Below are 276,634 nucleotides of genomic sequence, written 5' to 3'. Positions count from 1 at the left end.
GCTGTCCTGGCCGAAGCCACCGCCCGGCTGTCCTCACGCTTCGGCTTCTCCAGCTGCACAGTGCAGGTGGAGCGGTACCAGCCCGAGATGGCCCAGTGCCTGCGCTGCCGAGAGCCGCCCCAGGCCTGAGGCCTGAGGGGTCAGTGCAAGGCTGGGGTGCCTGGCCCTTCCTCTCCCCCTTCCCCTGCCTGCGACTCACCGGGCCCCAAAGTGAGGCGAGACCAAAGTGGGGGAGAGAGCGGGCACGGGGCTGAGTAGATGTGGCCATTTTGGGGTGACTCCAGGTTTCAGTGCAAGTTGGGGGTGGTTCCCCCACCCCGAATCTCTCTCTGTGCCCTGCAGCCTGGGCCCCCATATCCTTCGTGCACTTCATTCGTCTGTGATGCAGCTGGCTGGCCGGGGCAAGGCCTGTCTGTGTATTGTCATGTGCCTGCCGCGTGGGAGTCGGGGTCCTCCCCTGCGGCCCCCGCTCTGTCTATGCAGGGACCCCAATGCTCGCACTTTGTCCGTGTCCTGTGGCTGTGGTGGGTGCCCGTGTGCCTGTCTGTGCCTGTGTGTCTGTGCCTGTATCTGTCCGTCTGCACATTCCATGTGTCCGTTCAGGGCTCTGTCATTCCTCCCGCCCTTGGTGCTGGGCCCTCGGCTATCCTGGAGGAGGGGGCGATGCTGCACAGCCCCTAATAAACGTGTGTCTGTCTGACTTCTGCGACTGCAGGCCTGCGTCTGTCCTGTGGCAGCCCCTGCCGGCCCCCCATCCCGACCCCACTAACCCTCTGAGAAGTACCCCCCTTAGCACACACACCCTGCCCATCTGCCCATAGGACTCCAACCCTCCAGGCCCACTACTGCCTGTCGGCCCATTCTGTTGGGAGCCCAGAGGGAGTTTGCTACAGGCTCCCAGGTCAGACCAGCCTCGCACAGTGGCTGCTGCTTTTTGGGGGAGAGTAGGGGACCCTACAGAGTCGAGGGCCCAGACCAGGACTGTCCCCTGGCTTGTAGGCTCGGCTCTGACAGTTATTTTCCCCTTTGCTCTAAGAATCAGACATTTGGGGGGCTGGAGCGATAGCGCAGTGGGTAGGGCATTTGCCTTGTACACAGTTGACCTGGGTTAGATCCTCGGCATCCTATATGGTCCCCGAGCACCCCCAGGAGTGATTTCTGAATGCAAAGCCAGGAGTAACTCCTGAGCACAGCCAGGTGTTGTCCAAAAACAAAGAAATCAGACATTCAGGTAGCTTTTCCTCTTGCAAACCACCTCATGAAGAGATTCATTTTGTGTTACTTCTTTGAGGGTGGGGTTCACATCTGACAGTTGCTCAGGGGTTATTTCTGACTCTGTCCTCAGATGTACTAGGTGTACTAGGGGCTCATAGGCAGACCCAGGGATTGAACTGGGCCCCAGGGGGTGCCAGGCAAGCACCTTAACTTAACCCTATGTTCTCTCAGCCTTGATTTTTTTCTTTTTTGGTTTTTGGGCCACACCCGGTGATGCTCAGGGATTACTCCTGGCTATGCGCTCAGAAGTCGCTCTTGGCTTGAGGGACCATATGGGACACTGGGGGATCGAACCGCAGTCCATCCAAGGCTAGCGCAGGCAAGGCAGGCACCTTACCTCTAGCACCATCGCCCGGCCCCGATTTTTTTCTTTAAAAAAAAAAAAAAAAGATTCAGGCGACCGGAGGGATAGCACGGTGGCAGGGTGTTTGCCTTGCACGTGGCTGACCCAGGATGGACCTGGGTTTGATCACTGGCATCCCATATGGTCCCCAGAGCCTGCCAGGAGCAACTTCTGAGCACAGAGCCAGGAGTAACCCTTGAGCACCGCTGGATGTGGCCCAAAAATCAATAATAATAATAATAATAATAATAATAATAATAATAATAATAATAATAATAATAATAATAATAAAAGATTCAGGGCCTGAAAATAGCATAGTAGGGAGGGTATTACCTTGCAGGAGGCCAACCGCCAGGTGTAATTTCTGAATGCAGAACCAGGAGAAACCCCCTGAACACTGCTGGGTATGGCCCGAAAACAAACAAAAAGAATCCAACACAGGGCCAGAAAGATGCCCAAGAGGACTGGAGCAGATACTTGGCACATGGGAAGCCTGGGATAAATCCTCAGCCCCACGTGTCCCCTGAAGTGCACATCCCAGGGTCACCATGGAGTCGAGTGACATCCCTGAGCATGTATACTGGGCGTGTGCCCCCCCCCCATCCTCAAATCCAGCACAGGCCTGAAAATGTGACTTTGTTTGCAAAACACCTTGGATGTGGGAGACCCCTAGTAAAATCCCCATCACGTGACCCTAAGTACCTCTGGGGTGACTTTGGTTCCCCCCAAACACTGGGTTCTGGTCATGGTTTCCCAAACATCATTACTGGATCAAAAACTCCAATGTGAGTGGATGCCTTATCTTGCAACCTTCTGACCTGGGTTTAATTCCTGGTACCCCCAAATGGTTCCCTGAGCCCCAGCAGGGATGATCTCAGAATACAGAGCTGATTGTGGTTTGGAAACAATGAAGAGGCAGTGGGCCTTGTGCTTGGGCAGTCTAGGTGGTCACAGTAAGGGTGCAGATAGGCCTGGCCATCTCTCTGCGGGATCTTCCCCACCTCACGAGGAAAGGAACTTTGTTATGGAAACAGCACACCTGGTTTGAACAACCCAGCACTGTGGCATCCATCGGGTTTCTGGGGTTTCTGGGGTTTCTGGGGTCAGGCTGTCCCCCTGTGCATGCACACCCTGCCCTGAGCCAGCGGCCACTGGACTGCTTCCACACAACTCACCCCACTTCTGGGGTGCCACTGCTGTCCCTCACTAGCCCATGTCACTCCTCTCTTTATGGGGAGACTCAGAGAAAGCAGACCTCCCCTGCTGGGGAGGGGCCTCTCCATCACCCCAGCTGTTCTCCACGCCACGCTGGTTCCTGAGACGGACTGGGACTGACGAGACTTTCTCATTTTCCGTCTCATTGATTCCAGGCCCCTAGAGGCAGGAGATGGGGGAAGGGGGTGGAGGCAAAAGTGGGAAGAGATTTCACCCCTTAACAGCTTCAGGCTGCGTGGTGGCTGAGTCTCTTGGCTGGGGAGGAAACAGAGGGTCCCCTCCTGCCCCCCAGAGCCCTGGTGAGGAGGAGGAGGAAGAGGAGGAGGAGCATGGATTCACGGAGGAAAAGGACGTCCCCAAGGTCAGAGACTGTGAATGACAGGTGTGCTGGGACCACTCAGGCCCGAGCTTCTCTGCCATCGGGTGCCGGAGCTTGAAACCTGGGGTCCTCTCAGTCATATTGTCCTCTTAGCTCAGTCATCTGGCCCTTGTGATGTGCCAGTAGGACAGGGGGAAGTCTGGGGTTGAATCCAGACATAGCAGAAAGCTTTGAGGGGGAGGGGGAGACCCAGGCGGTTTAGCATCCCTGACAGAACAGGAGCTGAGTTGCCATGCTATGATGGAAACAGTCTCACCTGCTGGGTCCAGGTCCAGGTGGGGAAACTGAGTTTCTCTGCTGCTAAATCACTGTGGGGATTGCAGCCCATCACCTAGGCTCCTCCCTCCTCCGGCCTCTGTCTGGTGCTCAGGAAGGAGGGGCTCAGGAGAACTCCCCCCCAACTCTCTGCATTCCCCAGGGAGACCTTATCAGCAGGAGCAGCCTGCAAGGCCTTATCTCTCCTCCTTGCTCGGCTGGGGAGAAACGGAGCCCATTCCTCAGCCTACCGGGTCCCCGGTGATTAACCCAACCCAGAGGGGGTCGAAGGGGATTTGGGGGAGCGGGGAAGGCCAGACTGGCTTGGAGAGGAGCCAGAGCCACCGGGCCAGAGGGGAAGGCTGGTGCTGCTGACCCAGGAGATGGGTCAGGAACATTCACGTTTGTGCAGCTGGGCCCACTCTGTCTGCTTGCAGCGCCCCGGAGGGCTTCCTATCCGAGGGGGTCTGGGGTCAGCAGGGAGCACAGAGAGTTAAAGCGGGGTCCGCCCCCCTGCAGGGTTTGTCTTGGTGGGTTTGTCTTGCAGGGAGCCTGAGCAGCACCTTTGCAGGCTGCAACCACTGGATGATGCGACGGGGAGCAGCGCTCCCTGCTGGCCTGCGCCTTGGTGGATGCCGAGGGAATTTCTTCACCCCTGCAGGGATGGGAAACCCCAGTGGGTGCCCCACTTCCTGGCAGCCTCTCACCTCACTGAGAACAGTATTAGGGAGTCTCCTTAAAGTAGGTCGGCCATGTGCAAGGTAAATGCCTTACCACTGTGCTAGCACTCCAGCTCCGGGTAAGCTATTTTTCTTGCACGCTGCCAACCGGGGCTCAATATCCAACATCCATATGGTCCCTGAGCCTGCCAGGAGAGATTTCTGAATGCAGAGCCAGTGTAATCCCTGAGCATAGCCTGGTAGCTGGATATGGCCCTCAAAGTATGTATATATAATTGGGAGCTCCAGGGCTCTTCCTGACGCTACTAACACTCTGGTCTGGGGCCCAGGTGGTCTCAGGGATGGAACACGTGGCCCTGGGCATTCCAACCACTGGCTCTGCCTTTTGAGCAACCTTCCAACTTTTATCCTTTTTATTTTTTGCTTTTTGGGCCACACCCGTTGACGCTTAGGGGTTACTCCTGGCTATGCTCTCAGAAATCGCTCCTGGCTTGGGGGGATCTCAGGGGATCAAACCGCCTGGTCTATCCTAAGTTAGCACGTGCAAGGCAACCACCCTACCGCTTGCACCACTGCTCCTGCCTCCAACTTCTATCCTTAATGACAGAAGAAACCCAGAGATTCCAGGGTTAAGGTTCATGCCTTACCTGTGGCTAACTTGGGTTCAAACCCTGACAACACAAATGGTCCCACAGACCTCAGTAGGAGGATCCCAGAGCACAAAGCTCTTGTAAATTCTTGAGCATAGCTGGATATAACTCCCCCAACTTGTGTGTGTGGTGGGGTTCAGGGGCTACTCCTGGCTCAGAAATCGCTCCTGGCAGCTTCCCACCTTGCTAAGAATGGTATTAGGGAGTCTCCTTCAAGTAGTCTTCGTCCACCTCCAGTTATGGGGTTCCCCGCTTGAGCTCCCAGGATCATTTTATTTCAATTTTGCCTCTCCCTTCATCTCAGGTGTGGTCCTCAGGATTGGGGGAGTCAATCTGGGGGCCAGAGGAAGAGACAGCCCCCCCCACACAGCTGAAACCCATCTTCCCTAATTCTGCACTCCCTGCTTGCTCCTTGCTCACTCTCCTCCAAGTCCTGAGGTGCCCACAGGCATTTGGACTTCTGAGGCTCCTGAGCACTGGAGCACTGGCTGTCTCACTTTTGGAGATGTCCCACCTTTCTTGCACCCACTCCCAACAGTTCTCAAGGGGGCACCTGCTGACCTGGAGAGTGTCTAACTCCCTACACTGGCTTTTTTTTTTTTTTTTTTTTTGGTTTTTGGGCCACACCTGGCAGTGCTCAGGGGTAACTCCTGGCTGTCTGCTCAGAAATAGCTCCTGGCAGGCACAGGGGACCATATGGGACACCAGGATTCGACCCAACCACCTTTGGTCCTGGATCGGCTGCTTGCAAGGCAAACACCGCTGTGCTATCTCTCCGGGCCCCCTACACTGGCTTTTAAGGTTGGTTTTAAGTCTGTAAAATTTCTGACTCTACCCTGGCTTAAGGCTCTGCTGTATAAGAGGCAGCAGCTTTCATTCTTTCAGGGGTTACAGCAGACAGGGACTCCCACCCTTCAGTTCTCTCAGATCTCCTTCTGCTTTCCTTTAATTAAAAAAATTGGGGAAGGGGCCGGAGAGATAGCACAGTGGCGTTTGCCTTGCAAGCAGCCGATCCAGGACCTAAGGTGGTTGGGTCGAATCCCGGTGTCCCATATGGTCCCCTGTGCCTGCCAGGAGCCATTTCTGAGCAGACAGCCAGGAGTAACCCATGAGCACCACCGGATGTGGCCCAAAAACAAAACAAACAAACAAACAAACAAAAATTGGGGGAGCTATTTCCAGCTATGCTCAAAGACTTACTCCTAGCTTTGTGCTCTGGGATCCTCCTGTTGGGGTCTGGGGAATCATATGTGGTGCCAGGATTTGAATCCAAGTTGGCCGCATGCAAGGCATGAACCTTAACCCTGGAATCTCTGGGTTTCTTCTGCCATCAAGGATAGAAGTTGGTAGGTTGCTCAAGAGGCAGAGCCAGTGCCTGGCATGACCAAGGCCACGTATTCCATTCCTGGTACCGCCTAGACCCCAAACCAGGGCGCTAGTAGAGTCAGGGAGAACTCCATGACTGGAGTTCCCAGTTATGGTATATATAGTTAGGGGATCATGCCCAGTATCCAGCTATGCTCAGGGATTATACCTGCCTCCGCACCCAGAAATCTCTCCCGTCAGGTTCAGGGTCCATATGGATGCTGGAGCCCATGAGGGTCAGCAGTGCTAGAAAAACACCTTATCTGCTGGACTATTGCTCTGGCTCCGTGGACCCTATTTGAAAAAAAGTAACCAGAAACCCTGCCCAGAACAGAAAGGGAAATGGGTAAAAGTGAGTCCCCTAGGTGACCCTCCCCCAATTTCCTGGGCTGAGGCCTGCAGGAGAGTGCTGAGCCCAGAAGCCTGGCCCTAGGGCATGCCAGTTCTGAATGTCCCATTCAGCTTCCTTGTTCCCTTGGCTCAACCATGAGCTCTAAAAGTGAAAAGGATTGTAGCCAAAAGCCAGGGAGAAACAAAAGAACCAGCTCCAGGAAATCACAGGGCAGAGCTGACTGCACCAGCAGGTTTCAGACCTCCTTGGCTTCCTTCAGCTCTCATAGATCATTAGTTGGACCCACCAGCCTCTGGGTCCCCTGCCCTGACACCTGGTTCAGCTTCAGGAAACTTGGGAAGCACATTGAGAGCTGAGACTGGCGTGTTCCTGGGGAAGGGGTGGCCTTGCTCCTGTGCACACATCCTTAGCGCTCATATTTCCCTGTGACTACTGGAAAAGTAGTCCTAAAGCCTCATTCTAGGGCATTCAAACATCTCTGAAATAATTATTTTTTTTTAATTTTGGGTCACATTCAGTGATGCTCTGGGGCTACTCCTGGCTATGTGCTCAGAAATCGCTCCTGGCTTGGGGGATCATATAGGACGCTGGGGGATCAAACCGTGGTCCATCCTAGGTCAGCTGTGTGCAAAGCAAACGCCCTACCGCTGCATCACCTCTCTGGCTCTCAGAAGCTTCTGAGGCAGAAGTGATGGGTGACGGGTCCCAGGCCCTCCCTGTCCTGGACTTCACCTTCCGCCTTCCAGTGTCAGCCCACAGGGCTTAGCTCCCCAGGGGCCCAGTGGAAAGGACCTTTGATCAATGATTGTGACATACCCACAGTTCCCCCCAGACTCCAGGTCCTGATTCTGAGCTTCTCTGGCCTGGACTCAGGGGCAGAAGATGCCAGCCCCAATTCAGAACCCTGACCGTGGTGACCTTTGGCTTCCTTCTCTCAGTCTGTGCAGGGCCTGTTTCTACCTGTGTTGACGTTTGGGTTCCTTGTAGGCTTCCTTCCTCTCCCACCCTTTCTCAGACAGATTCCAGGATGCTTAATAAAGTTATTGAGGGGCCAGAAAGATAGTACAGTGAGTGGGTAGGGCACTTGAGAGGCTAGAGCATTAGTAAAGGGGAGCAGGAGCTTGGCTTGACTGCAGCTGATTCTGGTTTGAGTCCCCACCACGTATGGTCCCAGAGAACTGCCAGTCATGGGCCAACAACACCCCCACACTCCTCCCTAAAATCAAATAATTAGAGCACTCGCCAGAGTCACTATCTATCATTTGGGCCCCTAAACTTTTTCTGAAAACAGAAGATAGGCCAAGTTTCCAGCACCTCCAGAAGGGAGAGAGACATTTTCCAGTGACTGTTGTTGGGTACAAACATCCTGTTTCACAATGAACATGAGACAAGCCAGGCAGAAGTCTTGATTTAAAAGGTGGTGCTGGCTTCTGGCTCATAGCTTAATTTTAAAAAGTTTCCTAATTATACATGGGTTCTGTTTTATTTTTCTTAATGTTCTTTGGCTGAAAGTTCAAAGTTAAGATATCAGCAATGGGACTACTGAGAATTGTTTATGGGTGATTGTCCTTCCTCTTTCTTTGCATCTTTGTTCTCATAATTAAAAATAAAAAATTAATACAAAGTTTCCAATAAGATACGTAATTTCATTTTTTATGATTTTTTTTTTTTTGGTTTTTGGGTCACACCTGGCAGCACTCAGGGGTTCCTCCTGGCTCTACGCTCAGAAATCACTCCTGACACACTCGGGGGACCATATGGAATGCTGGGATTTGAACCACCGACCTTCTGCATGAAAGGCAAAAGCCTTATCTCTATGCTATCTCTCTGGCCCCAAGATAATGTAATTTCATTTTTATATTTTGTGTTATTTATGTATTTTTTTTTTGTTTTGTTTTGTTTTTGGACCATACCCGTTGATGCTCAGGGATTACTCCTGGCTCTGCGCTCAGAAATCTCTCCTGGGGCCGAAGAGATAGCATGGAGATAGTTTGCCTTGCATGCAGGACGGTGGTTCGAATCCTGGCATCCCATATGGTCCCCCATGCCTAACAGGGTTGATTTTTGAGTGTAGAGCCAGGAGTAACCCCTGAGTGCCACTGGGTGTGACCCAAACCCCCCCCCCAAAAAAAAAAAAAAAAAGAAAAAAAGAAAAAAAAAATCTCTCCCGGCAGGCTCAGGGGGCCATATGGGATGCCGGGGATTGAACCCAGGTCCATCCTGGGTCGGCTGCATGCAAGGCAAATGCTCTACCACTGTGCTGTTGGTGTACCTAGCTAAAACCCTGAAGTTGGGTGCAAAGACCCTAAGACCCACCCATATCTGGGAGGGGTCTTGGGAACCGGATAATAGGTGTAACTACCTGCAAGACCTCCCATTTCTGGGAGGGGTCTGGAAAAGGATAGATAAACCTCTGAGCCAGGGGATTCGGGCCTTTTGCCGTTTCTCTCTTGGCCCGGCTTGGCTTCCTGGCTTTTGGATCTTTGGGCCGCATGGAGCCCAAAGGGAAGATGGCTAACAGGAGATAAGATGCAGGGCTAGCAAAATATAGCTGAATGCTTAAAAGGTTGACATAGGCCACACACCTGTGGTGGCTAGGGCATAAATAAAGATGATTCTTCCTGAAGCCTGCGTGTGAGTGATTTCACCTGGGCCTGGAACTCGCCGGCTGCATGGAGGTTGCAGAGGCATGTGGGCTGGATGGCATCATCCACCATCCAGCCCCATCGTTAATTATTTAATGCAACACTGTGCTATCAGGCCCCTGTGTGTGTTCTGATGAGGAGTAGAGTAGGGAGTGGGACCATCACCTCCCACCACTTAGCAACTGAGTTGCCTGGGTTTAGCAGCAAAGGCAGTTTCCACTCAAGCAATGGAGCTCCCGGGGCCGTGGGGATGCACATGTGACCGATTCCCAGGAAAACCACCCGACAGAGGGATGCAGTCTGAAAAGGCAGCGTGTTCCGTAACTGTTACTCTACCTTCACCAGCCAAGGATGGGGCAACTGGCAGGAAAGTGGTGATGGTTGGCAGGGCTGGATCTTAGCTCCCCAGAGCAAGGTCCTGCACTCGATCCAACCCACACATCCACTTGGGTCCTGATCCTGCCTTTCCAAAGGCCTGAAACACACTCAGCTCGAAGGAAGGTTGGCCACCCCTGAAGCACACACACACATCTAAGGGGTTCTCTCTTTCCAGCCCAGCCCCCTCAAAGCCACATACTGGATCTGCTTTGCTGGAACCTTAGATTTTCTAGATCTGTGCAGATACTTCTGGGGAGGGAGTACTTCCAGCCCTCAGGGACTCCCTTCAGTCAAGTTTTATGGACTTAGGGCTGGAGCCATGGCTCAGCAGTAAGATAGATCTGCCTTTCCCACGCTACCCTAGGATGGACCACAGTTCGACTCCCCCCCCCCCCCCCCCACCGCCCACGCCCGATATGGTTCCCCCAAGCCAGGAGCGATTTCTTAGCACATAGCCGGGAGTAACCCCTGAGCGTCACTGGGAATGGCCCAAAAACAAAACAAAAAAAAGATTTATGGGCTCAAGATTATGTGATGTGTGGATGGGAACTGTATCACTTGAGGTAAGCCAGAAACTCATCCCAAGTGACATAGGATGGTTCTGAGACTCTAAGATAAAGTTCTCTTCCTCCTTTCCTGTCCCAGGGGCTGATAAACTTTTTTTCTTGTGAGGGAAGGGGAGGAATTTGGGCTATGCTCAGTGGTGCTCAAAGATTATGCCTGGCTCTGCACTCAGGAACTACTACTGGCAGTATGCGGGGGATCATACAGGATGCCGGAGTTAGAATCCGGGTCAGCCACATGCAAGACAAACAAACGTCTTCCCTCTATGCTACTGCTCCAGTCCTTCTACTCTTTGTGGTTCCTGAGACACAAGGCAGTTTGGCATGAGCTGCTGTACTGAGGATGGGTGCAAAAGCAATAGGACAGTGGGAAGGGTTATTTGCCTTGCATCCTTGGACGCCTAGTCAGGGAAAGTTTTGTTTTTGTTTTTTTGGGGGGCATCATATCCATCAGTGTGGGAATCGAACCCAAGGATCTTACAGTAAAGGACGTACTCCAGCCCCAGCCAGCTCCCTGGCACTGCAGAGCTTTGTACCCAGACAGAGCTAAGATAGGGGCTGTGGGACCAAGAAGTCTCTTGAGCACAGAGATGAGCAGCTTACAGGCCCCACGTGCGGACACTAGCAGCCCTGTCCTGTCTTCTGTCTCTGCTTCTGGGAAAAGGGGGATGCTCCCGAGGTTAATGGGGCCTGGAGCTACCCCCCTGCAGCAGGCTGAGAGCACAGCAGTGGCCTCTGGGAGGAGGGTGGTTAGCCCGGCTGATGGCACTAGACAGAGCGGGTGTGGCTCAGCACTGGGCAAGACTTGGGCCTGGGGCATGAGGATGCAGAAGGTGGGTGCAAAATCCCTGAGAGCCTTGAGGTACTAAATCATGGAGCCTGGATCTGTGGGTCCGAGGAGAGGATGCTCCCAGCCAGGTGCTTGCTCAAGTGGAAAAGTCCAGCCAGATGGCATCCTGGGCCAATGCATCCTGAATGAGACACTCCAGGTGACAGGCCACGGAGGAAACTCAGCTTTATTGAGTCAGTAGAAAAGTAACTGTACATACAGGGTGGAGGCCGCCACGTGGGACGGAGGTGAGGGAAGAGGGAGAGGGGCCGCCCTGCACCCAGATTCAAGAGGGCGTCAGTCCCGCCGGCCTAGAAGCGGCCCAGCACGGTGGCCAGCAGGGCCATGCGGATGTACATGCCGTTCTCAGCCTGGCGGAAGTAGGCTGCACGCGGGTCCGAGTCCACTTCCGCACTAGAGAAAGAGGAGAGAGTGGGGGAGTGCGTCAGCCCAGGGGTGGAGGAGGGAGGAAGCTCTGGCTTTGGCTGTCGGCCCTGTGCCTGCACCCCCGTCACCTGATCTCGTTGACTCGGGGCATGGGGTGCATGACCACCATCTTCTTCTTGGCTCGGGTCATGATGTGGGGCGTGAGGATGAACTGGCCAAAGCACTGTGGGAGAGATGGGCCATTGACGTGTCGAGCAGAGGGAGCAGACCAGCCCCAGCCATCTGTCCTCCCTCTTTCTCCTGTGTGGTGCTCCCTGCCCAGGTACCCCATGGACCCGGCACTCACCGCCTCGTACTCCTGGGTGGATCCGAATCGTTCCTTCTGGATGCGGGTCATGTAGAGCACATCTGTATCAGGCAGAGCCTCCTCGATGCTCTCAAACTCCTCCTGCAGAGGGCAGGGTGAGGTGGGGTGAAGGGGGTGGCGTAAGACACAGGGCAGCCAGGAGGGTCCCCACCTGGCTCCAGGGCTCCCGACTCACCTGCTTGGTGCCCCGGGAAGCCACAAAGGCCTGCACGTTGGGCGGCATGTGCAGGCCAGGCGGCGCCACGTAGCGCAGGCTGACTCGGTACTGAGTGAGCAGGCAGGCCAGCGAGTGCACCGTGCGGCCGTGCTTCAGGTCCCCCACCATGGTGATCTGGGGGCCAGGGCCATAGCAGGATGCTCAGGTTGGGCCCTCCCCCAGTCTGGACCCGAGTGGGGCATCTCCCCAGCTCTTCCCACTCCTAACCGGCCTCACCGTCATGCCATTGACTGTGCCCAGCTCCTCCCGGATGGTGAAAATGTCCAACAGGGCCTGGGTTGGGTGTTCACCCACCCCGTCCCCTGCGTTGATCACCGGCCTCCGGCAGTGCTTGGCAGCCAGCTGTGGAGATGGGCCGGATGGGGCTGCTGGAGGACTTTGGTCGATCCTGGTCAGCCCTGCTTGTATGGTCCTTCCGCACCCCCTTGCCCACTGGGTCTGCCCTGGGATGCCTGCGTGCATGTATAGCAAGCAGGCCTGGCCTCACCTCCACGGCTCCAGGCTGTGGATGGCGGAGCACCACCACATCGGCGTAGCAGCTCATGGTCTGCACCGAGTCGGCCAGGGACTCGCCCTTCTGCACCGAGGATGTGGCCTCTGAGAAGCTGAGCACGGCGCCTCCCAGGCGGGCCATGGCGGCGGCGAAGGAGCTGCTGGTCCTTGTGCTCACCTCGTAGAACATGGAGGCCATCACCTTCCCCTGGGGACAGACACGGACCACTGAGAGGCGTTGACACTGGGGTGGTAGGCCTGGCCTGGGCACACAGGATATGAAGGGGACCCTCCTGCTTCCCGTGAGCCTCTATGTTGGTGTCCCTTCCCCCATCCCCACATAGTGCTAGATGGACCGAGGCCCCTTTAATCTGTGAAGGAAACACCCTCCACCATGGCCTATGGGAGCAGGAACTAGATTGGGGCTACGAGTTGACAAGCCTGATGAGGTGAGGACAGACCACCCGCCAGAAGGGAGACACTGAGTTACTGGCTATGCAGGGTGTGTGTGTGTGTGTGTATCTGTGATGGGAAGCAGGGGGAAAAGCCCCTGACCTTGAGGATGTCCAGGCTCCGCTCCTTCTGTACCATCATCCGCAGCGTATGCGCCACGTTGAACAAGTGAGACATCTAAGGTGAGACATCACCCCAGCCCGTCAGTGGCACTCCCAGCCCTGACTTCCGGCACCTCAGATCTTCTGGTGCAGGAGGAGGGGGCCCCGTGCTAGTTCCCCCGCCCCCACCCCAGCACCTGGTCCTTGGAGAACTGCTGGACGGACAGGATATGTTGGCCCACTAGTGAGTGCAGCAGGGGTGAGGTCTGGGGGTGCAGCAGGCCCTGGGTCCCCAGGTTCTGGGGTGATGCCTGTCTAGGCACTGGAGGTGGAGGGTAGCAGGGTCCGTCGGGGGTGCCCGTCAGCTCTGCAATGGGGGACGGGGCAGGGAGAGTGGGTCAGAGCTTCTCCTTTCTGGGCCCCCCCCCCCCAAGGTGGACAGTGTGTCTGGGGGAGCTCTCACCCGGCTCGGCCACCTTCCGGGAGGACTTTTCCTTTGGTTCCTCGGCTGCAAATGGGTCACATGAGGCAGTTTGTGGCTGGGGGTACCACGTGGCCCCCATGGCCCTGAGACTCCACACCCCAGTGCACATGTCACTCACAGCACACCCCGACAGTTAGAGGACAAGAAGGCCATGCAGTGCTGGGGATAGGCACATAAATTCCCAGGGCCTTGTTGCCCCTGCCTGACAGGGACCCAAAGCAGGTGAGATATCCAGGCTCAAGCCTTGGCAGAGGTGTGCAGCTGCCCACAATGAGAAAGGGCCTGTGTGGAGCAGCCTTGGGACAGTCCCCCTGGGAGAGAGGACCCCATCACCGAGACCAAGAAAGATTGGGGGCCAGCCAGAAGGTACAGGGTGGGTGAGCAAGGAGGGATGTGCCCGGCTTGGCTCTTACAGGGTAGACCGGGATCGGAGGCTCGGTGGATCCGGGGTGGCAGGTGGAAGCGGCTGTCAGGGAGCCCTGGGCCGCTCCGGCGGGGCCTCTCAGGAGTCTGGGGAGACAGAGTGGGGTTCAGACTGACCCAGCCACGAACCTTCCATCTGAGTCCCTACAGAAGTGGGGGTGCTCTTTGCTGTTTCCTCCCTTTACCAGGCAGCCCTGCAGGCTGCAATCACTCTGGACTTGGCAAGGAACTGAAGGGTCAAGACAAGTGCCCACCCATGGCCGCCCTGCCACAGGCCTGCTGGCTCTGTCCCCAGTGGCACAGTACCGTGGAAATCTCAGTGGCTGCCGGCGTGGGGGTCGGGGGCTGGGGCACGACTCCCTGGGGCCACTTGCGCACATCCTGTCCATAGCCTGGGGGTACCAGGACCTGCAGAGGGAAGGGGGGCAGGGGAGTGAGTTGCTGGCTGAGCAGAGCTGCAGGGACACAATGGGGTAGCTGGTGGGGAGAGTTGCACCTGCCCGTCGATGTAGGCCACTTCTCCCCGCAGGACCACGCGACGCACGGTGCCCTTCAGCTTCTGCCCTTCAAAGGGCGTCCAGCGGGCCTTGGAGAAGGGCATGTGGCTGGGGACGGTCCACTCGTGCTCCAGGTCCACCTGCACAGAGCGAACCGCAGAATCAGGCCAAGGTCAGGCTGGGCTGTGGGGACACTCGGCCACCCTCTCTCTGGGCCCCTCGCCCCCACCTCCACGTAGGTGTCCTCCTGCGCGGGCAGGTGGAAGATGCGGCGGGGGTTGTGGTGCAGACGCTGCAGCAGGTCGTCCAGGCCCAGCCGGCCCTCGCTCACAGCAGTCAGCAGCAGCGGTAACATCGTCTCCAGGCCTGGGAAGCCGGGGGGTGCCTGCGGCCCGCATTTCTCCTCGGCGGTATGCGGGGCTGTTGTGTAAGACCACAGCGCTCTCAGACTTAGACTACCCACCCCCACTGCTGTTATCCCGGTCCCTCTCCCCCGAGTTCTCCACCGCCTGGCTCACCATGGTCTGAGGCGAAGCAGTCGATGACAGCCATGTTCTCCCACAGCGCCTCTACGTCCTGCCGGGAGCCCAGCTTGGGCCGCACCTCCCCCCTGCCAGGCCCCAGGCGCTCCAGGTCCTCGTGGCTCAAGAACAGGTGGTGGGGTGCCACCTCGCATGTCACCGGCAGCCCCTGGGCCTTGGCGGCTTTGATGAGGAGGATCTGGGGTGTCGGAAGGAGAGATGCTGTCTGGCTTGGCCTGCCCTGACCAAAGCCCCTCACCCCCGTTGGCGGCCTTTGCTGCCTCCCTCCACAGTCTGGGAGGTCCCCTCACCTCCTCCTTCCTCGCCACATGGCAGATGTGTACGGGCCGCTGGGTGAGCTGGGCCACCATGAGCACGGCTGCAAGGCTCTGGCGCTCAGCATGTGCCACAATGGGCAGGTGGGCTGGCCATGTCTCGAAGTGCTGGCATGGATAGGATGGGACGGAATCGCCGCTCAGTGTGTGGCCTGAGTCCTAGAGCTTCCAAAGCCCCACAGCCCCCACAGCAGGAGCGTACAAGGTACATCCGCCTGCCCCCTACCTCCATCCACTGGGCCACACTGTCCAGCTGCAGCTCCGAGAAGGTCTCATTGAGGTAGAGCTTCAGCCCTGCAGCAGACGCGGCCACAGGGCCCAGGGTACCTGCATTGTCCGACGAGGCCCCGAGGAATAAGGCGAAGTCACAGCGGGCGCCGGCCTCAGCCAGCTGGAGGGAGCACAGAGGAGAAGGCCTGTGGGTTCCCATGCCCATCAAATACCACTGACACCAACATCGGGGGAGGGAAGGGTTTGTCCCCCACCTTCTGGGCCAGGGCCAAGGACGGGGCATCAGTGATGGGCGGCCGGGTGTTGGGCATGGCACACAGCATGGTAACGCCCCCTGCCAGCGCTGCGGCTGTGCCAGACGCAAAGTCCTCCTTGTGCGTCCCGCCCGGCTCCCTCAGGTGCACGTGCACATCGATCAGTCCTGGAAGCATGGGTGATGAGGTCAGAGTTCAAAGGTCAGGGATTGGGGGGTGTTGAGGAAGGGCCAGAGAGCCAGCCCCGGGGGAGGCAGTGACTGTGCATATGGTCAATCCCTGTTCAAGTCCAGAACCGCATGGGCTCCCAAGCAGAGTTGGGAGTGGTTCCTGACACTGTTGGCTGTGGGGTCCACCAGCCCCAAAAGCTGAGAGGGAGAGGCAGAGGAGAAAGCATCCCGGTGAGCAGCAGAGATGGAAACCTTTACCTTTAGAGGCTGCATTAGAGAGAAGCAGGTTCCAGGGGACTGGGTAGGCCCTATGATACTCCTTGCAGGGTAGAAAGTGCTCACCTCTGTCACCCCATTCAAAGCACCCATGAGGGAGCACTCCCAGGGACACTCACCAGGGAGCATTCGCAGGGAAGTGCACTCACCAGGAAACAAATGCTTAGAGGGAGCAGCCACTGGGGGAGCACTCCCAGGGAAGAACAATCACTGGGGAGCACTCACCAGGGAGCCGCACAAGTTTCCGGGAGGTCATGCAGTCCACGTGCACCTTCATGGGGGGTGCTGGTCCGATCTGGCCCAGAGCCTACAGGAGGGCACCTGTGTCAGCCTGGACTCAGGGGCACCCCAGGTTGTGGGTTCGCAAGTGTTTCCTAAGGTGGGCCTCCCTCCCCTCCCAATTTCCACCCCTGAACCCGGCTGCCCTGCAGCTGGCTCTTCACCTCCACAAAGAGTTTGGTGCACTTGATATCGATGATGAGGGGCACGGAGAAGTCGGCGGCCAGGCGCCGGGTGCGGTAGCCCTTGGTGACGAAGGAGGAGAGGCGGCGGCCACCCGCGTTCCGCATCGACAGGTTGATCACCAGCTCGAAGTGGTTCTCGGCCAGCTGCTCCAGGATGCTGCGCTGCGGTGGGGACTCGCCGTCCACCGCCTCCTCCAAGTGCCAGTCCACGGCGGTGACCTGCAACACGGAGATGAGGTTGAGGTCAGATGGGCCAGTCCAGGAGACTGGAGAGTCGGGGAGAAGCAAGGGATCCAGGGCAACTTTCAGCTACCAGCCATGTCCCTCATGACAGTGAACTGAGACCATGAGAGGCATGTGCCACACATAAGGTGCAGAGAAAAGTAAAGTTCCAAAGGGGAATATCCCAGGAGGCCACAGCAGTGCCCAGAGCAGAGGCTGCCCCCTTCCCAGTGGCAGATACCTTCACGCCGTGTTCTGTGTAGAAGTCAGCAGTGCCCAAACTGGCATAGAGGCTGTAGCCCAGACTCTCCAGCAGGCGCACAGTTGGCAGTAGCTCACTCTTGTTCTGCGGCAGCAGAGGAGAACCTCGTCTATATTCCATGCCATCGAGGCCGCACCCAGACTGCCCACCTGCCCCCTACCCCAGGCCTCCTAGGACCCCTGACCTTATAGCTGCCAATGGTCAGCAAGATGTTCTTTTTGGGGATCTTAAAGCCAGTGCTCAGCATGGCCTTGAGGTAGGCCTCGCAGCGGCTCTCCCCAAAACCGGCCACTTCCCCCGTGCTGGTCATCTCCACGCCCAGCACCACGTCGGCACCAGCCAAGCGGGAGAAGGAAAACTGGGGGACCTAGGGAGAGGGGCAGGAAAGAGAGAGGCTAAGGCAAGGGGAACTCCATATTTGGGGGTGGGAAGATGGTGCCCCCAAGTCTGTGTTCCCTTATTGGGATGCCAGCCTTCTGGGCAGCTGCATCCAGCTCCTCCCTGGACCCAGGCTCTGTCCTGACCACCCTCTAGGTTCCCCTCAAGCTGTCTCGTCCCCTCGGGAAATAGTGCCGCCTGTCTGCAAACCCCATCAACCTTGCCCTGAGCGTCCATAAGGCCCAGCCCACATCTGATACCCAGTGTGTGCAGATGAACGAGCATTGGTATGCCAGGGAGGAACCCTCCCAGCACCCCTTCCCTGGGTTTTCCTGCCTTCCTCCTCCTCACCTTCACCCCCACGACTCCAGAGCCAGTCATGAGTCCTACGGGCTCCACCTCTTCCCCCATAATGACTTGTGTGGCCAGAGCCACAAGGTCCACACCGAGGGTCTTGGAGACGAAGGGGAAGGAGCGGGAGACACGCACGTTGCACTCGATGACCTTCAGTTGGTCGTCCTAGAGCACAGGGCATTGGTGAGGCCTCCCTCTGCGGACACCATGCTGGTGTCCTCAGCGACTCCCCTCAGCCAGCTCCATATGAGCAAGTCCAGGGTGCAGACTAATTGGCACAGAGTTGGCACAGTGGCCCACACATCCTGGCGCTGCCCACTACCCTCCCCTCCCAGTCCAGCTGCCCACCAACCTTGGCAATAAGCTGCAGGTTGAAGGGGCCTGTGACCTGCAGCTCCTGGCCCACCGCGTGCACAATGGCTTTGATGCGCTCCAGAGTTTTGGGGGTGATGTCCTGGGGCGGGGTCACCAGCGTGGCATCGCCTGAATGCACGCCGGCGTTCTCCACGTGCTCGGAGATGGCGATGGCTGCCACCATGCCATCACAGGCCACAGCATCCACGTCAATCTCCTGGTGGCAGGACAAGGGCTCAGACTAATGTACTGGATGGAGGCAAGGGACGCCCTTGTCCCTTCCTCCCTCCCCGTCTGGCCTGCCCAGCCCTGGAGCTGGGGCCCACTCCCATCTGCAGCCCCTCGCAACCTTGGCCTCCTGGATAAACTTGGAGATGACCACTGGGTACTCCTTGGAAACGGCGGCTGCGCTGCTCAGGAAGCGTTCCAGGTCCCCATCAGTGTAGGCTACGTTCATAGCAGCCCCGCTTAGCACGTAGGAGGGTCGCACCACGCAGGGGTACCCCACCGTCTGGCAAAACTGGCGAGCAGACTATGGGATGAAAAGCCGAACAGTTGGTCTCCAAGTCTCAGTCCCAGCAGCCCCATACTGCCCAAAGTTCCTTCCACCCAGGAACACAACACCACCACCAACAACAACAACCCTGTCCCAGCCCACCTCTAGGTCACTAAGCTCCCGCCACTGAGGCTGGCTGATCCCGATGGTGTCCAGGAGGCGGGAAAACTTGAAGCGGTTCTCGGCCGAGTCGATGGCCTCGGGCGAGGTGCCCAGCACGCGGCACTGCTGCCGGTGCAGGGCCATGGCCATGTTGTTGGGCAGCTGCCCGCCCATGGACAGGATCACACCCTCAGGGCTCTCCAGCTCGTAGATGTCCATCACCACCTGCGGCGGCACAAGGGGACAGATGCCTGGGTCCAGGGCCTGCCCACAGCTCTGGGTTCCCCCAGGCGAGGCCCGCCCAGACTTGGGGGACACCTTCCCGCCCGCACCTCGAAGGAAATCTCGTCAAAGTAGAGCCGGTCACACATGTCGTAGTCGGTGCTGACGGTCTCAGGGTTGTAGTTCACCATGATGGTCTTGTAACCCATCTGCAATGAGGTGGGCAGGGGCCCCAACTTCAGAGCCCCTCCTCAGCCCACAGGGTGAGCTGGCATGGGGCACAGAAGGGCTTAAGGAAACGCTCCCTTCTGTACCAAAAGCCCCGGAACAAACACTGGGAGCAGAGCTATCTCGGAGCAGGAATTCAGAGCAACTGTCTTACAAGTACGTGGTCAGGGGCTCAAACCCCCAGTGCCTTGCACACATCCAGCATAATCTGGGTAGCTCTGCTGTCTGTGGCCCTCCAAACCTTCTAGAAGCCGAACCATCCCTTAAAAGGTCCCAGGGAGCACCGCTAAAAGGGTGCACAAACTCCAGAAGCAGAAGTGTCGTCCTGGCAGGCCTGTGAGCACTGCAGGGAGTTCCAGAGAGCAACATGCTGAGCATATGAACACACCCTTGCTTGAGTACCATAGTCAGAAGCACAGCCCAACTCAACTCAGCCCAGCCAGGCATCGTCGATAATAGCCAAGCAAGGAAAGGGGATGGGAGGGCAGGAATCAGAAGCAGAAACGTCTATTAAGGCAGCAGCGCTTGGGGCCGAGCGTGGTGGACAGGGGTGCAGCCAGAGCAGACCCCAGACGTACCTTCCGGAGCTGCTGGATGCAGCCCACGGCGCACCAGTCGAACTCCACGCTGGAGCCGATGCGGTAGACGCCGGAGCCCAGCACCAGGACGTGAGGTGAGCGGAAGGTGAGGTCATGGGCAGTGCCGCCATATGTCAAATACAAGTAGTTGGTCTGGGCTGGCCACTCAGCGGCCACCGTGTCGATCTGCTTCACGGCCGGGCAAATGCCCAGCTCCTGGCGTAGCTTGCGAACAGCCAGCTCTGTGCTAAAGCAAGAGGACTCAGTGAGTAGACCCTAGGGTCAGAGCAGAAAAGCAGTCTCGGGAAGAAGCCCTTCAGGGCCCTCCCAACCTCTCTGTGTCCCTCCACCCGAGGGCCCACCTCTGAACGGCAAGAGCAATCTGCTTGTCGGAGAAGCCCAAGCGTTTAGCCTGGTGCAGCAGGTCGGGGGGCAGCGGCTGGCCCCGGTGCTGGTCGAGCAGCTGCGCGTGTGCGATGATACGCTTCATGCGGTGCAGGAACCAGCGGTCGATGCGCGTGAGCTGGTACAGGCGCTCGGCCGAGTAGCCGGCCCACAGGGCAGCCGCCACCACAAAGATCCTCTTGTCTGTGGGCGTCTCCAACTCCTAAAGGGGAGGCCAGGAAGGTGCCGGGGTTGTCCGGCAAAATATCCCCCTACCCATCCCCATCACAGGCTAGAGGGAGTGTCTGGGAAGGTGGGCTACTGAGAACACTGGTGGGAAATGCAGGGGCACCGAGTGGGGGTCCCTCGCAGGGTCCCTTACCATGTCGCTGACAGGCTTGACAGTGTGATCGAAGCCCACACAGTTCTCATCCACCATGCGCAGAGCCTTCTGGAAGGCTTCCTCAAAGGAGCGCCCAATGCCCATGACCTCACCTGGGGAGGAGTGAGGACAGGTTTGGAGCAGGGAGGTGTGACCCCTGTGAGGTTGGTGTCTCCCAGTGAACCTCTTAATCACATCTGGGGTGTGTTAGTGAGCTGGGGCGTGAGTTTAGAAACATGGTGGCTAGCTCGGCTTGTGCCAGAAGGACACCAATATCTATCTGCTCATCCTTCAGAGTTTTGGTTTTTTTTTTTTTTTGGGGGGGGGTTGGCCCACACCCGGCTGTGCTCAGGGGTTACTCCTGGCTATCTGCTCAAAAATAGCTCCTGGCAGGCACAAGGGACCATATGGGACGCCGGGATTCGAACCAACCACCTTAGGTCATGCATCAGCTGCTTGCAGGGCAAACACCGCTGTGCTATCTCTCCGGCCCCAGAGTTTTTTATTAAAAAACAATGTGGAGGACCTGAGAGATAGTGCAGCAATAGGGCGTTTGCCTTGCACACAGCTGACCTGGGACAGACCCTGGTTCGATTCCTGGCATCCCATATGTTCCCCCAGGCCTGCCAGGAGCAATTTCTGAATACAGAGCCATGAGTAAGCCCTGAGTACTGCTGGGTATGGCCCAAAAGAACAAAAACTAACAATAACAACAACAACAACAACAAAAACCAATGTGGAGAAATAGTACAGCAGTAGGATGTGCACCTTGCATTAGGCCAACCTGGGTTCAATTTCCTTCACCCCTATATAGTCCCCCAAGCCCTAACCAGGAGTGATTGCTGAATGCAGAGCCAGGAGTAACCCTTGAGCATTGCTGTATCTTACTTGGAAAATAAAAAGTTTGAGAGGCCAGAGCAATAGCGTAATGGGTAGGGCATTTGCCTTGCACCTGGCCAACACAGGTTCGATCCTTGGCATCCCATATGGTTCCCTAAGCCTAACAGGAATAATTTCTGAGCACAAACAGGTTTGACCCCACCCCCCAAAAAATGGTCCCTGAGCACCAGGCAGGTGTGGCCCCCCCCAAACCAAAATATAAAAAAAAAGTCTCGGGCCCGGAGAGATAGCACAGCGGTGTTTGCCTTGCAAGCAGCCGATCCAGGACCAAAGGTGGTTGGTTCGAATCCCGGTGTCCCATATGGTCCCCCATGCCTGCCAGGAGCTATTTCTGAGCAGACAGCCAGGAGTAACCCCTGAGCATCGCCGGGTGTGGCCCAAAAACCAAAAAAAAAAAAAAAAAAAAAAAAAAGTCTCCAAGTTTTCCAAATAGGTCACATTCTAAGAATTCTTGGAGACATCAAACATTTAAACGTCTCATCTAGGAATCAATCTTTGTCCTCTTTTCAATCCATTTCTTTTTTAGCCATAACTTAATTATGGCTCCATTCCCATGTTTATTAGAATTTTCATGCAGGAGAAACTCCTCTCCAGAAGGAACAACTTGGCAGTCTCTTCAGATTTCTGAAACTTCAAAAAGATCTGTGGGCAGAAATGACAGAACAGCGGCAAGGGCGCTTGCCTTGCTTGTGGCCAACCTGGACTGGATCCCAGGCAACGCATATGGTCCCCCGATCCCCGCCAGGAGTGATTCCTGTGCATAGAGCCAGAAGACAGACCTGAGCACTGCTGGGTGTGGAAAAAAAAAATCTGAGCTGAGGGCCAGAGCGATAGCATAGCAGTAAGGCATTTGCCTTACAAGCAGCTGACCCAGGAGAGATCCGGGTTCCATTCCCAGCACCCCATATGGTCCTCTAAACCTACCAAGAGCAATTTCTGAGTACAGAGCCAAGAGTGACCTCTGAGCAATGCCCAACGCCCCCAAAAGAAATTTTGAGCTTAGACAGACTGACCCAAAGGGTGCTCTCTTCCTTGCCACTGTGCTCCCAGCAAGTCACTCTTCCTGTTGAAATGGGTGGCCTTCTAGAACAAGTGAACAAGCGTGTGCTTGTGTGGGGTGGAATGTTCTGGACAGTCTCTGCTTTAGCCCTAACGGGTGATTACTCTTGCCCAGCTTCCCTGTCTGATAAAGGGTTTCGCTCCCACTCCCGGCATAAACACGAGGCCCAAAGCATGTCCTGTGGTCATGGCCCAGCAGTGCCCAGAAGGGGCCGTGCAGAGTGCTGGATGGGTTCAGGGAGAGGCGGGAGCCATGTGCCCTAAAGGCCATGTCTGACTGAGCACAGGGAACAAAAGGTCAAGAGCCTGGCCTTACAGCTGTGAGATGAGGTGGTGAGACCTGTAGAGCTGGTCTCGAAGAGGAGACATAGCTTGGGGCTTGGCCTTGTTTCCTGTTCCAGGCTCTGCCTGTGGCAGGCTGTACCAGTGGGCACCCTGGAGTGTCCCCGTGTGGAAGGGGAGCCCGAGAGCTCATGCCCACCCATGACTTTGACATGGCAGCAGAGAGGAAGCACCTCTCTGCCCTGATGGGGCTTTCCGGGTTCCCCCCTCAATCTCAGTTTGGCACATCTGCTCCCTTAGAAACTCTTGTCTTAGGGCCAGAGCGGTGGCGCAAGTGGTAAGACGTCTGCCTTGCCCATGCTAGCCTAGGACAGACTGTGGTTTGATCCCCCAGCGCCCCATATGGTCCCCGAAGACAGGAACAATTTCTGAGCACATAGCCAGGAGTAACCCGAGCGTCACTGGGTGTGGGCCCACAAAAATCAAAAAAGAAAAAAGAAAAAAACTGTCTCTCACCGACACTCTTCATGCAGCTCCCAATCTTGGTGCTGACACGCAGGAACTTGCTGAGGTCCCAGCGAGGCACCTTCACCACGCAGTAATCCAGGCTGGGTTCAAAGGCCGCCGTGCCCCCTGTCACCGAGTTCCTGGGTGCCACCAGGCAAGGTCAAGGCAGGAGACATCCAGGTGAGTGTTCAGCCAGTGCTTTGCAGCGACACACCCCCTGCTAAGATCTTGCTCACATCCCATCCTCTGGAGCGTCTCCTCAGCTTCCCGTCCCCTTTTCCTCGCCTCCCCATCCCTTTCCCATGCAATCCCCTTTTTAGCAACACACGTACCTGAGCTCAGGCAGCGGGATGCCCAGGGCCAGCTTAGCGGCCACGTAGGCCAGTGGGTAGCCCGTGGCTTTACTGGCCAGGGCCGAGCTGCGGGAGAGCCTGGCGTTCACCTCGATGATATAATACTGCAGCAGAAGGACAGAGGTGTCGGGTCACCGCTCTCAGAGAGGGAGGAGGGCCCGGGAGTTGACAGGGACGTGGAGGCTTGGGCCTAAGCCTTCAGGTCCTGCGTGTCCACCCGGAGAGGACCCTGAACATCCAGCTGAGTGGGGTCTCCAAGGAGGTGAGATCAAGACAGAGACAGAAGATGGAGAGACTGGGCTATGCTCAACACAACTATGACAGGAACACGAGGCCAACGGGCCCAACAGCTAGACTCTCTATCCACTGCAGCCCACACACACCTGCTCAGACTCGGGGTTCAAGGCATACTGCACATTGCATTCGCCGACGATCCCCAGGTGCTGGGTGACCTTGATGGCTGTCTGTCGCAGCAGCTGGTACTCCCTGTCGTTCAGCGTCTGGCTCGGGGCCACCACGATGGACTCGCCGGTATGGATGCCCAGAGGGTCCAAATTCTCCATGTTGCACACCTGAGGGGTTGGAGGTGGCAGGGAATCAAGGTTCCAGGTGGGAGAGACTAGCAAGTGGTGCCCCAGTCTCCTCTCGCTTCTGGGGCTTAGAGGGACGCTAAATTTTTGGAGGTCCTCCCAGTCTCGGGCCCCAAGAGTTGACCTGCCTGCCACCACTGCTCTACTCACTGTGACGCAGTTGCCGTGGGCATCTCTGACCACCTCGTATTCAATCTCCTTCCACCCTTTCAGGGACTTGTCGACCAGCACCTGGCTGGTGTGTGCAAATGCGGGTGCCACAAGTGTAGAGAGCTCCTCCTTGTTGGAGGCAAAGCCTGAGCCCAGGCCCCCCAGGGCAAAGGCGGCACGCACCAGGACAGGGTAGCCCAGGCGGTCGGCGGCAGCCTGTGCCTGTAGCGCAGGAGAGGGGTAGTGGTCAGGCTCAGAGGATGGGTGGGTGGACGGTGCGGGGTACAGGGGAACAACAGAGAGAAGAGACCCTCCCCAGGGGCAGCACCTGCTCCAGAGAGTTCGCCGCCTCGCTGGGGGCCACGTGCTCCCCAATCTCTGCCATCCTGGCTGCAAAGGCCCGCCGGTCCTCGGTCAGCTCGATGGTCTCCACAGGTGTGCCCAGGACGCGGACCCCGTACCGAGACAGCACCCCGGCCTTGGTCAGCTCCACACCGCAGTTGAGGGCGGTCTGGCCCCCAAAGGTCAGCAGAATCCCGTCTGGACGCTCGTTGCGGATCACCTGTGCAGGGAGACGTCCCCCCAGGTCCCCTAGGTGAAGTGAATGTGCTGTGGGGGGGAGGCCTGCAGGACCCCAGCACCACAGACTCGGGCCCTCACCTGTGTGACGTAGTGCGGGGTGATGGGCAGGAAGTAGACCTTGTCGGCCAGCCCCTGTGAGGTCTGCACGGTGGCAATGTTGGGGTTGATGAGCAGCGTCTGGATGTTCTCCTCCTTCAGGGCTTTGATGGCCTGGCAGGGGATGAGGGGCCGGGACAGGCCTCAGCTTCAGTCAGCCCCATTCCCAGTACCACCCCCATAAGGAACAGGGGCAGCTGACTGTACCTGAGAGCCTGAATAGTCAAATTCGCCTGCCTGGCCGATGGACAGACCTCCCGAACCCAGGATCAGGACCTTGCGGGGTGGAGGAAGCCCGGAACCCGGAGTGGGACTCCCAGGGGGGCAGAGGCGCTCGGTTAGCCGCTCCCGGACTGTGGAGGCAAGAGAGTCAGGAGCCAGAACCTTAGCACAGTGGGGAGGGCGTCTGCCTTACACAAGACCGATCTGGGTTCAATCTCCAGCATCCCATATGGCCAGTCCCCTGAGCCTGCTAGGAGTAACCCCTGAGCACTGCCTGATGTGGCCCAAAAAATTCAAACAAAAAACAAAGAGTCAGGGGCAGGAGCAATAGCATAGCGGTAGGGCGTTTGCCTTGCGAGTGGCTAACTCAGGACAAACAGTGGTTCGATTTTCGGCATCCCATATGGTCCCATATGAGCCTGCCAAGAGCGATTTCTGAGCACGGAGCCAGGAGTAACCAGAGTATTGCTGGGTGTGGCCCAACACCCCCCAAAACAAACAAAAACAAGGCAAGTGTCCTGACATCTGAGGTCCACCCCGTGCCACCCTGATCTCCACTGTGCTGCTTCGGGGCTTTACCTGTCTGCCCACTAGGGTTCCCGGCCTTGGCTTCGTTCACTGTTTCCAGAAAGACATCAAACAGCAACTCCATGTCAGAGGGACCCGCCTGGTGCTCGGGGTGGAACTGGACACTGTGGAAGGAAGGTGGGTAGGGGGTGTGTGAGGGGTTGGGGGCCCCCCCACCGGCTCCCCTCTCCCAACTGCCTCTAGCACTCACCTGAAGAAGGGCCTGCTCTCATGAACGATGCCCTCGTTGGAGCGATCGTTGGCGTTGGTGAAGAGGGGAAGCCAGCCTGCAGGTAGGGAGTCCGTCTCCACAGCAAAGCCGTGGTTCTGGGAGGTCAGGAAGCAGCGGCCTGAGCCCACCAGCAAACACGGCTGGTTGTGGCCTCGGTTTCCGTAGCTGCAGATGGATGGGCCACGTCATCGGTCAGTCAGGTCCCCCCATGGGGACTATGTGGCCCGCCATAAGACACACTCCCCCCGCTCCAGTCTTACCCCATCTTGTACGTCTTGGCCCCAATAGCCAAGGCCAAGAGCTGGTGTCCCAGACAGATCCCGAAGATGGGCCGGGGATTCGGTTCTGCAAGGACCCGGCTCAGGGCAGACACCACACTGGGGTAGGACGCAGGGTCGCCGGGGCCATTGCTCAGGAAAAGTCCCTCGTACTCTGGAAGGGATAGGAAAGGTGATGCTATGATCCAGGGGTTCAACTGAAGCCATTCAGCGGCACAGTTGCACCAGTGCCCTCCTGTCGCCTGGTGCAGAGGAGATGAGCCCCACTGAGGCCCAGTGCTCGGACACTCACCCCGGCTGTCTAAGGCATGGTCCCAGGGGACCACAGTGACCTCGGCTCCCCGCCTGCACAGGCACCGGATCTGATTGTACTTGAGGCCACAGTCCAAGGCGAGGATCCGAGGGGCGCCCCCTGCATTGAACACCCGTGGAGCCTGAGGGGTCGAGGCAGGAAGGGGAAGGATTGGCACCTGTCATCTCCCAGGGTGATGCCAGCGTCAGGGGTTCTACCTTGGAGGCCTGTCCCTTCTCCCTTAAGTACGCAGCCCAGCAGACTGCATGGGCCCCAGCTTAATGGTCTTCTCTTCACCCCTTTGGGTCCAACACTGGCTCCCAGATCGGTGGCTGAAACCCGCTGCGCTGATCGTCACCCTCTCTGTACCTTAATGGAAACTTCTGGGACCAGAGGGCGCGCGTTGGGGTCCACGAATGGCAGGCTGGAAGGTTCCGTCCCGTCCTGCACCAGCTTTCCCAGCAGCGAGCCCTGTTCCCGCAGCTTCTTCGTCAGCTCCCGGGTGTCCACTCCTGTGAAGACGCTTCCCCAGTAAGACCCCCATCTGCACCTCCGGTCCGGAGCACCCCACAGCTTGCGGCTATTCTGTGGGCTCCCAGCTCAGATCCACAGCTGAGTAAAATCAACATTAAGAATCCCGCCGGGAGGGGCCGGGCAGTGGCGCTGGAGGTAAGGTGTCTGCCTTGCCTGCGCTAGCCTAGGACGGACCTCGGTTCGATCCCCCGGCGTCCCATATGGTCCCCCAAGAAGCCAGGAGCAACTTCTGAGTGCATAGCCAGGAGTAACCCCTGAGCGTCACAGGGTGTGACCCAAAAACCAAAAAAAAAAAAAAAAAAAAAGAATCCCGCCGGGCGGTGGCGCTGGAGGTAAGGTGCCTGCCTTACCTGCGCTAGCCTAGGAGACGATCCCCCGGCGTCCCATATGGTCCCCCAAGCCAGGAGCGACTTCTGAGCGCATAGCCAGGAGTAACCCCTGAGCGTCACCGGGTGTGGCCCAAAAACCAAAAAAAAAGAATCCCAAGCCCGGGGGCCCGGAAAGATAGCACTGTGGCGTTTGCCTTGCAAGCAGCCAATCCAGGACCAAAGGTGGTTGGTTCGAATCCCGGTGTCCCCGTGCCTGCCAGGAGCTATTTCTGAGCAGACAGCCAGGAGTCACCCCTGAGCACTGCTGGGTGTGGCCCAAAAAAAAAAAAAAAAAAAAGAATCCCAAGCCCGGGCCCGGAGAGATAGCACAGCGGTGTTTGCCTTGCAAGCAGCCAATCCAGGACCTAAGGTGGTTGGTTCAAATCCCGGTGTCCCATATGGTCCCCCGTGCCTGCCAGGAGCAGACAGCAGGAGTAACCCCTGAGCATCACCGGGTGTGGCCCAAAAACCAAAAAAAAAAAAAAAGAATCCCAAGCCCGGGCCCGGAGAGCCTTGCAAGCAGCCAATTTAGGACCAAAGGTGGTTGGTTCGAATCGCGGTGTCCCATATGGTCCCCCGTGCCTGCCAGGAGCTATTTCTGAGCAGACAGCCAGGAGTAACCCCTGAGCATTGCTGGGTGTGGCCCAAAAACCAAAAACCAAAAAAAAAAAAAGTATCCCAAGCCCGGGGCCAGCGAGGTGGCGCTAGAGGTAAGGTGTGTCTGCCTTGCCAGCCCTAGCCTAGGATGGACCTCGGTTCGATCCCCCGCATTCCATATGGTCGGTCCCCCAAGCCAGGAGCGACTTCTGAGCTCATAGCCAGGAGTAACCCCTGAGCATCACGGAATGTGGCCCAACCCCCCCCCCAAAAAAAAAAAAAAACAAAAAAGAAAAAAAAAAGAATCCCAAGCCCAAGTGTTACAGCTCTTTTAGAATTTGTCTAGCAGGCTTTCTGGTCTCTACTGGAAGCACCCCCTAAAAAAATTAAAAAAAGAATTCCAAGCCCGGGGCTGGAGTGACAGCGCAGCTTCTCCTTCCCAAAAGAACAAGTATGGCCTCCAAGGGCTGATTAGGAATTAAATAGGGCCCTAGTGGTAACAAATTGGTAGCACATTTGCCTTACATGTGACTGACCCAGGACGGGCCTGGGTTCGATCCCTGGCGTCCCAATATGGTCCCCCAAGTTAGGAGTGATGATTTCTGAGCACATAGCCAGGAGTAACCCTTGAGCATCACTGGGTGTGGCCAAAAACAAACAAAAAAAAAAACAAGAAAAAAAGCAAGAAAAGGAAATAACATCTCTCAGATTTGTCTCAGAAAAACAACAACAACAACAACAACAAAACCTGAGGCAGGGGCTAGTGAGAAAACTCCTTTAGGCCCAAAGCTGATCTAGGACACTTTCCCATTTTCCACAGAAACCCCTGCTCCGTCCTCCCCTGTGCCAGCTTTCAGCCAAGCTAACAGGTCTAGCCCACAGTCGAGCCACTGTCCCTACTGCCTAGGCCCACCCACACCAGCACATACCTTGTAGGCCGGGGATGCCATGTTGCTGTAGCCATTGGTGCAAGCTGCAGGCGGTGCTCCAGTGGCTGGGCGTGGGACAGCACTCCCCCACAACCAGCCCGGCCACGTGGATCCCGGAAGATTCGAACCACTGTGGACAGGAGAAGTCAGGGACAGGGAGCATGGGCTTCCCTGTGCTCTGGCTGCAGGCAACAAACTGCCATGCATTCATTCCTCAGGGCGCCCAGCACCCCACACTTGTTCCTTTACCAACCTTGCTCCACCCTCTCCAAGAACTGAACACATGTGGCCAGGAAGCCTGGTTAATGACCGAATTCTCCTTTACCCCAGACAGAAACTACAAATTCTTTCTGCTGTGAAGTCCTTAGAAACCCACAATAGTCACTCTTCTTGCTAGTGTTATTGGGGGGAAGGGGGTTCTCCCTCACAGAACTGTGAATTCCTGGGACTGGAGAGCTAGTGGGTGAAGACACTAGTCTGGCACAAAGGCAACCTGGGTTTGAACCATGGCCTCCCATATGGTTCCCTCCAGCCTAGCACTGCCAGGAGTGATTCCTGAGAGCAGAGACAGGAATAAGCCCCGAGTACCACCTGGTGTGGCACCAAAACAAACAAAAAAAAAAATTGTGGACTCAAAAGCAAGTGTCTCTGGGACAGTTTAAGTACCCATAGGTGAGCCTTTCTCATTTTGCACACAAGCGCTGTTCATTCTCCATGTTCAGGCTGGGTAGGAACCCAGAGTTAACAAAGAAAGACCACTTTCGGGGCCGGAGAGATAGCATGGAGGTAAGGCATTTGCCTTTCATGCAGAAGGTCATCGGTTCGAATCCCGGCATTCCACATGGTTCCCCCTGCATGCCAGGAGCAATTTCTGAGCATGAAGCCAGGAGTAACCCCTGAGCACTGCCAGGTGTGACCTAAAAACCACAAAAAAAAAAAAAAAGAAAGAAAAAATAGAAAGAAAGACCACTTTCATCTTTTGTGACTTTAATTTGCTACTTAAGGAATCTCAAAATTGACAACAGGTCTTAAAGAAATAAGATTACAAAGAGTGAAATAAAGATACAGTGACGGTGGGCTGGATTGTATAGTTGGTTGGGGTGCTTGCCTAATACACAACTGGCTTGGGTCCAATCCCTGATAAGACATATGCCCTCCCCCCTAAACCTGCAAGGAATGACACTTGAGCATAAAGCCAGGAGTACAAGCAGTGTGGTTCCAAACCCAAAAACAGTGATGTGGAAGGAAAGATAGCACAGCAGGTTAAGTTGCTTGCCTTGCAGCAGACCTACGTTCTATTAGCACTTCAGACTGCCAGGAGTGATCCATTCCTAGATCACTGGGTGTGACACAAAACAAGATACCAGAAGCTACAAGGAGAATGTTTTAAAGTGTGTGAGTGTGTGTGTGTGTTTTCACTGTTGTGTTACTGTTGGCAGGCTCAGGGGACCATATGGGATGACTGGGATGGAACCTGAGTCTGCTGCGTGCAAGGCAAATGCTATACCCACTGTGCTACAGCCTCAACTCCAAAGATAATATAATTTTTTGTTGTTTTTGGGCTACATCTGGCTATGCTCAGAAGTTACTCCTGGGAGACTTGGGTGACCATAAGGGATGCCGAGGATCGAACCTGGGTCAGTCGCGTGCAAGGCACATGCCCTACTCACTGCCCTATATCACTCTGGTCCCTTGTTTGTTTTTTTCTGGCCATTTGTTTTTAAATTCTATTCTGCATTTCTTTCTTGGACTACATCCAGTGGTGCTCAGGGCTGAGTCCTGGAGGGGCTCAGGGATTTCATATGAGGTGACGAGGGTTGAACATGACAGGCAGGTCACTTACAGCTATACCATTTCTCTGGCTAACCCATTGGGGGGGGGGGAGACAGTGCTAGGTCCAAATGCAAAGCAAATGCTTTACCATGGACGCCATTCCAGGACCAGACGGAACCTTCTTTAAGGTTCTAAAGGTGGTAGCCGTATACTTACTAATCACATGCTCCCCCATCTACCCCTTATCTTAGGGCGGGAATGGCTTAAGAGCTCATCCCCCAGCCCCTCTGGGTCTGCCAAGCCTCTATTCAGCAGGTTTATCAACTCAATCCCTCAGTGCTCCCTGGAAAGCTGAAGGTGACCACAGCAAGTTAAGGTGGCTGCATAAGAAACTATTCTATGCCTATGAATCCAGAGGTTTCTGACACTGAAGAAAAGGCTGGCCAAGGAAATCAGAAAGATTTCTACGAGAAAGCAACTTCTGGGCTTATCTGGCTAGAGTGTCCTTCCTCCCAAAAGAACAAGTATGGCCTCCAAGGGCTGATTCGGAATTACAAATAGGGCCTGAGTGGTAGCAAAAATGGTAAGGTGTTTGCCTTGCACACGGCTGAACCAGGACTGACAGTGGTTCGAATCATGGCATCCCATATGGTCCCCGTGCCTGGCCCAAAACCAAACAAACAAAAAGAGGAATTACTGACAAAGTGAAAAACCAAATTACAACCGAATTAAGGGGCCTGGAACCGGGACCAAAGGAGTCTTGAGGAAACTAGGGACTTAGGGTACATTCCAGAATGACTTGTTTTCACATGTTTAATATGTGCTTTTCTCCAAGTGAAACTTAGTTTCCAACTTTAGGAAGGAAAGATAAAAAGAAAAAAACCACATGTTGGGAGGGAACCGAGCTCTGAAACTGGAGCAGAGAACTTGAGTGGGAGAAAAGTGGAAGGAAGCAGCTTGGGGTCTGAAGAAGGGCCCCCTGCATTCCATCCCTGTTTCCGTCTTGGGCTGAGCTCTCATGACTCCGGAGTGGACAGGGGACACAGCTCCACCCAATTTCTAACCACAGACAGCCCAGCTGGGCCAGGGGCAAATGGGGGGGGCACTGGAGATGGACACCCCTCTGAATGCATTTCCCTGACTTCTATTTGTTTTTACCTAAAAAAAAATGTGATGTTCCCTAAGTCCTGCCTGTGCGCATCTTTGTTCCCTCCTCTCTCTCCAATGTAGGGGGGACTCCCACTGTCACACAGCCTGAGGGTGCAGCAAGGGGGAACCCAGGGCGTGGCTGGGGCTACCTTGCTGAGGCCGAACTGGTCCAGTTCCTCTGCGGGGATGCCATAGTTGCCGATCAGCGGGTAGGTGAGCACTAGGATCTGGGCTTTGTAGGATGGGTCAGTGAGGGCCTCGGGGTAGCCGACCATCCCGGTCTGAAACACTGAGAGAGAGAGAGAGATAGAGAAAGAGGAGACAGAGAGGAAAGAGACAGAGAGAGGAGAGACAGAAAGAGAGAAGGGAGAGAGAGAGAAAGAAGGAAGAAGGCTTGGGAGCTGCTGCCCCAGGGGGCTAAGCAGGATGGTTGGGGCTGGGGACTGGGGTGCCAGGGAGGAGGATCGGGGTGCAAGGCGGGAAAAACAAAACCCACAATGCAGCCCACGGCTTGCTTGGCTCCGGGGCGGGCCGGGCTGGCTTACCCACTTCCCCGGCCGTGGACACGGCGGCCCCGAAGGGCTGGCCCCGCAGGACCGACCCGTCCTCCAGCACCAGGGCCGCCATGGGGAGCCCGGCCGCAGGTGCTGCAGATGCTGATGCAGATGCTGCTTGCTGCTGCTGTTGCTGCGGCGCCGCCGCCGGGTCCACCGGGTCCACGTGGCTCAGCGAGCCGGAGGATGCACGCGCAGGACCCGCGGGGCGCTGGGTGGCGGCGACTGCGCCTGCGCGGGCAGCCGCGGCGTGAGGGGCGTGGCCGGTCACGTCAGGGGGCGTGGTCGACGGACCAGGTTGCTTGGACCACGCCCACTTCTCCACCCCACCCACCCCGCCCCTGCGCGCGCATCTGCTTGCTGGGCCCTGGGAGAAAGCACCCTGGGAAGGAAGGCCTCCCGCCACCTCCACCTCCACCTCCTCCTCTCCTTGTCCCCGAGCTAGAGGGGCTCCAACGTGGGGCTTTTCCCTGAGGACGTCTGAATGAACTAATTAATCAATCAATCGAGAAAGAAAGGAAGAAAAAGAAATAAAAAAAAGAAAGGCACACGTGTTTATTACTACATACAACCAACAGCACCGGTTGGTCTTTGGTGCCAGTTCAGTTCAAGGACTGGCCTGCACACAGCTCCAGGCATGCCCAACTTTTCCCATCTTCCTTTCCAAGGGCAGCTTCAGCAAAAAGAAGGAAGAAAGAGACATTAAAAAGACACAGGGGCCGGAGAGATAGCACAGCGGTAAGGCGTTTCCCTTGCATGCAGAAGGCAGGTGGTTCGAATCCAGGCATCCCTCACATATGGTCCCCTGAGCCTGCTGGGGACGATTCCTTAATGTAGAGTCAGGAGTAGTCCCTGAGTGCTGTCAGGTGTGACTGACCCAAAAACCAAAAACCACAAGACACATAAATATTTATTATTATTATATACAACCAATACCACCAATTGGTCTCTGGTGAATAGTTCAGTTCAAGTACCGGCCTGGACCTGGCTACAGGGATGCCCAACTTTTTCCATCTTCCTTCCAAGGGCAGCTTCAGCCAAGCTGTGCCAAGGATGCCAAGCCCAGGAAAAGCCCCGACCTCCTGGAGGGGCTAAGATAAATCAGCTGCACTTTAGGTTCAAAGCAAGATCTATGGAGGGCGGGTCTGTCTTCACTCAGGAAGCCTTGGCTTTGCGGCGCTGGGTCCCCCAAAGCAACAAGGAGATGGCGAATGTGGCGGAGCCCAGGATTCCGAAGAACATGAGCAGTGGGAAGAAATCCTGTGGACGACAGGCAGAATCCCATGGAGCGTCATGCAGAAACCCCAGAAACTCGGCTCCCTAACCCTGCTTCACTCTAGGGATCTGCATCCCCTCGGGTCCTGGGCCTGCCTTCTTTCTGTGGTTCCTGCTCTGTGCCCTTCTGTGCCTTGTTTACTACCCTTCCCAGGCCACCTGCCTCACCTGGCGCATACACTTGTAACCATGGAAACCTTCCGCACAAACACACTGCATGAAACCTGGGCCATTGGGTGCACACGAGCCATTCTCCGGACACATTTCTAGGAGACAGGAAACAGCATCACAGGGTCTAATTAGGCGTGTTTCAAATAATCGGCCTGGATCAGTCTCAATTCTCGAAAGTAGAAGATTGCAGATAACCATGACCACATCAACAGTATTATTCACCCTCCGCATTTTAAGACTGCCTTTTCCTAAGGCTTTGGAGCCACAGAACACCGCCCCCCCCCCAAAAAAAAAAAAAGGCATTTAAGGAAATGGACTGGGGCCAGAATGACAGCACAGCGGTAGGGCATTTGCCTTGGACGTGGCTGACCCTGGGACAGACCCAGGTCCGATCCCTGGCATCCCCTATGCTCCCCTGAACATACCAGGAGTGATTTCTGAGCAGAGCCAGAAGTAACCCCGAGTGCCACTGGGTGGGCCCATAAGCCAAAAAGAAAAAAAAAAAAAGAAAAAGAAAAGGAAAAAGAAAAATAATAAGAAAAGGAACTATTCTTTTTTTTTTTTTTTTTTTGGTTTTTGGTTTTTGGGCCACACCCGTTTGGCGCTCAGGGGTTACTCCTGGCTATGTGCTCAGAAATTGCCCCTGGCTTGGGGGGACCATATGGGACGCCGGGGGATCGAACCACGGTCCTTCCTTGGCTAGCGCTTGCAAGGCAGACACCTTACCTCCAGCGCCACCTACCCGGCCCCAGCTATTCTTAATAACAGGAAAGGAAAGGCTGTTTCCGGGAGCATGGCAGAAAGCATATGTACCTGGGTCTCTTGTGTCATCGCAAAGATTCCTTTGTCCTAGGCAGGTTCTGCTGTCTTTATCATCAGTGATATTATCCCAGGCTTTCACCCCTCCAGGACACTGGACATCTCGAGGCAGTACTCTGCACACACAGTAGGCATGGACAGACAGCCGTGGTGGCTCTCACAGCACTGTCCCTCTTGGAGTCTCACCCCAGCCCTCAGCCATACTCACAGCAACTGGAGTCGGAGAAAGCCGTGGAATGTGTCGGTCAAGTTATCCTTAAGGGGGTTGGCTTGCAGGTCTCTGCAAGGTAGGTAGTTAGCGCTGCGTCCCAGGAAAATGCCCTATTTCCACAGACACACCTACCTGGCCTGGTCTCACTCCAAGTTTAGACCTAAAGAGTACTCATCACCTTTAGGCGCCCATCCCAGAGGCAGCCCACCACCCCTCAGCGTACTCGCTTTCGGGAGGAAGGGAACCCCTCACTTACATGACGACAGCACTAAAAGCCTGGTGGAAGTTTGGGCCAGGATCCTTCAGGGAACAGTTCTGGAGATCTAGCCTGAGAAAGGAAGGTTCCCGTTAGGAGTGCTTCCCCTCTTCTTTCACAGTCAGCTACCACGGTCCCCTTTCTAGCCCACAGTAACTGAACATAGCAGTGCTAGCGCCCTAGTTTATTTCCCACTAGCTATTAAGCTAAATTAAAAAATTTCAGGGGTCAGAGAAATAGTACGGCAGAGGCAGGCTGCTTGCACACAGCTGACCAGGGTTCGATCCTTGGCACCACATTGGGTTTCCTGACATAGCACTGCCAGCAGTGATTCCTGAGTTGAGTCAGGAGTCAGCCCTGAGCACTTATGGCTGTTGCACAAAAACAAAGCAAAACAAAAAACTTTTCATTCATTTCTATTAGCCATATTTCAAGTGTTGAACAATCACTAACATGTGATTAGAGCTTACTAAGTTGGATAAGGATATGAAACATTTCTACTTACCTACCCAACTCTGAATTATTGGGGAGGTGGAACCCTCTTTTTTTTTTTTTTTGTTTTTTTTTTGGGGGGGGGCCACACCCGTTTGACGCTCAGGGGTTACACCTGGGTATGTGCTCAGAAATCGCCCCTGGCTTGGGGGGACCATATGGGACGCCGGGGGATCGAACTGCGGTCCTTCCTTGTCTAGCGCTTGCAAGGCAGACACCTTACCTCCAGCGCCACCTACCCGGCCCCAGGAACCCTGTTTCTTATCTAGATTAGTAATCTCACATTATGAGATGACTGTCATTCAGGATCAATGCAGAAAAAGAATCAAGCCCCATAAAGGAAAGATTCCCCCCCAAATATATTTTCTACCTGACCAGATATAAACTATTAAACGTACTATTTTTTTCTTCCATCACCATTTCCATTAATTTTTTTGGCGTTACTATTGTTTAATCAGAGAGCAGGTGTTTCTTTGGCTATACCTGGCAGTGCCTTGGGGTGATTCCAGGCCCTGTACTCAGGTATGACCTGGCAGTACTCAGGGAACCATGTGTGGTGTGGGGATCTAATTGGAACCGACTATGTGTAAGGCAAACTACCTTACCTCCTGTTCCTCTCTTGGGCTTTCAGTTTCTTTCTTTTTTAGTTTTTGGGCCTCACCCAGTGATGGCTCAGGGGTAACTCCTGATTTGTGCCCTCAGGAATTATTCCTGGTGGTGCTTAGGGGACCATATGGGATTTTGTGGGTTGAACCTGGGTCAGCTACATTCGAGGCAAGCAAAACATAAAACGACAACATGGGGCCCAGATAGCATGGAAGTAGGGCGTTAGCCTTGCATGCAGGATGGTGGTTTGAATCCAGGCATCCTGCCAGGAAGTGATTTCTGAGCATAGAGCTAGGAGTAACTCCTGAGCACTGTGACCCAAAAACAAACGAAAAAGAGAACAACCAACCACAAATCCCTCAGGTCTTTCCTTTCAATCGGCTTAAAAACCCACCACCTGGGGCTGGGCGGTGGCCCTAGAGGTAAGGTGCCTGCCTTTTCTGCCCTAGCCTTGGACGGACCGTGGTTCGATCCCCGGGCATCCCATATGGTCCCCCAAGCCAGGAGGGACTTCTGAGCGCATAGCCAGGAGTAACCCCTGAGAGTCACCGGGTGTGGCCCAAAAACCAAACCCCCCCCCAAAAAAAAACCACCACCTAAAATACAAATATATATATAAACATCCATTTATAATAGAAAAGAAAACAAGGGAAGAATTAGGCATTCCAAAGACAGGCTTTTTCCAAGAAGCCCAGGAAATATTTTCTCCTACAGACCATTTTGCCCAGAGGAGCTAAAATCAACCAGGGCCTGAGGGCTTCAGGAGAAACTGTTAAAGAATGGAGATTTCCCAGTTCTTTTGTGAGTAGGCTAGAACCTTTTTATCAGAGAAACAGATCTCACTTCAGGAGAAAAAGACCTGGAGCACTTGGCTCTGTTATAAGTTACCCTCTAAACTTTAGAGGTCCAATCTAAAGATCAAGGGGCCAGAGCTAGAAGACAGAGGGGAAGGTGATTGCCTTGTATCTAGTGACCCAGGGCTCAATCCTTGCATCCCACACAATCCCCTGAGCACTGCTAGAAGTGATTTCAGAGCTAGGAGTAGCTTTTTTATTATTTTTATTTTTTGGTTTTTGGGCCACACCCATTTGACGCTCAGGGGTTACTCCTGGCTATGCGCTCAGAAATCGCTCCTGGCTTGGGGGGACCATATGGGACGCTGGGGGATTGAACTGCGGTCCGTCCTAGGCTAGCACTGGCAAGGCAGACACCTTACCTCTAGCACCACCTTCCCAGCCTGCTTTTTTATTTTTTGAAGTAAAAATAGGTTTTACTGGCCAGTGAGGTGGCGCTAGAGGTAAGGTGTCTGCCTTGCAAGCGCTAGCCAAGGAAGGAGCTCGGTTCCATCCTCCAGTGTCCCATATGGTCCTCCCAAGCCAGGGGCAATTTCTGAGCGCTTAGCCAGGAGTAACTTACCCCTGAGCATCAAAAGGGTGTGGCCCAAAAAAAACAAACAAAAAAAATAGGTTTTACTTGAAAATTTGGAAGAAGGGGAGGGTGAGGAGGAGAGTTAGAGCCAAGAAGGAGGGAGGGAATGAGGGAGACAGAGAGAGAGACAGAGACAGAGAAAGACAGACAGAGAGAGAAAGAGAGCTGCACTCAAAAGAGCTTGGGCTTCTCTAAAGACAGAGCCCCAGGACAGGACACAACCCAGCATGAAAACAGGAAAGTCCACACCTCCAGGAGGGAGATGTGGGCAGCACAAGCATGAGGGCAACATGTACATGTGGGTACTATGTACATTGGGTAAGCAGCATGAACACATGAGCACAGAGAGCATATGTACGTGGCAATGAAAGTATGAAAGCAGGGGCCAGAGCGACAACACAGTGACAGGGCATTTGCCTTGCATGTGGCCAACCCAGGAAGGACCCAGGTTGATTGCTGGCATCCCATATGGTCCCCCAAACCTGCCAGGAGCAGTTTCTGAGTCAGGAGTAACCCCTGAGCGCCACTGGGTATGGCCCCCCAAAAAAAACAAAATAAATAAATAAATAAACTGCTTTAAGTATAAAGCAGGAAAGTAAACATCTCAGACTAGAAGTGCAGTCGACCCACCCATGCTTGAGCATCATGTCCAATGTACTGGTGTGCCCTTCTCCCTCCCAGAAATGAAGATTAAGATCCAGTCCCCAGTCCCAGCAAGAGCTCAAGACTATAAACCTTGCATAGCCATTATAATAAATAGCCATTCTTATAATCTGTCTGAAGTTTGTTTGCTTCACTAACTAGCCTCAGATGAACCAAGAGGAGTGGAGGAAATTTTCCCTGCACCCCTATGTAAATTTGTGGTTAAGATTTGACAGAATTATGGGTCTAAAGTGATATAGCACAGTGGGTACTGCATTTGTTTGCCTTGCATGTAACCCTGAGCCATCTTGCCAGGTGTGACCCCAAAACCAAAACCAAAAAAAGACTTGAAGAAATTTTAAAAAGAAAAAAAGAAAAGATTAGGGTGGAGTGATAGCACAGGGTGTAGGCCGCAGGGGTCTCAAACTCAATTTACCTGGGGGCCGCAGGAGGCAAAGTCGGGGTGATCCTTGAGTGCAAAGTCAGTAGTAAGCCTTGAACATTGGGGGGTGTGACCCAAAAAACTAAAACAAAACAAAAAAAGATTCCTCTAGGGCAGGGCCACAAAATGTTGTACAGAGGGCTGCAATCGGCCTGAGACCCCTGGTGTAGGGCATTTGCTTTGCACACTGCCGACCTGGGTTTGATCTCTAGCATCCTATGTGATCCCTGGAGCCAGGACCAGAGCACACTCAGGTATGGTTCAAAAACAAACAAACAAAGATCTTAGTAGGGAAGTCACATAGATGTCAGAATAGAAGGACTTGTACTAACTGGGTGCTGGGACATAACCTCAGGCACACTCTGAACAAAGAAACAGAAGGAAGGCCTTTGAAGGAAGCAAGTTTGGATGAAGTCAGACCTCCTCAGACAGTGGAAGCAGATAAAATATATTATAAACAAGGTTGGAATGATGGGCTGGGCTCACAGTAAGTACAAGGTTTGAGCTTTATCCAGAGGGCAATAGTGACAAATCTAATTGTAAAGCCAGAAGTTGCTTTTCAAGGCTGGAGACAGTATGGGGCTTAAGGCCTTGCTTTGTACTCAACTGACTAGTTTTGATCCCTGGCACCACATAAGGTCAAGTTCTTTCCTCTTCCCAAGGACAAAGCCAGAAGTAGCTTCCAAGTACTAAAAGTGCTCAAAGTACCTGCCTTGCAAGGGAGAATGAGTTTGAGCCCCTGGCATGGTTCCTGCAATTCTGCTAACCTGGGATCCCCAGCACACAGCCCCCAAAAGTGTGTGATATTCTCATGTGCACATGTAGGAGCATTAAACAAGAGTTCAAGAACCACCACCACAAGTGTGTACCCTTCCTACAACAAAGGGAAGAGGGAAAAATGTAACTAAATGATTTTATTTTGGGCCTCCCAAATACTGTCAAAGAAGACTGCACTTGGCAATACTTAAGACAACTGGGCTGGAGGGGTCAATGCTCAGACCAGCAGTGCCAAGGGCCACTATGGCCACTGGAGGTAGTACAGGGGACGGGGTGGTGATGGGAGGCATTCGGTGCAGGGGCATACAGGTATCCAAGGCATACCCTCTGACCCCTGAGTTATTTCCTCAGCCCTCATTCCTGAAATTTCTAAGAGTCAAAAGCAAATACAAACAAAAAAGAATTCTGACATGCAACCAGGGAGGGTTAGGGGTTGTTTTCCAAAAATGGCTATTATGGATTTGAAAATGAGAAGCAGGTTTTGATGCCTCCAAAAATTGACCAGAGTATTTATCCCTTGCTCTTGTGTGTTCTTCTCCCTTGAACATGTCTCTCTCTCACTCTTCCTGTTTTCTCCATTCTGAAGAGGCCTGTGTTTCTTTTTTTTTTTTTTTGGTTTTTGGGCCACACCCGTTTGACGCTCAGGGGTTACTCCTGGCTATGTGCTCAGAAATCGCCCCTGGCTTGGGGGGACCATATGGGACGCCGGGGGATCGAACCGCGGTCCGTTCCTTGGCTAGCGCTTGTAAGGCAGACACCTTACCTCTAGCGCCACCTTCCCAGCCCCGAGGCCTGTGTTTCTTATTTTTTGTTTTAGGTCACTCCTGGCTGTGCTCTGGATTTTTCTGGTTCTGCACTCAGGAAAACTCATGATGGGCTTAGTAGGGTACAGGCCAGAGATGGAACTCAGGTTAGCGGCAAGCAAGGGAAGCACCTATTGTCTCTAATCTCTACTATCTCTTCTTCCACCCAGCATATTTGTTCTTTTCCTTTGGGGGGAGGGTTGGGTCACACCTGGCAGCGTTCAGGGGTTACTCCTGGCTCTGTGTTAAGAAATCACTCCCAGCAGACTCAGGGGACCATATGGGATGCCGGGGATCGAACCTGGGCCCATCCCAGGTTGGCTGCACAAGGAATACACCCTACTGCTGTGCTACCTCTCCGGCTCCAACCAGCATATTCTTTCTTCTTCCCCATTCCCCGCATCTTTCTAAGTTTGCCTTGCATGCAGAAGGACCGTGGTTCGAATCCAGGCATCCCATATGGTTTCCCGAGTCTGCCAGGAGCAATTTCTGAGCGTAGAGCCAAGAGTAACCCCTGAGCGCTGTCGGGTGTGACCCAAAAACCAAAAAAATTTTTTTTTCATTCAATAAAATGTACTTTGCTTCACTAAGGAAAAAAAAAATCCCAGGAGCCAGACAATCAGCAAGTCTTTAAAAATGAGTGGAAAGAGGGTAGGGTGCTTCCTTTGTACAGGGCAGATCCCCAGCAACCAATAAAATCCGGTTTCCAGAACCCCTCTATGAGTGATCTCTGAGCACAGAGCCAGGAATGAATCCTGAGAACCGCCAGGTGCGGCAACCACCCCAAAGGACAGTTATGGGAGTTTTCAGGGCTCCTTCTCTCCCTCACCCCACGATGGTGTCATTCTCATTTAGGCAGCAGCGAGCATGCAGCGTGAACACAGGCAGCCGCTTACAATAACGGGCCACTTCAGTGAAGTTTTGCACGCTCCCGGGACACTCCTGGCATATCTGCGGAAGACAGAAATCTATTAGATAGATGAAAGAACCAGGATCAAACTGTGTGCCCTGCCAGACTCCTCTTGAGAGTTCTAACACAGGAAAGGGAGGCGTGCATGCCACCCTTCGTCCTCCCTAGAAGTTCTGCCTGTTTCTTGGCCTTTTCGCTCTGATACATTTTCTTCCCTTGAGGAAGCCCAACTAGGGAGGCTGAGACTTCCCATCTCAGCCTGCGCTTTGCAGGATCCCTGTTTGGATTCCTGTTAGGAGGAGGTTCCCTGTTAGGATTCCTCCCTGTTAGGGAGAGGATCCCTGTTTGGAGGATTTCTGTTTGGATCCCCTTTCAGATCCCTTTTCGGAACCCTGTTCGGAGGAGGATCCATGTTTGGATGCCTGTTAGGAGGAGGAGGATCCCTGTTTGGATTCCTCCCAGTTCGGGATCCCCTCTCGGATCCCTGTTAGAATTCCTCCCTGTTTGGGATCCCCTTTAGGACCCCTGTTCAGATCCTGTTAGGGGAGGATCCCTGTTTGGAGGATTTCTGTTTGGATCCCTGTTAGAAGGATCCCTGTTTGGATCTGTTCGGAGGAGGATCCCTGTTTGGATCCCCTTTCGGACCCCTTTTTGGAACCCTGTCCGGAGGAGGATCCCTGCCTGGATTCTTGTTAGGAGGATTTCTGTTTGGATCCCTGTTTGAACCCAGTTAGGAGGAAGATCCCTATTGGGATCCCTGCGAGGAGGAGGATCCCCGTTCGGATCCCCGTCGAGAGTGCTCGGCCGACGGGGGAAAGGGCGACGGTGCACCAGGCCTGACCCCAACCTGACCTGACCCCGGTGCGGCCAGCCCCCGTCTGTCCAAAGGACGACGTCAGCTACCCCGAGGCCGAGGAGCGCGGGGGGCAAAGGGCAAAGGTCGTGGGCGGAGCGGGGCGCGGGCCGAGAGCGTGCAAATGCGGCCGAGCAGCCACCACTCCGCTTCAGCCCGGCCTCGAACGCGCCGCGGTACCTCGGGGAGCGCCAGGGCCCGCCCCGCGCACAAGGCGACGAGGAGCAGGACGGCAGCGGGCCGGGGACGCGCCATTTTCCGTCCCTCCGCGCGTGACTTCTCGCTCGCCCCGCGGACTCTCGCGAGACTTGGGTGGGGCCACGCCCCTCGCGACCACGTGACCACCCCGGTGGGCGTGGCCTCGTGTGCCGGGCGGGAGGGCGGGTAGACGCCGGGGCGCGGGCGAGGTGGGCTGGCTGCTGTAGCGCGCGGCGGCGTTCTCCGTGAGCCAACCGGCCGACCTCTTCTCCTTTCCCCGCGTCCGTCGGGGCCCCGCTCGCCGCTTCTAGTTGCCCCAGGGGGACGCCTCGCAGCGGCCGACCCGGACCCGCTACATCCGCCCTCAGTAAAGATGGCGGAGTGGGCGTGGCCAGACACCAGGCGGCTTGCCCTCAGTAAAGATGGCGCACAGGAGGCGTGGCCAAGTGTCAGATGGTCCCGGCGACAGTGGGCCCAGACGTCGGACGATCGCCAGACCCACGTGGAGGCCCGGCAGGTGGGCCGGGCCGGGGGGCGGGCCGGGAGGATGCGGGGCCGGTGCTGAGAGGCTCCCGAGGCCGGGGAGGAGAAGGGGAAGGGCTGGCCGGGGAGGAGCGAGGGAGGCGGGCCGGCCCCCCCGTTAGCCGGGGACCCGGGAAGATCCAAAGCAGCGCCGGCGGGCGAGGTGGAGGTGGAGGGCAAGGTGGTCCTCGCCGCTTCCCGGGTTGCGTGGTGTTGGGGGCCGGGCCGGAGGAGAGATAAAAAGAGGGCAGGGGCGAGGGAGGAACACACGGCGAAGGGAGGGCCAGAGAGCCCGGCCGGCGTGGAGACGGCGAGCCCCGGGGACGCCGCGGACATCCTGTCCCCGTCACCTCGCTAGCTGAGCGCGTGTGCAAGCAAGCGGAGCCCTGGAGGACGACTTGGAGGTAGGCAAGGGCCAGACGCCTGTCCCCCCTCTCTGCCTCCCCAGAAAAGAAGAGCGATGCTGATCCCCAGAACCACGGGACCTACCTAGCCCTGGCTGAGACCAGAGGTAAGGCGAGACGTTGATTGTCCCAGGGTGGGCTGCAGGGGCCGTGAGCCCAGCCCCGGTGCTCAGCCAGGTTCCCTACCAGCCTACCCAGTCAGTCCTTCCTGCCCCTAGGGGTGTCGTTCTGGGGAGTCCTTCTCTGCACTACCAGCACCACCTCTTGCTGGGGAGGGCGCCCAGAGCTCCACCGCCTGCACTACTTCTTGCTGTGCTCCTCCCGGACTCCTAGGCGCCAAGAGACTGATGTGGGTGCATGTTTGACTTTGCTTTTGGGGTACCTTGTGTTCCCGATCTGCCTCACCTTCAACCTGTTGCTCCCTGCGACCCTGAAGGTGCGACCAGGTGCTGCGAGTATCCAACCTGGCGTGAGGCATACTTAAAGCCTGCTTAGGTTCTCTCTCTAGGTTAAAGGACGCGTTTTGAGAGATTTTTTTGGATGGGTGCGTGTGATTGGCCCTTTGTCTTTTCAAAGGTGATGAGAACCATCCCCAGCAGTTAGTGAGCTAAATGGGGAATGGGGTGATCTAAGAAAGGAGTGGGAGGTCGACCTTTACCTCTGTAGTTTAGATCTTTTTCACAAGCCCTCTCTCCATCCCTACCATTTGTCCTCTGTGTGCTGTCTGTAAATGGTTTTAAGAAACCACTTCGCTTTTAGTGTTGCTCTTGGATTTAGGGTTCTTACTTTTTTTTTTTTTTTTTTTTTTTGGTCTTTGGGTCACACCCGGCCGCACTCAGGAGTTACTCCTGGCTCTACGCAAAAATCGCTCCTGGCAGGCTAGGTGGACCATGTGGGATGCTGGGATTAGAACCGCAGTCTTTCTGCCCCACCTCCGTGTTATCTCTCCGCCCCCCGGGTTCTTACTTTTTTGTTTGTTTGTTTTGGGGCCACACCTAGCAGCACTCAGGGATTACTCCTGGCTCTGAAATTACTTGGGAAATTGCCCCTGGCCGGCTGTGTGTGTGGGGAGGACCATCTGGGATACCAGGGATCGAACCTGGGGGCCCTCCCCCTTGTGCTGTCATTGCTGCCCAGCATGTGGGTTTTTAGAAAGTTTTTAGACTCCTGTCTGATGAAGGCTTTGTTACTGGACCAGGGTTTTTTTCTGTCTTCTCTGCTCTCACTTGCCTCTCAAGATGCTTCTCCTCCACCACCACCACCCCCATTAGAATTCGCCTCTTTAGCCAAACCATAGGGGTGGGGAAGTCTCTTTCCGGGTCCTCCTTGTGTTCTTCCGAAGACCCTTCTTTCTCCCACCAGCTTCCTCGCATCACTCAATCTGGTTGCGCAATACACGTGGCTGCTCTTTTTCCTCTGTCATCCGGGTCAGCTTCGGAACCGTGAGAATCTGCCCCAATCATGAGAATCTGCCAGATGAGGGAAAGCTCCGCTAGCTGGTGCGGTCAGCAGAGGCCCAGGGCATCTTCCGGTTATATCAGAACCTTCTGTTGGGAACACTGTTCTGGGCACTCACGTTTGGGACTCTGGGAATCATGTGATCCAAGTACTGCCAAGCCCGATTCTTCTCTTCGCTGGCCCCGTGAGGGTCAGAGTTCAGGTCTGGTTTGCGGGCGGCCCTGTCTTGCCAACCAGACCGTATCTGCCCAAGAACACCGTGTGGGAGAGCCAGAAGTCAGCCAGAGTGATCTTTCTCCCAGTGGGCAAGAACCAAGATCGCCGGTACTAATCTTTCTGGATATTAGTTGAAACCTAAACTTCGTTTGGTGAATGGCTGACTGCAGTTAATGTTCTGCTCCTGCCCTGGTTCTCCTGGAGTAGAGGACAGTGTGTGTCTGGTTAAATCACTAGTGGCATACTTTTCTTTTGCTGTGTGGCCACAAGTGAGAGATTGAACTTCTTTCTCTGGGTCACAGTTTCCTTAAGTACTACAGTGTATTCAGATACAAAACCTGTCATACAGGCTGTTGGGAAAAGATAACATTGATTACCAGGTGTTTCTCTTTTGTCAGGGTTTATTCCTGACTTGGGGACCATGTGGGGTGTCAGGAATCGAGCCTGGGTCAGCCACTTGCTAAGGCAAAAACCTTGCCTGCTGTACTGATGCCCCGGCCCCTGATTCTTTATTATTTGCCACTGCTCATGTTTACAGAGCGTGTGATATGCACCTATATGATAGCATAACAGATGTTAAAGAAAAAACTGTAAAAACATTAAGTGTTGGGGGCCAGAGCGATAGTATAGCAGGTAGGATATTTGCCTTATACTCCACTGACCCGGGTTCGATCCCTGGCGTCCCATATGGTCCCCCAAGCCTGCCAGGAGTGATTTCTGTACACAGAGCCAGGTGTGGCTCAAAAACAAACAAAAAAGCCAAGTGTTTTCATCTTACTTGAGCCAACTTGGCTCCCCTTGGGGTTTTTGTTTGCTTGTTTGTCCCATTCTCCCTATCCACCCAGACCAATAAGCATAGTAGAGGGAACAAACTCTAAAGGAAAGCCCTGCTGGCTTGATGGATCTGGCAGATCGGGCAGTCACTGGCTTTGGTCCAGCCAAGCCTGTCAGTGAGGTGGTTTTGGAAAAGCAGTCAAAGTCCTGGTGTCTGCATGGGTAACCAAGGGGGCTATGGTAGAAATCAGTTCTTCTGATTTCTTTAAGTTTTGAGCTTTGGGCTGGAGAGAGAGCACAGTGGGTAGGCTGTTTGCCTTGAATTTGGCTGATCCGGGACCAATACAACTTCCACCCGGGCATCCCATATCTCCCCCTCCCCCCAGCCTGCCAGGAGCAATTTCTGACTGCAGAGCCAGGAGTAACCCCTGAGTGCTGCTGGTTGTGGTCCCAAAACAAAAAATGAAGTTTTGAGCTTAGTACTGTAGCAGTGAAGTCTGGACCATGAATGGAGTGAGTGCCATCTGGGCACTGGAGCCAGACCTGGCACTGGTCCCTGGCGCTGATCATAGTGCCATCTCCAGTGTTTCAGCTGCTTCTTCCTGGGCCTTTCTGCTTATTGTTGTTGGAACCACCTTGGGCTGCACACTCCCGTCTGGGGTGCTTGCTGGGGTTGCACTGCAGTTGAGGTGCCCGTGGGTGTGCTGTGTGTGTGTGTGTGTGTGTGTGTGTGTGTGTGTGTGTGTGTGTGTGTGTGTGTGTTTGGTTGTGCTGGCTCTCTTTCGTGTGTGGTGCTGACCGGAGTCACCCTTTCTTGCAGAACTTGCGCACTCTTGGTTGGGGTGTCCCAGATGTTGGGGAATCTTTGCTGGGGCCCCAGGGAAACCAACAGCAGAGCGGGCAAGACCCCACTTAGTGTTTGTGGAGCTGGGTTTCAGGCTTAACTAAGCCTCATCACACTGTGCGGTTTGCCAGGTTCAAATGGGGGATTTCAGCTTAGGGCTCGGAGTGCAGCTCAGCAGCAGGGTGCTTGCCTTGTATGTGGGAGGCCCAGGGCTCACCTCTGGTCCCACAGAGAAGAGAGGTTTCCCACTTTGCATGGAGTTTCTCAGGCAGGGCTCTCTTCTTTACTTGGGGCACACATGTTCTGTGCTGCTCCCCTTGTTCATTCTGAGGATGGTGCTTCCTCTGAGGGTTCCCATCTATTGTTAGGAGTCAGAAGAACAGGCCCCCAACCCCCATTTCCTGGCTCTTTCTTCCTCCCCAATTCCTCCAGCTCAACGGTGCCAAGTGCGACTTAGAGTGAGGCCTAATCCAGGCAGGAATGCTACAGTGTGTGAGCACCAAGAGGCTGAGCTGAGGTCTGGGGGCGTGGGGTGATGGGGCCAGAACAAAGTCACTGAGCTATATTCCACTCTAGCCCCAATTCCTGCTCTCTTGTCTGCAGCTCAGTCACGCTCCCGCCAGATCCAGGCTCAAGACACCTCGAAAGCTGGGAAAGGGGTCCCTGCCACTCTAGGTAGGTGTGTGTCCCTGCAGGCTGGCCAGGCCCTGTCTGGCTGCTCTCCCGTAACCCTTCCATCCGGCAGAGCCCGGCTCCAACTCATTCCCTCCTGTGTGCCCCTCACCCCCAAGTCCCACCATCTCTTGGCACCACTGTTGCCCACAGGTGGAGGGGCTAAGAAGGAGTGGCAACAGGGTTTCCCTGGTGGTTTTGGGGAGACAGTTGGACTGGAACAACAGCACAGTGGGTAGGGTGCTTGCCTTGCATGCACCTGGGTTTGATTCCCAGCATCCCACATGGTTCCCTGAGCCTGCCTCAGATTCCTGAGTGCAGAATCAGGAGTAACCCCTGATTATTGCCAGGTGTGACCCAGAAACACAAGCAACAACAAAAAAGGGCTCCAGGGATCAGGAGGTAGCCCAGTAGTAAAGCCCAGCACTCCACACTGTGGAGAAAGACAGAAGAGAGAGGCCTGGGTGGTGGTGCCCAGAATGGAGTTAGCAGTGACCGTGGAGGTGATCTCCCCAGTGATAAGCCTGATGTGGGGATGCTGCTGGGCTGAGTTGGGGAGGGGGTCAGGGGACGGCCAGGCCCTCCTCACATCGGCTGCTGCTGCCCCGCAGGGCTGTGGCGCCAGGCTGGGTCCTTCTGGCTTCGTCCACTGTAGCAACTGGGCCTGAGCCTGCGGGCCAGCAGGGAGCTCCAGGCGCTGAGTTTTCTTTCGTGTGTGGGTGGAGACCTGAGAATGTTCTCATGTTTCATAGCTTCTACACCCCAGAGGGTCCTGGCCAGGTGCTTGTCTTCTGACAGTCTCCTCCACTGCTCCCCCTTACCTGCCCCCCCCCCCACGTTGGCTGGGACTGCACAGGCCAGGGAGGCGGGTGGCGAAGACAGACCGATTGGACTCACTCATCCATCCCTTTGCAGCACTCCTAGTTGGTCACTTCGAGGCAGTGGCTCGGACCCCATTCGTTGCCGTCACCTTCCCGCTGAAGCCAAGAGACAGCAAGAGTGACCGTGGACCACTGGGCGCCAAGAGATGTGTGTGGACAGTTGCAGCAGCACCTCCAGTCCCCTGCCCACAGGCCCCTCCAGCCCAGACAGGTCCACCTTCTCCACCGTAGACTATGTGGTCTTCGTCCTGCTGCTGGTCTTCTCACTTGCCATCGGCCTCTATCATGCGTGTCGGGGCTGGGGCCGGCACACTGTTGGCCAGCTGCTGTTGGCCGACCGAAAAATGGGATGTCTGCCAGTGGCACTGTCCCTGCTGGCCACCTTCCAGTCGGCAGTGGCCATCTTGGGGGTGCCATCGGAGATCTACCGCTTTGGGACCCAGTACTGGTTCCTAGGCTGCTCCTACATCCTCGGGCTTCTGATCCCGGCCCATATCTTCATCCCCATCTTCTACCGTCTGCATCTCACCAGTGCCTACGAGGTGAGGGGGGATGGAGGGGTACAGGCGGGGTGGGGCTACCACCAGGGCCGGGTGTGAGGAGGAGGAGGGAAAGGAGGGCAGTGGCTGATGGGGTGACTGTTGTACGCACCCCAGTGGAGATGTGAGCTAGGTATTGTATCCAGGTCCTTTTCAGGGCCTCCTTTTTTGTTTTTTTGTTTTGTTTTGGGGGGCCACACCGGTGGCACTCAGGGGTTACTCCTGGCTTTATGCTCAGAAATCACCCCTGTCAGGCTCAGGGGACCATATGGGATGGCGGGAATTGAACCTGGATCCTTCCTGGGTCAGCCACTTGCAAGGCAAACGTCCTACTGCTGTGCAATCTCTTCAGCCCCTATGCCTCCATTTTGGGCCTTTTCTTCAGGACTCACGCTGTGGTGCTGTGATCGGGCATGGAGCCCTAGTCCTAGCCCTCAGAGGCACGACCCTCTCGCACCTTCTTGCTCGAGAACGGCTGGGAGGCTGCTATACCTTCCCCACTTCTTTGTTTCTTCTTAGTACCTAGAGCTGCGGTTCAATAAAGCCGTACGGGTCTGCGGCACTGTGACCTTTATCTTCCAGATGGTAAGTGGGATGAGGAAAGAGCCAGTGGGGACCTGAGCGCCAGCCACAGCCATATAGGGGTTCCTGAGTTTCTGCAAGGCCAGTGTCACCGAGGACTAAGCCTGTCCCCTCCCCTCCTGCTTTCTGCCCACATTTGCTTGCTCCCTCGCTCAAAGCCAGCCCAAGCTTAGGAGGAGGAGAGGGGGGTGCTATGGGGCCAGGCCAGCTGACCTCTCACTGCCTACCCTTGCCTCCCTCCCCACAGGTGATCTACATGGGCGTGGTGCTCTATGCCCCATCCTTGGCCCTCAATGCAGGTGAGAGGTCACTGCACCCAGCTCCCTGCCAGACAGGAAAGCTCCACACCCTAGGCTGGTCTCTCCAGACAATGGACCTTTGCTTGCTCGTGTGAAAAATGATCAAACATTACCCACAACCTTGTCTGAAGTAGTTAACTACCTCTTGGTGGAGCCTGTCCATCGTGGTGAATGATTGACTTCCACCTGCAATCAGAATCCGTCCAGTCTGGGGGCTCTTGTGTGTTTGGGGGGGGGTCCCATCCCCTAGCCCCCATCCTGACCCCAGGGCTTCTCTATCTGGCTTTTCCCCGGATGGAGCCCACAGAGGCAGGGCTGTACTTTTTCTCTGTCCACAGTCACTGGCTTCGACCTCTGGATGTCAGTGTTGACCCTGGGCATCGTCTGTACCATCTACACTGCGCTGGTAAGGACTGAGAAGACATGAAGGGAGGTGGGGAAGTGGGGAAGAGGAAGGAAAGGAGGGCGGGAGGTAAGGAGAGGAGACTGGGAGGAAGTTTCCCACCGAGGCAGTGCTGGGCTGATGGCTGATTTGCAGAGGCGGCAGCTGGAGGCTTGGATGCAGGGCTGGTGTTATCAGGGCCCTAGCAGGAGAGTCCCCTGGACAGTGGTGGTGGGTGAGGGATTAGAACCCTGGTGGGGCCAAGCCTCGTAAAAGAATTTACAATGATCTAGAGGCAGAATCAAGGGAGTTCATTGAAAGAGTGTGCTGGTCAGAGTGACGCAGTGTTGAGAGACAAAGAGAGCTAGAGAGAGCAAGGCTGACAAAGAAAGAAAACAGGATGTTACAACATACAACAAGAACTCAACGAAATTGTCACTGAAAGAAATGCTGACAATTGGGGCTGGAGTGATAGCACAGCTGTCGGAGCTATAGCATAGCGGTAGGGCATTTGCCTTGCATGCAGTTGACCCAGGACAGACCTGGGTTTGATCCCCAGCATCCCATATGGTCCCCTAGCCTGCCAGGAGTGATTTCTGAGCACAGAGCCAGGAGTAACACCTGAGCACCACTGGATGTGGCCCAATAAAAACAAAAAAGAAAAAATCTCTTTTGGGGGGCTGAGGCAGGCTATGCCACACCCAGGTGATTTCCTCGGGTACAGTGTTTCAGAATGGTCTCCTGGCAGTGCTTGGATGACAGTGTATTGCCAGGAATAAAACAGGATTTGCCCCAGACGAGGAAGTGTCTTACCTCTCTCTCTGTGTTTCTCCAGCCCCCTAATCCCCCATCATCTGGCATCCTTAGGAGATACCTGAGAGCATATTTCTGGGCTGCTTCAGGAGGAAAGCTGCTTTCTATACATTAGTCCTAACTAACATAAAGGGGTGAACAGGAGACACATCCAATTTGGGGGAAAGAAAATTGTATATACAATATTCTAAGCCATGGGGCAGGTGGGGTGCTTGTCTTGCACACAATCAACCAGGTTTGATGATCCCCAGCATCCCAGATGTATCCCTGGGCACCTCCAAGAGTGACTCCTCAGTGCAGAGCTAGAAGTAACCTCTAGGTCTGACCCAACCTGCCCCTCAAAAACAAAAAAAGAAAGAATAAGTCAATCACAAAAAAAAAAAAGATAAGAAGTACAGGGGCCGGAGCTATAGCACAGTGGGTAGGGTGTTTGCCTTGTGTGCACCCGATCCGGGTTTAATCTCCGGCATCCCATATGGTCCCCCAAAGCTGCCAAGAATAATTTCTAAGCACAGAGCCAGGAGTAACCCCTAAGCACAGCTGGGTGTGGTTCCAAAACAATAATAACAAAAAAACAAATATGTATAGAAATTTAAATCAGGGCCCGGAGAGATAGCACAGCAGTGGCGTTTGCCTTGCAAGCAGCCGGTCCAGGACCAAAGGTTGGTTCGAATCCCGGTGTCCCATATGGTCCCCCGTGCCTGCCAGGAGCTATTTTTGAGCAGACAGCCAGGAGTAACCCCTGAGCAACGCCAGGTGTGGCCCAAAAACCAAAACAAAACAAAAAATTTAAATCAACTATGGAACATTCTTTTTGTTTGTATTTGGGCCACACTGGTGATACTCAGTGGTTACTCCTGGCTATGCGCTCAGAAATCGCTCCTGGCTTGGGGGACCATATGAGACACTAGGGGGAATCAAACTGCGTTCTGTCCTAGGCTAGCTCGAGCAAAGCAGATAACCTTACCACTTGTGCCACTACTCCGGCCCCAACTATGGAACATTCTAAGCCAGTCATATAAGACGTACACAAAATGATTGTAGTCTGTCCTGGGAAGGCTACCTGTGGCTGATTCTAGGAATTTGGGTGGCAAAGACATTGTTAGAAGCAGGGTGGCCTTAGGCCAGTTCTGTGGGGTGGAATGGATGGGCCAGAGAGATAGCACAGTGGATAGGGCATTTGCCCTGCACATGGCCAACCCGGGTTCGGTCCCTGGCACTCCTATGGTCCCCTGAGACCACAAAACAATGGAGTAATGGTGGGGCCTCCAGAGCCCCTGACATGGCTGGCTATCCTATGAAGAGGGTCCCTTGACATGGGAACTTAATAAGCTTTGCTGCCTCTTGGGGCCTGCTGAATGTCTGTGGTCCTGGAGTAAGTGCTCTCTCCCCATAGGGTGGGCTGAAGGCTGTCATCTGGACAGACGTGTTCCAGACCCTTGTCATGTTCTTGGGCCAACTGGCTGTGATCATCGTGGGCTCAGCCAAGGTGGGCGGCCTGGGTTGTGTGTGGAAGTTGGCCTCTGAGTGTGACCGCATCTCTGGAATAGAGTAAGTCAGCCCCTGTCCCCAACTCCCACTGCTCCCTAGAGCTGGTTGTGGGTGGCAGACTCAGGGTGGCAGCGGGGAGCAGAGTGCAGTGAATGAGGCAGGCAGGGCCCAGGCAGGGGAACATTCTTTCTGTGAGGTACCCCATGCCGGACTCCCCCTGGGCTCCCGACCCCTCTGACTCGATCGGAGGAAGGTAAGGGGGCCCCCGAGTTTCTGACCATTCTCTGTGCGCAGGCTCGACCCAGATCCTTTTGTGCGACACACCTTCTGGACGCTGGCGTTCGGGGGCGTCTTCATGATGCTGTCCCTGTACGGCGTGAACCAGGCACAGGTGCAGCGTTACCTCAGCTCCCGCACAGAGAAGGCAGCCATTCTGTGAGTGCTGGGCAGGTCAGGGGACCCCCCCCCCCATTATGCAACTGTAGGGAGAGGCTGGAGGCGGGGTGGTGAGTGACTCCTGTCCTCCTCCTGTCCCCGCAGGTCCTGCTATGCCGTGTTCCCCTGCCAGCAGGTGGCCCTGTGCATGGGCTCTCTCATAGGACTGGTCATGTTCGCCTACTACATGCAGTTCCCTATGAGCCCCCAGCAGCAGCAGGCAGCCCCCGACCAGGTAAGACCCCCTCAAGGGGGTCCAACCGTGTTCCTCTCAAGAACAGTGCTCAGCAGGCCTCCCTGGGCCTTCCTGAGTCCATGCCTCTGTCCCCCGAAACCCTCCGGTTTCCACCATGGTGCCGTCTTCCTTTACTTCCGCTGGGGCGATCCTCATGCCCTGGCCCTTACCTGATGTCCCTACATGCTCGCCAAGAGCAATGGGGCACAATGCCACCCCTCCACTCTGCTCTGCCCGCAGTTTGTCCTGTATTTTGTGATGGATCTTCTGAAGGGGCTGCCGGGCCTGCCTGGGCTCTTTGTCGCCTGCCTCTTTAGCGGGTCCCTCAGGTAAACCCCACCCCCATCGTCCTGCCATCCCATCACCCTGTCACCTCCCCTTGGCTCTGCAGGCCCCACTCAGAGCCTCCCCTCGCCCCTTCCTCCTTCAGCACCATATCGTCTGCATTTAACTCCCTGGCGACCGTCACGATGGAGGACCTCATCCGGCCATGGTTCCCTGAGGTGTCCGAAGTCCGGGCCACCATGTTGTCCCGAGTCCTTGGTGGGTTCACGCTGCCTGTTCCCCGTCTGTTCCCTCCCCTCTCCACCACACAGGGTCCACCCCGCTCTTGCCCAGGATCTCTCCCACAGGTGGGCTCCTGCCGGGCATCTGGGGAGCTTTGTCCCACTCTCCCCTCCCATTTTCTGCCTCCATGACTCCCAACCCTGTTTCTTCCCAGCGTTCAGCTATGGACTGATCTGCCTAGGAATGGCCTACATCTCCTCCCATCTGGGCCCTGTATTGCAGGTAAAGCTGTAGGGAGGAGGGTATCAGTGTTGGGAGGTTCATGCAGGGAGTGGGGTTCTCCACCATGCATGGGGGCCGAGGATCCTCTTTGCACCCAGCCTTGAGGTATGGCCACCTGCCCAGGGTGGCACTCAGAGGCGGTGTTACTGACCATGGAGTGCTGGGGATTTGGTCAGGGTGCCAGGTTTCAAGCTGGGGCCACATGCTGCCACTCCCATGCTTTCTCCCCACCAGACAGCGAGTGTTAGGGAGAAGGGCCACCTGGGCAGAACAGAAAAGGGGTGAAGGAGTGACCCACAGGCAAATGCCTCGTATGAATCTTTAATTGTGGCCCTACTTCAGTCTGTTGGGCAGTGGCTAGTTTCTGAGGAGTGGGCTGACCGGGCTAACCACCTCTCTCCTTAACCTGCAGGCAGCCATCAGCATCTTTGGCATGGTTGGGGGCCCGTTGTTGGGCCTCTTCTGCCTGGGCATGTTCTTCCCTTGTGCCAACCCAACCGTGAGTGAGGCATTAAGGAACCGTCACAGGCAGAGGGTTGCGGGGCAGGCGGGTGGGAGAGTGGGCAGCCCTATGATGTGGATTCCCGTGCATTCACACAGGGCGCCATTGTGGGGCTGCTGTCGGGACTCCTCATGGCCTTCTGGATCGGAGTAGGAAGCATCGTGACCAATATGGGCTCCAGTAGGCCCCCTCTACCCTCAAACGTGACCAGCTCCTCACTGTCCTACAACCTGACTACCTTCAGCACAACCGCCTTGATGCATACCACCAGCCGGCCCAGGTGAGCATCTGGCCTGGGCCTGGGGATTGGGGGTCGAGTGGAGTCCCGGCTTCCGCTCCCCTGTGCCCCTTTCTTCTCTACAGGCCTGTGGGGCTACAGCGCCTCTACTCGCTCTCATACATGTGGTACAGTGCCCACAACTCCACCACCGTCATCCTGGTGGGCCTGGCCGTCAGCCTGCTCACAGGTGAGCACCGGACAGGCTAGGCTGGGGGGTGTCCGTCCTAGTCGGACTTCTTGTAGCCAGGGAAGGCAAGTGTGTGTGTGTGTGTGTGTGTGTGTGTGTGTGTGTGTGTGTGTGTGTGTGTGTGTGTGTGTGTGTGTGTGTGTGTGTGTGTGTGTGTGTAGCCAGGGAAGGCAAGTGTGTGTGTGTGTGTGTGTGTGTGTGTGTGTGTGTGTGTGTGTGTGTGTGTGTGTGTGTGTGTGTGTGTGTGTGTCGGACTCCTTGTAGCCAGGGAAGGCACGTGTGTGTGTGTGTGTGTGTGTGTGTGTGTGTGTGTGTGTGTGTGTGTCGGACTCCTTGTAGCCAGGGAAGGCGTGTGTGTGTGTGTGTGTGTGTGTGTGTGTGTGTGTGTGTGTGTGTGTGTGTGTGTTTTCGTTCCCCAAACCAGCAGGGCTGGCTTTTCGAAGCTAGCTTCTAGTGGGGGGTGGGGTGGGGGTAGAACTCGAGCCCCAGGAAGTGACCAGACACTGGGTTGCACTCACTTGGGGGTAGACTCAGAGTGTCTCTGCCTTCAGGGGGAATGAGAGGCCGTACCCTGGACCCCCGCACCATCTACCCCGTGTGGCCCCGGCTCCTGGCCCTCCTGCCTGTGTCCTGGCAGAAGAAGCTGCATTGCAAAAGCTGCACCCAGGAGGTACCGAGAGAGTCCCCAGGGCTACCTCACTGTTGCCCCTGCCCTTATTGAGCTCCAATACCCCTCTGTCCCTTTACTGCCTGAACCCCTGGATGTCTGGGCCCCAGAGCCTGCCCTTCCTCTCCATCACCCCATGTTCCCTGTCATCCCAGGATCTCTCCCTGGACAACTCCATATTCCCAGAGAAGATGAGTAATGGGACGTTGAGGGACATGGACGAGAAGGAGGCCCCTGTGCCAGAGGGCCCACTGGCCCCACAGGGGAATAGTCCCACCTTCATTCTCCAGGAGACGTCACTGTGATGGACTCCCGAGGGGCAGACGCATCCCCCAGTTCTGTGGGTCCTGTGGGTCCTGCATAGACACTGTGCTGGAGGCTGGGCCAGAGAGAAGGGTGGTGGCTGGCGAGGGGCGCACTTGGTCTGGGCCGATCCCCCGTGGCCAAACTCCGGCCACCATTGTGCCCCTTCTTTCCGTGCGGATCCAAGTATTGATCCTGAGGGGTCTCGGGGCCCCTGCCTAGTGACCGTGACACCCAGGCCCCCTCCTTGTTTGTCTACCTCCATTCCCAAGAGGGAGGCTTGGGCTCCCCAAGAGGCCTTGGGGACAGGCGGGCCCGACCCCTACCTGCCTGCTGCTCCCTTTCTGCTGTGCTGGACATGGGGCCACCATTCTGGCCTGACCAGAGGAACCGGGGTGTGCAGGCTGCTGGACCACCGTCATCGTGCCTCTGTCTGTTCGGAGTTTCTTCCCAACACACCCTTGTTCCCCTGAAATAAAAACTGCTGAGAATCGTGGGCTGTCTGCCAGGTTCTGTTCTGCCCCCTGGCACATACTTGCGTGCCCGCACGCACACATGCCATCCCCCTATGCTGTGGCTCTACCAAAATTTGCTTCCCTGGGTGCGTGATGCCGCCTCCTCGGGACATTGAATCCACATTGAATCCAGGTGACCCACAAAGAGCCCTGCCCTGTCCTGTTGTGTCCTCCACAGCCCATTCCCCACTGACCCACAGGTGGGTGCCAAGGCCAGTGAGTGACTAGATGCAGCGGCTGGCCTTGCCCTTGGCCATCTTTCTTATTCTGGCCCCTCGGGGTGCTCCTGCAGGCTTGAGATCACCACTGCCTTGGAACTGGGCTAAGGAAGGGCTGCTCGAGGGCCCCACTTTTGTACTCACCTTCCCCTTCTGGTGCTCACTGTCCTTGCACTTCAGATCTGGGCCTCTTGCTCTTCCTACTAAGCAAGGGGGGGGTTTGACTTCTCAGAGTTCAGCCTGCCCCCCACTTTATGCCCTATGGGTGCTGCTACTACCTGGACATCCCAGGAGCAGAGGTGGGGTGCTTCTCCCTATGTAGCCCCAAAGGGACCCTTTTTCCTGGTTACTTCCCAGCCCTCCAGGAGTTTGGGCATTTTCCCATCAAGCAATCTCGGGCTGCCAGCATTGCTGGGCATGTTACCAGGTCCAAAAGAGGCTGTTGGCTGAGTTGGTGGCCAGCCCTGGCCTGCTGCCTGCCTGGCACACTCCCTGGGTGCTTAGCAATGCTTAGCAGTGCCTGTGCCTGATGGTTGCCTGGCAGGAGACCCACATGCCCACAAGCACCCCCCTGTTATGCCCAAACACCAGTGCCCCATCCCAGCAGCCCTTTGGGGCCTTGGCTGGGTCATCCAGGGGTCCCCAATTTTTTTACTGAGCAGATGAGGTTTCCTGTGGGCACCATCTCACGCACGAAGGAGTACCACCCAAGCTCAGTCCATTCAGGCCCCTGGGAATATCTCATACAATATCTCATATCATATAATCGTGAAGTTGATGAAAGATGGATGTGTTCCCTTAGAAATAAGGTGCTCTCTCCCCTTATCTTGCTTGGGGAGGGGCACACCTGGCTGTGCTCAGGGTTTACTCCTGACTGTCCAGGGATTACTCCTGGAGGGGCCGTGGACCTTATGGAGTGAAGGGATCAAACCTGGGTCAGCTGTGAGCAAAAAGAGCCCTTCCAGCAAGTCACCCCACTAAATGCCAATACCGCCTGGAGAGGCAGATCAGCCCACTTCTGGGAGGGATCTATGGAAGGTTACAAAGGGGTTGTCTGGGGAGGTGGAAAGCTGCAAGATTTAGCTAGAAGGACTGTAGGGTTAGGAGCATGGAGGAATAGAAAACAGGTTAAGATGCTGGGCGGCTGAAATAGGCCGCTTAAAAGGTTTAAGCTTAGAAGCCACACATAGTGGCTGGGGCCTTAATAAAGGTGATATCTCCCGAACCTGATTGCCTGTGGATCATTTCCTTGTCGCTACCCTGAACCCTGAGACCCACCAGCTGGAAGGGGTTGCAGGCACCCGAGCCGGCAGAGAAAGGCCTCACCATCCATCCACAACCATGCAGAACTCTAATTAATATGTATTTCTACACTGCTGTAGCATCACTCTGACCCATGTTTCCAGATCTTTATTTTTTTTTAATATAAATTAAGTGGTAATGAAAAAAATTTTTTTTTGTTTTTTGGGTCCCACCAGTGGCACTTCAGGGGTTACTCCTGGCTGTGGGCTTAGAAATCGCTCCTGGCTTGGGGGACCATATGGGATGCCGGGGATCAAACCAAGGTTTGTCCTGGGTCATCCACGTACAAAGCAAACACCTTACGGCTGTGCCATCGCTCTGGCCCCATAATGAAATCATTTTTTTAATGAAATCATTTTTAAAAAGAAAAAGAAAGGGGGCCGGAGAGATAGCATGGAGGTAAGGCGTTTGCCTTTCATGCAGGAGGTCATCAGTTCGAATCCTGGCGCCCCATATGGTCCTCTGTGCCTGCCAGGAGCAATTTCTGAGCGTGGAGCCAGAAATAACCCCTGAGCACTGCCGGGTGTGACCCAAAAACCACAAAAAAAAAAAAGAAAAAGAAAGGGGAAAAAAGTACGGCAACAAGAAAATTTATGAAAATTATTGTTAGACGTTTACTAAGCTTTTGTTGCTAGCTGATCTTTCTGTTGTTTCTGAACATTAGGGGGCTTCAAATCCATGTTGAATTCTAAATTAGTGTGTTCCTACTGGGATGACCTGTTTAAAAAAATTGGAGTTGGGGCTGGAGAGATAGCATGGAGGTAAGGCATTTGCCTTGCATGCAGAAGGAAGGTAGTTTGAATCCTGGCATCTTATATGCCCCCCCCCCCCCGAGCCTGCCAGGAGTGATTTCTGTGTGTAGAGCCAAGAGGAACCCCTAAGTGCTGCCGGGTGTGACCCATAAACCAAAGAAAAAAAAATTGGAGCGATATCACAATGGGTAGGGCATTTGCCTTGCATGTGTCTGACTCGGGTTTGATCTCCAGCATCCCATATATCCTCTGAGCCTGCCAGGAGTGATTTCTGAGTGTAAAGCCAGGAATAGGGGCCGGGCGGTGGCGCTGGAGGTAAGGTGCCTGCCTTACCTGCGCTAGCCTAGGAGACGGACCGCGGTTCGATCCCCCGGCGTCCCATATGGTCCCCCAAGCCAGGAGCGACTTCTGAGCGCATAGCCAGGAGTAACCCCTGAGTGTGACTGGGTGTGGCCCAAAAACCAAAAAAAAAAAAAAAAAAAAAAAAAGCCAGGAATAATGCCTGAAACCCCACCCCCCAAAATTTTGGAGTTGTCTTGTGGTTATGTATGTGGCTGTGAAGTCCAGGAATTCCAAGTTTGGTGGCTGATACCCAGGTTTTTGTAGGGCGTGGTTTCCACTGCCAGGCTTTCAGGAAGTATGAGAAGGAGAGGGGGAGGGTGCCTCCACCTGCTCAAAAAAAGTCCTGGTGATTTCAGCCCAAATACTGACATACCGGGGCCAGAGAGATAGCACAGCAGCGTTTGCCTTGCAAGCAGCCGATCCAGGACCAAAGGTGGTTGGTTCGAATCCTGGCGTCCCATATGGTCCCCCGTGCCTGCCAGGAGCTATTTCTGAGCAGACAACCAGGAGTAACCCCTGAGCACTGCCGGGTGTAGCCCAAAAACAAAAACAAAAAAAAAAAAAACAAATACTGGAGTTTTGGTTGTTTGGCATCTCTACATAGATGAGTGATTAAGTGGTGAGGCAGGGCCATTGGCGAAGAGGCGATTGTGGGTGGTGGGTACAGCAGGCGTGGCCTTCAGCAGGCTGTGGACTTGACCCACCCTCTCCTCCTGAGATTGCCCTTTTCAGCTGCGTGACTGGTGTACCCATGATTTTTCATGACTTGTTTTATATCTCTTTAGAGAAAAGTGAGTCTACAGAGCTGGCTGGATGCAGACATGGAGACTGTGTACAAGTTGTAGGCTTGGTTTCCTGTTCTTGTTTCTCTTCTGTGGGAAGGGGTGTTGGAACCTCTGTCAAGCAAAACACCTCAGAACAGTGGCTTTCCCTGCCCAAAGTGGGGCCCACGTTATGAAGGGGTGGCATTGTGCCTCCTTCCAATGGATTATAGTTTTCATGGTCTTTTTTTATGGAGGGCTAGAGGGGATATTCCTGACAGTGTCTGGGCTATGACATGCTGGGAAGGGTTCAGGCATCCTGATGCAGAGCTGTCTCTCAGCAGCATGCATGTTTGTTTGCTTTTTGGTTTGAGGCCCTGACAGTACTCAGAGCTTATTCCCTGAACTTCTGTGCTTAGGAATCACCCCTCGTGGGGTTCAGGATATACCATATGCGGTGCCAGAGAACAAACTTGAGTTGGTCACATGCAAAGCTGTTAGGTCACACCTTATTTTACCTAAAACAAAGATCATCCCTAGTTCCTTTATATGTTTGTTTACAACTTGGATTTACCCCCAAACAGAGATTGTCTTCCTTGGAAACCTGGGTGGGACAGGCTCAGGATAGCTACCCCACCTGGGGATGGTCCCTGCACTTAATAAAAACAGTTCTGGCAGGCAGCTTGGTAGAAGATGGCCAGACTATACGTGTTTCACCCTCAGCCTGGTTTGAATTATTTCTTGCACGACTGATTCAGACTCATTCATCTGAGGTTAAAGATGCATAGCGTGGGGGTAATTTTACACAAGGCAAGTGTCTTAACCTCGGTGCTACCTTTCTAGCTCCCTAAGACATTTATCTGGGGACTCCACAAAATGTGCTGCAATTTCCCTTTTCAAGAGGACTGTTGATGCAGGACTCGGCCTGTCAGAATTCTGCTCCTGATCCATCTTGCCACCCAGAGGCAGCTCAGCATTGGTCTCCCTGACTCCTCACAGAGTCTATCCCCAGCAGCTTTATGGCGCCTCCAAGCTACTTCCTCAGCTGAGAGCCGCTGACTGGGACAGCCTGTGTCCTCTCCTGTCTCCTTTTCGACTGGACGAGTCTCCCCTCAGGACCCTATTCCCTGACAACCCTCATCACCCAGAACCCAGACTTCAGGCAGGCTCACCAGCCCAGAATCTCCTGCACTGACAGAATTTCCAACACATTGTAGCTGAGACAATGGCGGCTCCTAGTGGGCTTTAAACTCTGCCAGCCTGCTGGGAATTTTCTTTCAGTGCTTCGAGGTCTTGAATTTGACATAACAATTGAGCTCCAGGGGTCTGGAAGTTATTGGCCCATGTGGATTCCAGGGCAATGGAGGAGAATGACCTCCTGGTTTATTTACTCAAATGAGGGCTGATGAGAAAGTCTGGCCAAGAACCAAAGACTGGACCCAAGGCCGCCTCCCTTGTTTTTGCTGGAGGGCTCCAACTTGAAAATGGAAACAAGAAAATCCTGACTGACCCGGGTGAAAGTTTCACTTTTCCCCTCCTGGCAGGATCTTCAAATCTCTTTTTTAATTCTCTTTAGTTTGGTTTCTGAGCCATGTCAGCCATGTTCAGGGCTTACTGCTGGCTCTACACTTGGTGGTACTCAAGGTACCAAGCCTAGCAGCCTCAGGCAGCCATATGCGGTGTCAGGGAATCGAACCCATGTCAGTTGTATGCAAGGCAAGTGTCCTCCCTATGAGCTGGTTTCTCACTCTGGCCCTTTGGCCTATTTTTGTCTTGTTCGGGGTCATACTTGGCTGTCATACATAGTCATATGCTGGGTTATAACTTCAGGAATCAAATATAGCAGAGCCACCATGATGGGAAGCAATTTTGGGGGTCAGACGCGAGACCTTAGGCATCTAACATCTATCATCTATGTGCTTCTTTGTTTTTTTTTTTTTGTTTTGTTTTGTTTTGTTTTTTTTGTTTTTGGGTCACACCCGTCGGTGCTCAGGGGTTACTCCTGACTGTCTGCTCAGAAATAGCTCCTGGCAGGCACGGGGGACCATATGGGACACCGGGATTTGAATCAACCACCTTTCGTGCTGGATCGGCTGCTTGCAAGGCAAACGCCACTGTGCCATCTCTCCGGGCCCCTATGTGCTTCTTTGTTTGGCATGAGAGAACGGTGTTTCCTGCTGTCAGGCTGAAATGAGGGACAGCCTGCTCCAGATATTGGTTCATCCCTTGGCCTGAACAAAGCTTCAGTTTCTTCCTCTTCTGAGTGTGACATTCATTCATTCACAGGGTAGATTTAGGAGCACATGACATATTGGGAAGCTTCCTCCATTCAGTCTTGTGACTGTGTCCTGTGACAGTGGCACTGTTGCCCCTTTGCAGGGCACCCTTCCTCACCCATCTGACTTGTTTGTTTTGTTTTGGGGCCACACCCAATGTGGCTCAGGGATTACTCCTAGCAGGACCCTGACTCTGCATGCAGGGATCACTCCTGGCAGGCTCAGGGGATCATATGGGGTGCTGCGGATCCAACCTGAGTTGGCCAAGTGAAAGGTACCCTACCCACTGTGCGATCTCTCTGGTCCCTGATTTGACTCCACAAGAGAGAGGTACATCCTTTTGACATTTTATTTCCCATATGGGTAGATTGCTGATATCTTGGTGAATAAGAGTGGGAGTTGGAGCTAGAATCCAGACACCTCCCCCTCCAGGTTATGTGGAGACAATGGCCCTATAGGCAGAGAAATTCACCCAGATGACAGTTGTCCAGAGAACTATGAAGTGCTAAATGCATTGGTCTACAACCTCTCTAGGTCAGTTGCTTTCAATGTTCTTGACTGAATCTCACAGTAAGAAAGTGTTGTGAGATCCAGAGAGATAGTACAGAGGTTAAAGGGCACTTGCTTTGTAAGCATTTGATTTCTGGCACCTCATATGATTACCCCTCAGGAATCACTCCTGAGCAGAGAACCAGGAATAGCTCCTGAGCACCATCAGGTCTGGCCCAAAAAGGAAGGAAGGAAGGAAGGAAGGAAGGAAGGAAGGAAGGAAGGAAGGAAGGAAGGAAGGAAGGAAGGAAGGAAGGAAGGAAGGGAGGGAGGGAGGGAGGGAGGGAGGGAGGGAGGAAGGGAGGAAAAGAGGGAGGAAGGAAGGAAGGGAGAAAGGGAGGGAGGGGGAAGAGAGGGAGGGAAGGAGAGAAGAAGGAAAGGAGGAAGAGGGAGGAAGAAAAGAAAAAAGGGAGGGAGGAAGAGAGGGAAGAAGGGAGAGAGGAAAGAAGGAAGGGAGGGAGAGAGGAAGGAAGGAAGGAAGGAAGGAAGGAAGGAAGGAAGGAAGGAAGGAAGGAAGGAAGGAAGGAAGGAAGGAAGGAAGGACACAGAAGCTTACATTGAGTAGGCACTTGTCTTGCAAGTGGCTGATTCAAGTTCAGTTTCTGGTTAATTAGGGTTTTATTGTTTGTTTGTTTGGGGGCCACACTCATCATCGCTCAGGGGTTACTCCTGGGTTTGTGCTCAGAAATCACTCCTGGCAGGTTCAGGGAACCATATGATGCTGGGGATCGAATCTGGGTTCATCCCAGGTCTGCAGCACGCAAGCAAATGCTCTACCATTGTGCTATCACTCCAATTATTTGTTATCTGCATTCTTTCCTTATAAAATGTTCTTTTTGGTTTTGTTTGGTTTTGCATTTTGGACCACACCCAGCAAAACCAAAAAGGACATTTTATGAGGAAAGAATGCAGATAACAGATAACATTTTCAGGGCCAGAGAGATAACATTTTTAAGCATTTCCTCTTCCCTCCCCCAAATAATTCCATCCTTAAAGCAATGTGGGGGAGAAAACGGTTGGCATTACTGTGGCGGTGGAGTGGGCTAAGTGCAGAGACCTCCAGAGTCCATATGAGCAAAGGGAGAGGAATCCACTGGGAAGGTCACTGAAGAAGGACCCGATGCTGGGTCCTAGGGCACCTGAGGTTTCCCACCCACCCACTTCCCCTGCCAAGGTGCAGCTCAACCTTGAAGAAGCTACAGTTGAGGTCTGGGAGACAGTACAGCAGGGAGGGCACTCGCCTGCAAGTTAGCAGCTAAACCTGCTTCGGTCCCCAGCATCCCATATGGTCCCCAAGCTCTGCCAGGAGTGATCCCTGAGCACTGAGTCAGCTATAGTTCCTTGGCATTAGCGGGCTTGGCCCCAAAATTAAGTGAAAAAAAGGAAAAAGGAGGGAGGCATGTTCTTCCAGGGAATATGTAAGGCGTTCGACCCGGGAACAGTACGTGAGCAAATCCAGGTGGGACTTCCACATGAGCTTGCAATTGGGCACGTCCAGGCAGGAAACTTGCTTGTGATGACAAAGCCTAGGAGACTCCTGCTGAGAAGCTGCCTCTGGGCTGAGGCTGAGTCTTCTTCCTTCCATCTCTCCCACTCTGCTGGGTGTGGGAAAGGGACCCTTCACTGCCCCCAGGCAGCCAGGCTGGAGGATGGGACGACAGAGCCTGGGGAGAGGGTAAGTGGGAAAGAGATGCAGCCCCTGGGGAAAGGGACCTGGTGCAGGTGGCCAAGTGGAGTGAGGTGAGCAGGGAGCCTCTTTTAGGGCTTCCTGAAGTGGGGTCAATCTCACAAACGTGGGGTGTGGCCAGCAGAGCCATGTGTGAGTATGTCTGATGGGCACATGGGTCAGCCCAGCAGAGTGGTCTGCACTAATCAGGCCCAATGGACTCAGACAAGCTGTGACATATGAAGCTGATTCTGTATCAAGCAACTGAGCCTTTTCCTGTGGAATCAACACGACTTGTTCTGCTTTTGAGAATTGAGATTTTTCACGTTTTTTTTTTTTTTTTTTTTTTTGGTTTTGGGCCATACCCGGTGATGCTCAGAGGTTACTCCTGGCTTTGTGCTCAGAAATCGCTCCTGACTTGGGGGACCATATGTGACGCTGGGGATCGAACCCAGGTCCATCCTGCGCAGCAGCGTCCAAGGCAAATGCCCTACCACTGTAATATCACTGCAGCCCCGAGAACTGACATTCTTCAATCAGTCCTTTTGAAAAAGTGGGTTTTGGGTAGAAATGAAGTGGTATGACCTTGGTGGCCAAGGAAGCTTTTAGTTCCTGAGGCATGTTTGTCTCAGTACTTGTTTGTTTCTTTGTTTATGGACTTTGGTCCACACCCAGTGGTGCTCAGGGGTTACTCCTGGCTCTGCCCTCAGAAGTCACTCCTGGCTGGCTCGGGGGACCATATGGAATGCTGAGGATCAAACTGGGCCCATCCCAGGTTGGCCACATGTAAAGCAAATACCTTACTGCTGTGCTATTGCTCCAATCCCTCTGTACTTTTTTGTTTTGTTTTTGGGTCACACCTGGCAGCACTCAGGAGTTATTCCTGGCTCTATGCTCAGAAATCACTCCTGGCAGACTCGGGGGACCATATGGGATGCCGGGATTCGAGCCACTGTCCTTCTCCATGCAAGGCAAATGCCCTATCTCCATGCTATCTCTCCGGCTCCCTCTGTACTTCTTTATACCTAATTGTTTATGTGACTTGTGGTGGTTTGTGGCTTGGCTAAGGTTTTCCTTTTTTTTTTTTTTTTGTCATACCTGGCAGCGCTCAGGGGTTACTCCTGGCTCTATGCTCAGAAATCATTCCTGGCAGGCTCAGGGGACCATATGGGATGCCGGGATTCGAACCACCGACCTTCTGCATGCAAGGCAAACGCCCACCTCCATGCTATCTCTCTGGCCCCGCTTAGGTGTTTTTGTTTGTTTGTATAAAGTTTTTTTTTGTTTGTTTTGTTTGCCACATCCTGCGGCATTCAGCTGTTACTCCTGGCAGGCTCAGAGGACCATATGGGATGCTGGGGATTAAAGCTGGGTCAACTGCATGCGAGGCAAATGCTTTACTGTTGTTTTATCACTCTAGCCTCTAATGATTCAACTTTTATAGAGTAAATTTTTTTTTTTTTTTTTTTTGGTTTTTGGGCCACACCCGGTAACACTCAGGGGTTACTCCTGGCTATGCGCTCAGAAGTCGCTCCTGGCTTGGGGGACCATATGGGATGCCGGGGGATCGAACCGCTGTCCGTCCTAGGCTAGCGCAGGCAAGGCAGGCACCTTACCTCTAGCACCACCGCCCGGCCCTATAGAGTAAATATTTATTGATGATTACTAGCGTGTCAAGCACTATTCTAAGATTTGAGAAATTAGTTAAGAACCAGAGATGGGGCCGGAGAGATAGCATGGAGGTAAGGCGTTTGCTTTTCATGCAGAAGGTCATTGGTTCAAATCCCGGCATCCCATATGCCCCCCCCCCCCCGCCCTCGCCCATGCCTGCCAGAAGCGATTTCTGAGTGTGGAGCCAGGAGTAACCCCTGACCACTGCCGGTGTGACCCAAAAAACAAAAACAAAAAAAAAACAAAACAATAAAAAAGAACCAGAGACACTGGGGCCATGCAGAAGGACTGCGGTTTAAATTCCAGCATCCCATATGGTCCCCCGAGCCGGCCAGAAGCGATTTCTGAGCATAGAGCCAGAAGGAACCCCTGAGCGCTGCCCGGTGTGACCCAAAAACAAACAAACAAAAAAAGAACCAGAGACACTATTGCCAGAGGGACAGTACAGTGGTAGGGCATTTGCCTTACATGTGGCCAACCTGAGTTTGATTCCTAGCATTCTAATATAGTCTAGTCGGTCCCCCAAGTACTGCCAGGACTAATTCTTGGGTTGACTGTGTGCAAGGAAAACACCCTACTCACCGTACTATATCTCCAGTACTCAAGGTTAAGATTTTGTTTTGTTTTGGTTTGGTTTTTGGGGGTCACACCCGGCGGTGCTCAGGGGTTACTCCTGGCTCTGTGTTGAGAAATCACCCCTGACAGGCTCGGGGGACCATAAATGATGTTAGGAATCAAACTGGGGTCTACCTGGTGTTGGTCACGTGCAAGGCAAAAATGACTTACCACTGTGCTACCACTCTGGCCTGGTTAAGTTTTATTTTAAGCATCCTCTAGTGGCTGTCACTGATTTACAAAATAAAAATTGAGTGGTTTAAAATGAATTAAAAATTAAAAAGAACTGAGCAGGGTGAGAAGAGCAGGACTGGGCTGTGGAAGTCAGGGTGCAGGGAAGAGTGAACCCCCAGGAGTCAAAGCTGTCCTCAGGGGACCCAGGAAAGTGAGGGTGGCAGTTGCCTGGTCTCATCAGGGAGGTTCAGACCTCCACACAGGGGCCCCTAGGGAGAAGGCTTCCCAAAATGCCTCTAGGTGAAAAACAATGATGGAGCTCAGCTGACTGCATTTTGGAAAATCAGCTAGGAAGGAAATTGAGGGTAGTGTGAGCCCCACTTCTCAGGATGGGTTACAGGTGCAAGAAGGGAAAAAGAGAAACTGAGGCTGAAGGTCTGGAAGCATCTTCGGAATCTAAGGACAGCTCATGCCTTGTGCCTGGATATTGGACAATAACCGCCCTTCTCCACAAATACAACTATAACCCTTGTACGCTCATTCTTAGCACCCCCAGAGATGAGAAGTCCAAACCAGGCTCCTGGAGCAAAGTACAGGATGTGTCTTGGACACCAAGATTGAAATCATGTCAACAGGACAGTGTTAAAGGAATGCCCAGGGTCAAATTGGGGGCAAGCCTGGAAAGCTTCATCATGGGCCACGTAACTAAAGATAGAATCAGGAGTTCAGGGCTGGACCATTGGTACAGTGGCATAGCGTTTGCCTTGCTCGCACTAACCTACGACAGACCACCCCCCGGCATCCCATATGGTCCTCCAAGCCATGAGCGATGTCTGAGCACAGAACCAGAAATAACCCCTGAATGTCACTGGGGGTGGTCCAAAAACAAACAAACAAAAAAAGAAGGAGGAGGAGGAGGAGGAAGAAGAAGAAGAAGAAGAAGAAGAAGAAGAAGAAGAAGAAGAAGAAGAAGAAGAAGAAGAAGAAGAAGAAGAAGAAGGAAGGAGGAGGAGAAGGAGCAGAAGGAGAAGGAGGAGAAGAAGGAGAAGAAGGAGAAGAAGAAGAAGAAGAAGAAGAAGAAGAAGAAGAAGAAGGAGGAGGAGGAGGAGGAGGAGGAGGAGGAGGGGAGGAGGAGGAGGAGGAGGGGAGGAGGAGGAGGAGGGGAGGAGGAGGAGGAGGAGGAGGAGGAGGAGGAGGAGGAGGAGGAGGAATCAGGAGTTCATTCATTCTTGTCCAAGTAAGTAAGAAAGGAGAGGCAGGAGAGATAGTACTGTGGGGAGGACAGTCATCTTGCAGGCAGCCACACCATATAAAGCCCCTAAGACCCTGCCAGAAATTCTACTTGAGGGCAGAGCCAGAAATAAGCCCTGAGCACTGATGGGTGTGGCCCCCAAACAAAACAAAGCAAAACAAAGTAGAGAATGAGTCTAAACTTTTAGGTGTTTATTTATATGGTTCTAAGTTCTTCCCTCTGCTGCATGTGGCTGACACAGGATGAATCTGGGTTTGATTCCCGGCAGCCCATATGGTCCCCTGAGCCAGGAGTGATTTCTGAGCTCAAAACCAGGAGTAACCCCCTAGCATCATCGAGTATGTTCCCCCCCAAAAAAAAACCCCAAAACCAAATTCCTCCTAATGTACAAAATACATATTAATTCCACATGGAGGAGGAAGTAACTTTGTGGGTTCAATGAATAAAGCGAGCCATGTGGTGCTGGGACTGATCACAGGACACCACAGCAAGGACACAGCGTGACCCATCAGAGATAACACCCAATCTCCACCTTCCCAGGGCCACACCCAAGCCTGCTGTGTTTAGGTGATGCTCGTCCCAGCCTCACATCCGGTCTGGGCCCCCCTGTACTTGTGTTGGCGGGACTGACTCTATTGTGGTGCTCAAAACATTGAGACTGTCATGCTTGCTGCCTCACTGCGGTGCTCACCACATGTTTGCCAGCTGAGACGCATGCCAGCTGTTAGTGCACCCACATCTTTCAGTGGTGGTGCTGGCGTATCCCGGCTGTGGTGTCGCCCAAATCCCAGACAGCCAAAGCAGCCAAGGATCTTACTCAGACAAGCTGAAGGCCCAGGAATTCATCCTTTGACCTTTTGCTTACTGCTGGTGCTAGAAGGGCCAAGGGGCGACTCCCAATGACTCTCAGCCAACTGGATCTGGTTCAATGCAACAGGGCGAGGCAGTGCGGTCAGGGACCCTGACAAGTTTGCACTCTGACCCCTGAGCTATCTCTCTGGCTCCTTTCTTTGGGGGCCACACTCGGTGGTGGTCAGGATTTAAACTCTCTCTCTCTCTTCTCTCTCTGTCTCTCTGTCTCTCTATTTCTCTGTCTCTCTGTCTCTCTCTGTCTCTGTCTCTCTCTCTCTCTCTCTCTCTCTCTCTCTCTCTCTCTCTCTCTCTCTCTCTCTCTCTCTCTCTCTCTCTCTCTCTCACCTGATGCTACATGGCTGTAAACCACCGACACATTGAGTGAAAATGTTCAGGAGGCCAGGGTGGTGCTAGGGATAGAACCCAGGCTGATAGTGTTCACTATGCTAGCTCTTGGAGCCCACTGTAGAATTCTTTGGAAGAATTATTATTGGAAGAACTCCACAGAGATAAAGCCAGGAGGAAATATAAATGAAAAAGAAATGCAGGGAAAAAAAAATAAAAAAAAAAAAAAAAAAAGAAATGCAGGGAAGTTGCCGGAGGGACTGTTCCTCAAAGAAAAGATACCATTTCTTACTACATCTGAATAAGAAGTGAGCAGGGCTTTCCATACCACCAAGATAATCTGCATCGGGGCTCTAAGATGCTCTCAGCAGATTGAGTGGAATTGCTTGTTCCTCTTTTAGAGAACAGGATATAAACTAGCAATAGATAGCAGGAAAATGAAAGTATTATTAGGCAGATAGAAGAGAAACATGATGTGTTCCTCCTACATCATTAGAATAGATTAGCCAACCTTGATTAAAAGTTGGCTGCAGGGGCCAGAGAGATAGCGTGGAGGTAGGGTGTTTGCCTTGCATGCAGAGGGACAGTGGTTTGAATCCTGGCATCCCATATGGTCCCCCGAGCCTGCCAGGAACAATTTCTGAGTAATCTCTGAGCGCTGCCGGGGACCCAAAACCTTGCCCCCCCCCAAAAAAAAAAGTTGGCTGCAAAGACTTGGTATAGAAATACGGGGAGTAGGTCAATAGAAAGGCTGAATGATACAGTGAAAGAGATGCCACACACATCATTTATCTCAATCCAGGTGAACACATACCAGGAACACATAAATAAATCCATCTAACCTTTCTTTTTGCTTGTTTTTGGGCCACACCAGGCGGTGTTCAGGGGTTACTCCTGGCTCTATTCTCAGAAGTCGCTCCTGGCCGGCTTGGGAAATAATATGGGATGCTGGGAATTGAACTGGGATCCGTCCTGTGTTGGCCGCATGAATGGCAAATGCCCTACCTCTAGACTATCTCTCCGGCCCCTATCCAACTATTTTAAGTGTATTTTGTATATAAAAGAAAGCCGGGGCCAGAGCGATAGCCAGCTGTCGGGCTGCACACAGCAGACCTGGAATGGACCCAAGTTTATCCCTGGCATCCCATATGGTCCCCCCAGCCTGCCAGGAGTGATTTCTTTCTTTCTTTTTTTTTTCTTTTGTTTTTGTTTTTGTTTTTGGGTCACACCCGGCAGCACTCTTGGCAGGCTCAGGGGACCATATGGGATGCCGGGATATGAACCACCATCTTTCTGCATACAAGGCAAACTCACTACCTCCATGCTATCTCTTTGGCCCCGCCAGGAGTGATTTCTGAGTGCAGAGCCAAGTGTAACCCCTGAGCACCACCAGGTGTGGCCCCCAAACAAAACAAAACAAAACAAAACAAAAAGAAAGCAACATGCAATCATTTGAGGTAAAGACATGAGATGGGGCTCACAGGGGCTTGCAGGTAGCTAACTTCAAGGGCTCAGCCATTCTTTGTGTGCAGGAGGCCCAGGGTCCAGCCCCATCACTATGCAAACCCGCAAACAGCACCAGCAACCACCCCCATGCTTTGAGCTTCGAGAAGCCCCTGAGGACTGCTAGGTGTGATCTCCAAATCAACATCAACAAGAGATAAGAGATGTTAGCTCCTGAAAATAGTTCTGTTGTTTCACGCATTCTCCAGACCACCTTAGAGTCACAGGTTCAAGCAGTGCTCTTGTCACCTGTACCAGGTTATCAGGCCAGTCCTGGACACAGAGATGACTGGGAAACACCAGGGTGGGAAGCACCAGGGTGGATGGGAAGGCCTGGGCTTAGTCTCGGCTGCCTTACATGCCCCAGGACACAGACAACATTGTCAGAAGCCAACAAATTATCGTTTGTATTGCTTATTCTTTTTTTTAGGGGAGCACACCCAATGGCACTCTGGGGTTACTCTTAGCTCTCTGCTCAGAAGTTGCTCCTGGCAGGCTCGGGGGACCATATGGGATGCCAGGAATTGAACCTGGGTCGGCCCCGAGCTCCAGCCCCCCCATATTGCTTATTCTTTAATTTTTTTTAACATTAAATTAAATGAAAAAAGTGTTTTGTTTTTTGTTTTTGTTCTTTGGGCCATATCTAGTGGCACTCAGGGGTTACTCCGTGCCCTGCATGCAGGCTTGGGGGGGACTATATGGGATGTTGGGAATTGAACTCATGTCAGGTGTGTGAAAAGCAAACTCCTACTTTCTGTGCTATCTCTCCAGTCTCTATATTGTTTATTCTTTTTTTGTTTGTTTGTTTGTTTCTTTCGGACCACACCCATTTGATGCTCAGGGGTTACTCCTGGCCAAGCGCTCAGAAATTGCCCCTGGCTTGGGGGGGACCATATGGGACGCCAGGGGATCGAACTACCGGTCCTTCCTTGGCTAGTGCTTGCAAGGCAGACACCTTACCTCTAGCGCCACCTCGCCGGCCCTGTATTGTTTATTCTTTTGGAATCAAAACTAGTGGTGCTCAAGTACTACTCCCAGCTCTGTGCTCAGGGGGAACTTGCAGTACTAGAGAGCTGAATCAGACTGTGAGCATGCAAAGTATGTTTTCTCTGTTCCTGGAGCTATCTCTCTGGCCCCCAAGATTTTTTTCTTTTTTTTTTTGGTTTTTGGGCCACACCCAGTGACGCTCAGGGGTTACTCCTGGCTATGCGCTCAGAAGTCGCTCCTGGCTTGGGGGACCATATGGGACGCCGGGGGATCGAACCGCGGTCCGTCCTAGGCTAGCGAGGCAAGGCAGGCACCTTACCTCTAGCGCCACCGCCCGGCCCCCCAAGATATTTTTCAACCTGATACATATATCTTATATGAACTCAATTATTTCTCAATCAAACTTCAAACCTACTAATGTGATAGGATCATTGGACATTGCTCTCTTTTTTTTATTTGACCACATGCAGTAATGCTCAGGGGTTACTCCTGGTTTTCTTCACTTAGGAATCACTTGTGGTAGGCTCAGAGGATCCTATGGAATGCCAAGGATCAAACTTAGGTCAGCCATATGCTTCTTCTTCTTCTTCTTTTTTTTTTTTTTTTTTTTGGTTTTTGGGTCACAACCGGCAGTGCTCAGGGTTTTTTCCTGGCTCCGTGCTCAGAAATCGCTCCTGGCAGGCATGGGGATCATATGGGACACCGGGATTTGAACCAATGACCTTCTGCATGAAAGGTAAACGCCTTACCTCCATGCTATCTTTCTGGCCCCAGGTCAGCCATATGCAAGGCAAGTGTCCTATGTGCTATACCATCACTCTGGCCCCATATTAAAAAAAAAATAGACGGGCTGGAGAGATAGCATAGAGGTAGGGCATTTGCCTTGCATGCAGAAGGATGATGGGTCAAATCCCGCCATCCCATATGGTCCCCAGAGTCTGCCAGAAGTGATTTCTGAGCTCAGATCTAGGAGTAACCCCTAAGAGCTGCCGGGTGTGACCCCCCAAAATAGAATCCATACTTAGGGGTGCGTGGAAGCTATGCTATGCAGGTCACACCCCAGTGACTTACACATATTAGGCTCAATCACTTGAACAATCTCTCCTGCTCAAGTATGTAAGATGCTCTGAGTTTAGCCCCAGACATTCTTCTACCCAGAAAAGACATAGTTAAAAAAAAAACTATAGATGATCAGCCAAAAACATAGTATAAAATTTAAGCAAGTCACTTACTTTGCACACAGCCAACCCAGGTTTCATCACTGGCACCACACATCATTCCGAGTCCCCAGCAGTGGTCTCTGAGCACAGCTGGTGTGACCCAAAATAAGCAAAATCAATAATTGGGGCCAGAGCAATTACTAGACATGTGCCAGCATCATGGGGGTGTGACCCCTGAGCTTGCCTGAGAGAACCCCAGATGAAAAGGAAGCAAAAGAGAAAATAAAAACCTTTCAAATATTCGGGGAGCTGGAGAAATAGCACAGTGGTAGGGTGTTTGCCTTGCATGCAGCAGATTCAGGACAGACGGTGGTTCGAATCTTGGCATCCCATATGGTCCCCAGAGCCTGCCAGGAGAGATTTTTGAGCACAGAGCCAGGAGTAAACTCTGAGTGCCACCACCGGTTGTGAACCCCCACCCCAAATACACAGATATTTCCATTTGGAGCTTAATAGGCTGAAGCCTCTTCTTTGCATATAAGAGCCTGGCCTACCTCAATCCCTGAGCATTGTTGGAAGCGACCCCCAAGCACTGAGCTGAAAGTAACCTTGAGCACTTCTGAGTGTAACTCCAACACAAAACTATTTTGTTTTCTAAATATTAAACATTTGCACTATCTGTGTTGGATGTAATAGGGCGGGAGACTTGGTTAAATGCGTCTTTTCCTGCAAGGACTGGCCGCCTTAGGTCAGATAAATTAGTGCCAAAGTGCCCCACCCTTGGCATGATAAAATGTCATCTCCATGCAAACTTCATCGGCACAGTATATGGGTGAGATTCAGCACTTAATTTGGTTTCGCTCACCTCTTTTTCTAGTTTTAGCCCCTGACCTCTGTTACCGAATCTATTTGTATTGTGTTTATTTTTTAGGGGGGGGGGAGGTTTTGGGCCACACCAGGCAGCTGCACTCAGAGTTTACTATGCTCAGAAATAGCCTCTGTCAGGCTTGGGGGACTATATGGAATATCAGGAATCAAACCCGGTCTGTCCCGGGTTGTCCGTGTGCAAGTCAAACACCCTACCACTGTGCTATTGCTCCATCCGCTTGTATTGTGTTTATAGAGTTTGATTTATTGCAGGATAAAATCACACTCAATAACCATCCACAATAACCATCCAACAGTGCTTATGGGTTACTCCCAAATCTGCACTCAAGGAATTACTCCTGGTGTTTTTTGGTATATGGGATGCCAGGGATCGAACCTAGGTGGGCTTCATGAAAGGCAAACACTCTCCCCACTGTACCATGGCTCTAAACAGTCAGTAATTTTTACCCCACCCTGTTTTGGCCACCATCAAATATCTTCTCTTCCAGAAAGAATCAGAATGGAGGACTGGAGAGATAGCATGAAGGTAAGGTGTTTGCCTTTTATGCAGAAGGTCGGTGGTTCGAATCCCAGCATCCCTATGGTCCCTTGAGCCTGCCAGGTGCGATTTCTGAGCCTGGAGCCAGGAGTAACCCCTGAGTGCTGCCAGGTGTGACCCAACACCCCCTCCCCTGAAAAAGAAAAGAATCAAATGAATTTTTTTCTTGATTTGGAGCAATAACACAGTGGTAGGGCATTTGCCTTGCAATCAGCCAATCTGATATGGACTCGGGTTCGATTCCTGGCATCCCATATGGGCCCCCAAGCCTGCCAGGAGTGATTTCTGTTTTTGGTTTTGGGCCACACCCGGCGGTGCTCAGGGGTTACTCCTGGCTGTCTGCTCAGAAATAGCTCCTGGCAGGCATGGGGGACCATATGGGACACCGGGATTCGAACCAACCACCTTTGGTCCTGGATCGGCTGCTTGCAAGGCAAAGGCCGCTGTGCTATCTCTCCGGGCCCCAGGAGTGATTTCTGAATACAGAGCCAGGAGTAACCCTTTAGCGTTGCCAGATATGGCCCGTCAACAAATAAAAAATATTTTTATTTTTTTTTTTGCCACACTTGGTAGTGCTCAGGGGTTTCTAGCAGTTCAGTGCTTGGGGCTCACTTCACTTCCAGTAGTTCTTGGGGATCATTTGATACCAGGACGCCAGTGTACCAAGTCTAGTCTTTGATCTCTTTGAGTTATTTCCCTGGCCCAGAGAATCAGTTAAATTACCAATAAAAGTCCCTATTAATAGGGGCCGGAGAGATAGCACAGTGGTAGGGCATTTGCCTTGCATGCAGAAGGACGGTGGTTTGAATCCCGGCATCCCAGATGGTACCCGAGCCTGCCAGGGGCGATTTCTGAGCATAGAGCCAGGATAACCTCTGACCGAAGCTGCTGGGTGTGGCCCAAGACCTCCCCCCACCAAATAAACACAACACAAATAGATTCAGTAACAGAGGTCAGGGGCTAAAACTAGAAAAAGAGATGAGCGAAGCCAAATGAAGTGCAGAATCTCACCCATATACTGTGCCAATGAAGTTTGCATGGAGATGACATTTTAACATGCCAAGGGTGGGGCACTTTGGCACTAAATTATCTGATCTAAGGCAGCCAGTCCCTGCCGGAAAAGACGATGCTGGGTGTGAACCAAAAACAAACAAACAAAAAATAAATAAAATTCTATTAAGGGGACCAAAGCTGTGGCACAGGGGTAGGGCCTTTGCCTTACATGTGCTAACCCAGGATGGACCTCGGTTCGATCCCCAGGTGTCCCATATAGTCCCCCAAGCCAGGAGCGATTTCTGAGCGCAAAGCCATGAGTAACCCCTGAGTATGACTGGGTGTGGCCCTCCAAAAAAAATTCTATTAAGGGGGCTTGAGAAATAGAGAAGGTGTTTTGTTTAGTCACTGGCACGGCTCAAAAACGTTACACTCAGGCTTAAGATGACAGTAGCAGGGGGCCAGGCGGTGGCGCTGGAGGTAAGGTGCCTGCCTTACCTGCGCTAGCCTAGGAGACGGACCGCGGTTCGATCCCCCGGCGTCCCATATAGTCCCCCAAGCCAGGAGCGACTTCTGAGCGCATAGCCAGGAGTAACCCCTGAGCGTCACCGGGTGTGGCCCAAAAACCAAAAAAAAAAAAAAAAAAAAGATGACAGTAGCAGAGACAGGGCAGGGACCAGGTGGGAGTGGATCTCCAGGGAACAGCTTGGGATTTTCGGGGAGGGTGTCACGTTTGTACTTAAGTTGCTCAGGAGTGACCCCCACACCAGGGATTTGAACCAGGGTAGCTGAGATGCAAGGAAAGATCTTCAACCTTCATCTATCTCCCCAAGCCCCAGTTTCTGCACAATTTTATCTGCAGGCCCTGGAGCCATGCTCTGTCTGAATGTTCCACTAGGGGGCCTCGGTGCTCAAAGCCTGGGCTGGTCCTTCAGTTTCCAGGGGATGCAGGACATAATGACCCAGAGGGTTGATAATCCTCGATACACACATCCGCACACTTTCCTTGTAGAAATGCAGCGATAACCTCACCAGCCCTCCGTACCCAGCTCAGCAGCCTGAGGAATATTCTGTGTTATGTCTGCAATAGCATTTAGTGCAGTTGTCAAAAACCCTTTATAACTTATCCTCCCACTCCCAAGCTTTGCCCCAGTCAGTACTCAGGGCTTACTGCTGTCACTGTACTCAGGAATCATTCCTGGAGAGACTCAGGGACAATGCTGGGGACCAAACCCAGGTTAGATGCATGCAAGGCAAGTGCCCTTCCTGCCGTACTGCTGTATTCTGACTCCAATTCCAGTACGAGCTCTTTGAATTAAGCTTTTCTCCTTAAAGACATTGGACACGGGCCCGGAGAGAGCACAGCGGCGTTGGCCTTGCAAGCAGCCGATCCAGGACCTCAGGTGGTTGGTTCGAATCCCGGTGTCCCATATGGTCCCCCATGCCTGCCAGGAGCTATTTCTGAGCAAACAGCCAGGAGTAACCCCTGAGCACCGCTGGGTGTGCCCCCCCCCAAAAAAAAACCAACATTGGACACCATCAATGTTATTTGCTTTTGCCCTTTTTTTTTTTTTTTTTTTTTTTTTGGTTTTTAGTTAACATCTGGTGATGCTCAGGGGTTACAACTTCTGGCTCTACACTCAGAAATCACCCCTGGTAGGCTCAGGGGACCATATGGGATGCTGGTAATCGAACCACTGTCAGTCCTGGCCCGACTGCATGCAAAGCAAATGCCCTACCACTGTGCTATCTCTCTGGCCCCATGCTTTTTTGTTTTGTTTTGTTTTGGGCCACACTTGGCTGTGCTCAGGGGTTACTCCTGGCTGTCTGCTTAGAAATAGCTCCTGGCAGGCATGGGGGACCATATGGGACACCAGGATTCGAACCAACCACCTTAGGTCCTGGATTGGCTGCTTGCAAGGCAAACACTGCTGTGCTATCTCTCCGGACCCTGGCCCCATGCTTTTGCCATTTTTTTTTAAGTTTGTTTTTGGGACACACCTGTTGGGGCTCAGATCATGTTTTACTCCTGACTCTGTGTTCTGGGGTCACTCCTGGCAGTGTTGTGTGGATGTACTGGGGTGGGGGGAAGCAAAGATTGTGTGTCAAGCAAGTGCCTGCTCTACTGTACAATTCTCCATTCCAATAGTTTTTTCCCTTTTTATTGCCCATTAATGATTCTTTTTTTTGTTTGTTTTTGTTTTGTTTGTTTTTGTTTTGTTTGTTTTTGTTTTTGGGCCACACCCGTTTGACGCTCAGGGGTTACTCCTGGCTATGTGCTCAGAAATCGCCCCTGGCTTGGGGGGACCATATGGGACACCGGGGGATCAAACCTCGGTCCGTTCCTTGGCTAGCGCTTGTAAGGCAGACATCTTACCTCTAGCACCACCTTCCCGGCCCCCCATTAATGATTCTTAACATGGATGTATAATTTGTTTAGTTGGCACAATAATTTTTTTGGTTTTTGGGCCACATCTGGTAGCACTTAGGGGTTATTCCTGACTCTGTGTACAGAAATTGCTCCTGGCAGGCTTGGGGGACTATATGGGATGCCAGAGATGAAACCTGGGACTGTCTTGGGTCGGCAGCTGAACAAACAGCCTACCACTATGCTGTCGCTCCAGCCTTAAGTTAGCATAATTATTAACAGTTACTATAAGTATAAGTGTGCTGGTACTTTTTTTTTTTTTGTGCTGGTACTTTTAATTTAAAAATGATGTGCTTTCATGGGACCAGAGCCCATTAGCTCAGTAGGAAAGCGCATGCCTTGTATGCATGAGGACAGAAGTTAATCTCTGGTACTGCAAAATATACACACATATATATCATACATACATATACATTACATGTATTTCTTTTATTTTCTTTTTTTGGTTTTTGGGCCATGCCTGGCGGTGCTCAGGGGTTACTCCTGGATGTCTGCTCAGAAATAGCTCCTGGCAGGCACAGGGGACCATATGGGACACCGGGATTCAAACCAACCACCTTTGGTCCTGGATCGGCTGCTTGCAAGCAAATGCCGCTGTGCTATATCTCCAGGCCCACATTACATATATTTCTACCCCATACCCTTCCCCCCTCCCCTTTTTATGTGTTTGGTAGGTTTTGGTTTTGTGCCACCCAGGGTAGCACCCAAGGGCTATTCCTGACTCTGCTCAGCGCTGGTCCCTAGTGATGCTTAGGGACCATCTATGATGCCAAGTATTTGCGTCTGGGTCAATGACAGGAACTCGCTCTCCAGTTCTGTTTGTTGTTGCTGATGATGTATGATGCTATTGCAAGGATTAGGGATCATGCACAGGTATGCTTGCGTCTCACATGCACACACACATGTTCACACACATGCACGGACGTGTCTGGCTGTGGTGGTCACACATTTAGCCCTGGCATTTACCAGGGATGATAGGTCAGGTGTCGCTGCTCACAGGGGGCTAAAGTTCATTCTCCTCTCATTGTGGGGCTAGCACAGTGCTTGCCAGGACTAACACTCCTTAGTTGGGGTACTCACCAGGGGTCACTTGGATGCTCACACCCTCCCAGGGCAAAATGCTAATATTACCTGTTGATCAGACCAGCCCATTTCTGGGAGAGGTCTATGGAAGGTAACAAAAGGGTTGCCTCAGGGGCAAGAATGGGGATTCAGAGGAAGATTCAGAGGAATTCAGCAAGAAGCCTGAGCAGAAGTAGGCAGCATGAAGATATGGCATATTCAGGATTAAATTCAGGGCAGCTTAAGGGGCTGCTTAAAAGGTTTACGTTTAGAAGCCACACATAGTGTCTGGGGCCTTAATAAAGGTGATATCTCCTGAACCCGATTGCCTTTGGATTATTTCCTCCTCGACACCCTGAACCCTGACGCCCACTGGCTGGAAGGGATTGCAGGTGCCTGGACCGGCCGAGAAAGGCCTCACCATCCATCCACCACATCCAGGACTCTATAATTAATATGTAATTCTACAAGTATGGCACCCTCACAACTCTTTTGTTGTGGTGTTCGCTTCGGCTCACACACTTTTTGCAGTTTCAGGGCTGACACAAACTTCCGCTGCAGTTAGAGCAGAAATTGCTTGTGGTGTGTAGTGAGGAAGCCCCCACACTTGATGTGTTTGGTTGACCTTGAAGTCTCCATCTTGCCAATCAGCCTCATAAGCCATTGAGCTCTTCCTCTGGACCCTTGGATTTTCTGTTTTCCCAGTGAACATAACGTTTAGTTCACTTGGGTAAATATTTAGGAGTGAAATTCTTGGGTTCCATGGTACGTGTATGTTTAAGTCTCTTGAGAATCTTCCAGATTTTTCCAGAACGACAGCACTATTTTTCACTCTTATCAACAGGATCTAAAACTGGTTCCTGTGCAGTCTTGGCAGCACTGAGGTTTGCCATTTTTGCTTTGTTTTATTGAAAGTTTTATTGTTTAAACTCGAATGTATGGTAGCATCAAGCAAGCTGTGAGGTTTGGCAGTAGATAATGAATAGATAAAATTCAAGGGTTTTACAGAATTGTGCCAATCTCACTCCAGAACATTTCCATCACATTCAATACAGATAGAATTATCCCCCAAATTCGGGGCTGGAGAGATAGCATGGAGGTAGGGCATTCACCTTGCATGCAGAAGGATGGTGGTTCGAATCCTGGCATTTCATATGGTCCACCGAGCCTGTCTGGAGCGATTTCTGAGCGTAGAGCCAGGAGGAACCCCTAAGCGCTGCCAGGTGTGACCCATCCCCCCGCTACAGAAATAGAATTATTCCCCAAATCTTATGTGAGGCTTAACCCCAATATGAAAGTATTTGGGGGTAGGGTTTAGCCCCCCAGTGGTGTGCAGGGGCTAATCCTGACTGTGCTTAGATCATCATGTAGTTCTGTATTTGCTACCAGCCTGGTCTCCTGATGGAAAGGTAAGCTCCAGGGGACAGAACTAGCTCTCTGGCCTTGTTACCAATTTTTTTCTTTTTGTCATATCAATAGTGCCAAGGCTTGTTCCTGGCTCTGCACTTAGAGATCACTTCTGGCAGGACTCAGGGGGCCATATTGGTGCCAATGATTGAATCAGGGTTGGTTGGGTACAAACCAAGCTCCTTAACCGTTGTTTTATCTCTTCAGCACCTAGCACCTATTTCTAACCAGTTTTAAAAGCTCTTTAATCTTGTGTTATTTTTTGGTATTTGTCTTTGTTTATTTTTTTGGTTGTTTTTGGGACACACTCAGCTGCACTGAGGGATCACTCCTGGCTCTGGGCTCAGAAATCACTACTGGCAGGCTTAGGAGGACCATATGGGAAGCTAAGGATTGAACTTGGGTCCATCCTGGGTCGCTGAGTGCAAGGCAAATGCCCTACTGCTATACTATTGCTCCGGCCCTGTCTTTGGTTTTGGATTACCCCAAGCAGTGCCCAGGGACTGCTATTATTGGGTGTGACCTGGAAACCAAAATAAATAAATTAATACATAAATAAGAAGAGAAATATTTTCGTGGTATTTCTGTTTGTTTGTTATGCTTTATTTTGGGGGGGGCCAAGCCCAGCAGTGCTCAGGGGTTATTCCTGGCTCTGCACTTAGAAATCGGCCCTGGCAGGCTCGGGGGAGGAGGGAGAACCATATGGGATGTCGGGATTTGAACCACCGTCCTTCTGCATGGAAGACAAACGACCTACCGCTGTGCTATCTCTCCGGCTCCGCTCCTTTTATTTTTAATCTTTATTTAAGCACCATAATTACAAACATGTTTGTAGTTTCTTTTGTTTGCATTTTTGTGGGCGGTTGGTTGGTTTTGGAATTTGAACCACACCTGAAGGTAATCAGGGCTTCCACCTGGTGGCGTGGGGGACCATAAGGGACAGAACCAGGATTCAAAACAAAGAGAGGAAAGAAAAAGAATGTTCCTCTTGAAGGGTGGTGAGCCACATAGGCATGTGGAAGAGCCACATAGGCATGTGGAAGAAGTGAACGAGGTACTTTGGTGGCACTTGGGTGTAATAACTCTGTGCCCGAGAATCATACACTTAAAACACTATTGTAACCATGTTATCTAAGACTTAGTTTTAAAACATGTTAAGGAAAAAAAAAAACGAATGTTTTTCTTTGTTTTTATTTTTTGGATCACATCCGGCTGTACTTATAGGTTCCTCCTGGCTCTGAGCTCAGAAATTGCTCCTGGCAAGCTCAGGGAACCAAACCCAGGGTTTGGGGATCAAACCCAGGTTCATCCTGGGTCAGCCACATGCAAGGCAAATGCACTACCGCTGTGCTATCAGTTTGGCCCCTCATACTTAATTTAATGCTGCTCTGTGGCATCATTCTCCTTGCTTGGTTCAACTTCGGCAACTGAGCAATGGTAATAAGCCAAAGGTCTTTGGTAAGTGATTAGAATGAGCTTTAAAGTCATATTCAACATTCAAATAAAAACCTTTGAACTGGGGCTGAAGTGATAGCACAGTGGTAGGGTGTTTGCCTTGCAAGCTGCTGATCCAGGACAGGCCCAGGTTCAATCCCCGACATCCCATATGGTCCCCAGAGCACCATCAGGAATGATTTCTGAGCACAGAGCCAAGAGTAACCCCTGAGCGCCGCCCAGTGCTGCCCAGTGTAGCCCCATACAAAGAAAAAACCTTTGAACTGGGGGCTAGAGCGATAGAGCAGAGGGTAACACATTTGCCTTGCATGCAGTTGACCTGGGTTTGATCCCTGGCATCCCATATGATCTCCCAACCTGCCAGGAATAATTTCTAAGTGTAGAGCCAGGAATAATCCCCAAGTGCCTCCCAGTGTAAGCCAAAGAACAACAACAACAACAACAACAACAAAAATCTTTTGAATTCTAGGAACTAGAGAGATAGGAGAGAGGGTAGGGCATGTGTCTTGCACACAGACAACCTGGGTTCCATCCCTGGCATTGCCCCCCAAGCATAGAGCCAGGAATAAACCCCATGTAAAGTATCTTTGAACTCTCATGCTCTTTTTAGCACTGGCCACTTGAGAAATGGCAGCAACAGTGATGACCAACAATTGGCCATTTGAATGGGTCCCTTTAAGACAAAAACATCACCCGAGAATAAAGCTAGAGACCACAAATAAGGACCCTTTCTCTGTCTGCCTATAGACATCATCGACCATTAACACTGTTCTCGAGGTAAGAGTCTCATGGCATCTTAATTGATTTTAGGGTCACACCTGGCGGTACTCAGGCCTTACTCCAGGCTCTGTTGCTCTGTGCTCAGGGATCACTCTTGGTGGGCTCAGGAAACCATATGGGGTGCCAGAGATCAGCTATATGCAAGACAAGTGTCCTCACCACTGTACACTCACTCTCTCCAGTCCCTCCATAATGTTTTATAGAACTTATGTTGCACAAGTCCTAAAAGGCAGTTGGATTTTGTTTTGTTTTGTTTTGCATATTTTTTGTTTTTTGTTTGATTTTGGTTTTGGGGTCACACTCGGTGGCACTCAGGGTTACTCCTGACTCTGCACTCAGAAATCACTCCTGGCAAGCTTGGGGTAATATCTGGGATGTCAGGCATCAAATCCAGGTTCATCCTGGATCAGTTGTGTGCAAGACAAATGCCATACCGCTGTGCTATCTCTCCGGTCCCACACCTAGTAAAGGCTCAAGTGTTACTCCTGGCTCTATACTCAGGAATCATTCCTGGAGTTGCTTGGGAAACCATATAGGATGTCGGGGATTAAACCCAAATTGGCAAGGAAAGTGCCCTGTGCTCTATACAATCATGCCAGTGCCAAGGCAGCTGATTCTTTTACAGCAGGTGGTGCAGAATATTTTATTATTATTATTATTATTATTATTATTATTATTATTTGGTTTTTGGGCCACACCTGGTGATGCTCAGGGTTTACTCCTGGCTATGTGCTCAGAAATCGCTCCTGGCTTGGGGGACCATATGGGATGCCAGGGATTGTTTTTTTTTGTTTTGTTTTGGTTTTTGGTTTTTGGGCCACACCCAGCGATGCTCAAGGGTTACTCCTGGCTGTCTGCTCAGAAATAGCTCCTGGCAGGCGTGGGGGACCATATGGGACACCGGAATTCGAACCAACCACCTTTGGTCCTGGATCAGCTGCTTGCAAGGCAAACGCCTGCTGTGCTATCTCTCCGGGCCCGGATGCCAGGGATTGAACCGAGGTCCATTCTAAATTAGCACATGCAAGGTAAACAAATGCCCTACCGCTGCGCCACCACTCTGGCCCCATGGTGCAAAATATTCTATAAATGTAACTGGTCTCGTTCTATTGCTTCTTTGGTTCCTTTCAATTTGGTTTTTAGGCCACATTTCCGAGTGCTCGAGGCTGCTCCTGGTTTGGTGCTCGAAGGGTCTTTGCCAGTGGGGCTCAGAGTACCAGGTGGAGCCTGGAATAGAACTCTGCAAATTCCACTTGCAGAGTGTGAGTTGAGGCTGTGTCTCTGGAGCAAACCTTTCACCTAGGACTGCATCAAGTTAGGAGAATATAAAGGACCTGGAAGAAGTGGTCAGTCCTGTTCATCACCTTTTATCAAGAAAAGTCATCTTCTTCCATGGTTTTGCAATTTCAAAAGAGCTAGAAGTTGTTTCCAAATAGAGGATCCCTTGGCTTCGAAGGAAATTTCAGTGGTGACAATCCGGGAAGACAAGCCAGAGGGGCGATTTCAACATAAACGTTCAGTCAAACTTCTGAATGATCCTGGCTATGACCCTGTACAAAGGTCATCCTTGCAATGCTTTAAGAAAATAAAAGATCCCTCAGAAAGGCTGGAGCGATAGCACGGTGGCAGAGCATTTGCCTTGCATATGGTCAATTCAGTACTGACGGTGGTTCAAATCCCGGTATCCTATATGGTTCCCCAAACCTACCAGGAGCGATTTCTGAGCACAGAGCCAGGAATAACCCCTGAGAGCTGCCGGGTGTGACCCAAAAGATCCTGCAGAGTCCAAAGGTTGATTCATGGGCCAAAGGTGTCTGCTTTGCGATATTTGTTAATCCCTGGGGCCACTAACATGAGCAGAACAGGGGTCCCCACAGTTCTCTGGAACTCCAGACTGCACCCCAGTCATGTGTGAGCGCTGTGGCCAGACACGGTGACGCCCCCCTCATGGCAACAGGACTCCGAGGTAAGGGCAGGGGAGAAGGTAGCTAAGTAAATGAGGGCCTGAGAGACAGGATGGTAGGGAAGGTGTTTGTCTTGCATGTGGCCAATTCTGGTTTGACCCTTGCCCCCATACAGTCTCATAAGTCTGCCAGGACTAAGCCCTGAGCTTAGTCCTGAGCTCAGCTGAGTTTAGCTCCAAAATTAACTAAAGAAAAGAGCAAAACATTTATAATGAAAAAAAAAAATCCCTTGGATGCCCACCAATCTGGGTCTTCTCTTTTTACTTTTATTTTTTAGCTTTTGGGCCACTTTCAGCAATACTCAGGGCTTACTCCTGCTCTGCACTCAGAAATCACTCCTGGGCCCGGAGAGATAGCACAGCGGTGTTTGCCTTGCAAGCAGCCGATCCAGGACCAAAGGTGGTTGGTTCGAATCCCGGTGTCCCATATGGTCCCCCGTGCCTGCCAGGAGCTATTTCTGAGCAGACAGCCAGGAGTAACCCCTGAGCATTGCCGGGTGTGGCCCAAAAACCAAAAACCAAAAAAAAAAAAAAAAAAAAAGAAATCACTCCTGCAGCCCTCCTTACAACATTTTGTGGCCCACGACCGGCCTTCAAATATCGCAGTATTCGTGATTATTCGCTTACCGAATAATCGCAATAAAAATCGCATTAGTAAGAAAAAAATCACATTAAACATTCGCATACCCCGAGCAGTTCCGTTCAGGGTATGCAAATGTTTAATGCGATATTTTGTGATTTTTTTTCTTACTAATGCGATTTTTTTTTTTTTTACTAATGCGATTTTTTATTGCGAACATTTGGTAAGGCCCTTATGTGGCCCTGCCTCACCCTGACTTTGCCTCCTGTGGCCCCCAGGTAAATTGAGTTTGAGACCCCTGGCTTAGGGGAACCATGTAGGATGCCGAGGATAAAACCTAAGTGGTGGAGCTGGAGAGATAGCATGAAAGTAAGGCATTTGTCTTGCATGCAGAAGAACGGTGGTTCAAATCTCGGCATCCCATATGGTCCCCCGAGCCTGCCAGGAGTGATTTCTGAGCATACAGCCAGGAGTAATCAACCCCTGAGCACTGCCAGGTGTGACCCAAATACCAACCAACCAAACAAAAAAACCTAAGTTGCCCGCTGCATGCAAGTCAAGCTCCCTCCCTGCCATGTTATCACTCTGGCACCTGTATTTTTTGATGGCAGTGGGGTTACACCCAGCAGTGTTCACACTGTATTTGCGGTTCTGTGCTAAGGTTTCATGTATTCCACATTTCAATATCGCGCTCTCCACCAGTGTCCTTTCCCTCCATTTTTCCCAATAACACCCCCCCCCCCAAGTCCTTTTGCCTCCCTTCCTCATCTATCTCTCTGTTATGGTAAGTTCAGTTCTTTAGACCCAGCTCTAAGATCATACTGCCTTTTCTTGGTTGTTGGACCACATTCAGTGGTGCTCAGGGGTTACTCCTGGCTCTGAACTCAGAGGTCATCCCTGGCAGTACTTGGGGGATTATATGGGATGCCAGGGATCGAACCCTGGTAGGTTGCGTGCAAGGCAAATGCCCTACCCGCTGTGTTATTGCTCCACCCCCCCAAGATGCTGCTGCTTTGACTGTTTGTTGTTCCCTTACTACACTTCCTTAGAACCCACATACTAGAGAGGTCTTTCTTTTGTTTGCTTGGGGATCTGCACTCAGAAATCCCTACTGGCAGTGCTCAGGAGACCCTATGAGAATGAATTATTGCAAAAACCTGGGATCAAACTTGCAAAATTATTGCCTTACCGGCCCCACGAGGTCATTCTGTATCTGCCTCTCTTCATGGCTGATTTCACTGAACATGATATTATCTAATTCTGGCCACAAGGTGGCAAATTGCATGATTTTCTTTTAGTAGACCAGTATTCTTTTGCAAATATATACTGGTTTTCCTTTCCTTTCCTTCCTTCCTTCCTTCCTTCCTTCCTTCCTTCCTTCCTTCCTTCCTTCCTTCCTTCCTTCCTTCCTTCCTTCCTTCCTTCCTTCCTTCCTTCCTTCCTTCCTTCCTTCCTTCCTTCCTCCCTCCCTCCCTCCCTCCCTCCCTCCCTCCCTTCCTCCCTCCCTCCCTCCCTCTCTCTCTTTCTTTGCTCAAGGGTTACTCCTGGCTATCTGCTCAGAAATAGCTGGGACGCTGGGATTCAAACCAATCACCTTAGGTCCTGGATCGTCTGCTTGCAAGGCAAACACGGCTATGCTATCTCTTCAGCCCCATCTTTCTTTCTTTCCTTTTCTTTCTTTTTCCTTTCCTTTTCCCTCCCCTCCCCTCTCTCCCCTCTCCTTTCCTCCCCTCCTTATTCCCAGGTGGCATCATTCCTGACAGTGCTCTAAGCCTGGTCGGCTGTGTGCAAGTCAAGCACCCTACACACTGCATTAGATCTGGTCCCCCTTTTAGACATTCTGAAGGTCAAGTCCAAAGGATTTTTTCCTTTATTTATTTATTTATTTATTTTTTGTTTTTGTTTTGGGGCCACACCCAGTGGTGCTCAGAGGTTTCTTCTGGCTCTGAGCTCAAAAAATCACTCCTCAGGGGCTGGAAAGATAGCATGGGGGTAAGGTGTTTGTTTTTACATGCAGGAGGTCGGTGGTTTGAATCCTGGAGCCTGCCAGGAGTGATTTCTGAGCGTAGAGCCAGGAGTAACCCCTGAGTGCTGCTGAGTGTGACCTAAAAAAAAAAAAAATCACTCCTGAAAGGCTTGGGAGACCATATGGATGTTAGGGATTAAACCTTGGTAGGCCACTTGCAAGGCAAATGCCCTACCCGCAATGCTATTGCTCTGACCCAAAGGACCTTTGCTTTTATGCTTTATATTTCTTCATATTTCCCAAACTAGAAATTGAGATATTTTGAGATTAGAATTTTAAAGATATTTATTTTAAAGTAAGAATTAGCTCATATGTGAGTAGATTCAACATTCATATGAACAACTATTTTTTCACACTGGAAAATATTTACTGAGAAGAATACCATGGTTTTACAGTTTGGCAACTATGTCTGCTGGAACAGCTGGCTGGATTCTGTCAGCCTCAACATCTTATCATTGCTGTTGTGAGAGTTGCATGGTATGGTTTCTGGAAAATTCTACCCTGCTAACGAGAGAACAAGAGAGAAAGAAGGCAACTTGCATTCTGTACTATAAAGAGTTATTTTTTATCTTTATTTAAACACCGTGATTACAAACATGATTATAGTTGTATGATTACAGTCATGTAAAGAGCACCCCCCTTCACCAGTGCAACATTCCCACCACCAATTTCCCAGGTCTCCCTCCTCCCCATCCCCCTACACCTGTACTCGAGACAGGCTTTCTACTTCCCTCATTCATTCACAATTTATGATAGTTTTCAGTGTAGTCATCTCTGCAACTGCACTCATCACTCTATGTGATGAGCTGCATGTCCTGAGCTGCACCTACCAGCCCTCATCTCTCTTGTCTCTGAGATACTGTTAAAAATGTCCTTCATTTTTCTTAAAGCCCATAGATGAGTGAAACCATTCTGCGTCTTTCTCTCTCCCTCTGACTTACTTCACTCAGCATAATAGATTCCATGTACATCCATGTATTGGAAAATTTCATGACTTCATCTCTCCTGATGGCTGCATAGTATTCCATTGTGTATATGTACCACAGTTTCTTCAGCCACTCATCTGTTGAAGGGCATCTTGGTTGTTTCCAGAGTCTGGCTATTGTAAATAGCGCTGCAATGAATATAGGAGTAAGGAAGGGATTTTTGTATTGTATTTTTGTGTTTCTTGGGTATATTCCTAGGAGTGGTATAGCTGGATCGTATGGAAGCTCAATTTCCAGTTTGTGAAGGAATCTCCATATCGCTTTCCATAAAGGTTGTACTAGACGGCATTCCCACCAGCAGTGAAAAAGAGTTCCTTTCTCTCCACATCCCCGCCAGCACTGCTTAAGAGTTTTGATCACTCAGAGTCTTCCAGAGTTCTTTGGGATTCTGCTACCACCTTGCTTGACAAGCAGGGCAGCAGTCTGGTTTTGTAAAGTCTACCATCTACCTCAGCTACCAGACTCTGTCCAGAAGCAAAACGACAATCAGAGGAATATAAACAAGTAAGCATGTTTTATTAATACTTTATTTACAAAAATAACTTGTAGCTGGAGTGTGGTGAATATGGCCCAGAAACTATTGTTTGCCAGTACCTGGTCTGGAATAACAAGCTTGGAACCAGAGAGATAGTAACCAGGGAGGGCATTTGTCTTGCATGGTGCTGAAATTTATTAAAATTATTTAATTTTAAATAAACTTAATTTAAAACAATTATTAATTATATTTTGGAGGGTTTGGGCCATATCCAGTGATGCTTTAGTAGTTATTCCTGACTCCACTCAGGGATCATTCCTAGAAGTGCTTGGGGGAACTCTGTGGGATGCTGGGGATTGAACCCTGGTCTGTCTCAGGTTGGCAGTGTGCAAGGCAAACGCCCTGCCACTATACTATTGCTTTATCCCTTTTTTTTTTCTCCCTGAGGGGAGTTTTTGGGGCCACACCCAGCAATGTTATGGGCTGTTGGCTCTGTGCTCTGGCTCATTCCTGGTGGTGGTGGTGGTTGGTGCCAGAGATCAGAACTGGGGTCTGCTGCAGGCAAAACAATCACCTTACCCTATATGATCTCTTCAGCCCCAGATCTCTTTTGTATGATTTCATCCCCCCACCCACCCCTCAGATAGAACTTGCAGTCTCCACCTTTACCATGAACGCGCTTGGGTCAGCTCTGCCCCCTGACAGCTTTAGCCCTGTATTTCTTTTTTTCTCTTTTTTTTTTTTTGGGCCACACCCGGCGGTGCTCAGGGGTTACTCCTGGCTGTCTGCTCAGAAATCGCTCCTGGCAGGCACGGGGGACCATATGGGACACCGGGATTCGAACCAACCACCTTTGGTTCTGGATGGGCTGCTTGCAAGGCAAACGCCACTGTGCTATCTCTCCGGGCCCAGCCCTGTATTTCTGCAGCTTACCCCTAAGTCAACACATGTCTAACTGGGGGGGTGGGGGGGGGTGGAGTGTCCTTACCATCAGGATGGGGATGGTCATGGCACCATGACTCAGAGTACCAACCATCCTCTGAGCCCTGAGCCGGGCCTCATCCCTGTCCCCACCTACTCTGTGCTGTACCCCACTAGAGGAGGTGACCTTTGACCCCAGGCACTGAGGAAACCAGTTCTGTGAGAGAGTCCTGGCGACCTTAAGACCTACAATCATTGGGGCAGGAGAGGTAGTACAGTGGTTGGGCATTTGCCTTGCAAGCAACCGACCCAGAATGGACCTGGGTTCCATTCCCGGCATCCCATATAGTCCCCCGAGCCTGCCGGGAATGATTTCTGAGCGCAGAGCCAGCAGTAACCCCTGAACACCGCTGATGTGACCCAAAAACAAAATAAAAACAAACCTTCAATCATGATTGGGTTCTTTGGGGGCTTCTGTTTTGTTTTCATGGCTTTGGAGGCCACACTGGGGATGATTAGGATTTGTTCCTGACTCTGATCAGGAATCAGTCCTGACATTGCTGCAGATTGAACTGGGATGAACTACGTGCAAGGCCAGAGATTGCACCCCTAAAACTGTCTCTTGGGCTCCTTCCTGCCCCTTTCAACTCCCCACATCCCCCAAACTTCCTTCTTCCTCAGCCTCCTGTCCTCTCTTGGTGTGAGCCTGGTTATCTGATGTTACTAGTCATAGGCTGGGGTGGGGCAGGCCCTAAGTCAAAGTCTCCCTTATGAGAAGGAGCTCCCTGTCCCCCACCCCCACTTCCATGCCAGTTCACCCTCTCCAGGTCCAGGTGAAATGAGGAGTGGAAAGCCATTGGCTTCTTCTCTTCTTTCCCTCACCAAGTTCCCATCTTTGGCATTATTATTATTATTATTATTATTATTATTATTATTATTATTATGGATTTTGGGTCACACCCAGCAGCCCTCAGGAGTTATTCCTGGCTCTGCACTCAGAAGTTGCTCCTGGTAGGCTTGGGGGACCATATGGGATGCTGGGATTCAGGATTTGAACTGGGGTCTGACCTGTGTGTAAGGTAAATGCCTTACCGCTGTGCCATCGTTTCGGCCCCATCTTTGGCTTTAAAAACAGGCCTGTGGAGCTGGACTTTTATGGTCTGGTAGGAGCTGGCCCTTGTGCATCCCTCCCCCCCAACTGCTCTCTGCTTCAGCCGAGCTGCGTGCGGCTACCCAGAAGCAGCTCAGCACTGGTCCCCCTTAACCCTCACTGGAGCCTTGGTAGATTTATGAGTTTGGCCTTGGCCGGGGCCCTGGCGTTGTGGCTGCTAGCGACCAGCCAGCTGCCTCCACCCTGCCTTGCTGGGCCACTGAGTCAGCCCTTTCCCTGTGGCCCTGTAGAGGGGCAGCCACTCATCATCACACCAGAACCCAGAGTTCCTCTCTCTCATGGCGGTAATGGCAGCTGCCACCTCCAGTGACCTCTGTGCTTCTTACTGGCCCACCTCTCAGCTCCCGTGCAGAGGCACCAACATTTGCAGAGAAGGTGGTTTCTTCCTGCCTGGCTCTGAGATACCTGGTTGGTTACCACATGTGATCTGGAAAGTTGGTGGTATTTATTTTTGTTCTGATATATTTTATTTTATTTTGATTTATGGGTCACCCGGCAGTGCTCTGGGGTTACTCCTGGCTCTGCACTCAGAAATAGTTCCTGGCATGCTCAGGACACCATATGGGATGTCCGTTCTGGGTTGGCCAAGTGCAAGACAAATGCCCTACCACTGTGCTATCTCTCCAGCCCCTGTTTATTCTGATTTTTTTGTCTGTTGTTTGTTTCTGGTTGAAGGAACAAACCCAATTGTGCTCAGAGCTTATTCCTAATGGATCCAGGAATATGGACATAGGAGACCAAAATGGATGCTGGGACCAAACCCAGGTCGGCCTCATGCAAGGCAGGCATCTGTGCTATTGCTTCAGTCCCTGGAAAGTTGTTTTTAATAGGCACAGACTCTATGGTGGGACCTCACAGAATGTCTTCAAGGCTAGAGATAAATTCTATTAGAGCTGGCTCTGATTTCTGGCATACACAGAGGATCTTGGGGGAGAACCTGGGAGGCTATGATGGTGGGGAGAGCCGGTTAGTCTTATTTGGAGACGTATCTTCCAGAAGATCTTCAGTCCCAGAAAGGCCTTAGACAAAAGTCCTACAAGGAGCCCCCACCCAACCCCAGTGTCCCTGGAGCTCCCTAAAGGTTAGGTTTCAGTGCAACAGGAGGAGTGAGGCACAGCCTCTGCTTTTTTGTTTGCTTTGGTTTTGGGCCACACTCGGTGACACTCAGGGGTTACTCCTGGCTATGTGCTCAGAAATTGCTCCTGGCAGGCCGGAGAGATAGCACAGGGACATTTGCTTTGCAAGCAGCTGACCCAGGGCCTAAGGTGGTTGGTTCAAATCCCGGTGTCCCATATGGTCCCCGTGCCTGCCAAGGGCTATTTCTGAGCAGATAGCCAGGAGTAACCCCTGAGCACCACCGGGTGTGGTCCAAAAACAAACAAATAAACCAACAAAAATCCCAGCAAGAAATTGCTCCTGCATGTGGGACGCCGGGGGATCAAACTATGGTTAGTCCTAGGCTAGCGTGAGCAAGGCAGACGCCTTACCGCTTGTGCCACTACTTCAGCCCCAAAGCACAGCCTTTAAAGAGGAATCAACAGTCTCTCTCCTCTAAGAGACCTTCAAGACAGTGGGGCTCACAGTCACTTCTTCAGAGGCACAGCCTGCAGGTTGTTTTCATTCCCTTACAGGAGAAGAGTTGTTGAGATAAATTCTCTCAACTTTGCATCTGGGGGGCTAGAGGGATAGCGCAGTTTATATGCAGCTGACTTGGGTTCAATCCCCGACATCCCATATGGTCCCCCAAGTTCAACAGGAACAATTCCTGAGTGTAAAACCAGGAGTAACCCCTAAGAATAGCTGAGTGTGGACCCCCCAAAAAATATGACACTATCAATTCTGTTGTGAGAACCGAAGTGTGCAGGAAGCTTTCTGGATAAAGTTGTGATGATGAGGCAGAGCAGGACAGGAATGGAGGTGGTGGAGAGGTCCCCAGAGAGAGGAAACTGTGAAAGTGAAGGTTAGCTGGGGAGATAATGATGCAGAGACAGCTCCCTAATTCCCCTTGTTTTGCTGACCTTGATGAGGTCCCAGTAAGCACATTACCTTCTTTGGCACCCCCCGAGGTGACCCCCATGGCTCCCATGTTTGCCTTTACAGTGGTCATAAACCCAAGTGGTCCCAGAAATGGTTCCATCAATATCCATGACTCGCCCATCCGGGGATGCCAGGAGCTGCTATGGTGTCACCCAGAGGATGGGTGAGACTTGTAGGCCAGAATGGTCTAGAAGGACCAGCTCCCGCCTTCAGACCCCGGTCCTTCCTGCCCTCTGAAGAGCAGCTGCCCAGATGATCCCTGGACACGGTGCTCCTGGGCCTGAGCCATATGTGGGCAGATAGTGCGGTGACAGGCAAGGCCCAGACCTCGAAGTTTAAGTCCAGGAGCCAATCTGTGTGCTGCTTATTGGTCTCCATGAGCTGGTGAGGGGGTGCTGGCATGGGTCAGAGCCTCTGTTCTTGGGCCCCAGATGCTGGCTATGATGGTGTCGAGGCTGCCCATGTAGAGACGAGAACGCATGGGCCACTTCTGCAAGAAGAGAGAGGGGTACGTGGCCACACGAGGGATCAGTAAATCTGGGGTGAGGGAGATCCCCCCCCCACCTCACTCCTCTCCTCCCAGCCCAGCCAAGGTACCTAAGGCCCAGATTTCAATGTGATCCACTTCCTGTAAACTGGGAACTGTCAGGGTCAACATGAGAAGCAGAGTCCCTGAAAATGCCAGGCTGACTCTCTGCCCTCTTCTTGGCAGCCCCCCCACATGAGCACCCATACACTATCCACTCTCATATCTCCTTCTTCAACTGTTTCTCGTCCTCTCCTCCCTGCACAGGACACCCTGGGCCCGGGATGATGCATGTGAGGCAGAGGTGCCCCCAGGCTTGGCACCTCATTACTCTCAGTGAGGCAGGTACAGTCACCCCAAAGAACAAACCATCTCAGTGTTGCATTGTTTCAGAGCTGGTAGTTGAGCCTTAAAGGCCCTTTCCCCCTATAGGGGAACTCAGCTCCGTCTTGGGCCAGGTCAGCTGAGGCACTGAGTCAAACTGCATTCAGCCACTCGATTTCCTGAGCCTTGGTTTCCTTAGGGACTGCGACTCATTTGATGCTTAGGGGGTTCAGGGAGAGTCAGGCAGTGAGGTGCAGGCAGGGCCCCAGGGGGAAGTTCAGACCCGAGAACAGGGTAGGTGTCACCCTCCTCTGGCCTGGCCTGAGCTTCCATCTTACATCCCAGGCTGTCAACACAGAAGGAAGGAAGTCCTCCAGTGTCCTAGCTGTCCAGACTCCTCGTGAGAGATAGTGCTCCGAGGACCCCACAACACCTCCTAAACCCCTACCAAACTCTCCTACACCCCACAACACCTCCTAGGACCCCACAACACTCTCCTACACCTCACACCTTCCTATACCCCACAACACCCTCCCTGAATCCCCATAACACCTTCCCTGAACCCCCACAACACTCTCCTACACCCTACAACACCCTCCTAGGACCTCACAACACCCTCCTAGACCCCCACGACAACCTTCTACACCCCACAATACCCTCCTGGGATCCCACAACATCCTCCTAGGATCCCCACAACACCCTTATATACCCTACAACACCCTTCTAGGACCCCACAACACCCTCCTATACCCTACAACACCTTCCTAGACCCCACAACACTCTCCCTGGACCTCCACAGCACCCTCTTTTATCCCACAACACTTCCTACACCCCACAACACCCTCCTAGGACCCCACAACACCCTCCTACACCCCAGAACACCTCCTAGGACCCCACAACACCCTTCTAGACCCCACAACACCCTCCTAGGGCCCCACCTTTTCCCTGGCCCACCTTAAGAGGGTGCAGGTAGCGAAGGCCTGGCAGGCAGGGTGTCCAGGTAGGGCCGGGCAGCTCGCAGCCCAGTGCGCGGGTGAGGTGGGCGATGTAGCTGGCAGCCAGCAGCAGCACATCGAGCCGGGACAGCTTGGTGTGGGGTGGTACAGTGGGCAGGGCGGCCTGCAGGGCCAGGAAGGCGCGGCGCAGCATCCAAACCCTGCTTCGCTCCTGAGCTGCGCTCTCAGGACTGGCCTCCTGCATGGGAGTTTGTGTCAGCCTGTTCCTCAACATCTCCACCAACAGGCTGCTAACATCTTCGCACAAGGCCTGAGGAGATGGAGCTTTACCCCTGCCTCAGTTTAGAGTGAGGGTCATGGAGAGGGGCCTACGGATCCCTTTCTCTCCCAAGCATCCCCCTCAGCCCTGGCCTCTCTCTGCACTCACTGGAATCCACTGCTGAGGTGGATCCCCTGTTCCCACAGAGAAACACCAGCACAGCCAGTCTGTACCCCTGACTCTGAGGTAATGACATGAACTGGCCTGGCCTCCCGCTCTGCTCTGGGACTGGGAGCTGCCTGGGAGATTCCCTTGTGCCTCAGTTTCCTGAGAGGGGTAAACTGGGCCTTAGTCCAACCTGGCCTCTGGCTCTGCTGGACTCTGCCTTCTTCCAAACACCCAACACACCCTGTTGGGGTGGGTCAGGATGGAACAGCTCACGCTGAGGGAGAGTTAAAGTCCCAGCACCCCCATCCTCTCAGTCCTGCCCTCTGCAGACCCAAAATTTCCTTACCCTGATGTCACTCCGGCTTCTCAGCCTGGCACCCCGTGGGTTGGGGGCAACCCTGCTCCACCTCTGGGGGTTCCAGCTGGCATCTTCCCACATGTCCTGCCTGGTCTGACTTGGGCGGCCCTTCTTCTTGTCCAAGCCTGCTAGTAGTTGAGGCTTGGTCGGAGCCAGGCTACACCCCACTTTTGGCATGGGGGGTACCCCTCTGGCCTAAGCCAGAGATACCCTTGTCCTGGCGAGGGTGAGATCTTGATCCCAGGCTGCCTCGGCTCTGTCTAGGGGAGCAGAAGCCACCAAGGTCTCGCCTCCCTCCTTCCTCTGGGGAAACCGCCCACCCGGCCCAGCTCCCACAAAATGCCTTCTGCTGCCTCCCCACTGGCTGGGGTGCCAGAGGCTGGGAGTGGCCAACTCGGGAGGAGGTCGGGGCCTGGCCCAGCAGCAGAAGGATGGGTAGGGTGGGAGCTTCCTCCCTGGGTTCTGGGGACCCTGGCAGTGAACTTGCCCTACCTAGGAAGCTGGAGTTCCAGTGCAGGGAATGAGCCATGTCACTGCCAGGAGGCTGCTTGTCTGTTAGGACCCTTTTATTTTTCTTTCTTTTTTCTTTTTCTTTTTTGGTTTTGGGGCCACACCTGGTGAAGCTCAGGGGTTACTTCTGGTTATGTACTTAGAAATCACTCCTGGCTTGGGGGAACCATATGGGACACTAAGGAATCGAACCTTGATCTGTCCTAGGTTAGTGCATGCAAGGCAAACACCCTACTGCCTGCACCACTGCTGGACCCTAACCCAGTCCCCCCAATGATCCCAAAGGGAAGGCTATACATGCATGCATGAAAGCTTTTGAGAACACACAGAAAAGAGACCGAGAAGACACCCACAATGTTGGTCTTTTTTCCAGCTTCAGAGAACTGGGTATATTCCCCGACCATGGTACTGGCTCTCAGAACATGAGCCTTGAGAGTCTGGAAGCTCTCTGCCTCAGAAGCAGACCCAATGAAGCTGTCTGAGAAAGCAGCAGTGGATAACAAATGCAGGAGGGTTACCAAACTCTTTTTTTATTGTTGCATGAATAAATTTTATTGAGCTACTAATTCCCAGCAGTGCTCAGGGCTTATTCCTGGCTCTGCTCAGGGATCACTCTTGGTGGGACTCAGGGGACCATGTGGGGTGCTGGGGATTGAACCTTGGTTGGCCATATGCAAAGCAAGGACCCTCCCTGCTGTGCTCTCACCCCAATATGCATGAATTTTAGACGCATGGACACATTTTTGTTGTTGTTATTTTTAGGGCCACACCTGGTGGTGCTCAAGGATCACTTCTGACTCTGTGCTCAGGGTCACTCCTGGAGGTGCTGAGGGGACCACATAGAATGCTGGGGTTCGAACCCAGGTCAGCTGCATGCAAAGCAAATGTTCTACTCATTATGCTATTGTTCTGGCCAGATACATTTCATATTTTATAACTTGTGTTATAAGTTATAACACTGTGTCCACCACACCCAAGGCCCCTCAGGCTGATGTACAGGTGGTCTCCAAGTCCTTTTCTCTGCTACCACCCAATGCCTCATGAGCACCATTGTTCTTAGGGAGCCATCTAATATATCCTAGTATTTTTGTTTTTGGGCCACACTAGCAATGCTCAGGGGTTATCCCTGGCTCTGCATTCAGACACCATTCCTGGAGGTATTTGGGGGAACCATATGACGCAGAAGATCAAACCTAGGATGGCTGCCTGTGAGACAAACACCTTACCTGCTGTACTACCACTCTGGCCCCATCAATGTATACCTAAGACTGTTGAGGGGTTGGAGAGATAGCATGGAGGTACAGCGTTTGCCTCTTATGCAGACAGTCAGTGATTTGAATCCCGGCATCCCATATGGTCCCCTGAGTGAGCCTGCCAGGAATGATTTCTGAGTGTAGAGCCAGGAGTAACCCCTGAGCGCTGCCGGGTGTGACCCAAAAACAAAGACACAAACAAAAAGACTGTTGAAACCTCTGTCTAAAAGCAGAATGCTGAGCTTCTGGACAAAGTTCTGCCAATGTGATGTCCAGAACGGCTGCAAGCTGCTCAGGCAATAGTCCTGCAAGAGGCCCGAGCTCCCCCTGCCCCCAGCCTCACTGCCACCTGACATTAAGCATATTTCAAGTTTTATGGTTGACTATAAAGAGCAAGCTCATCCTGGTTTCCCTTTGCCCTTATCTGATTTCTGATGAGTCTTTGAGCAATTTTTGTAGGTGGTGCCACGTGGGAAGTCAGTGGTGGTTTTTCTCCATAATAGGGAGCTGGCTTTGCTCTCTCCATATAGGGAACCTATCTGTCTTCTCAGTGTCTTCCACAAGCACCATCTTCTCCTGCCTCAATCACTGCTCCAACTTTTTCACCTATTAAATAACCTAATTTAGGCAAAATTCTGTTTCTGAGCTCTCTGTTGTGTTGTTTACTTGTTGTCTGTGTTTGAGACAATGTTATGCTGATTTTATTATGACAGTGGAGCTGGTTTAACTATATAGCAGAGGGGACCAAGATATAGCACAGACATGTGCAGATATGTGCAAAACATGTGTCTTGCATGTGGCTGATTCTCATTCTCTCCTTGGCATAGCATGATTGCCTGTGCCTTGGCATAGCATGATCGCCTGTGCCTAGAGCCGGAGGTAGTCCCAAGCATTGTCATGAGTCTCTGAACACCCCCAGGAATAAATCCAAATACAGAGCTGGGAGAAGAGCCCAAATACCATCCGATGTGACTCCTCAAACTCCCAAATAAATAAATAAATAAAAACTTCAGGTCATTTCTGACATTGGAAGAGGACTATGTAGAACTGGAAGACTGGCCAGGAGTTGGACAATCTAATAACTATACTTGGCACACAAAATGGGCATAGCCTGGGGTATCTAAGGTTCCTGTCACCCCAGAAACAAGATGATTGTTATGAGGTCTCTCAGGACACACCCACCTTTGACAGACTGTGTCCATCCAGCCTCTTCCATGAACCCTGGTCATAGTCATTGGCACTCAAGGTCATAAAAATTATGGTGGGGGGCTGGAGAGATAGCATAGCAGTAGGGCAGTTGCCTTGCACGCAGCCGATCCAGGATGGACGATGGTTCGAATCCCAGCATCCCATATGGTCCCTCAAGCCTGTCAGGAGCGATTTCTGAGTGAAGAGCCAGGAGTGGCCCCTCAGTGCTGTTGGGCGTGAACACCCCCCCTCAAAAAAAAAACAAACTACGGTGGCAGTTCTCAGGGGTCAGAATATCAATGGACTGAGCTGCTCTCTGGAGTCAGGGGTCATCGGAAGTGCCTAAGAGGTACTGACCAGGAGTTCAGGAAATTGGCTCTTTGGGGAAAGGGGAAGGTTCAGATCACACCAAGTGTGCTCAAGGTTTATTCCTGGTGGGGCTTAAGGGACCGTATGGGGATGCTGGGGATTGAATCTGGGTCTGCTGCATGCAAGGCTAGTGTCTTCACCCCTCCACTATCTTATCTCTCCACCCTGGAAATGACTTTAATCTTCAAGTGAACAAAGAAAAATCACGGGGTCGGAGAGATAGCATGGAGGTAAAGCATTTGCCTTGCATGCAGGAGGACAGTGGTTTGAACCCCAGCATCCCATATGGTCCCCCGAGCCTGTCAGGAGCGATTTCTGAACGTGGAGCCAGGAGTAACCCCTGAGCTGCAGGGTGTGACCCAAGAAAACAAAAAACAATAAAGAAAAAAAAAAAAAGAAAAATCATCCCCAATTTTACTGAGGCCACTATAGTGGGTGGGTCAAGCTTGCCTACTAAGAAAATAAAGGTGAAGGGGAGGAGAAGGAAGGGCCCAGGCACATGTGGGAAAACGCTTAACTGAAAGCACTAAGAGGAACTCAGAGGGCAGGCTTGGGAGTGAGCATGGGCAATAGGTGTTTGAGGGGATATCAAGTGCCCCTAAGTCCCTTTGTCCCAGGGTCCCTTTGGTGATCTCTGAGAAAAGGTTCCAGAGTCTTGAGAAGGAGATTCGTGATGTCAGCACTGAGCCTTTATGACATAGGCCGGATTCCAGGGCAATCGGCTCCCAGGAAATGGGGCTTCTAGCTCCCAAGGGGGGTGGCCAAGCCACCCCTTAGAAAGAGAACGGGTCTCCAGGGTCCTCACATGCTGCCTCCTGCTTCGTGACAAGCCGTCTCAGTCAAGACCTGGCTAGCTAAGGCTGAGCCCTGAGCAGAGCAGCACCGGGGACCAGCAGGGTTGGCAGAAGCACAGAGGCTGGAGCCCAGGATGCTAACTGAAGTCAGAGTCTGGGTTCAGGAGAACAGAAGCCTGGAACAGAAGCCTGCCCCACAGGCAAGGTTGGGATGGAGGCTCAGAGAAAGCTTTTGTGAGGCAAGGCCCAAAAGGACCCAGGCAGAATCCAGCCCAGGGTGACCTGTTCCTTTCTTTCCAGGTCCCCTTATCCTGGTTATCACCTAATCCTGGTTTCAGACTCCCACCTCCTTGTCCAATTCCATTTTCCTCCTCTTCCTCTTCCTCCTCCTCTTCTTCATTTTCCTCTTCCTCCTCCCACCCACCCCCACCGTCCTGGGATCACACCAGCTCTTCTGGTCTCTGAGGCAATACAGATTTCGAATTCTGGGGATCCTGCTGGGACCTGGCCACACGAGGCAGCCACCCGTGGGCCTTCTGGCTGACTGTCTCTCCCTTCTCAAGGGCCTGCATGCTTGATCTCCGCCTGGCCGGCCTGGACCTGTGTGGCTGTGTCTTCGCTCCCCAGGGCAGCTCTGGTTCTCTGCCCGTGTCCTGTCATCCATGGCTGACTTGACAGGCTAAGCGTAGATGCCAGATCCTGCCGGAAACCCAGGAGGCCTGGTGGGAAAGTCTCCCCTGATTCGCACCCGCATTTGGCTGGAGCCACCCCTGTGCCCAGAGGCCTGGATTTTGGGGCCCCCTGGCCTCAGATCCTAAAGCTGCCTGGTCTCTCATCTCTGGTGGTACTTTACCAGACCCTTCTGGATTCAAGGAAATGTTGTCTCCAAACAAGGAGCAGGAGCCGCCACAGAACACAGCGCCCCCTGAATGCCCTCCGCAGAGTCCTTCACAATTTGTGCAGCCCCCAGATCAGCCTCTGTTTCCCCAGCCATCTTACTCATCCTCCCGCCCACCATACACCCCTTCTCTTGGCTCCAATTCTTGGGAGTTGTGTTCCTCAGAAACAAACTCTGACCTTGTCCTTCCTCCCTCCTCCTGGCCCTCTTTCTCAGGTTCCCCCATTTTCTTTCATCAAAAGTACCCTTCTTCCTCCTTCCAGCAATCCTGCGCCTCCCCACCACTGACACGCTTCTCTGCTCCATCCCAGACACCTACTGATCCTGCACGCTTGCTGTCTCCTGCCGCCCCACTCAGCTCCATCCACACCTCCCGGAGTGCCAGGGAGACCCCTAAGCAGCAGGCATGGCCCTGGCATCAGTGCAGGAGCCCCAGGTCCCCTGGGGAGGTGGAGGGGTGCGTAGCAAGCGGGAAGGATCCTGCAGAGTTCAGGGACACCGGAGCACTGGTCCAGGTCCTGGTGGTCAACCTGGGACCTCGACGCATCGCTCAAGACCTGCGGCTGCTACTTCTGCAGCACCTGTTGTTAGGCAAAACCGACCAGGCCCCGCCGGTCGTGGAGTATCCAGTGTGCCTGGTGTGTTTCCGGCTCCGCAGCCCCTCGTGTCCCAGTTCCAAGTACAAGACTGTCCCCCACCTGCTTGCTTTCCCCCAACTACTGCCCTGCGCCCAGGGCCGGGAATCCGGACCGCTCCGCCTCGGCATCGGCTTTGGCCTCCGCCTGCCTCAAGGCCAGGCCAAGGCTTTGCATCTGCTGCCAAAAAGAAGACAGGAGAAAGCAAGACGTCAGCAGGAGGTCGCACAGGGCCCTGGATACCAAACGCAGGAGTGCCCGTTGCCTTCCAGATCTCCAACCCCATCGGACTGGGCCTGGGCAAGTTCGGCCTCAGGCATGTCTTCGAAGATGGGGAACCTCAGAGCTGCAGGCTCTCTGCCCCCAAACTTCACCCAACGATCAGGGTCTCCACCCCAGGCCCCAAAGCTGCACAAGGCCTCCAGGAAGCCCAGGTCTCGCTCTGTCCCAAAGAGTCCTCTCTCTCCAGAACCCTTTCTCCCAAAGTCTCCTTCCTAGTTCCAGAGACACGGAGGCTTCCTGGAGCACCTCCTCCAAACCCCTCCGTGCCTGCCAGGCCCCAGATCTCGGGGAGTCCCAGAGACACTAGCTGGAGGTCAAGTGTGTGCTCCGGCCCTCAATCCTGGGAGCCCGTTGTGGAGCCTGCTGTCACCCGGCTGAAGAGGACCAAGGACATTCAACAGTCCTTTAAACCTTCAGCCTATGCAATAAAGCCTCATCCTGCAAAATCTACCATTTTTGTGTTCTACTTGGGGTGGAGAGGAGGGAGGGAGGGGTCTGTCTCCAACAAGGAGAGATAAGAGTAACACAGAAAGGGTGTCAGAGTGCTGCTGGAAAGGGTGTGCATTGCAGGCAGACACGCAGACAGTGATATGAGGAGGACTCCTTCACTTTGGAGACCAGAAATCCCAAGGCCTTCTCAGGGAGGGCTGGAGGGACGTGAGGGGGGAGGCTGGCAGAGGTGAGGCCTGTACTGCTGAGGAGCTGCCACCTCCTGAGGAATGTCTGATGGAGGCAGCCCCCCTCTCCCCACTCAAACCCTGGGGCGCAGAAGCAGAGTCCCAGGAAGGGTCAGCTCCCACCTCTGCCATCATGATGGGCAGGTCAATTTGTTACAGCAGATGGTGGTTTGCTTATACTGGTGAATAGGTGGTGAACTACTGACACCACCAAGGAGTAAGAGATGCCACAGAGGTTGCTACCTTAGCCGCCTGTCAAATCCATCATGCCAAATCACAAAATGAGTGTGCCAGCGATGTCTTTATTATATAAATGCTTATTTCCCTCCATGCACTACAACTGAAGCCCTAATTATATCTATATTTTTTGTTTGTTTTTGGGTCACACCCAGCGGCGCTCAGGGGTTCCTCCTGGCTCTGCACTTAGAAATCTTACTCCTGGCAGGCTTGGGGGACCGACCCTACGGGATGTGCCAAGATTCAAACACCCATCGTTCTAATGCATGCCAGGCAAATGCCCACCCTACCTCCATGCTATCTCTCTAGCCCTCAGCAGCTCCTTGTGCATTTTATTTCAAGGTGGGGGATCCCCCCAAATGAACCACCCTCCTGTCCTCTCCATGTTTGTCACCCCCCTTTTTTTTCTTTCTTTCCCTCCACTCCACACTCTTTGGAGTCTTCTTAAATCATGTGCCAAGATGATCTATCATTTCTTTATTATCCTTGATTGGTTCTATTATTTATTTATTTGTTTATTTATTTATTTATTTATTTGTTTATTTATTTATTTGTTATGTTTTTGGGTCACAGATTACTCCTGGCTCTACGCTCAGAAATCACTCTTGGCGGGGCCGGGCGGTGGCGCTGGAGGTAAGGTGCCTGCCTTACCTGCGCTAGCCTTGGAAGGACCGCGGTTCGATCCCCCGGCATCCCATATGGTCCCCCAAGCCAGGAGCGACTTCTGAGCGCATAGCCAGGAGTAACCCCTGAGCGTCACCGGGTGTGGCCCAAAAACAAAAACAAAACAAAACAAAAAAAAAAAAAAAAAAAAAAAAGAAATCACTCTTGGAAAGCTCAGGGGGTACCATATGGGATGCCGGGATTCGAACCATCGTCCTGAAGGAGGCGCAACACGCCTGCGTCACCGCCTGCCCTGCACAAAGATGGCGGCGCCGGCGTCCTGAGGGCGGGCGCGCGCCTGTGACGTCACAGGCCTCCCCGCGCGCGACGGACTAGAGCTAGTGCTGACGCGCGTGGGCAGCTCTGCGCTTGCGCGAGCGGCGTCCGGGCTCCAGTGCGCATGCGCAGGGCGCGACGGGGTTAGACATCCCGAAGCGATCGAGCGAGCGGACTTGGCAGCTCTTGCCCGGCCGGACGCGGCATGTCTCAGGGCGGACAGTGAAGGCGCGATGGGCCGGCGGCGGGTGCCGGAGCTGTACCGGGCCCCGTTCCCGTTGTACGCGTTGCGGGTCGACCCCAGCTCGGGGCTGCTCATCGCTGCGGGCGGAGGCGGCGCCGCCAAGACCGGCATCAAGAATGGCGTGGTGAGATCTCTGCGCGGGCCCGGGGCCTTTTGGGGGGACCCCGGGGCGGGCTCCACCACCCCAGCTTCGGACCCTGCCCCTCCGAGGGGGGGGACAGTTCCCTGGGCAGGTTTGAGCCCCGATAACGTCCTCATCCCGAGCCCAGCGTGCCTAGCCGCGCCCCCCTTCAAGCCAACTGGACTGGGGGCTCCCCCTTTCTCTTGGGGTTCACTCCCTTTAGGGATTTGCCTTCTGGGCTCGGCTTTTGTGATTTGTGCAAAGGCTTATGACCCCAGGCCTGCTGGATTTGTGATCTTCCTTTCCCCTGGAGCACCCACTCCCACCCTAATCAAGGAAAAAGGGGGTTGGCCAATTCTTGTGCAGTAAGCAAAGGGTTAACTTCGCTTGCACCCCCAGACTCACAGTGGGGTTGCAAGATCACCCTGAAGGTGAGGTTCTGGATATCCCCCCCCCCAACCTTGCTAGACACTATTCTCTTACCCTCCCCCCCCCCAGCACTTTCTGCAGCTGGAGCAGATTAACGGAAGCCTGAGCGCCTCCTTGCTCCACTCTCATGACACGGACACACGAGCCACCATGAACTTGGCACTCGCCGGCAACATCCTGGCCGCGGGGCAGGATGCCCGCTGTCAGCTCCTGCGCTTCCAGACCCGGCAGCAGCAGAAGGGGAAAGGCAAGGGAGAAAAATCAGGTGAGAATATCCCAGGTTTGGGGAAACAGCGGCAGGCCGCATTCCCAGGAGGGTAATAAAGCAGGTAAAGGGTGCTTGTCTTGGATGGCCAGACCCTGGTTCAAACTCCAGCACTACATAGGGTCTCTTGAGCACTGCCAGGAGTGAGCCCTGGATATCACCAGGTTAACCAAAAGATGTTCACCAGAAGATAAAACCCAAACTGGACAGGTTTTGGAGGTTGAAGGAGCAGTTGAGAAGTGAAGTGGGATGATTGCCAAATGTGGAGAGGACAGCACAGGGTGCCCAAAGCCTGGCATCTGGCAGGCTGCTCGTATTGCAGGGACCAAGGAGCGGGGAGCCCGGCAGAGGAAGGCGGCGGCAGCCCCAGCAGAGGAATCGGGATCCGGCTCGGAAACTCACCAGGAGGGACTTGAACTCAGTGTCCAGAACCTGCAGGCAGTGCAGACAGACTTTGGCCCTGATCCTCTGCAGAAAGTGGTGTGCTTCAACCACGACAATACCCTGCTTGCCACCGGAGGGACTGATGGCTGTGTCCGTGTGTGGAAGGTGTGGTCGGTCTGGGGAGGCTCAGCGGGACCAGGGGCCAGGGGACCCCCCTCCCCCTCCCAGAGGAACTGGGACATTCTGCACTTGGGATCTGAGAAATGGGCCTGGAGCGAGCACCATGGTCGGACATCCCTGAGCTCTCTGGTCAGGCCACTGGGCTGACCCTGCTGGTGCTCTGACCCCAGGTGCCCAGCCTAGAGAAAGTTCTGGAGTTCAAAGCCCACGAAGGAGAGATTGAGGACCTGGCCCTGGGGCCTGATGGCAAGGTGAGGGCAGGTGGAACAGGTGGGGTCGTGGATGCCTCAGCAGTTTGTCTGGTAAGTCGGTCTCCTGACCCTCCCTCCTCGATTTCTGGCTAGTTGGTAACCGTGGGCTGGGACCTAAAGGCCTCTGTGTGGCAGAAGCACCAGCTGGTGACCCACCTGCTATGGCAGGAGAACGGACCCACCTGCCCAAGCACACCTTACCGATACCAGGCCTGCAGGTGGGACCCCAATGGGGTGGCTGATGGATGTGGTTGGAGGGGGGGTGATTGGGCAAGAGGTGGAGCTGGGGAGGAGGAGGGAAGGACGACCCCTTGATGGATGGCGTGGCCCCAGGAGCTGAGCGGCCTCTCGCCCACCTTAGGTTCGGACCAGTTCCCGACCAGCCTAAGGGGTTGAGACTCTTCACAGTTCAGATTCCCCACAAGCGCCTGCGCCAGCCTCCGCCCTGCTACCTCACCGCCTGGGATGGCACCTCCTTCTTGCCCCTTCGGACCAGACCCTGTGGCCATGAAGTCATCTCCTGCCTCAGTGTCAGGTGTGAGACAGCGATGGCCTGGTTGGGACGGGGGTTTGGGAGACTCCTTGGGAGCCGTCTTTGGCGATTGTAGATGCGGGGGATCCCTGGAGAGGTTGCTGGGACGCTGAATACTTTCCTGTTGGTTGCAGTGAATCAGGTACCTTCCTCGGCCTGGGAATGGTCACAGGCTCGGTCGCCATCCACATAGCATTCTCTCTCCAGGTAATAGTGCCGGGGAAGCCCTTGGCCTGCCTCTGCCCAGTGTGCCGGCCAGTCTAGCCCAGCGGTCAAGGGAGCCTCCTGGGCACAGGGGTGTGATTTCCAGAGGGAACAGCCTCTGGCTGGGCCTCCCCTCAGTGACTGTCCCCTCCCCAGCGCCTCTACTATGTAAAGGAGTGTCATGGCATCGTGGTGACCGACGTGGCCTTCCTGCCTGAAAAGGGCCGTGGACCCGAGCTCCTGGGAGCCCACGAAACAGCCCTGTTCTCTGTGGCAGTGGATAGTCGCTGCCAGCTGCACCTGCTGCCCTCACGGCGTGAGTCCTCGGGGTGGGCTGGGGACATTCCCTGCCATGGGCATATTCCTCTGTGGAGGGATATTGGGGGGGGGGGCCTTGGCCCACACTACTTCCCTCACTTCCAGGGAGTGTCCCCGTGTGGCTGCTGCTGCTGCTTTGTGCTGGCCTCATTGTGATGACCATCCTGCTGCTCCAGGCTGCCCTGCCTGGCTTTCTGTAATTGCCCAGGTCCCAACGGTTGGACCAGGGCAATGCTGCCTTCTAGAGCAGGAGTAGACTGCAGGGCTCACTCCGCCTGGCTCCCAGCCATGGGTGCCCACATACTGCCTGCTCTGCCCCGTTGAAGTTTGCTCGAGTCCAGGGGAACCCTGCATTCACCTGTGGACCTACCCAAGACAGTGGTCTCTGGGTCTGTGAGGACCAGCCACAACCAGCCACAGCTAGCTGACTGCCTCTCCCCCTGCCTGTCAGGGGCTCCAGAGTTGAACTTATCATTCACCCAGAAAGATGTGAAGACGCCCAAGACCCTGGAGCCTCTGCTGCTTTCTCTTTTGCCACAGCCTGGGGCTAGTGCTAGGCCCACCACCGTCCTCCTGGGACTGGCTCTCAGGGAAGGGAAAGGCAGAGAAAGACCCAGGGAGTGACCCATGGATCAAATGAGGAAGTGCCAAGTCGGCCAGTTTAACTGTGCCGATGCTTCTTAGTTGGTTACCCCGTCCTCAAGGACACAAAGATGGACCTGAGCCACGGGGGGAGGAAAAGTTGTTATTTAATAAACCCAGAAAGACCGAACCCAGACCTCGGCTCATGCTGCAGTCAGAGTTCGCTGTGGCCTCTCTCCAGGGTGGGCCGTGCCCTGAGGCCGAGCAGCTCTGCCGGGTGCTGTAGGATGGCGCTGGCGTACTGATGGAAGAGGCGGGCCAGGTAGCAGTGCCGCCACGGGAGCAGCCCCTCCAGGAAGCCGATGTGGCCGCCCTGGGCCGTGATGAGCAGAGCCACGTAGGATGAGCACTGTGCCGCCTGCAGAGGAAGGGCTGAGGGAAGGGTTGGCTCATCAGTATCCACTAAGAGGGGAGTCCCAGTTTCCACTGGCTTGGGGGCTGATGGGCTCCCGACCTAGGGGGCGCACCGAGGTTTGGGGAGAAGGGGTCATCCATCGCATTGAGGCAGAGCACAGGCGTCTGAATGGCATGGACCTTGGACCCTGGGCTCGCGGCATGGTAGTAGGCCACGCAGTGTTCGTACCCAAAGACCACGGCTGTGTAGCGCTCGTCAAACTGGCGGATCGTGCGGGCCTGGGGGAGTGAGGGCAGGGCTGGCTGGGAGGAGGAAGTCAATGGGGGACCAGTTTATGGGGGCAGAAGGGGGCTGTTGAAGACTGTACCTGTAGCACATAGTCTATATCCACCACTGTTTCTGCCACCTTCCTATTTCTGCAAAAGAAGCACATGGGGGGCTGAAGTGGTGCAGAAGGAAGCACACCTTGCATGCATGAGTTGGGGTCACTCCTTGACACCACAAAGGTACCAAAACTTAAAGGGTTGTTGAGTCTACCGCATTCGACGAGGCCCCACCTGCCTGTCTCCAAGCACTGGTCAAGTCCGGCACGTCTGCCCACAGCCCTCTCTGCCCTCCCTGCCCACTTGATCACTCGCTCCCCACCTGTCCACAATGTGGCGCAGCCCAGCTGTGATGTGGCGGTTAAAGAGCAGCCAGTTGAGTGGGGTCTCCAGGGACTCAGTGGTTGCGGCCGAATCCCAACAGGCAGACAGAATCAGTGCCGCTACCAGCTCTGTGTTCTGCCCCTGTTGTGCCAAGAGGTTCAGCACCAGCACCCTATAGGGGGGCCGGGAAAGGAGGTGGTGAGTTGGGGTGCGGAGGATGAGGGAGGGGAGACTGGGTGGGTCTTAGTGCAAGTCCAGGCTAACTCTACCCTCCAAAGGAGACGCCTACAGCCATGAGTGGAGCTTGGGAGTAGCGGTTCTTGATGTGGCCCACAACTGCCTCCAGGTCCTCAGTATTGCTGGCACAAAAGGTCCTGTGGGTCTGACACAAACCTGGTCACTGGGCAGGGAAGGCAAGAGGGGGCAGGGTAAAGACAGGAAGGCAGAGCCTGGGGTCCAGGATCTCACGGGGGTCAGGTGGAGGAGGAAGGGGCTCACCAGCAATTCTTCCCCGCTGCAGCCTCTGTTATTAAAGACCACGGCCCTATAGCACAGAGGGGCAACTGAGACTCACTGACCCACGAGGAACCCTCCCCTCTACCCAGATCCCTGTGCAGGAGCCCTTCAGACCTGCCCTCTCTGTTGGGGCCTGGGCTCAACCACCCTCACCTGTAGCCATCTCTCAAGGCTTGCTGGACGAGATGCAAGATGTAGGAATCGTGACTGTTACCGGTAATGCCGGGCAGCAGTAGAACGATGGGCTGGGTCGCGGGGTCGGGGTACTGGCTACTATCCTGCAGGTCTGCCCAGTCGAGTAGGAGCTGGCCCCCATCAGGCGTGTGCAGGACTTCGCTGCGGTTAGGAAGAAAAAGACATGTGTAGCAACTGTTAGGAACACACACACACACACACACACAGAGGAAGACAAGATGGCACACACACACACAGAAACAGGAAGACAAGATGGAGCAAGAAGAAAAAAAAACAGATGGCACCTCAAGGCTGTGCAATCTTTTAGCCTTCACACTGCAGCAGGCAGGGCAAGGATAACTTCCACTTGAGTGGGCAGACTCCCCTATACTTGTAGCATCCTCATCACCCCGCTCTGCCCCTTCTTACCTCCTATAAGGGACTAGAGGCCGTGACTGCAACAAGGACCGAAAGATGGTTTGTAGTCGTCCTTCCACACACCATAGCGTAGGGTAGAAGGTCTCCACCGTGATGGGGCAGTGTTGTTGCAGGAAGGTCTTAAACTGGGACCCGCTCACCAGTTGAGGACTCTGTAATCACATCGCAATCTGCCTCACTCCCTTATGTTGCCAGTGAGCCCCGAACCCTCCAGGCCAGCCTGGTGTGCACTGCTGTGTTGAGGTGAGAAATCCAGGAGGGGAGCCTCCTCTGTTCATACAGTTCCCCTAGAATCGCAGAGAAGTCCCTCTGGAGTGTGCCCTATGCAGTGGGCACCATGCATGTGTGGCCTTCCCTAGTGTGCTGTTGCTGGGTAGGGCACAGCCAATCTGTGCCCAGGTCTTATCAGAAACATTGCAGGAAGGGTTGGGTTGGACAGAGGCTGAAAAGACAGCAGGGTCGTCCTGAGACCTTGGACTTGCAATGCACCCCACTGGCTTCTGATTTTAGCACCTCTTTTTGTATTCACACTGCCGAAAGGCATCTTTCTAACAGCGCCTCCTTTTCTCACAGCGCTCCTGATTCCTTCTCTTTACATCAGCCAGGGGAAAGGTTGAGGGGTGACATTTGGGGTCAGTGGCTTTAAAGCTCGACTTTAACCTGATGTTTTGTTTTGATGCCACATCCAATCCCACTCAGGGGTTACTCCTGGCTCTGCACTCAGAAATCGCTCTTGGCAGGCTCGGGGACCATATGGGATGCCGGGGATCAAACCCAGGTCCATCCTGGGTCTAATGCCCTACTGCTGTGCTATCTCTCCGGCCCAGCTTTAACCTGATTTTATTTGTTTGGGTTTTTTTTTGTTTGTTTGTTTGTTTTTGTTTGACGCTCAGGGGTTACTCCTGGCTACGAGCTCAGAAATCACCCTTGGCTTGGGGGGACCATATGGGACACCAGGGGGGGGGGGGCTGAACCACAGTCCATCCTAGGCTAGCGCTTGCAAGGCAGACACCTTACCACTAGCGCCACCTCTCCAGCCCCTTTAACCTGATTTTAAACTCCTCTGCCCGGTTCTTTTGGAGAGACAGCAAATGAGCGTAATCTCACAGGTTTAAATGCTGAAGATCGTGCTTGATTGACACTGACCTAAGAATCCTCAGAAATCAAAACCAAGTTCCTCCTTCTACACCCTTGGCACTCAAAACAGACTGAGCAAATAGAGACCGAAGTAGGGTGACTGCTGTGCACGGATTCATCCCGTGGCCCTTCTGGCCCGGAATAATAACACGTGTGATACTGTGTGCAGGCATCGTGCCAAACCCAGCTCTGGGCACTAGCAACAGAGGTGGAGACTCGAGTTCCATGATTTGCCTGAAGTCACTACAAGAAAGAACCAAGTGGAGCGATAATTCACTTCAATTAGTACTACCTACTCACAAATAGGTAAAGCCGTGTTACACACTTTACCTGGCTGTGATGATCCTTTGGTACTCACAGCAGCTCTTCAAGAGAGTCTGTGATTCTCCCAGGGATGAGGTTTGAATGTTGAGTAACTGGACAAAGGCCACAAAACTTGCTTGTTAGTAATGGACCCTGGGTTCAAACCCTTTTCTCTCTGACACTAGGAATTGTGCTCTTGGTTATTGTACTGTATTACCTCTTCGTTGCCCACATTTTTTTTTTTTGCAGTTTATTTATTAATTGATTGGTTTGGAGGTCATGGTAATGCTCAGGAGTTACTCCTGGATCTGTGTTCAGAAATTGGTCCTAGCAGCCTCAAGGGATCATATAGGGATCAAATTAGGTCCATCCTGGGTCAACTGCATGCAAGGCAAATGCTTTACTGCTGTGCTGTCTCTCCAGTCCCAGTTGCCAATATTTTAAGCCAACAGTGCAGTTCACTAGTATAAAACAAGGGGGCAATAAATTGGGCTACAAGGCTGGGTTTATATAAATAGTTTCAATCTAATAAACATTTCCTTGGGGCTGGAGTGATAGCACAGAGCATAGGCCATTTGCCTTGCACATGGCTGACCCAGGTTGGATCCCTAGCATCCCATCCTGCCAGGAGCGATTTCTGAGCACAGAGCCAGGGGTAACCCCCGAGCGCCGCTGGGTGTGGCCCAAAAACAAAAAAATAAAGCAAAACAAAAAGAACAGTTCTGAGGCTGAAGTGATAATAATATAGCCAGTAGGGTACTTGCTTTGTATGCAGCCAATCTGGTTCAATCCCTGGCACCCTATATGCTCCCTGTAGTTTGCCAGGAGTGATCCCTGAGTGCAGAGCCACGTGCAAGGCAAATACCCTACAGCTGTGCTATCGCTCTGGCCCCATATATTGAGTTTTTATCTATTGAGTTCTACATCTTTGGCTCTGTCGATTTTATTTTATTTTATTTTTTTTTTTTGTGGAGGGGGAACACCCAGTAGTGTTTAGGGTTTACTTCTGGTTCTACAGTCAGAAATTACTCCTGACAGTGCTCAGGGAACCTTACGTGTGTTGGGAATCCACTCAGGTTCGAGTCCCAGTACCTGCATATATATGGCAGGTGCAAAGCAAGTGCCCTATCCACTTGCATTATCATCCTAGCCTGCCTGTAGACTTTAAAATCTACAGATTTCTTCCTAGAATAAGCTACATACTAGAGATTTCAGTGACAAGATTTTAGCCTTTCTAGATATGTAAATCGTGTTTTATCTAAATTTCAGTGAAAATTTCCCTGCTCACAAAATGGACCTCTCCAGACGTTCCCACCGCCTTTATAGGGAGAGCCTGGAGCATCAAACGGGACCTATGAGCATGGCCAAGGGGGATCATCTGGAGGCAGATAACCTCAGCCAGGGCCCGAGGGGGTGTTGGGTGGACTGCAGCTCCTTCCTCCAGAGAGAAACTGAGTCAAATTGGCCGCTTTGGATTTGCTTTTGTCTCACCCTTCTCCGAATGTACACGTCCACGGTCTGGTGTGTGTGTGTGTGTGTGTGTGTGTGTGTGTGTGTGTGTGTGTGTGTGTGTGTGTGAAATTTCACCTGGGGGCGAGTGACCCCAGGATCCCACAAATGAAGCCCCAGGATACAGGTGGACCTGGGGATCCCCGACCTGTGCCAGCCTGAGCTCTGGACAAGCACCCACCTGGGGCACACACGTCCAGTAGTAGCCCAAATAGAGGACAAAGCCAAGGGCCAGAACCAGAAGGAGCTCTAGCCAGATCCCCATCCTTGCTGGGGGCTCGACATTTCGGGTGGCTGGGTTCCCCCGGTTCCCAAGGTCCACCGCCTGGTCCAGTGCGCAGCATCCGACAAGTGAGCGCCCGGTCACGCCCCTTACACGCCATTGGTCGGTGCGCACAGATCCCGCCCCCGCTGCCCCGCGATTCGCCCGTGGCCGCTAGGGGCGGGACCTGCACAGACCTCCAATGACGCGTAAGGGGTGGGGCGGGACTTGAGCAGACTTCCAATGGCGTGTAAGGGGCGGGGCTTCCAGCTCTCTCATGTGTTTGCAAATAGCCTCGCACCTTCTCCCCTCCTGCCTCCACTTCCTCTCCTCATCCTGAGGGGGGCAGGCTCCCAGGGCCGCCATCTTGTTTCAGCCCCTTGGCTTTCCCAACTCAGAACACAGCCAACCTGGAGGCCACATGCGGCTCTATCTACCTCAGGGAGCCTTGCCATGCACTCAAGGGCCTTCTCTCCCAGTGACACCCTTCAGCCCAGCTATTAGTCACCTAGGCATAGCCTCAACTCCCTCAACCCTAAAAGAAAACCCATTCTGAATAATTCAAAGCAGCCATTCCTTGAGGCCAGAAGAGAGTCCACTAGGTTGGATGCTTGCCTTACCTGTGGCTGACATGGATTCTGTCCCCAAAACTATGCATGGGTCTGTCCCCAACTCTATAGGTCTTTGAGTCCCTTGGGCCTGTTCAAGAGAGATCCCTGAAGACAGAGCCAGGAGAAAGCCCTGAGTACCTGTCAGGAATGGCTCAAAAATCAAAACAAAGCTATTATTGATCAGTCATTGCCTCTCTTGCCCGTCCTTGTGCTAAACTGTTGACTTTGTCCTCTTCTCTTCCTCTCTGCCTTCTGGCCCACATTGGTGCGTGAGCCCTTGTGCAACATGGCACCTCTTATCTCCAAGGGTACCATCATTTATTGGTCTTTGGTTTGGGGACCACAGTTTGTGCTCAATGTTTACTCCTGACTCTGTATTCAAGGGTCATCCTGACTGTGCTCCGGGGACCTTAGACTTGGGGGGAGGGGCTGTTTTTAAAAGAGGGTTGGCTATTAGCAAGATGAGCATCTTAACCCCTCTAGCCCAAAGGAATTGTCATTTAACCTTATTTCAATGGGAGGACCCTCTCTCCTGCTGTGGCTGAGTCTCTTTTATAAAGACCTGGCTGTCTTCAAATCTGGTTGTCTAATTGTTGTGGGGTTGGAAGGCACAGAGGTTGCAGTTGAGAATTCATAGTCCAGTATTTTGAAGACTGTATGATGAATGACTTTGCAAGATTGCAGGAACAAAGCACTATAAACCATCTTAACAAAAATGTATTGCCAAAAATAATGTATTGCCTCCAAGTTCTGTAGATCAAGGTGTCAGCTGGGTGATTGAGAACTCAGAGGAAGAAGCATCTTCCGAGTGGTGGCACAGGCAGTAGGGCATTTGCCTTGCACGTGGTTAACCTAGGACGGACCATAGTTGGATCCCCCGGCGTCCCATATAGTCCTCCAAGTCAGGAGTGATTTCTGAGTACAGATCCAGGAGTAACCCCTGAGTGTCACCGGGGTGTGGCTCCAAAACCAAAACCAAACCAAACAAAACAAAGAAGCATCTGTTCCTCTTCTTTGACTTCAGGTAGTTGGCGGGCCTTCTTTGGTGTACCTCAGTATGTAAAGCATCACTTCAATCTCTTTATCTTCACATGTTGTTCTCCCTTCACCTCTACCTATATGCTTTTTGCCCTGTGTGTGCCTCCAAATTCTCCCTTTTTGTATGGGCACCAATTGTGTTAAATGAGGGTGTTGTCCACTCCAGGATAAAGTCATCATAACTAATTAGATCTGCAACAACCCAATTCCCAAATCAAGTCATGCTTTGAGGTATTGGGACTTTAGCCTCTAAATTTGGTAGTGACAATCCCATCCATAACAGGTAATGCTGGGAGCTGCAGAAATAGAGCAAATGGGAAGTGAGGCCAGAACCCCAAGAAACTTAGATGCTGAGAGAAAAAAAGAGACAGTGACCAGGAGGGCAGCATGCTGAACTGTCTCCATGAAAACCAGGGAGGCCATGTGCACCAGTTTACGAGTGACCCTAATGAAGACAGGTTTGTTGTGATGGACACTGATGGGAAGAAGGCTCTGGGGTTCCGAAGCCAAACATGCAATGACCAGAGTCCTTGGGTTAGTGAACAAGACATTGTTCTGAGCCCCATACATGCTCACGTGTGTGTGTGTGTGTGTGTGTGTGTGTGTGTGTATACTGTCCACTGTGTAGCCTTGCAGTGCCACCACCCCCTTCAGAGGAGTCTTCTCCCATGGGCCACTCCTTAGTGACAGTTCATAGTCATCATCACACAAGTGACATCCCACCTCTTGGAGGGGACAGGGAAACCACACCTGACTGCTCAGGGGTCACTCCTGGTGGTGCTTGGGAGACCATACAAGGTGCCCAAGATCAAACCCAGGTTGACCAGGTGTAAGGCAAGTATCTTACTCATTGTACTCTCTTTTTCTGTTTTGTTTTGTTTGTCTTTTGGGTCACACACGGCAGCGCTCAGGGGTTACTCTTGGCTCCATGCTCAGAAATCTCTCTTGGCAGACTCAGGGATCCATATGAGATGCCAGGATATGAACCACCGACCTTCTGCATGCAAGGCAAATGCACTACCTCCATACTATCTCTCCGGCCCCTCACTATACACTCTTACTAGTTCCTAAGGACCCCTTGTACTAAGAGGCAGCAACCATAGCAAATTTGAATGTTCAAACACCCCAGGGGGAGCTCACCCACATTCCCAGCACATAGTAGCCAGCCACCCCACAGGCCACTGGGTCGCCCCAAGTAGAAGCCACACAAAACCTATGAAGTCTCAGCTGCTTCTATGAACAGATATGTCTTGGACACACTCCTGGGGCCTGCAGACAGTGATGTCGGGGGGGGGGGGCAGGGATTAGAGGGCATCCCCCTTTAAATACACACACACACACACACACACACACACACACACACACACACACACACACACACACACACACACACACACACAGCCGTGCACATGCGCACCCGCACACCCGCATTCACCCCATCATCCCTGCAAGCTCGGGAAGGATCTGCCCAAGGGAGGCTGCTGCAAAGGGCCGGCCGGGGAGGCGGCGGCTCTGCCGGAGGCGCTGGCGCTCCGGACTCTGCCCGGCCGGGCGGGCAGGCGGGCCAGGGCGGCGGCTGCAGCCAGCCGGGAGGGCGACGTGGAGCGGCCACGTGGAGCCGCCGGAGGAGGGAGGGCCCCGAGCACAGCCTAGCCACCACCCAGCGAGCCCGCCAGCGTCCCAGGTGAGTCGGGGAGCCCCCGCCCCGGTCCCCCCCAATCCGGGAGGCTTGCAAACGCGACCGCGATGCATCCTGCACGCTCGGATGCAACTGGGGCGCCTGCAGAACCCCGGGAAGGAGCTGTCAGGCGGGTGGCTTGGAAGCCCGGCTTGGTCCCCGGTGTGGATGCTCCGCCAACCTTCAGGGGTAGGGACCGGCCCAGGGCTGGAGGACAGGCCCGGGCTGGGTGTCACTTGCTGGGAGTGGCTGGCAGGAACCAGCAAGGATGTGCTGGGGGGATCAGGGGGTCTCCTGGGCTTTGTACAGGCTGCCACCTGACCTCTAAGTGTGCATGAGGATGGGGGCAGGCTCCAGGGGAGAAAGGGATGGAACCCATTCAGTTGAAATAACTTGCAAGTTGTTCCAGGCAGCCAGAAACCCAACCGAGGCTTCCTTCTCAGGGTTTGCTAAAGCTGTAATAGTCAAACCCAGGCTGAGTGCCTGGACCAGGATGCGATGCTGGATTGTTCTCTGGATGAGTATCTTTGCACCAAGGGAAGAGGGGAAGTTGGGAGAGCAGCAAAGGTTCCTGCCACCCCTAGTGTGAATGAAGCCCGGGAGCAGCAGCATCCTGAGCTGGAGCTTGGCCTAGTTTCCACACTGTCCTCCCTGCCCTGCCGTCCAGTAGGAAGTGGAGATTCCACTTCTCACATGTCCACAGCCAAGGGCGTGTGTGACGTACGTGTGTGTGTGTGTGTGTGTGTGTGTGTGTGTGTGCGCGTGCGTGCAGGAGCTGAGGACCGTTACATGCTTCACAGCTACTAAGGCACAGTTGTGGCCGCTGCCTTGGGCTTGTCAGGGCAGACACGTTCTAGCACATTAGAGGAAGAGACTCAGCGTCCTTTCATGGGACAGGGAGTTCAGTCATCTCCTTAGCTCTGAGGCCCATGGAAACTGGCTCGTACTTCCAAAGGTGCAAATGCCAACAAAGCACGTTCTTCTGGGTGCCGGGGCCCTGCTGCCTTTAAGTAATGGGCGTGGGGGCTTGGACTAAACTGTCGCTGTTGGAAGTAGTATTTAAGGGAGCTTTATTTAGACGTCTCCAGCTAGCCACAGGATTGGTGAAGCGTCTACACTACAAGCTGAGAGCTACAGCTGTCAGGAAGACCAGGCTGTTCCATACCCATGGTGGATGGTGGGAAGATTCGGCCCAAAGCACTGAAAAGTACAGGAGAAGGCCAGAGTGATAGCACAGTGGGTAGGGCATTTGCCTTGTAGGTGGCCAACCTAGACTCAATCCCTGGCATCCCATATGGTCCCTAGAGCCTGCCATGAGCGATTCCTCAGTACAGAGCCAGGAGTAACCTTTGAGGACCGCTGGGTGTGCCTCCCCCCCAAAAAAAAAGTTCAGGAGAATAACACAGTGGTAGGGTGTTTACCTTGCATGAGGCCAACTGTGGGACTGACGTGGGTTCAATCCCCGGCATCCCATATGGTCCCCTGAGCCTGCCAGTAGCTATTTCTGAGTGTAGAGCAAGGAGTAACCCCTGAGCATCACTGGGTGTGGCCCAAAAACAAAAAGGAAAGAGAGAAAAGGAAGGAAGGATGGAAAGAGAGAAAAGGAAGGAAAGGAGGGAGGGAGGGAGGAAGGGAGGGAGGAAGGAAGGAAGAAAGGAAGGAAGGAAGGAAGGAAGGAAGGAAGGAAGGAAGGAAGGAAGGAAGGAAGGAAGGAAGGAAGGAAGGAAGGAAAGAAAAGTCTTAAGGAAGGTCCTAAGAGAGGTAGAGTAGGGTACTTGTCTTGCATGCGGCCGATCCAGGTCTCAGAGCACTACAGGGTGTGCTCAAACCTGCTCCCCGCACCCAGTTTGTAGGGATTGTTGTTTGTTTTTTGGGCCACACCTGGCAGTGCTCAGGGATTACTCCTGGCTCTGTGCTCAGAAACTGCACCTTACAGGTTCAGGGAACTACGGGTAATGAACCGGGATCAGTCCCAGTTGACCACATGCAAGGCAAATGCCCTGCTGCTGTGCTATCACTCTGGCCCCCCCTCAATTTTTTTATTTTTGTTTTTGGGTCACACCCAATGACACTCAAGGGTTACTCCTGGCTCTGTGCTTAAAAATCGCTCCTGGCAGGCTCTGGGGACCATATGGAATACCGGGATTGGATTCGAACCACTGTCTTGGTTTGGCTGCATGCAAGGCAAACGCCCTACTGCTGTGCTATCTCTCTGGCCTACCCAATTTTTTTAATAAAAAAAAAGGGAGGGGCCGGAGAGATAGCACAGCGGTAGGGTGTTTGCCTTAGACGCCGAAGGATGGTGGTTCGAATCCTGGCATCCCATATGGTCCCCCGAGCCTGCCAGGAGCGATTTCTGAGCATAAAGCCAGGAGTAACCCCTGAGCGCTGCCGGGTGTGACCCAAAACAAAACAAAACGAAACATAACAAAAGGGTCTCAGGAGACTGCAGTCATCCCTCCTTTTTAAGCAGCACTGGTGTCAGGGAGTGCTGAAAGATGAGCCTGCATTGGAAAGTTGCTCTGATGTAGGAGACCTTATGGCAGAAGCTTGATAAATAGGGCCAAGTTTGCACAGTGGTTAGGGCTATGCTCTTGCCCCATAGCTTGCCCCATAGTTCAATCACAATACCCAGTGGTCCCCCCACATATTGCTGGGTGAAGCCCTGAAGCCCCCTCCCCTGAAGCATAACTGGATATGGTCCTGGAGATCCCTGAACATCTCTGGACTGGTCTGCTGGGCCTGAACAGCACCATGAGGGAACACACAAGATCGGTCTGCAAGGTTAAGAGGGTCATGCTGATAATTTAAGTTTATTTATTTGGGGGCCACATCTGGCAGTACTCATGGCTTGTTCTTTCTCTGTTTTCAGGGATTACTTCTGTCTGGGCTTGGGGAACTACCTGGGGTACCAGAGATTGAATTCAGGTGTGTTGCCCGAGAGGCAAGCCCTCTCCCTGCCATCCTATCAATGTGGAAGCAATTCAAGATGGTGGTGACTGGGCATAAGATGAAGCACTGATACTCAGAACAGGGTTTGGGTAACTGAACTCCTGCCCTCCTGCTACGCCAATTCTTTTTCTTTTCTTTTATCGGTTTTAGGTTTGTGGGCCACACACAGTGGTGCTCTGGGCTTACTCCTGGTTCTGTATTCTGGGGTCACGCCTGGAAGTACTCAGGGTTCAGAGCCTATGTGGTGTGAGAAATGGCACTGGGGTCTGCCGTGTGCAAGACAAGTGCACCCCCCTTTTTTTTGGTTTTTGAGTCACATCCCACAGAGCTCAGAAATCACTCCTGGCAGCTCAAGGAACCATATGGGATGTCAGGATTTGAACCACCGTCCTTCTGGGAGCAAGGCAAACACCCTGCCTCCAGGCCATCTCTCCAGCTCCCCAGAGTCCTCTTTTATGTGACAACTGCTAGAAGCTGGCAGCATGGTTGAGCCTGGAGAAGAGGTTCTGACAATTCTGAGGGGCAAGACGTCCACCAGTGCCTCTTACTGGCCCAGACCTGGCAGTATACAGAGGAGAAAGCAAGGTGAGGGAGTCCAGACAGGAAGTTCAGGATGTGGGGATATGTGAAGCCTCTACAGTAGCTCAGGCAAACTTCTGTAAGGAAGGGCCGGGAAGGTGGCCCTAGAGGTAAGGTGTCTGCCTTGCAAGCGCTAGCGTAGGACGGACCTCGGTTCGATCCCCCGGCATCCCATATGGTCCCCCCAAGCCAGGGGCGATTTCTGAGCGCATAGCCAGGAGTAACCCCTGAGCGTCACTGGGTGTGGCCCAAAAACCAAAAACAAAACAAACTTCTGGAAGGAAAAGGGTCTTGTTGTATTACCAGATACTATGCGTTTTGTCTTGTGTCTTATTTAGCTCTTTCGCCAGCCCGTGAGGGTGTCCTAGGTTACAGGTTACTCTTGAGACACCCAGTCACACAGCCAGAGAGCTGAATTTGAGCTTTGAAAACCAGATCAGGGCCTTTTACTCAGTCTGAGGTATTCTGAGAAATTCTGCATGTCTGTTTGTCTGTCTGTCTCTTTCTCACCTTTGGTTCACACTCAGCAGCACTCAAGTTTACTCTTGGCTCTGGGCTCAGGAATTAATCCTGACAGGCTCAGGGGACCATATGTGATGCAGGAGTAAGTTCTGGGCACCACCTGCTTTGGCAAAACACCACTTCTCCCCCAAAAAGATTTTTGCCTTTTTTTTTTTTTTTGGTTTTTGGGCCACACCCGGTGACGCTCAAGGGTTACTCCTGGCTATGCACTCAGAAATCGCTCCTGGTTTGGGGAACCATATGGGATGCCGGGGTATCGAACTGAGGTCTGTCCTAGGCTAACATGAGCAAAGTAGACGCCTTATACCCTGTGCCACTGCTTCACCCCACCCCCTTTTTCTTTGCCACACCTAGCTGTGCTCCTGGGGCTAGAGTGATAGCACAGTGGTAGGACATTTGCCTTGCACTCTGCCGACCCTGGTTCAGACCCAGGTTCAATCTCGGCCCTCCCATATAGTCCCCCAACCATGCCAGGAGCGATTTCTGAGCATAGAGCCAGGAGTAACTCCTGAGCGTCACCAGGTGTGGCCCCAAAACAACAACAAATTGCTCCTGGCAGGCTTGGGGACCACATGGGGTGCTAGGGATCAAACCCGGTTTGGTTCTGGGTCTGCAGCATGCAAGGCAAATGCCCTACCACTGTGCTATCACTCCAGCCTTGAAACTTTCCTGACACAAAAAAAGAATGGAAATGAATGACTCTCATATTTGAATTGCAGAACCTGTTTTCTAGAAGCTTGTATTTAAACTTGTCTTTGTCACCAAAGGACTTTGAGATCTGCTGATGCTTCGGAGAGTTCCTCTGTGGCATCCAATCCAAGGGATCAGGCTTTCCAGAATTCTTCTTCTCGTTTCCTTCTTTCCTGTGCCCAGAGCTTACTCTTGGCTCTGCGCTTAGGGACTCACTCTCTTGGCAGTGCCAAGAATGGAACTCAGTGGGCCCCATGCAAAAAAAAGCACTTTAACCCATGCATTAACTTCTGTTCCTTTAAATGTGCTTTTCCATTTATTGAATTTGTTGTTGGGATTGTTGGAATTGTTGTGTTTTCAGGATTTTGTCAAACTTTTTTTTTTTTTTTTTTTTTTTTTTTGTTTTTTGGGCTGTCTGCTCAGAAATAGCTCCTGGCAGGCACGGGGGACCATGTGGGACACCGGGATTCGAACCAACCACCTTTGGTTCTGGATTGGCTGCTTGCAAGGCAAACGCCACCACTGTGCTATCTCTCCAGGCCCCAAACTTTATTTTTATTGTCGTTAGGTACCATGACTACATGTGTTAACATGTTTGTCTATTTGGTTGGGTTGGGGCCACACCTAGCGGTGTTGGGGAGCTACTTCCTGGTGAGGAGTTAGAGGGTTACTCCAGGCAGGACACAGGGGACCTTGAGGTGCTAAGGATCAGACTGGGCCTTCTGCTTGCCAAGCACACATGGCAGCCTTTGAGCCTCTGCCCGGCACTGGTAGTGTTTATGGTTTTGGCTGCAAGGCTGTCGAACTTTCCCTATCGCCAAAGTGCCAGGTGCAAAGATCCCCTCCGCTATCCTGGCACTTCCAGTCACCTCTCCCTCATCCTCCTGCCCAATTCTGTCGCCCAAAGTCCAAGGTTTCTTATCACTAGATACTATCTATTCCCCTGCTCAGTTTTATTTTCCTTTTTGGCTTTTGTTTGTTTGTTTGTTTTGGGGGGTCACACCGGCAGTGCTCAGGGGTTACTCCTGACTCTGCACTCAGAAATTGATCCTGGCAGGCAAGAGGAACCATATGGGATGATGGTATTTGAGCCACTGTCAGTCCATTCAGGGCAAATGCCCTACCACTTGTGCCATTGTTCCAGTCCCTGGTGCTCTTTCCTTCCTTCCTTCCTTCCTTCCTTCCTTCCTTCCTTCCTTCCTTCCTTCCTTCCTTCCTTCCTTCCTTCCTTCCTTCCTTCCTTCCTTCCTTCCTTTTCTTTTTTTTTTTTTGGTTTTTGGATCATACTTGGCAGCACTCAGGGTTTTTCTTGGCTCTGTGCTCAGAAATTGCTCCTGGCAGGATCGGGGGACCCTATGGGATGCCAGGATTTGAACCACCATCCTTCTGCATGCAAGGCAAATGCCCTACCTCCATGCTATCTCTCTGGCCCCGGTGCCCTTTTTCTAAGCTTCCAGACCCCACGAAGTCAGTTGTGTGGATCAGTTCCTCCCATTGTATTGATCTGGCCCTTTGTTGCTGCCTTTATGTGCAGCTGTAAGTCCCAAGTATGAGATTTGCCCCAAGTATGAGTATGTTCCTTTCCCTCTGACTAACTTCCCTCAGCATGAGACACTCTAGTTCTATTCATCTCGAGGCAAATGGAACAGTCTTGTTCTCAGAGCTCATAGTATTTCTTTGGTGTGTATGTATCACAATTTCTTCACCCCTTCATCTGTCATTGGGCATTCTTATCTTTTTGAAGAGTTTGATGATGTCTAATGTCCTAATTATTTTATTTTATTTTATTTTTGCCACACTTTACGGTGTTCCATGCTTATTCTGGTCTTCGTGTTCAGGGATCATTTCTGGCAAGGCTCAGGATACCATCGAGGTTGCAAGGGATTGAAATCGAGTCAGCCTCGTGCAAGGCAAACACCCTACCCATTGTGCTATCCTTACTGCCCCTAAGGTCCTAATTTTTGTTTTAGTTTTCCTTTTGAACCATACCTGGTGGTATCCAGGGCTTACTTCTGTCTCTGCTGTTCAGATATCATTTTTTTGTTGTTGTTTTGGGTTTTTTTTTTGGGGGGGGCACACCTGCAGCACTCAAGGGTTACTTTTTTTTTTTTTTTGGTGGTTTTTGGGTCACACCTGGCAGTGCTCAGGGGTTACTCCTGGCTCCATGCTCAGAAATTGCTCCTGGCAGGCAGGGGGGACCATATGGGACGTCGGGATTCCAACTAATGATCTTCTGCATGAAAGGCAAACACCTTACCTCCATGCTATCTCTCCGGCCCCAAGGGTTACTCTTGGTTCTGTGCTCAGAAATTGCTCCTGGCAGGCTTGGGGGACCATATGGCATGCTGGGGATCGAACCCGGGTCCGTCCCAGGTTGGACACATGCAAGGCAAATGTCCTACTACTATTTCAGTGCTATTGCTCTGGCCCCCCACCTTTTTTTGGTCAGGTACCAGAGCTCTAGGGACCAAACAGAGCATCAGAGATTGAAACTGAGTTGGCCACTTGCAAGGCAAACACCCTACTCGCCACATGTGGCTCTTTACACTTTTAATTTGGCTCTTCTGTGTGCCGGACGGCCGCTCCAGGAGTCAGGACTCTGCTCCTAGCCTCTGTCAGTGCGTGCCCTGTGGCTCTCAAAATAAATTTCAATCGTAATTTTGGCGAGATTTGGCTCAGTTGAAAAAAATGGTTGCCAACCACTGACTAATTAAGTTCCAAGAACAGGGCCATCAAATGAGGGTCACTACTCCTTGCCCACTCATTCGGAAAAGGTGCAAGTGCTCATGGAAGGGTTTACTTCTGGGTTCTGATAAGGTTCATTGCCAGTTTTAAACTGGCAGTGTAGAGAAGACAACTGCACAGACTGCAGGGTAAGGCACTGCTGCTGTTTAAACACCCCTTGACACAGGGCTAGTGGGCCAGAAAGAGATGGAACATGGGCTAAGGAACTTACCTTGTCTATGGCCAACCCAGGTTCAAATCCCCAGCATCAAATATGTCTCCCCAAGTGTCGTTTCTGAGGATAGAGCCAAAAATAACCCCTGAACACCACTGGGTGTGGCCCCCAAACAAACCAGCATAGACAGAATTATAGCCTGTGACAGGAATAAGATGAAAATCTATAACCCAGTTGTGGACTTGAAAAAAAAGTGTGTGACAATTATGTAGTGAAATATGGTACTTTTTTGTGTGTGTGTGTCAACTCTGCCCATTGGCAAAGCTACTTTCTAATTTTATCCAATTTGAAGTTCCTTTCACTGAGTGAGCCACGTAATGTCATAGTCCCAGAAGTGGCAGTGTGGAGATTGTTCCAGTCCACTGAGGTGGAGTCTCGAAGGGGCCTCGAAGGAGAGGAGACCCCAGTTCCAACCACCTCCTTGGAGGGGGCGCAGCCCCATCTGCACTCGGGCCCTGGGTTCCATGATGTCCACAGCTGTGGCCTCCTCACTCTCTGGCCTCAGAGATTATGGGCTTCCCCCATGTGTCAGGCCAGCACAAGTATGGAGAATTGGGGCGTTCTCTGACCCTCAGCACCCCCGCCAACTCTTAACCTTCGGTTTGTTCCAGTTTCCTCCTGTTGGCAGCCCCTGGCCCAGTCAGGCTCCCATCTGTCTTAGGTCTGTGAGCCATCAGTTTCCCTGGTCCTGCTCTCCGGAGCCTCTTGGCTGGCTCAGGAACTGGGTGTCACCCTGGCGAGTGGTTTGGAACTTGGTCAGGGATGTGAAAGCCCAGTTTCAGTCAGCCAGAGGTTGAACACTATTTCCAAGCATCTCTCTGCTCCAATTTGGGGACCTTGTTTCTGCCAGGGACCCTTAGGCTATTTATGACATTCACTGGCAGTTGGCAAGAGGCATATGTCGGCCCTGTCATGGACCAGGCCTAGACTCCAGGATTTCGTGGGCCAGATGGTCCCCACGCCTGGCCTCGCCCATTCAGCATCTGCTGGTTGTCCTCAGCTTTGGTGGCTGCCGCCTTGTCAGAAAGTCACACACATGTCACGCATGTCACACCAGGACTGCTCAGAGGCAGGGACTGGCCTTCCTTTGGGCCATTTGCCAATACTCAGGGTCAGAACACCTTTTGTTTTGTTTTGTTTTGTTTTGTTCTGGGGCTCCTAGTGGTGCTCAGGAATTACACCTGGCAGTGCTCCAAGGACCATATGGGATGCCAGGGATTAAACTCAGGCCGGCTGCATGCAAGGCAAATACCCTCCTCTCTGTGCTATCGGTCTGGCCCCAGGATCAGACAACCTTAAAAGAAAAAACCAAGGTTCCCCTCCTTGGCCTAGGCCGTTCAGGCCCCTTGGGTGAGTCTGGGCTTCCCTCTCTGCAGGGATCTGGATTCCTGGACTGCTGTGGTGTGATCCCACTGTGTGCTGGTCTCATCTGAACCTGACTTCAGGCCCATCTCAGGAACTCGCCTGCCTCTAAGGCTGAGTGAGAAGCTCCAACCTGGTTGTTTGCTGTCCTGTGAACTCTCCATCTCCCTGTGCTCTGCTTTTCCCATTTGGCCTCTGAGCTGTTCCATCTGTAATGTGAGTAGAGAAGACTGTGCTGAACTGGCACTTTTGGAGCCCTGATGGGGATGACAGGACACAGGGGTATTGGAGGGGCTGCTTTAGACACCCCATCTGGAGTGAAGATTTTTCTTTTGGTTTTTGGGCCACGCCCAGCAGTGCTCAGGGGTGATTCCTGGCTCTGCAATTAGGAATCAATCCTGACAGGCTTGGGGGACCATATGGGATGTTGGGGATCGAAGCTGGGCTGGTTGTGTGCAATCAAATGCCCTTCCCACTGTGTTATCACTCTGGGCCCATTTTTTCCCTTTGGTTTTGGGAGCCTCACCTGGCAGTGCTCAGAACTTTCTCCTGGATCTGTTCCTGGTGGAACTCAAGAGGATAGGGATCAAATTTGGGTCAACTTTGTGCAAGGCAAGTGCCTTACCTACTATACTATTTCCTGGCTCCTGAGATTTACTTTGAGCAAGTTCCACAGCAAGTTGCAGATGTCCAAATGTGACAACCTCTCCCGCCACCCCCATCTCCCTGACTCTCTTCTTATTCCAGTGACAGGAAGGATGTTGCCTTTGATGATGAGACTGTTAGTGCTGCTATTCCTGCCGCTGGGCCATGGTGCTCCCAAGGAGGGAGTTGTGTGGAGGTAACAGGATCCAGAGGGTGTGGGGAAGGAAGGGAGAGACAAGAGCAGCAGCAAGGGCAGACAGCAGTGACAAAGTGGCTGCAGCTGCTCCTGCCACCTCATTGGCATCACAGACCTCCACTGATTGGGGCAGGTAGATAACTCTGTCCAAGATCCAGAACACATCTTTTTTTTTTTGGTTTTTGGGTCACACCCGGTGACGCTCAGGGGTTACTCCTGGCTATGTTCAGAAGTCACTCCTGGCTTGGGGGACCATATGGGACACCGGGGGATCGAACCGCGGTCCATCCAAGGCTAGCGCAGGCAAGGCAGGCACCTTACCTCTAGCGCCACCACCCAGCCCCCCCCCCTTTTTAAAAATTTTTTTTAATTTAAATTTTTTTTTTTTTGGCCACATCCGTTTGATGCTCAGGGGTTATTCCTGGCTAAGCACTCAGAAATTGCCCCTGGCTTGGGGAGACCATATGGGACGCCGGGGATCGAACCACGGTCCTTCCTTGGCTAGTGCTTGCAAGGCAGACACCTTACCTCTAGCGCCACCTCTCCGGCCCCCAGAACACATCTTGATGTGTGTGACCGTGTCCATCAGCCACTGAAACCCAAACATCAACATACCTGCCTTGGGTAAAAGGAGCTCCAGTGTAGGTCATGCAGGTGTATGCAGAACTGGCTGTGCAGTGGGTACAACTAGAGCCCAAGAAAGGCTCCTGCCAAAAGGTCCCACACCCCAGTGCTATTTCCTTGCTGTCTTGGGGGCTTCAGTGTACCCTAAGTCAGGAGCCAGCAGCGGGATGGAGCTAGGTGCTGTAATTCCCTAGCAGGTAGGAACTGGGAACCACAGATCAGCCCTCGGGTCTGGGGTGAAGTGGGTGCTGGATCCTGGGGTGCTCTCAGATCGACTCTCTACTCCCTCCTCCAGATCTGACCCAAAAGTGCCACCTCAGCCCCTGCCCAACCCCTTCCAGCCAGGCCAGGAGCAGCTTCGGTGAGTGGGGGGTCAGGGGGTGGGCAGGTGGGGTCAGGGCTGTCGACCCCCCTGAGATGCCTTTGCACCTTTCTAACAGGCTCCTGCAGAGCTACCTGAAGGGCCTGGAGCGGATGGAAGAGGAGCCGGAGCACATGAGCCGCGAGCAGGGTGAGGGCCAGGCAGGGCCTCCCTCCCTTCTTCTGTCCTGAGCCTGCAGCCCCTGATCCTGGCCTCCCCCTCCTTCCCACAGTGCTCCTCTACCTTGTTGCCCTCCACGACTACGACCAGAGTGGCCAGCTGGACGGTCTGGAGCTGCTGTCCCTGCTGACGGCGGCACTGGCCCCGGGACCTGCTGATGCCCCGACCCAGGACCCGGTGAGCCTGCGGTGGGGCACCCAGCTTGGCTGCTGTGGTGACTGTGATGGTGACAGTAGCCCTGGCCTTGTGCTTTCACAGGTAATCCTGGTGGTGGACCAGGTGCTGGAGACCCAGGACCTGAACAGGGATGGGCTCATGACCCCTGCGGAGCTCATCAACTTCCCAGGAGAAGCCCTGAAACATGCAGAGCCCCAGGCACCCCACGCTGGGGGCAATCAGCCTCCCTTTGCTGAGGGCCCCCCAAGACCAGGCGTGCACAAACCTGGGATACCTAGAGAACAAAATGGGGGGAGGGAGGAGGCTCTACAAGAGGCTGGAGTGCAGGCAGAGGCTGAAGGAGGAGCCCCAAATCCAGGAGGGAGAATTAGGGGTCATGCAGAGATTGAAGGAGGAGTCCCAAATTCAGGAGGGAGGATTGGGGGCCTCGCAAAGATTGAAGGAGGAGCCCTAAGTCCAGAAGGGGGTGCTGGGGACCACACAGAGGTTGAAGGAGCCCCAGGTCCAGAAGTGGGGGCTGGGGGCCACGCAGAGGTGGAAGGAGGAACCCCAAATCTGGGAGGGGAACCCAAGGCACAGGAAGAGGCTCTGGACACTACAAGGGAAGCGAAAGAGTTTCCGGGGGAGACCCTGGAGCCTAAGCACACTCCAGAGGAAGTGGAGGTGCACGCCATCCAGCTGGAGAACGATGAGATGTGAGCCCCAGTCTCAGCACTGGGGACAGGACCGGCCCTGCCCCACCCTGGCACCCAAGGGACCCACTCAGGGATTCGAGCTGCCAATCAATAAAGAACGGAGTGAACTCACATCCCTTCCCCATCTATCCTCTGGTGTCTCAGGGACTGGGAAGCACCTCTTTTTTTTTTTTTTTTTTTTTGGTTTTTGGGCCACATCTGGCAGTGCTCAGGGGTCATTTCTGGCTCCAGGCTCAGAAATTGCTCCTGGCAGGCACAAGGGGACCGACCATATGGGGCGCCAGGATTCGAACCGATGACCTCCTGCATGAAAGGCAAACGCCTTCCCTTCATGCTATCTCTCCGGCCCCAAGGGAAGCACCTCTTAGAGGAGCTGGACCTGGGGTCCCAGGGGGTGCTTGAAGCACGCAGAGCTCACGGCTACAGCCTGCTGCAGAGACCAACTCAAATGAAGTGTTGGGGACCCCTAGAACTGATGCAGCTCAGTGCAGGCTCCTCCACCCTCCACCTGCCACACTGAGGCCTGAACAGCGGCTGGACCAGCCACAGTCACCACACTGGGATCACAGGAATGATCCCTGTCAGCAGGCTCCGTCACAGACTACAGACATGGTCACTTAAGTGTCTTTTTCTTTGGGGGGGGGGCACACCTGGTAGTGCTCAGGGGTTACTCCTGGCAGGCTCAGGGGACCATATAGGATGCCGGGTTTTGAACCACTGTCCTTCTGCATGCACGGCAAACACCTTACCTCCATGCTATCTCTCCGGCCCCAAGTGTCACTTTTTTTTTCAAGTGTCACTTTTTTAAAAATAAAAACAGGATTTACTGGAGCCTGAGCTATGGCGCAGGCGATAGGGCATTTGCCTTACATGCGCTAACTTAGGACGGACCATGATTCGATTCCCCAGCATCCCATATGGTCCCCCAAGTCAGGAGCGATTTCTGAGCACAGAGCCAGGAGTAACGCCTGAGCATCACAGGATGTGTGTGTGTGTGTGTGTGTGTGTGTGTGTGTGTGTGTGAGAGAGAGAGAGAGAGAGAGAGAGAGAGAGAGAGAGAGAGAGAGAGAGAGAGAGAGAAGTACTCAAATGAGAAAAGTGAGAAACTGGGCTTCTCCAAAGGTGGGGAGCACCCCAGTATACATCGCAGTCACATCATGAAAGTAGGAAAGCAGGAAAGGCCACACTTCCAGGGGAGATGCAGGTGGCGTGTGCTCCGACACATGTGCTCAGACCAAGGGTCACATTGGAATTTGGATTCCGATTCCTCACTGAATTGGGCTGGAACATTGCAACTGGTCCTCCAAGCACTGCCAGGAGAGAGACCCCTTAGCCCAGAGTCAGGAATAAGTCCTGGGCACTGCCTGCTTTGGCCAAGCACCCTCACCCCCCAAAAAAAGGCTTTTTCCTTTCTATATCCCTTCCCTCTTCCCCTTCTCTAACTCCCTGCTGGTAAGACCCCTCCTGCAGGCTGGCCCAGGCCCTGCCACCCTCTAGCCAGAAAGATACTTTTTTTTTTGGGGGGGGGGTCACACCCGGTGGTGCTCAGGGGTTACTCCTGGCTCTGCACTCAGAAGTGGCTCCTGGCAGGCTCAGGGAACCATATGGATGCTGGGAATCAAACCGGGCTCAGTCCAGGGTTGGGTTGTGAAAAGCAAAAACCTTCTGCAGTGCTTTTACTCAAGCCCCATGAGAAAGAGGCTTTTGTTTGGGGGACCACACCCAGCTTTGCTCAGGGATTACTCCTGGCTCGAACTCAGGGTTCTCTCGGATTGGTGCTCAGGGCCTAATATATGCTGCTGAAGATCGAATCCCAGTTGGCTGGTGCCAGGCAAACACCCTCCCCACTGACCTATTGTGGAGTCGGAGATGCTTGGAGCAGAGAGGATGGCTCCAAGAGAAGGGCTTGCAGGCTGGGACAGTCCCTCTGCAGAGGGTCTGGGACTGGACAGGGCCACTGAGCCCCACAGCAGCCCTGCCTGCTGGTCTCAGCCCTGTGGGCACTCCCCAGGGTCAGTGTGTAGCCTTCCCAGAGGTGGGCCAGAGAGCTTTCCTCTCAGTCCAGGGCTTAATTTGAGGAGTCTGAGCAGAGACAGAAGTCAGTGCCCCACTTTTGCTGCTGTGAGTTAGGGGCCGGCGCCTACAAGGGAGAGGGTGGAGGCAAGTTTGAGCTTCTGGGAACATATGAAGAGGAAGTAGGATGGAGAAAGGTGGTTTATTTGCTCTGCCCCAGTGCCAGGATGGCAGGCCCACAGCCTCATCTGCCCGAGCAGATCAGTCTCAGGCCAAGTGGGGCGGAAGGGCAGAGTGCCAGACAGCCGGAGATGCCAGCCTGAGGCGCAGGGGTGAAGCGGGCTCACGCGATGCCATCGAAGCCCTGCAGGCCACACTTCTTGCCTGCCACCTGGCAGCCGAACCGCAGAGCCTCCTGCATGGTTTTCCCTGGAGAGACAAAGCACCCGGATTGGGCCAGCCCTGGGCAGCACTGGCCCTGCCTGTCCCTCCTGCGGGCACTCACCCTGTGCCAGGCTGAAGATGATAGATGCGTTGAAGGTGTCGCCGGCCCCCAGAGTGTCCACCACCCGGGGAGGCGGGAAAGCATCTGAGTGCAGCACTTTTCCATCAGGGCCCAGGGCATCAGCACCCTGCTCAGCCCAGGCACAGATCAGGGTGGCCCTGGAACAGAATGAGCTCAGCCTGTACCCCAGCCCTGGCCCAGCGGCTCCCCAGCCCAGCTCCCCATGGCTCACCCTTTCTGCACTCGGCCATACAAGCCTTTCAGGGCCTCCACGGCTGACTGGAATCCGAAGTGCCTGGCCACGTCTTTGCTGACAAACACCTGCAGGCAGGGGAAGACAAGCTGTCGTTACCCCCTTCAGCCCTGCATGGGCCCACAGAACCCAGATGTTCCTCCAGTGGGGCCCTAAATCTTCTCTGTGCCCCAAAACACCCTTGAAGCAGGCTGGAATCCAGAGCCAGTCTGCCAGCTCTGTGCTGAGATGGGAAACCCAAGATGGGTCTCGTGCGCCCTCTTTAGGTGAAGGTCTAGCAATGCCAAGTTATGCAAGTCCAGCTTTTGGTTGGGTTGGGGTCTGTTCTACTCCTGGGCCCTCTAATTCCATTTTATACTTTAAAACAAAGTCCTGGGACCTGGGCGTGGGGCGCAGGGGCGGACAGAAAAACAAAACAAAACAAAAAACAAAGTCCTGGGGCCAGAGCCATAGCACAGCGGTAGGGCGTTTGCCTTGCACACAGACGATCCAGGACAGACATGGGTTTGATCCCTGGCGTCCCATATGGACCCCTGAGCAAGGAGCAATATTTCTGAGTGCCTAGCCAGGAGTAACCCCTGAGCGTCACTGGGTGTGGCCCCAAACCCAAATAATAATAATAATAATAATAATAAATAATAAAGATAAAGATAAAAATAAAACAGAGATTTCTGAATACCAGTTATACCAGTGGCCAGATAGAGTTTGGTTAAAAAATGCTGCAGTCTTGGAGCCGGAGAGATAGCATAGTGGAAGGACATTTTCCTTGCATGCAGAAGGACAGTGGTTCGAATCCTGGCATCCCATATGGTCCCCCTGGCATCCCATATGGTCCCCCCAAGCCTGCCGTAAGTGATTTCTGAGCGTAGAGCCAGGAGTAACCCCTGAGCACTGTCAGGCATGACCCATAAAAACAAAACAGAAACAAAAAAACAAAAAAGACTGCATCTAGACTCCACCCTAATAAAAAAGGATCAGTGAAGCTATGCTCATGACCCCATGTGAGGTCTTCCTGGGAACCATCACCGTGGGTTCAGGCATTCATTTACATGTCCACCGCAGAGAAAAATGGTTTGGACCACCGCTATGGTTATTCCCAGGGGTGCTCAGGGGACCATACAGTGATAGGATCAAACCAACTGTAACATATACTATCTCTCCAACCTAGGCATTCATTTTTAGTGGGGGGAGCAGTGGTTTGGAGCCACACCTAGTCATGCTCAGGGGATATTCCTGGGTCAGAAGGGACCTCTGGTTGTGTTCATACCAGAAATAAATGCAGGGATTTAAACCAGGGTCCCAGCTGCACGCAGACAGGCACTTTACCTCCAGTACTACTTCTCCAGCTGAGGCTTTGATGTTTTTAAAATGTAATTTAAAATTCAATCCAGAGGGCTAGAGCCATAGCACAGTGGGTAGGGTGTTTGCCTTGCACATGGCTGACCCGGGTTCAATTCCCTGCATTCCATACGATCTCCTGAGCCTGCCAGGAGTGATTTCTGAGTGCAGTCAGGAGTAATATCTGATGCCACTGGGTATAGCCGTGCCCCGCCCCACAATTAAACCCAGGCTGAAAGCCAATCAGTCTAGGCTCTGATGCAGAGCTATCACTCATTTTTCGTTCACATAGCCCCACCTTGTGCCCATCCTGATGCCCGAGGCTCCCACGACTAGCCCACCCTTCCTCACCAGAGCTGGAGGACACCCTTCTGGCTGCCCTCTGACCGGCAACACCTAAGATGACCAGGGAAGGGACGCAGCCCTGTAGGCCCATTCTGTGGCTGGTGCCACAGTCCTGTCCATGCCCACCAACTGCTGATAATATTGGTGCCCCCACAGGGTAGTGAAATGCTCCTCCAAGCCACTGTAGACATTTTCTTTTTTTTTTTTTTTTTTTTTTGGTTTTTGGGCCACACCCTGTGACGCTCAGGGGTTACTCCTGGCTATGCGCTCAGAAGTTGCTCCTGGCTTCTTGGGGGACCATATGGGACGCCGGGGGATCGAACCGCGGTCCATCCTAGGCTAGCGCAGGCAAGGCAGGCACCTTACCTCCAGCGCCACTGCCCGACCCCCACTGTAGACATTTTCAGGGGAGCCCACAGCCAGCTGCTCTGCTTGGCCCCAAACACCCCAGCACCAAAGAGGACCCATGAGGACAGGACCTGAGAAGCCAGCAAGCAGGACTCAACTGCTCACCACATCTCCGTAGCCAAACAGCTGGTACAGCTCCTCCCGTGGCTTCTCCACCTCTACAGACACCCGGATCCTCTGGCCTGGGGGCTGCTGGGAATTGTGCTGCTGTATCCGCTGTAGCATCTTCACCTGCTCCGAAGCATTCCGGCCCTGGGGTGTGCCAGGTAGCTCAAGAGCAGCCCGTGTGCCACCCAGCTGGCTCCTCTTGCCCACTACAGCCCTGGGTGCCACTCAACCCCTCTGGCTCATGACTCCTTCTGCGGAGACTGTGGGAGAGGAGGGGAGGACAGGAGGGCACTTGGCTGGAACTCTACGCCATGCCTTGCCTTGGAATTTTAGTGCTGTTGTGATTTTTGGTATGTTTTGTTTCTGTTGTTTTTGGGCTATACCCGGTGGTGCTTAGGGCTTACTCCTGCTGACTGAGTGCTGACTCAGCACTCATGGGTCATTCCTGGCAGGCTTAGGAAAACTTATGGGGTGCTAGGGATCGAACTTTGGTCAAGTGTATGCAAGGCGAACACTTTACCTGCTGTTCTATGGCTCTGGCCCTTCTACAACTATTGTGGAGCCAGGAAATTATATGGACCTGCCTTTGCATTTCACAGGGAGGGTGCTAGGGAATAAAAAATAGGGCAGGAATGTGGCTCAAGTGGTAAGAGGAGGACAGAGGAGGACCCCTTAAAAAGCAGGAAGGGCAGGGCTTGCCTCAATGTGGATCCATTTGAAGCGAGTCAGGTCAACTTTGGCAAAGTCTGTGGCAGACACATCTGGTAGGTTTCTAAGTCATGTGGGGGAAAGACAGAGGACAAGGGCCATGTAAGGTCAGGCAGGATGCAGGAGACTGAAAGCAGTTTGTTAAGATACTTCTGTCTGTATTTAAGGCTCTGATGCTCTCTATGTCAGTCAGAAGTCAAGTAGGCCTCTTGCAGGACCTCACCTCCCAGGATGTGCGAAGCACTGGGACTACAATTCCTAGAATCCCTCAGCCTACTGTGTACACAGTTCCCAGCAGCCAACAGTGTCCTTCATATTCTTGGCTCTGGTTCCATTTACTCTAGACTCAGCATCACTGCCCAGAGTTTGGCAGCTCCATGTCATAAGGCTGAGGTCAAAGTTGAGGCTGAGCATGCATTTGTAGACTAACTTTAAAGAGTCAGCCCTGACCCTCCTCTCCAGGCCTACACTTGGTTTCACTGGCCCTGTGCCTTGGCCTTTCTGAGGATGCTCCCCAGAGGTGTAAGGGGCCCAAACACTCAGCTCACAGCCCTGCAATCTTTGATAATGTGTAGTGACATCCATTACAGATGGAGTGGCCAGGAAACTCTTCTTCATACCATGTGGTTGATGGAAGTTAGGGACTGTTTGTAGGCCAATGCCTGGTTGTATCAAAACAAGCACGTCGCCCAGCCCCTCCACTGTCAGACCCTGGCCAGAAAACTTGTCCCTATGAGGCGCTGCTTTAGCCTGAGCTGGCTTAGGGCCATCTGAGCACAAATAAAGGACCTGGCATTCAACTAGGTTCTTGTTGCATTAAGCCCTCACACCCAAAGGCCTCCTCCGAGTTGAGGGCGTTTGGGGTAAGGGGTCATCATCTTTTGTAAACGCCCAAACCCCCAGCTGCTTGGTGCCAAGTGCCGTCATCCAGCCGGGCAATTACAGTCGGGCACCTCGTCGGAGCATAAAGTGATTTCAAGTCACACCTTGCAGTCCTCTGTCCTCTATCCCTCCACCCGGCCCCACTGCTGTCTACTTAATCACAAAGGAATCACATCATAAATTACACTGTCCAGGCCTGCCTGCCCATCCTTGGCAGTGCCCAAGGCCAAGTCTCTGGGCAGAGTAGAGCAGACCTTTTCTCATTTCTCTTCTTCCCTAATTGCAATCAACTCAGCAATTACTGCAAGGGGACAATTTGGGGATAGAGCTCAGAGGGCGGGCCATCCAGTGATTGGTGGAGGCCAGAGAAAGCGGGCCAGCCAGTGATTGGTGGAGGCCACCACAGAGGGTAGGCTATCCAGTGATTGGCGGAGGCCGCAGAAAGCGGGCCATCCAGTGATTGGCGAAGGCCACAGAAGGTGGATCGTTCAATGATTGATGGAAACACTGATTGGTGGAGGCCACTGCACGGGGCAGGCATCCAGTGATTGGTGGAGCCGCATATGGCGGGATGTCCAATGATTGGTGGGGTGGCCAGAGGCCCTTACGTGTCATAGAGCACAATGGTGCGGGAGCCATTGGAGCTGTTGACGATGCAGCAAGAACATGGGGTCTCCCCCTTGCTCTGCCAGGCCACCTGAGACACGTCCACACCCCGCCGCCTGAAGTCAGCCACAAGGAAGCTGGGAGTGGGGGAAAACCCAAGCCAAGGGCAAGGAGACAGATTAGAACCTACAAGCACCTGGGGCTTCCGCCATGAGCAGGCCACTACCTGGGCTGGACCACCTATGGGAGCAGAAGAGTCAGTTCTGGCTGCTTAGGGCTGGCAGTGGCAGCGACTGGTACGGTGCAGACGAATGCACTAATGCACAAACCTGTGAGCGTGGAGGATAGTTCGGCTGCCACTGGCTTCGTTGATGATGACCGTGGAGATGGGCACGGAGCCCGTGGTCTGGTGGACCACGTAGCGCAGGTCCACGGAAAAGCGACGGAGGTCTTCCAGGACAAAACTACCGGGCGAAGTTACCTGGGGAGGCCCAGATGGACGAGGGCCTGGGGGGCTGGAGGGAAGGTCCCTAGGGGACCCTGGAAGGCAGGAGTGCAAGTAGTGGGGGTGCATAGGGGGTGGGACTGTGAAGTGGCACAGAGGCAGGAGAGCATCTGGAATTCGCTGAGAAACAGCTCTGGTTTTTCAGACATGTTTAGTCCTGTCTGACACCGACCCCAACTGGGACAGGGAAGGAAACGGACCTTGTGTGCAGCCAGACGGTGGTAGCACTGGGGCCTGTTTCAGGCAGAATTAATGATTAATCGCCCAAGTGGTACCTTGCCCCCAACTGTCCTCTGCATGCCAAGTCCCCTGGCAACCTCATCTACTGCACCTGCAATAGATGGCGCTGGTCTCGTGCTTTGCCTGCCTCTAGGATGCCCTCTGCCCTCTCCCCACAGTGCCATCTGCCCCCACCTCCAGAATGATGAGGGGATCTGGGTGTGCACTGCCCCTAAATCTAGGGTTCCAACCCAGAGTCCACTTGATGGGAGTGAACTGGCAGGTACCCAGATGTAGGGACCCCAATCCTATCTGCTCACTCCTGGGCCATACTCTCAGCAACACTGAAGTTGGATGGGAAAGAACTGAGGGTGCCAGGGTGGGCATTCCTACATCTTCCAGTAGCTGCCCACCCACAGCATGGGCAATGGGGTTTGCTAAGGTCCTCCTGGCATTCAGAGTGCCTGGTCCCAGGCAGGGGCCCATTCAATGGAGAACACATGGATTGCTCAGACCAACCCTCCAATCAGCATGACTGACAAGCCAGCCTGGCCCAGGTCTGCATGGAAACACAGCTGCAGAGATGGAATCTGCATTGCTCCGGCCCTTGGCCTCTCACTGGCTAGGCACTTGCCTCCTATGCCCTTATGCCAACTTCTCCAGAGAACAGTGTGGCAGCAGTGGCAGCTGAGGGGCTTAGCTCTAGTAGAACCCTTTCCACCAGAGTTCAAAGTGCTGAGCTTCCCAAAACAGCTGCCTGGCAGCCTGCCCAGTGTTCTTTATGGGCAAAGTGTGGGCTCCACCCCCCAATAATGGAAGCGCCAGAGGCCAAAGGGCCACTGCTACAGGCCATAAGAGGCCCATTGGGGCTACTTGGGAGTTGCAACCCCTACAGCCAAAAGGTTGTAGCCCCACAAAATCAGGGTGTCCTTGAGCCAGACATGCTTGTCTTGGACATCAACAAAGGGGCAAAGCAAGTGCTTTGGGCCCTGTCCTACTCAGTGGGTGTCAATGTGGGTACCCTATGGGGCCAGGGCAATAACACGGCAATAGGGCATTTGCCTTGCATACGGACAACCCAGAACAGATCTAGGTTCAATCACCAGCCTCCCATATGATCCCCCGTGCCTGCCAGGAGCGATTTCTGAGCACAGAGCAAGGAGTAACCCCTGAGCACCTCTGGGTGTGACCCAAAAACCAAAAAAAAAAAAAAAAAAAAAAAAAAGAACCACAAAAACATGGGCATCCTATGGGTGGGACCAGCCTAATGGATCTGAGCTTCCCCCACCACTTGGACAAGAAAAGGGGTAGTTGAGGGGCGCTCCCAGGACATAAGCTGTGCAGGCAGCATTTAGAGTGGGAAAACAAAGTCCTGCCAGGGGTCTGGAGGAGGGTTCCCCTGCTTCCCCCTTTCCTGTGCACCCTCAGCTGCCCACCTGGGACTGGGCTCCCTTCTCCCATCCCTGCTCCCAACTGTACTCACTCAGCTGCGTGGCCGGGGGCCAGTGAGCCCATGAAGGCACAGGGTGCTCCAAGCAGAGAGAGGACTGTGCAGGAGTTGGATGCATTCCCTCCACGCTGCCATCGCTGGGACAGACATCTGTAAAACATTCCCCCACAGGTCCCTGCAGCCACTGTCTACTGCCCGGGTGAGGGATCATAGGACACCAACATGGGGACCCTTCAGCACACTTCTAGGCAGAACCTCTCCTTTAGGTTGGCAGCTGAGTTGCAGTGGATGGGCTGGTCTGTCTCTCAGCTCAGGACAAATTCAGGCTCACAAGGGTTCATTTTTCTTTTTGGGGGAGGGGGGTTCACACCTGGCGGCACTCAGAAATCACCCCTGGCAGGCACAGGGGACCATATGGGATGCCGGGATTCAAACCACCATCCATTCTGAATCAGCTGCGTGCAAGGCAAACGCCCTACTGCTGTGCTCTCTCCAGCCCACAACAATTCATTTTTCCTTACTGAGTCAGGACAACAGAAAATCAGTCACATGGGTCCGTCACACCTTGAGAGTTCTGCTAACTTGGGGTTACTATGATATCCCCAACCCCACCTCACAAGAGTCGCCTTGAGAGCTGAATAGGGTCCAGGGTCCCGGAGGTGTCAATTTTAATCTCTGCTCCAGGCTCAAGTCCAAGAACAGTAGCAGTTATCATGAGGTTTCAGGAAGCCAACAGATCTGGGTATTGTGCATGACCAGTGCTGAGCAGCAGGGGTGAGGCTCAGAGCTGGCTGTGTCAGAGATTTGCCTTTCAGGTCTGAGGCCCTGGGTTCAATCCCTGACAACACAGAGGAAAGTGGAACTCACTGATATGATATCAACATTCTGAGGAGACTGTGGGAAGACCATCTCTCTCCCCATTTCCCCTTCTCTCCATCTGAGCTCCAATGGAATACAATTCACATGTAACTGAGGTGTCAGTGGATATATCATGCCATTATATATCATTATATATCATGCACCATGACACTGCAGCAAGTAGAGCATTTGCCTTGCAGGTGGGTAGCCCAGGTTTGATCCCCAGTATCCATATAGTCTCCCAAGCACCACCATGGATGATCCCTGAATGCAGAGTCAGCAGTTAGCCCCAAGCACCACTGGTTATAGCCCGAAAGCCAAAGCAAACAAGAATGCAAACCATAATATGAGTGGATGGGAAATGAATATGGGCCAAGGTGTGAGTGAAAGTTTCAGTGTAACTTCCATGTACCTGGTATACTCGGAAGGTCAGTGGAATTGCCTATTCCAGTGGTTAAGTTTCCATGTCACTGACAGGTTCCCTGCTGTAACTGCCATATGCCATGCGCCCTGGTGTAGATGAAGATCTGGGGTGGATTAGTTTGATACACTTAAAATTAACTGATGACCTCTGTCAGGGTCTGTAGCCCAACCTTCCCCTCACATGGTTACTTCACATGCATGTTCCAGTCATACCAGGAGGTAAGCGTAGGTGGCATTCTTGGTTCTTCCTCTTCCAAAACTACTAACCTCAGCAGTTTACAATAGAATGATAATAAATGGTAATTAATCACAATTTATTATCATTCTATTGTATTATCATTCTATTGTAAATTCTATTGTAAATATAACAAATTACCATTTGTTATAGTTAATAAATTTTAATTAATTTAACTTAATGAATTATAATTAATTACAATTAAATTTAGGAAGAAACAAAATAGAACTTTTAGACTATAATGTGTCTGCACACAGACCTTTACCATAAGGCTTCTTCTGTCTTGAGACTAGGGGATCATGAGCTCATTAGGAAAAAGATTACTCAGGGCAGAAAGATAGTACAGTGGGTTTGCCTTGCACATGTGGTCAAAAGAGAAAACAAAAATAGATTGCTGGTGCTGGAGAGAGGGTATAGCAGGTAGGGCATTTGCCTTGCTTGTGGCCAACTTGGGTTCAATCTCTGGCATCCTGTATAATCCCTTGAACACTATCAGGCATGATTCCTGAGTTCAGAGCCAGGAGTAAGCCCTGAGCACCTCTGGTTATGGCCCTCAAGCCAAACCAAACCAAATATTGCTCAAGCCCAATGCTTTAGAGAAACGATGGCATGGAGAAGAGAGGAGCAGCAGATTGTGTAGTATGACTTGGCCATGGTCACAAAGAAATTCCAAAACTAAGTCACTGATTTCCTGACTGGCACCTCTGCTATGTATTCTCGCTTTGGAGGGGAAAGTCCTGGGACCCCTTGAGGATGAGCCTCCAGAGAAAGATAGTTCCTGGACCCCAAAATCTTCCCCGAAGGAAGGCTCTGAGCATGAGGAAAACACTTCTCTGCCTGGACTTTGGAAGGTGGGATCTTCCATAGGGAACTTGCTGAATTCAAAGTGGCAGCTCCTGTGTGTCCCAACTGCCTATCATCTACAGAAAGCCTGGGATCGGTCAGGAGGCTGAGACACCTAGCAAGGGCTGGGTCTCCACTTTGGCTTGCTCACAGTGGCAGATACAAGAGCCCCAGAGCTGACTGGGAAGGGTAGGAACAAGTCAGGAAGAGGCCTGCAGGGACAAGTCCATGATGGGGAGGAGCAGGGGCAGGCGCTGAGGGGAGGGGCATGTACAAATAACAGTGGGGGACATTGACCTTCTTGGCCAGACCCTCAGGGCCCTAGAGGAGAAGCAGAAGATTCAGATTGCCTGCCTGGCACCCCAGGGTCACACACTCACACTTATTTTCTGAATAAACTGAGCACAATCTGAGCCATTCCTGCTTTCTATAATCTCAGGCATTGCAAGGAATCTCATGTACGTTGTCACCACAAAAAGAGCTGTGACTGCAGTGGCCCTGAAATAAAAATGTCTGATGGCACTAATGGGGCCTATGACCTCTGATAAGCATGCGTGTGACCACCTGGTGAACTACCCAAACCCAAGCACAGCAGCAAAACATGTCTCCACTCAGGGGTGAGTCCCAGTACATATGTGTGCAAGCACCACAGAGAGAGGAGTGTGAACCAGACTGTGGCTGATGGTACAAGTACTGGGACCTCACCTCATGCGTGGGCGCTAGGGCAGGGAAAGACTCAGAGATGTGTGTTTACGTGTGCCGGAACCTGAGCGAGACACAGCATCATATGGCCCCTGAGCACTACTGGTGTGGCCCTCATGGTCCCCAGCACCATGGAGTCTGAGCTGTATTGCCTCCTCAGGCCTTTATTTTTTGGAGGGGTCATAACTGGCAGCGTTCAGGGATCACTCCTGGCTCTAGGCTCAGAAATTGCTCCTGGCAGGCTCGGGGGACCATATGGGATGCCGGGATTTGAACCACCATCCTTCTGCATGCAAGGCAAATGCCTTACCTCCATGCTATCTCTCTGGCCCCCTCAGGCCTTTATGGCTGGGTATCTCGAGGAGAGGCCTCTGGGTTTCCCAGAGCACTGCTTGGGAGTCCCCCCAAAAAATGTATGAGTAGCCCAAGTTGTAATAGTTTAACAATGATGAGATGGCGCTAGGAAGAGTCAAAAATACAGTGCTTAAGGGTGGGGGGCAGCAGGCTTGGGCCTCCTCAGGCCCTGATTCTCCCTGAAGCATCTGTTTTTTTTGGGGGGGGGGTTTATGTCTACAGAAGTGGGCAACATCTCCAGCCTCAGATCCTTTGGTTGTCCTGTACTCTGGCAAAGGACTGTAATCTTTTTTTTTTTTTTTAGGGGGGAGCATATCCAGTGGCGCTCAGGGGCTAATCCTGGCTCTGCACTCATAAATCACTCCTGTTAGGCTCAGGGGACTATATGGTATGCCAGGGATTGAACTTGGGTCTGTTCTGAGTTGGCCATGTGCAAGGCGAACGCCCTAACGCTGTGCTATCGCTCTGGCCCCAAAGGGCTGTAATCTTACACAAAGCAGCCAGGGCAAAGGGTCATCTGGGTAGGAGCCAAGTGACAGAGACCAGGGCAGGAACAGCGGCTTGGCCTTCCAAAGTGCTCTGGGGAAATAGGGCAGAACCCCTCTCCTTCATCTCCTCTTAGCTCCCCTGATCCAAGGAGAGGTCCCAAGACCTAAATTAGCCTCGTCCTTGCCCAAGACCACCGAGAGCCCAGGGCCCTTCTCAGTACTGCACATCCCAGACTGCACCCTAAGGAAACTCTGGATTCCACCCACAGTAATGCCACCCTGGGACTGAAGTTTTTGTGGGGTGCTTCTCAAGTATAACAAGCATCTCTCCCACTTCTGCACCGGACAGCCAAGTCATGGCCCTGGCTAAAGGCACATCTGGTCAACTTCTCTGGAAAAGCTGACAGAAGCCAGCATGCCCGTTACATCCTTAATCACGGCCTCTCCACTTGTACCTAGCATGCCTGTGAGCCCTAAAGCTATAGTTGCACTGGAACGTGGTTTTCCTTGAGTTCCACACGCAGCTGCTCCTGGGAAGCTCCTCTAAGATAACAGGTGAGCCCTGTCAACTCGGATGAAAGGCTGGAAGGGGCACCCCATGCCTGCCTCCCTTGTTAAAAGCAAGGAGCCCCCCTTGTACCTCTCTAGCTGCATGCCTGGAGCAAATGACCTGCTCTCCGAAGCTGGGCTGGACTGTGGGTAAAACTGGCCAAAGATCCTGACACAGTCCTGGGGTGGCCCTGGCTTTGCCCAAGCTTTTGCTATTCAAGCCTCACTTCTTCCCCCCGCTGTCAGAGAAGGGCATGGGGCAGGGCTGGCAATGCAAGCAGAGGGGATGGGGGCTAGCCCTTGCAGCACTCCCTGAGGCCCTTGCAAGTGTGACCCCTGAGGTGGCAAGGGGCCAGGGCACCCCTACCTGCTGTCCGAGTCCTCCTCGGGGTACTTGTCCACCACGTTGATGATATCTAACACCACCAGCCCCACACACAGGATCTGTTTGTTTTCCATTGGGGCTGATCCAGAGCTTTCTGCAGCCCAGCTGTGGGGCTTCTCCCAAGCTCGGCCTTTAATCCCAGGAACTGGGGTTCCTGCTGCTCCAGCTGGCTGCTTTAGCTAGCTCCTCCTCCAGGGAGCCAGGGTCAGCTAAAAGGGTGCTGAGGGGTGCAGAAAACAGTGCCAGGAGTGGGGGGCCAGCTGGCTGTTGGGCAAGCCCCTCACTTCCAGGCCTGTTTCCCTCTTTGTCAGATGGACTCGGGTCTCTCCAAACCGCAGAAAAGCAATGTCACCCATGCATGAAGAAAAGGCAATAGAAAGACGCCCTGGGCCCGCCTTCTCCGCCACCTAAAAGCTCCTGTTCCGGATGACCCTGCTCAGGAGACCAGCTCGCTGCAGCAGCTCTGTTGACCCTGGAAGTCCCAGCGGCCTAAGACGCCATCTCCCCGCCCCTTGTAAGCCCCGCCCGTACTAGACCACGCCTCCACATAGGCTCCGCCCCCGGCGCGGGGGAGCCGCCAGGTGGGCCATTGTGGTCACGTGATGCGAGCCGCGCCGCCGAGCGCCGCAGCGGCCTCTCTCCCCAGCGCCCCCTGGCGGCCCCCGGCGGAAGAGCCACGCACCGACCGGGAGGCGCACTGGTGTCTGTCTACCCCAAGATTGTTGCTACTGTTGATTTTTGTGAGTTTTGTTTTTGTTTTGGAAAAATCGAAGTGTCTAGGTCCGGAGAGATTAGCATAGAGGCACGGCGTTTGCCTTGCCTGCAGAAGGACAGTGGTTCGAATCCTGGTATCCCATATGGTCCCCTGTGCCTGCCAGGAGTGATTTCTGAGTGCAGAGCCAGGAGTAACCCCTGAGCACTGCCAGGTGTGGTGTGATCCCCAAAAAAACAAGAAATAAATAAATAAGTAAATAAAAAAAATCCAAGTGTCTTTATTCCTGAAAATAGTTTAGTTATGGCAATAGGAGTCGGAGTGCCTGGGCAGAGCCCCCCACGCCCGTCCAGGTCATCAGAGTGGCCTAGATGGGGGAGCCAAAGGGTACGCTTCTTCTGCAGTCCAAGGGGTGCAATAGTCCAGCAGGCCCACAATGCAATCCGGACAAAGGGATCCCCCCTAGTCTCAAGCTCTGACCAGCCATGCATGGCATCTGTGCATCTGTGCAGTGCTGGGTCCGGTGCATGACAGCCACCCCGTTTGAGGCTACTGCCTGGGGTTCCCCACCCACCCACCCCAGCCTCAAAGGGTCCTCAAACCCATCTACGCCTGTTCCAGCTCCAAGTCCCCATACAGCAGGGCTCCACTAAAGATGGTGAGTGGCTCCTCCGAGTGTGCTAGCTGGCCGGTGACCAGGTCGATGCACACTGTGTCCCCGGCCTGCAGCGGCAAGATGAGGCTGAAGACGCCCAACGCACCTGGGCTGGGCTGGCTCTCGGCCACCGGCTTGTTTTCCAGGCCCTCAGGCTCGTAGCCCCCCGAGTCGATGCGGGCCACCCCGATGTTGGAGCGGGATAACACAGCCTCCACTTTCTCGTGCCGATGACCGGTTAGCACTGCACTCAGCAAATAGCGCCCTGCCACTGGTGCAGTGAACACACCTAGGAGGGGCAAGGCTGGGGGTCAGTGGCAGAGGCCAGGCAAGCACTGAGGAGCCTGTCCCCAAATTCCTGGGCATGCAGGACGTGGAATAGGACATTTCCATTTGCCCAGCAGAGGGCAGGGTATATGTGTGTGGGGGGGGGGGGGGGAGGGGGGTGTGCCCCACTAAAGGGCAGGACGGCCTAGCCCACACCCGCCCAGGCTCTGCCCAGTATAGGACCATTCAGGGAACGAGATTCAGGAGTTGCCAAGAGAAGAATGAAAGCAGGTCTGGCAGCCTGGCAGATTCCCGGGACTGCCCTGTGTTCAGGCTTACCCGTGGCAGGGTCATAGTAACCTCCATCATTGAGCAGGACTCTGTCGAAGGGCACTGTGCCCGGCTCAGACCTGGGCAGGCTCAGGGCAGCTGAGAAGGCCACCCGGGGCCCAGAGACTGCAGGTGCTCCTTCCACTCCTGCGGGGAAGTGGGGGTTATGGGTGAGTGTTGGGGTCCCATGCAGAGCCCCTCACCGCCACCCCCTTCCCATCCATCTCTGTCAGCTGCCCTCCCACTTCCCACCCCAGTCTCTGATGAGGGGAACTTACCCTGTTCTCCTTGGGGACCTGTGGGTGGAGAAGGGGAGAGTGAGCCCTGGCCATTTGACAAACGTCTGTGGCTCCCTGTACCACAGGCGCTGTGCAGACTGCAAAGGGGGCTCCAGGTGAGAGAAACTTGGGGCATTTCCCAAACCCTGCACAGCCCAGGTGGGCTCAGTTAGATCTTTCTTGTTTGAGGGCCACACCCAGCAACACTCCAGGATCATTCCTTTTTTTTTTTTTTTTTTGGTTTTTGGGCCACACCCATTTGACGCTCAGGGGTTACTCCTGGCTATGCGCTCAGAAGTTGCTCCTGGCTTGGGGGACCATATGGGACACCGAGGGATCGAACCACAGTCCGTCCAAGGCTAGCGCAGGCAAGGCAGGCACCTTACCTTTAGCGCCACCGCCCGGACCCCAGGATCATTCCTGACCTGGCTCAGGGGACCATATAGGATGCTGGAGACTGAACCTGGCTCAGAGCATGAAAGGCCTTCCTCTCTAGCCCTCAACTTGGGTCTTTAGTATATCTGCATTTCCCATTACCCTACACAGTAGCTATCCCAGCCCCTGGTTTCCCCATTTTTCCATTTTTTTTTTGGTCATATCTGATGGCACTAAAGGGTTACTTCACTCAGACATCACTCCTGGCAGACTCACAAGACCCCCATATGGGATGCCAGGGATTGAGTCTGGGCCAGCCGTATGTGAGGCAAATGCCTTACCCACTATGCTATCTCTCGAGCCCTCCCCATCTCTCTGTCAAGATCAGAACAAAGTGCCAAGCCTGGGCTGCCCAGAGAGGGGGGCGGGGTGTCAGTCACTCAGCAGTAGGCAGGACCTCAGCAACGTACCGGGCAGCCCCATAGGTCCCTGTTGTCCATCCTTGCCAGGAAATCCTGGAGGTCCAGCAGGACCTGGGGGTCCCTGCAGTCCTGGAGGCCCTGGGGGCCCAGCCTCACCTGCAGGCCCTGCAGTGACAAAGCTAAGATGAAGGGGAGGAGCCAGACAGAAGTTTCTAGAAGGTAGTAATGGATGCGGTGGATGGGAGAGGTTGCTGCCATCATGCTGGACACCAGGCTGGCAGTGTGGCCCACCCCCCTCCACCCTCAGACCTCTGGGAGTCACTGGGCAATCTGAGACAAAGCAAACACACAGGATATCTAGTTCATGCTAGGCAAGCAAGAAGGAAGCGGAAGAGGTGCTGGCGAAAGAGGGGGCTGGAAGGGGACCCCAGGCCCTCACCAGTGAGGTCCTGGAGGCTGAGCTGATGCAGCTGGTCTTCCAGCAGCAACACGGAGCCGTTGAGGGCACCCAGCCGCCGCCCCAGGCCTGCCTGCCCTCCCAGCAGCTTCTCCAGCAGGGCCGCCTGAGTCTGGCTGGTGTCGTTGGCTTCCCGCAGGCCGGCCCAGAGCCCAGCCACATGTCTGGAGAGGCCTTCGCGCAGGCCCTGCAGGCCCCCAGCCACTGTGTCCAGCCGATCGCAGATGCCCTCCAGGCGACCCAGGCGACCCTCGAGGCTGGGGCACTGGCTGGCCTGGGCCTGTCCCTCCTCCAGGCCCCGAAAACGTTCCTCGCTCTCGGTCACATGCTCTGAAGCTTCTTGCTGCAGCCGGTTGATCTCAGAGATGATTCGGTCCTTGGTGGCCCCCAAGTCGGCCAGATCGGAGCCCTGGCCCTCCACGGCCGTCTGCAGCTCGTGCAGGGAGTCGTTGAGGGAGCTGAAGGTCAGAATCACCTCTGAGAGCTCACCCTGCAAAGTCTGCAGGGCCGTGCCTGAGCTGCCCCCAAACACACTGAAGCCGTCCAGAGGTCCCCGGCTCGGTCCCCCGGTACCAGAGCTTGCTCCGGGTTCCCGGGGAGGCAGGAGTGGACAGGGGCAGCGTTCCACGCCGTCACCACGCGGGTGGCCCAGTTCATCCTGTACCCTTCCACAGGCCCCACAGCCCTCGTCCCCACGGGCCTGCAGCAGGGCCTCCAAGTGGCCCAACCGTGTGGCTGTGATGTTCAACCGCAGAGCCAACTCGGCTGCCACCTCCTCCTGGGCATCTGCCCGGCTCTGGAGATGCCCCACGGCCCTCTGCAGCCCCTCCAGCACCGCCTGCCGGGCCTCTCCAGCAGCCTCTACCTTGTGCAAGCCTGAGCTTAGCATCCGCAGCTGCCCCTCGCTGTCCAGCACCCTGTGCTCCAGAGCACGGAGGCCCTTGCTGACCTGCTCCACCGGGGCCCCGGAGCAGAGCTGCCCACATGCCTGCACGGCCCCAGTCACCTGGTCCTCCAGGGCATGCAGCCGTCCACCCAGCACCCCGCTTACGTTGGCCAGCTGGCCCTCCAGCTTCTCCAGCTGGCCCCGGGCAGCTGAGGGCAGCCAGCGAACCAGCCCTCCCGGCCGGCCAGGCCCCCTCGTCTCCTCCTGCTCCTCTAAAGGCCCCAAGGTGGAGTTGAATCGGTCCTCCAGGTGGGAGAGGCGGGAAGCCAAGCTGGTGTAGCCTGGGGGATGACCCCCCTGCCCTGCAGCGCCTCCCAGCTCTTCACCTCGCCGGCCACTTAGGACTGTCACCGAGCCGGCCACCACATCTAGCCGGCGCTCCAGCTCAGCTAGCCTGCGGCCCAGCTCCGGGGGACAGCATTCCTGCGTAGGCCGGGGGCCTAGGCCCGGGCCGGTAAGTTGCCGCTGCCTCTCCTCCACTGAGGCCAGCAGCTTCTCCAGGGCCAGCAGCCGCTCGTGATCCTCCTGCTGCTGCCGTTGGAAGCTGTCCAGCCCCGTCACGCACGCTGGACACGACTCCTGCAGCCGCACCTCCAACTCCCGCAGCAGCCCTTCGGAGGGGCTGGGAGGGCCCCGGGCCTGCTCTGGTGTCCCACGGGCCCCGTCATCACCACCCCCATCCCCAGCGCCGTGATGGTTGTTGTTGAGATGGTCCAGCTCCTGGTCATGAGTGGAGACGCGGTTGTCCAGGAGCTGCAGATGCCGCTGGATCTCGTGGAGTGTCTCATGCACGCCTGGGCGGGCAGCGGCGTCTGCAGGCTGCTGCCGGCCATTAAAGGCCGTCTCCACGGCTTTCTGAACGTCATCCGCCAGGCGCCCGTTCAGTCCCTGCAGCACGCCTCGGAGGCCCTGCAGGTCCTTGGTCAGGCCCTGCACTCGCTCCTCCAGCTGCTGCACCTTCTCCGATGTCCCAGGACCTGGCAGAGATGTAAAGGCTCAGAGTCGCGTGACCACCTCCTCCTGCCCGTCCCCACGCCAGAGAGGGTGGAGGCTACTTTGGCCACTCATGGGGATGGTGGTGGTGAGAAGTTAGGAGCTTTGGGCCAGCAGAGACAGGAGGAAAATGCATTAATGGATGTCCACACCCAGTGTGGTACCAAATCTTTCTCCTTTGTAACTGTCTTACAACCATTGGGCTGATCCCTTAAGTGCATCCCATTTTGCAGATAAAAGAGAGAGAGAAGCTATCTTCTGTAACTGGGCCTCGAGCACAAGATTAGTAAGTGGCCGAGCCAATGTCAAAACTGCGTCCTGAGCACGAGCCAAGCCCTTTCCATTGTCCACGGTGCTGCCTCGCTTTCCGGAAATGACACACTTGTCCGTGGAACGGGGATGATACTATCTGTCCTCCCTCATCAGGCTGAGCAAGCAAAGTGAGAACATGACGGAGGGGGGTGCATAGACCCCTCCACTCTAGTGGCTATTCCTGGGATAAACAAATAAGGCTCCAGGGAAAGTCAAGGGCCCTGGCTGGACAGGCAAGTCTGCCGGAAGTTCCTGTTTCCATAATTACTGCCTGGGCAGCCATCTCCCTGGTTGGCCAACGCTGCACATCCGCAGTGCCCAGCACACAGGAAGGCAGTGGGAACAGTGGCATTGTAGAACCTGCAGTCTCCGGGGGCCTGTGAGGGGTTGGGGGCTGGAGAGGGCTGCACTGCATGCTAGGAGCTGTAGTTCCAAGCAGAGCCCCTAAGGACCAGACTCTGGAGCTAGGCCCGGGGCCTCCTGCAGCTGTTCCCCCACGAGGAAGTTTTCCCGCCACACGTGGGCGTACATGAGCACATTCCCTTTAGGGTCTCAGTTTCTGCAGCACAGAACACGTACGTAGACTCAGGCACACACAGGTATGCCTACATTCATATGCACACACATACACACATATTCGCACACACACACTATATATGCTTACAGACATATTCACTCGGGGACCTTACTGGCTCCCTCTGCCCTTTCCTCTCTCTGCCTCTGAATCCGAGGTGCTCTCTGTTCACTGTCCCCATCTGTCTCCCCAGAGGCACCCACACTCACCTTCCCCACCAAGTCCACTCAGGTGGCTGCCGGCACTGGAGCCGGAGAGGTTGGGGCGGGAGGGCCGGGGGGGCGGGGTGGCCACGGCAGGGCCCAGCGCAGGGGCCGAATTCTCAGCACAGTCATCACCACGGTAGCCCTGGCAACACCTCCACTCCATGTCCGTCACTGTCTTGTAGGCCACACGGTACCGAGGCCGGAGAAAGCTGCGGTATCTGTGTGAGAGGCAGCAGGAGTTTGGGAATCTCCCTGGCCCATGGGGGACCCAGTCCCTGTCCTCAGAGATAAGCATCTGGAGGCCGGGTTTGGGGGTGAGAGTAGGACTGTGCCTCCTCTGCCTGGATCCCCCCCGATTCTGTCCAGCATGTGGCCTCGCTCAGTTGACAGCTGTCAGCAGGCTGGCCCAGAGCCAAGCCCCTTCTTCCTCCCTTTGTCCTGTACAGAAATCTCGCCTCTTATTGAGCCAGAGAAGGGACCTGAGCTGTGGGAGTGCAGCCCAGGTGAGCTGCCACCCCTCTCCCCATCCCACTGTCCCCTGGACACAGTCACTTGAAGACCAACTGAGCCTCTGCCTGCTATCACGGCTGACTCAGCAGGTGCCCCTTGTCACTCGCCTCTGGCGTGACCCAGCCCCCCAGAAACCCCCTACCCCCACCCTGCGCCGGTGCTCACGTGACGCTGCGAGTACACTGAGGTTGGCCCCAGCCGCAGGGCTGGTAGTCCGGCTTCACGAAGGCCTCCACGCCATCCTCCAGCACGCAGCTCACCGTGCGGCTCACCACGTAGGCACACCAATTCCTGCGGGAAGCAGCACATCTGGGCCCTGGGCCCTGGACCCATGTCCAGAGAGGGGTCTGGGGGCCCCACAGAGGGGATGGAGGACGGTGAGAAATAAGGGGGCCCTGGGGAGCTCAGGTTTGTCGGGGCCAGTCCCGTCCCCGCCATGCTCATAAAGTCCACTCAGGACTGGGCCAGGAGGTGAGAGTAGAAAACCGCAACCCACCCACCACAGCTGGTCTCACAGGGGTGTGTGAGGGGAGGGGCTGCCTCTTGCTTCTCTGAGTGCCCACACTGAGTCCAGGGGTTCCCCAGCTCCTGGCTCCCACCCACCCCTCAGGGCAGTGGCAGGCGGTATAGCGGAGAGCCCAGCCCTCTCTCCTGAGCAGAGAAAGAGGCATTGATGAGGGGCTCCCCCACCCGGCCCCAGGCCTCATGCATGCTGGCCCCACATGCACACAGGAGCTGATTTGGGGTGTCTAGGTGGGTGGGGGGAGGTTGGCGCTGCACCCCCAGAAAACAGGCGGGCAGGAAAGCCTGGTCCCTGCCTCTGAGTTGGGAGGGCCAACTTGGTGGTTCCCCTCTGCTGTTCCCTCAGGGCTTGATGGGGAAACCTCACAATTCTCAGAGCCCCAGAAAACGCCCTGCAGGAAGATGGGCGTGTGAGGAGCCTCTGGTGGACAGACAGACAGATGGACGGAGGGCTTCCTCTCTTGTCCCCACAGCACTCAGAGGCTGGCGGGGGTAGCCAAGTGGGGTGAGGACACCCATCTCCTGGCCCGCCCCACCTCCTCTCACCTGTGGCGGCTGGCAGGCCGGGGTGCACTCTGGGCCTGGGGTCCTCCGGGGCTGAGTGTCCGGCCCCCCGCCGTGTAGAGGCTGTAGCCCCGAGGGGGGTAGCTCGCGGCCCCCACGGCCGTGGTCAGCAGGCAGCAGAGGTAGCAGCTCCACAGGGCCCGGGGGGCCATGGCGGGGGCTCCGGAGTGGCCCTCAGAGGCACATCCCGGCAGGTCCTCTAGGACAGCAGTGGCCAGGACCTGGCCCAGCTTCTTGCCTGCAGCCCCCAGCCTCAGCCTTCTCGGGCTGACCCTCTCCCCCTCCTCTCCCCTCCTCCAGAGGCTCCTCTGCTCCTTCCTCTCTCCTCCTCTCTCCTCTCCTGAGGGACGTCTGATGCCGTCCTGGGGCCTGCCCAGGGCTCTCGGGAACCTCCTCCCCAATGACCGTTCCTGGGGTGACAGGGCTTTGGCCCTGCGGCTGTTGGAGTGGCTCTGGGGCGGGCCCTGGCCTCCCGCCTTGCTCCCCTCCCTTCCCCCCTGTCTGGCTGGCGCTCCGGCCTCCCCTTCCTTCCCCCACCTCTCCAACCATCGGGCGCCACATCTGCTTCTTGTTAACTCCGGGAAAGGGGGGGAGGAAAAGAGAAATGCGGAGTTGCCGCCGGGCCTGCGGCCAGTCTCAGACGGGCCACAGAGAGTGGGGCCAGGCCAGCGCCCAGGAGGCCCCCGCAGGCCGTGTAGACAGGGAGCAGGAGCTCTTCTCTCTGGGGACAGGGCTGGCACTCCTGGGGGACCCGACATAGGATGGAGCACGGGAAGGGAAGATGGGCTAGAGGGTCTCTCTCACACACACACACATGTATATATGGACTTACATACACACAGACTCACATGCACCCACAGACACAGAGTCACACAGAGAACCCAGACTTACATACATACATTCACACACAGTCATAAACGCATACACAAGCTTACATACATGCCCCCACAGACACAGACACACAAGATACACAGAGACGCAGAGATATACACGCATGCAACACAGGTTTACAGATTTACTCTAATGACTGGTCCAACGCCACCCAAGTCCAGAGCAAGAGTGAGACCTAAGTGGCAGGAATGAGGGAGAAAGAAGGAAGGAAGGACTCGAAAGATGGGAGCTGCCTTTTTTTGGGAGTCACATCCAGTGATGTTTGGGGACCATGTGGTATCAAGGCTCAACCAACCATTCCAAGTCTTTTGTACTCCCTGACCCCAAAACTCTCATTCCTTTATGGGGGGAGAGGGGCTGGCAGTGGTGATGTTTGGGCCACACCCAACAGTGCTCAGGGCTTCCTCCTGGTTCTGTGCTCAGGGATCGATCACTCCTGGCAGTGCTGGAGATAAAACACTGTCGCTACGCGCAAAGCAAGATAGCGCAACACTGTACTATCTCTAGGGCCTCAACACCCTTGTTCATAGAAAGGCCAAAGGAACACAAGATCATCGGTCTTGTCTTGGCCAAAAAGGGTAGGAGCGGGTGGGGGGCCTGGGGAGGCCTGGATCCCTATCTGGGTGGGGCTGGAGGAAGCCTTCTTGTCTCAAAGCTTCTGTAGTGGTCAAGGAGCCCAGCCACATCCCCCTCAGCCTGGCCGGAAAACTCCTCTTGAGATGACAGCATCTGCCTGCTGGGCGCCGTCACCATCTGGCAGCCCAGCTGGGACTCAAGAGCCTGTGGTTCCCCATGTGTATGGACTGGGGACAGAGACAGAGAGGAGATGAGAGTGCCGTGGGCAGACCCTGGGGAGTGGAGGGCAGAGAGCAAGAGGTTGGAATCAGGGGGGCTGCTGGGAGGGGCCAGAAAATTCCCCTGAGGCAGGAGAGACATTGCCAAGGGTGCTAGGCAAATGGGTGATGAGTTCTGCAGAAAGGTCAGGCCCCAGCTGCTGGGGGTTGGAGGAGCCCGGGGGAGCACCCACATAGTGGAAGGGAACACAGGACAAGGGCAGAGAGAACATTCAAGCTGGAAACATGGTGCCTGCCTCAGTTTCTCCGTCTCTAACATGCAGATAGCCATAGTTCCCCCCTCCTGTCTTCATTTGCAAAGCTTGAGTTAGGTGACAAGCATTTCAAAAGGTGGCTGGCATGGACCCCCCCCCCAGGTTTATAAATGTTGGCTCTTATTGGTGTCAAGAAAAATGGGGACAGAAAGTCCAAGGGGACACTTGGTGACAGTAGGGCTCAGGTGACTGGCTCAGAGCTTAATTCTGACTTTTGAGTAGGGCACATATATAAATAAAGCAAAGTGCCAGTGAGGACAAGAAACCAAGCATGAGGGCCCATGGGGGCAGCCTAGGGTTCCCCCTTTTTCCCCTCATAAAAGCATTATTACTTGGAGCAAATTCCATGGCTCATTGCAGAGTTGGGTGGAATCTGCTGACTATGTGTCCCCAATTCCTTCCACATCCGGCATTGTGGCGTGGTGCGGGTGAGAGTGATGATGGAGACTGAGAGTACAGAGGAGCACGGAAGAGCATAGCAATGGCTGGGGCAATGAGTGGGATCAGAGCCAGATAAGGAAGGTGCCAAAATTTGTGCCAGGATGGGGAGGTGGAGGAGAGGATCTTTGGGGGAACCAAGAATTTGATTTGGAGAAAAGGAGCTTAAGATAATGGGACCATGGGGCTGGAGAGATAGCACAGCAGTAGGGCATTTGCCTTGCATGCAGCTGATCTAGGACAGACGGTGGTTTGAATCCGGCATCCCATATAGTTCCCTGGACCTGCCAGGAGCGATTTCTGAGCACAGAACCAGGAGTAACCCCGGAGCACTGCCAAGTGTGACCCAAAAACCAAAAACCAAAAAAAAAAAAAAAAAAAAAACAAAGATGATGGGACCAGTGTGATAGTACAGCAGGAAGGGTGTTTGCCTTAAACACAGCCAACCCAGGTTTGATCCCTGGCATCACACAGGGTCCTCCAAGCTCACCAGGAATAATTCCTTAGCACAGAGCCAAGAGGTAAGCCCTCAGCACTGCCAGATGTGGCCCCTACAACCAAGACCAAAACTAAAACCAAAACCAAAGCAACCTATTAAAAAAAAATGACGGGGCCGGGCGGTGGCGCTAAAGGTAAGGTGCCTGCCTTGCCTGCGCTAACCTTGGACGGACCGCGGTTCGATCCCCCGGTGTCCCATATGGTCCCCCAAGCCAGGAGCAAACTTCTGAGCACATAGCCAGGAGTAACCCCTGAGCGTTACCGGGTGTGGCCCAAAAACCAAAAAAAAAAAAAAAAAAATGACAAGAGCACTAAAGAGGCCATGAAAAAAATTCTTCCACGAGTGGTTGGAAGAGTGGGGGCACCAGATTCTGGAAATCCTTTCAAGACAATAACTGGCAGCCATAAGAATGGATCCCAAATCTTCACAGTCCCCGTCTGAGTCCCTGTTGGATCTGCTTGAGGGCCCAGCGTGCAATCAGGGTGCCTTCGAGAAAAGCTAGTAAAAAAGGCTGCTGAGTAAAATCTGGAGCCGACAGCAAGGATCATCATGGCTGCTCCCCAGAGATCAGGGAGTTGGCACCAATCAGGAAGATCCTGCTTTATTTTATTTGGGGGGGGGGGGGAATTGGGGAGAGCTCCTACTCTAATGTTCCCATTCCATGTGGAAGATTCTGGTCTCAGAATCAGTTTTACTTCCTAAGCCAGGGTAGGGCGCACCCCACTCTTCTTTCAGGGAGCACTCCACTTCCTCTCTTGACATGAGATTTCTTTTTTCTTTTTTGGAGTGGTAGTGATGGAATGGTCCACACGAGGCAGTGATCAGGGCTTCTTTTTTTTTTTGGGGGGGGGGCCCACACCCGGCGGTACTCAGGGGTTACTCCTGGCTGTCTGCTCAGAAATAGCTCCTGGCAGGCACGGGGGACCATATGGGACACCAGGATTTGAACCAAGCACCTTTGGTCCTGGATCGGCTGCTTGCAAGGCAAACGCTGCTGTGCTATCTCTCCAGGCCCGATCAGGGCTTCTTATTCTTGGTGGCACTCGGAGGATCATATGGGGTGCCAGAGATCGAACCTGGGTTCTTGTGAGCAAGGCAAGAACCTTCCCCGCTGTACCATTGCTCTGGTCCTGCCTGCCATGAGTTATCTCTTTTTTGTTGTTGTTGTTGTTTGTTTGTTTGTTTTGGAATCACAATTGGTGGTGCTCAGGAGGTACTTTTTGTTCTGTGTTCAGACTTGGCAGGCTAGGGTGACTATATTGGATGCTGGGAATCGAACCCGGGTAGGCTGCGTGCAAGGCAAACTCCCTACCTGATGTGCTATTGCTTTGGCCCCAGAAGTTTTCTTCCTCTCCTCTTTCCCTTCTCTCCCTTTAGGGTGACCAGAAAAGTCATCCCAACCATATTGTCATTGCTCTGTCGTCACCTAGGCCTGCGCCCACCCCCTCCCAAGTTTCTAAATCTGTTGTCTATTTTAAGTGTGTCAAGTCAAAAATGTTGGCTTTGAAAAATAATTGCAGTAAGTTGTGTTTCATTTAGTCCCAGAGTTAGAAGCCAAGACTTGAATGTGAGTGAGATCGTCTGCCTGTGAGGCAGTTCTCAGCGGCGGCCTGAGGGGCCGGGCGAGCGGCCTGCAGTGGGTGAAGTTTGAAGAGACGTTGGTGGTGTGTGTAGGAACATAGGCAGTGCTACTTTAGGTGACCATTTACAGCAGACACCCACCTAGTTTCATTGCATTGAAGGGGCCTGAGCGATACACAGTGTGTAAGGGTGTTTGCCTTGCAAGCAAGCAACTGAGGTTGGATCCTGGGCATCCCTATGGTCTCCTGAGCCTGCTGGAAGTGATTTCTGAGCACAAAGCAGAGAGTCAGAAGTAATTCCTGAGTATCACTGAGTGTGATCCCAAAAAAAGTGCATTGTAGAGCCTGCCAACAACCAAGGTTAAGTCCCTGGGGTATTAGGACAAGCTCTTATTCTTTTTTTTTTTTTGGTTTTTGGGCCACACCCGGTGACGCTCAGGGGTTACTCCTGGCTATTCGCTCAGAAGTTGCTCCTGGCTTGGGGGACCATATGGGACGCCGGGGGATCGAACTGCGGTCCGTCCTAGGCTAGCGCAGGTAAGGCAGGCACCTTACCTTTAGCGCCACCGCCCGGCCCCCAAGCTCTTATTCTTTACCTATTTCAAGTTGGGGGCTTTCCTCTTGCTTATTGTCAGTCTTGGCTGTTCTCGGTAACCCCGCCTCCCCCATTCATTCATTCCCTTGTTGCTGCCTGGGCTGTGAGCTCAGTCCTGGGGTTTCCCAGCTAATCAAAAACATTATTTTTTCACTTTTTCTTTTTTTGGGCTTTTGAGTCATATCTGGAGATACTCATAGCTTACTCTTGGCTCTGCACTCAGAAATCACTCCTGACTATGCGTGGAGGACCATGCTTGGAATACCGGGGATAGAACCTGGGTTGGCTGCATGCATGGCAAGTGCCCTGCCCGCTGTGCTATGGCTCTGACCCAAGGAACATTTTCTTTTTTTTTTTTTTTTTTTTTTTTTGGTTTTTGGGTCACACCCGGCTGTGCTCAGGAGTTACTCCTGGCTGTCTGCTCAGAAATAGCTCCTGGCAGGCACGGGGGACCATATGGGACACCGGGATTCGAACCAACTACCTTTGGTCCTGGATGGGCTGCTTGCAAGGCAAACACTGCTGTGCTATCTCTCCGGGCCTAAGGAACATTTTCTATCCAATTCTCTCTGCAAGAGGTCTAAAGAGTAGGCAGAGGCTGAGGGGGAAATAATGTGAACTGAGCTTTGGATACACAAACCCAGATGGTGTGTCAAACTCACAGAGATTTGTGAACAAATGTCCAATCCTAGGCTGGATTGAATGTTGCTTTGCATGTGGTCAATTTGGTTTGACCACACAGAGTCCCCCAAGCACTGCCAGGAGTGATCCCTGAGTGTAGACCACTGATTCTCAATTATTTTTTGTCATGCCCCCCTAGAAAGAAGAAAACATTTTTTGCGCCCCTCCGCCCCTCTGCGCGACTGTAAATAGTATCTATTTTTTTTTTTTTTTTTTGGTTTTTTTTGGGTCTCACCCGGCAGTGCTCAGGGGTTACTCCTGGCTCCAGGCTCAGAAGTCGCTCCTGGCAAGCATGGGGGACCATATGGGACGCCGGGATTCGAACCGATGACCTTCTGCATGAGAGGCAAACGCCTTACCTCCATGCTATCTCTCCGGCCCCAAATAGTATCTATTTTTTTTGTTTGTTTGTTTTTGGGCCACACCCGGCGGTGCTCAGGGGTTACTCCTGGCTGTCTGCTCAGAAATAGCTCCTGGCAGGCACGAGGGACTATATGGGACACCGGGATTCGAACCAACCACCTTTGGTCCTGGATCGGCTGCTTGCAAGGCAAACGCCATTGTGCTATCTCTCTGGGCCCCAATATCTTTATTAAAAAAAAAACTTTAACCTGCAAAACAAAAATATATAAAATAATTTGAGCTGCTTTTTTAAGCAGAGTTGATGCCTGGATTAATGGCGCCAATGAGCACATTTTGCAATGCATAGCTTTTCGAAGTGAGGTATGAAGCAGGACACAGCAACTCTTAGCTCCAGAGACATACAGAGACATAAACACGGGGCTTAGCTTGTTATGACAGTGTTTGCCAAGGTCAAATGCGTCCCCCTTTACAGAGCCTCGAGCCCCCTCTGGGGGGCGAGCCCCACTATTTGAGAAGCACTGGTATAGACCCAGGAGTAATCCCTAACACACACACACACACACACACACACACACACACACACACACACAGCCCAATTTTGTTCAAATGCACATGATTTCCTTTCCCTCTATTAAAACCAAGATGACAGGGGCCTGGAAGATAGCTTCAAGGGTTAGGGTATATGCTTGGAATGCACAAAACCTCCAGTTCAATTCTGGTGTCACATGCCCTCCAGAGTCCTGATGGACGCCAGTAAGAAGCATGCCCAGCTAGCATCAGAGTACCTTGTCCACACAGCCAGGCTGCGTAGTGGCAGGATTAGCCACCAGCCATTGCTTGGGAGGCCTCAATGTAAAACAAAAACAGGCCCCAAAATGGAGTCATTTATGCTAACTCACAAGTCACCAAGTGAATAATGAATTTCAGCCTCACCTAGGAATGGAATTTGTTGTTTACCATGCCCAGCTATGCTTAGGACTTACTCCTGGCTTTGTGTTCCAGAATCACTTGGGAATGGGGGGCAGAAAGATAGCACATCAGTAAGGTGTTTGCCTCACAAGCAGCTGATCCAGGATGAATGGTGGTTCAAATCCTGGTGTCCCATGTGGTCCCCTGTGCCTGCCAGGAACAATTTTTGAGGGCAGAGCCAGGAGTAACCCCTGAGAGCCACTGTGTATGACCACCTCCCCCACAAAATATAGCAAAACCAACAAACCCAGAATCACGTGTAGGGGGACCATATACTTGTAGGAGTGCCAGGGATAAAACCTGGTGTCTGCTGTGTGCAAGTCAAGTGCCCAACTTGCTCTGGCCTCTGAAATGAAATCTTCGGTCAAGATCACCTTGTCATTACTAGCGAGGCCCTTCACCCAGTCAGACCCTGCTTGCCACCAACCCACATTCTGCTGAGTCTAATTCCTTTTCTCCTCCTTCTCCCCTAGGTCTGTCACTCTGTGTCGTTCCTCCAAGCTCCTCTGCTGTAGATGCAGCAGCCCTGGTCATGAACTGCTGGAAAAAGCCAGTGAAATCCTGAGAACAAACTCAGTTGAACTGTTTCTCACCCTTCCAAGCCTTCTCCCTGTGCTTCAGGAACTGACCTCTGGATTCATAGTCTCCTTTTCCCAGGTCTTGTTTTTTTCCCCCTTAAAACTCCTGAGCCCAATTCTGGCTTCACATCTACTTGAAGACACCATTATCTGTCAACTCGATCATCATCAGAGACTGAGCTCCATACCCGCCTGAACAGGACCTCCTAAATGCTTTGCTTGCTTGACTTCCCACACACTTTCCCACCAAGGTCTCCTGAAGTTTCCCCTGTACTAGGCTATGCCTAGTTTAGTCCCAGAGCTATTTTTTATTTCGGTTCCCATCAGGCACAAGGCCAAACACCCATTCCAGGCTGATAAAGGCTTCGCTGACTTAGGCATAGGAAGTTTTGTGAGGTGAAGGACCCTTCTGGATGGTTCTAAGAAACCCCTTCCCTCTTGCTCCAGACTAGGTGGAAGAGGACCGGCCACCCTCTGTACATCTATGGTCAACCTTATCACCTCTAGTCTATGACCTGATAGGGAAGTTTTTTTTTTGGGGGGGGGGGCCTCTGGAGGTCCAGAACACTTTGCCTCTAGATCAGCTGTTTTGGGGAGTGCAGGAATCTGACCCAGTGTCCTGACACAGAGTCTGAAATTCTTCTTTCCAGGAGTCTGGTGCCTTCAACAATCCACCTAAGTGTCTGTTGGTTAGTCTTGGCTGGGTTTCACATTTGCAGGAGACTCCAAGCCGAATGTGTGTAATCCTTTTAAGAACCAGACCTGGGAGGGGACGTCTGGGTTTCAATATTGCATCGGAGGAGGCACAGGGGAGGAATTCCAAAAAGGAACCTTCTGGGAAATTCTGAAGATGCTGGGGAAGGAGGTGGGGGCCACATCCTGAGGATCTACAGACAGGATAGAAGTCAGCAAGAACAAAGGCTGGTGGTCCTAGGCCGGACCCCTGAGGGCCCTGCACCAGTCGCCGTCTGGACACACAACCACAAACTGGTGCTCCAGACCCAGAGCTGCTCCTGGAGTTTTCTTTGGCGGCGACAGCAGCGTCCCCTGAGCCTCGGCCCCTATCGCAAAGCAACTGGCTTCCATTACCCCTGCCTGACAGATCCAGCCAGCAGCCCCGCCTCTGCCCCCAGCCTGGCCCGATGCCATTCCCTTTTAAGGCCAGGCCCAGGACCGCCTGCAGGGGTGCAAGGGGTGAATGGTGGGTGGGTGCAGGCGCTGCCTGAACACGGGGTGCCGGGGTCCCCAGGGCCTCTCTCCTTACCTGGGCCCCCTCAACCGGATGCCCACCCCCAACTCTCTTCTCATCTTTCCTCCCTGACCCGCCTGCCCTGACCCCCTTGTGGGTCCCAGTCCCAGCCCTTCCCTTCCTCCCCTTTTCCTCCCCCACATCCGGGGGGTGATTTCCCACTTGGCGCAGGTCCCACGGTTGGGGTTTTGGATTCCGGGAGAGAGAGAGGGGGGGGGGCCGCCCTCCTTCCGACGCCCACCTCCGGGGATGGGGTAACTGGAGGAGGGAGCCTTGGAGAAGGGAGGCATTGGTCAGCGCCCGGGTGCATGGTTTTGCAGAGGTAACCTTGAGTCCGGGACAGAACCCGGACTCCCCAGGCCCCTCAAGTCCCCGTCCTGCACCACCGCTGGGCCATCCCACGGGGACGGGAAGGGGGGACACTCAGGGAAGGGCAGGGCCCAAAGGAAGCACCTGGTTGGGTCGGGCCGGGAAGAGAGGAGCGAGTAACGGAACGGAACGGGGGGCAAGGCAGGAAAGAAGGGGTCGGGGTGGAGAGGTTCGGGGAGGCGGACGCAGCTCGGCTGAGCCGCAGCGCGGCCCAGCTGCGCCAGATGTGCCAGCTGTGGCCAGCTGCAGGGAGCCGGAGGCCGCCGCACGCTCCGGCGAGGCCACGCCCCTGTTGCCCGACCACGCCCCCACCCGCTGTGCGGCCACACCCGCAAAGAGACCATGCCCATGCGGGAAAGGCCACGCCCCTGTTGCCCCGGTCACGCCCACAAAGGGAGAGTAGCCCTGTTGCATCTGGCCACGCCCATAGGAGACCCGGCCCTGCTGACACAGCCACGCCCACTCAGAGAACACGCCCTTATCTCTGGCCACGCCCACGCAAAAAGTCCCAGCCCGGGGGAGCAGGCAAGACGGCCACCGGCTAGAGAGGCCGTTCTGGGCGGCTGGAGCCGCTCGCCCGGCCGGAAGTGACGAGAGTCCGCACTTCCGTCGTGGAGTTTCCGCTTCGACCTGGTGCATCTCCCAGCGTGGAGCCAGCCGAGCCCGCCGGTCAGGTGAGGAGCTCGGCTCGCAGGGTCGTCGGGGCCGGTCCCCTCGGGGGTCCTGGCGAGGAGCGCCCCGGCATCAGCCGGTCAGTCCCCCCATCTCTCGTCGCAGGATGATCACGGACGTGCAGCTCGCCATCTTCGCCAACATGCTGGGCGTGTCGCTCTTCCTGCTCGTCGTCCTCTACCACTACGTGGCCGTCAACAACCCCAAGAAGACGGAGTGAGGCCAGGTACCTCGGAGGCCGTGGCCGCGACCGTGACAGTTGTGATAGGCGGTGACGGTGACAGCCGCCCTAGGCGCTGCTGCAGGTTTTCTTGCAGGCAGAGTCGTGGGGTGGAGCTCAAGCAGCGCAGTCCAGGAACGACCTGTCATGTTGGGGAACCCAGGGCCGTGCCCGCCTCCAGGGAGACAGTCGTCGGGTCGCAGCCCAGACGGAGAGTGGGTGCCTTACCTCGGGTCTGTCTCCCTCCCCCCTCTTTTCCAGGGCTCCAGGACCTAGTCCGAGGCACGATGGAGGGAGAGAGGGCCCCTCCTCACTCTTCATCCCTCCTGCCCGGCCCGGCACACAGAGCAACTACACCTGGATTTTTCCAAACAACTTTTATTCCTCAAAGTCTTCCTTAAACCCTATGGAACAAGAAGCTGCCACGTAGTAGGGGGTCCAGGATGGAGGCTGCTTTTCTTTTTTATTTGACTCCCCCCAAAATATAAAAATAGATATATATTTCCTTGTGGTCCCAAAAATCTTGTGCTCTGGAGGGAGGGAGGGAAAGGTGGGCGACAGGTCCCTGCTTTAATCCTGCGTCAGGCTCTGCGATGCCTCAGAATGCTGCTGCTGCATTCCCCGGCGGCGGCGTGGCTGTCACGCGGTGGCATCCGCAGCTTAGGGAGGACACTAGCACTGGGCTCACTCAGTCCCCTTTCTCGGGGCCTGAGCCTGGGGTGAAGGTCAAGGCATCAGATCCAGGGAGAAAGAGTCAGCGGGGGAAACTTGGGGGCAAAACTAACCTCAGCTTGGCTCAGGGGCCCCGCACTGTAACAAGTCCGGGTTGGGAAATCAGACAGACTAGAAAGAGGAGAAAAGGCAGGGGCAGAGCGGGACCGCGGGGGCCTGGCCTGAGGCAGCCTGCAACAGAGGAGAGAGAGGCATCAGGGCCAGGAGGACTCAACCCGCTACTGCGCTATTAGCAAGGCCCGGCTTGGGGCTGGGCGGGGTAAGGCAGAAAGGTACCCATACTAGTATGGCCCTGTACCCTCAGACCAAGTTGTCCTCTTATCTGTTAAGTGGAGACTGAGACCGTTTTGGGGGAAAGAAAACATTTAGTCTTTGAGGTCAGAGGAGGGAAAGGAAGAGAGAGTGACCCCGAAGTGGCATGATGGGCAGATGGAGCAGAGGCGGGGTCGGGACGTGTCCCGGGCTCACCCTGGTGCACAGCAGGGTCCCAGCTCCAGCTCACTGCGCTCCCCGATCTGGGAGGTAGGGGACGTGGGACCTGAAGAGCCTCTCATCCCTCTGCAAGTCGGCGGTGAGCCCCGGCCCAGCCTGGGCCTAGCCTGTGTGGACAGGGGTCGGCTCAGAGGCTGCATTCTTCCACGAGCCTTTTGCTGCTACGTGTGCTGCTCGCTTGTGTGCACATGCATGCGGTAGAGGGGTCCTGGGTGCCGGAAAGCAGGAGCAGAGGGAACTCGTGGGGTCAGCTCGGCTGCCTATGACTCCAAGTATGACTTAACTAGGGAGGCAGAAGGAGCCGGCATTCATCCTCTGTGCCTGGCCGAGTGAAGAAGCTCTGTGCAGGCAAGGGCCTGGGGACTGGGCAGACCTTTCTCGGGGGCCTCAGCTGCCTGTGTGGCTCCTGCTTCACCCAGAAACACAGGACCTTGGCACTGAATCGGGAGCAGGAGGCAGAACTAGTTCTAGCAGCAGCAACCGGTTATGTTACCTGGGGAATCCGGGACCCCTCCTGGCGGGAACTCTCCTCGGGCAGGTCTGGGCAGAAAAAGAGGAGAAGCTAAGGGCAGGGCAGGTAGGCTGAGGTGGGGGTGATCTGGCATGGGGGCCGGGGTGGAAGCAAGCAAGAGCCCTGGCTGTTTGGACCGGCACTGGGCACAGGTAGCTCTGCCAGGCAGGGTACTGGGAAGCGGTGCTGGCCATGCCCCCTGCCCAGCCCACAGTGCAATGGCACATATGCTGGGGTGGCCGAGCTTCCACATGTTACCTGTAGTCGTGTCCTGATGCAGGGGATCCGAGGCCCCGGCCCTAGCAGGCTTTTCCCGATCACCATCACAGCTTCTGACTTGTCCCCTGAAGATAGGAACGAGCAGCTGCCCCCTAGAGAACAGGAAGCTGCTGTGGGCCCTGCCTCAGGGAAGAGGACAGATGTCCCTTCTGGCCACCGTATTGGTATGGGCACAGTGGCTCTCTGGGCTGAGTGGGTCTCTGTTGGGCTGGGGGAGGTGCATGCTTTAGGATGCTCAGTTGCACCCCTGGCTTCTGCCTTCTGCTTGCCGTTTCTTCCCTAGCTGCTCCCTTGCACTAGTGAAAATGTCTGCAGGCATTACCCATGGTCCCAGATTGAGGGTGGTGGTGGGTGGATCTCCCAGGACATGGGCCTGCTCTACTCTGCTCCAGGGGCCAGGGCAGGACCTGGGGCCCAAATTCTGCTGTGAATGATGCTGACTTCAGAGCTGGCCCAGGCTCCGATCAATAGTACCCCCAAGTCAGGTGCGGGCTGCACAGTGAGTTGGGATGGGGGCTGTAGGAGTCCCACCGGGGATCCAGGAAGTGGCCTAGAAGCTTTACATGGCTTTTCTGTCACTTAATAGTGTCCTCACTGTCAGGACTGGGGCCCATCCATGCCCTTGTTAACAGCCACTGGAAGCCCACTTACTGGCCAGAGCAGGGTTGGGGCTGAGGAGGGCTCAGGACAGCATGGCCTCTGCTCTACAGTGGCTTGCATGACAGGCACATACGCATGGGCTGGCAGTGCCAATGGGCATTACTTGAGTTCAGCTGAAGCCCGATCTGAGGGAAAGGGAAGGGGCAGTGGGCAGACCTGGAGTACTGAATGAGCTGGGCAGCAAGCAGGAGCCCACGTTGCGTGAGATGGCTGGGCTAGAAGTAGCCAGCGTTTGGGGTGCAGCCAGGCTGCCGGATGTGGGGCGTGAAGTCAGTGGCTGTTGTCGCCGCCTCCTTTCCTGGCTGCGGGGGTCTGGGGGGATAGAAGGAGCAGATCAAAAATCAGGTAAGTGGGATACAGTCCTATCTCCAGTCCCACTGGCTCCCTGAGTCAAGGGGCGCCCTCTTTTCTGGCTCACACCAGCATCCTTCTGAAGAAAGGCTGGGCTGGAGCAGGCCCTGGAATGTCCTTGGCTGGACCTCATCCTATATCCCCTTCACTAACTCAGCACCAGCTTGTCCTGCAGAGTTGCCATCGACGCCCACTTTGCTCTCCCCTCAGTGCTCTTCTGTCAGGATCTTCTTTAAGTTCCTCATATTCCAGTCATGCTGAAGCAAGCCTGGATAATTCTACGTGTCTTCATCTGAATGTCTTCCCTCTCCCCTGGATGGACGGCCAGGCCCTATCTCATTCAGGCTCTAGAACAGGGGTCTCAAACTCAAATTACCTGCGGGCCACAGGAGGCAAAGTCGGGGTGATCCTGGAGTGCAAAATCAGTATTAAGCCTTGAACATTGGGGGGTGTGACCCAAACAACTAAAACAAAACAAAAAAAAGATTCCTCTAGGGCAGGGCCACAAAATGTACGAGGGCCGTTTGCGGCCCGTGGGCCATGAGTTTGAGACCCCTGCTCTAGAAGAAATGTCCCCCTGGTTTTGATGTCATTCTAAAAGGTAGGCCTGTTTGCAATCGCCGGGCCAGCGTGAGCTCAGTGGATTACATATATGGTCTGCAGGAGGGAGGCTTTGGTTCGATCCCAGCACTATCAGACGTGGCCCTGAACTAAACCACAATTGCTTTGGCTGGTGGAGCCCAGGTACTGATTCACTAATCTCCAGGGGTGAGGGCAGAGGTGGCTGCTATGGGGAAGCTGGCACATCCCTTCTGGTGATTAGGGCTGTGCTGCTGCCAGTCCTGGAAGGTGGGGTCCCTGGGGCAGACAGGTGGACTGGGAGACTGACTTCATGGTGCCCAGCCTAGCAGGTGTGAGCTAGAAATCATGGCAGTGAGCAGAGCAGAGGCTCTAGGCTGCCAGGCGTGGTCCTGGCCTGGGCAGCAGACAGTAGGAATAGAGCAACAGTGGGAAGAGCCATGGCTAGGAGGCATGCAGAGCCCGCAGGTGGGAGTTCTTGCGTTTAGAGGGATTGGCAGAGCTGCTGGGTACCAATAAGAGTTTTAGGTTAGTGCCAAAGTCAAAACACCCAGACCTGAAGGGCCCAGGAGGAATGGCACAGTGAACCTCCAAGACAGCAAAAAGTCACAGCCTCCATCCCTCCCCGGGATGGGGCCAGAGAGATAGCATAGAGGTAAAGAGTTTGCCTTGCATGTAGAAGGATGGTGGTTTGAATCCTGGTATCCCATATGGTCCCCTGAGCCTGCCAGGAGTGATTTCTGAGTGTAGAGCCAGGAGTAACCCCTGAGTGCTACCGGGTGTGACCCCAAAAAACAAAAAAACAAAAACACCCGGGGATTCAGACACAGGTGCCCAGACCTGGGTCGATGGTGAACATGGGACGGCAGGAGGGGGTCTGAGTTTAGAGCAAGGCAGGATGGATCCTACTAGAGAAGGAAACCTGTTTCTCCATGCTCTGATTAAGCGAGAGTCAGGCTAGAAGCAAGGGGCTGGGTGAAAAAGGGGAGCAAGCATAAAAGCAAATGGGGGTCTGAAAATGGAAACATTGACCCCGTGAAGCTAATATGTAGAAGCAGGTGCAGAAAGCAGGATCATGTGAAGAGTTGTAGGCGACCATGCTGACTCCCACACCAGGGATAGGTGGCAAGGCCTGATTGGGAAAGGCCAGAGTAAGAAAACGAAAAATCACTTCCAGTATCACCAGGCCAGACCTGCCCGTGGATGGCAGCAGCGTGTTCGCACTGCGGTCTGCCTCATCCAGCCCAGCCCCACGGAGATCTGAATTAAAAGGAGGAGCCCAACAACCCTTTCTTGGTCCTGGGTATAGAAATGGATCCGGAAGGCTGCGTGCAGAGCACTCTCTGCTGCTGGAGGGTGTGAAGGGGGCTGATGGTGTCCTCAGTGCTGTCAGGTGGGAAGGGCTGTCTGGCCTCTCATCGTGGAGGAGTATCGTACTCCCTAAAACACCAGGAACTGTCCTACTGAGTCTTGGGGACAAGAGGGCAGACCTTTAGCCACAGACCTTCTCCTCGAGGGACTAACCACATGCTGATCACTGACTGCCTGGCCCAGAGCAGGGGGCTCGGAGCAGAGGAGCTTCTAGAGATATGTCAGCCTGCAGTACCTTATGTGCTGATGTGCTGTTTCCTGGGCTCACAAGTGAGCGCTGGTGCTGCCTGAGTCCCACTTGGGGAACTTGGGTTGCTCTTTCCAGAACAGCCTCAGTGGCAGGGTGGAGAGGGCTGAGTGGTAACTGGATGTCCCTGTGTTAACAGTTCTTTCTTTTTGCCAGGGGGAAGTGGGACACACCTGGTAGTGCTCAGAGGTTACTTCTGGCTCCGCGCTCAGGATCACTCCTGACAGGTTTGGGGGGGGGGGGTGGACCATATGGGCTGCTAGAGATTGAACCCTGGTCGACCACATGCAAGTCAAACGCCCTACCCCCTGTGCTATTGCTCCAGCCTGTTTTTTTTCCCCTTTTTTATTTTGGTTTTGGTGCTGTGGCTTGCAGTGTTCAGTGCTTACTCCTGACTCTGCTCAGGTTTTATTCCTGGATGGCTCAGACCATGTGTGATGCTGAAGATGGAACTTGGCTGATTGGCCCTGTGCAAAGCGAATATCCTGCCCACAGTCTTATCTCTCCAGACCTAAGGATACTGGAAGGGCTGGGAGTAGCTTTCAGTTTTGGGGACACTGCTGGGTGACCAGACTGGGACTAGGAGGAAGATGCAGAGTGGGAGCTCCTAGCCTGACATGAGCATGAATAGTACAAGGGATAGGCGAGGCTGGCGTTCACCTTTCCCAGGCCCCTTCATCCTGCTTCTGTCCAGAGTGGCCCACTCTGACCCCCTCTCCACTGCTCATAGCACTGTCACTTTCTGTGCCCAGAGGATGGGTACCTCCTCAGCCCAGGAAGCCAGTCAGGGCTATCTGCGCTGTTGCTTGGAGACCTGTTAGAAGGCTAAGGTGCTGGGGGCAGACTCTTCCCCAGCATCTCTCCTAACTCCTGGCCCATGAACCCCAAATTTGCTATTTACTTGCTGACCATAAATGTTTCACCCAGGCACAGGAGGGCAGCCTAGCAGACATCAGGTCTTTGAGCCTCTATCAGAAGCAATTTTCTGCACAGCTCAATCTCGTGTTCTGTTCTAGCCAAGAAACCTTAGTCATTCATTGAATGTGATTGGTTCACTACATTTGTAGCAATTGAAGAAACTTCTTTGTTAGTCCTAGCATGTTTTAGGGTTTTGCACAGCTTTAGGTTCATGGGACCAGGGGCCTATTCTTTCTGGTTGGGAAGACCTACTGTGTATCAGTGTGGTTGAGGGAAACTTCGCGAAGCCGCTGCAGAGGACAGAGCAGACAGGATGTTGGCATTTTCCCCAGTTGACTGGGACGTGCTCCCTGACATCAGTCTGTTCTTGCAGGGGTCTCTGGGGCCAAGCGCCAGCCCTGGAGCCCTACGAGGGACTGAGAGACAAAGCAGCAAAATCATCCCCAGAAAATGCATGAGCAGACAGGACCTGACCTCTGGTTCTTTCTGTGTCCCAAGCAGAATTGTTCTTGGCCCTGGCTAAACAGCGTTCCCTGATTAATCTTGATGCCAGTGCCTGGGTGCAGAGACAAGCCAGAAACTTGGCTACTCCCTAAGTGCATTCAGTGGAGGGAGCACAGCTTTTTTTTTTTTTTTTTTTTGGGCCACACCCGGCGGTGCTCAGGGGTTACTCCTGGCTGTCTGCTCAGAAATAGCTCCTGGCAGGCACGCACGGGGGACCATATGAGACACCGGGATTCGAACCAACCACCTTTGGTCCTGGATTGGCTGCTTGCAAGGCAAACGCCGCTGTGCTATCTCTCTGGGCCCCGGGAGCACAGCTTCTTACTCAGTGTAGGTATATCTCCAACTGTGTGGGGGTGACTCTTAGATGCACCTTGATGACCCCCTTCCCATAGGCTGGCCAGTTTTCTGCCCGTGGAGAATTGATACCCTAACCTGACTAAATGAGGGACCTTGTCCCCCTTCTCCCAGCAGTGTCTGCATGGACATGGCTCCTCCCTTTAAGCTTATTGCCACAGCAGTGTCCTGACCCTTCTTGCCTTCTCTTCTTTCCAGACCCTGGTGCAAAGACACTGGCATCTCCTGTCAGAACCCCGCAAGATGTGGCCCTCTCCTCCCCTCCCCACTAACACCTGCCACTTCACAGCTCTCCTGCATAGCTTTCTGGTCTTGGTCACTCTCTGACGCACAGTTGTTGCCATGGAAACAGTTGCCCCCCTGTCTCTGTGGGGGCATGGGTCCAGGATACCAAAATCCACAGATGCTCAAGTTTCTTATTCGGATCAGCGGACTATGTACATAACCCACACTCTGATTTAGTAGACTTTACCTTGTTTCAGCTTACAGCATGCGACCCAGTGTACATGCCAGGTCAGCTGCTCGACTCCCATTGAGGAGCCAACAATAAGGATACAAGTTCTGTAGATGTTCAGTACAGATGCAGCCACCAGAAGCCTAACTCAACCAGACTTGGACTCTGAGATGTCTGAACGGGACCTACAGATAAAAGGGCTGAGCATGGCCCAGTTGGTCAGTGACCTTGGCTGGCTAGACTTTGAGAGCTTTCCCTTACCTCTCCTCATCTGAGTTCTGTGGCAAAGGGCTTGTCATTTGGGACAGCCACTCTATATGCACCTGATCCTTTTCACCCAGTAGTTCTAGCCCAGCTAGGACCCTCATTTTTGTGTGTGGTGCCACTCAATGGTGCTCAGGTATCACGGGTGGGGGAGGGGGAGGATGGCCATTTAGGGTGACAGGATCTAACTCAGGTTGGCTGCGTGCAGGGCACGAGCCATACCCACTGTCCTATCTCTTGGTCCTTCCTCTCTGAAAAGTTTATCAAGCCATGTGCCATAGCCCCTTCTTCCAGCTTATGCCTGAACATTTCTTTCTTTTTTTTTTTGGTTTTTGGTTTTTGAGCTACACCTGGCGGTGCTCAGGGGTTACTCCTGGCTATCTGCTCAGAAATAGCTCCTGGCAGGCACGGGGGACCATATGGGACACTGGGATTCGAACCGACCACCTTTGGTCCTGGATCAGCTGCTTGCAAGGCAAACGCCGCTGTGCTATCTCTCCGGGCCCAAACATTTCTTTGACTCTGTCCATGTTTATCTCTGATAGGGGCTCCCAGCTTCCTGCAAGTTTCAATGCTGTTTCCTATCCTGTGTCCCTGTTGCCAACTCATTTAGCCAGGAATGGCTTAGTACGTTCTCAGTTATTTAAAGAAGTAAAAGATAAACTGGTTCTAGGTCCTTCACTCAGGGAGCTAAAATTCAGCATTGCAATGGCTGTGGGCAGAGGGGCTCAGGAGCATGTTACTAAAATACACAATACAGTCCCCAGAGAGAGTACGAAAGATTAAGTACTTGCCTTGCATGCTCTGTGGCAGCAGCTCTGGTGGTTTGAACCCGCAGCACCACAGAGGGTCCCCTGAGCACCACCAGGTGTGGCCCAAACCTCCAGCCCCCAAAAGAGAGCTGACTAAAAACTGTTTAGAAACCTGTTCCAGTAAGGAACTAGGAAAGGCTCTTTCCCAGTGAGCTAAGCTAGGAGTTAACCCCCCCCAAAAAAGGTAAATACCTGAGAATTAATTAAGAATCAAGATGGCTGGGGCCGGGAAGGTGGCGCTAGAGGTAAGGTGTCTGCCTTGCAAGCGCTAGCATAGGACAGACAGCAGTTTGATCCCCCGGCATTCCATATGGTCCCCCCAAGCCAGGGGCGATTTCTGAGCGCATAGCCAGGAGTAACCCCTGAGCGTCAAATGGGTGTGGCCCAAAAACCAAAAAAAAAAAAAAGAAAAGAATTAAGTCCAGTAGTATGGTGCTTGTTTTGCACATAGATGACCCAGGCTTGATCCCCAGTACCTCATTTGGTTCCCTGAGCCTGCCAGGAGTGATCACAGAACCAGTAATAATCCCCGAGTACCACTGGGTGTGGCCCCAAAACAAAAAAGTCAACAGGTAGGCAGTTCTGGCCAATGTACCCTTAAAAAGCATCCCTTTTCTCCTTAGAAAACTCAAAACAGGGGCCCGGAGAAAATAGCACAGTGGCGTTTGCCTTGCAAGCAGCCGATCCAGGACCAAAAGTGGTTGGTTCGAATCCCGGTGTCCCATATGGTCCCCTGTGCCTGCCAGGAGCTATTTCTGAGCAGACAGCCAGGAGTAACCCCTGAGCACTGCCGGGTGTGACCCAAAAACCAAAAAAAAAAACAAACCCTCAAAACAGAATTCTCTATAATAACAGAGTACATGAAATATGCATGATACTGGTCACTCACTAGCACTATTTAAGAATAAGGAGTCACTACTTTTACACTCCTTCAAACCCAGTGTGAAAATGGTGCTTCCCACTGAAGAATGATGCAAGGATTAGGGCTCATACTCAAGCAGAGGACAGCAGTATGGTGGGGAGGACATTGAACAGAACAAGCTCAGGGGAACAGACTGATCAACAAATGGGTCTGAATTGGTCTCACCTACACCAAAGCCTGGCTAAGAGCTGAGTGGTGGGTGGGCCCAAGGACATGTGCATCTTGAAGACCAACAAAGCTCAATTCCAAGTTCCAAGCTCCAAGCAGACTGGCAAGGCTTTCCAAGCATGGACCACATCCTGACCTGATCGAAATCACTTCCGGCGGTCAGGGACAGCTCTTTCCCCCAGCTCATCTCTCCCACGGGAGGCACCATGCTCCCCTTCTCATTCATGAAAGGCCTGTCTCTAGACAAAACCTAGGGTTGAAGCTGAGCACTAAGGCTGCTCACTTTCCTTTGGAAGAAAAGGAATCTGACCCCACTTGCTGAACAGGCTCTGAAGTCTGGGCCCATGTCAGGCCTCAGGTCTTTGCCGGGGTTCTCCCTCTTTCTCTAGAGCTGCCGTTGGGACTGAGGACAGTCCCTTAATACATCCGTCCCCACAAACTGTTCCTGACTTAGCTGTGCCCAGCTCAGTGTGGCCCCTGGAGAGACCCCCATGGAGAGACGTCACCATGATCCTTCAGCAGCACCTCCCAGGGTACTCAGACTACAGGAACAGTGGGGGCACCAGAGCGCTGAGATGGAGCTGGAAAGTGTTTATTGACTGGCCATGCAGTGCCTGGCCACAGTGTTTTCCAGCTCTCACTTGCCCCAGCAATGCCCCAGACAACTGAACACCTGCTGCAGGGGCACCCAGACCGGCTTACCTCGGACCGGGCCCAGCTCCCGGCGGCTGACCTTCTGGGTGCTGGAGCCCAGGCCTGGCAGCCCTGGGGGTCGAACGCCATGGAAAGGAAAGCTGGGGGAGTTCTTCATCTGGGGAGAGTTCTGCTGGCTACTGCTGCTTCCGCCTGTGCTGGTGCCGGTGCTGAAGCTGCGTGTGCGGCTCAGAGTGTTCTCGGAGCTGGGAGGTGGTAACCCGCTGCAAGGAAGCAGGCGCCGCTCAGCCTGGGCCAGGCAGCAGGGGCCGGGGGGCTGCTCCTTGCAGTTCCACCTTGGGGTGAAAAAGCACAGGGGTCCATTTTAAGGGAGGAGGAACTGACAGGGATGAAGTTGAATTTGGGGGACAGCAGCTGACAACAGTGTTTGGGGCCTGGCTCACACACCACACCACAGGACTCTTGCACAAACACAGCTTCAATTGGTCATTCGCTAGCCCACATCCACTCACCCTGCCACTCACACCCTGGAAGCTGCCCCCGCCCCCAACCCGACTGTGGATGCATCTCCCCCTGGCCCACCTGGTGCTCTTGGGTGGCGTCCGGGTGCCTCTTTTCTTGGTGAGTCCCAGGCTCAGGGTGCTCAGGCCCCGGCTGCTGCGAACATGTCTCAGCATCCAGGCCCGCAGGTTGGTGAGGCTGCTGTGCTCGGACAGCACAATGCGGGGCCACGGGTTGCACTCGGCCATGTCCAGAGCTGCGATGGCCATTGCACGACCCACCTACGAGGGAGTCCAGGGGCTCAGGCTGGGCTTGTGCGACAGGCCTCTGCAGAGGGGTTGGGTTCTGCTTGTCTCTGGGGCTCCCTCACTTGAGTCATGTCTCTTCCCACGTGGGTTTCGAGCAGTTTCCTAAACTGTTGCCCCTTTGGGGCCCTCAGCCATTACACTGGGGCCCATGTTTATGCTGCCTGGCTCTAGAAGGGAGTCCCGCAGGAGGTGGTGCTTGGCTGCTTCTAGGAGCAGCAGCACTTTCTACTCCCGATGGTGTCCTTAGCCCTGGGCTTCAGTGCCCACGTGATGGGGTGTTTCTGAAGCCAGGGGGAAGTCAACAATGGGGCCAGAGGCAAACTCTAATGCAAACATGCTTCTGAGAGGCACCTCCCTCCATACGTGTGAGTCTGCGGAACCAGAGTAGTCTAGCTTCTCACTTCTGCCACAGTCCTACCTGCTCAAAGAGTTCCACAGTGTATCTGGAGGGGAAGGCGGGTGGAGGTGGGGGGCTGGCACGCCCATTGTCATGGCAGGCTGCAGGGATGCTGTTCACGGACCGGCCAGTGTTGTAGTTGCATTCAAGTGTATAGCTAAGACACAAGAGACCCTGATCAGTGTCTGGTCTGGACAGAACAGGAGCAAAGCCCCGGGGGACAGGCCAGGTGGTCTAGGAAGGGAGCCCTACTGGGGAAAAAGTGGACACAGCAAGTGCTTATTCCCAGCATGGGCAGCTAATCTGCATTATCCAAGAAGTCTCAGAAGACAGAGCCTCTGGCTAAAGCTAGGGACACGCTGGCAAGCCTGCCACAGGGAGCCTGTGTCTCTGGGGCTGCTAGCTCAGTCTCTGCCAACCAGTTCCAGCCCAACCTGTGGATTATCCCTGAGGCTTTGTGGATGGCAACCCGGCCGCTGCCCTCCTTGGACTGGCCGTCTCTGCGGTCTCGAGCATACATGTTCTTCTCTGAAAAATTGCAGCCCTGGAAGTCAAAGTGGGCTGAGTTCAAGGAGATGAGCTTTGGGTACAGCATATTTTCCACCTGTTGAAAAGAGGAAAAGGTGACTCAGAAGACATGGCAGGAAGCAGAGGCGGAGAGCAGGAGACAAGCTCAGCCTTTCTGGATCCTCTCACTCCGAGCTGGCACTCTTTCCAGCTCACTTCACTCTGCGCATCTCCTGCACCAACCCCAGCCTGTCCTGGTTTCTGAGCTCTATTAAGGACCAATGCTGAGAACTTGGCCCTCTCTTGAGGTTGTGGCAGACAAAGGGCCTCAGCTTGTGTGCTGAGCTAGGTCTCTGTCCTGCCACTGCCCTTGGACTGCTCACGGCCTTCCCTTCCTCACCTGCCCGCATCCACACCCCACAAAGCTGTTCTCTCGATCTCTACCTGGGTGCTTTCATCACTGAAGCTGTTTCCATACATGAAGCAACCCCTTTTGGATGCATGTCCGTGCAAGTCCACGTAATAAGCGACCCCGCTTTCTCGGGGGGGTATGATGTCAGGGGCTGGTGGCTCAGCTGACTGCTGGGACATGACCCATGTGCTGCTGGTCTCTGACTGGGGCCAGTCCCTGGAGTTGTCCCCTTGGGGGATGTGCTCAAGGTGAGCTGCACCGGTGACAGTGCTGTCGGTTTGGTCCAGGTCTGCAAGGGGTGCACTAGGTGGGAGGGGGCTCTGCTGGTGCTCGGAGGTGGCCTGTGCGCGGAGGCGCGAGTGCACGTGGTGGTAGAGGAGGACGGCTTTGGCCCCATAGATGGCAGGGTGCAGGAGTGCATCAGGCTTCAGGTACTGGCGGTTCAGGTTCACGCCCCGTGAGTCTGTACTGTAGGAGAACAAGGACACGTGTTGGGAGGAGGATGGGAAATGAGTAAACAAGAGGGTGCGTCTGCAACTGGAAAGAGGGAACTGAGGTCGGAAGGCCCTCTGCCCACCACCCTCCAAACCTAAGGAGAGCCCCCTCCCCTTCTGGAAACTAACAGGCGGGAGAAATGAGGAAGCTTCTTACCGGTAGTGGCCACGGACCACACCGTCAGGATTCAACATAGGAATCAGCTTAAAGACAAACAGGCGTCGCAGGGTTTGGGCCCGGGGGTCATCAGGCCGAAGGATGAAGTCCAGAAAGCCATTGAAGACAAAGCTAGATGGGGTCTCCCCAGGGTGAACCCTACTGCTTAAGAAAAAGATCTGAGGCAGAGAGGAAAGGAGTCATTAGGCCTATGATGCGACAGTTCCACCTCACAGTGTCTATAGGGGGCACGGAGGGGAACGAATGAACACGATTCCCAGCTGGCCAGTCAGAGTGGAGGGTGGAAGGGGAGCTACCATGATTCCCCAGAATAACCACCCCCCAGAAGCTGCAGTGCCTGGAGCTAAGGGCAGCCGTGCTGTGCCACTGTGCAGCCCCACTCACCCTCTTGCCCGTAAAACAGAAAGGTCTGGGGGTGCTGGTGTCAGGAAAGAGCAGCTCCAGCCGTGGTTCCCGGTCCTCGAGAAGCCCATGGTAGGAGCTGACAGTGAGCAGATCTACGCGCAGCCCGTCCAGAGAGTAGCAAAGGGTCTCCCGGTGGTAATAGATGGTGTCCAGGGGGCTGCATGGATGCAGAGCAATAGGTTAGGCCAGTGTCGGCAACCTTTTTTTTTCAACTGAGCCAAATCTCACCAAAACCACGATTGAAATTTATTTTGAGAGCCACACAGGGTGCGCACTGACAGAGGCTAGGAGCAGAGTCCTGACTCCTGGAGCGGCCACCCGGCACACAGAAGAGCCAAATTAAAAGTGGAAAGAGCCACATGTGGCTCTCGAGCCGCAGGTTGCCGACCATGGGGTTAGGCAAAGGCCCACGTGGGCACACAAGAGGCGAGTCTCATCAGCAGCCCAGCTTTGGTCCACAGGGATCGTCAGTCCCAGGCAGGACATGTGGGCTGTTTCCCCGTTTGTAGCTCCCTAGGATGAGCTACTTTTCCTGCTGTTGGCGCAACAGAGCAAAAGGCGCATTGAGCAATAGCGGTAGTGACTATAGGCTGGCAAGCCATGTAGTGCGGGTCAAGAAGACACTGAACAGGGCAGGCGACGAGTGCAGTGAAGGTGTGGAGGCTGAGGTCAAGGGCACAGAAGCAAACATGACTGTCAAAGATGCCCAGAGCCCCACAACCTAACAGAGAGGAGAAGTGAAGCGGTGGGGCTTGGGGCTCTGCGGGCACATTCTGGAAGTGGCACAGAGGTGTCTGGTCCGGGACTCTGGCAGGAGTAAGAATGGGGTTAGCACCTGCTCTGGGGAGGGTGGTTCTCCAGGAAGCGCTGGTCTAGTTGGCTTAGCAGATCCTGGCAGTCACTGTAGGAGAAGGGGTAGCAGAAGGCGAAGAAGGTGGTGGCCCCTCGGCCTTCTAGGAAACGGTGAACAAAGGATAACACAAACTGCGTCTCTGTCATCTGAGGAGCAGAGGAGGGAGGGCAACAGGCCATAGCAGTGAGAATCTAAGGCCTGACCATGAGCACCGGGAGCAGCCCTCCCTGTTTCCCCAGACACCTACAGACAAGTGGGCAGCAGATATGCCCCCATCCGCCTGCCACCCTGGCAAGGGCACATGCCTCCACCTGCCCCTCCGGGATGGAAGAATCCCAGGCCTGCCCATTGTACTCATGGGGGAACTCACCTCATAGGTGGGCCGGTCTCGGATGCGTTCCCAGCGCGGCCGGGTAGGCACTGTGCGCACGAAGGGGGCCATGCCCTGGGAATAGAGCTTGCTCTGCTTGTTCATGTTCATGATGTTGATCTTGATAAGTTTCCCTGGGGTGCCTCCCCGGACACTGAAGTAGAACCAGGACCTGCGGGCCCAGTCAGGGACAATGTCATCCTCCTCGGAGGGGGATACAGGAGAGCCAGAGTGAGCTGACACAGGACAAGGTGAGGAGGGGAACAGTGAGTGGAAGAGTAGGCAGCTGGGATGAGCAGCACAGCAAGGACTGACTTGAGGCATGGATTTGGGAGAATTCCACTTCACCCCTCCACGCATGCACGTCTTTCTCCTTACCTGTTCCCATTCTCATACTCGGTTTCAGCACAGTCTGGCCGGGTCCACACGTTGAACTCGTAGTCGGGGGAACTCACACTGCCAGCAGGAGCTGCCATCCCTCCTGGCCCTTCCCCATCACTAGACGAAGACTCCACCTTTTCCACGTGTGCCAGGTTCCCCGAGTCAAAGCGGGAGCTGAACAGCAGCCCCCCACAACGCAGCTCCATGGCGGGGCTGGGAACGCATCCTCCTGCTGGCTCTGGCCCTGAGAGCTGGGGATACAGGAGCAGGTTGGGAAGGAGAAGGAGAAACTGATGAAAATGACTGTTGCGGGGAGGGTGTCTCTTTGGACAAATGAGGACTACTCAGAGGGGGTAAAAAGGAAGTGGGTGAAGCAGGCTTTCGGCCAAAGTGGAGACAATATTGTCCCCACACTCCTGGTGTTATGCATGTATGCGTGTGTGTGTGACCAAGGTGATCAATAAGTGTCAAAGCATGACTCGAAAGGATTTCATTTTCCTAGAGCTTGGTTATTATAAAAGAAAATAATGGCCTAACAGTGTGGAGAAATTCGAGGCTCCTGAGTTTCTTGGCAGTCCCCAAGATCAGAGTCTCTAATTCCAGGTCAGATTTCTCCACCTGTGTTCTGCATCCCTGGTCCTTGCATGGCATTGGGTCCCGCCATCCAGAACAGCAGAACCCACAGGTTCCCAGTGCTACCTGCCCCTGCCACTGGGTCCCTGCCAGCGTCCGGGGGTGGGGGGGAGAGAAAAAAAAAACCTATTTCTTCGTTCCCCTCTTACTACCCTTTAACTTGTAGGAAAAGAAAAAGTAAAGAGGTAAGTGTGGGCCTTTGCCAGGCCAATGCAAAAAGGGGGGGGGCTGCTCGCCTCAATAAAAAGGGGCTACTAGCATTAAACCCCAGCAGGGCAGGCGACAGGGACCATTTCCAGCCACACACACACCCCCAACCTGTTCAGTAAGCCCTGGAACCCCCCCCCAAAGCCACCCTAACAGCTGTGGCCAGCAATGGGGTGCTTCAGCACCCCGGGGGTTGGGGGGAGTGGCGGTCAAGATTCCCACTGGGGTCTGACTTGGGTAGGAAGGGGCTAGTTGACCTTCGACCCCAAGGGGTTGGGGCACCCCGATCTAGGAGCCAGGGAGGGGGTGTGTGGAGGCAGGCAGGGGAGAGTGGGGAAGTCGAGGCAGGCTCTACACCAGGGAAGGGAAGTTTAGGGGAGGCGGGCAGGGAGCAGGGTACGAGAGGGAGGCTACAATATGGGGGTGAGGGGGATGCCTGAGCTAGATTTGGGGGTGAATGGGGGTCCCCAAAACTGAGAAGGGGGCGGGGCCGCACGCAGAGGAGAGCCGCTCCCTCACCTCTCCCTCCGGGCCGGCGGGTCCCTCTTCCCGCTAGCGAGGTGCACTGCCACCTCAGGGCCCTTGCACGCCACCCGGCTTCCTCCTCCTCCTCCGCCCTCCCAGGGACCCAAAACAAAACCCGAGCGGCGCCAGCCAAGGTGGTGCCGGACCGCCCCCCCCCCGCTTCCCCTCCCCGCGCTCTGCCAGGAGACAACAAGCCCGTCGCTGATTGGCTGCGGCGCCGCGGAGAACCCGGAACCACCCAGTAACGCTCGCCGCTATTGGCCGGCGCGGGGAAAAGGGGCGTGTCCCCGCACGTGAGGAGGTCGCTCGGAGCGAGCCTGGCAGCGGAGGGGGGGGCGAGGGTGGGCTCGGCGCTGAGGGCGGGAAACGCGCGCCCGCCACTTCCGGTCAAGGCGGTTAACGGCCTCAAAGGAAGCCCCGGGCCTGGGCCCACACGAGGCGGCCGAGGCTGAGGGAACGGACGGGGGAAGAAGCGCCTGCGAAATACATGGGAGACCCCCAGTGTGTGTGTGGGGAACCCTCAGGGCCGACCTAAAGCGTCTCCCCTCATCCCCCTCAGAACTAACCTCTTAAGGCAAAGTCGTTTTGGGGTCTTCTTTGCAGGACCCCCCAAAAAGTTTTCACCTCAGTGGAGGATGCGGGCATCGATCCCGCTACCTCTCGCATGCTAAGCGAGCGCTCTACCATTTGAGCTAATCCCCCGGCTGCTAGCGACTGGCTTCCTTCGGCCTTACAGAGCCATGCAGGGCTGGGGCTGACAGGAAACACCCGCAGCTGGAGTCTGTCTGTCTTAGCAGCCATCCCTGAGTGGCAAGCGAAGGCCGATCTTTTTGCAAAGCCTTTATCATCACCCCCTCATTAATAGTAAAAAATATTTATATAATAATTCCCATTAAAAAATACAGATCTGTTTGCAAGCCCTTTATCATCACCCCTCATTAATAGTAAAAATTATATAATAATTCCTATTAAAAAAAATACAGATCTGCTTGCAACTGTTTTCCTTCGGCCTGACAGAGCCATTCAGGGCTGTTGGCTGGCAGGAACCATCACTGGCTGTCTGACTTAGCAGCCATCCCTGACTGGCAAACGAAGGCCAATCATTTTGCAGAGCCAAGCAAGACCTTTATCATCACCCCCTCATTAATAGTAAAATATATATATATATATATATAAATTCCTATTAAAAAATACAGATCTGCTTGCAACTGGTTTCCTTTGGCCTGACAGAGCCATTCAGGGCTGTTGGCTGGCAGGAACCATCACTGGCTGTCTGACTTAGCAGCCATCCCTGACTGGCAAACGAAGGCCAATCATTTTGCAGAGCCAAGCAAGACCTTTATCATCACCCCCTCATTAATAGTAAAAAAAATATATATATATATATATTTCCTATTAAAAAATACAGATCTGCTTGCAACTGGTTTCCTTTGGCCTGACAGAGCCATTCAGGGCTGTTGGCTGGCAGGAACCATCACTGGCTGTCTGACTTAGCAGCCATTCCAGAGTGGCAAACGAAGGCCAATCTAAAGCCAAGCAAGCCTTTTATCATCATCCCTTATTAATAGTAAAAAAAAAATAATAATAATAATCGCTATTTAAAAAAATCACATTGGCTCACCTTTGCTGTTCCCTTCTCGGCCATTCAATAGAGATAAAAAACATCTGAAGTCCTTCGAGCCGGAATCGAACCAGCGACCTAAGGATTGCCACAGCTTCTCCACTACAGTCCTCCGCTCTACCAACTGAGCTATCGAAGGCCCCACTGTCCTGGGCCGCTGGCGAGGCCCTTTTCAAGGCTACAGCCGGAGTTGCATGGTGCCCGGCGGCTTGGCTAGGCTCGGAACCCCTTTTCCAAAAGCGCACCCCGCTGCCGAGCTCCCCCAAGAATGCACAGAAACAAAGCAGACCCGACAGAACTACGAGCAGAGGAGCCCGCGCCTGCTCCCGGAGCCACAGGCACCGCACAGGGGCTTTGCACCAGCTTTTTGCACCCTTGGCCCCTCTTGGAGCTCACCCCGGGGATTTTATCTGACTGCAACGGGCCACGTTTTAAACTTCTTTCTGCAGCTGCAAAATAAATGCTTCTGCCTGCTGTGCTCAGAGCAGTAGTTTGGGACAGATCTGTCCCCTGAGCTGTAAGAGTCTGTGTCTTGTTGGCCTGGGAAGCTGCATAGAGAATTTAATTTTTTCTTTTCTCCCTTCCTCCTTCCTTCCTTCCTTCCTTCCTTCCTTCCTTCCTTCATTCCTTCCTTCCTTCCTTCCTTCCTTCCTTCCTTCCTTCCTTCCTTCCTTCCTCTTCCTCCCTCCTCCCTCCCTCCTCCCCCTCCCTCCTCCTTCCCTCTTTCTTTCTTTTCTTTCTTCTCTCTCTTTCTTCTTTCCTCCTTTCTTTTTTCTTTCTATCTCTTTCTTATATCTCTTTCTTTCTTTCTCTTTCTTTCTTTTTCTTTCTTCTTTCTTTATTTCTTTCTCTTTCTTTCTTTCTTTCTTTCTCTCTTTCTTTCTCTCTTTTTCTTTTTTGCCTTTTTTTGATGTAGGTGAAATCTGCATAACTCACACACTGAAGCGTTTTTTGGAGAAGGAAAAACTGAAGGGTATTGAGGACTCAGTTCCTTTTGAAGGGTGAATACTCTTCCAAAGTATGGATCTTAGTTTAATCCACTCATGTTGTTGGATTTGTGGGCTGTTTTCGCGTCTCTTGGCTCTGATGAATAAAGGTGTTGTCTATAAACATTGTGTATCTGAGTTTCCATGAAGGTAGGAGTTTTTATTTCTCTTTGATGTTACACTTCAGAGTGTAATTACTGGCTCAGATAGTCATGATACGGTTATGGTTATCTTTTTAAAGAACTGCCACACTTGTCTTTTAAGCCGAGGCTTTACATTTTCCATTAAAAGTGATAAACAGGGTTGATAGTAAACAGGAGAGATAATAAAGGGGCAATCCAGGTTCAATCTCCAGCACCCCACATGATCCCTGGAGCACCACCAGGTGTAATTCCCGAGTGCAGAGCCAGAAGCAACATTTGAGCATCGCCTAGTGTCGCCCCAGAGAAAAATTATGAACTATTTTTAATAAGTTAAGCTCTTAATTGCAACCATTTTTCCTATATAATTTGAAATCACCGTTATTTGGAATCACCATTTGAATATAATTTCTGGCTTATTTTACCATTTTTTAAAATAGTCATTATATTTTGTTGAAACAGTCTCCCAGTTGCAATTTGGGAGGTTTTTTTTTTGTTTTGTTTTGTTTTGTTTTGTTTTGTTTTTGAGGGGGAAGGGGTCACATCCGGCCATGCTCAGGGATTACTTCTGGATCTGTGTTCAGAAATTATTCCTGGCATGCTTGAGGGACCATATGGGATGTTGGCGATTGAACCGGGGTTGACCGCATGCAAGCAAACACCTTACTTGCTGTGCTATTGCTTCAGCCCCCAACCATTGTTGTTTTATTTTATTTTATTATAATATCATGGTTTTACCAAGTTGTTCATAATACAGTCGGTCAGGTATTTAATATTCAAACACCAGTCCCACCACTAGTGTCCCCAATTTCCCACCCACCACCCTAGCCTGCCCCCAAGAACTAGAAAAGAGAAAGTACAAGGATTAAGGTGTTTTTTTTTTTTGTTTTGTTTTGTTTTTTTTGGTTTTTGGGCCACACCCAATAACGCTCAGGGTTTACTCCTGGCTATGCGCTCAGAAGTTGCTCCTGGCTTCTTGGGGGACCATATGGGACGCCGATGCGGTCCGTCCAAGGCTAGCGCAGGCAAGGCAGGCGCACCTTACCTTTAGCGCCACCGCCCGGCCCCGGATTAAGGTGTTTGCCTTACATTTGACCAACACCCAGCCTTTGGTCCCTAAACATAACTCTTGGGCACTGCTTGCTGTGGCCCAAACTACCTCCACTTCAAGTAAGAACAAAATTTACACACACACACACACACACACACACACACACACACACACACACACACACACACACACACACACACCTCTCCTCCACTCATATAATACTCTTATCACAATGACTGACCAAATTTACAGTTCAGACAACAGGCACTCTGGGGGACCCATTCCACAGATGTCAGCCAATGATGACACTCCATTGTCCTTTCAGTATATAGAACAGTTTTGTTGTCCAGAAGTCCCTGTGTTCTCTTTGCTCTCAGATAACTTCTGCTCCTTTAACTCTCCTTGGGTCTGTCTTAGTATTGCCATAGCAGCACCAGATTGTTAGCACTTGTGGCCTTTAGAACTCTGTTTCCTCCTCTTAGTAAAGTGCATCCAGGGTTCCTTCCAGTCTCCTTAGGGATCGAGGGCTCATTTCTTTTTTTAGGTTTAAATAATATTTCATTGCCCACTTTTACCACAGTTTATCCTCGTGTCCTCTTGGATGATTCCAAATATTGGCAATTATGAATACGACTGCTATAAGTACCTGTGTGTAACTGTGTTTTTTTTTTTTTTTTTTGCTGTTGTGATTTTTTTGGTATGCTTTTGGTTTGGGGGTTATATCTGGTTGTACTCAGGGGTTACTCCTTACTCCTGGTTCTGCACTCAGGAATTACTCTTTTTTTTTTTTTTTTTTTTGTGGTTTTTGGGTCACACCCGGCAGTGCTCAGGGGTTTTTCCTGGCTCCGTGCTCAGAAATTGCTCCTGGCAGGCACGGGGGACCATATGGGATGCCGGGATTCGAACCGATGACCTCCTGCATGAAAGGTAAACGCCTTACCTCCATGCTATCTCTCCGGCCCAGGAATTACTCTTGATAGGCTCAGGGAACCATATGGGATACTGGGGGTTGAACCCTGATCAGCCTCGTGCAAGGCAAATGCCCTACCCACTGTGCTATCGTTGATTTATTTAAAAATAAATAAATATAAAATAATAAAATAAATACATAAAAATAAACAAAAATAAAAATATTTAAAAATATGCACTGGTCTCTGGTTTACTTAAAAATATATTTTAAGTAAAATGTCTGTCTCAAATACAGACAGGGGATGGGGGAGAAGGAAGATGGGGGACATTGGTGGTGGGAATGTTGCATTGGTGAAGAGGGTTGTTCTTTTTATGATTGAAACTCAACTACAATTGCCGCAGACCGCTCAGCCATCGGAAGGCAGCACTTGCGTCCTCCTCGGAAGACAGGTGGGCAAGGGTGCTGGAAAGTGGCTAAGAGCTTTGGCTTGAGCCTCTACTACAAAGCAACTGCATTTATTTCTCTAGGTTATTTATACATCCAACAGCAGGATATTAGCAAAAAATTAAAATACATTAATTTACAGGTTTCTCATTCCAACATATATTTAACACATATTAGCAATTTTCTTTTTTTTTAAATATATATATATATCTTTATTTAAACAGCTTGATTACAGATATGATTGTAGTTGGGTTTCGGTCATGCAGAGAACACTATCTTCACCAGTGTAACATTTTCATCGATGTTACAGATCTCCCTCCTGTCCACCCCAATATTAGCAATTTTCTAGGCATGCTGACCTTATCAAGAGTCAGATCAAATCTTACTATTTTTAAACAATGGCACTCTGGTGATTGTCTACATTTACTATATGACCTAAGACTAATGGTTAAAGTGGTTAATCTTTGCTTGATTTTAGAAACCTGCCCAGTCTGGGTTGTAAGCAGTATTTTTTTTAATATTTAATATGTTATAAATCCACCATTTTAAATCTATATTTGGGGGTCCAGGTTTAGGTCTTCAATCATGTACTGCTTTGGTCCAAGCCTTCCACAGCCTTCTTTATTTACCTTTTTAGTAAATCCTTTTGTTCCTGTGTAAGATGACATTAAAGAGGCATTGCTCTTAATATTTCTAAAAAGGGAAATTTATAATAAGACACTCCTTTTCCTTCATGTACTACTCCTCTGTTACCAGTCTCATCATACACTCTTGTATAAGGTGAGGGATCAGGTGTAGTTAATCCTATGCTAAGTGGGCCATAGTCTAGTCCTATATTAGATATAACCATCATGTACTTTGCTTTTTCTTAGAAACATAAGAAATCCTGTTTCCTTTACCTGATCTATTTCTGCTGTATTATAGGGACACTCATATGAATCTGTCACAGTCCTTCAAGTGTCTCCAGCTGTCAGGTTTTATGCTATAGGTTTTTCCCTAGATTTTTCTTTTTTTTTTTTTGTTTTTGTTTTTTTGTTTTTGTTTTTTTGGGGCCACACCCGGTGATGCTCAGGGGTTACTCCTGGCTATGCGCTCAGAAGTCGTTCCTGGCTTGGGGGACCATATGGGAAACCGCGGGATCGAACCATGGTCCATCCAAGGCTAGCGCAGGCAAGGCAGGCACCTTATCTCTAGCGCTACCGCCCGGCCCCTTCCCTAGATTTTTCTATCAGAGACTTTCCTATTTATAAATGATTCAGTTATGGCTAAATGATTCTTACTATTATTAAAAATATTAATGATAGCTTTTTTTTGGGTTACTCCTGGCTCTATGCTCAGAAATCGCCCCTGGCAGGCACAGGGCACCATATGGGATGCCAGGATTTTTGAACCATCCTTCTGCATGAAAGGCAACCACCTTACCTCCATGCTATCTTTCCGGCTCCTTAATGATAGCTTTTAAGCACAGAATATTAGTGATAGCTTTTAAGCAAAATTCCTTGATTTTCTAGTAAATACTTCTTTTTTTTTTTTGGTTTTTGGGTCACACCCGGCGGTGCTCAGGGGTTACTCTTGGCTGTCTGCTCAGAAATAGCTCCTGGCAGGCACAGGGGACCATATGGAACACCGGGATTTGAACCAACCACCTTTGGTCCTGGATGGGCTGCTTGCAAGGCAAACGCCGCTGTGCTATCTCTTTGGGCCCTAGTAAATACTTCTTTTCTAAAAAATCATTCTCAGAAGTTTCTGTGTGATTCGTAAAATCATTAACATGTTCTCAAATAATTATGTTGTGGGTTTTTTATAGAACCTAGTGTTCTCAGGTTACTGTAGCATGGAGTAAGACAAACAATCACCATTGTTCCCAGAAGCGGTGCATGACATGGGGGATATTTTCTTACTTTGGGACCGCCTGTGACTGTTCCAGGAGACTAACTTCCATGAAGCTTTTGCCTCAGGTCCGAGAACATAGCTTTCACCATGTCATGGACTCCACTGGAGCTGCCGTGGCATACAATCATGTTTGTAATCACAATGTTTAAATATATTATTAATTTTTAATTCATTTTCAGTAATTGCCAAGCAGTGTCCTACTCTCTGTACTCTCTCTCCAGCCCACTTTCAAACTCATTTGAGGGAACTATGAAGAATATGTGATGGATTACTTCATTTATTTATTTTGCAACTCTGGTGGGATAGATTACTTTAAATGTTCACCTAAAGCACAGCTTTCCAAAGGTAATTTTAAAAATTCACCTGGGAATCTGCCCTTCAACATGAACAAATACTGTTTCCCTCAGTTGTACCTGGGACTGTCATTGTACAACTCATACCCATAATTCCATGCCTGAGATCACTCACTTTGGAAGTTTGACCTAAAGCCTTCAGGAGACAGATGTACTAAAGTGCTCAGGGATCATCCAACTGCGATTTTTGTGCTGTTAACAGGTGCTGAACTAAGTCACTCTGTAATAGGCCAGGACCAGGAAAAAGCCCAATCCTTATGGAGGTAGTGCTTGGGGACCAGCAAGGCCATATGGGTGGGCTCAACCACCATCTGTATCTGGCACATCAGCATGCCTGCAAACTGCCTTGCTCTGAGACTGCTGACAGGGTTCCCATACTGGAGACTAGCAAGGGAGCCAGAAGACAGAATCAGAAAGAAGCATCTGGGAGGAGTCCTGCTAGAGACTCCCGATAAGAAGTGGCAATGACTCAAACAGCCCTGCTGCCTCCCTACACAAGCCCATGATGCTCCAGCTGTGCAGGGAAGATCAGACATCCAGATGTGGCAGAGGTGTCTGTCACGGTCAGCAACACATAGGTTCAATTCACTAGCCCAGTGTGGGCTTCTGATCCAATGTTCCAGCAAAGTTGAATCGCCTGAATGTCTAGATTAGTTTTATGGGGCAGCCGGTGTAATGTTGTTGGACTCCTGACAAAGAGGAAAAATTCTGGACCATTCCATTATTGGGTCAAATGATTATGATCTAAGTGAGGAGACCTGAGAGATAGTACAGTGGGTAGGGTGCTTGCTTTGCAAGTGGCAGATCTAGATTTGATCCCCAGCACTTCATATGGTCTCCCAAATCCTGAGCACAGATCCCTGAGCACAGAGAAGGAATAAGCCAGCTGTGGCCTAAAATCCAGGACAGAAAAAGTTAAGTGTGTTGGCAGGAACCTCCACTAACCTATAGTGTTGCACCCTGGGGCAGTGTTAGAAATGAGGGGGCCACAGTAGGGGAGCTAGAGCCTGGGGGTGATGGGCAGCCGTTCCGGGCTGTCAACTCTACATTCACTCGACCGGTTGCTGGAGTCACCACACAGGGTGGCGTTGTCATTTTTCTTGTCCCGCACCCTTGCCAACTAGGCTCCCCAGCAACACCCCCTTTCTTGTTTATCTGAATCTAGGTGAGTTTCGAAATGCCTAATGTGAAAATTGAGCTTGTGTGTTCTGATAGGAGAAAATGGACGTTTGGGGCCCCAGGAAAGGCCTGACTGGCATGACCAGCCTCCAGCAGACAGACTTTTATTCTGGCATGAAGCGCGATGCCACTGTCCTGCAAAGGGAACTGCTGTGTGTGCTGTGCAGATTCTCAGAGAGAGAGTATGCAAGGCAGGTCTGTGGACTGTATGGCAGGACGTCCATGGTGGTGCTGTCAGCCCTGAGGTGGAGGGCACCTGCTCAAGACTCAGAGCCAGCATAATGCCTGCCCATCCTTCAGGCACGGGGTGCACACATTTTTCTAAACATTCAAGGAAAGAAACACATGCTTGTCTGGCTTAGAACAAGTCAAAATTAAGAATATAGGAGACAAGGGCCCAGAGAGATGGCACAGCGGTGTTTGCCTTGCAAACAGCCGATCCAGGACCAAAGGTGGTTGGTTCGAATCCCGGTGTCCCATATGGTCCCCCGTGCCTGCCAGGAGCTATTTCTGAGCAGACAGCCAGGAGTAACCCCTGAGCACCGCCGGGTGTGGCCCAAAAACTAAAATATATATATATGTATATATATATAGGAGACAAGATAAGAGCTCCTGGTGGCAGGCATATTCAGAGCTGCACAGGGAACCCCAGGGGCCAGAAACTGAACACAAGTCTCCTCTACATGCCAAGTATTTATACTCTGATACTTAGCAGACCCCTTAGATCTGCCTTCCTTGGTGCCAGTGATCACATCTGGGACCCCTGAACAAGCAGCATCACTGGGCCACACCTCCTGTTGGGAGCAAATCTTTATTTTGTTTTGAGTCACATGTGGCATCGTTCAGAAATCACTCCTAGCAGGCTCAAGAGACCGTATGGGATGCCATGGCTAAAACCTGGGTTCATCCTGGGTCGTCACGTGCAAGGCAAGCGCCTTACCACTGTACTATCCCTCAGAGGCAGGGGGATGAGCCCTTTTTTGGGGCTATCAGTGCAGTGGTTCCTTGTTGCAGCACGAGGAATTGAGCTCAGGCATGGACCAGTCCTGTGAGCTTTCTCCAGCCTCCTCCCCCACCCCACCCCCAGGTCCTTCACAGTGGTTCTGGGGGCCACCAGTCCAACACCTGATAGTCACAGGTGGGAAGTCACAGGGTGTCAGGGATCAAACTGGGGGCTCTGCACATGCCCAGCATGTGCTCTAGCTTTGGTGCCAGCTCCCCAGCCCCTTGCCTACTTTTCTCAAGTACAACCTACTGGACCTACAAAGCAGATCTTGGGACATGAACCACATGTTACAATCCAGACAACACAGGGCTGCTCAGAAACTATAACAGTGCAACCCTGTGGATGGTTGGGAGCCCCCAGAGCTTCCCTCCCGGGGCCTGTGCCCTGGAAAACTCTCCCAAAATGTGTCATGGTACCAGCCCACATGCAGGATAAGAATACAAGAGCAAAGCTAGAAATCGGGTGTTCTTTATTCCTCCTGCACATAGAGCCGGGAACTGCAGCTGCAGTCTGTGGTGCCAGAGGTGTCCCTGGGCTGCAGCCTCATAACCCTCTGCCTTTCAGAATGGAGGACAGCACTGCCGGGGTGAAGAATGAAGGGCCAGTGCAAGAATGAAGCTGAATGAAGGGCCAGTGCAAGGCCCCTCTCCACTGTGTCTTCAAGCCCACGAACAGCACAACAAGGAAGCTGCTGCCCACTGGGGGCACCAGCTGGCTCCTCTGTGGTGGCCAAGGTTGTGGTTGCGGCATCCTCAGCCATTTGCCCAAGGGACCCCTTGGTGAAGCCTGGGCCTTTCAGAGATGGAAGGAAGAGGGGAGCAGGGAACAGGAGAGGGAGATGTGGACAGAGACTGGGACTCAAGAGCCACAGGGCCAGAGAAGTGTCCAGTGGTTCTGTGGGCAGCAGGTGAGGTCTGGGCCGGACCCACCCCACAGAGGTGAGAACCGGGCCAGAGGCTACCGGTCGTTTGCCTAGGAGACAGAATTCTGGCACCAAGTAACAGAGAGATGCCCTGAGGCGGACTGTGCCCCCCACATCCACTCTTCTCCGAGGGCCTGCTCCGAACAGGAGCCAGTGGCCAGGGCTACTGTTGGGGTATCATGGCCAGCACCCGGTCCAAGCAAGCCCCCGTCATGTCCTGTAGACGGAGCCAGGTCCAGAGCGCGGCCTCGCTGAGCTGTGTCTTCACGCAGTCCCAGGTCACCTCACCTCTGGAGAAAAGGACATTGTGTGTCAGGCAGGGAGGGGGCAGCCCTTCAGGCTATCTGGCCACCAGATCCATTATCTGCCTCTCAAGTTACCAAGGGCTGAGTGAGCAGCAGGGCGCAGGCCACAGGTCTCACCTGCAGGCCTCACGGCAGTGGCTTTGGGCTCGGGCCAGGCTGTCCAGCAGCAGGAACCAGCAAGGCTGCAGCACATTCTGATGCAGCAGCAGTAGCAGCTCCCTCAAGCCCTGCACCAACTGCTCTAGGACAGCGGACAACTGGGTCTGCAAGGGACAGGGCAGGTGGGGTGGACTCAGAGGGCCAGAGAACTGGAGACTCCCTGGGTACTAGGCTGGCTGCCTTGGGCGAGACCAGCCCTCTTCGGGCTCACTGCCCGCCCTCAACCTACCCTGTGTGAGAGGCTGCTGATACTGTCTCCCAGCCAGGTCAGGTGGGCAGCACAGTGTGCAGAGAGGAAGCTGATGGTGGCATTGGTGTGGTCCCAGGCCAGCTGCAAGCTGGGTCTTGCCACAGTCAGCAGCTGGGCACCCCAGATGGGCAGTGTCTCCTCCATCCAGCTGCAGAAGATAGAGGGGAGAAAGCGGTTTTCCTTAGTGGCTCAGCCCCCCAAGAATGCCTAGGGGAAGAAAAACCACAGTCTGTCCACTCCTGGGCAGAACTGCTCATCCGCCGTTTGTCTGGGCACTCACCTGTAGCCGTGCAGGCCGTAGGTATAGAGTTGTGTACAAGCCCACTGGCCAGCGGGCAGGAAGCCAGAGGAGTGAAGCAAGCGGCCGGAAAGGGAGGCTGAGGAAGGGGGTGTTAAGTGAGCTGGGTTGAAGTGGCCCCCCTGCATAGGCACCCAGCCCCAGAGTACAGGGACAACTGGGCCTTAGATCCCAGATGCTCACATCCCCAGGAAACTATGGATTTGAGGGTCTGGCCACTCCCAAATCCCTTATTGACTGTGATCATAGACTAACAGGGAACCCTCTCTGAGTACCACCAACTCCAGTGAGACCCTGAAGCCACAGTGCCAGGTCCTGTGCCGGCCTGCCAATCCCTGCTCACCCTGGAAGGAGCTATGAGAGTGGAAGTCGTGGCACAGGAAACCCATGGCAAAGACGAGCAGCAGCAGCAGGAGCCGGGTCCAGGGCAGCCGGAGGCCCCGTGTCTGCTGTGTCAGGGCCTAGAGGGGTGCGGGTGGTGGTCAGAGGGAGCAGGGCTGGCCTCACGCTCAGCCTTCCAGTACCCCAGGGGTAAAGGGCGCCAATGACAGGTGAGGCGGAAAATCCATAGGGCCCCCTCCCACCGGTGCGCTGGGCACAGTTATCACCTTGCAGGCCGCCTCACAGGCCATGGCATCTGGGTTTCCGCTGTTCTTCTGCAGAAGCTCCTGGTTGGTGAGCCGGAAGGACTGCACCGTTTCTTGCAAGGACTTCTGTGTCTATACAGTAAGCCAAATCCGAGCTCAGGGCCAGACTGTGGCCCGAGGGAACCCCTGAGTCTCTGGCCAGCCTAGGTCAAGTGCAGGGAAAGTAGCCCCCAAACCCTACCCCTCACCTTCTGGGGGACCTTCTCCCAGGAACTGAGCAGGTGCTCCAGCAGCACGCTGTGGGGGACACAAACCCTGGCCGTCAGCCCACTCACCTTCTTCAGCACAGGACCCACCTGACCCCACACCCTGGGCTCCCGACCCCAACCGCACCCAGCGACAAGTGTCCAGCTCCTGCTCCTACCAGGGCCAGCCTGGGAGCCTGAAGGAAGGGGTCCCTGTGTGGGTTGAGGCACCCCCCCACCTGCCTGGACTGTGACAGGTGCTTGGGGTACAGCTGCCTCCAGACGCTGATGCTGAGGGGGTCCACTGTCAGGCACTCGGTCAGACTGCTAAGGAGCTGGTTGGGAGACAGGAGGGAGTGTGCTGGGGCACTGGGGAGGGGAGAGCCGAGAGGGTCTCCTGAAGCACCCCCTCTCTTCTTGGTGGGAAAAGCTGAGCTAGGTTCCAGACACCCCTGAAGGGGAAAGAGCCTGGAAGGAGGGAGGGGTCCTCTGGCGGGCCCACTGCAGCCTCACCTCTTTTAATTTTTTTGGTTTTTGAACACCTAGCAGTACTCAGGAGTGCTGAGTACTAGCAGTACTCAGCAGTGCCGGAATCGCACCTGGGTCAGCCAAGCCCTACCCACCGTGCTCCTGCTCTGGCCCCCTCACCTCTTTCTTCATGTTGGCAGGGCAGCTTGGGGTGACTCTGGACAGGAAAGAGGGGAAGTAGGTGTGCAGAGTGGTTTCTGGCTTTGCCCCGAACGCCAGTACCTTCAGACGAGGGTAGAGCTGGCACAGCTGCTCCTGCAGGCTGGGGGAAGAAGTCAGCTCAAGCACTGCGGCTCCCCCCCCACCCGCCCCCAGGGTGTCGCTAGGGAGGCCCCACCATGTCCCTCCTGTAGCCTCACACCCTTGCCAGCCACCCTCGTGCTGAATATGCCAAAGGAGCATGCAATCTGGGGCGGCAGTGACTGTGACTTTTGGGTGGCTGGAGGGGAAGGGACAGTTGCAGATGGCCCGGCCAGGCTCTGGCCCCACGGGGAGATCCTACCTGGGCGTCAGCGAGTTGTTGGGCATATAGGCAAAGTCCAGAAGTGGAAACAAGTCCTTGGGCCCAATCATGCCGAAGCCCTTGGTGAGGTTGGAGTGCATCCTGGAGGGGGGAGAAACCGATTCGCTGAAGACCACCAGCCTGGCATGATCCCTACACAGACCAACATAGATGCCCCATCTTCCCTCATAGTCCCCCCCCCCCCAATTCTACTTTCCCTCCTGGCCCCCTGGTACTCACAGGAGCAGCCGGTTTAGGTAGGAGATGGCAAAGGGTGACAGGGACTTGATGCCCAGGACTGGCATCATGATGCCCAACCACACTGCGGAGACAGGGCAGAGACCCTTAGCTGGGGGCCTGAGGACACTACAGAAGCGCCTCTGGGCCCCCCCAGACCTGACTGCCTCGTCCTCCTTACCTCTCAGGCCGTCGGGGAGGTTGGCAAACCCGGCCTGACCCATGGCCCACATGATGGTCAGACACTTGACCGGTCGGCTCTGGTGGGAACTCAGCAATTCGAGGAACTGTGGGGAGAGGGTGGGGGGAAAGCTGGTTGGGAGTGCGAAACAGCAGGAGGACCCCCAAAGCCGGGCAGGCAGAGATGTCAAATGGGGGAGTGGGGCCATGAGCAGGTGAGGTGCAAGGGCGATTAAATGACACAGGGCCTATGCTCTGGCTCCGGCCTGCAGTTGCCACGCACATGAGCCATTTACTAGCTGACTGACTCTAGTTAAGTAAGGCCCTTGTTCTGAGCCTCAGTCTTCCTATCTATAAAACAGGTCCAGTAGTATCTGCTGCCTAAGTAGACTGATAGAGGCACAGATGGCACCCCCTGCCAGCAATACAGACTCTGCCCTGTCCCCTGCGGTCCCCCACACCTCTTTGCTCTCACCTTGCCCAGGTTTGCAGTCACAATCTTGGGTTTGTCCTGCAGCACGGCCTGGATACAGATGCGATAACCATGCAGCGATTCCCCTGGAGAGACCCATGTTCTTAGACCTCCCCTAGTTGGGGACCCCCAGCTGTAAATCGCCCTTCTAGCAGCTGCAGGCCCAGACACAGGAGAAAGGAAACCCAAATTCCCACTTTCTCCCTTCCCAGGAGTGGCCGGGGAGTGTGTTTGTCTGCTGAGATTAATGTCACCATCTGGGCACTCTGGGTGGGGAGCAGGTGCCAAGCCAGGGCAGAGCTGCCCACCCTCACTCCTCACCTGGCGTCTTGTCCAGCTCTTGCAGCATGGTGAAGAGACAGTGGTCGAAAAAGAGCTCCACAGACCCCGCTGCCTTGGTCAGCAGCCCCCGAATGATGGCCCTCAGCTCCCGGCTCACCAGGCTGTAGGGATAATCTGGGACCGGGGCCCCACATGAGTGCTGGGCTGGCCGGAAGAGGGAAACTGAGGTCCCTGCTGGTGGCCTCCCTATCCCCAAGAAGGAGCAGAACCTTTGACAGGATTTAAGAGCAGCTCTCATCACCCGTGGGCCTTGAGACAGTGGGGCAGGGGTCACTGGCACCATAGAGCTCTTTCAGAACTTTCTGGGAATGGGTCATGTCCAAGCTAGAGGGCCTAAGAGCACTAACCGTGTGTGTGCTGGCTCAAGGTAGGTTCGCTGAGTGGAGCCTGCAGCTTGTAGTTGAGATAGCTGGCCAAGTCCTTCAGCCACACGGACGGGTTCCCGGTGAACACGTTCTGGCTCTGGTCCAGCTCCTTCTGCAGAGCTGCTATGTCCAGCTGCCAGGGACACAGGGCCCCCCGCGATGGTGAGTCAGGAGTGTGGGGGAATGCAATAGAAGTGGGGAGCCAGGGTCAAAATGACAAGAGGGGTAATGCTGTGTCTAGCTCTCAGGAGATGAGACGGCTGGAACTGCCGACGGGAAGGCCACAAACATGGAGGCCCTTCAAGGGCGAAGGACGGGCAGAGGGGAAAGGAAAGGTTTCTCCCATGGGGCAAGCAACCCCAAGATATGTCTCCCTCATGCCTTCCTTGGCATTCCGGGGCCTTCAGGGCTTCTGTATCATTAACCGGAGGCTCCTTATAAATGAGCTGTTTCCTTTTCTACATAGGGGTGGGGGTGCCTCCTATCCTAGTGCCATCCTTCCATCAAGAGATTCCCCACATTCCACAGGTCCCTCAGCTGCCCCCTCAAGTCCTCCTCCACCCCATTGGAAACTCACAGCCTTCAGGGCCTCCTCCAGACTGCGGAACCGGCCCTGCTTCGTGTTCGGCTTGGTGACCGGAGCCGCCTTCTTGGCTGGCTTCTTGTTCCCAGGCTTTTTGGGCTCCACGGCAGGCGGGGGCACCTGCTCCTTGTTCTGCCGCTTCATGAGTTTCTCGAAGCCTCGCTCATACAGGGTGCTCGTGGTCTGGATAGGAGCTGGGCAGTGACCAGAAAGAAAGAGGGTGTCCCTGAGCATGAGGGCACTTTCCCTACAGGGACACCTCCCATCGGCCCCTTCCTTCTGGCTGACCCACGAGCAGGGCATGGTGCCTGCCCTCTGGCTTTCTTGGCAGGCAGAGCTGGGGGTGTGTGGATCACGCAGATCAGTTTTGGGGATCCACCCCAGGGCCTTGCCGCAGCTACACCCCCGCGCTGAGGCATGTCCTATCTGATCAGCAGGAATTAAGAAGAACAGGTGGGGTGCCCGGTGGACTCTTAGTGTGACAGCTAGCTTTGGGGGTGTGGGGAGAGGGTGTCCCTAGTTCCTCTTCCTTCCTAGTGACAACTCTCCACTGAACAAGTAGTAAGCTTTGATGACACTTGGTGCGGGGTGAGCAGCTGGGTCGTTTCTCCCATGGTGGGGACCCCCAGCCTTCCCTGCACCCCATTAAAGAGTGATCGGGGCCTAGTGTCCAAAAACCAGAAAGAAGGCTCTGCCCCACTCTTAGACCCCTCTGGTGGGGCTGGGGCAGAGATGTGCGTTGGAGCTGAGCTGCAAAGAGCAGATCCGAGACACTGACACACACACACCCCTGACTTCCCCAGCCTCAGTTTACCCTCCTGGATGATCTGCAGCATGGGAGGCTCATGTGCACACACCTAGCTTGCAGGGGCCACACGGACCCGTAAGGGGGTGTGTGTGTGATCGCGCCGGGCAGGGTCTGGGGGTGTCTGACCCCATTCCCGGGGTCCTGGCGGGGCTCCTGGTAGGCCCGGGGCTGGTTGGGAACTGGGGGGACTCACGGGTCAGGTCGTATTTCCGCACTCCATTCGCCTCCCCGAGGGCCCGGCGGTCCCCGCCGCCTCCCCGCCGCTGGCCGCCGGCCCCGGGCCGCCGGTTCTTCTTCACCACCTCCCACTGCCCCCCGCCCGCCCTGGCTGCCATGGCTCCGACACCCCCCAATGGGCTTTCCGGCCCGCGCTCGCTCGCTCTGCCACGTCTGTCTCCTCGCGGGGCGTCGCGCGTCTGACGTCACCGCCGCGAAGCATCCTGGGACTTGTAGTCTTTTTCTTGTCGGGCTCTGCGGGCCCTCGCTGCATCCCATCCTAAGGATGCTGGGTGTGAGTGGTACCCAGGACCACGCTTCATCTAATAGCCTCGGCGCTGGTGACGTGGTGGCACTAGGGCTAGAAGGATGAATTGGAGTTGTTTGTTTGTTTGTTTTGTATTATTTTGTTCTTCAAGCCGGTTTTCTCCCTTCTCTTTTGCTCGTCTCTCTTCTTGCTTGCTTGCTCTTTCAAAAAACAAAAAAAAACAAAAACAAAAAAAAACAACCCCAACTATCCTCATGGTGATTCAATTTTAAAATAAAATATATAAATAAAAACTATTTTTGCTGGGTCGAAGAGATAGCATAGCGGTAGGGCTTTTGCCTTGCACGCAGCTGATTCAGAATGGAGGTGGTTGGAATCCTGGCATCCCATATGGTTCCCCCCCCCCCTTCACACACAACCCTGTGCCTTCCAGGAGCTATTTCTTTTTTTTTTTTTTTTTTTTTTTTTTTTTTTGTGTTTTTTTGGTCACACCCGGCAGTGCTCAGGGGTTATTCCTGGCTCCAGGCTCAGAAGTTGCTCCTGGCAGGCACGGGAGGACCATATATGGGACGCCGGGATTCGAACCGATGACCTCCTGCATGAGAGGCAAACGCCTTACCTCCATGCTATCTCTCCGGCCCCAGGAGCTATTTCTGAGCTCAGAGCTGGGAGTAACCCAGCACTGCTGGGTGTGACCCAAAAACCAAAAAAAAAAAAAAAAAAAAAAAAAAAGTTTTAGGACCAAAGTGCTAGCACAGTGGGTAGGCCATTTGACTTGGATCCTGTTGCTCCTAGTTCCATACTTGCCATCCCTTATGGTCTCCCAAGCCTGCCAGTAGGACTTTCTGAGTGTAGAGTCAGGAGTAACCTATGACTGCCGCCGGGTGTGGTGCAAAAACAAAACAAAACAACCAAACAAAGAAACAAATAAAAAAAGTTCGCTTTAATTTAGAGTCATGTGTTGTGTACTGATAATAAGCCAACTGGAAATCCTTAATAAAACAAAACAAAATATCATTATTTTAAAAGAAAGGATGGAATGGCAAGTACTGAGTACCTCCACATTTGAAGATAAAATGTTTTCTCCCTTCTAGGAAAATTCTAGTTTTTCTGTTACAGCTCATGATTGAACTTTTGGTTAAAAAAACAAAACAGTCATGAGGGCCAGAGAGATAACACAGCGGTAAGGCATTTGCCTTGCAAGTAGCCAATCCAGGATGGATGGTGGTTTGAATCCCAGCATCTTATATGATCCCTTGTGCCTGCCAGGAGCGATTTCTGAGCACAGAACCAGGAGTAAACCCTGAGCTCCACTGGGTGTGACCCCCCAGAAAAACCCAAACCAAAACAACAACAACAACAACAAACAGGCATGGGTGGTGCTTAGTGGGATTTAGGAGTTAATGAAGTTGAGCAGTTCTGACCTGGCCAAGTTTGAGTCTTGTTTTCAAGACCCCACACTCTGGGAAGACAGTGGAGAAGTAGCTCGAAACCCGATTTTGGAGAATTAACATGGGGCTCAGAAAAAGATGAGTTGAGGGCAGAAAATCAGGTGACTGTTAATAGTCCCTCTCCTGCCCTTCCAGACCTTCCTGAGGCTGACTTAGCCACCACAGGTGACTAGAAGATGGAAGTGCTTTTGCCAAGGACTACACTCAATCATTAACAATTTAATTCAGTTCACTGATGTGACTGCTCAGAGTCCAACAGCAATGACCCCTATTGGCTGAACTCCTTGTTCTCAAGTATGTGTGATTACAGAGGAAATCACCACTTGGACAGAGAAATAGAAAGACCCCACATGCCAGGATTTCTGCTCCTCTTCTACTGGCATGGCTGGGAATCTGGGCAGACAGCTGGCCAAAGGCCTCCTGGACTGACCACTTAGTCCAGGAGACCGAGATCCCCCCATGCCAGACTGGCCTTCAAGACCAGGTCTGGCAACTGAGCTCTGGGGGGATGGGGAGGAGGGAAACTCCTCCCCCATGCATTTTCAAACTGGATAGGGAGGCTGCCGCTGGACCCAGAAGACCCCACATGCCAGGATTCCTGCTCCTCTTCTACTGGTATGGCTGGGAATCTGAGTAGACAGCTGGCCAAAGGCCTCCTTGACTGACCACTTAGTCCAGGAGACCGAGATCCCTCCCATGCCAGACTGGCCTTCAGGGCCAGGTCTGGCAACTGGGCTCTGGGGGGAGGGGGTGGAGGGAAACTTCTCTATGCATACTGGACCCCTGACAGTGGTGTCTTTTCTTACTAATACTCATTTTCAAAACCACGCGGGAGCGAATGCGGCACGGTAAATATACTTTTAAAGCATTATCTAAAAATGTTCTCTATTCTAGATGGTTCCTAGGAAAGGAAACGGAATGCCAAAGATTTGGATGATAACACTCAAATAGATCTTTAAAGTCAGTCTTTATGTGGATGTGACTTTCTGTACTGACTCCAAATTGAAACCATAAACAATTCATATATATATTGTATATAGCCCCTATCATGTACTGCCTCTCCCCTACCCCTGTGTCTCTTCTACCCCCTCATCTCCCAATCCTGATCTGTTATCTTCCCCTAATATAACCCTCTTTACCCTTAGTTCCTAACTCGGTAGGCACCAAGACCGACCTCCTACCCCAACAGACCACCTTCCAGCTCCTCAGTGAAAGACACCCTCTGGGTCCCCGTTCTTATGCCTTGGCAAAGAACTACAACCAGCACATCTGCTGACTCATGCTTGATGGCTTCTCTCACCCCCACCACATCGTGGACTGTTGCATTATACAGGAACCAGCTTCAGCAAAACCCCCAGCTCAAGAACACTATAGGGTCCCGTAATGTTGCAAAGCATGTCTCAAACTCAAATTCAAGGCCTGTGATACGAAAAGTACCATGGCTTTTACTCCCCACAAGAATATATCAAAAGACCTAATTGGGAGTCTTATATTGCTTATGGAAGCTCAATACCTGTATAATAATACATCTTAAGTTGTGTATTCCTAAATATATAGGTAGCCTCCTCCACCACTTATTTTATTCGAATACCTTTTCTTTTTAACTCAGTTTTATTTATTTGTTCTATTTTAATATATACATTTTTTCTCTATCCTTACCATTTTTGGTGTTGCTTGGCACAAAAAGCCTTGACTGGGATAAAAGCTTAGATCAAAACCAGACCACAGAGACTGTGTGTGCAGCCTGTCATCCTTACTCAGAATAACACCAGCAACACAGTATGACACCATATGTTTTTGTATGGGCACAGTAAAAATAAGGGGAATATAAGGGGAAACCATAGGCACAGAAACAAGATCTTATCTTCTAGGGATAAGAACTCACACTTTTTATAGCAGAAGGGTGCCTCCCATCCTGAACATGTGTCATGTGGATACAACGCAGTCTCCAGGAGATTGGACAGTGTTGGTCCAATCCCAAACCCCAGATTCCAGACATAGAACTGATACAGCTCTGGGCAACACCACCAGGAACTAAGATCCATTGGGAGATTTATAATACTGCTCTGGCACCAACTTATGCCAGTTTTGATATGACAATGAGGAAAGGACAACTTGACCTAAGACCAGGTTGTCCTATCACATCACCTAACACTAAATGGAAATCAGGAGAGGTATCGTCCTTTGAACTGTGAAAAATAAGAGCACCAATAACAGAAAACTGACTTTGATAACTGTGACTGAACAGAACCTACCGTGGGACCAATAAGGAAAACCCTACCCTAAGTGTAGCCCAGGACTCATAAAAAACACACACACACACACAACAACAACAACAACAAGATGTCTTATTGCAGAGGCCCAATTTGGACAACAGAAACTGAGCAGAACCTTTGGATCCATAATATCCTAGGCTTCGGCTTAGGGACTGAACGAAAACTGGAAGCAAGTGTTACAGAAGACTGAACACAACAACAATGATGGATAGGAACCTCTAGAACCATAAAGACTCTATCCTAGACCCTGACCTATAACCTGCGCAAATACCAAAATCGCTAGCTATAGTGGCTTGATTTTCTCACACACAACTGAGAGGAAAGTTTCCTGGCACCACAAAAAAGCCTTTGGGATGGAGTAATGAGTATATATGGAGCCAGGGGTTGATCCCATAATGGTATGCTTCAAGGATGGAGAAACCCTGAATCTCTTAGGCCACGGGAATTCCCTTTCTTCCCCAATGCTTACTGTGCCTATGCAAAAAAAAAAAAAAAAAAAGTGGGGGGAACGCCAAACCCTGCCACTCCAGCACCCCTACTTTTTCTTGTTTAGTTTTCATTTGTTAGTTTTTTTCTTTTTCTTTTTCTTTTTTTTTTTTTCCTTTTTAGGCCACACCTGTTTGATGCTCAGGGGTTACTCCTGGCTATGCACTCAGAAATCGCTCCTGGCTTGGAGGGACCATATGGGATGCCGGGGGATCGAACCGAGGTCCATCCTACGCTAGCGCTTGCAAGGCATACACCTTACCTCTAGCGCCACCTTCCCGGCCCCGATTTGTTAGTTTTTTACTTTATTTTTCTTCTCTTTCTTTTTCACTCTTGTGGTTATTATTTGGTGATTTATTTTTATTTTTATTTGCCGGGTGCATTTTTTCTTTTTTTCTTCCATTTTTCTTTTTCTATTTCTCTCTTCTTTCTTTTTTTGGTAGTTGTTACCAATTTTTTTCTCCCTTTTTTCTTATCCTTTTTATCTCCAATGACAGTGGAATGGATGCTCAATCTACAACAAGCTCTAAAGTGGAGACCAGTTGCACTAGCATTCTGGGGGGTAATGGAGGGAGATATGGGATACGAGTCTGGGGAATATGGGGTGGAGGGAGGACAGCACTGGAGGGTGTGAGAATGTGCCCTGCAATCATTGTCACTATGTACCATAAATGATGCAGTGAAAGATTTGTAATACACTTTGGTCACAATAAAAATTAAAAAAAAAAAAAAGAAAGAAAGGAAGGAAGTTCCCCAGAGATAGCTAGTGGCTGCTCCATGGTGGAGCATACACCAGGTTGGACATCTTTCCCTTTCCTCAGAAGAGACAGGCAGCCTTCTGATACAGCTCAGCATCTGGTGGATTTGCTAATCCATTTGCTTCTTTACTCTGCAACATTTCCTCTGTTTCTCTCTAAGATTCAAGCCCTGGATTAGGCAGAGGTGCTACAACATACCTCAGTGGCTTGTGAGGAGCTCAGAGCCCACATGGAAGTCAGACCTATAAACAGAAAGTTGTGCTTTCACCACCTGACATATTCAAAGGAGGATGCTGAGAACTACTGTGAGAGGAAGAAGACAGGAAGGGTTGGATCAAGTTTTTGAGGGAAGAAAAAGATATCAATGGGCCCAAGAGATAGTATAGTGGGTAAGGTCCTTGCTGGCATGTGACTAACTTGCTCTTGGTCCCAGGCATGGCCAGGAATAATCTGAGTCAGGAGTAAGCCTGAGCACAGGGTCCCCAAACCAAAATCAAAGCAAAAATGGTCAAGGATGGGCGAGTGAATATGTAGCATGAGGAAGGGACTCCGCTGAAGCTGTTTAACTCCTAAATTAATTTTCATTGGTTGCAATTCTAACCACACCCCCATGAGTTTAATGGCATAAAACAAGTAAAACAATGCAAACTTTTAGTCATTTACATTCTGGAAGGTGAAGGTCAGACATGGGACTCCCAGGACTGAAACCCAGAGCATGGAAGGTCACATTGCTTTCCTGTCACATTTCTCTGACAGGAATGTTTTCTTGCCTTTTTCAGTGTAATAGCTGAGAGGATGGGGGCTGGGGATCCGCAGAGAAAGAGAATGAGAGGGGCTGGAGCAGTGGTGCTAGAGGTAAGACGTCTGTCTGCTTTGCAAGCGCTAACCTAGGACGGATCTCGGTTCGATCCCCTAGCGTCTTATATGGTCCCCCACTCCAGGAGCGATTTCTGAGTGCATAGCCAGGAATAACCCCCGAGCGTCAACAGGTGTGGCCCAAAACAAAAGAGAGAGACAGAGAGCCAGACAGAGACAGAGAGACAGACAGAGAATATACAGGGGTTGAGTCTTGTATGTAGCTGACTGTAGTTGAATCCCGACACCTCCTTATATATGGTCCCCTAAGCACCAGCAGAAATGATCCTTGAACTTAGAGGCTAAGAGCATCCCTGGGTGTGATCCAGGTCTCCCTTCCTTTTAAAGTGGGGGTTAAGAGGTTGAGGTGCCTGGGATCAAAGCCAGGGCCTTCGAATATGCAAGTCACTGGCTTTATCACTGTGCCTCCTCTCAGCCCTTCCTTTTCCCAATTCTGAGTCTGTCCATACACCTTAATCACAGCCTCGGTCTATTTTCAAAGCCCAAAATAGCATCAGGGCTGACTGTCCTTCACAGTCTATTCCTCTCACCTTATCACACTGGGCCCACTTGCATGACTCGCCTTCCTGGACTGATTGATTTGTTTGTTTCTCTGGGCCACACCTGGTGGTGCTCAGGAGTGACTCCAAGCTCAGTGCTCAAGGGTTACTGGGCCCTGCATGCAAACCCTGCACATCTGCTTGCACCTGGCAAGTTCAGGGGTTACTCCTGGCTCTGTGCTCAGAAATCACTCCTGTCAGGCATGGGGAACCAGATGGGATGCTAGGATTTGAACCACCGTTGGTCCTGGGTTGGCCGTATGCAAAGCAAATGCCCTACTGCTATGCTATCTCTCCGGCCCCAGTATCCCTACTTTTTTTTTGTTTGTTTGTTTTTTGGGCCACACCCGGCGGTGCTCAGGGGTTACTTCTGGCTGTCTGCTCAGAAATAGCTCCTGGCAGGCACAGGGGACCATATGGGACACCGGGATTCGAACCAACCACCTTTGGTCCTGGATCGGCTGCTTGCAAGGCAAACACTGCTGTGCTATCTCTCCAGGCCCAGTATCCCTACTTTTAAGGTCAACTGATAAGCAATGTAATCCCCTTTGTCTGGCAGACTAACATATTTTTGGGTCCTGGCTCTCAGGATGTAGCTGTTTCTGGAGCAAGGCGTGACTCCTCCCAACCACATGGAACCTATCAGCAGAGAGAGGCCTAGGCCCAAAGTTGAGCCACACAGACACTAGTTCCCTTTGGTACCATCTGCCAGAATAACAGAAGACAAGAAGATCAGGCAAGGGATGCAACATGATTAGAAAGATACATCCAAGAAGGACAGGAAGTTGTGGGAGGTAGGCTGGAGCAATATAGTGCAGCAGGTAGGGCTCTCACCTTGCATGTAGCCCATCTACGCTCTATTCTGGCATCCCATATGGTCCCCCAAACCCACCAGGAGTGATTGATCCCTGAGAACAGAGCCCTGGCCCAAAAAGAAAGAAAAGGATCTGAGGTATCAGTACATGGGAGAGCGAGCTATGCAAGGAGATGAGCTAGTGAGTAATGAACCCACAGGATGTGGCAGGTCTGGTGGTCTGGATGGGGCAGGCCACAGGGACCAGTCCAGGCCTGGGTGTCCATATTCACTTTGTGCCCTCTGCCTTGGTACCCAGGAGTGCCATTCAGGTCCTGAGAGAATATTCTGAAGAAGAAAGCCTGGGGCTTTCAGTACTCAGAGCAGTCCAGCTCGGTCACAGACCACCTCAAGTCACACACCAATCGTCCAAAGGAGACCAAAGCGCCCCCCATTGGCCCTCCATGGCAGCCTTTCCACCTGACATTGACACACCCCTCCCAGCAGATGTGGCCAGAGCTCTGGCCTGGCATTGGGAGCTGGGACATGATCAGAACAGGGCGCTTAGGCCTGACACCCATGGGGTGGTTCTGAGTGCCAATGAATGGGGCTGTGCTCTGAGGCCAGGACTGCAATGAGGCCTCTGCTAGGAGTTGAAATGAGAGAGAGGCATTGAGGTCGGCCAAGCTGGGCTGAGAAAGTCACAGCATGGACTTTTACCACACAATTTTATTTAAATAAAAGTGAACACATATGCAGGCGGGGGTGGATAGGGCAGAGGGACATGGAGGACAGGGAACAGGGCAGACGGACAGGAGGGTCTGGGTGAGGCTGTGTGGCATGAACCAAGTCGCAGGAGATGGTGGCTTGGGGGGCCTGGGGCAGGGCTGGGGTACTGGGGGGAGGCAGAGGCCAAGGGGGTGTGGGTGAGCCTGGTGCCTGGAGCTCATTCTCCGCCCATGCATGCTCCCCTCCTTCTCCCTGACCCTCGGGGGGCCCCTGCCTCTCTCTTGACGGACATCAGCCTTTCCCTCAACTACTGGGAAGTCTGCGGATAAAATAAATAAGAGTTGGTGGGGTGGGTGAGTCCTGCGTGGTGGGTTCGGCCCCAGGACGGGAACAGGTAAAGTGCAAGGGAAATCAGTAAGTAAAAATATACCAACGACTTTGTCTGAAAGTCAGCTGCTGGCTATGGGGGAGGTGGATGGAGTTGCAGACGGCTGGCAGGGAGGGTGGCGGCAGCACCCCGGAGAGGGGGGACCCACACAGTGGAAACAACGGAAATAAATAGGGGCGCAGAGTGGGCAGGGGTCCCGCCGCCTCCCTCCCGGGCCTGTGCCGCAGAAGGATGGGGCTTTGGCCTGCTCACCTGTCCCAGAACCCCCTGACCCCCCCCAGCCGGACATAAAGCACCCGGCCGACCAGATGTAAGGAAAGGAATATAATGTGGGGGGCGGGGGAGCCCCAGAAAGCAGGAAGATCAGCCAGGCCTGACTGCTTCAGTACTCGTCCTGGTCTTCCTGTTGGTGCTCTTCAATCTCATCATCTTCGGGTGGTGCAAAGCCTTCCTGGAGGGGCCGAAAAGATAGCAAAGCAGTAGGGCATTTGCCTTGCATGTGGCCGACCCAGGAGGGACCCGGTTCGATTCCTGGCATCCCATATGGTCCCCCAGCCTGTCAGGGGCGATTTCTGAGGGCAGAGTCAGGAGTGGCTCCCAAGTGCCACCGGGTGTGGCCCAGAAATCAATCAATCAATCAATCAACTAATCAATCAATCAATAATAAATAAAGTTAAAAAAAGCCTTCCGGGAGGAGGGGAAGGGAGAGGCAGCTCTGAGCCCCGAGATTCTACCCCTCCTCCTTCCCACCTTCCTCCTCCTCCTCCTCCTCCTCCTCCTCCTCCTCCTCCTCCTCCTCCTCCTCAGGGACTCCAGGTCCCCAGCTGGGCAGCAAGGGGAGGTGGCGCTCAGCTCACCTCGGTGGCGTAGAGGATGCCAATGATGCCCGAGATGACTGGGCTGTTCTCACTCTCGTGTTCCTGGCATATGAGCTCGATGTCACGGAGTTTGCTGAAGTAGAAGTCTCGCTCCTTCTCCAGCCCATCCACGGTCAGCTTCAGGTCCAGGAGCTGCTTGGGGAGAAGGGCCCTGCCTCAGGCTCCCCTCTCGCGCCCACACTCCCAGGCTGCCTGAGTTCCACTGGCTCCAGTTGTGTCCTGTTCTCCACAGACACATTTGCACGATCTCTCGCTCCTGCGAGGCCTCCTGGATGTCCTGTCTCTCTGTCCTAAAAGATGATCTGTGCCTACGTGCTTAATGTTAAACTGGTACAGTGTGGGGTGCAGGGGGCAGAGCAGATCTCAGTCCCCTGGAAAGATTCTTTTCCGGTTCGATTCCTGGCATCCCAGATGGTCCCCCGAGCCTTCCAGGAATGACTTCTGGGCTCAGAGTCAGGAAGTAACCCCTGAGTACCACTGGGTGTGTGACCCAAAATTAAAAAAAAAAAAAAGATTCTTTGAGTTATTTTATAAGCTTGGAGAGGGATGATGTTTAACCAGGTTATGTCAGAGCTTTGCATCATCATCCCCTAAACGGCGACTCCACCCCTTGACACTCATCTCAAGAGGGCGTCCTTTCTCCCTGCTGACTCACTGCCAGCCTTTTCATTCCTATTCATTTGGGGGCACACCCAGCAATGCTCAGAGGTTTCTCCTGGCTCGGCACTCAAGGAATTCCTCCTGCTGGTGCTGAAGGGACTGTATGGGATGCTGGGGCTGAGGGCAAGGCAAGCACCCTGCCCGCTGTACTAAGGCTCCAGCTCCAGCCTTGGTCTGGCCTTTCCTTTAAGGAACCAGCACTCCACGAGCCCTCAGCTATCCTCACCCTGATTCAACCTGACACACCTGCACCCAACCTCATCTGCTGTGGGCGATGCGCCCAGGCCTGAGCTGGGGCCCACCTGCTGGTTCAGTTCCAGAATCTGGGTGTCGGCTTCGTGACCGCCATTCCGAGCAGACGGGGGATTCTTCCGGAGGATACAGGGTGGGGCCACGTTGCTCAGCCGGCCGGAGGTCTGCATGTTTTTGGGGCCTGTGGGGGACGTCCTCTGGGGAACTGTGCAGAGGAGAAGAGTCAGGCAGGGCCTGGTCGACGATGGCCCCCCTGCGGCAGAGACAGACCCATGCGAGCGGCAGGCAGGCAGCGGCCCCATGGGGTCTCTCCTCAGGGTGGGGCTCCTGGCCATCTGGGCTTCTGCCATGCCACGCAGAACACCACAGCAGCTCAGCAGCCCCTTGGCAAGCCTGGGAGAGCAGGACTTGGGGGACTAGTGGAGAGGTGAGGTGCTGGGGAGGGGAGCCAGCCTGTGGGAACCAGGGCCAGGGGAGGCTGGGATGGCCCACAGGGGGACCCCACCCCCCACCCCGCACACTGCTTTTGACAGCTGAAAACGTAGTGACGGGCTGGGCCCTTCGCCTTCCTGTGGATGACTTGGGTCTGGAGTTCATGAAAGAAACTAACCCCCTCTTCTTCCTGTCCCCCACTTTCCCAGACTCTGTCTCAGGGTCACATGCTAGGGCTGTGTAGCCAGGCAGCTTCCCAGCAGAGCCACTGATCCTAGTGCAAAAGCAAGCAGAGGAGGGGTAGGCCCAGTAGGTGAGCAGCTGGAGCAGGCGGAGTGGGCCCTGCTATGACGGGTTCAGATGTGGGCCGGGGTGTCTCTTAACGTGCTTTTCCCGCACCCCTCGAGAACTCAAACTCAGAGAAGTTGGGGCTGTGGCAATAGCACAGCAGAGAGGGCGCTTGCCTTGCACACAGCTGACCCAGGCTCGATCCCCAGCATCCTGTGTGGTCTCCAAGCCCACCAAGACTGATTCCAGAGCGCAGAGCCAGGAGTAACCCCTGAGCGCCTCTGGGTGTGGCCTCCAAACAAAACAAGAAAAAAAAAATCCCAAAACCCAAAGGGCACCTCTTTTGAGGGCTGAGTACTGGGGTGGGGTGACACACCCTTGCCTGGATGGCCAGTGGGCAGCAGGGGACAGGAAGCTCAAGGCCTGCAGGGGCTGAACACAGGGAGACAGTCCTGGACAGGCAGGTCAGCTCCTGCATGGGAGGCAGGGTCTGGGCTTCTCGGGGCTGGCTGCACACGTCCTAATGTGGGGGGTTCCTCTCTTAGAGGAATCTTTGGCCCCTACCGGGACAGTGGACAGTGGGCAGCAGGGTGGCGTCATCTGAACTCCGTGATAACAGTCTCCTGAGGGCTGGCAGGGCAGGGCCAGGCCGGGCGACCCGGGGGTCCTCGTGGCCTGAGACCCCCGCCGGCCCGGCCCTCCGTACCCCCTCCCCTGGCTCGGGCACATTACCTGCTGTGCCAATGAGCTTCCTGGATTTGTTGTAGATCTGATCACCTGGGTTAGGAGGGGGCGCTGCGTCCTGGCCCTGCCGCGCCAGCAGCGGGTTGTAATCCTTCCCATCATAGTTGGCGTCAAAGAATTTCTTAAACCATTGAATAAACTCAAAATTATCTTGGAATTTTCCTTTCACTAATTTCTCTACAGGAATTATCTGAAACAGACCACAGAAGCAGAACAGTTGAACAGGCAGCCTGCCCAAGGCCCCCATACCACGCCCCCCAACTCCCGTGGCCCCTTTCCTCCCTTGAAAGCGCTCGAGGTCGCCGTCGCATGAGCCACAGACTTTCTGGGCCCTCCAGCCACGGGGCTGGCTCCACAGGGGGCCATATCCTGAGCCTCTGGAGCTTGGACAGGGTCGGGGTCGCAGAGAAAGGGAAGGACAGGTGGCATCAGGGTGTGGGACAGTGGGAGATGTGGGGAGGGGAGAGGAGGTGCGCCTGGATCTTGGGGAACATTTCCTCTGGAGAGTGGGTGTGGGGAGCAGAGAGAGGCCTGAGAACTGGGGTCACCCCGAAGCAGTCCCGTGAGGAGCCAGTTGGGATGTCAGCTCGGTCGGCCCTGTCCCCGGGGACCCTGGCACCTACTTTGTCAACACCCATCTTCTTGAAGGCTGCCTGCAGCACCTTGAAGTTGTGGATATACTCGTGTTCCAGCTTGGCCTGAAACTTCACCTTCCGCAAGTGCACGCAGCCGGGGAACAGCATGTCCATGAACTGGCAGTAGGCTGCACCTGTGAGGGGGTCCAGTCTGTCCTCAGGACTCACAGAAATACAGGGCACCCCAGGGCTGACCTGCAGCAGCAGCAGCAGTGCCAAGACTGGACTCTGTGGATTGGAGGGTGGTGTCCTTCTGGCTCTCAGCCCTTCTGTCTTCCTCTTGTGGAGGACTTGAGGCCCTGCCCAATGGAGCCACATTGTCCGCACCCCTAGGGGTTCTGCTGGGTCCGCCTGCACAGCCCCCATTCCAGCTGCTCCTGCCCTTCACTGTTTTTTCTTCCCAAGTCCTGACATCTTTATTTCCTCATCAATCTCCAAGCCCTTGGATTAGTTTAGGGCTCGCAGCAATTCTGAATCTTAATTCGTTAATTCTGCTCTGCTAATAATATTCTGCTCTACTTAATTTTTTTTATTTTTATTTTTGGGCCATACCCAGCAGCATTCAGGGGTTACTCCTGCTCTTCACTCAGAAATCACTCCTGGCTTGGGGCATCATATGGGACACTGGGGATCAAACACAGGTCTGTCCTGGGTCAGCTGCATGCAAGGCAAATGTCCTTCCGCTGCGCTACTGCTCCAGCTCCTCCTCATATATTCAGCTCTCCCTCTGAGAGTTCAAGACCTGAGCTCAGCTCAGGGAGAGATACAGAGAAGAGCAGTAATTAAGCCCCCAAAGAGCTGCTAAAACCTTTGGAGCTGTGCATGCATTCATATCTTTTTGTTTTGTTTTTGGGCTACACCCAGCAGTGCTCAGGGGTAACTCCTGGCTCTGTGCTCAGAAATCACTTCTGGCAGGCTCGGGGGACCATATAGAATGTCAGGGACCGAACCTGGGTCTGTCCCAGGTTGTCCACCTGCAAGGCAAATGCCCTACTGCTGTGCTACCTATCTCTCCGGCCCCTCACTCAGATATCTTGTGGTAATTAGTATCTGAGCCCGCAGGTGGTGGAACCAACAGAAAGCTCCAGGGGTAGACGCCGGGGTGGCTTCCCCACCCTGTCCCCCATCCCACCTCGGCAGCTTCCTCCCTACCTGAGCAGAGCTGCTCTATCTTGGTATAGTTGAGGTGCAGCGAGTCGTTGACCCAAGCAAGCATGTCATGGCGACTCAGGTTCTCACTGGTCACGGATGTGGAGTACACATTGACGGCCATGCCCCAGCTGCAGACACAGAAGGACAGAGGTGCAAGGTCAGGCCGGCCCAGCAGGAGTTGTCGAGGAGCACAGCAGGGCCATTGCTGACCCAGACGCCATCCTGGAGCGGGGTGGGGTGGGGTGGGGGGGGCGTGGGGGGGCCTGCTGCAGGCCCTCCCAGAGAGAGGGTGGATGTTGCTGGCCTGGGCAACTGGCCAGCGGCCAGCACAAGGAATGGGTGGCCTGGGCGGAGTCCGCAGACAGGACTGTGGGCGGCAAAGCCTCCTGTCGGAAGTTCAGAGCTTGGACAGCACAAAGACGGGTGGGTCAGGTCTGTGGCATAGGGGCAGCTGGAGCAGAAGGGCTGAGGCCTGCCAGGAGCAGGAATTTCCCCAACACACAAAGGCCGGGGCAGGAGGATGTGGGGGTCCCACAAGCAGTGAGAACAAAGCCTGGTTTATTCTGGGGCTCTGGCTTATGCCCCCACAAGCCTGGGGGCGGCCTGTGTGCTGGGCTGCTGTGGCGTCTGTGAGGCTGGCGAGGACTGATGTTCAGAGGAGGAGCCTGACCTTTCTCTGCAGAAAATGGGAACCCAGGGGAGGATTTTTATTTTCTCTCTCTCTCTTTTATTTATTTATTTATTTTGGTGGTGGTGGTGGGAGGATGAATGAGGGAGGCTAGGAGCCTGGGGATAATTTCCAGTGGCGCTTTTTATTTAGTTTTTTTTTTTTTCTTCCTGGTTTTGGTTTTTAGGCCACACGGCAGTGCTCAGAGCTTACTCCTAGCTTTGTGATCAGGGATCACTCCTTGTGAGCTTGGGGTTACTGAGGATTGAGCATGGGTCAGCTGCCTGCAAGAAAAGTACCCTGCCTGCTGTACCATCTTTCCAACCCTGAAACTGGTGAGGTTGAAGGGGGATATGCTCTGTGATGCTCAGGGCTTACTCTTGGCTCTGCACTCAGGAGTTATTCCTGCTAGTTCTTGGGATGCTGGGTTGAACCTTGGTTGGCTGCATGCAAAGCAAATGTCTTCCCTGTTGTACTATTCATATTCTGGCCTCTCAATGGGTGTTTTGGAGAAACGCTCCCCGTTTATTCCTCATCCCTGACCTCCAGTGGCTGTGCCCATTGTCTCAACACCCAGGCTTCAGCTCCAGGCCTGCCCTCTTAGGTATGAGCACCTAGAAGTCAGGAGAGCCTGTTGGTCTGACTGAGGGGCACCAGACAGCTCCTTGGCTCCTCTCCTCTGGTCTCACCTTCTGGCCTGGGTCCCTCTCCTCCCCAACTCAGCTGGGCCTCATCTCTCAGAAACATCTCTGGCCCTCACTCCTGCACATACTTAGCTGTGCCCCATGGTGTTCCCAGATGACCTGAGTTCTTCTGTCTCCAAGACCAACTACTTCCAATCAAGTTCCAGACCAAGTTTCGGAGCCACCAGCACAGAGTCTGGTGAGTATCTGAGGTGACAGGGCTAGACGCAGCCCCAGAGCATGGACCCCAACCTTGGTAAGCGGGGAGAAGGGGTAGAGGTAAGGGAAGTGACCTATGTCTTGGCGAGTGAGCAGTTAGGTCCTGGGAGAGATAGTAAAGATCATCTGCCTTTTCCTCAGGGAATGGAGTCTTCAGAGGGAGCACGACACATAATGGAGCAGCCCTTGAACCAAAGCATTAGGATGGTGGGAAGGAGAGGACACCCTAGGAGGTGTCCTACCATGAGCCCAGGGTCCCAGGGACTCATTTCTCCATTGGCTCTGGGCCCCCAGTAAGCTCCTGGCTCTGCTGGCCTCAGAGGCCTTCCTTAGGCAGGGCCAGTGCAAACTGAGTTTGGCTCTATATCAGGACCTCGTTTTCTGTCCTATGTACTAGGGAAAGCAGACACTTTGGTGTGATATATATCCCCGTTGTGAAATCACCCCCACACACATGTATATCCACCCCCAGGCAGACAGGTCTGAAGAAGCAAGTAGGGTAGCCACGAAGAATTAATAAACCAAGCCAGTCAGGAAGGAATCATGGAGTCCGTTTGCTTCTGGCCTCATGGTCTCTCTGCATACCAAAGCCAGAACTGCCCTTTCTGTATTCTCCCAGAACAAAATCCACCAGGGTGGGGGGAGGGCAGAATGATCCAGGTGGGCTTTTTAAATATCAAAAGGAGATGTTTAAAGGAAAGAGGAAGATGGGGGGAAAAGCTTTTGTTTTTGGATTAATAGTTGGGTGTCATCCTACACTTTGGTCCTGTCTAAAATAGCCCTTTAGGTTCTGACTGGATCGTGGAGATGCAGGGCAGCATCCCAGGGGCCACAGGGGCCACAAAGGGGAGCATATGGAGGGAGAATATCAGGGTCTACTGTGGAGATGTTGTTGTGGGCTGGAGCAGGAGCTGGGACAGAGTAGAATCTCCGCGTGGTCTGTGACTGTACTGTGCACTGTCCTCTGTCATATGGGACTGTGTAAACCAGCAGGTACCACAAAGACAACACATATTGTAGACAAGCTACACAGACAACATACAGACAGACAGATTTTGTGGGCAGAATGTCAGAAATGCCGGGGTGTAGTTGGGTGGAAGAACACAGGCCCCACAAGTGAAACCTGGCCCCCCAGCCTCTTGCCTCAGTGACTGGTTGCCCCCCACCCCTCCGGGGCACTGAGGGACCTTGGGACATCTGGTGCCCTCTCTGAGAAGACAAATTTTGGATCCATCTCCTCAAGGGGTGCAGGAAGAACCTCAGTTTCCTTCTGGAACATGACAAGACCTTGTTCTCAGAACCCTGAGTGACCCCTTGAATGTGAGTCCAGAGAGCTTGTTGTTCTGTGGAGGCTGGCAGGGGGGATAGGGGAGCTGCTGATATGGGGGGCAGAACTGGGCACCAGTGAGGGTCCATTTAGGCACCAGGGGTCTTGCAAAGCTCAGACACAGTCCCGGGGTCTTGCAGGAGCCCCTGAATGTTTCTCTCCCAGAGGTGGTCCCAGATATGACCAGCAGGGGGAGACCAGATCCTGAGCAAAGAATCCTGGGGGTGGGGGGTCCCCAGCCTCAAGCCCCTTCCCACCCCCAGCTTGCCCGGAAAAGGAAGGCCCCATTTAGGCCTGCTCCCCTTTAGTCCGGATCAACCCAAATCCTGAGGTGCAATGGCTAAAGTGGGGGCCCTGGTGAGCCCTGTGGCCTTTTGTGGGAGCACAAGCATCACTGTGCCTCGACTCAGAGAGGGACCCAATGAGCACTACAATGCGTGAGTACCACAACCAGGTGCATGTGAGCCCTGGAGATATGGCAGTGGCAACAATGACACACCAATACCACATGGTGACAGCAGTACAGTAATATAACCCACAACACAATTCACAGCAATAACATATTACTCCATTAACACAACACCAACAGTAAAAGCAATACTGCCACAATCACAACTACCACTTCACAAGAACATATGATCACAACAGAGTAACAGCTATGCAACATCACCACTTCCACAACTCTGCCACACAATCCACAATGCCCACATCAAAACAATCACACAACCACCACAACACAGTAACAACACACCGATACACCCAAATGCTACAACCCATCACAACATTATAATGTTACAGCACTGCCACAGCAACACATAGCCACAATAACACAACTACCACAATACCACAAATAATAGCAACAGCACAATAACACAGCCAACACAATTCACAACCATAACACAGTAACATTCATACCATAACCTACAACCACCACCACACAACAAAGAACAGCACTTCCACCACTACAGCAACAACATAATACCACAGCAACAACCGCAAAAACAACACCGTCACAATTCATAACCACACAACACAGAATTTCAATAAAACATTATCACAGCAACAGCCACAATAATATCACTATGTCACCATAACACAACTACAACAGCAACACTGCTAGGATACACCACCACAACAAACACTGATGAAGGGAAGGTGAAAGATAGAAGCAGTAAATAAAAGTAGGACTGGAACGATAGCAGTGTGGGGAGGGCGCTTGCCTTGCACCTGGCTGGGTTCGATCCCCACCATCCCAAATGATCCCCAGAGTCCTATCAAGTGATTCTCGAGTGCAGAGCCAGAGTAAGTAAACCTTGAGCATAGTTGAGTGTGGCCCCAAAACCAATCAAAAAGAAAAAAACAAAACACTGGGGGTCAGGGGCCAAGTTGTCTCAGGTGCATTGGTGGAGAAAATAAGGATAGAACTAAATATTCAAGCCAAAGTCAACAACAATAAAATCAAGAGGTCTAAACTTGAACAATCTAAAGTAAAATGGGCCTGCTCTACTGGCAGGTCATGGGGCAAAGGTGGTGAGATAGGATGTACTCTGGTTTCATTATTGGAGGGAGGTCAATACTGGTGGTGGGATTGGCCCTGACTTGCTGTATATCTGAAATTTAATTATGAAAGACTTTGTAGATCACAATGGTTTCAATAAAATAAAATTAAAAAAGAAAGACAAAACAAAGCAAAGAACCTGGATGGTTCAATGGGCTCTGGCTTTGCATGCAGAAGGCCCAGATTCCATCCCTGGCACTGCATGGTTCCCCAGGCACTGTAGAGAGCAACCCTCAAGCCCAGAGCTGGGAGTAGCCAATCAAAATTGAAACACCCCAACAACCCCATCCACTGTCACTCCCAAACCCCTAACCCTCTGGGACGTTGGGGAAGGGAGCACTGTTAGTCTTGCCCTGAAGGCCCCCAACCAAAAAACCAATCTTAGTGGCCCGGGGTGAAGGCTCTGTGCCAAAGGAAACTGAACCAATACCCCATAACACTGACTACTCCAGCACCTGCTGCTTGTACTGGGGTGACTCAAGCTCAGCTGCAGCCCTGTGGGGGGGGGGTAAGAGGGAAGAGAGGGAGAAGAGAGAGAAAGAGAGAGAGACAGAGAGAGAGAGAGAGAGAAAGAGAGACTAGAGTGGGAGACTGGAGAGAGAAATGTGAGAAGCTGGAGAGGAAGACTGGAGAGAGAGGAAGAAGAGAAAGAGAGAGGGGAGAGGGAGAGAAGGGAGAGAGAGAGGGAGAGAGAGAAGAGAGAGGGAGAGAGGGAGGGAAGGAGAGAGAGAGAGAGAGAGAGAGAGAGAGAGAACACGTACACCTAGTAACTCCCTAGAGCAGAATGGGAAGTTTACAGGAGGGACTGGGGCAAGAGCACAGTGGTACGGTGTTTGCCTTGCATGCAGCTGACCCAGGATGGACCTGAGTTCAATCCCCGTCATCCCATATAGCCCCCTGAGCCTACCAGGACCAGCACCCGAACATGACTGGGTCTGACTATTCTCTAGATGCCTGACTTAGGGTGTTAGTGTCCCCCATCCCACAAAGTAGCAATGGTCAACTCCTAGGGCCACTACAAGGACTACACGTTGCGTGGAAAGGCGGGAGATGCCTCTTCACGGCCCCTAAACCCTTCCCTCTCCTGGTGATGGACTATGCTCGTGGTCACTGGGGCACCCCCTTCCTGCCTAATCCCCACTAGGCGGAAGTCACCTGTTTGAGAAAGCTGCAAGATAGCTGCCCCTCGGCCCTAGGCTCACATATCCAGGTGACTGTGGGATTACATGCAGGCAGCACAGGGGGGTGCAAGGTTCTGAGGGGCTACAGGGGGCTCACAGGCGGGTCACAAAGCACTGGCAGGGCCCAGCCAATCACCTGCCCACAGTGGGGCCAGGCCAGTAGGGTCAGAGTCCAAGTGGCCAACAAAAGTGGGGAGAAGCAGGGACTGGGGCGAAGGTGCCCAGCTTACACCTTCTCGTGTAGGTGCCAGCCGAAGACCTGGATTTCAGGGAGGGAAGAGATACTTTGGCCTGAAGACCCCAAAGCTACCCCAGAGCACGGGACTGAGCCAAGCCCTGAAGTCCTTCAGCGGTGCAAGGAGAGCCGAGTGGTGCTGAATGCCAACACTCAAGTGTACCCGGTTCTTCCCAGGCCTCAAAGGCTGAGAGAACAGAGGATTCCTCTCTCCCAGCCCATGGCTCATCTGGGTGGCCAAAAAGGTAAACTTTTTTTTCTTCAGGTTATTCCCTGCAGGGCCGTGGGCCCCTAAGACACAGCGTTGTTTTCAGTTTGGGGCTTTGGGTCATACGGAGTGGAGATTGGGGGTCACTCTCAGTACTGCTCAAGGAATCGAACCTGGGGGTCAGCTTTTTGAGCCGTCTTCCTGACCCTTCATCTACTTTTATGTTTTGCTTTGTTTTGTTTGGGGGCCACCTCTGGCAGTGCTCAGGGGTTATTTCTGGCTCTGCACTCAGGAATCACTCCTGGCAGGCTGGGGGGGGGGGGCAAATGGGGGAATCCAACCTGGGTTGGCTGCATGCAAGGCAAATGCCCTCCCTGCTGTTCTATCAGTATGGTTCCCATAGTTTGCTTTTTATTATCTGTTTATTACTGGTCATACTCAGAGATGCTTAGGGCTAACTCCTGGCTCTGAGCCCAGGAATCCCTCCTAGCAAGGCTCTGGGGACAATACTGGGGTTTTGGGGGTCAAACCAGGTGGACCACAGGCAAGATAAGTGTCCTCCCCAATGTACAATTGCTCCACCCTCTCGCCTGCTTTTTAAATTCACACACTTCCTCGTTGGCGCCTCCCACCTAACCAAGGCTGCCCAGGCAGCGCCAAGCTGGGAGGTTAGGAGGGGCTGGCTTGGCATGGTCGCTGATTACCCAGGAGGCTGGAGGCAGCAGCTGGCACTTCTAAGTGGCACCTTCCATGTCTGCAGAGTCAAAACGACGCTCTCACTGGGCATGGGTGCAGTTCCTGTGGGGTCTGATTGGGAACCATCGGTTTACAACGGCCCAGGAATCAAGTAATCTGACAGCAGGTACAGACCTCTGACAGCTCTGCCTCAGGGTCCTCTGGGCCTCTGATTCCATGGACCCCTCAAGTGGGGGGAGAGTGTCGAGCCGGGATTTCAGTTCTCTGCCACCTGCTCTTTGGGGCTCCCAGGCAGGGGACAGGATGGAGCTGGGGAGCAGTGCCACCTGTCTTCCTTTAGCTCATCCTGGCCTGGGGTCCTTAGATACAATTGCTCCAAGAATGATCATGGAAGGAGACTGGGAGAGTGACCAGACAGGGCCTTCCCCGGGGTCTTCCAGGGGATGCATGTCTGGTCTTCTTGCTCACTTTGTTGGCACTGGGAAGGGTAGGGAGGGCCAGGCTGGACACACTGAGGGCAGAAAGGTGCTCCGTGCTGATCCTCAGATGACAGAACACAGCATGCTCAGTTCTTCGAGAGGATTTAGGGGGTGTTTTGAGGCAGAGCTTGGTTTTGGAGGACAGAGGCATGGAGAGGGAACAAAAATAGGAGGCACTGTTGGGTGACAGGCTGGTAGGCCCTTAATGGCCCTTTGAGCTTTAGAAGCATGTGTGTGTGTGTGTGTGTGTGTGTGTGTGTGTGTGTGTGTGTGTGCATGCTGGGGGGCATAGCCCCTCTCTAGAAACAACTGGATCCCACACCTCCATCCATCCCTCCACTGTTTGTCCTTCTTCCCTTGGAATTCCAAACTCTGCTCTGCTCTCATGCCCCCTGTCCCACCAAACCTTATCTTACTCTGTAGGAGACAGTGTTCTCAATAGGAGTTCAATAGGAGTGTGCCTATTTTGACCCCCCTCCCACTACCTCAGTGGGAGGGGGGTCAAAATCCCTGCTTCCCTCCTAGGGTGCCTGGCACCCCTCACTAAGAAGCCTCTTGGGACTAGAGCCTTCTTTTCTAAAAGCTCTTAGTGATCACCTCCTTTCACTTAGTTCAGGAGGAGAAAATGGAGGCACCGAAGTTCCTGTGACTCTCTCAAGTTCAAGTTCCAACAGGCCAGGGCATAAACTCCAGGCCTGAGCTTCAGCCACAAGGCCAGCCTGTAACTGGAAGGATCGATCAGAGAGTTCCTGGGCCTGATGAGGGAGTGAAAGATAGTGAGAAGGTTTTCCTCCTAGTTAGCGTCTTGCCAGTCATGCCAAGTGACTGCTGAAGGCCCTAACTTCAATCCACAAATCCCCATGGGCTACTGCCACTGTTTGCAAAGCAACTCGTGAGGACACAGGACTATCTAAAGGCACAAATCATGCCTTTTAAGGAGGCTTCGTGTGGTACGAGAAATGGTCATTCATTAAAAGAGGGATTTCATCAGCTCAGACCACAAAGGGCAGTGGTGAAGGGACGTGTGGCTTTGTCTCCCTGCCTTCCCCACCCTGTCCTGGAGAACGCCCCATTCTCTGGAGTTTGGCGGAGTCTAACTTAGCCTAGAGAGAAGACAGGAAGCCAGGGCAGTGAAGAGACATGGAAACCAGACACCGGAAAACATGTTAGATGATAAATTTTCGTTTCAAAACAAATAAGTATAATGTGCTGGAGAGAGAGTGGGGAGGGTATTTGTTTTGCATAAGGCTGTCCTGGGTCTGATCCCTGGCATCTGATATAGTCCCCTGAGCCCTGCTCAGGAGTGATCCCTGAGCATAGAGCCAGGAGCCTTAACACAAAATAAAACAAAATCCAAAGAACAATGAAGTATAATGGACCGGAGATAGTATAAGAGAAGTACAAGGGTTAAAGTGCTTGTTTTGCATGCGACCAACACAAATTGAAATCCCTGATCCCCCATGTGGTCCCAAGCACTGCCAGGTGATTCTGTCTAGGGGAGTAAGGGGGCTGGCTCAAGAAGGGATGGAGGCAGCCACACCTCAGGAATTGGGGTTCTATGTCACAATTCAGGGGGAAGCATCTTAGAGAAAGGTGTTGGCAATTAAAAGGATGAAACTCAGAGGCTCTCGTGGAGTGAGGACAAGAGCTAGATCCACAGATAATGAGGGGCCCACACTGTTGGCCCTGAGGACTGAAAGGCCCTCAGGTGTGTGTCTTCAAGGCCAAAGACTGAGCAAGAACAAGCAAGGTTCACCCCTCACCTTCCAGTGAAGGGTGAGGTGAAACCCAGCAGGGCAGAGGCGCCAGCCTTGTCCCTGCTCGCTTCCTTGGGTCCCACACCCGTCTGCATACCCACTAGGGCTGGGCTGCCCACAGCTTACACTACTCCTGTGGCAGCAATTTTAATGGTCTTGAACCGAGGTGCATGCTTGAAATACCAGTCAATGGTTGTTAATTGTGGTTTTGGGTTCTGTTGAGAAGTCCTTCCAGGCAGGCGGGCAGGCAGCCACTGGTTGCTAAGGACTCAAGACCCAGCTCCTGGCTTGCTCCTCACCTCTCTGGGGGGTGTGTTCCAAAATCTGAGCCAGGCCTGGGCATAAAGGGAAAAAGGGGAGCCAGGTGGCCTCTGAGGGCCTGTAGACTCGAGGGCCGGGTAAAGGGGGTTCAGATCAGCAAACAAAACTGCCAAAAGGGAACAAAGGCTAAACCCTCCACTGCAGGGGCCAGAGCTATAGCACAGCAGTAGGGTGTTTGCCTTGCGTGCGGCCAACCCAGGACGAATGATGGTTCGATTCCTGGCATCCCATATAGTCCTCTTCCAGGTGCGATTTCTGAGCGCAGAGCCAGGAGTAACCCCTGACCGCCTGCTGGGTGTGACCCCAAAACAAAACAAATAAACCCTCCACTGCAGGAAGATAATGCTCTTGGGGGCAAGCACTGATTCTTTGCCAGGGAGGCACAGAAGAGATATCTATCAGGAAGAATAGGGCCAGAGAGAGAGCCTAGGGGGTAAGGCAAGTGCCTTCCACATGGCTGACTGGGGTATATCCCTGGCACCACATAAGGTCCCCAAAGCATCTTGAGAAGTAATAAGTGTATAAAGTTAGGAGCAGCCGGGGCCAGAGAGATAGCATGGAGTTAGGGCATTTGCCTTGCATGCTGAAGGATGGTGGTTCGAATCCCGGCATCCCATATGGTCCCCCGAGCCTGCCAGGAGTGATTTCTGAGTGTAGAGCCAGGAGTGACCCCTGAGCACTGCCAGGTGTGACCAAAAAAAAAAAAAAAAAAAACAAACCAACCAACCAACCAACCAAACAAACAAACAAACAAACAAAAAAAGTTAGGAGCAGCCCCTGAGCACTGCAGGGTGTGACTCCCGAAGCCCAAAGCCAGGAGGAATATCCTGGTTGAAGGGGGAGACAGATTACACAGGTCCCCCAGAAATGTGACTGAGGGGTGCAGATCTAGGAGCCCTGGGGTCACAGAGTGACTTCATCCTGAGTAGATGAGTAGATAGTTATAGCAAGAAAAAATATTTGTAATAATGCTATAGTTAAAATATCCCTAAAATAATGATTTTTCCTTTGGAAAGGTCATTCAGGGAGATAGATCAAAGAACTGAATACAGGGGCCAGAGCTATATCACAGAGAGTAGGGCTTTTGCCTTGCATGTGACCAACCTGAGTTCGATTCCTGGCATCCCATATAGTCCACTGAGCCTGCCAGGAGCAATTTCTGAGCACAGAGCCAGGAGTAACCCCTGAGCACTGTTGGGTGTGGCCCCAACATCCAAAATCGAACAAAGGGCTGAATATAGGCTATGGAGGCTGGGGGGTCAGATTTAAAGCCCCCCACCCACACCTCACTGCATGATCCACTCACCCAGCATCACAGGGAGTAACCCCCCCTCAGCAATGATTCTGGGAGTAACCCCTGAGTACTGGAGGGTGTAGCCCAAATCCCAAGTCTAAACAAACCAGAAAAAGAAGCCTTGCACATAATTTCCAAATCAAAATCCTAGTGCTCGATATACTAGTGAAATCACAGTTCTCAGAAACGCTCAGAATTCAGCTCTCAAATCTTTAGAGGTTTTATTGTAGAGGAGCTTTTCGAGTCACACCAAAGAGATTCCCAAGAGTTGCCTATGAAGTGAGTGCCCTTTGATGTTTTGCAATAATTTTTTTTTTAATTTTGGGCCACACCCAGTGACTCTCTGGGGTTACTCCTGGCTATACGCTCAGAAATCGCTCCTGGCTTGGGGGACCATATGGGATGCCGGGGGATCAAACCACGGTCCACCCTAGGTTAGTGCATGCAAGGTAAACACCCTACCACATGTGCCACTACTCCAGCCCCTTGCCAACATTTTATTTAAAGAGTTTTAATTCTATAAGATGATCAGAAATTCCCATTTAGTTTTATCCCACTTCCCTCAAACATCACTCAGAATTGCTAAAATTAAGGGTTTGAAGAGATAATCTGAAGAGGTAGGGTACTTGCCTGGTACATGGCTGTTTTGGGTTAATGTCCAGCACCCAGAATGGCCCCCAAAGCCCACCAGGAGTGATATCTGAGCCCAGAACCAGGGAGTAAGCCCTGAGCATCAGTGGATGCAACCCCCCAAAAAGCAAAACCATAACAAGAAAAGAATTGCTAAGACCAGAAAACTGTCAAGACTACCTTTTTAATTAAGCAAGCCATGACCTTATTTGCGTTTCATTGTCTATAATGTGTGTGTGTAGCAGATATTAATATTTATCCCAATTTTGCATCCACAGAACACCACCAAGCTAGGGGACAGAACCATGGTAGCACCTCAGAGAAATGCCCCTTGAATGGCCCCTTCCCAGCCATGCCTTCTCCACAGCTTTCTCCTTGGCAGTCCCCGCCGTTTTCCACCACTATAATTTTGTAATTTGAAGAGGGTTGCATAAATGCAGTCGCACAGGAACCTTTTGTGACAGGCCTTTTCTTTGCACAGCATAACTTCACCTTTGGGTTCCAGCCAGGCTGCTGCCCGGGCGGGGTTCACAGTTCGGGTTTGTTGCTAAGGATCAATGGCGGGAGTGTGGCCCTGTCACAGGCTTCATTCACCCTCTGCCCACAGCTGGGCGCTTTCCAGTTTTGAGTGATTACAAAAAGCCCAATGAGATCCTTCCTCTGTTGTCCTTGGGAGTCAGGAGTCGAACCCGGGAGCGGGGGCTGGAGAGACATGGAGTTGGGCGGGGTGCTTGCCTTACTCCTCTTTAGGGGATTGTCCTCAGATTAGGGGTTTGTCTCTGTCAACCTCTCCTAGAGTCATGATTTCTTTCACCAAGTTTCTTTAGAATTGGAGTGGCCTGTTAGGGGCCTGTACATGAACAAAATTGAAAGCACAGGCTTTCAACATACAGTTGCCTGCAGAGGAAATGGGGCTGAAGCCATAAAGGTTTCTAAGTTTCTAAGGTTTCTAAGAGGACTAAATGTCCTCTTCACACACTTATGTGAGGCTTTCTTTTTCTTTTCTTTTTTTATTTTTATTGGGGGCGGGGGAGTTGGGCCACATCTCACAGCATTTGGGGTTACTCTTGGCTCTGCACTCAGAAATCACTCCTGGCAGGCTTGGGGGACCCTATGGGATGGCAGAGGTCAAACCCGGATCCGTTCCGGGTCATCTGTGTGCAAGGCAAATGTCCTACTGCTGTGTTATATTTCTGGTCTCAGTTTTTGCCTTTCTTTTTTTTTTTTTTTTTTTTTTGAGGGGGTGTCCATACCGAGTACCAGAGCTAACTCCTAGCTCTGCACTCAGGAATCACTAGGACCTTGCTTGAGGTTCATAGTGGACCATATGGGATGCCAGGGATCTAACCCAGGCCGGCTGCAAGCAAGCCAAGTGCCCTGCGGTATTATTATTGCTTTGGCCCAGGGAAGCCAAAGTTTTTATGGAAACTTTTTTTGTTTTCTTTTTGGGTCATACTCAGTAGTGCTCAGGGGTTACTCCTGGCTCTGTGCTCAGAAATTGCTCCTGGCAGTCATGGGGGACCATATGGGATGCCAAGATTCCAACCACTGTCTGTCCTAGATCAGCTGCGTGCAAGGCAAATGCCCTACCGCTGTGCTATCTCCCCAGCCCCATGGAAACTTACTTAGAAAGAAAGATGTGAGGGGAAGGAGGAGTGTACTAAACCTTCAGATATTGTATTAATGGCTTTATTGGTGATTCAATAATTTTTACAAATATAACTGCTAATGAAGGCTCTCCCCTTTTTCCATCTTTTCCTAATTCTCTATTTTCTTTCTATGCTATTTTTTTTCCTGCCACGCTCCTTTCTATGCTATTTTTGAATAATTTCACTTTCTGTCATCCTGAAATAAATGTATTATGATCAGTTATGTCAACTATGAAATTTATTTTCTTTTAATAAATTAAAAAATTAAAAAAAATAGGAAGAGGAAAAAAAGAAATAGAAAGATGTGAGGGAGAGGGAGAACAGTGTGGAAACAGGCAAGCAGAGAAACATCGAGACAAGCAAGCGAGATACTTAAGGGACAGTGAGAGGGGGCCAGAGCGATAGCACAGTAGTAGGGCATTTGCCTTGCATACGGCCAACCCTGGATGGACCCTGGTTCAATTCCAGGCATCCTATATGGTTCCCCGTGCCTGCCAGGAGAGATTTCTGAGCGCAGAGCCAAGAGTAAACCCTGAGCATTGCTGGTTGCGACTCAAAAACAAAAACAAGAAAAGGGACAACACGGGCCTGAAGAGCAAGTGGTTGTGATGCTTTCTTAAACAAATGCCAAGGAAACTTAAGTAGTCAAAAGAATAAGACAATGGGCTCACTGCACCTGAGCCAGTCCAAGCAACACTCCTGAACCCCAGTGAGAAAATCCAGCATGGGGGCCGGAGAGATAGCAGAGCGGTAGGGAGTTTGCCTTGCATGTGGCTGACCTGGGAGGGACATGGTTCGACTTCCGGCATCCAATATGGTACCCCAGCTTGCCAAGGGCAATTTCTGAGTGCAGAGCCAGGAATGACCTGAGTATCACTGGGTGTGGCCCAAAACCAATCAATCAATCAATCAAGTTTAAAAAAAGAAAAGTAGAGAAAATCCATTGTGTGTGTGTGTGAGAGAGAGAGACATTCCTAGGATGGCTTACTCCTGGCTCTGTGCTCAGGAATCATGCCTGGCGATTCTTGAGGCACCATGCAGTGATGAGTCATTGAATCAGGATTAAGCACCTTCTCCCCTATGCTATGTTTCCAACTCCGAGGCTGGACTTTTTATTTTTCTTGCAGAAACTTAGAGTTCTCTTTCCAAGGTAGACTGTTATTTATTTATTTTTTAAATGAAGAATGAAAGGTTTATTTACAACATTCACTCACTGTTTTCATAGACGGAGCAAAGGCTCCTCCATTCACCCACCCAACTGTTGTAACCAGAACCCCCCTTCTGATCAACCACCATGCAACAGAGCCTGTGTTACTGCTAGTCTCCCAGAGGCAAGAATAGCTGGCAAGAGAGAACATTCCAGAAGCCAAGACTGCCAGGGGGGAGAAACTTGGGAACAGGAAGCTGGTTCCTGGGGACCCTAGAATGCTGTTCTCTGAGGCTGGCTGTGTGCCTTATGCAGGAACCATGTCTAACCCAAGTTTTAGAGATTTTTGTTTGTTTTATTTATTTTGGGGGTCCACACTTGGCTAGAAGTTACTTCTGGCAGGCTCAGGGGACCATATGGGATTCCGGGAATTGAACCCTGGTCCAAGAGCTATTTCTGATGTGGTGCTCAGAGATCACTCATGACTGTCACTGGGGAACCAAATGTGGAGCTGGGGATCAAACCAGGGTCGGCTCTGTGCCAAGAGAGAGCCTTATAGAGCAGTATTGGCTGTACTATCACTTCAGCCCCTGGATTTCTTGTTGGACACAATCAATACTTTATTAATTTTTATTTTGCCACACTCCTCGATGTTAAAAGGGGCTACTCCCACCTCAGAGACTGGGATCATCTCTAGAGGTCAATGGTGTTGGGGACAGATGTTGCCTTGGGTGTGCGAAGCCAGTGCTGTGCTCTCTGGCTGCATGCAAGGTAAGCACCTTAACCCCTAATCTGTACCTTAGTCCCTGACAGGAAGCTTTTTTTTTTAAATTTATTTTTGGGTAAAGAACACATGTTTATGCTCAGCTAGTTTAAAACAAAAAAGGCCCACAATAACACTGCAAGGAATCACTGCCTAGAAAAATGCTAGTAAAAGAACTTTGGAGCCTTTTACTTGCTCATTGAGACATTTTAAAATGGAATTTCACCTAAGTTAGGAAAGACCCATATATTTTCTCTCTCAAGAAGATGCTATTTGTTTGCAAATGTGAATGCAAAACATTGATTTTCAGGGAACCAGGAAATTAGTCTGCACTCAGAAATCGCTCCTGGCAGGCTCAAGGACGCTGGGGATTGAACTCAGGTCCATCCTGTGTTGGCCACGTGCAAGGCAAATGCCCTACAGCTTTGCTGTCTCTCCAGCCCCGAAATATTTCTTGATTTTTATTTTAGACACTTTGGTTTAATACTATTAATGGGAGGTTTTGCACATAATGCATTCCAGTACCACAATCCCTCTGTCACTGTCTCAGGGAAAGCCCCCCATAACCTACCCCATACCCTGTAATCTTTCTGCGGAAGACCAGTTCAGTTATCACCCCTCTATGTTTCTTTATATCCAGTCTAGGAGAGAAATCATTTCCTGTCCCTCTTCTTCTGATTAACTTCATTCAGCATAATTCTCTTCTGACCCACCCATGTTACAGTCAACTGCATGATCTGTTTTTGCTTTTTTGAGGGGCTATCCTTGGTGGCACTCTGGGTTTACTCCTGGATCTGCACTCAGTGATCACATCTGGCAGTGCTTGGGGAATTGTTTGGGGTGCTAGGAATCGAACCTGGGTCGGCTGTGTACAAGACAAACACCCTCTTTTCTGTACTATGTCTCTGGCCCCTGAATCTGACTTATAAATATTCCATGTAGCATCATGTTTTTGGGGGGGGTGTCCACAACAGACAGCCCTCAGGGGTTACTCTGGCACTCAGAAATTGCTCCTGGCAGGCTTGGGGAACCATATGGGATCAGAATTGAATCTGGGTCTGTCCTGGGTTGGCCGTGTTCAAGGCAAATGCCCGACTGCTAGGCTATCACTCCGATCCTATGTAGCATAGTTTATCCAGTCATGGTACTTGGCCAATAGGCTCTTGTGACTAGTGCTATAGTAAGCATAGGACAGCTGAACTTTTTTTTTTTAAAAATGCTTTGACAAAAGGGCCAGAAATTATGTGATTAGGTTGGGAAAAGATAGCTGAGAACTCCAAATAATGGTTGTGGTGCCATAGACAAGTTTGCCTATGGAAGACCCTAGGTTTGATCCCAGACAAGACACTGTATGTCCCCTGGAATACTTCTAGGGGGTGACCTCCAAGCCGAAAAATTTAAGTGGGCTGTGTGTGGGATTATTTTGTGGTGACCACAGCGCTGGTGGAAAGGGCAAGACGTGGGTCAGGAGACACACTTGAGTTTCACTTCCTTCCTTTCCCCTCAGGATAATAACATGGGGGCACTGATCAGAGCCTCCTCCCACCCCAGGCCTCCAAGGAGAGCTTCATTTCCCTCAGCAACATCTCTCAGAGCACCCGAGGAGCCACCACATGATACGAATGTCCTGAAAGGGGCCAAGGATACGGAATCCATGTTGTATCCTTCCCAGAATCAGAGTTCTGGTGTTGGAGGGGTGCTGGGGTGGCACCTGTCTGGCCTGGGCTCACCCTTTACTCGTGTTCCAGGGACTTCTCATCTGCAAACACACAGAGAATATTGAGCTTCTTGTCAGGGCTGTCCTGTGAGGCCACCGGCAAGTCCATTGAGCTAGAGAGGCCCAGGAGAAACTCACGCTCTGGATCCCACACTGCAACTTGGTCACCATCATGGTGGCCTTGGCACCCAGATACTATATTCCTGGCCCACCAGGTACCACACCTGAGTACCATTTGGGGATAACACAGCAACAGGGCATTTGCCTTGCATGCTGCCGAGTTGGGATGGATCCAGGTTTGATTCCTAGCATCCCATAAAGTCCCTGGGCCTGCCAGGAGCCATTTCTGAGTGCAGAGCCAAGAGTAACCCCTGAGCGCCGCAGGGTGTGGCCCCCAAACCCACCCATCCCCGAAACAAACCCGAGGCTGATTCAGCCCAAGTATGGTGTGAGAATGTACGTGGGGAAGCTTGGTCCCAAGTGACCTCAGACAAGTTGGCCTGGCCTTGAATCAGGGCCCAGATGGAACGTGAGAAGACCCATAGCGGCAAAAAGGCAGGAAGGCAGACCTGGTTAGTTGGGCACATGTGCACAGCTGATACCATGACCTCTGTGGGGCCAGCACCCAGAACAGCGCAAGCAGAGGATGCCCCCCAGACCCCCACTTCCAAGCAGTGAGTAGAGGGGGCGCTAGGGGGTCCTGGGGGGTGCAACTCGGGGCTCCAGAGGCCACAGGGCAATGCAGGAGCTGACACCAAGTTCAGTTCACCTCCTGGTCATGTCCAATGACCACCATGTAACACCCTCAAACCAGCCTCCCCAAGAGTGCATGATGCCCCTTGCCCTCAACACAGCCAGTGAGTGTGATGGTGCTATCTTGCAGGAGGACTGTCAGGAGGGGAGGACTGAAGGTGGAGTGGGAATGGTTGAAAGTATTTGAAGCTTGAAATGCAATGGTTTAAGGGGGTTTGTCGAGAACACACTAGGCCCCAGAGCATAAGGAGGAGGAAAGAAATTGGGTGGAGGAGGAGGAGGCAGACAAAAATGAAAGGTCAGGGGCCAGGGGGCTGCAGGTGCATTGTGGCGTTGAGAAAGGACAGAACTTAATATCCAAGTCGAAGTCAACAACAATGAAGCCATGAGACCCAAACTTTAACAACGAAAACGAAAAAAGGGCCTGTTCTGATGGCAGACTGGAGTGGGTGGTGGTGACATGAGATGGACTCTGGGAACATTGGTGGACGGAGGTCAACACTGGTGGTTCTGAAACATTGTATGTCTAAAATCCTAAAACTATGAAGAACTTTGTAAGTCACAATGGTTTCAATTAAAAAAAACAAACAAACAAGGGCCCGGAGAGATAGCACAACGGTGTTTGCCTTGCAAGCAGTCGATCCAGGACCAAAGTTGGTTGGTTCGAATCCCGGTGTCCCATATGGTCCCCTGTGCCTGCCAGGAGCTATTTCTGAGCAGACAGCCAGGAGTAACCCTTGAGCACTGCTGGGTGTGACCCCCCCAAAAAAACAAAACAAACAAACAAATAAAAATAGTTTTTTTTGTTTTTGTTTTTTGTGCCACACCTGGAAGCACTCAGGGATTACTCCTGGCTCTGCATTCAGAAATCACTCCTGACAGTCTCTTGGGACCATCTGGTATGCTGGGGATCGAAGATGGGTCAGCTGCATGCAAAGCAAATGCTCTACCCACTGTGCTATCGCTCCACTTCCCCCCCAACCCACCCCCCGCAATGTTTTAAAATGTATTTGAAGCTTTTACATTTTATATCTACTTCCGACTTTCACTCCACTTCTCGGAATTTTACTAAAGTCATCCCTGTTTGCATGGAGGAAATGTGATACATAATCAGGTTCGTAAGAACGACAAGAACCCGGGAAGGCAGTCAGTCAGTCACCCAAAGTGGCTCCCTAGGCTGTGGCTTGCAGACACTCTGGACATCGGATCTGGATGACTCAGCACCCATCCCTCACTCCTCCGCCTTGAGACCCAAAACCCAAAGGACTTGCTTCCCAACTTCTCTTTCAGCTCAGAGTCCCCTTGAGACAGGAGGGAGCCCAGGGCGGGCTAAAGAGCCGGGCAGTCCTTGGGGGCACCCTTGAGCTTCTCTCCCAGCCTGGGCCTCCGTCGCTCTGCCTTCTGCCACACAAAAAAAGCCGACAATCCTGTGTGCTCTGAGCCCATGTCTATTTTTTGAGGGGAGGGAGGAACACCCAGTAATGCTCAGGGGTTATGCCTAACTCTGTACTCGGGAATCACTCCTGGCAGTGCTTAGGGGATGATACGGGATGCTGGGAATCAAACCCAGGTCGTCCCTAACCCCTGTGCTATTGTTCTGGCCTCAGAGTCCCTGTCTTTGGTCACGGTTTTCTGTTCTACTCTCAGATGCCACTGCGGTTTGCTCTTATTTCAAAACACAATCACATATCAGAGAGCCACAGAAAGGTACCTACAATATTCAAAGGGGGGCGTCTGACAAGGACAAAGATACCCCAACAGGCCTAAAAGTCTGTGCCTAAAATTGTGGTTCTGTCTGATGATGGGGCTATAAGTAGATTCTGATCTTCCTTAGTGTTTTCTGGACTTTCTATGTTTCTATGTCTTACGTTCTATGTATTTTTTACAATAATTATGTTAGCTTTTGTGACAAGAATAAAATAATTAAAAATAAAATATGGTAGAAATATGGTAGAGAGGGCTGGAGAGAGAGTATAGCAGGGAGGTCGCTTGATTTGCATGAAGCTGACCTGAGTTTAATCCCTGGCATCCTATGGCGTCTCTAGAGCACCATCAGGCATCATGATCACTGAGTGCTCAGGAGTAAGCCAAAGAACACCAAAGAGTGTGTCCCCCTCCCAAAGAAAAAAAACAAAACAACAACATAAAAGAATTAGGGCAGGGGCCGGAGAGATAGCATGGAGGTAAGGCGTTTGCCTTTCATGCAGAAGGTCATCGGTTCGAATCCCAGCATCCCATATGGTCCCCCGTGCCTGCCAGGAGCAATTTCTGAGCATGGAGCCAGGAGTAACCCCTGAGCGCTGCTGGGTGTGACCCAAAAACCACACACACACACACAAAAAAAAATTAGGGCAGAGGAACCAAGGTTGGCCAGTCTTTGACAAGAATGGATGCAGTGGCCACTCTGCTTTGTGTCCAGGGCTCTGACACTCCCTTCCTTCCAGTGAGTGTCTCTGTTGTAAAAGCTCCCCCTGAACCCTAATGCAGTAAACTCTCTGCAGGGGACTGAGGGCCTCGGGAAGGGCCCGTGCTCACCTGAACTGAAGTCTACCCTTCTCATTGAACTTTGTTACTCATGTTCTCTTCCTCTCTCAGGCCTCTCTCCTCCCAACCCCAAGTGTCAGTGCAGATGCCAACAAAACAACCTGTCTGGAAGCACCTGAGACCCACCGTATATCCAGGACTCCCTCAACACCACTGCAGGTGCTTTCCAACCCAAGAACCTTCTGGAACACCTGCCTCCTGGCACACCTGAGCGATGTCTGGAAAGGAAGAACGCTATTTCTTTTCTGATGCTTTGATCTGCTGTCTGGATAAAATACCATCCTGACACAAATATCCACACACCGATGGAGAGGATCAGTTACCCACTATAAATAAAGTGGGGAGGTGTGACTGGCTTCTTAGAAATTCAGGCCTAGTGAATTTCTTAAACCACCAATTGAGAATTGACAGAATAATTCTATGGAAAAGCTTTATTTTTTTTCTTTTCCATTCCACAGTTCAGTTTAAACCCACTGAGACATGTATTCAAAAGTGAAACGAGATTACTGCGGAGTTAAGGAGACGTGTTAATGGCATCATGTGAAGTGTACATTTTAAGTAGAAATAATTCTAAATACTTAACTCAAAATGCACATCTCAAATCTGAGCCTCGAAGCAGAAATGCTAACATTACTCTGAAGGCCAGTGCAGCGTCCCGAATGCTTGGCCACCTGGCAATTGATTCCTCTAGCTGCCTCTGCCCATCCAGTGCCAGCCTGCTGTCATTCTGCTTCCTGCCTCTCCTCTCCTCAGTGTGAGACAAGCCTTCCCAAAGTCTGCTATAATCCTTCCTCCCCTCAGACTTCCAGGGGCCCATTGGCAGGACAAGGACTACCTGCCCAGAGCACTCACTGCATTCTTCTCTTAGCCTTCTCTAGGCCCCCTGCCTTCTAGGGCTGACTAGAGCCCTCTGTCTTCCAGTCCTTCCCACCTGAAGTACTTCTGTGCCCTGCTTTGGTCCTGGCTGCCTCCTATGGGCACAGCTCTTGTCCCCCATATCCCAGACTCACAGGAGTGACACCATGAACCCCTCTGTGGTGGCACCAAACTGGGAAGAGTGAATTCAATGATGAGCAGCAAACATTTTAGTCACACTCCTGAGAAGTCTGTGGAGGAAGGTGACCTCACAGGGTAGACACGAGGACCCACCTACTCCTCCACCTTCACTTGCCTCTCTGGCCTCTGGCCATCCCTTCTTCTCGAGATTGAGTGACGTTTACGAGTCATATGATTCACCTGGTGACTAAGGACAGAGGTGGCTGCACCCCTCAGCCTTGGCATTCTCCTTTCAAGATGCCAACATCTCCCCAGACAGGACCTAGGTCAGGGAGCTCCTGTCCCATTTGGCTGAGTTGTGCTCCCACACAGGTTCAAAATCCAGTAAACTATTCAAGTGTTAACTTCATGACTTAAACTGTAAGTGAACATTTTTTTTTCCTTTGAGAATTCCTGACAGAGAACCAGCTCTCCACGCATCGTTTTCTTCCACTCCTTTGTTCCTCAGGAGAGCAGCTTCAAAGGGAAACCTGCCGGGAGGTCCTGCACCTTCTCCTCTGTGTCCTGTCTCTATCTCTTCCCGTTTTCTATGTCCTTCCATCTTACTTCTCTGCACTTACTGGTGTGGCCACAGCAACAACACAAGAGCAAGAAAATGACCCAGGGTAAAGGTACAAGCACCCTCATGTGGAGTCTTCCCATTGTCTTCTCAAACCAACAAGGCAGACTCCTGAGCATTTCCAACCCACTCAGCACTTGTCTAGGAAGACACCTGGACATAAAAAACACCTGCCAAGTGACTGTCCTCCAACCTGTTTGAGAAACACTCTTGACCATCCAGAAAGTTTCTCTAGACAGCAGGGAGGGTATTTGCCTTGCATGCAGCCGACCTGGTTTCAATCCCCAGTATCCCATAAGATCCCCAAGCACCACAGGAATGGTCGCTGAGCACAGAATCAGGAGTACCCCAGAGTACCACCAGACAGAGCCACCCCCAAAAGGATCTCCCTTTACCCTCTATTAATTTTCTCATTTATACCTTCATATGCAAGTCATTTACTTATATATCAGTCTAAGCCCCTGAGCTATTTTACTCCTGGGATTATGATGCTCCAGTTCCAGGATTGGTCAGCAGGCTCTAGCTTTTTTTTTTTTTTTACTTTTTGGGTCACACCCAGCGGTGCTCAGGGGTTACTCCTGGCTGTCTGCTCAGAAATAGCACCTGGCAGGCACGGGGGACCATATGGGACACCGGGATTCGAACCAACCACCTTTGGTCCTGGATCGGCTGCTTGCAAGGCAAACGCCGCTGTGCCATCTCTCCGGGCCCTCTAGCTTGCTTCTATGCCTTACCCCCGCCCCCAATTCTTGGAGAAGTTCCTTGCTTTCTGATGCAGTGAGATGTTCTGGGCACAACTGTCCCTGTTCAAAAGGAATCCATATCTCTAAGGATGCCTTTTTTTTGTTTGTTTGTTTGTTTTTTAGAGGACAGCAAAAAAACACTTTTGAAGACTTAAGCATCAAATGAATATTGATGATCAGAGAGGTCCGCAGCGAAGCCAGAGAAGTGAGACAGAAGCCCAGGCACTGATGACTAAACAGCAGGGGTCCACGATTGTGAGCTGAGCCCCTTTGTTATTTGTAAGTAAAGATTCCTTGGCACACAATCACGCTCGCGCATATTCCTAGGGTCCATGGCAGCTTCTCTATTCCAACAGGGGGGTGAGCCATTTTGACTGTGACTTGATGTCTGGCAAAGCCAGACATCCTAGCTAATAAGGAATCCAGCGAGAAAGGGGGTAGCTTGAGGATTCCAGGCAGAAGGAGGGTATGTTTCACCTAACCACAAGGCTGCACCTTTGCCAATGCAAAACAAGTTACCAACATGGCCAAGAGGTATCAAAGCAAAATGGAGAACCGGGCTGCAAAGGCAGTTACACACCAAGAGGATGGCCATATGGACTCTAGAAGAAATGTGATGGGGAAGGAAGCAAAGCTACGGTAGTGAAATCTGAACAATGCCCACATTCCTTTATTGGCACGACAGTCTGGTCACTCGGACAGTGGCTCTATTGGTCAATGGGAAGAATCGATCAAGCTTGACCGTAGCGTGGAGGTCACATTGCTCCTGGCCTATGTTCTGAGTTACTGCTCACAAAGCACAATGGCCTTTCTGATCTTTAAGCCCCTTGCGATAGGAAGTGCCTTCCTGTCTATATTTACTTTCTGGTGCAGATGTGCCTGAGTAAGTAAACCTAAGTCATGTTTTTGGCACTCAGTTAAGTGAAGGAAAGCAGATAGTCTGAGATCTTTAGGCTGGAGCGATAGCACAGTGGTAGGGCATTTACTTTGCACATGGCCGACCCTGGATGGATCCTGGTTGGATTCCTGGCATCCCATAGAGTCCCCTGAGCCTGTCAGGAGAGATTTCTGAGTGCAGAGCCAGAGTAAGCCCCTGAGCGCCGCCACTTGCGACCCCGAAACAAACACACATAAAAGGCCCAAAAAGCTAGATCCTGAACTAGTGATCGGGCCAAGTCTTGAACAAGCTCGCTCAGTCAGCCCTGACTGTCTTTCAAAGTGGGCTGATGAAGAAGTTTGCTGAAATGTTGGACAGCTCCCACTCTAGCTAAATGGTGGGATATCTTTTTTTGTTTTGTTTTGTTTTGTTTTTGGGCCACACCCAGCGGTGCTCAGGGGTTACTCCTGGCTGTGTCGGCTCAGAAATAGCTCCTGGCAGGCACGGGGGACCATATGGGACACTGGGATTCGAACCAACCACCTTTGGTCCTGGATCAGCTGCAAGGCAAACACCACTGTGCTATCTCTCCGGGCCCTGTCTTTTTTTTTTTTTTGGAGAGATATCTTGAAAACATTTTTTTTTTCTCTTTTTTCCCCAGTCAAAGGCTTTATTAGGGATATAAAGGGAGACTAAAGCAAGGAAGCTCCCAGACTAAAGCAGGAATTTCTTGGAAACATTCTTTTTTTGGAGAGTGTCACACCCGGCAATGCTCAGTTGTTACACCTAGCTCTACACTCAGAAATCGCTCCTGGTAGGCTGGGGGACCATATGTGATGTTGGGATTCAAACCACTGTCCTTCTACATGCAAGGCAAATGCCCTGCTTCCATGCTATCTCTCCAGCCCCATTGGAAACATTCTTAAAGCTGATATTCTCAGTAATGTTCTCTTTATTGGAGACTTTGCCCATCTTGGTTAGAACCCAATTCTCAAGTTTTCCACCGCTAGGAAAAAATATTCAAATCCAATCAACTGGCTGAGACTGTGTTGACCTTAGAGTAGAATAACAAGCAAGAACTGACCAATCTCCCAAATCTAGTAAATACTGGTGTTGGTAAACTCACACAACATAAATTTTAAAAAGAAAAGTTGGAGCTGGAGAGATGATAATACAGCTGGTAAGGGTGCTTATCTTGCAAATAGCCAATCAAGGTTCAAGTCCTTGCACCCCGTATGGTCCCTTGAGCCCCAGTAGGGATATCTTTGAGCAAGGAATAAGTTGTGAGTACAGTGGGGTGTAGCCCAAAGGCAAATCAAACCAAACCAAACAAAAAGATCAGTGAAAGAAAGAACAGTTGTGACAATATATATGTATATGTAACTTTTCAGAAACTAAGGTGTTGCCTTTCACATAGTGACCCTGGTTTCATCTTTGGCATCGAATAGAATCACCCAAACACTACCAGGCCCGATTTCTGAGCACATAATCTTGAGCACTACTAGATGTGACCCACCTCCACCCCCACTAATATGATCAAATCAATAGATGTAGGGAAAACTTTTAACGAGATTCAACATTCATTCATTTTTTTTTTTGGTTTTTCGGGCCACACCCGTTTGATGCTCAGGGGTTACTCCTGGCTAAGTGCTCAGAAATTGCCCCTGGCTTGGGGGACCATATGGGACGCTGGGGGATAGAACCGTAGCGATCTTTCTTTGGCTAGCGCTTGCAAGGCAGACACCTTACCTCTAGCGCCACCTCGCCGGCCCCAACATTCATTCTTAACTAAATACAAAATTCAATAAAATACAGATAGAAGGAACATACTTAAGGTAGCAATGACCATACACACACCCACGGCCAATATAATATCAAAGGTGAAAAACCAAAAGCATTGGATGCCCACTTTTTCCACTATTATTCAGTACCATTTTGGGAAGGCCAGGCCACAGCTATAAGGCATGAAAAATAAATCAAAGAGATTCAAATTGGAAAAGAAATTGAGCTATCATTATTCACAGATGAAAAGATGATGTACACAGAAATCCTAAGGATGCCACTAAGACTTCTTAGGCACAATAAAGCAAAGCAGCGAAGTAGTAGGGACCAGAATTAATACACAAAAATTGGTTTGACTTCTAAATGTACTAATAAGCTAGAAGAGAAATAGAAAAGACAACTTCAGGGACTATATATATATATATATATATATATATATATATATATATATAGATGTGTAGAAGATAAGGAGCTCATCTTGCATGTGGCTATATGGGTTCAATCACATATGATCCTCTAGGTACTGCCAGGAGAGATCCTTGAGCACGGAAATAGGAATGAGTCCTGACTACTGCCAGGTATTGCTCCTCCCAATGCCATTTAGGGGCTTGCAAATCAACTTAACAAAGGATGTGAAAAACACACATCAAAAACTCCAAGTCATCTTTGGAAGAAAAAGAAGAGGATACCAGGAAGAGGATATTCACGTAGTTTTTCAAGAACTTAAAAACAAATGGTGGGGCCAGAGAGAAAGCAGGAAGGTAAGACGTTCGCCTTTCATGCAGAAGGTCATTGGTTCGAATCCCGGCATCCTGTATGGTCCCCTGTGCCTGCCAGGGGTGATTTCTGAGCGTAGAGCCAGCAGTAACCCCTGAGCACTGCCGGGTGTGACCCACCCCCCCAAAAAAAAAACACAAATGGTACTAAAACTTGTTCACAACCATAAAAATCCCTAAATTGCCAAAGTAATTCTGAGAGTAAGGAAGGCAGGAAGTATCACATTACCTGACTTTAAATCCTTCTAAAAAGTGAAATTCATCAAAAACAGTGTTCTACTGGAGAACAGATAGATTCTACAACTAATGAAATAGAATTGACACCTTTGAGAAAAATCCTCTATCTATGAATAAAATCTATGATACAAGAGCCAGGAATGTGAAGTGGAAGAAGAAAAAAATGCCTTGCCACAAATGGTAGTAGGAAAACTAGATGGGGTGGGGGGGAAGGGGAGAAAGAGAAAGAAAAAGAAATTGGAGGATAAAGAGAGAGTACAGTGGAAAAGGTGCATGTGACCACCTGGGTCCAACCCTCAGCATCCCCTTGGTCCCTTGAGTCCCACAAGGAATAAGCCCTGAGTAGAGAGCCAGGAGTAAGCCTTGAGCATAACTCTGTGTGGCCTAAAAACAAACAAAAGAAAAGATAAAAAAGAAATTGGATCTCTCTCATATCACAGACAAAAGTAAATTGAAATGTATTAAAGACCTCAAGATTGGGCCTGAGAGGTGGGGCATGGGACATGGGATGGGACTTGCCTTCCATGTGTCTCAACAACATGACCCTGTTTAGATTCCTAGAACAGGTTTCTGAGAGCATGACCAGTGGTCACTCCTGAACACAGACCAATAATAGCCAATAGTAGTCCCTGAGTACCTCTGGGTGTGGTCCATTACAACCCAGAACCCTATAACTCAATATTAGACCAGATTCCAGAAAACACGTTGAGAAAAACATAGGAAGAACTCTCCAAGAGACAGACCAATAGCCAAGATATAGGAAGAACTCAGAGCTCAATAACAACAAAACTATCATGTCAAAAAAGGAGAGAGGAAACAGAGGAACAGACATGTCTCTGAAAGAGGCATACAGGCAGCTAGTCAACATGGGAAAAATGTTTATTGACATTTGTTCTCAAGAAGTACAAATCAAAACATATAGTATCTTGCACCAGTGAGAATGGGATATACCAGTGTTGGTGGGAAAATCTCGTCTGACTCCGCCTCTACAGAAAACAATGTAGAGATTAGTACGAAAAATATGAATAGAGCCTTTTACATGACCCAGGAATTCTACTTTTTGGCATCTATCCCAAGGACACAAAAACATTAATTTGAAAAGGTATCCATCCACCTATGTTTACTGCAGCGCTAAGGACAATTAGCCAGAGCCAGGAAATGGAGAAACACCAACTCCCAAGGACAGACGAAAGGATAAGATGCTGTGGCATGTACATTTGTCTATTATATAACTAAAAATTACACAGCTATAGGAAAATCAAAGCATGTCATGTGGATGGAGCTGAGATCATTATGTCCAGTGAAATAAGTCAGGAGAAGGACAAATGCCTAGTGATCTTATTTATCTGTGGTCCAGAGAGAAACCAAATGGGGGAATAGACAATAATGAATGAGAACATACCAGAGGCCTTTGATTTTCAAACTGAGATTACCAAGTCGTGAGGGGGAGAGAGAGGTGTGGGTGGAGGAGTTGCAGAGTTACAGAGCAGTTACAGGGCACATCGGATAGACGTGGAGATGCAGCAGTTTTCATACATCAAAATCAGAAAAGTTGACATTATAATAATGATGTTACTTAAACAACAATGAAAAATAAATTTAACCCAGCCTTAACCATAATCATGGATCTGAACTAGTCTCTAAGTCCAAACCTAAAATTAACCCTAACCTAAATATAACCCTAGCCATAAAACTAATCCAAACTTTTGTTTTGTTTTGGGCCACACCTAGAGGTACTCAGGGGCTACTCCTGGCTCTGTACTCAGAAATCGCTCCTGGCAGGCTCGGGGGACTATATGGGATGCTCAGAATTGAACCCGGGTCTGACCCAGGTTAGCTGCGTGCAAGGCACGCAAAACTATGGCCCCCAAACTATCCAAACTTAAACCTAGTCCTATCTTAACCTTCAGCTATATGCTCCTAGTAATACCATAAACATGATCAAGAGAGACAGTTCGTTGTTAAGGGACTTGCCTTGCATACTGCTAACCCCAGTTAGTTCGTGGGTGGCATCACATATCGTTTCCAGAGCTCAAACCAAAAGTGATCCTTGAGCACAGAGCCAGGAGTAAGTCCTGAGTACTGCTGTGTGTGTTCCAAACCTTCTCCAAACTCATAACTATAACTAAACTATAACTATCTATCATCCTAGCCTGTACCTCCAACTTTAACCATCACCCTAAACAGAAAAAATATTATCTGGGAGCACTTCTCAGTGAAAATGAGTATCTTGTTTTTCCTACCATATAACAGTTAAATTACATAGTTGTTAGGGCCTGAGTCAATGATAGCATAGAGGGTAGGACACTTTGCCTTGGATGCAACTGACCTGGATTTGACCTCTGGCATCCCATTTGGTTCCCTGAGCACCGCCAGGAATAATTTCTGGGTGCAGAGCCAGGAATATAACCTCTGAGCACTTCTGGGTGTGGCCCCAAACAAATAAAAAAAAAATCACATTGTTGACTAAAGTGTTGCTATAGCTTTTTATTTTAAAGTGAAGTTGAGTAGTTTATTGAGATTGAAGCTTATTTAGAAATAAATAAGTTTGCCTTGCATTTGCCCTGCATGCATAAGGACGGTGGTTCCGAATCCTGGCATCCCATATAGTCCCCCGAGCCTGCCAGGAGCGATTTCTGAGCACAGAGCCAGGAGTAACCCCTAAGTGCTACTGGGTGTGCCCCCAAAACAAAAACAAAAACAAGATGTGAGAGGAAATAAAAAAGAAATGTACGTTCAAGATAGAACACAGATTCCTCCAGAGTGGATAGAAACAAACAAGTGAGACAGAAACAAGGGATCCAGGGAGAACATGGGCTTGAAATGAGATGTTATATCTTTTTTGGTTTTGTTTCTGGGTCACACCAGGCAATACTCAAATGTTACTCCTGGCTCTGCATTCAGGGATCACTCCTGGTGGTGCTCAAGGGATCATAAGGGATGCAGGGGTTCAAACCCAGGACTGATTAAAAAGTACGAGGCAAGTGCCCTCTCCAGCCTTACTACAGCGTATTGCTGAAAGTTTAATCAATAGAAACAGGTCTCAGTGATCCAGCACTTTTGGTCACAGGAATAATATGTTTCTGGTAAATCCTGATTAAGTAATTATACCCTTCCAGTTCCTCAGAGAGAGCCTGAGCAGAGAGAGCGGGTGTGAGAGCTGGTGGGGGCACAGGGAGGCTGCAGAGGGGGGAGCACATGGGGTTCAGTGGGGAAACAAGGAAGAGGAGGCTGGCCAGCACACCAACACAGTGACAAAGGGCATGGGCAGGCCTTGGGAAAGCTTGGGCATCTGGCCCAGAAACATGAGACAGGGAGTGGCAAGTGACCATTGTTAGGGCTGTCAGAATCAGAATTAGAATCATAGGACAAGGATCAGGGCCTGCCTGTGTCTAGAACTTTCCAAGGTGGATCTGAGGATGAGGAACAGTGGGTGTTCCCAGGAAGCTGTGTTTCTCCTGGCTGTCCCCAAGTCCCACACTACTCCATGCAATCCCACCCTCTCCCTGGCTTTAGGCCAGGTAGCAAGCCCTGTTTCAGTCCCATCTGGAGCCAGGCCCAGCCTAAGCATTTAAGAGGTTTTTTTTTTTTTATGGGCCCCCTGGGCCAGAAACTGCCCACCCTGGTTTAGATGACTTTGGGCCTGCAGGACTGGGAGAGAAAGGAGAGAGGAGAGACCCAGGAACTAGCGAAAAGAGCCCAGCTCTGTTTCCGGGGCTCTCTCCAGGGGACAGGGCCTTGCTGCCCACAAACAAATATGCAGAAGCATGTCACAGGACAGGAAGCTGGGCTGAACAGTAGAGACCCAGGAGTCATTTGTACTCAACTCCACTCCAAGGGCCTCTTTTCCATGCCAGCCCATGAGGCTCCATTTGTGAGGAGTTTGTGGGCAGCATGCTTTCAACCACTGTGACATGTTCGTCTGCAACCCTATGTTAGGGTTCGAGTTGACATCCACGTTAGAGCTGAGAGTCAAAGACCACCTCTGATAATGCAAGATGCAAAAAGGAGTTTATTCAGTTAACCAAGATCCAAGCCTCATTCAACTAAGGAAGTCTTGGCAAGGACTCTGAGTCAAATCTTCCAGCAACTTATATAGAAATCACAAGCAGTAACAGGACAATCATTTCATTGAATAATGTCTTAATTAATCACTGATTTTTTTTCTGGCTCAACTTTGGTTGTCTAGGGATACTCTGATTCAAACCCTGTCAAGAGATATTCTCATTCAGATCCTGGCTGTCAAGGGTTACTCTGATTCAAACTCTGGTTGTCAAGGGAGCCTTTTCAGATAGAACATTCCAAGCTCATTCAACCCCTAGTTCCTTATTCCTAGAGGGCACCAACTTTGTTTTTATTTCTGAGTTAACTCTTTCTCTGCTTTCAGCTGGAAGTGGAAAAGTACACTTGACTAGGGTTTGGGCTCATCTTAGTCTAGTGGGGGGAAATCTTAGTTCTTATACCTGTCCTTCCTCTGGGGGCCACAGGCTAAGTGATCAACAGGCCTGGTCATCCATCTGGTGCACAGTCCAGCCTCTCTGGCCTCTGAAGTTCAAGATGCAGCACTGGGCCCAGTGCCTGGCAGGATGAGGTCCCTGATATATAACATGCACGGTGAGTCTCAGGGAGACACAATGATCACCGCATCTAGAGCATGGACTGCCTGGGCAAGGCCGTCACTGAATGAGAAACGTTCATACAAGGAGATTCAAAGTCATGACGCAGATCCAGGGTGCAGGGAGAAAAGTTTTTCCCCATTAGGTATCTGTCCACGCTGTGCCAGGCTGCAAGGAAAAAGGGACCGGAGCCTAAATGTTGGGACTGTCTTCCTTCTTCGATTTATCTAGAAGTGTTCTGTCTCTCTCTCTCTTAGAGGCTTAGGGGAAGTTTGGGGCAGGGAGAGCACTGAGTAGGGAGCAGGGAGAGCAAATAGCTAAGGTCTGTGCTGTGGGTGAAGGTGGAGTTGCAGGAAGTAGGGGACAGTCAGGATAAACACAGCTTCTGGGAGCACTCTACTGTCCCACATCCTCAGATCTGCTTTGAAAAGTTCTAGAAACAGTTCTAGAAATAGGTAGGCCCCAGTACCAGTCCTGTGATTCTGATTTTGGCAGCTGGTGACCCCAAAGACTCTTCGCCTCCACCATGGCCTCCCCTTTCTCCCATGAGGTTGATGGGTCTGAGTCCATTATCCCTCAGCTGAGAAGCCCAGAGAACACCCCCAGCAGCTGTGTCCCAATGCTTCCACTGCTGTCACTTCCCATCTCCTGTGGTCCTGGGGACGCTTACCTTGCTTTGGAGCTTTATACCATCTTTCATCCTGGAGGTTTAAAGTGCTCCCAGTGCTGACCTCATGATAGGGCACTAGGAACAGGCAGTCACCTGGCTTAGGAGGGAAACGGAGGCAGCTGGGGCTCACTGTCCTGCTCATCATATCCCAAATGGCCCAGGCAATGCCCAGAGTGCCAACCCTACCATCCCAACCCTACCTGGGGCCTTTCCTCATAGACAGGAAGGGCTCTGCAGTCTCATACATAGATGTAGCCAAGACTTGGCCTTGGTAGGATGGGGAGACAACTGAGGGGATCACACAGCTTCCAAAAAAGGCTGAGGAGGGGAAGCTGGCCAGGTGGCTCCAGGCACCCTTACTGGAATGTGCTGCAGAGAACCCAGGGGTGCTGGTCTAGTCCCTAAGTCTTCCCTGAACTAGGGTACAAAGCAGGGAAAGTTTCCTGTGAAGTGTGATCATGTTTGCTCAGAAGTGTGTGCAACATGGGGCCGGAAAAATAACACAGTAGTAGGGGATTTGCCTTGCACGCAGCTGACCTGGGTTTGATCCCCAGTACCTCATATGATCCCCTGAGCCGGCCAGAAGCGATTTCTGCGCTTAGAACCAGGAGTAACCCCTGAGCGCTGCTTGGTGTGGCCCAAAAACCAAAAAACAAAGAAGTGAGTGTGACAGACACCATGTCTCTCAGGAAGTAGAACTCTGGTTGGAGGCCCTAGCTCTTTGGGGGGGGGGTGTCTCTGATCAGCCCAGCACCCTGCTGAGCTGATGCCCAGAGAAGGGTGGCTCTGGCTGGGGCTGGGGATCTGCACAGCTCCAGGCTTTAGAGTGAGTCTGCCCCAGGAAACCAGGAGACACCTTTGCTCACATCAGTTATTTCTCAACGAGTTTCCCCCTAGCCCCTTGACCCCTTCTGATCTAATTTCTACCCATGTTTTCAGTCCTACTATCATGCTATGACTCTTCACTTCCTAATTTCTACCTGGAGCCTCTCTGGAATATCTTGAGGGACCTCCAAGTGGCTCCCAGTTGAGGAACCTACAGAGTTTCTTGCCCCAGCTGGGAAGCAGCAAGCTCTTGCCTGCTCTTGGCTGAGGTTGGGCGAGCTTGAGGGAAGCAACTGTGTCCCCCATGGACCCCCACACCAACCTTTCACACAGCTTCAGCCTTCCTTTGGGCTGGACCCCTGAATGCTGCAATGGACTTGAACCACGCAGGGGGAGAAACATGCCAACTTTCTACAGGGAAGCTATGACGGTGCCCAGGGTGTTGGTGCGAGTGGTAATGTGGGTCCCCTGCCACCCCCTAACTGGCACTAGAGCCTGTGCTTCGGTCTCCTAGGAGGGCCCATGCACCCCCTAGGCACAGAATGCTGCTGCTGTAAGGCCTGGCATTAAATCCTAGCCAGGAGGGTCCCCCACAGCCCGTCAGGGTGGGTCCCAAACCATACTGGTGTTGGCACTGAGCACATGGTCTGCAGAGGTGCCCCAGATGACAGATTTTTTTCTTGCCTCATTGTTGTAGATGAGTGCCTAGGGAAACCGGGGCCTCAGACATGTGAGGCAGAGGGACACACTAGAACTGAGCTACCTTAGCTATCTCTTTGGCTGGTTAGGTTTTTTTTTTAATGGGGGGCGGGTGTCACCATGCAGTGCTGGGAGTTTCTTGGCCTCAGCAATGCTCAGGAATCTCTGTGGTGCTAAGCTGCCTCCCTGGAACACTGAACTGCTGCTTTTGAAAAGAGAGAGAGGCAGAAGTTGGGGGTGCAGCTCAGTGGGAAGACATGTATGTGGAAGACCTGGAATACTTGTGGGCACACACACACACACACACACACACAGTTTGTTACTCAGGTAACAGGTCTCTGTTATAAAGAGTATTGCTGAAGTCAAATTAAGCCACTAATAGTTTGGCAGGGTCTGGAGGCATTCTCCCTACCTTCTCAGAACTTCAGGTGGAATTCCCTTGCCTGCTGCTTCACTGGGAAAAGTCTAGGAGTGGTCAACAATTCTCACATTTCTGTCCTAACCCTCCACTAACATTCAGATCCCTTCACTGACTACCAGCTCTCCCTTATAAAAATCTTCTCCTTCTCCTTCCAACCCTGGGTACCTTGCCCCAAACAGACACCTGTGTTTGCAAGTAGATCTTTTTAATGGTGATAAATAATGTTGGTTTTTTTTTAATTTTTTTAATTTTTTTTTTGGGGGGGGACACACCCAGAGGTGCTCAGGGGTTACTCCTGGTTCTGCACTCAGAAATCGCTCCTGGCAGGCTCAGGGGAACATATGGGATGTAGGGGATCGACATCCTTGGATGGCTACATGCAAGGTAAATGCCCTACTGCCGTGCTGTTGCTCTGGCCCTCATGAATATTTTTCTGTAGCCCTAACTCGGCCTCTTTGAAGTCAGCAGGCCTTTCATGTATAAATATAAAAATAAACACTAGTCATGAATGCCTTAGCATCCTCTCCACGAAAGAAATATTATGTATTTCTGAGGGAGAAAACATTCTTTTCTGGGAGCAAGAGAGACAGGCAGAGTGAGGGGTGAAAAGGGAGTCGCTTGGGAGGCCCCTGAGAAAGAGTCAACCTGTCTCAGGTCCTGCCAACCCCCCATCACACATGGCTAGATCCAGCTGCTACCTCCCGAGGAAACTTCTGGAAGGAAAGTTCTCTCAAACCATGTCCTTCAGTGCCTCGCTCTCTCTTCTACCAACACCCACTCTGGGGAGCTCTAACATGCCCCGTGGGCCCTATGACTCCCCAGTACAATGAACCTGCCCATCACGTTTAATCCCAGTCCAGGCACCTGCTGTGACTCACTGTCTGGCCCATCTCCGGGGCTCTTGTCTGCACAGGTGTCTGCTTCAAGACCGACGACTGTGGGGACATTCTCACAGGCCCCTTCAGGCCCCAGCAGGCAGTGCCAGGGAAGATCTCCCTCCCCCACATGTCCCTAGCCCCATCTCAACATCTCAGAATCCAGAAGCCTCCAGGAGAACTTCACCTTGGAACTGAGGTGGGCCTGTCTCCATCTCTGGTCACCAGGGGTCAAGGGCCTGCTTAGAAATGCCAAAGGGGGGGGGGGTCAATGCACACTTAAAGCACTGAGAAGCTCTTTTCTTGTCTCTGCCCTTCTCAAGCTTCTGGTAGGAGCATCTGGCAGGACCTTGGGGGATGTGGTGAAGCTCTTAAGGCCCTAATCTGAGCGTCCTCAAAAGAGAGGGGCTATCCTGGCCTCTCCAAATGCTTCCACAAACCTGGGTGGCTCAGTCAGGGGTCCCAGGCACTCCAACCAAGTTTTATTTTGATCTCAAGCCAGTCACTGGCCAGTGAAGGGACCTCCCAGGGGGAGTTCCAAGCAGAGTTCTCTGGCTTGGAATTTCAGTCTCTCGGAAACAGGGTTCCTGGGGGGCAAACCCCCAAACCAAAGAGGATCGGTGTCAGGGGCAATGGACAATATTTGTCACACATACCTCCTGCTGGGACTTGAACAAGATTACTGGAAAAACTAAGTGGAGAGAATTTCGACTTAATTAAAAATGCAGCACCCCATGGAATAGGGAGGGGGTGAAAAGCACCCGCCCTGCCAGTGTATGGTCACAGGTAGAAACCTCTAGGGTTCCCCCCCACCCCCAACGCCCAGCATGATCCTGGCAGCTCTTCTGTTTATGATCCCCAGAACTGCAGATGAATTCTGGCCTCGGCACAAGCAGGGATGTGGGGGTGTTACCAAAAATAGGGGGGGCGCAACTCCCAGCCAGACACTGCAACTGAAAATGATGCATGAGCAAGTAAGGGCCACAGCCAGGAAGTGCAGTGGCCCCAGTGGGCACCATGACCGTGATCTGGCACCTCAACTAAGACCAGCCGAGCCCCGCAGAGCATTGTGTGTATGCCAGTCTGCCATGGGCCCTAGTGTGGGGGGACCCCCAGCCATGGCGCCAGCTCCTCCATATGTAAAGGTAGCACTCTCCCTTACTGTGCTCAGGGCCCTCACACCCGCCCATTCAGCAGTCCCCTGTGGAGTGTCACCTGCAGGCAGGTTACACGGATGAGTGAGCAGAAGTGATCTCAACCCACAGAGCATGTGACCTGGTAAAACGGATAAACAGTAATAAAATATGGAGATAAACAACCAGAGCATTATAAGCACATGAGCAGTGTGGGAGGTACAGTTCCAGAGCAGAGTGTTTTATGGGAAAAATGGCAATTCTCCTTTTAGTAAAAAAATAATAAGTTTACAGGGAGGGGAGAGAGTTAAGGGGTTAAGGGCTTGCCATGATATATCCAGTTCTATCCCCAGAACTCAGGAACAGTCCCTGAGCACTGCGGGGAGTGATTTAAACAACGCACTCCCCTCCCAGTCCATTTTATGGTACAGTCCACTGCCTATACGAACCCACGCACACAGACATATATCATCAACCAAGCTGTCAGCAAACTCACTTACTCTGAGCTGTGCCCTCTGATGTACTTTGGTTCCTTCACTTACAGACATGTTAACTATAAGGGCAGAGGTTAAGATGCTTGCCTTTTGTGTGGCTGGCCCTAGTTTGAGTCTCCAGGACCTGTACGATCACCAGAGCACCAGCAGAGTCACTCCTGGGCTCAGAGCTAGGAATAGCCCCTAAGTACCTCTGGGGGTAGCCCCAAAACCAAGAAAAACAAATCTCAATTATTTGGGTCACGAATAAAATAGAACTTGCAGGGTTTTGACGGCTGCAGTCCACAACAAGGCAGGATCTCATACCTGGCATGCAGCAGTTCTGGGCTCAGTCTCTGGCACTACATGGGCATGATCCCTAAGGATCTAGCTAGGAGTAGCTCTCTCAAAACACAAAACCAGCCTTCCGTCAGCCAGAGAGATAGCACAGCGGTAGGGCGTTTGTCCTGCGCGCAGCCAACACAGGATGAATGGTGGTTTGATTCCCAGCATCCCATTTGGTTCCCTGAGACTGCCAGGAATGACTTATGAGTGCAGAGTCAGGAGTAACCCCTGGGTACCACTGGGTTTGACCCCAAAATACCAAACAAACAAACAAACAAAAACCCAAAGGCAAAACCAAAAAACAGCCTCCTGCCTGGTGCTCTGCCATTCCAAGTGAGACTTATCTCTGGCCTAACCCAGAAGGGTTAACCTCCACACTCGACATTATAAATGGAACCAGGTAACAACTCCTGAACTGTGTAGCTGTTCCACAGATTTACACAACAAATTACATGCTCACAGTTATTCTTCCTGTTGCTTGGTAAAGACGGGCAGAGAAGACAAAGCAGTCCCAGCCTAACCTCCCAGCACCTTCCTGGGATCTAACTACAAAGATTCACCCTCCCCTATCTCAGCATGGAAGAACACTAGAAAACCACTGGGGAAAACACAGAGAAGCTCACCAAGCTCAAGGAGTGAAAAGCACATCTACAAAGACATAAATAACACCAGGAAATCCTCAGACAGTGTCTTCGGTGACACTATGATGAGGATGTTCAAGAGGTTCAAATAAACTCTAGCCCCGGTAGTCAGCAAAGCACAAGAAAATGCAAGAGTAGAAATGAAAAAGCTGGGCCAGAGAGATAGCATGGAGGTAAGGCATTTGCCTTGCATGCAGAAGGATGATGATTCAAATCCCAGCATCCCATATGGTCCCCCGAGCCTGCCAGGAGTGATTTCTGAACCTAGAGCCAGGAGTAACTCCTGAGCACTGCCCAGTGTGACCCAAAAACAAAACAAAACAAAAAAAAAAGCTACTACAATCAGAAATGACAGGAATGAAGAACATGGTAGGTGCTATTAAACAAAAAACAGTGACTGGGGGGCCAGTGCGATAGCACAGCGGTAGGGCATTTGCTTTGCATGCGACCGACCCAGGACAGACTCAGGTTCAATTTCCGGCATCCTATATGGTCCTATATGTGTTTCAATTTCCGGCATCCTATATGGTCCTATATGTGAGTTCTGAGCACAGAGCTCAGGAGTTAACCCCTGAATGCTGCTGGGTTGTTCCAAAAACCAAACCAAAATAAAAGAAACAAACAAGCAAACAAAATAAAATAAAACAAAATAGAAGTTCTAAATAGAAAGAAAAAAAGGCTGAGCAAAAGATTAAGGAATTCCAAGATGAGAAAGAGGATATTGCTAGGAAATAGCAGAAGGTGGAGAATATTGGGGGGGGGATTAACAGCACACCAGAGAACTGTGGGGTGAGCTCAAGAACAATATAGAAATCATCAGAACCCTGAAGAACAAGGCAAAGGGATGAAGAGAAAACAGGTAAAGAAACCATCAATAAGGATTGTCCAGAGCTGCTGGTTACAGGCACCAAGTTCCATGAGGCCTGAAAGGTCTCAGTGAAGATGACTCAAGTAGGAAAAGTCTAAGACACAATGTATTCAAAATAATAAAATCCTGGTGCCCAAGTGCTAGCACAGCAGGTAGGGTGTTTGCCTTGCATGCACCAAACCCAGGTTCGATCCCCAGCACCCCATATGATTCGCTGAGCCTGCCAGGAGTGATTTCTGAAGAGAGAGTGATATGGTAACCCCTGAGCATCACTGAGTGTGACCCCAAAATTAATATAACAACAGCAACAAAATCCAAAGATAGAATACTGAAAGCAGCAAGATCCAAAAAGGAACTTTAAAAGGAAAGCCCATAAGATGCACAGCAGATCTATCAAATGAGACTCTGAGCCAGAGGGAGCCAGGACAAAAACCCAATGAAATGAAGACTCACTGGGAATAGTCTAACTAGATTATCATTCAGATTCAAGGGAACAATGCAGAGCTTCACGGACAGGCAACAGTTTAGGGAATCCATAACCTTAAAACCAGTTTTGCAAGAAGCATTAAAAGTTCTCTAGGGACTGGCCAGATATAGCATTTGCCCTGCATGCAGCCAACCTGGGTTCAATCCCCAAGTTGCACATGGTCCCGAGTCCCACCAGAGTGATTGCTGAGTGCAGAACCAGGACTAAGCCCTGATTAGAGCTGGGTGTGGCCCAAACCCCAAAAACAAAAGCACCTTTAAAGGACAGGACAAACTTCCCAGCATGTGGCATGAGTAGCATCGAACTCACAGTTACGCTTTACCAGATTAAAACAAGTAAGTTTACTTACTTGCTAAGAGTTGACTCACTTCCAGTAATGAATTCACATCTTATTTATATGAGTTAAAATCACTTAGCAATCAATCATCACAAATAGACTTTTATTGATTTCTTTTTGGATCATTCCACTTGCTATTCCTTTAAGTTTGGTTAGAGCAAGTAATGTGAAATAGATTTGTAATAATTCTGCCAAGTCAGGGGGCAGGCTGGTGGAGAGAGGGGGACACTGGTGGTAGAATTGGTGCTGGAACTAATTCTATTATAAACAACTTGGTAAATGATGGGTGCTGTGATTAAACAAACAAACAAACAAAACAAACCCTGTGATGGGAATCCCCCCTGGTATGAGTGGGGGGAAGGTGTCTCACACAATTCCAGAGGGAAGGAGACCTAGACATGTGAGTTCAGAGGGAAGGAAAGAAGATTCCAGAAGACAGAGCACAGGCCAGCATCCCTTACTTGACAGAAAAATAAACTGGACTCCCAGTGATGTGGCCGGTTTGTTTACTCAAGGCCACATAACTCAGAGTTCAAGGTTCCTTAGTGCTCTGCGGCCTAGCCGACGTCACCTTCCTCTTTCTCTACTGATGCTTCTTCCCCAGGCAGCCCAGGAGCAGAGAAAGTACAAGGCAGGAGCTTGTGTTTAAGAAGAGCCTGGCTGCTTTTGCATGCAAAACAAAATACCCAGCGTCTACCCCACCTGGCTTCAGGCCTGCACCGCAAGCTGCTCCTTCCTGGCAGAGACGGGCACAGTGCCAGCCTCCAGCTAAGTCCTAGCGTCATTGGAACAGCCTTCGCCAAGCAGCCAGGCGAGGGTTACCCAGCTGCAGGCCCTGGAAGAAAGGGGGGCCACTGTGTCAGTGCTAAGGGGGCACCTGACATTACAGGGGCTTCCCTCGGCCACCTTCCTGCTCTGATTCCGAGACAGCAAAAAGGGCTTGTATGATGCAGCAGGAAGTTTGTGTGAATCCTGCAGGTGAAATAACAGCCATGACCAAAGGGAATTGGGTCAAGTCTGGGGTAAGGAGCAGGCGATTTTGAGGACATGAAGAGAGGGATCAGACCAGGGTTCTAAGACCAGGCAGGGGAGATGTGGGGCTGCCTGGACAGAAAGTGCCAATGCACAAAGGGGCTTGAAAGAGACAAGAGAGGTTGACCTAGTGCGAGCCTCAACTCCCAAAACTCCTGCCCGGCAAAGGCCCAGTGGGTCTGGGGGCTGAGGGAGACACTTCACTTGGAAGGCCCTGAGAGGAACAGCTCAGGAGCCGTAACAGCCAGGCCCCCACAAAGGCACTTCAGAGATGAAGAGGCAGAAGTAGCAAGGCCGGTTTCTTGGGGAGGAAACACCAATGGCTCATGGGAAGGTGAGGACCAGGGGCCAGTCTGCAACGATGCACGGAGATGGCCTGACGGGCACCCTCAAGGTTCTGACCCCAGAGACCACTTCTTCTTCTGCATCATCTCAACTACCAACTCCACCCAACCCTGCTCTTGAGATGCGTTAGTTTAAATATTTCTCATTATGCAGATTCATATGAAGACAAAGAAAAACCAGTCACAGTGAAATCAGCTCTTGCACTGGGAAGTTATAAATCTGGGGACCTAGGACCGGAGCAATGGTACGAGTGGTAGGGCATTTGCCTTGCACGCGCTCACCTAGGATAGACTGCAGTTTGATCCCCCAATATCCCATATGGTCCCCCAAGCCAGGAGTGATTTCTGAGCACACAGCCAGGAGTAACCCCTGAGCGTCACTGGGTGTGGCTCCCCCCCCCCAAAATCTGGGGACTGAGGAAAAGCATTTGTCTTTCACAAATGGACTCTTGTTAGGCAGCACTGTTTAAGGTACCCAAGCACCACCAGGAGTGATCCCCAAGGACAGAGACAGGAGTAAGCCCTTAGCACTTCTGGGTGTGTGTCCCTGACCCTCAAAAGACCCTTAAATAAATAGGTAAACAAATGACATAAAGCCTGCTTCTGTGGACATCCTCCTTCCTGCCCAGCCTTCCCTTGTCTTGCAAACCTGCATCTGAGCCTAACTGGGCCTGGAATTTCCATGACCTGGGTCTGTCCCCATCTAGCTGGTGTCATATATGCTCAGTGCCTCCCTCTACCTCTGACTTGTGGCCAGCTGCTCCATGGCCACCAGACACCTTGGCCCAGAATGTGCCATGCCAGGCCATGGCCCTTTACATGGGTATCCTGCTCTCTCCCCCAACTTTCTCAGCCAGAGGAGTTGAGATCCATGTTTAAGGATTCACGCTGGGCAGCTCCTTCCCCAGCATGCAGACTTGAATTCATTTCCCAAAGGCCTGGGCCCAGTTCTTACGGGGGCTGATTGACACCTATGAGACCTGTCTTTTCTCTATGTCTTATAGGAAAGGGGTCCCCCCAAACCCTGCATTGCTGCCTTTCTCTGGGGTCTTCTGGGCTGAAGAAGTGACTCAAAGGGCTTGTGCACATCTTAGTATACTGGAGGCCTGGGTTTGGTCCCTAGCCCTGCATGGCCTCTGAGTACTGTTCCCCCAAAACAGCCAGCTGGGATGACACCTGGATCCCCAAATCACTCCCACTTCCCCCTTTCTCTCTGAGCCCTGGATTATTGCTCCAAACCACTGTGACTTGTGACCCCAGATCACTCCAGCACTTCTCCCATTCTCTCTGCTCCTCCGGTAGGTACCTCCTTTGTCTTCTGTCATAGGACACACTCAGATCCCTTATCAGGAATCCATCTAAATCAGTGTGAGAATCTCACCGCTGGCTGTTGACAGGATCGCATTAGGGAGCAAAGTATATAAGCATATCTAATTAAGCAACCACATGGAAAGGACCTTCATGTCCATCAATGGGTGAGTTGACAAAGAAACTGCGTCACTAACAACAGAATGTCAAATAAAAAGGAGTATGATTACAGAGCAATATTGCTGAGTCATAAAAAGAGCGGAAACTGGTCATCTTCCTGACCCAGCTCCTCTACTAAGCTTGAGACAAAAATAATGACCACTGACTCTTCCTAGGTAATCTGGGGCCTTCTCAGAAGGGGGGGCACAGACTCCCCTTTCTGCATGAACTACAGCCCAGCACTACATCCTCCACCCCCCAACAGAAATGGCCCAGCTCTACATCTCAATCTCACCAACCTGCCAGGCCACCAAATATAGATCTATAAATCCTGGTCTCCAACATTTCATAGTGGTATCAGTCCAGTAGGACCGCAGGAAATCTGATGGGAAAGTTGAGTTCAGTGAGTTAGAACTGACTTCAGTAACTACCATGGAGAGACAGAACAATCATTTAAAATTAACCCTCAATGTTCTAGATTTTTGTGATTCCATTTGCCTTTGTGTTGTAACAAACAGTATAAAGTAAGTTTGATTTTGTCTGCCTGGGGGCAGGCTGGGGCAGTGGGTGGGAAAGTAGGGGCATCAGTGGAGGGAAGATTACACATGATAGAATTGGTGTGTTGGACCATTTAATATCTGAAACGAGAATATTGTGGGGTTCTGGAGTGAAAGCACAGTGGTATGATGTTTGCCTTGCATGCTGCCAATCAGGACAAACCTGGGTTCGATCCTCAGCATCCCATATGGTCCCCTGAGCCTGCTGGGATTTCTGAGCTCAGACCCAGGGGTGTGGCTCCCCCCCCAAAAAAAAACCAAAAAAACAAAAAACAAAGAGTATTATGAACAACTTGGTATATCAGTGTTATAATTAAAAATGACCAAAAAAAATACAAGGAAAGATCTACCATCTGCAATAGCCTGACCTGACTGGGAGGGCAACTCACCCACTCATCAGAGAAAGGCAAATACTGGGGGAACCTAAAAGCACTGAACTAATAGAGAAGAGAGGAATGAAGTGGCACAGGGGATCAAAAAAAAAAAATCATGTTTCTTGTTACAAAGTAAGTCCTAGGAGTAAAGCCTATGGCAGGGACCACAGCTAATGACAACTTCTTGTCTTTTTGTTTAATCCTTTTTTTTTTTTTTAGGGGTGGTAGTGATATACCCGGCTGTGTTCAAGGTTCACTCCTGGCTCTGCTCAGAAAACCGTATGAGGTGCCAGGGACCATGTGCAAAGAAAGACCCTTCTTTTGGTATCCTATCTCTGGACCTGTGGTGTCTATTTGATTTTTTTGTTTGTTTGTTTGTTTTTTTGTTTTTGTTTTTGGGCCACACCTGGCAGTGCTCAGGGATTATTCCTGGCTCTGCACTCAGAAGTCACTCCTGTCAGGCTTGGGGGACCATATGAGATGCTGGGGACCGAACCAAGTCTGTCCCGGGTCAGCAGCGTGCAAGGCAAATGCCCTATTGCTGTGCTATGGCTCCAGAACCTGTAGTGTCTATTTAAAATTGCCCAAGAGAGTGGATCTTGAAAATCTCACCTGAGAGCAGATGCTCAACTCTGCGGGAGGTGATGGACATGGCAGCCTTACTGCAGGGTGACCTTACAGTGCACACAAGCATCAAATGTGCCCTATGACCCCTGCCCACACACTGCAATCCCTCTGCCTCTACAGAGACCCTGGAGGGTTTGGCCCGAAGAAGTGGCCCACGAAAGGAAAACAGTGACTCCTGGGGATGTGCCGAGCAGAGACACTCAGCTCTGAAGTCAGCACCTGGGAGCCCCGACTGCACACTAATGAACAACAGCCAGCAGGCTGGGGGTCCCTGAGCAGTGGCAGGAAGGATCTACAGAGCACAGGGACAGTGCTTCAGACAGAGACAGCCTGCAGGAAGAGCCGGGTTTCTTGGGGTCCTGGCTGTGCTCTTTGGCCCAGTCTCCTTCTCTGGTCACCGGTCACTAGCCCTGTCTCTCTCTGCCAATTCCCCAAGCCCTGTGCCATCTGGCTTGCTCTCTGGTGTTTGGACTGACCCCTGCAACCAGCATGATTTTCTTCAGGACAAGCCTTTCAAGCTGATTCAACCAGCTAGAGGGAGCCCCACACAGACATCCTGGCTCTGCCCAGTCCTGAATTGTAGGGCCACCTTTCTCTCCCCCTCTGCTCCTAGGATTCCTGCCGTTGCTCTGGGGAGAACTACCCTCTCCCCGTTTCTGAGTGATGGCACAGCGCCATGGTAAACTCCCTGCCAGAGCACAGGCGAGGGCTGTGGCCAGTGCGACCTGCTGAGGGGCCTCCATGTGCTCTCCCAGATCATCTCACAGATGCTCTGGGCTAAGCTCTAAAGGCTCCTCAGAGCCTGTACCTCTTAAGGCAGGGGTTTCAAACTCAATTTACCTGGGGGCTGCAGGAGGCAAAGTCGGGGTGAGGCAGGGCCGCATAAGGGATTTCACTTACTGAATATTCGAAATAAAAAATCGCATTAGTAAGAAAAAAATCACAAAAAATCGCATTAAACATTTGCATACCCCGAACACAACTGCTTGGGGCATGCGAATGTTTAATGCGATATTTTTTCTTACTGATGCAATTTTTATTGCGATTATTCGGTAAGCGAATAATCACGAATACCATGATATTTGAAGGCCGGCCATGGACCACAAAATGTTGTACCGAGGGCCGAGTTTGAGACCCCTGCCTTAAGGCAAATTCAGGATATCCATCAGGCTTTCTCACCCCTCAGGCCCTCAGAGGTTCTGTTCCACAGAGACAGGCAGACCTTGCTGTCTTGGTCACTACTGTGGGGGGCAGGAGTCCCCCACATATGTGAGTCCCCCCACTGAAGATGGAGGCCCCAGTCTCGTCAGGAACATGTGCGGAGCTTTTGTTTTCTGTTCCTACTCCAGAATGTTCCCTGAGGTTTCCTCGCTGCGTCTTATATCGATACAGTGCCTTGTCGGAGCTGTGGGCTACTCCACACAGCCACACCACCCTCCACAATGGTCTCCTCAAAAACCAAAACCAAACCAAATCAAACAAAAACAAAACAACAAGAAAACAGGGACCAAAGTGATAGCACAGTGGTAGGGCATTTGCTTTGAACGCAGCCAACCCGGGATGGACCCTGGTTCGATCCTTGGCATCCCATATGGTCCCCTGAGCCTGCCAAAAGCGATTTTTGAGTGCAGAACCAGGAATAATCCCTGAGCACCACCGGATATGGTTTCAAAACCAAAAACAAAGAAACAAACAAAAAACCACACTGGTCTCCTCAGGGATGGGACTTGAATCTCATTATTTTTTTTTTACAGGGGTGGTCCTGGGTTCTATCTAGCAGTGTTCAGGGTAGACTCCTATCTCTGTGCTCGAGGATCCTATGGGGTATAAAACCAGGGGTCAGTGGAGTGCAAGGCAAGTACCTGAACCCCTGGATTACTTCTCAAACCCCTCATTGCCTTTTCTTTCCTGGTGACCACGGCTGCCAGTACAGAGGTTGGGGCGGCCTCACTGTGTACCCAGGCTGGTGTGGAATGGAGGGGAATGACCCATGCACCTAAAAATGCAGCACTCTGGGGAAGGGGTTTGGTAACCACACTCCTCTGTCCCTGGGTTGGAGGTGGGTCTTGGCCTCACACCAGCTCAGAAGAGGCCTAATCCAGGAGCCCCAGCTGTGAACCGTACCCCCAAACCCAATGGGTCAGAGGAGAGAACTCAGTTTGTGTGAAACTGCAGGGACAGGAAAGCGGTAGGAATTGAGGGTGGCTTCAATCCCGTCACACTAGGGGAGACCCAGCTCCAAGGAAACTCCCTGGCGGAGAGCCAGGGACATCTAGACATCTAGATCTCCCCAGCTTCGCTCTGGGCAGGCCAGGCTCAGGTTGAGATTTTGTGTCTCACCAGGCAGCAAACACCACTTAGAGGACCGCAGAGCCCCCCAGAGACAGTGAAGGCTTTTAGAGAGGCGGAGGGATAAAGACCAGCAACCAACTCCGTGGGGTCTAAGTCGAGGTGTGGGCCATCAGATCTATGGAAGGGAAAGAAGGGGTCCATCCTGCTGACAAATGCTTATCCACCAGCCAGGCCAGATGCACATCAATTCTAAGTCTGGTTGGTGTTGGTGAGGGGTGGCAGGCGCCAGACCAACAGACGGATCCATGGCAGGGACTGGGGATAGGAAAGATGGGGTGAGGGATGCAGCCTGACCGGGTGTCTTTTCAGCAATTCTAGGGTCCGGGGGTGCACAGAGGGATTGCCTGGCCTGTCTGGCCGAGACAAGAGATCTTTCTGCCTGGCACGGGCCTCTGGTGGGCACCCAACACTCCCTGTCTCAGGAGCAAAGAGCTGAGGGGTTGATGATCTGAGCGGAATCTGGCCAAGGGCAAGGGAGCGGCTATAGCAGATGGGCAGATTTCAAGGCAGATGGTGAGAGGGGCTGTCATTCCCCCCGCCAGCCCTAAGGGATAGTCTCCAAGGAGGCCCCGGAGACGCCAGAGAGTGCAGAAAATGTGGAAAACCCTTCTCCAAACAGGGCCCCTCCAAACAGGGACATTTGGTGGCCAAATGCAAGCTCAGAGTTGCAGCAGGCCTGCAGGAGGCCCCTACTGCCAAGACAGACTGAACACTGAAGCAGGAAGAGTCCCTGAACAGTACCAGGAGGGCACCCCATCGATGATCTGTACTTTGCCAGAAATAGGGCACCGCCAGATAATGGCCCCTCCTAATCAGAATCAAACAAGCAAACAGAGCTAAACTGAACCGAGCTCCGGGACACAGGATGTATTGCAGCCCAGTGGCAAAGCACATGCCTTGCATGCATGAGACCTGGGTTCGGTCCATCTCCCCCCAGGCAAGGCCAAATAAAACAAAACCACTGAAACGAGCCCCAAATCAAACCCAGCTCCGGAGAGAGCAGAGTCGGTCCTGTGGTGAAGGACATTTTCCGGAAGCCTTCCCCTGAGCTTAAAACTATGCAGAGACATAAACATTTTATTTGGCTGATTTCTTTTTAACTATCGTACTGAAGTGGAGACTGTTGTGCTGGGAAAGATGGAGTCATTTTGAGGCAGTTTTGAAGGCGCAGGCCTCACAGTAACACCCCAACAATATTCAACATTCAGTTCTAAGGGAAAAAACGAAGTCATGCCTTGCATGCAGCTGATCTGGGCGATGCATAGATACGGTCCCATACATGGTCCTGGGGCCCCTCCTGGAGTTATACCTGAGAACAGAGTCAAGAGTAGCCCCCGAGCACTGCCAGCTGCATCCAAATTCACTCCCAGCCCCATACAAAATTAAATAATGTCGCCCGCAGGACCAGAAAGATAGTTTGGGGCTCAAAGCTCTTGCTGTTCACACAGACAAGCCTGGGTTGATTCCTGAAACTGCATGCGATCCTCCTGAACAATGCCAGAATCCCTAAGCCAGAATTACCAGGCAGGGCCCACATCCTCACCCCAAAAATATTCCATTTATTTATTTTTATTTAGTTGGTGGCCTGGAGATGCTCCAGAGTTCTACTCCTGGCTTGCACTCAGGATTTACTCCTGGTGGTGCTCTGTGGATAATATAGGATGCCGGGGACTGAACCAGGGTCAGCCACATGCAAGGCAAGTATCCTTCTTGCTTTATATTATTTCTCCAGCCCCTAATTTTTCCTTAATTTAGAAAATTGCTTCTACCTCTATTTTTAGATACATTGCTGACTTCCTAAGTATTCCAAGAAAGGTAATTTCTTTCTTTTTCCTGTTTTTCTTTTCTTTTTTTTTGGGGGGGTCACACCTGGGAGCATCCAGGGGTTACTCCTGGCTCTGCGCTAAGAAGTCATTCCTGGCAGACTCAGGGGACCATACGGGATGCCAGGAATCAAACCACTGTCAGTCCTGAGTTGGCCATGTACAAGGTAAACGTCCTACCACTATGCTATCTATCCAGCCCCCGAGAATGGGAATTTTTGATCAAAGGATCTATGCCTTTTGAAGGTTTTTTTGTTTTGATTTGTTTTGTTTTTGGGTCATACCTGGCAGCACTCAGGGGTTACTCTACGCTCAGAAATGCTCTTGGCAGGCTTGGGGGACCATATGGGATGCCAGGATTCGAACCACTGTCCTTCTGCATGCAAGGCAAATGCCCTATCTCCATGCTATCTCTGCAACCCGAAGGCTTTTTTTTTTTTTTTTTTTTAAAGTAGATTGTCAAGACTTCTGGGCAGATGTGAAAAAAATCACACAAGTGGAGTGTGGCTCAACATGTGAAAACATTGCCAAGGAAATAAGCATGGTATTGCACACTCTACATAGGCCAAATGCCTATCTATTCCTAGCTCAGGAAGCATCCATAACTCCAAGCAGAGATGCTGGGTGGGCTGCAGAGTTGTGTGAGTTGACTAAGGACCCTTGGCCAGACCTGTGTGGTCGGTGGGAAATATGTCAGTGGAATAAGAGTTGGAGGGTGGGGCGCAGGCCTACTCAATTCTGCCTAGAGGAACAGTCCTTCTTGGCCACAGGAGGTCTCCCCAACTGAGGCCAAGTGGGGGTTCACAGTGTCCTCTTGGCCCAAGGGAAGGCTGGGTGATGACATGTGGGTTACTCAGCATGGCCCAGCTAGACTCCGGGACCAGCACTTGTCCAAGTGCGCATGTGTCATCGGTCAGGAAAAAGTAGCACATGTGACCAGCAGCCACAGATCACTCTAGAAGAAGCCCCAAAGCACAGTCACATCCAACACTGTGACAGCATCTGCCTGTTTCCCAAGAAAAGAAGTTAATAAATTGCTGGATGCAAATGTGGCTCATGGTCAGCTCTGATCTAGAACGCAGCCCCTCACCAAGAGCATGTAGGTTCTGGGGTTTCTTCCAAGGCTTCTGAGGTCAATAAAGAGCAGGTGAGGGGCCAGAGCAATGCACAGTGGTAATGTGTTTGTTTTCCTTGAACGCAACCAACATAGGCCAAACGGTGGTTTGAATCCTGGCATCCCATATGGTACCCAGAGCTTGTCAGGGGTGATTTCTGAGCACAGAGCCAGGAGTAATCCCAGAGCACCACCGAATGTGACCAAAAACAAAAACAAAAAACAAACAAACAAACAAAGAAGGTGGCTGAAGGTTGGAGAGACAGTTCAGAGGGTAGGGTATCCGCCTTGCATGTGGCCAGGTTTAATCCCTGGAACACCCCTGAGCACAGCCAGGAGCAATTTTTGAATGCAGAACCAAGAATAAGCCCTGAGCAGTACCAGGTATGGTCCCAAAGCAAAAAAAAAAAAAAAAAAAATCATAAAAACAAAAAGTTAAAATATAAGACAGTCCTAAAATGTAAGGATCTCAAGTAGTCAATATAATGAGTCAATAACTGTAAGTAGGTCCAGAGAGATACAGAGAGCTAGTGCAGCAGGCAGGCAGGAATATATGTTTTGCATGCAGGAGACCCAAATTCAGTCCCTGCATCCTAGGGTCCTCTGATCACCATCTGGAGCCAGCCCTGATGGATCACTCAGCTGGGAGCACCCGCTGGGCACTGCCAGGTTCGACTCCAAATGAAACAAAAACATAAACAAGTCGATTCTTCATGCTTTGAATTCTGGAGAAAAAGTTCTAAGTGATAAAAACTGTTGGGAATTGTTGGAATAAAAGATTGTGTTTACAGATTTTTATCTTGTGTGGTTGGAGTGATAAGTAAGGAGTTTCCCTTGCACACAGTATATCCAGGTTTGATTCCTGGCACCCTGTATGGTCTCCCAAGCCCTGCCAGGAGTGATCCCTGAGTACAGAACTCTCAATCCTGCCAGGTGTGGCCTCAAACTTCACCAACCCAAAGAAAGAAAGGGATATATCCTTCCCATAAAGGTTAAAGGCCTTTTTGGTCAATAACTAAAAATTAAACTAGCTGTTTGGCATAGTGATGATTACATCAACTGGTTAAGAGACAGAGAGATGCAAAAACTGGGAAGAGGAGGTACGGAATGTTGTGATGGGGATTCCCTGGTGCTGCCAGAAATCAGCAGCTGCAGAAGGTCCTACCTCCCATCTGAGCCTGGCTGGGTACAAGGTGGGGTGCCAGAGAGAAGAAGTACTAACCCAGAAGGGTAAAGACAATCATATTTTCTTGACCAAATGCCTCTATAGAAAACAACCTTTGTAATTGCAAAGGTCTTAATTAAACGACAAAAGCGTCTAGACGTCTTGTAATCATCCATCTCAAAAGCAGTCAAGTCAAAGTTCTCCTTTGAGTTTCCTTGACTATCTTCCACACCCCAAAACTAACATCTCAGAGTTGCATTTGCCTTTTTTTTTTTTGGTTTTGGGTTTTGGTTTTTGGGTCACACTCAGTGGTGCTCAAGGATCACTCCTGGAGACCATGTAAAGTGTTGGTGCCAGGGACTGAATCAGGATAGGCTGCCTGCAAAGCAAGAGTCTTCTCCGAGGTACTGTGGCAATGCAAGTGCCATCCATCCCTGCTGGATGCTTTGGGGCCCAGCCTTTCCGGTCTTCAGACATGTCTCCCCGTGGCTCACTGCCCAGTGAAATTTACAGGAACTGAGTCATTTGTGTTGTCCCATGTGCATGACCTGCCGGCCCCCTTAATTACGTGGCAGTCTCTGCCTTGATCCTATCTGGGACAATTACCGTCCCAAATGACTTCCCTTTATGCTTCCTTCTCCTCCTCCCTAAGCCAACAGACAGCTCCTGGCCCAGGCCCTCTAGGTCTCCCCGGTCACAGAGGTGTAAAGTCACTACTACGGGGCAGGAGGTTTTCTGCAGGTTTTCTGCTTCTTTCTGCAGATGAAGATGAGAAGGCTCCGGACTGGCTGCGCCTCCCCTCCCGTAAGCACTCACAGCCAGGTCTCTCCAAGTCACTGCTGGGCTGGCCTGCTCACTCAGTCTTTCAGATAACCAGGTCAGCCGAACACATGCAGACAAAGGGGCATTTCAGATGCTCTGATGTGGATGTGGGCACTCTGAATACCTTTGTCAGGGACAGGGTTTCATGGCCCCAGTCGTGTGTGTGTGTGTGTGTGTGTGTGTGTGTGTGTGTGTGTGTGTGTGGTGTGTGTGTGTAGATAGAAAAAATGAAAAGAAAGAAAAAAAGAGACAGGAGAGACAGACAGACCGACAGACAGACACAGACGAATAGGGCTGCCAAAGAAGACCTGAATGAAGGTCCAGGATGGGTGAAGTCACAGCTGCATTTGGCAAACATTTTTTTTTTTCAGTTTATACCCTAGTGAACTAAAATAACAATCGCCACCTCTTCTGACCTGACACCTCAGTTTTCAGCTGATCCTTGCGGCCCCTTGGGGGAACAGACTTTTCATTCCAGGCTCAAGGGCCAGCACTGACTCAGGCCGATGAGCCGGGAAGAGCAACTGCAGAAAGGCCAAGCTCAAAGCCCTTGTCCACCTGCTTTCCTAGGCCCTTCCCCAAGAAGTCCAAGTACAAGAGTGGCCTCTGGCAACTGGAAGATAAGCCAGGGGCTTCCACCAGCACTGGCTCCTCCTCTCACCTCAGTCAGTGTCCTGGACTCTGCTTTCTGGAAGGCAGCGAGTACCCTCAGAGGTGCCCAGCAGAGGAAGCTTCGGAGCCCAGTTTGGCACCTGCTGAGTGTGGGGTGATGTGAATCAAAAGAAGCAGAACCTTCCACAAGTCAGAATGGGGGAGGACCAATTATTATTATTATTATTATTATTATTATTATTATTATTATTATTATTGGTTTTTGGGTCACACCTGGCAGCGCTTAGGGGTTACTCCTGGCTCAACGCTCAGAAATTGCTCCTGGCAGGCTCAGGGGAACCATATGGGATGCCGGGATTTGAACACCATCATTCTGCATGCAAAGCAAACACCCTACCTCCATGCTATCTCTCCAGTCCCCAATTATTATTTTTAAGGCGGCAAGAATAAATATTTAATTAGACCGTGTGACACTGAATTTTCGCCTGGCTTTGCAACAGCTCAGACAATAAAGCAATGTCTTGTCTACAGGGCTAATTACAGGCCGCTAAATTACTTTTATTAAACCCTCTGGAATATCGAATCGGAGGGATGAGGCAATAGTGATGCTGTGGATGCCAATGCCGGCTCTCATCTGGAAACTTGGGTTCTAATCTTGACTTGGCCATGAGCAGCCGCCACATTCATTCTCGAGGGGGGGGGACAGTGCCCCCATGTTCACGCCTGCATTAGCTGGGTGACCCCCAGGTAAGGCATTAACTTTTGGTGTCTCATGTCCAAATCTGGAAATGAGGACACAATGAACTCCATCATCTTAAGTCCTTTCCACTTCTCACATCCCTTGTGTATGTTGAGGAGGTGGAGGTTTAGGGAAGGGCGCTGTTGGGGAGCATGACACATGCTTTGGGATCTTTGTAAATGTGTGAACCAATCAGGGCTGCTGCCACTGCTTTAGAAAAACAATCACAATGTCCCGCTCAGCTTCTGAAAGATGTTACCTGGGTAATTTCAGGTAAATAAAATGTTTGCCAGTTGGCTGGGTTTCTGGAAGGTGCCATTTTTAGGCTCTGGGTTAGATGTCCACCTAAAACATTCCTGTGTTCAGTTGCCGAGCACCAAACATGACATACAAACATGTCCTGCAAATATGACTGACCCAGTAAGCTGGATCGTGGGACGGACTTAGCAGGTCTGTTCCCATCCTTTTTCTTCTTCTTCTTCTTCTTCTTTTTTTTTTTTTTTTTTTGGTTTTTGGGTCACACCCAGTGGATCTCAGGGGTTACTCCTGGCTTTACACTCAGAAATCGCTCCTGGCAGGCTCAGGGGACCATATGGGATGCCGGGATTCGAACCACTGTCCTTCTGCATGCAAGGCAAACACCTTACCTTCATGCTATCTCTCCAGCCCATAGGGATCATTCTTCTTAGGCACAACAAATCCCTGTTTTACACTTTGCCACTTCCGGGCTGTTCTAAAGTTTCCAAGATGAGGCCACCCCTGGGAATCGAGGTGTGTATTTTGACCAGGGCAGGTGGCAAGAAATGAGTTGACCTGAAAGCTGTTGATAAGTGGTGGGTATGTCTGAGGATCACAGAAAGGCGGGTCCACAAAACCACAACACAGGTGACACAGATGTCATTCTAACTTAGTTCAAGTCCTTGCCCTCTCTTCCACCACCACCCATCTGCAGAATTAGCTTCAGTGACAGCTGGACGGACAGGGGCTGAGACCCAGCAAACGCTCGTTTCCCAAGCGTGGCGCTTTGAAAAGCATTCCAGCAGTACCTTGTAAAAAACCAGGCTGGATTTCAAAGGCAAGTTCACCCACACAAAAACCGCAGAGTGGCCGGCAAGAGAACTAGCCCACAGCACACCCCGACAAGGGTGCAGTCTCCTCGCCCTCCCCTCCTAGCCAGCCCTGACACATTTTCTGCTTCTTCATTCACAGCCCTCCAGCCCCGTCCCTATCGCTGATTCCCAAAATACACTCCTGCCAGGAGGAGCAGCTCTCGGGCACAGCTGTCTGCCCCAAGGAATGCGAATCTTGGGCCCACCATTCCCGCTGCCCACCAGCAGGTGCATCATGCCAAACCCCAGACTGGCATCCAACACCCCAAGACACGGCACTCGGCTGCTTGGTGGGGGGGGTGGCAGTCCCCCCCCCACCTCATCTCTATGTTTAAAACTAGGGCGACAGCCGTCTTCGCTGCTGTAAACTTATCTGATGGGCATGGGGGCAGGGTGGGGCTCCGAGGAGGCTGCCAACGGGCCATGATTGAGCACAGTTTCAGGAGTGAAGTTGTTCCCTCTCTGAGTGGCAGAGGTCAGAAATTCCAAATTCGGGGTGCCTTTGCCTGAATTTCCAGCAGTGGCTCACCCCTTCCTTTGGCGGCCAAAGTCCTATTATAGGTGAACTGGAGATTGACACATGATTTTTAAGAGTCCAGAGAAATCTGGAAACTAAAGTGTGTGTGTGGAGAGGGAGGGAGGGAGAGAGGAAGAGAGAAGAGAAAGAGAGAGAGAGAGAGAGAGAGAGAGAGAGAGAGAGAGAGAGAAGAAGAAGAAGAAGAAGAAGAAGTTGGCACAATACTGGAGAGTCCTGAGTCCAGGCATGTTTACTTCTGGGGCACCCACTTAAACTTTAGCTCCATTTCCGATGGGAAAAGAAAACAGTTTTGATCACCATCTCTTCCAGGATTGGAGAATGCAAGACGAGCAGGTGCACTAGCAGCTGACAAAACCAGGGAATTGTCGGGCTCTGCCAGACACCCCCTATCCGGTGACAGTGCCCCCAAAGACTCAGAACCCCAGGACATAGGGTGGGGGGCCAGGGGTGAGAGTCACACGAACCAACTTCAGCACTCCTTGGCTCTAGGCATGAGCCCTGTGACAAAGCCATCGCCCAGCTGGGTGCCAGCCAGAATTTAAGGGTATGGGACAGGCCTCAACCTCCCAGCATATGCACAGTAGACACTCAGGATGGTCTCAACACTCCCCAGGCGATTATTCACAACAACACGAGGGAAGTGCAGGAATTTCAACTCCCACCAACTGATGGGCAGGCAGACAGATATGCAGACAGACTCTCTTTCCCAGGCCTGGCCCAAAGGTCACAACATCTCAGCACACTGGAAGCTGCCCTGCACTGGGGCTGAGGGGTGGGATATTCACCACCAAACAGTCACCCCCAATATCCTCAGCCAAACCTCAGGCCCAGCAGAGACATTGCAGAAACTTGGTGCATTTATTTGCCCCGAAATCCTAGTTAACGAAAGTGGGCTACCCAATTCGATCCAATTCGTACCCATCCCATGGGTCCAGGTAGAGCACGAGGTAGAAGAAGCCCCAAGGTTGGAGCAAGCCACAGTGTCCCCTGTCCCCTTTCCTGCCTCCCTTCCTCTCTGCCTGTCATTCTGGAGGTGGGAGAGAACCAGGAAGGCCAGAGCTGAGCTGTCAGGCCCCCAAAGACAGAAGGAAGCAAAAAGGGACAGAGAAGAGGAGGGGAAGCAGTTTGCAAGTTGGGGGTACAGGACCCCCAGATGGGTCTGGAGGGTGAGCAGGGCAGGAAGGGAGGAAAAGAGGGGAGCTGGGGGTGGGTGGGGAAAGGAGGCCTGGCTGCAAGGCCGGCAGCAAGGAAAGCACCCCAAAGGGAGGATGGAGCGATGGCAGGGTGGGAGGCGGCCCGGGGGTGTCGGTGCAAGCTGGGGGTGCTGATGGGGATTTGGGGGTGAGCCTGGTTCCCCTCCCCCTCCCCCAGCCTGGGCCCGGGGCCTCCCGCTGACTCAGCCCCGCGACGCTGGGGGGCCGATCGCAGGGGTTGGGACTCACAGTGCTCACGGGGGGCTCCGGTGGAGGCTGCTGGGGGGGCAGCGGACGGGACGGCGGGGTGGGAGTGGGGGGCTCCGGGGTGCGGAGGGGTCTGAGTCGAGGCCGCCGCGGTCTCCCGGCTTCAACGCACCGAGACTGCGGGAGGGGAAGAGAGCAGTGCGCATGCGCGGTGCGGCCGCGGCTGTCAGTCCGAGGGGGCGGGGCCAGCGCCCGCCGTTGCCCGGCAACGGAGCAGCCGCTCCCCCCGCCCCGTTGCCACGGCAACTCGGAGAGCCGATTGCGGCTCGGAAACGGACGGTGGTACCCTGGGAAACACGCTCGGTCCGTTGCTATGGCAACGTGGATCCGCCTCTTCCGCTCGCCCCTAGCAACAAGGTAACAATTTCCTGGGCGCTGGCGAACAACCCAGCTACCAGATGATGGATGATGAAAGATGGAAGATGCAAGCGGGATGTTCATCCCTTCCCTTCTGGATTGCATTAAATCTGTACAATGTTTTGGGGAGTGTTGCCATTTTTTTCTATTTTTTTAATAAGAATTTTTATTTTGACCAAAGTGGATTACAAATCTTTCACAGTAATATTTTAGGTACTTAGTGACATTGAATCAGGGGCATTCCCACCACCTATGTTATCCTCCCTCCTCCTGTTCCCAGCATGCATCCCACATCCCCCTTCTGTACCCCTCCCCATTCCCGGGCTGCTAGTATAAGTGGTTCCCTCTGTGTCTAGCTTGTTGTAGATTGGGTATCGATTCTGGTGTCGTTGACTTTGGATTTGATGTTTTAAGTCTGATCATTTTTTTGTTTCTACTTAATGTTCATACGACTGTTTGGTAGTATTGTCATTTTAATGATACTATTAATCCTGTCAATCCATGAGCAGGGTATGTGTCTCCATTTCCTTGTGTCCCTTCTTCTCTTATTTCTTGAAGCAGGCTTTTGTAGTTTTTTTTTTTTTTGTATAGGTTCTTCTATTCTTTCGTTAAGTTGACCCCAAGATATTTGAGTTTGTGGGACACTCGTGTGAATGGGATTTTTGTTTTGCTTTGTTTTTGGGTCACACCCGGTAGTGCTCAGGAGTTACTCCTGACTCTACACTCAGAAATTGCTCCTGGCAGGCCTGGGGGACCATATGGGATGCAGGGATTTGAACCACCATCCTTCTGTATGCAAGGCAAGGCAAGTGCCCTATCTCCACGCTATCTCTCCAGCCCTGGGATTGTTTTTTTTGGGGGGGGAGAGGGGGGAGATCACACCCGGCAACACTCAGGGGTTACTCCTGGCTTCCTGGCTCTATACTCAGAAATCACTCCTGGCAGGCTGGGGGGACCATATGGGATGCTGGGATTCGAACCACCTTCCTTCTGCATTCAAGGCAAACACCCTATCTCCATATTTCTTTGGCCCCAGGATTGTTTTTCTAAGGTCCATTTATTCTCTATCATTATTGGTGTATAAGAAGGCCATTAATTGACTTTTGCATGTTAATTTTGAAGCCTGCTACTTTGCTATATGAACCTACTGTTTCTAGAAGCTTTTTGACAGAGTCTTTAGGGTTTTTAAATATAGTATCATGTCATCTGCAAACAGTGAGAGCTTGACTTCTTCTTTACCTTTCTGGATGCTCTTGATATCTTTTTCTTGCCTAATCGCTATGGCAAGCACTTCCCAGTACCATGTTGAATAGAAGTAGAGAGAGAGGGCAACCTTGTACCAAATTTTAGTGGAAAGAATTTTAGTTTATCTCCATTGATGATAGTATTTGCCATTGACTTGGAGCAGGGACAAGCTCAGACATCCTGCTCTCCCAGGTTTGCAGCTTCTTCTGGAAATGCTGGTTCTGGTGGCCGCATTGCATTTCCTCCAGGCCCAGTGGAGAGACATTGCAGAAACTTGGTACATTTATTTACTCTGAAATCCTAGTTGACAAAAGGGGCTACCCAATTTGGGTCCATTCGAGCTCACCCTTCCCAGGATGCATTTGCAAAAATGCAAAATGCAAATATGCGGCTTTTTCGCCTTCTGTCCTAATGGCTTCACAACCGTTTCCTAACTAGTTTTCTAACTAGTTTTCTCTTGGATTATGAATGTTTCCAGATTCCCTGTTCCAAGCCTTGTGCCGGATCGCCTCAGTTTTTCTAACTACTTTTCTGCATATCTCTTTTTTTTTTTTTTTTTTTTTTTTTGGTTTTTGGGCCACACCCTGTGACGCTCAGGGGTTACTCCTGGCTATGCGCTCAGAAGTTGCTCCTGGCTTCTTGGGGGACCATATGGGACGCCGGGGGATCGAACCGCGGTCCGTCCTAGGCTAGCGCAGGCAAGGCAGGCACCTTACCTCCAGCGCCACCGCCCGGCCCCTTCTGCATATCTCTTGGCCAGTTCTCCATTGCTCTCTGACCACTTTTCTGGCTCCCCTTTTGTTTTCTTGGTGCAAATGACTTCTGATATTTTTTATTGCCTCTCTCAGCCCTGCCACCCAGGGATGCCTTGAGTTCATCTTTGCCCACTTCCTACAAACCTCCTTTTCACCAACACCCAGCCTGGTTTACACTCTATCCCACAGAGCATTGTGCCCTGTGTGGGCAGGAATTTTGTCCATTCATCAGCCCCCTCAGCCTCTGGCACAGAATCTGATGCAAGGTCACGTTCTCGAGGTGACTGAGTCAAAGCAAAGACAAAAGTCTTCATTATTAAAAAAAAAAGTGGGGGGTGTTGGGTCAGATCCAGCAATGCTCTGCGCTAGGGATCACTTTTAGTGATGTTGGGGGCACTATGTTGATGTAGGGTTTTGAATCCAGGTTGGCAGGTGCAAGGCAAACACCTGACCCATTATACTATCACTCTGGCCCCAAGGACTTCATTCTTTTTTTGGGGGCCACACCTGTCGGTGCTCAGAGTTTACTCCTGGCTGCTCATGCACTCAGAAATTGCTCCTAGCTTGGGGGGACCACATGGGATGCCAGGAATTGAACCCAGGTCCATGCTGGGTCAGCAGCGTGCAAGGCAAACACCCTACCACTGTGCTATCTCACTGACCCCAAAGTCTTTATTCTGACTTCCTCAGACCTGACTTGACTGATCCAAGTTTCAATTAGCATCTTCTTTGGGGTCCTCAGACCATCTGATCTTTAAGAGTTACTCATTTCGGGGCCAAAGAGATAGAATAGAGGTAGGACATTTGCTTTGCATGCAGAAGGACGGTGGTTTGAATCTCTGCATCCCATATGGTTCCCCAAGCCTGCCAGGAGCGATTTCTGAGCGTAGAGCCGGGTGTGACCCCAAAACAAAACAAAACAAAACAAAAGAGTTACTTCTTTTTTTTTTTTTTTTTTTGGCTTTTGGGCCACACCCACCGGTGCTCAGAAATAGCTCCTGGCAGGCACGGGAGACCATATGGGACCCTGGGATTTGAACCAACCACCTTTGGTCCTGGATCAGCTCTTGCAAGGCAAACACCGCTGTGCTATCTCTCCGGGCCCCATGTGAGTTACTAAGTTCTATGATGATGCTCCCACTCTCTAATTTCCCCCTTTCCAGTGGTACTCAGGAAATATTCCTAGCTCTCTGCTTAGGGGTCACTCTTGGTGATGCTCAGAAGACCATAAGTAGTGCCAGGTGTCCAATAAAGTTGGTCGCATGCAAGGCAAACACCTCAACGCTGGGGCCCTCACTTTCCCTCTCCCTGTCCAAATGCAGGTCATTGAAATCATTGGCACAATGGCATCTCTGACTCCCCAGTCCTTTCTTCTACCCTCTTCTGACTGTGTCCTCACTGACGCCTTCCTAGCCTCCACTGCTGACCATCTCCACCATCTTGCCCTGTTGCTATGAAGCCCTTTGCATGAACATACCTGGATCCCACTTGACTTGGAGGCAAGAAGGCTGGGAAGCTTCTTTCTGTGGGAGGCAGTCCAGAAGACACCAAGGAACATAATCTCTCCAGCACTCACACCCGGTAAGATGTCTCCACCCAAGCAATGTGGGGCTGATTCCTGCCATGTGATTGGGCACCCAGAGCCATTATAAAGGATTGCTGCCCTGCTTCCTGCCTTCTTTCTGTGGGAGGCAGCCCAGAAGACACCAAGGAACATAATCACTCCTCAGCTGCACTCATTTTTTAATCCCTGAACCCCACTCCTGCACATAGTAAAAAAAAAAAACAACACACACTACAAACTTCACAATGGGGACATTTTGCAGTACAACCTCATGTATAGAGAATCAAGATGGCTGCTCTGATAATCCGAAAAGTACCAAAACAGTTAGGTATCCTCTCAAATAAGATGTTTAGAGAAGAATTATGGAAGATGTTCATGGAGTTCAAAAAAAGCATCAATAGACTTGAATGGAGTACAAATAAGAATCAAGAGGATTTGACGATTGAAATTAGAAAATTTCGGGGCCGGAGAGATAGCATGGAGGTAAGGCGTTTGCCTTTCATGTAGAAGGTCATCGGTTCGAATCCCGGCGTCCCATATGGTCCCCCCGTGCCTGCCAGGAGCAATTTCTGAGCATGGAGCCAGGAATAACCCCTGAGCACTGCCGGGTGTGACCCAAAAATCACCAAAAAAAAAAAAAAAAAAGAAATTAGAAAATTTCACACTGAAATAACAGGTCTGAAAAACTCAGCTTATGAATTGAAAACCTCAATGGAAAGCCTCTCCACTGGAGTAATGGCAGCTGCAAATGGGGTCAGTGAGCCAGAGAATGACATGCAGAACAACTCCACACAGCAGAAAAGATTGGAAAAGAATCTTAAACAAATGATCAGACAATGTCTAAACTACTCAAAGAATGTGAACCAAAGAAAATAGAAGTGTTTGATAAACTTTACTGAAAGAACACAGGAATCAATAAAGTCCCAGAAACCCAGAACAAGAATAATAAGAGGAGTTGGAGGAAGAGTGAGAACAGGAAGAGGAGGAAGAAGAATTTTAAGAAGAATAAGGCAAAGAAGAAGAGTAAGAAAAATAAGGCAAAGAAGAGGAAGAATAAGGTGAAGAGGAGTAAGAAGAATATTGTGAAGAATAGTAAGAAGAGGGGGAAGATGAAAAGGAAGAAGAAAAAGAAGAGGAGGAAGGAGAGTAAGAAGAGGGCAAAAAATGGTATGAAGGGGAAGACAAGAAAAGAAAAAGAGGAGGAAGAAGAGGAGAAGGAAGAAAACAAAGAGAAGAAAAAAGAAGACAAGAGGAGGAGGCTAAGAATGTCGTTCAATTTGTTGAGTAGATGACCTGTATTTCTATCTCAGTGACTAGATTTGATCCCAAATGATGTCATGTCCAAGCTCTATTATTCTCACAAATTGTATGAATTCAATATATTTGTATGTATAAAAATATGTGATATACTGATGCATACTCACATCTAATAAAACAACTGTAAAAAAATACAGGCAGGGGTGGGAAGGTGGGAGGGGGCAGTGATGGTGGGAATGCTGCACTGGTGAAGGGGGACGTTCTGAAACCCAACTACAATCACGCTTGTAATCATGGTGCTTAAATAAAGATTTTAAAATAAAAGATGACTGGGAGACAAGATGTTCTCTCTCTGGACATCTCAGGAGTTGGAAGACACAGCTTTGCATTCTCTTCTGAGCTGTGTCCAACTCCCAGAGTTCTTGCTTCAGAACTCTTGGTGTCAGAACACCCTACTGGGCCCATTGCCTCAGGGAAGGAGAAGACAACTGATGACAAAATCAGTAAGAAAAGAGAGAGATATGCAGCCAGAATGATAGCACAGTGGGTAAGGCAATTGCCTTGCATGTGGCTGACCTGGGTTCGGTCTCTGGCATCACATAGCATCCCCTGAGCACCAACAGGAGTAATTAATTCCTGAGCACAGAGCCAGGAGTTATGGCCAGGTGTGGCCTCAAAACAGACAAGTTTCCTACAGGTGCTAACTGGTTTCTCTTGAGTGCCCTGATCTACTTTTAGCTCCTTTCAAATAAATAATGAACACGGGGGGCCGGGCGGTGGCGCTAAAGGTAAGGTGCCTGCCTTGCCTGCGCTAGCCTTGGACGGACCGCGGTTCGATCCCCCGGTGTCCCATATGGTCCCCCAAGCCAGGAGCAACTTCTGAGCACATAGCCAGGAGTAACCTCTGAGCGTTACTGGGTGTGGCCCAAAAACCAAAAAAAAAAAAAAAAAAAATAATGAACACGGCCAGTAACTGTTACCAGCATCACAACCCATGCTGGTTGGGGCAGCTCTGCTAGTTCTAACCTCACATCTAGCCCAGGAGTCAGGCAGTAGCTCAAGAGGTGGCACATGCACATGACTGGGTACATGGGGTCAGGGGGGGGGCCTATATGACTCCCTGCTCCACTGGGCGTGGTCCCATAAGCATCACCTGCTTCTGCTGAGCCAAATTCTGTGGGGAGTGACCCCAGCCCCCAGCACTGCTGGGTGTGGTTCCTATAAAAATCATAAGGGGCCAGAGAGATAATATAGCACAGTGGATAGGGCACTTGCCTTGCACATGACCAATTTTCAGCAGCTGATATGGTCTCCCGAGACAACCAGAAATGATTCCTGAGCACAAAGCCAGGCAGAAGTTCTGAGCATTGCTGAGTGTGACTCCCCTAAATAAAAAGGAGGAAGAGAAGAAGGAGGTGGAGGATAAATAGAAGGATGAAATGAGGAGGAAGAAGGAGGAGGAAGATGAAGATGAAGACAAAGACTAAGACAAAGAAGATGAGGAGGAGGAAGAAGAGGAGGAAGAGGAGGAGGAGGAGAAGGAAAAGGAGGAGGAGAAGGAAAAGGAGGAGGAGAAGGAGGAGGAGGAGAAGGAGAAGGAGGAGGAGGAGTAAAAGAAGGAAAAGGAGAAGAGAAGGAGAAGGAGAAGAAAAAGGAGGAGGAAGAGAAGGAGGAGAAAGAGGAGGAGGAAGAGGAGGAGGAAGAAGAGAAAGAGGAGGAAAAAGAAGAAGAGGAAGAAGGAGAGGAAAGGAAGAAGAGGAGGAGAAAGAAGAGGAGGAGGAGGAAGAAGAGGAGGAGGAAGAAAAAAGAAGGCAGTGGCATAGTGGTAGGGCATTTGTCTTGCATGCAGCCAACCTGGGTTCAATTCCTGGCATCCCATATGGTCCCTCTGAGCCTGCCAGAAGCGATTTCTGAGTATAGAGCCAGGAGTAACCATTGAGCACAGCTAGGTGTGGCCCATAACCCTCCCTCCCAAAAAAAAGAAGAAAAGGAAGAAAAAGAATGAAAAAAAGTAAATAAAACAAAGGGAAGACTGAACAATGGTGGTTATACATGCTCAAGAGTGAGCGATAAAGAATGCTTCTGGGGGACCAGAGTGATAGCACAGTGGGTAAGTCATTTGCCTTGCACGCGGCTGACCCAGGTTTGATCCCCAGCGTCCCACCATATTGTCCCTCAAATCCCACTAGAAGTGACTCCTGAGCACAGAGCTAGGAAGTAACTCCTGAGCACTGCTAGATGTGGCGAAAGAGAGAGAGAGAGAGAGTGAGAGAGAGAGAGAGAGAGAGAGGAAGAGGAGGGAGAGAAGGAGGGAGGAAAGGAAGGAGGGAGAGAGCCACGTCCATTCACCCTGTGAGCCTCGCAGAACTAGGAGGAGTGAACTAGGGACTTTTGCTTGCAGCTCTGGCCCTTTGAACATCTTCCTGCCTTGTGATCTTTCACCTTCTAGTTACCCTCTGGTTTCCCACCTCCATGAGTGGTCCCAGCCTCTCAGAGGTCTCTTCACATCGATTAACTCCACTAACAGTGGCCAAAGCCTGCAAAGGTCTCAGAAGCCAAAGCTCAGGAGACGAGCGGGCGATGATCTGGATGAGATGAAATCCTCACTAGCCCTCTATCAGGCAAACAAACTCTGTTTCTTCATCTGCAAAGCAAAAAGACCAATAGAAAAAAAACTCAGTATTTATAGCAGGATTCAATGGGATCAAGGGTATCAAGGGTGTAGGGCAATGCCTGGTGTGTTGAGGTTCATTACTAAACAGCAGCAGTTAGGGGGCCAGAGAGATAGCACAGAGGTAGGGCATTTGCTCTGCATGCGGCCAATCTGGGAGGAATCCAGTTTGATTCCTGGCATCTCATATGGCCCCCAGTCTGCCAGGGACAATTTCTGAGTGCAGAGCCAGGAGTGACCCCTGAGCGCTGCTAGGTGTGACCCAAAAACCAACCAATCAATCAATAAATTAAAAAAAAAAAAGCCAAGTGTTGGACTCTGGGGAGGGATCTCATTGGGCTAAGTGCAGGCTTCACATGTACATGCCCAGGTATATTCCTGACATCCCGGGATCCCAGGCCCTAGGTTGCTAGGAGCAACCCCCAAGCACTGAGCTAAAATTGGCTCTAAAGAAACAAAGCAGGTCGAAGTCTGAGCGGTGTAGGTCTTCCGTGGTAGAGGATTGCTTCCAGGTGATGTTATAGACCAGCCTGGATGTTTCGTGGATGGCTTTCCTGGTTCAGGGGAGAATGGATTATGCCCTTTCTTCTGAGGTCTTCTGAGACTTCGACCTGCTCAAAAGAGACTTCCCTTAACACTGAGAAGACTTAACAACAACAACGACCTGCTTACAGGACAGGGCTCCCTGCATTGCCCTTTGATTGTGAGGTGAAAGAGAGGATGCTCCACATCCTGACTTCAATGTAAGATATGCAGATTACAGGATCTTTAATACAGAAACATGATACCAACAACAGAGACTGTGTGAAAAATAAAAGTGTGTTGGCACTACTTACAATGTATTGGATTGGACGATCTAGCTTGCATGGAGCCTAGACTTGGTCTTGTGCCAGGAAACTTCAGGGGTCTGGTCTCTTTGTACTTAGGCCAAGGTTATTTCTTTCCATGTCCCTCATATTTTGGTGGGCCTATGCAAACAACAATTGCCACTCTAACACCATTTTTACTGTGCTCCTTTGACTCTAATCCTTAAAAAGAACTCACTTAAAATTTGAGGTTAACTTAAGCTAATATGCATGTATATGGAAATGTAAGAAAATACTATGCCTGTAATGTTTAAGGAGTTATGTAAGTTTTATGGCTTTAGATTGCCTTGTGTACTGTTAAGAAATATTATAATGTGTTACAATCTGGGGACTTGAGGGACAAAGTAATTGTACATGGATTCTGTCTTTTTTATCTTAATGTTCTTTGGCTGAAATTTCAAAGTTAAGATATCAGCAAGGGGACTTCTGAGAATTATGTTATGGGTGATTGTCCTTCCACTGTAACTTTAACTTGTCCTCTTTCTTTGCACCCTTGTTCTCATAATTAAAAATAAAAATAAAAAAAAAAGAAACAAAGCAAACAAACACAGCCAAGTGTTGGACTGAGAGATAGTTTAATGGACGGAAGCACCTATTTCATAGGTAGGAGTCCTCGGTTCAAATCCAAGCACTTCATGATCCCCCAGGCACTTCTGGGGGCAATCTCTGATCACCACCATGTTGTCCAAATCTAGACAAAGAAAAAAAGGGGTGTTATATAGTCTTTTTTCCCCCTTGTTTGCTCCAGGAATGAAATCCAGGATCTCACATATGCAAAATTCCCTGAACTACACCTAGGCTTGTCCATTCTTTAGAGGAACTTCCCAGATCAAATAGTTTAATGCTACCAGAACTTTCAATATTTCTTCCACACGAAGGGAAACAAATTCATTCTGCTCCTCCTGCATGCAAATGCCTGGGAAAAGCTCCTCCCAGAACCTCCCTCGTCACTTCCTAGGGTTGTTCTCATGACTATTTCCACAGTGAACAACAGAGATGTAAGATGGGTGATTTGCTTAAGTCAAACAGCCCCTGGGCAATAGAATTGCGGTTTGACCAAAATGGTTATCAAAACATCTTCCACAGTCCTTTGCTTCCAGTGCTTTCTGTTTGGTAATTTTTTTTTTAACCCCCCAGTTAAAGATGACTTTCCCCCTTGAATTTATCCCTCAGTGGAGAAGCTAATCTTTTTTTATTTTATTTATTTTTTTATTTTTGGGCCACACTCAGTGGCGCTCAGGGATTACTCCTGTCTATGCACTCAGAAATTGCTCCTGCCTTCGGGGACCATGTGGGATGCCGGAGATCGAACCCAGGTCTGTTCTGGGTCAGCTGTGTGCAAGGCAAACACCCTACCACTGTGCTATCGCTCTGCCCCTGATCCCTGCATATGTAAGGTGGAAGGCAGAGACACCAGTGAGTAAATCTTCAGTTGTTAGATATAGCATTTAATTAAAATTTGAAATTTCGATAAACAACAGATTATTTTGTGTTGTTGTTGTTGTTGTTGTCTTTTTGAGCCACATTGGTGGCACTCAGGGGTTACTCCTAGCTCTGCACTAAAAAATAGCTCTTGACAGGCTCGGGGGATCACATAGGATGTGGGGGATTGAATGCTGGTCGGTTCTGGGTTGGCCACATGCCAGGTAAATGCCCTACTGCTGTGCTATTGCTCAGCCTCCAGATTCTTTTTGTTCTATTAGTGTTCCTTCTAGGTTTTCAAGTAGTGCTTATGGGGCTTAGGGACAACTCACGGTGTTGTTGGAGAAGAGGCACCTGGCCTTCGGATGCCAGAGAGTGAACTCAGGCTTGGCATATACTGGCATGTGATCTGCCACTTGAGCTACCTCCCCAGCTTTGTCAACCTTAACTTAACCCTAAGATTGCCCTTGGAGGGGTCTGGAGTTATAGCACAGTGGTAATGCATTTGCCTTGCACACTGCTGACCGGGACAGATTTGGGATCGATCTCTGACATCCCATATCATATGGTCCCCCCAGGGCCTATCAGGAGCGATTTCTGGGTGTAGTACCAGGAGTAACCCCTGAGCATTGCTGGTGTGAGCCTCCCCCCAAAAATGAAAGATTGGTCTTGAAGAAACAGCTTTCCAGGGGAGACCCTGATAGAAGATCCTGCATAGTCCCTCAACTCATACTTGAAGGAGGCAGAGCTGACAGGAGCTGTCCTGGGGGCTGGCATGAAGCCCTGGCAACCTGGATATTTTTTGATGCCTTTTCAGGGCCTTATCTAGGTAAACTTGAATTCCTTAAGCCAGGGGTCTCAAACTCGCTGCCCGTTTGCGGCCCTCCGTACAAAATTTTGTGGCCTGTGGCCAACCTTCAAATATCGCAGTATTTGCGATTATTCGCTTATCGAATAATCGCAATAAAAATCGCATTAGTAAGAAAAAAATCGCATTAAACATTCGCATAGCCCAAGCAGTTCCGTTTGGGGTATGCAAATGTTTAATGCGATTTTTTGCGATTTTTTTCTTACTAATGCGATTTTTTTATTGCAAATATTCGATAAGCAAATAATCGCGAATACTTTGCGCCTAGCGCAGACGTCATTTCCGCTGCTCCTGCCCGCTGTTCCTTGCATTATCGGAGGCCTAAGGGAGAGAAGGTAGAGAAGTTTATTACAGAATTAGATTTTGTCATACCTTCATCATGACTTCATCAAAGCCTGCAGTGAAGAGATAGATTGATGACGAGCACAGAAAATTTCAGGAAAAGTGGGAGACGCAGTATTTCTTTGTTGAGCACAGAGGCATCCCCACATGCCTTATTTGCTCAGAGAAAGTTGCAGTGTACAAGGAATACAACGTGAAACACCATTATTCAACTAAACATGCTGAGGAATGTGCAAAATATCAAGAAAATGAGAGAGCCAAGCGGGTTGCCAGTCTTAAAGCATGTCTAATGAGGCAACAAGATTTCTTCAAGAAAGCAACCAAACAGAATGTTGCATCAGCTGAAGCTAGTTACATGGTTAGTGAGATGATTGCTAAGGCAGGGAAACCATTCACAGAAGGAGAGTTTGTTAAAAAAAAATGCATGTTATAGGCTGCAAGTATTATCTGTCCAGAAAAGAAAGGTCAGTTTAGCAAAATCAGCCTTTCTCCAACACTGTGGCAGAGCGCATTTCTGACATATCAAGTGACATTTATCATCAACTGTGTGAGAAAGCCAAATGTTTTGCTCTTGATGAGGGCACAGATATAACAGACACTGCACAGCTCACAATTTATGTTCATGGTGTTGATTGCAATTTTGAATTGACAGAGGAGCTGCTCACAATAATTCCAATGCATGTCCAGATCACTTTTAATGAGATATTTCGGCATCTATGTGATGCCATTGAGAATGCAGGTTTGCCATGGAAGAGGTTTGTTGGAATAATAACCAATGAAGCGCCATCGAAGCCAGGGAGGAAAAATGGACTGGTGGCACTTGTTCAAAAAAAACTTGAAGAGGAGGGTATAGAGAAGGCCATTGCTCTTCACTGCATTATCCATCAGCAGGCCCTTTGCAGTAAATGCTTGCCGTGTGACAATGTCTGTTGTTGTGAAATGCATCAAGCAAATCAGATTCAGGGGCTTAAAGCACAGGAGGTTCCATGCTTTTTTTTTTTAGAGGAAATGGAGTCAGAATATGGAGATGTGCTCTATTTCACTGAGGTACATTGGCTCAGCAGGGAAAATGTCCTGAAAAGATTTTTTGAGTTGAGAGAAGTGAAAGCCTTCATGGAGAAGGATGGGGATACTGTTTCTGAGTTGAGTGATCACAAATGGCTCATGGACTTAGCTTTTCTTGTTGACATCACACATAAACTGAATGTTCTAAACAAGATGTTACAAGGCCCGGGGCAGCTTATCAGTGCTGCCTATGACAACGTGAGAGCATTCTCCACAAAACTTGTGTTATGGAAATCCCAGCTCTCTCAGACAAACCTTTGCCATTTCCCAGCATGCAAGAAACTTGTGGATGCAGGCATACCATTCAGTGGTGAGAAATAAGTTGATGCTATTTTTAAGCTAGAGAAGGAATTTGATCACAAATTTTTAGACTTCAAAAAACACAGAGCCACTTTCCAAATTTTTGTGGACCCCTTTTCCTTTGATGTGCAAGATGCCCCTCCTGTGCTTCAAATGGAGCTCATTGACCTGCAATGCAACTCTGATCTCAAAGCCAAGTTCAGGGATATTAGTGGAAAAGCAGACATGCATGGGCAATTTTTGAGAGAATTGCCCCCCTGCTTCCCTGAGCTTTCCTGAATGTTCAAGTGCACCATGTGCCTTTTTGGGAGCACATATTTGTGTGAAAAGTTATTCTCCACATTGAACTTCAACAAGTCAAAGTACAGGTCTAGACTTAATGACTAGACTTAAGCCATACTGAGGGTCTCAACTGCTTCCTCTCTAAATCCAAATGTGGTTCAGATTTGTGAGAAGAAACGCTGTCAAGTTTCTGGCAGCAAGGAATAGGCAAAAGATGCCATGTTCAAAAGAACTGTTCATGATCTTCACTCAATGTTCTATTCATGTTCAGAAGAAATAATTAAAACTGTTAATAATGACGTTTGAGGACTTTTTTTTTTTGTGAAATCCCTTATGCGGTCCTGCCTCACCCCCGACTTTGCCTCCTGCGGCCCCCAGGTAAATTGAGTTTGAGACCCCTGCCTTAAGCCAAAGCAGCAGCCACAGATGAGCTTAGAGCACCACCTGGAGCCCAAGATTGGTAGTACTGCAGCCAATGGTCAGCAGGGAGTATCAAGATTTGGGGAACAGAGCTGGGGAGAAGTGGAGAGGCAGGGGAGGGTGAAGGCAAGAACTGCCAAAGCCAGAGCTTCCATCTTCCCATTTCTGAGTCCTTTCTGCTCCATGGGAGAATTAGCTTAAGTGGATCTTAAGCATCTCTGTTGGATTAACTGGGTCCTACCCTACTCAGTATTCGTTCTCCACCCTAGGGTGAGGGCTGGTTTTTTTTTCATGGGTCTCAAGAAAGCTGAAGGTATTCTCTGGTCTCCACTAAGCTACCTGCCTCTTAGGAGCCAAAGGCTTGTGTTGGAATTCCTGAACCCATTTTTTTTATCCCCTTTTACAGTGTGGATTATTTCTTGAGTTGGCATTTGCTTCCAGACCTACATCTCTCTAGGTCCTGGTTTTGGAGACTGAGGCTTCCTTCTCACATCTCTAGGAGTAAGAGAGCACTGAGCCAGGAGCACAGAGACAGGATTAATTCATTCCTGAGCACAACTGGGTGAGCTCTCCCACCCCTTGACACACCACCATTACCTTCCTTTCTGGGAGTAAACATGGAACCTTTCATTTCAGGAGAGAACAGAAACTTTATCTCAGCCATGAACAGATAAAAGGGAATGATAGCACAGTGACTTGAAGGCCTCCTTGCATGCAGCAGACCTAGTTTTAATCCTCAGCACCACATAGAGTCTACTGTACACTGCCAGGAGTAATTCCTGAGTGCAGAGCCAGGAGTAAGCCCTGAGCACTGTTGGGTCTGAGCCCCAAACTAAAAGCAAACAAAAAATCAAACAATAACAGAAATCAACAACAACAAAAAAAAGATTTTAGCTCCATTCCAACCTTAATTATTTTTTATGGTGGTGGTGGTGGGACACACCTGGCAGCACCCAGGGCTACTTCTGGCTCTAAGCTCAGAAATCACTCCTGGTAGGCTCGAGGGACCATATGGGATACTGAATCAAGCCCAGGTCTGTCCCAGATCATCCATGTGCAAGGCAATAGCCTTCCATGCTGTGCTATAGTCCTCAACCTCAGATTAGTAACTTATATTATTGGGGGGGGAATAGTACAGTGCCTTGTGCCAGAACAGCCCCATGTCCCCCTAAGAGTGGCCTGGGTGCCCGCAGAGCCAGCAGCAGCCTCGGGCCTTGCATTACAGCCCAATTGTTGAGCATCACCGGAAGTGACCCTGGGGCCCCTGATCATCCCTTGGAATTCCCCCACCACCCCAGCCAAGGGGTTTCTCCTCCTCATTCGTCCTGGCTCTTTTCAGGGAGGAAGGAAGCTGCCCTCAGGAACCCTGCCCAGTGGGGCTGTGGCATGGGAGGGAACCTGCTTAGCTCCCCTCTGACCCTCTGGTTCTCATGTCAGAGGCCGCTGAGGTCCAGCCAGGCAGGGAAGCGAGAGGAAAGGAAGCAACAGAGAGGAGTGAGGGAGCCGGAGATGCCTGGGTGGCTGCTGTCTCTTAGGAGCCTCAGAACTACCTCAGAGAAGGCGGTAGAGTTTCAGGCAAGTCAGCTTACTACCAGGCAGGGCCCTGCTCTGCCACTGGAACAGGCCAGCAGGGGTCATGCCTGTCTTGGTGACACTGAATTTACAGGTCCACATATGTCCTGCTTAAGTTAGAGGGTTGGGGGTTCTAGCTCTGCCTCTGTTTGGGTTTTAGGGCCATACACAGCTGTGCTCAGGAATTACTTCAGGGAAAGGGAGAGACAGAGACAGAGAGTGACAGAGGCATACAGACAGAGAGACAGAGAAAGACAGAGAGAGAGAGAGAACAGAGATTAAGACACTTGCCTTATGAGGCCAAAGTGATAGTACAGCTGGAAGGGCACTTGCCTTGTACATTGTGGGGAGCCTAGCTGATGGAACCTAGAACAAAGGACACCTCAGAAATCCCTGACCTTGTCACCCACGTGACCAGAGGCGCCCATGTCCTGAGGACAAAGGAAATAGACAAATACTAAAGTAAATTCAAAGCAGCCCAATACATCCAGCCAGAAAGAAAATCATAGAGCAACTTGCCTTTGTGTTAGCAAAAGATTAATATGTTTACAGCTGGTTTTTTATTTATGCTTGCTGAGTAAAACTTATAGGACCCTGTTTGAATCTTGTGCTTTCAGTATAAACATGTGCTCTCTACCTTTTTACTCCTCCCTATTACCTGCCCCCAGCTTATGCTAATAAGTGCTTGCAATTGTAATTGGTGAAAAAACTGTAACACCTCTATGACGTATTTTGCCTTTAAAAGCTGATCTCCCCGGGCAATAAATCCTTTTTGAACAGCATGTGTTGTCTTGAGGACTTTTCTTACTAACTTCTCAAGTTTTCTTCACAGATCGGTCCTGCTCGAGTAAACCCACGAATTACTAGCCACCTTCATTCCCACACCCCCGCGGGTCAGGGGTCCCCCACGGAAGGTTGCAGTACATGGCCAACCAGGTTCGATCCTCAACATCTCATATATCTCCTGTGCACCACCAAAATTAATTTCTGAGAGCAAAGCCAGAAGTAACTTTTGAGCATCGCTGGGTGTGGCCCCCAAACAAAACAAAGTGAAAATAGAGATATACTTACCTTAAATGCAGTTGAACTAAATAAACGCCCTGAGCACCAAGGTGTATGCCT

General features: G+C 52.1%; 15 protein-coding genes and 3 non-coding genes across 20 annotated transcripts in view; 7 read left to right on the top strand and 11 right to left on the bottom strand.

Moving 5' to 3' along the window:
* SLC30A3 (solute carrier family 30 member 3) overlaps window positions 1-700 on the top strand; it is an 8,358-nt gene extending 7,658 nt beyond the window's left edge. Inside the window, exon 8 of the mRNA XM_049784208.1 lies at window positions 1-700. This exon is cut by the window's left edge and continues 20 nt beyond it. Within this exon, the coding sequence (XP_049640165.1) occupies window positions 1-129 (129 nt within the window). The 3' untranslated portion in view covers window positions 130-700.
* Window positions 701-11,101: 10,401 nt separating this feature from the next.
* On the bottom strand, window positions 11,102-32,717 carry CAD (carbamoyl-phosphate synthetase 2, aspartate transcarbamylase, and dihydroorotase). Its single transcript, XM_049784229.1, has 44 exons — window positions 32,629-32,717; window positions 32,233-32,372; window positions 29,162-29,291; window positions 27,103-27,245; window positions 26,734-26,875; window positions 26,424-26,595; window positions 26,143-26,328; window positions 25,944-26,056; window positions 25,350-25,495; window positions 25,125-25,256; window positions 24,793-25,026; window positions 24,465-24,686; window positions 24,108-24,296; window positions 23,704-23,828; window positions 23,381-23,511; window positions 20,624-20,736; window positions 20,220-20,464; window positions 19,858-20,104; window positions 19,162-19,260; window positions 18,830-19,054; window positions 18,521-18,703; window positions 18,170-18,388; window positions 17,815-17,982; window positions 17,270-17,452; window positions 17,065-17,169; window positions 16,581-16,820; window positions 16,363-16,444; window positions 15,692-15,858; window positions 15,433-15,597; window positions 15,183-15,314; window positions 14,869-15,070; window positions 14,580-14,770; window positions 14,350-14,490; window positions 14,160-14,261; window positions 13,844-13,940; window positions 13,410-13,454; window positions 13,144-13,313; window positions 12,948-13,022; window positions 12,388-12,600; window positions 12,117-12,242; window positions 11,859-12,014; window positions 11,663-11,764; window positions 11,445-11,539; window positions 11,102-11,343 (listed from the first exon to the last, which is right to left on the bottom strand). Exons 1-44 carry the CDS (start codon window positions 32,708-32,710, stop codon window positions 11,241-11,243), a joined length of 6,678 nt encoding a protein of 2,225 aa, XP_049640186.1. The 5' UTR covers window positions 32,711-32,717; the 3' UTR covers window positions 11,102-11,240.
* Window positions 28,548-28,610, top strand: LOC126025347 (U7 small nuclear RNA). The gene has a single exon (XR_007501357.1). It is a non-coding gene; the product is annotated as a U7 small nuclear RNA (small nuclear RNA).
* An 814-nt stretch (window positions 32,718-33,531) lies between the features above and the next one.
* On the bottom strand, window positions 33,532-42,604 carry ATRAID (all-trans retinoic acid induced differentiation factor). Its single transcript, XM_049784220.1, has 7 exons — window positions 42,503-42,604; window positions 41,389-41,510; window positions 35,370-35,441; window positions 35,111-35,182; window positions 34,897-35,018; window positions 34,081-34,178; window positions 33,532-33,897 (listed from the first exon to the last, which is right to left on the bottom strand). Exons 1-7 carry the CDS (start codon window positions 42,575-42,577, stop codon window positions 33,793-33,795), a joined length of 666 nt encoding a protein of 221 aa, XP_049640177.1. The 5' UTR covers window positions 42,578-42,604; the 3' UTR covers window positions 33,532-33,792.
* A 5,818-nt stretch (window positions 42,605-48,422) lies between these two features.
* On the top strand, window positions 48,423-56,291 carry SLC5A6 (solute carrier family 5 member 6). Its single transcript, XM_049784184.1, has 15 exons — window positions 48,423-48,833; window positions 49,350-49,415; window positions 49,660-49,711; window positions 50,050-50,117; window positions 52,303-52,457; window positions 52,692-52,832; window positions 52,938-53,067; window positions 53,308-53,396; window positions 53,498-53,610; window positions 53,789-53,856; window positions 54,269-54,355; window positions 54,457-54,638; window positions 54,722-54,825; window positions 55,377-55,495; window positions 55,648-56,291. The coding sequence occupies exons 1-15, from the start codon at window positions 48,438-48,440 to the stop codon at window positions 55,795-55,797; spliced, it is 1,920 nt and encodes a 639-aa protein (XP_049640141.1). The 5' UTR covers window positions 48,423-48,437; the 3' UTR covers window positions 55,798-56,291.
* Window positions 56,292-92,809: 36,518 nt separating this feature from the next.
* Window positions 92,810-95,950, bottom strand: TCF23 (transcription factor 23). The gene is made up of 4 exons (XM_049784681.1): window positions 95,900-95,950; window positions 95,025-95,231; window positions 94,250-94,489; window positions 92,810-92,935 (listed from the first exon to the last, which is right to left on the bottom strand). The coding sequence occupies exons 1-4, from the start codon at window positions 95,948-95,950 to the stop codon at window positions 92,810-92,812; spliced, it is 624 nt and encodes a 207-aa protein (XP_049640638.1).
* Window positions 95,951-99,720: 3,770 nt separating this feature from the next.
* Window positions 99,721-101,272, top strand: PRR30 (proline rich 30). The gene is made up of 3 exons (XM_049784679.1): window positions 99,721-99,798; window positions 100,360-101,117; window positions 101,182-101,272. Exons 1-3 carry the CDS (start codon window positions 99,721-99,723, stop codon window positions 101,270-101,272), a joined length of 927 nt encoding a protein of 308 aa, XP_049640636.1.
* Window positions 101,273-102,964: 1,692 nt separating this feature from the next.
* On the top strand, window positions 102,965-106,518 carry PREB (prolactin regulatory element binding). Its single transcript, XM_049784204.1, has 9 exons — window positions 102,965-103,186; window positions 103,682-103,877; window positions 104,200-104,426; window positions 104,612-104,692; window positions 104,786-104,910; window positions 105,054-105,227; window positions 105,359-105,431; window positions 105,585-105,744; window positions 105,852-106,518. Exons 1-9 carry the CDS (start codon window positions 103,052-103,054, stop codon window positions 105,944-105,946), a joined length of 1,266 nt encoding a protein of 421 aa, XP_049640161.1. The 5' UTR covers window positions 102,965-103,051; the 3' UTR covers window positions 105,947-106,518.
* A 24-nt stretch (window positions 106,519-106,542) lies between these two features.
* Window positions 106,543-112,095, bottom strand: ABHD1 (abhydrolase domain containing 1). The gene is made up of 11 exons (XM_049784678.1): window positions 112,031-112,095; window positions 111,844-111,926; window positions 111,649-111,761; window positions 108,510-108,670; window positions 108,060-108,242; window positions 107,889-107,934; window positions 107,660-107,772; window positions 107,389-107,562; window positions 107,111-107,159; window positions 106,856-107,021; window positions 106,543-106,760 (listed from the first exon to the last, which is right to left on the bottom strand). The coding sequence occupies exons 1-11, from the start codon at window positions 112,093-112,095 to the stop codon at window positions 106,543-106,545; spliced, it is 1,371 nt and encodes a 456-aa protein (XP_049640635.1).
* A 2,726-nt stretch (window positions 112,096-114,821) lies between these two features.
* Window positions 114,822-127,109, top strand: CGREF1 (cell growth regulator with EF-hand domain 1). Its single transcript, XM_049784211.1, has 7 exons — window positions 114,822-115,062; window positions 124,135-124,336; window positions 124,868-124,961; window positions 125,881-125,946; window positions 126,026-126,096; window positions 126,179-126,303; window positions 126,385-127,109. Exons 3-7 carry the CDS (start codon window positions 124,879-124,881, stop codon window positions 127,000-127,002), a joined length of 963 nt encoding a protein of 320 aa, XP_049640168.1. The 5' UTR covers window positions 114,822-115,062; window positions 124,135-124,336; window positions 124,868-124,878; the 3' UTR covers window positions 127,003-127,109.
* Window positions 127,110-129,194: 2,085 nt separating this feature from the next.
* KHK (ketohexokinase) lies at window positions 129,195-141,583 on the bottom strand. 2 transcript variants are annotated; one of them, XM_049784212.1, is made up of 8 exons: window positions 141,158-141,583; window positions 136,372-136,488; window positions 134,494-134,628; window positions 132,668-132,740; window positions 131,966-132,112; window positions 129,749-129,837; window positions 129,517-129,674; window positions 129,195-129,440 (listed from the first exon to the last, which is right to left on the bottom strand). In XM_049784212.1, exons 1-8 carry the CDS (start codon window positions 141,247-141,249, stop codon window positions 129,355-129,357), a joined length of 897 nt encoding a protein of 298 aa, XP_049640169.1. In that variant the 5' UTR covers window positions 141,250-141,583; the 3' UTR covers window positions 129,195-129,354. The 2 variants fall into 2 exon arrangements, with proteins under 2 accessions (XP_049640169.1, XP_049640170.1); XM_049784213.1 differs by lacking the exon at window positions 134,494-134,628 and adding an exon at window positions 134,167-134,301.
* Window positions 141,584-142,472: 889 nt separating this feature from the next.
* EMILIN1 (elastin microfibril interfacer 1) lies at window positions 142,473-149,560 on the bottom strand. The gene is made up of 8 exons (XM_049784173.1): window positions 149,281-149,560; window positions 148,378-148,503; window positions 147,706-147,920; window positions 144,654-146,594; window positions 144,263-144,379; window positions 143,418-143,435; window positions 143,149-143,286; window positions 142,473-142,831 (listed from the first exon to the last, which is right to left on the bottom strand). Exons 1-8 carry the CDS (start codon window positions 149,448-149,450, stop codon window positions 142,494-142,496), a joined length of 3,063 nt encoding a protein of 1,020 aa, XP_049640130.1. The 5' UTR covers window positions 149,451-149,560; the 3' UTR covers window positions 142,473-142,493.
* A 9,663-nt stretch (window positions 149,561-159,223) lies between these two features.
* On the top strand, window positions 159,224-160,001 carry OST4 (oligosaccharyltransferase complex subunit 4, non-catalytic). The gene is made up of 3 exons (XM_049784901.1): window positions 159,224-159,292; window positions 159,396-159,516; window positions 159,772-160,001. Exon 2 carries the CDS (start codon window positions 159,397-159,399, stop codon window positions 159,508-159,510), a length of 114 nt encoding a protein of 37 aa, XP_049640858.1. The 5' UTR covers window positions 159,224-159,292; window position 159,396; the 3' UTR covers window positions 159,511-159,516; window positions 159,772-160,001.
* Window positions 160,002-160,038: 37 nt separating this feature from the next.
* Window positions 160,039-176,039, bottom strand: AGBL5 (AGBL carboxypeptidase 5). The gene is made up of 15 exons (XM_049784900.1): window positions 175,951-176,039; window positions 174,589-174,842; window positions 174,211-174,382; window positions 173,823-173,986; window positions 172,967-173,144; window positions 172,562-172,740; window positions 171,943-172,378; window positions 171,426-171,595; window positions 171,013-171,148; window positions 170,368-170,567; window positions 169,834-170,120; window positions 162,341-162,496; window positions 161,504-161,616; window positions 160,711-160,841; window positions 160,039-160,413 (listed from the first exon to the last, which is right to left on the bottom strand). Exons 2-15 carry the CDS (start codon window positions 174,795-174,797, stop codon window positions 160,245-160,247), a joined length of 2,700 nt encoding a protein of 899 aa, XP_049640857.1. The 5' UTR covers window positions 174,798-174,842; window positions 175,951-176,039; the 3' UTR covers window positions 160,039-160,244.
* Window positions 176,040-176,585: 546 nt separating this feature from the next.
* Window positions 176,586-176,658, bottom strand: TRNAA-AGC (transfer RNA alanine (anticodon AGC)). The gene has a single exon. It is a non-coding gene; the product is annotated as a tRNA-Ala (tRNA).
* Window positions 176,659-177,627: 969 nt separating this feature from the next.
* On the bottom strand, window positions 177,628-177,716 carry TRNAY-GUA (transfer RNA tyrosine (anticodon GUA)). Its single transcript is given in 2 exon segments — window positions 177,628-177,663; window positions 177,680-177,716. It is a non-coding gene; the product is annotated as a tRNA-Tyr (tRNA).
* Window positions 177,717-186,341: 8,625 nt separating this feature from the next.
* TMEM214 (transmembrane protein 214) lies at window positions 186,342-192,679 on the bottom strand. Its single transcript, XM_049785000.1, has 17 exons — window positions 192,516-192,679; window positions 191,509-191,708; window positions 190,914-191,064; window positions 190,546-190,680; window positions 190,228-190,310; window positions 189,754-189,859; window positions 189,576-189,657; window positions 189,336-189,437; window positions 188,954-189,095; window positions 188,549-188,640; window positions 188,309-188,357; window positions 188,082-188,192; window positions 187,817-187,934; window positions 187,456-187,552; window positions 187,155-187,323; window positions 186,884-187,029; window positions 186,342-186,751 (listed from the first exon to the last, which is right to left on the bottom strand). The coding sequence occupies exons 1-17, from the start codon at window positions 192,655-192,657 to the stop codon at window positions 186,625-186,627; spliced, it is 2,052 nt and encodes a 683-aa protein (XP_049640957.1). The 5' UTR covers window positions 192,658-192,679; the 3' UTR covers window positions 186,342-186,624.
* Window positions 192,680-200,696: 8,017 nt separating this feature from the next.
* Window positions 200,697-260,643, bottom strand: MAPRE3 (microtubule associated protein RP/EB family member 3). 2 transcript variants are annotated; one of them, XM_049784490.1, is made up of 7 exons: window positions 260,509-260,643; window positions 206,144-206,271; window positions 204,980-205,125; window positions 204,345-204,546; window positions 202,943-203,097; window positions 201,960-202,112; window positions 200,697-201,553 (listed from the first exon to the last, which is right to left on the bottom strand). In XM_049784490.1, the coding sequence occupies exons 2-7, from the start codon at window positions 206,262-206,264 to the stop codon at window positions 201,485-201,487; spliced, it is 846 nt and encodes a 281-aa protein (XP_049640447.1). In that variant the 5' UTR covers window positions 206,265-206,271; window positions 260,509-260,643; the 3' UTR covers window positions 200,697-201,484. The 2 variants fall into 2 exon arrangements, with proteins under 2 accessions (XP_049640447.1, XP_049640448.1); XM_049784491.1 differs by having other exon boundaries at window positions 204,390-204,546.
* Window positions 260,644-276,634: the final 15,991 nt, after the last annotated feature.

This window comes from Suncus etruscus, chromosome 12 (assembly GCF_024139225.1).
Source record: "Suncus etruscus isolate mSunEtr1 chromosome 12, mSunEtr1.pri.cur, whole genome shotgun sequence".
Lineage (NCBI taxonomy): Eukaryota > Metazoa > Chordata > Mammalia > Eulipotyphla > Soricidae > Suncus > Suncus etruscus.
The sequence above is the reverse complement of the archived record's forward strand: the minus strand, read 5'-3'. Positions and strand labels throughout refer to the sequence as shown.

Coding starts and splice junctions, on each gene's coding strand:
- CAD (XM_049784229.1), bottom strand. CDS start 32,710: ATGGCGGCCCTGGTGCTGGAGGACGGGTCGGTCCTGCGGGGCCAGCCC. Junction 15,071..15,182: donor ATGTGGCGAGGAAGGAGGAG/GTGAGGGGACCT, acceptor CCGACACCCCAG/ATCCTCCTCATCAAAGCCGC. Junction 14,771..14,868: donor CTGCTTCGCCTCAGACCATG/GTGAGCCAGGCG, acceptor CTTACACAACAG/CCCCGCATACCGCCGAGGAG.
- ATRAID (XM_049784220.1), bottom strand. CDS start 42,577: ATGGCGCGTCCCCGGCCCGCTGCCGTCCTGCTCCTCGTCGCCTTGTGC. Junction 41,511..42,502: donor GGGCCCTGGCGCTCCCCGAG/GTACCGCGGCGC, acceptor TGTCTTCCGCAG/ATATGCCAGGAGTGTCCCGG. Junction 34,179..34,896: donor CGATGACACAAGAGACCCAG/GTACATATGCTT, acceptor CCTGTCTCCTAG/AAATGTGTCCGGAGAATGGC.
- SLC5A6 (XM_049784184.1), top strand. CDS start 48,438: ATGTGTGTGGACAGTTGCAGCAGCACCTCCAGTCCCCTGCCCACAGGC. Junction 53,068..53,307: donor AGCAGGCAGCCCCCGACCAG/GTAAGACCCCCT, acceptor CTCTGCCCGCAG/TTTGTCCTGTATTTTGTGAT. Junction 54,356..54,456: donor TCCCTTGTGCCAACCCAACC/GTGAGTGAGGCA, acceptor GCATTCACACAG/GGCGCCATTGTGGGGCTGCT.
- TCF23 (XM_049784681.1), bottom strand. CDS start 95,950: ATGGTCGGGGAATATACCCAGTTCTCTGAAGCTGGAAAAAAGACCAAC. Junction 95,232..95,899: donor CTGGAAAAAAGACCAACATT/GTGGGTGTCTTC, acceptor TCTCTGGCTTAG/GCCAGAGGGGTACCCCCCAT. Junction 92,936..94,249: donor GCTACCTGCACCCTCTTAAG/GTGGGCCAGGGA, acceptor CTCTTCTTGCAG/AAGTGGCCCATGCGTTCTCG.
- PRR30 (XM_049784679.1), top strand. CDS start 99,721: ATGCTTGATCTCCGCCTGGCCGGCCTGGACCTGTGTGGCTGTGTCTTC. Junction 99,799..100,359: donor GCAGCTCTGGTTCTCTGCCC/GTGTCCTGTCAT, acceptor GCTCCATCCCAG/ACACCTACTGATCCTGCACG. Junction 101,118..101,181: donor AAGGCCTCCAGGAAGCCCAG/GTCTCGCTCTGT, acceptor TCTCCTTCCTAG/TTCCAGAGACACGGAGGCTT.
- PREB (XM_049784204.1), top strand. CDS start 103,052: ATGGGCCGGCGGCGGGTGCCGGAGCTGTACCGGGCCCCGTTCCCGTTG. Junction 104,693..104,785: donor CCCTGGGGCCTGATGGCAAG/GTGAGGGCAGGT, acceptor ATTTCTGGCTAG/TTGGTAACCGTGGGCTGGGA. Junction 105,745..105,851: donor GCACCTGCTGCCCTCACGGC/GTGAGTCCTCGG, acceptor CCTCACTTCCAG/GGAGTGTCCCCGTGTGGCTG.
- ABHD1 (XM_049784678.1), bottom strand. CDS start 112,095: ATGGCGGCCCTGGGAGCCTGCCCCCCTCAGGATGAGGAGAGGAAGTGG. Junction 111,762..111,843: donor TGCGCACCGACCAATGGCGT/GTAAGGGGCGTG, acceptor GGGGGAACCCAG/CCACCCGAAATGTCGAGCCC. Junction 108,243..108,509: donor CCTCTAGTCCCTTATAGGAG/GTAAGAAGGGGC, acceptor TCCTAACCGCAG/CGAAGTCCTGCACACGCCTG.
- CGREF1 (XM_049784211.1), top strand. CDS start 124,879: ATGTTGCCTTTGATGATGAGACTGTTAGTGCTGCTATTCCTGCCGCTG. Junction 124,962..125,880: donor AAGGAGGGAGTTGTGTGGAG/GTAACAGGATCC, acceptor TCCCTCCTCCAG/ATCTGACCCAAAAGTGCCAC. Junction 126,304..126,384: donor ATGCCCCGACCCAGGACCCG/GTGAGCCTGCGG, acceptor GTGCTTTCACAG/GTAATCCTGGTGGTGGACCA.
- KHK (XM_049784212.1), bottom strand. CDS start 141,249: ATGGAAAACAAACAGATCCTGTGTGTGGGGCTGGTGGTGTTAGATATC. Junction 132,741..134,493: donor ACTATCCTCCACGCTCACAG/GTTTGTGCATTA, acceptor CACATGACTTAG/AAACCTACCAGATGTGTCTG. Junction 129,838..131,965: donor TGTTTGGCTACGGAGATGTG/GTGAGCAGTTGA, acceptor CCCTGCCTGCAG/GTGTTTGTCAGCAAAGACGT.
- EMILIN1 (XM_049784173.1), bottom strand. CDS start 149,450: ATGGCCCCCCGGGCCCTGTGGAGCTGCTACCTCTGCTGCCTGCTGACC. Junction 146,595..147,705: donor GAGTGGACTTGGTGGGGAAG/GTGAGTGTGGGT, acceptor CATCTCTGCCAG/GTCCTGGGACATCGGAGAAG. Junction 142,832..143,148: donor TTACTATGACCCTGCCACGG/GTAAGCCTGAAC, acceptor TGCCCCTCCTAG/GTGTGTTCACTGCACCAGTG.
- OST4 (XM_049784901.1), top strand. CDS start 159,397: ATGATCACGGACGTGCAGCTCGCCATCTTCGCCAACATGCTGGGCGTG.
- AGBL5 (XM_049784900.1), bottom strand. CDS start 174,797: ATGGAGCTGCGTTGTGGGGGGCTGCTGTTCAGCTCCCGCTTTGACTCG. Junction 174,383..174,588: donor GAGTATGAGAATGGGAACAG/GTAAGGAGAAAG, acceptor CTGGGCCCGCAG/GTCCTGGTTCTACTTCAGTG. Junction 171,149..171,425: donor GCCTCAGGGATAATCCACAG/GTTGGGCTGGAA, acceptor CTTGTGTCTTAG/CTATACACTTGAATGCAACT.
- TMEM214 (XM_049785000.1), bottom strand. CDS start 192,657: ATGGCAGCCAGGGCGGGCGGGGGGCAGTGGGAGGTGGTGAAGAAGAAC. Junction 191,709..192,515: donor GCGGAAATACGACCTGACCC/GTGAGTCCCCCC, acceptor GTCACTGCCCAG/CTCCTATCCAGACCACGAGC. Junction 186,752..186,883: donor CACTGCCGTGAGGCCTGCAG/GTGAGACCTGTG, acceptor CCTTTTCTCCAG/AGGTGAGGTGACCTGGGACT.
- MAPRE3 (XM_049784490.1), bottom strand. CDS start 206,264: ATGGCCGTCAATGTGTACTCCACATCCGTGACCAGTGAGAACCTGAGT. Junction 204,547..204,979: donor AGAAGATGGGTGTTGACAAA/GTAGGTGCCAGG, acceptor GGTCTGTTTCAG/ATAATTCCTGTAGAGAAATT. Junction 203,098..204,344: donor GAAGCTCATTGGCACAGCAG/GTAATGTGCCCG, acceptor TCCTCTGCACAG/TTCCCCAGAGGACGTCCCCC.